The following is a 288,358-nucleotide window of genomic DNA, read 5'->3' as shown; positions in this document are numbered from 1 at the left end:
TGTGTGTGGGGGGGGGGCTCTGTGTGTGTGGGGGCTCTGTGTGTGTGTGGGGGGGGCTCTGTGTGTGTGTCGGGCTCTGTGTGTGTGTGGGGGGGCTCTGTGTGTGGGGGGCTCTGTGTGTGTGTGGGGGGGGCTCTGTGTGTGGGGGGGGCTCTGTGTGTGGGGGGGGCACTGTGTGTGTGGGGCTCTTTGTGTGTGTGGGGGGGCTCTGTGTGTGTGGGGGGGGCTCTGTGTGTGGGGGGGGCACTGTGTGTGTGTAGGGCTCTCTGTGTGTGGGGCTCTCTGTGTGTGGGGCTCTGTGTGTGCGTGGGGCTCTGTGTGTGTGTGGGGCTCTGTGTGTGTGTGGGGCTCTGTGTGTGTGGGGGGCTCTGTGTGTGTGTGTGGCACTGTGTGTGTGTGTGTGTGGGGCTCTGTGTGTGTGTGTGTGGGGCTCTGTGTGTGTGGGGCTCTGTGTGTGTGTGTGTGGGGGGGGCTCTGTGTGTGTGTGTGGGGCTCTGTGTGTGTGTGTATGGGGCTCTGTGTGTGTGTGTGGGGGGGGGGGGCTCTGTGTGTGTGTGGGGGGGGCTCTCTGTGTGTGTGGGGGGGGCTCCGTGTGTGTGTGTGTGTGTGGGGTGCTCTGTGTGTGTGTGTATTGGGATGTGTGTGTGTGGGGCTGTGTGTGTGTGTGGGGCTGTGTGTGTGTGGGGCTCTCTGTGTGTGTGTGGGGGGGGCTTTGTGTGTGTGTGGGGGGATCTCTGTGTGTGTGGGGATATCTCTCTGTGTGTGTGGCTCTGTGTGTGTGTGTGTGTGGGGCTCTCTGTGTGTGTGTGGGGCGCTCTGTGTGTGTGTGGGGGGCTCTGTGTGTGTGTGTGGCTCTCTCTCTCTGTGTGTGGGGGGGCTCTCTGTGTGTGTGTGTGGGGGGGGGGCTCTGTGTGTGTGTGTGGGGCTCTGTGTGTGTGTGTGTGTGGGGGGGGGCTCTGTGTGTGTGTGGGGGGCTCTCTGTGTGTGGCTCTGTGTGTGTGCGTGTGTGTGTGTGTGTGGGGCTCTCCCTGTGTGTGTGGCTGTGTGTGTGTGGCTCTGTGTCCGCTAATACTCTCTACTACTCTCTAATGCTCACCTATTGCCATTGTAAATGACAATACCATTTATTTATGATTTTTTTTAAAAATGCCATTTGCAATGCCAATAGCTCTAACTTTAATAAAGCCGAGACCATTGCATTGTAAATGCTTGTTAAGCTATGTGTCTCACTACAGGGCGCCACATTTATTTTGGTGCCTGGCCTATTTTCTGTCCCAGTCCGACCCTGGATGCTGGTCCAAATGTCTGTGCCATCTAGGAGGCTGTAGGTTTGATTTACATGAGTAGCCTGTGCATCTATTAAAGACACCCACATATGACCTGCAGGTATTATTTTCAAACCCTAGTAAAGAGTACCAAAGGGTTCTGCTGCTGCAATCTGTGTCTAAGCTGCAGGTCACAGGTTCCAACAGTTTTAAGATGGCAAAGTTGACACAATACCTTCTCTGATATTTGCAGATCTTCTGGATCAGTGGGTTCATGCACCTGCTAAAGGCAATTTTGTGTGACCTGCAGGTGGAATTCAGGTTTAAAATAACTCAGTAGCCTTAGTACCTGCTGCAGAGATAACTGTGTTGACTAAAAGGCTACAGGTTCGAATAGATTGAAATAGAACTGAGATAGCCTAGTTGGTTCAGAACGGCAGCATATGCCACTGAAGGCCACTGATCCGAATGTTAGCAGTGAGTGAGTTTGGGCCTCTGCTAAAGAGAGGGGTCTGTAACATGGAGGTCACCGTTCTACACCCTGGTAAGTTAGATCATTGGTTTATGTGCCTGTTGCAGAGATGTGTTTATAAACTGCAGGTCACAAGAGCAATAAACAATACTAATGTCATGGTATTTATTCAGCAGCTGAAAATCGTCTAACTTGCACTCCAGGCGAGTGATATAGTTCAGTGTATAAGACAACTGTACTGAGATCTGAAGCTCACCTGGAGGTCATGGGTTATAATAGCAGTACGGTACCATGCTGGGTTTATGCACCTACTGGAGACAATATTCTGGAGTCTTACATGTGTCTCGTGTCACCGTTGACTCAGCCTCCTATCCCTCTCTGATCAACACGTAGGACATTTTGTTGGGTGAAAAGAGCAGCCATTAGTAAATTCCACCAGAGGTAGCTACGTGCTAGTAATGCACTTTTTCCAGTTTGTGGCATGCGCTGAGCAACTTATTACCGTAAATGACTCATTGCAAACTCATTCAGTGGCCATGGGTATGGCTGGCTCCAGTGCAATATATGACGTGTTTATGAAAAGTAGAAGCTGGACAGAAACCTTATAACAATGCCTGTTTTACATTTAAAAGACTTGCTGTTAAGCTCGCGACCGTGATGGCTGCGATGTAGCTCGGCTCCGCTAGCCTTCCTGCCCAACACACATATCCTGACACACATCCTGCCCCGAGACGACATACTCGGGAAGATACGGAAAGACGAAGGAAAGCTTGTACTCACCATCTGTCCCGGGGGCTCCTGCGAGCGGCGGATCCGAAGTTACACCCCTGCTTGATCTGGGGCCTCTGCGGCTTAGAGACCGGGGACTTGCCCGTGAAGGTCAGCCGGCGAGATGGTGTCGACGGCGGCCCCTGGTGGAGAGGAGAGGTCGGCTGGGAGAGGCCGTGGTGCGGTTATGCCGATGGCAACGGATCGGGCCCGGTCCAGCGGCCGGAGGGCCCCGTGGTGAGGTGCGGCACACCGTGGATGGGGGAAGACCGTGTAGGAGGCTCCCCCCTTTGTTGCCTTGTCCGGCCATCTTGAAGCCCTGCGCCCGGAGTCGGCGTGCGGCGCCCGCGAGGCGGTGGCGCTGGCGGTCCCCCTTTTGGTGGCTCTCCTTTCTGCACCCAGATTGTCATTCCTGGGGCTCGAGGGGGCTCCCGTGGTGGCCTTGCTTGAGAGCCCGCTCCAGAAGTTGAGGCGCACGGGGACGCGGCTGGCTCTGCAAGATGGTGGCCGGTGCCCTGAGTCACGGACTGAACCAGGGCGGCGAATTTGTGTCGCTGAAGTGTACGGAGGTCTCCTCGTGTGAGCGGGAGCCCACGCTTGGAGATGTTCTTGACGCCTTAAAGACTTTGCGCGCGACCCTGGCCCTCGACGCCCTTGTGCTGGAGAGAAGGACGGCCGCCATTGCTGTCGGGCCGTCCCTCGGGGACGCGGCTCGACTCAGAGTGTGTGCTGTTTCGTCCCCCTCTGTTGCCGTGAGGAGTGCTGTCACTGTGCATCAGCAAGATTTTACACCAGCGGCCCCGGATCCCGGGGTCGCCTTGATCATGGCGGGCGCGGGCGCCGCGTCGGAGCCCGTTCCTGCTCGACTGATCGGGGAACAACGTAGATTGCCAATTCGAACTGCCCCGGCGAGACCTCAGTGTTATCCTGCGGGGACGACTCTACTTTCCTGGGCGGTGAGACTGTACCCACACTGTTTGTTGTTCCCGTTGTCGTTGCTGAAACTCCTAGACTGCCGCAAAAAGTTCTTGCTTGGCCGCTGGTTGCTGGAGTCCTCTGGTTCGCTCCCATGGTCTGTCCTGCTTCGACCATACGGCCTCTCTACTTTGATTTGTTTGCTGCCCACTACTCTACCACGAGCGGTAGCGATGGCTAGGAAAGGACAGGGGTGAGCCGGTTCTGGACCCGGAGGACTAATGGTTGGTGGATGGAGATGAGGAGTGCCCTCAACCATGATACTATGGACGATTCCTTCGAAGGTTTATGATACCCGAGACTATGTCGATTTCGTTTTGACGTTGCATTAATGTGTGTGACGGCGGGGGGTAGGGGCCGAATGGTTCGATTGATGGCTTTCCTCTCCCCTGGTTCTTTTTCCTTTTTGTCTCTTTGGTTTCCTTTTCCCTCTCTCTAACTTTTCCTATATTTTGGGTCTCCTATTTAGGGCGACAGGCACGCTTCTGGGGGGGTAGGCCGTAGCCTTCTGCAGGGGTGAAGGGTGGGATGGGTGGGTTGGGGTCCTTTTCTGACCGTTTTTTTAGTTTCTACGGCTCTTTTGTGTCCCTTTCTTAGGACGCCATGGCTGTGCGTGTTTCCCACGGTGTGATTGCTTGGGAGGGGTGTGAGGTATTCTTACTTTATACGATATTGATTGTACATATATCCTGACTTGACCACCCCACCCCCAATAATGTGGTCCCCAGTCACTTTGCTCGCCCTTATCGCTGTGGGGGCGCATACAGCAGCACGGCGTTCCTTCTTTTCTTTCCTTTTTAGCGTTCCCCCTTTTCCTTATCTTCTGGGTCAGTATAGAGAATGACTGTAACTCCTTTTGCCGTTCTGGTTACTCAGTTATGTATAAGTACAATAATTTGGTGGTCTGGGTGCACGTGGCGGGCTACGATGGGTACTGATTGGAAATATGGCATCCATATTCTGATTGCTGTAGACTATTGCTGATAGCCGTTTTTATTGCTGCCTTAATGTTTTGCTGCTTGATTCGTGGCCTGCTATGGGCACTCAGATGATTAAACTGCAACTGATCCTGCTATAATTTCTATTATAAAATTAACCTTCTTTGATCCTGCATCCGGCGGTCCCACTCAACTCCTCTACGATTGAACTACTTGTTCGCAATATACTGGGTGACTGCTGTGAAAACTCTTTATTGATTTACGTGCTTTTCAGATTGTTTCGTGGCCGGCCTAATTGGTTGTAGGCCCGTATTTGTATGCTACTATCTGCACAATAAAGGTTTTCAAAAACTTTAAAAAAAAAAAAGACTTGCTGTTTATATACTGCCTTCTCAGGTGGATGACTGTAGAAATACAGGTGCTCTGATTAGACAGTTCAGTCGTGGTGGTTTTGGTTTTTTGAAAGATGAAAGATGGAGTTGGCCCAGATTAGATTCTGACCTGGTTATTCAAAGAACTTTGCAAGATACAACCTTTAGGTCAACTGGAGTTGTTTCATGGCTACCCCTGCCTGGTACTGTGGGTCAATATAGATTTATTTTGACTTAAAATAACCAACTGGCAACAGAATGCCATATTGGTGCTGGTTGTCCACCTTGGCTGTCCCACAAATCCTATGCCAGAGTTCAGTGACCCAAGTGTCAGCAGTCCAGCACATAATAATGCCTGCATGGGATTGTTATGTGTCTGTGTGCTTGTGTGTGGGGGTGGAGCCGTGGGTAAGGGTTACCAAAGCCTTTTTCTTGTGAGTTCCCCATAATTTATAACGTTGATCCATATTTTAAAAATACAGTCCTGCTGTCCTCTTTGATGTCAGAGCTGGGATTTCCTGTTCCCTGAAATACCACTGCCATTGCGGGTGTGCACGGGCACACAGCTTGAACAGGGAAGAGCCAGGATCTCACATTGTTCTGTATTGGGTGGAGGAGTTCAGCACGGATCCCCTGGGCTGTGCTTAGACTACGGAATGAGATGCTGTGGGCAATTTACTCACCCATGATTGATTTCTTCAAACACTGCAGCCCCCATCCTTCTTAATTAAATTTAGCCACGCCGCAGATTCAGTACGGACCACCGCCTGAGGGGCTGTAATCCTAACTTCACCTCATCCTAGGTTGTCGCCCCCCTTCCCCTGTCCTGAGGAAGACCCGCCTGCAGAGGAATAAATTGCCCTCTATGCGCCAGGGTCGAAACGTCAACACTCTCCCCCAGTGAGCCTGTACTGACATCAACCCAGCCCTGCCTTTTCACAGATGAATAATCTCTGTGCGCCATCAGAAAATAATGAATACTTGTAAATACATAAGGGACAGGCCTATTTGTAGGACTGGTGCCACTGTGAACCACGACTAGTTTACTAAGAATATTAGAATGCGAAACTGATTGCTTATCTTTTGGATTCCCCTCCTTTATATATGTCCAACTTCACAAGCACTTTCCCTTTTTCACACTCCCTTTGGAGCAACCTTTCTCTAATGAAATATTGAATATGGTGATCTGTGATTAAAAAAAGAGTCGAGAAATGAAACAGACAATATTTGAGCTATATTTTGTGCCTTTGTGTCATTTGAGGATATACATGCTTGAATTGTGAAAGAATTGGTGGTACATTAATGATACAATGGGAATTCTATATTTATCTAATATATTTGTACTTAATGAATGTTTCTCACAACTTAAGTGTAACCTTAAGTATACTAGGACCATTGTTGTCTATACCAAACGTTACCCATGTCCTTCGACTTTTGTGGGCCACCCCATTATATTATAGCTGTATTGGGTGCCAGCGGAACTTTGTCTGGGCATTTCTAGGTTTCGCCTGGGGGTGGAGCTCCTAGCTCCGCCCAGGAGAAATCTTATGTCCCTACAGTGTGGGGCTTAGTCCCGCCTCTGCTTCCATTGGCTAGCTCCATAAATGGAGGGTAGCCATTGGAAGACGGATCTGTCCGTCAAGGCCGGACCAGATTCGGGGGCGTTCCCGAGATTTTTTCCCTCTCCACCCTTTTTGCATCGTCATCGGGCGGAGTTTCGTTTTTTTTGTTGAGGTGTTTGTTTTCGTCATTCCATGCCGACCACGGCCGCCGGAAGAAGTCCAGGTGAGTGCCCGTTCCCAACCCCCCTCCCGCTGACCGTGTGCTGTTCCCGCCCCCCTGTCCGTGTCTGCCCCCCCTCCCGCTGTCCGTGTGCCCATAGGTGCTTGTTTTTATTTCATTTCGCCACCGCCAATGCTTGTTTCCAGAGCTGCCCACGCTGAAGCCCGGCCCTGACCTTCCCACACGTTTCCCTTTAAGTACTCGCTGGTCCCGCCCTCCCGCTGTCTGTGTCCGCCCCCCCCTCCCGCTGTCTGTGTCCGCCCCCCCTCCCGCTGTCTGTGTCCGCCCCCCCTCCCGCTGTCCGTGTCTTCCCCCCCTCCCGCTGTCCGTGTCTGCCCCCTCCCGCTGTCCCTCCCCCCTCCCGCTGTCCGTCTGCCCGTAGGTGCTTGTTATGCACTTCTGTTCCACTGACGTCCTAATGAGTCACGCGCGTCTCCTGGGGCGTCGCCGAGGGAGGAGGCCAAACTCAGGGTTACCTGTGATCATCAGATACGTGTTTCCTTCTCTAATGGAGTTTTCCACGATAGGGAAAAGACCGAGGGAGTCCCCCGCTTGAGTGACGCACAGACAGGGTTCCTATTATGTAACAAGCAGCAAGAGCCCAGGAGTGCTTATATTTTCCATGAAGATGGTGCTAGCACGTGCCGTCGTTGCCCCCGCTTCACAAAGACCAAGCTCGTGCACGATGAAGCGAGCCTAAGATAGTTGTCTAGGCCATTGTAATGTAATATTTGGGTCTGTAAGTTAAAGTTCTGTTCTCAGGGGATACCACACATAGAGTGGGTGGAATAATAGCAGGATTTCCCGGAGCCCTCACGCTGATTCGGCAAAGGGGCACGTGACTCTGGTGAAGTTGTTTACTGCTGGAAATAAAATACCACTAATCTCAGGGTGCTCAGCGATTGTTCAAAGCATCTGAGACTCAGCTCTTCAGCACATAGCTAATATTTCTTAGGACTACAGTATGTTGTTTGCACATGGCAGCTACTTCCTGACACATCTTCTCATTCGATGAATAGGGAAGTTACAATGACGTGTGTAGTGCACCAAGACAATAAAACACAAAATATGGTAAAATTAAATATTTGTATTCCATCACTCATGTTCTAGTGATAAACAGCCTTGTCTCTAGCATGCACGGTGAAGTGCTGAGCATGCATGGTTTTCCAAAAGGAATTTTCACTGGGTGCTTTTCTTTTACGCAGCAAAATTTGTGGGCCATAATTTATAGCCACCGATGCATTGAAATTTAGTTCAAAGGGTCGACAAACATGAGGCTGTGGATGCTCTACAGTCGGACATAAGCACGTGTCAGCGGATGTTGCACGAATATATAGGGGACTGTTAGTACTCAAGGCACAAACTGATATTCCAAGAGTCGAAGTAAAAATACAGATATCTCTTTCACGTTTTGTGCATCACAGATAATGGTCTGGTCCGTGTGTGCATACGAGATATGTGTTTCAAATGTAATCTGCGGTCAATGGAATATGTTTTTTGAAGAAATTCAAAAAGTGAAAAACAATTCTCATTGAGAATACCTCTAACCCCCTGTTGCAAAGGCCAAGAAAATGACATTTGTCACGTATAATCTAATTATTTTGGGGGAGAGCTGTTGAGTGGTCTAGATTGTGAGACCCTCTGAACTTGGCTTGACTTTAACGTGTGATCTTGGACAACATGCATCATATTACAGTGCATTGACCCTACATCTACCGCATGCTGCGCCCTCATAGGAATGCAGAATGTGTTTTCATGTATCTATGCATATTACATATAGCGATTTATAGAAGATGAGCTTAGTTATACATGTGGATTTGGTTTAAATCTTTCCTTGGTATTTTTATAAATCAGTACAGTTTTAGTTGTCTCTGCTCACTTTCTTTAACTCTCTTCGAAAGCAAATACACCCCCCCTCCCTTGAAGTTTCGGACACTTTAAATTCGTATTCTGTATGTGACACTTTGTAAATGAAGGTAGAGGACAATTTAAAATGAAAAAAAACTTGCCTCGCCCCCACAATGATAAACAAGAGTGATACCATTCCTCTTTCAATCCCAATATACTCCTTCCAGTAAGAAGGCAGCTTAGTTTCGCCCCACATCCCAGACACTCGACAGAGGGTGGATGGTTGGTTAGTAAAGGTGTAGCCTAGAAGATGCTATAATAAATTCATTGCAGTACTCTTTTGTGACTTCTGTATTGTTGTGAGTTTGTGATTGTGTCAACAATGTATCTGCGATTTCATGTTCGCATATTGCAGTAATAATATTGTGCATTTATAAGCATTACTTTATTTTTAATATCTCGTGTTCTTTCCGTTGTATGTTTTAAATGCATGTAATTCTGATAGCTTGGGTTTAATTTGTTCACTTTAATGTTGGTTGTGGAGTCTCGTGCATAAAAAACAGCTTCTTTTAAGTTTCAACTTAATGTTAATGTCTCCACGTTCTTTGTTTTCTGTTTCCTTTCTACTCGTTGTTGCATACAAGGAATAAATGGAACATGCAGGGAAACATTGGTAACACGTTTATTCAGTGCTTTAAATGGGCCGGTACTCACAGTTACTTAGTATCGGCACTACGAACTAGAGTGGCACATACATTTTCATGCCTTGTGGATCCATGCATATGCACACTCACTCACATGCGCACATTAATACACACTCGTGAACGTTCATTCACACAATGATTATGCACACACACCCGTGCACCTGTGCATACTCACATGCGCACACACACCTACAAACACACACACACCATCACTCAGGGGGCTCCTAACTGAATGTGAGCATTGCATGTCGGTAATACACACGTGCACACACACACACACACACACCCCTACAAAACACACACCATCACTCAGAGAGCTCCTAATTGTCCGCAAGCTCTTTAATGACTGCAACTTAAGGCAGGGTTTTTGGTCCTTTGATAAGAAGGAGGTTAGTTATTATTAATCATTTTTACTGTTTGCGAGAGATTAAGCTCTTGGCATTGTAAATGGCAATGCCATTTATTTATCTGTTTTCAAAACCAACACATAAATGAAAAAATTGTCATTTACAATGCCAATAGCTCTAACTTTTACAAAGGTGAAACCGTTGCATTGTAAATGCTTGTTAATTTGTGTTAGTGCTGCATTTAAGATGGAATGAGAGAGTCAGGTGCACATAGGACAACAAGAATGGACGAACTCCTTACACAGGCCAACTTGAGATGTCTGCATGTAGAAATGGGATTTCAAACAATGTTAGTCCTTGGGTATCGATGTGGAAATGGACTTTCAAACTCTTTATGAAAGATGCGGAACACAGTAAATGTGTCTCCGCTGTTATTTGAGAAGTAGTTTACCGTGCCAGATATGCAAGTCATAAATTGACAGAAGTGAATTGGCATCTAGTAAGGGATGGGAGCAAGGATCTTGCATTTAAGCTTGGAAAGTACAAGTTATCAGAAACACGTTTCTAATCTGAGACCCGGCAGTTCAACTCAATAAACGTTCAGTTTTCTGAAAGTCAGTGGAAATATGTGGTTACGAGAAGCGACCGGGACAAACAACCACCAGCTTCTTGTGCAGAGAAAAAATCTGCAAATGTCTTCTTAGTTATTTAGTCTGAGGGGAGAGAGCGGCGCAAGCCCACTTGGACATAACCCTCTCTGGTCCAGGGTTCGTGGCCGTGCCCGGCCTGCAACAGCCGGGCTGCGTCAGGAACCTACAACAAGGAGCGAGCTTGTCCCTGCTTGCTCCCGAGGCAATACTCCAGGGGAGTGAACTCGCGAGAAAAGGTGGGACATGCAGCCACCAGTAGCCATTTGCAGGCGAATTTTTTTTAAAGGACAACCAGAAAAGTCAATCCAGAGCGTGAGAGGAGTCAGACCCCACAAAGTAAAGAAAACAGATCTCCTAACAGCTCAAGCGCTGTAGACTCCCCCTTAAAAAGGACATCAAACCATCTGCTCTAAATAGGGCGGGCGGTATGATACTCCTCTGTGCTGTCGGGGTAGGCTTCCTGATGGCAGAGCCAATGAGGGCACCGCTGCCAGAAAACTGACGGTCCACCGACTCATTACTGAGAGGGTACACTGAGGGTTTGGAGGCAGTCACGGAGGACCCTGTCCGTCAAACTCTAAATCGGGCCCATCATTTTCTTTCTTTACGCCAGAGGTCTTCAATCTGTGGGGCGCGACCCCCAGGGGGGTCGTGGAGTCCTTGGAAGGGGGTCGCCGATTCTGCCAGAGCACACAGTTCCTGGCTGCTGATCGAAGGCCTCACCGAGGTGTGAAAAACATCAACGCCTCATTAACATGTAAAAGGTCTTCTAAAGACCTGTCAAGTACTCGGGTGTGGCTGTGTGTGTGTGTCCCTGAAGCCGTTTCTGGGGGAGGAGGAGAGGTGGGGGGGGGGGGGGGGCGGAGGGGGGCTGGGGGAGCAGGCTGTAGTGTAGCCCTTTGAGGTCAATGCATATTGCGCGCCTGGAGCTGTGAGTCCAATGACACGTCCCCCGCCCCCAGCAGGGAGGCACAGAGATGCCCTTCCATTATCGGGAAAGAAGGAAGAAGAGCAGAGAGATACTGACCTCCCCCCCCCCCCCATGAGAGAGGCACAGAAAAGGTGGGTGGATGAATGATGGGTGGATGGATGGATGTAAGGATGAAGGATGGAAGGATGTGTGAAAAAGTGGGTGGATGAATGATGAATGGATGGATGAAAGGGTGGATGGAAGGATGAAAGGGTGGATGGAAGGATGAAAGGATGGATGGATGAAAGGGTGGATGGAAGGATGAAAGGATGGATGGATAAAAGGGTGGATGGATGGAAGGGTGGATGGTTGGATGGAAGGATGGAAGAAAGGGTGGATGGATGGAAGGATGAAAGGGTAGATGGATGAAGGATGTATGGATGGACAAAAAGGTTGTATGGATGGATAAAAGGTTGCATGGATGAATGATGGATGGATGGATGGATGTGTGAAAAGATGGGTGGATGAATGATGGGTGGATGAATGATGGGTGAATGGATGGATGAAAGGGTGGATGGATGGAAGGATGAAAGGGTAGATGGATGAAGGATGTATGGATGGATAAAAGGTTGTTTGGATGGATAAAAGGTTGCATGGATGAATGATGGATGGATGGATGGATGTGTGAAAAGATGGGTGGATGAATGATGGGTGAATGGATGGATGAAAGGGTGGATGGATGAAGGATGGATGTATGGATGTAAGGATGAAAGGGTGGATGGGTGAAGGATAGATGGATGAAGGATAGATGTAAGGATGAAAGGGTGGACGGATGAAGGATGAATGGATGGATGAAAGGGTGGATGAAAGGGTGGATGGATGGAAGGATGAAAGGGTGGACTGATGAAGGATGGATGGAAGGGTGGATGGATATATGGATGGATAAAAGGTTGCATGGACGAATGATGGATGTGTGAAAAGGTTGGGGGGATGAATGATGGGTGGATGGATGGATGCAAGGATGGACGGATAAAGGATGGATGGATGGAAGGATGAAAGGGTAGATGGATGTATGGATGGATAAAAGGTTGCATGGATGAATGTGTGAAAAGGTGGGGGGATGAATGATGGGTGGATGGATGGATGGATGTATGGATGGATAAAACGTTGCATGAATGAATGATACATGGATGGATGTGTGAAAAGGTGGGTGGATGAATGATGGGTGGATGGATGGAAGGGTGGAGGGGTAAAGGATGGATGTATGGATGGAAAGATTAAAGTGTGGATGGATGAAGGATGGATGGATGGATGGAAGGATGAAAGGATGGATGGATGGATGTGTGAAAGTGTGGGTGAATGAATGATGGATGGATGTGATGAGGCCTAACAGGCGCATTTATGGTTGTCAAAAGATGATGATGAGGAGTACCAGTTTCTAGAAACTTTTGTCGGAAGGGGGTCCTTACCCCTAAAAAGGTTTTACAAGGGGGTCTCGGCATCAAAAAGTTTGAAGACCTCTGCTTTACGCTGTGCTGGAGTGGACTGCAAATTACTTGAACAGAATAAGTTTAACTGATGTTGTTGCACCCCTGAATCTTACTCTGCCTAATGCTTGTACATTAAGAAATAGACAACTGAGATGCTGAAGTCGTCAATAATCCAGTTCACAGTTATAACTAAAGGACAGAATGAAGGCACAAACCAGCTGAAGGTAATTCAGAAGTAAGAAAAAGTAACTTGTGGTTTAGAGTCTAGTGCTCCGAGGTGTGTTACCCTTATAGCCCCTTCTTCCACAGATGGAACGGGCAGAAAGGAGGAAGGCATTCCACATCAAGGTACGCACACATAGAACTGTAGAAACGGGCAGGAGGAGAACAACAGCATCAACCATCATATGTAAGCTGGAGACCAGGAGCCTTGTTTTGCAGCAAGTAAACTAAGCCTTTATGCAAAAGTGTATTCAAATGAACCTATTATCAGGCAGCTGAACAACCAGGGAGGAGGATAATCAGGTAAACAAATACTGTTTTTATGAAAACAAGGGATTATGTAATGAGCATTACCTCAGTAGAAAAAATAAGATCCTTCATTCTTGATATCCCAGTGTGAGGATAACTGCTGAACCTTTGGCATTTTTACTAGGTCAATCGGTACCAACTGAGGTTCTCATTTCATGTACAGTTGCAGTTTAAATAAGATTTAGGCTGGAATATAGTTTTTTTTCCTGAGTCGGTATTCCAATTTTTGCAGCAATCCACCGTTTTCCCCTGGAAAATTTTTCAAGAAAAAACCTAGTAAATTTTGTCTTAAGAAAAATGGCTGGGAGAGGCAGAGGATCTGAAAAGCAGGTACACAACTGATTTAAAGCAGGCTAGGCCTTGTTCCACATGAACTTAGAATGGGTGCTTAATACTGGGTTACCCAGGCACTCTGAGTCCCTGGGTTAGGCAGAGAGAGATCACCAGTGGAAACAAACCTAGCGGAGTGTGTCTCGATGGTGTGTTTGTGGTGAAGGAAGATAGACCCGCTTCTAATTTCAACTCTTCCCCCTGATTAAATTTGTGTGATCTTTGAGAAACCACGTCCTCTCCCAGCGTAAAGATGGACACTTTCCTATAAAGCTCAAGCTGTGAAAATCCTCAGTTTTTTGCAACATTTTAAGACAAAATCATCCACCACAAGCTTTCCTCTTACATTATAGGGGATTAATATGGTGCACAACCACTTTTTCTAATGACCCTTGAGCTAGATGTACAAAGCATGTTTGCATTCACAAACAGCCTGATTCTGCGAATTGGGCCCTTTGCGACAGAAAAATTGTTTTTGTGATGTACAAAGCCCAATTTGCAGAATCGCAATTTGAGTTTTACCCTTCGTCATTTGGGAGGGGCGTGTCGAGGGCATCCCTTTCTAATACCAAATTGAAACGGTGTGTATGAATGTTTTCCTACTGAATCCGTCTGCAAAACATTAGCTATTTACCGCCAATTGAAAGTTGGTGGTAACACATTCACAAACGAGAAGGGGTCCCCAAGGGATCCCTTTCCCTTTGAGAATGGTTGAAATAATATTTTTTTTTTGTTTCTTTTTATTGAAAAACCAAACAAGGCATATACAAAACATAGGAATGCAAAGACTTTACAAGGGTCGAGCATCATATCCTCAAATGTTACAATAAACAATATATCGAAGGGGGGGAGGAGGAGGGGGGGAGAGGACACAAAGGAACATCAAAAGTAATCAATAAGAGACAAGGGGTCAGGGGGAAAGCGGAACATCAAGGACCACGGTAACCAGTGGTACACAAAAAAATAATATTTTTTAAGAGCAGTCAGTGGTCCAAGGGACTACTGTCTACTCTTAACAAATGAAACTCCAAAGTTTCATTATTGGTTTTGGTAAACGCATCCTGATTGCTTTATTTAAAAGCAGTCACAGACATGGTGGTCTGATGACCCAGCAGGCCACCATCCCCGTGATGGCAGCGAATCGTAGTGGGTCTCAATTTGCGATCTACCTCATTAATATTCACGAAGGAGGTCGATTTACGAAGACTACAAATCGCTAATGAAACTCAAAAGACTTTCATAGATTAGGAATAGTGATTTCCTAATTGCGATTCACAAAAGATTGCATTTAGGTAATCTCTATTCCTATATTCGTCCATCTGGCCCTCACTTCTTTCTTACAGTTATTAGCCTGGTGCCGTGTTGGTCCAGAAGGAGGGTACTCTCATGCTCATTTGGGTTGGGCGACTCAGCTTCAACCTTTCTGTGTATCTGTACCCACAGATTATGCTGTGCTTTCTTGCCAGTGTGTGTTCATGTTCGCATTGGAGCTAGGGGTGGAGTTTGAATACAAGTGGACAGGAATGGAAGAGGAGTTGTTCTAAGGGCAAGGGCGGTCGACCTCGAATCTAGAGTACCAGGTTTCAAGTCTCGGCAATGATGCTGAACATCTTGTGATTCTCGTGTAGCGCAACTGGTGCTATGTAAAGCGCTCTGATACCTGATACCGGGTCAAGTTTGCGCTATATAAAACACAGTTAAAAAAACAAGCATTTGCAATGCAATCGGTCTTGCATTAGGAAAGTTTGAGCTATTGGTCTTGTAAATGACATTTTTTTAAATTTATGTGTTGGTTTTGAAAATAGCTAAATTAATAGCTTTGTCATATACAAGGCCAATAGTTATAACTTTCGCAAATGTGACACCTATAGCATTTGTAATGCAACATGTTTTGTATTTACGTGACTAGATGTATTGATATTACAAATCACAATGGCTTTTAATTTTTTTAAATAATTAATACTTAAATAAAAGTGATTGTAATTTATAATGGCAATAGCTTAAACTTTTGTGAAGATTATGTTCAGTGTATTTTATTGTGATGAAAATCCAAGAACAGAAGTGAAATATTAACATCTTTTTGTGACATTTGTAATAAAGCTTGAAACATTGAGAGAGCATATTTGAACCAGTTGTTGTTGAATGGTTGCAGATTGATACTGTAATGGCGCGGAGTGATGTTGTGGTGGCGACGAGTGATGCTGTGGCGTTCAGTGTTGCTGTGGTAGCGCATAGTGATGTTGTGGTTGCTCTGAGTGATGCTGTGGTGGCCCTGAGTGAGTGATGCTGTGGTGGCCCTGAGTGAGCGATGCTGTTGTGGCCCTGAGTGAGCGATGCTGTGGTGGCCCTGAGTGAGCGATGCTGTGGTGGCCCTGAGTGAGCGATGCTGTGGTGGCCCTGAGTGAGGGATGCTGTGGTGGCCCTGAGTGAGCGATGCTGTGGTCGCCCTGAGTGAGCGATGCTGTGGTGGCCCTGAGTGAGCGATGCTGTGGTGGCCCTGAGTGAGTGATGCTGTGGTGGCCCTGAGTGAGTGATGCTGTGGTGGCCCTGAGTGAGTGATGCTGTGGTGGCCCTGAGTGAGTGATGCTGTGGAGGCGCAGAGTGATGGTGTGGTGGCGCTGAGCGGTGCTGTGGTGGCGCTGAGTAATGCTGTTGCGTTGAGGGATGCTGAGTGGTGTTGTGGGATAGACGAGACCTAAAAAATGAAAGTGTCCTAATGTAATGAAACTGGTGCTCAGGTAAAGCGCTCTAATGCCTTCTGGTTTAGTTTGTGCTATATGAAATCACTAAAAGAACACATAACAGTGGCTATAGCCACTGTGTAACATTTTTTTTATATCAATACACATACACACGAAAAAGCTAGAAAGAAAAGTACATCACTCCAAGCTTGGTACAGTCTCCATGCTGCCTTTCACTCAAATCAAACATACACAGAAAGAGAACCTGGATTCCCACTCTTAGTTTTTTCAATATACCACACTATATTCTTTTTGTGGTTGGGTTATTTTATTCAACCTCTTATTTTTCTTTTTCAGTATTTATTCTGTGTTCGACCCGGCCTCGTGGCGTGGTCCTCACTGACCCGTAGCGACCCAACCCTGACTCGTGCACCGCACAAGGCCCCTGATGATTACGGCCTACCCGGCCCACTCCCTCCATGACCCAACAGACAACCCTGGACCCCCCGTCCTCACCCCCTATCGGCCCTGAAGGCCTCCGGTGACCATTCCCCTGCACCTAAGATGGCCGCCCTAGCCCCAGCGCGACCTCAACCATAGACGCGCCATGCCCAGCTGGGGGGTACAGAGCTCCCCGTGAGCGAGAGAGGGAGGAGCAGTTTCTATCACACCTCCAGCCTCCCCTGGAGAGATGGGTTTCGATCGCCCCTCCGGCCTCCCTGAGGGCTGGCTCCACGCCGGCTGTGTCTGGGATCCCTCCAGACCCAACTTGAAAGGATCAAAGGGCCGCGTGGCAGGAATTCCCGACAGGCGACCCCCAGGTGCTAAGACCCCTGCCTGCGAGGACTCCGGACATCAAAGAGGAGCAGACCTATAACAAGGGGTGCTCTAGGACTATCGGCAGATTGAATCCTGGAACTAAGAGAGCCCTGCTGACGTGGTCGCAGCTCAACGGAATATTGAAGAAGAGACTGCTTGAACCTTGTAACCTCGGTGAGCCCTGCTGACATCGTCGCGGCCACCCTCCGGCAGAGACTGACTTCTGCCTGAACCCTCTGAGCCCTGGTGACGTGGTCGCGGCTCCCTTGCAACCTTGAGAACACCTGAGCCCTGCTGATTGGATCGCTGCTCCCCGAAAGATCGTAAGACTTCCGACATCCTTGCTCGAGCCCTGCTGACTGAGTCGCGGCTCAGAGACTGTCCTAGTCCGGCTGGACCCAAGATCGTATCGAATTCCCTGGCTCGAGTATTGAGAGCTGTGCGCCGGATACGCACCTGCATTGACCCTGATCCTTAAGACTGTCCCGCTACCCCTACCCTTGCCGAGATTTTATGAGCCTTGCTCTGCTTGTAAATACGAACCTTGCGGATCATAAAGATCCAGATATTTTGCTAGATAAAGAATACGTTCCTCAGAACCTACGGTGTGGTGTCTCTTTGTCGAAGTGGTGCTAGCTCAGCACGTACGATCCTAGGTACGAGACTCTTATGTTGAAGGGTCTCCCGCCAGTGCTCGGCTGTATTCCTAGGAGAGGTGGGTCACAGGGTGGCCAGGTACAGGTTCTGTCCTCCCCTGAGATCGCCCATTCTAACATTGGTGGCAGGCGACGGGATCCAAGCCCACCATCTAGAGATCGTACAGTGAGCGGCTGACGCACTACTGAACGAAGGAGACAGAAGAAATCACCATGAGTCCTACTGACACAGACGCGAGTCCTACATTCCGTGCGGAGAAATTAGAAGAGTATACGCACAAAGAACGGAAGCAATTTTGTAAAGAACGTAAAATCGCTACCACTGGTTTGAATACCAAAGAAGCTATGCAGAAAGCCCTGAAAGCATGGGTGGTGTCTGGAGCCCCCTTCCCCAAACAGAAGGAAACATCCGAGAGGCGGAGCAGCCGGACGAAACCAAACTCTTCCAAGGGGGAAGCAGCAGCACCCAGGTACGGAGCAACACACCAGATGGGGGCTTATCCCCGGAAGAGCTAGCAGACAGAGAGAGAAGCCGCAATCACGAACTCGAAATGGCCAGACTAAAAATCGAGGGCGAGATAAAATTGGCAGAGAAAAAGCTAGCAGTAGAACAATTGCGAGTACAAGGAGAGTTGGAGGAGAAGAAACTCTAACGAGAACACGAAGGGAAAAGACTTCAGCTGAAGCATGAACGCAGCTTAAAGGAGATCGAGCTCAAGGCGAGGAGCGAAGAAGCCCGGCACCCGGGGAACAGAGAGACCGTTCCCCCGGTAGAGCCAAAGGTCCACATCCCCAAGGATGTGGTCAAAGAATACTACAAGAATGATGACATCCAGCAATGGTTCAAGGCCTACGAGGTAGCCATGACCTCCCACCGAGTCCCACAGAAGGATTGGGGGGCCGGGTTGTGGGGTCGATTCCTGAGCGAGGGGAGAGACACCTTGCTCGACCTGCCGTCCACCATGCAGACCTCCTACAGCCACATGAAAGAGGCCCTCTTAAATCGATATGGGCTCACCCCCGAGATGTATCGCCAGCGGTTCCGAGACTGCAAAAAGATCCCTGGTACCACATGGGTGGAATACGTGAACTTTTTCAGTCGAGCCTTAGAAGGGTGGATCAAGGGCCGCAAGGTCACCACCTTCGAAGAACTATTCGATCTCGTTGCTTGGGAACACTTGTCCACAAACTGCTTTGTGGCACTACGACAGCATCTGCTCGACAGCAAGCTGGCAGATCCGAGGAAGCTGGCCGTCGAAGCAGATTGCTGGGTGAACACCCGGGTACCCCGGGGCCCCGTAGGAGAATACCCCCGAAACAATCACGGACCTCCCCGCCAGAGAGGAGGGGAAACCACGGAAGACAGAGGGAATTCCAGTCAGGTCCCCAGCGTAGCCCCCGAGAAACCAACCCCCAAGCTTCCCAGCCCCTCCTCCAGCCTATACAGGCCCTCCAGGTAGGCCAGGGCCCGAGTGAATATCACCTGCTTCCGCTGTCAACAGCTCGGGCATTGCGCCAGTGACCCCTCAGTGTCCCATGGCCCCGTGACTCACCCCAACCGTTCCCCCAGCCCGGCAGATGGCCACCGTAGCCCTAGGAGAAGAGTGGGAACCCGCTGCCATGGCCCTAGTCTCCCTAGGAGACAGAGAAATGGTTCCCGGAGCCCCTCTACCCGCCAACACCAAGAAATACCGACAGCTAGTGACAGTTAATGGTCACCGAGTGGAGGCCCTTCATGACACTGGGGCGAGCATCACCGGTGTCCTCGGCCATTTAGTCAAAGAGGACCAAATCATCCCTAATGTCTTTTGCCCCGTGATCTCCTCCGACAATACAGAAAGCTTGTGTAAGATGGCCTTGGTACCGTTTGAGTGGGGGGGAGTGGCCGGCAAGTTATGAGTTGCTGTTCGAACCTCACAACTTGTGGACTGTCTCCTGGGCAACGACCAGGAAAGTTCCCCGTGGGGACAAGTCGAACGCAAAACCCACCTAGGAATGATGGGCCTACCCGAATGGGTGTGCTCCACCACACAATCCATGTCTGCCCGACTACCCCCCCTCGGGGGAGTCGAGGAGGAACCTCCCAGCCACACCCCCGTTGAGGAAGACAGAAACGGCCGAACCAAGCCCAACGACCCTTTCCCAGGAGAGGAAACCGTCGCCAACGACAGACCCTTACATCCCGATCCTGCACAGCTCATGGAGTTAGGTGATCTGCCCGAGTTGGCACAGTGGCGCCACGAAGGGGGGCCCTCCCGAGAGGAGTTCTGCCGGGAACAAGCTACCTGCCCTTCCCTGGTCGGACCCCGGCAACAGGCCGAAGCCTAAGCTCCGGGCGACTAATCCGGAACCCATTCGCTTTATTGGGAGAATGACCTCCTGTACAGTGAGCAGAAGTCTGTCGAGCTAGGGTCAGCCCGGGTGCTGGTGGTACCCCTACGCTTCCGAGACTTCCTTCTGGGTCTGGCCCATGATGTACCCCTGGCGGGACACTTGGGCCAAGACAAGACCTACAACCGGTAAGTTACTCACTTTTATTGGCCGAAGATGCAAGCCAACGTAGAGGCCCACTGCAAGTCCTGCCCCACGTGCCAGGCTAGTGGCAAAAGTGGAGGAAAGCGCAAGGCTCCCCTCCAACCCTTCCCCGTCGTCAGTACCCCCTTTGAGCAGGTCGGAATAGACATTGTGGGGCCCCTGGACCCCAGGACTTCCCCAGGTCACCGATTTATCCTAGTCCTGGTAGACCATGCCACCCGATACACCGAGGTCATTCCCCTCCGCTCAGTAACGGCCCCCGTGGTGGGCCGGGCGTTGATGGGGATCTTTTCCCGCGTTGGTTTTCCCCGAGAGGTCGTGAGCGACCGCGGCACAAATTTCATCTCCAACAACAACAACAATAATCTTTATTTAGATATAACACAGATATCTTTAAAAGAAAGTTACAAAGTTCACATTATATAAAAGCTAATAAAATTTGGGAGAAAGCAAGCGAACGCTTCGGTGGCTGTTATACAAATGGGAATCTTCCTCGTCCTGAACCTCCTAATTCTGTAACATTTTAAAAAGGAACAAGCAAGAATTTAAAAAGTTGTATAAAAAGCTGTTCACCCCTTTTTAGTTACACTGACTGTCAAAATACAGCATGTATATCAAACACAACTGGGATTCCTAGAGAAACACTCGATGTATTAGACTGTCAGGTTGCAAAACATAATATCATTTCGTGTCTCTTCCCTTAAGTTTTATTAGCGGGCCTCTTTTGAGTAAGAGAACGGTATGCTTGTAGGATAAAAGTTGTTAATCCTAAATTTAAAACTGTGTTTTCAGGGTTCAGAGCCATGATAATGGCTTGCCTACATGTCATCTCCAAATACATGATGTCCCTGTGGCAACAATGTGAAGTGTCCTGAAAATTCACTACCCCGTACCATCCCCAGGGAAATGGCCTAGCAGAGCGGTTTAACCGGACCCTGAAGGGGATGATCATGGGCCTAGAAGAGCCCCTCCGACGTAAGTGGGTCGTCCTCCTCCCCTGCCTCCTGTTCGCTTACCGGGAAGTCCCCCAAAAGTCCTTGGGGTTCAGCCCATTTGAATTGCTCTATGGTCAACCCGTCCGAGGACCCCTTAGCCTGGTCAAGGAGGGGTGGGAGACGGCACCCCGAGACCCACCCCAGGATGTGTTTCGATACATCTTGACTCTCCGAAACCAGACTCGGAAGTTCCGAGAGCTGGCCGAAGCCAACCTCGAAGCGAGCCAGGAGGAAATGAAACGCTGGTATGACCAGAATGCCACTCGGGTCGAGTTCCAACCAGGCCAGCAGGTCTGGGTGATGGTGAAGCCCTGTGCCCTTCAAGACAAATGGACAGGGCCCTTCAAGGTAGTGGAGCGGAAGAGTCAAGTCACGCACTTGGTGGACGTCCAGTCCCCGCGGAACCCCCTACGGGTCCTTCATGAGAACCGCCTCAAGCCTCAACGGAGTTGAGTTTACTCCTAGCCACAGATGACGGGGCGGAAGAGGAAACAGAGCCTCTCCCTGACCTCCTGTGTGCCAAGGAGAAAGATGGCTCCGTAGAGGAAGTGAGCCTCTCTTCCGCCCTCACTCCCCAACAACGCGAAGACTGCCGCCAGCTCTTGGGGCGGTTCTCAGACCTCTTTTCTCTCGTCCCCAAGGTCACCGACTGGTGTGTCCACGACGTGGACACTGGAGACGGCCCGCCGGTGCGACACAGAGCCTACCGCGTTCCCGACAGAGTCCGGACCTACATCCAGGCTGAGGTCTCGAAGATGTTAACCCTGGGGGTGATTGAACCTTCAGACAGTCCCTGGGCCAGTCCGGTGGTACTGGTCCCAAAAGCAGCTGACCCTGGGGTCGCACCCGAACTAAGGTTCTGTGTGGACTACCGGGGGCTCAATGCAGTCACCTGAGCTGACGCTCACCCGATTCCCTGCACCGACGAGCTCATTGACCGTCTCTGGACTGCTCGCTACCTCAGCACCTTTGATCTGACCTGCGGATACTGGCAAATTGCGCTCACAGAGGGAGCCAAGGAGCGGTCCGTCTTATCCACCCCAGATGGGCACTATCGCTTCCGAGTGTTGCCCTTCGGGATGAAAAATGCCCCGGCCACCTTTCAAAGACTGGTTAACCGAGTCCTGGCCAAGCTAGAAGAGTTCAGCGCCGCATATCTGGACGATATCGTGGTATTCAGTTCCCAATGGAGTGAGCACCTCCAGCACCTCCGGAAGGTGTTGATGGCCCTGCGCCAGGCAGGTCTAACAGTGAAAGCCAGCAAGTGCCAGGTTGGGCAGGGATCAGTGGTCTACCTGGGGCACCAGGTCGGAAGCGGGCAGGTCACTCCTCTCCAGCCTAAGATCGACGCCATCCTGGCATGAGAGCCACCCACCACCCAAACAGAAGTCCAAGCCTTTCTGGGCCTCACCGGTTACTACCGGAGGTTCATCAAAGCTACGGCAGCCTAGTGGGTCCCCTCACAGAACTCACTTCCAAAAAACAGCCTAAAAAGGTGCAGTGGACCCCCGCCTGCCAAGAGGCGTTCGATGCCCTGAAAACCGCCATGTGTACTGCCCCCGACTACTCCAAAGAGTTTGTGGTGAAAACCGATGCTTCCGAGCATGGCATTGGAGCTGTTCTCTCCCAGCTCAACGAGAAAGGCATAGATCAGCCCTTAGCCTTAATTAGTCGTCGGCTACTACCCCGAGAACAACGATGGAGCACCATTGAACGCGAGGCGTTCACCGTAGTCTGGGCTCTAAAGAAGCTACACCCCTACCTGTTCGGAACCCACTTCCGAGTCCAAACAGATCATCAACCCTTACGGTGGCTCATGCAGATGAGAGGAGAAAACCCCAAACTACTGCGATGGTCAATCTCCTTCCAGGGGATGGACTTCACAGTAGAGCATCGCCCCGGTACTGACCACGCCAACACGGACGGCCTCTCCAGCTCCTTCCGCTTCAGCAAAGAGAACCCCCAAGAGGATGGGTAGTTCTCTCCGGCCTTCAGGACCCGGCCTCGTGGCGTGGTCCTCACTGACCCGTAGCGACCCAACCCTGACCCGTGCACCGCACCAGGCCCCTGATGATTACGGCATACCCGGCCCACTCCCTCCATGACCCCACAGACAACCCTGGACCCCCGGTCCTCGCCCCCTATCTTCCCGGTCCTGGATGCACCCAAAAACTATCGGCCCTGAAGGCCTCCGGTGACCATTCCCCTGCACCTAAGATGGCTGCCCCAGCTCCAGCGCGACCTCAACCATAGACGCGCCATGCCCGGCTGGGGGGTAGCGTGCTCCCCGTGAGCGAGAGAGGGAGGAGCAGTTTCTATCACACCTCCAGCCTCCCCTGGAGAGATGGGTTTCGATCGCCCCTCCGGCCTCCCTGAGGGCTGGCTCCACGCCTGCTGTGTCTGGGATCCCTCCAGACCCAACTTGAAAGGATCAAAGGGCTGCGTGGCAGGAAATCCCGACAAGCGACCCCCAGATGCTAAGACCCCTGCCTGCGAGGACATCAAAGAGGAGCAGACCTATAACAAGGGGTGCTCTAGGACTATCGGCAGATTGAATCCTGGAACTAAGAGAGCCCTGTTGACGTGGTCGCGGCTCAACAGAATATTGAAGAAGAGACTGCTTGAACCTTGGAACCTCGGTGAGCCCTGCTGACATCGTCGCGGCCACCCTCCGGCAGAGACGGACTTCTGCCTGAACCCTCTGAGCCCTGCTGACGTGGTCGCGGCTCCCTTGCAACCGTGAGAACACCTGAGCCCTGCTGATTGGATTGCGGCTCCCCGAAAGATCGTAAGACTTCCGACATCCTTGCTCGAGCCCTGCTGACTGAGTCGCGGCTCAGAGACAGTCCTGGTCCGGCTGGACCCAAGATCGTATCGTATCCCCCGGCTCGAGGATTGAGAGCTGTGCGCTGGATACGCACCTGCATTGACCCTGATCCTTAAGACTGTCCCGCTACCCCTACCCTTGCCGAGACTTTATGAGCCTTGCTCTGCTTGTAAATGCTAACCTTGCGGATCATAAAGATCCTGATATTTTGCTAGATAAAGAATACGTTCCTCAGAACCTACAGTGTGGTGTCTTTGTCGAAGTGGTGCTAGCTCAGCGCGTACGATCCTAGGTACGAGACTCTTTCGTAGAATAGGGGGCTCCCGCCAGTGCTCGGCTGTATTCCTAGGAGAGGTGGGTCACAGGGTGGCCAGGTACAGGTTCTGTCCTCCCCTGAGATCACCCCTTCTAACATTCTGAATAGGAAATCTCTTCTATTCTCAGAAGTACATATGATTTACACCACAACTACACATTGAATACAACATATACACATAACTTTGGACAAAATCAATTAAACCAAATGGACATACTTATATAAACAAAATTGCTCCAAAATTGCAACATACAAAACAATGCACTGTATTTCATTTATGCGTGTATAACCACGTTTCTTTTTTGATTCAAAGAAAATGCTGCTCAATACAATTCATCAACAAAACAACAAAGCAGATAATTGCCTATTTATAAAATCAATTCATTCAGTTAAGAATATGCCTTCAATTGAGAATATGCGGACGCGTTTCCAGCCACAATTACATTCTTCGCGGACTTTCATAAGGGCTTCTTATTATGGGCATAATGGGGCAATCTATCAAGTACATAAATAAACACTAGTCAGCAATAGTGTCTCCACCTTTCCCTTGCAGCCTTCATCAGTTCCTAATGACTACATGTCGTACCTTTTGGCCGATTCTTAAATGGAGAGCGTATAGTGACTTCAAAAACAAGGGAGGCAACCAAAGCGTAGTTAAATCTGAAAGAAATATATATCTGCTTGAGTACTCGTCTCTTCTGCACCCAATTGTATAGATCTATTAGCGAGCGTTTTATTAGAGCGTACCTTGCAGTAATTTGAATCAGGTTCTTCCACATGTGTGGTCTTACGGGGGGCTCAAATCAAGCACGGAGTCACTCTTCTTATTACAGATTAGAACCGCCGGCCATCTAAATAAAAAATGTAAGCAGTTGAAGTGCTGTGACGGAGTGTGGGTGGCAGGAGCAAGTCAGGAGAGGGAGGAGGGGACCTGCCTGCGAAATGCCGGGAAATGCTCTCGGCATTGCGGGGGCGGTGGAAGATAGAAAGAAAAGTACATCACTCCAAGCTGTGCTGCAGGTTTTATGTGAGTTTGTGCTTGGACTAAAATGACTTGAATCTTTTGGATATAAATGGAGAAAAGTGCTCCGTGCACTCCAGTCTGCCACGAAAATAACTAAAGGCAAGACTCCATATCGTAGGGTGAGATTTAGAGGAATTTTGAACCCATTCAAGTCTAATGTGGTTCTGCTTGAGCTCATAAAAAGGCTTAATGGTAGATAGTGTATTTCCTGGTCACATCATGTTCACATTTAGACAAGTGTTTCAGAGGGTTGAAGTAAGATGAGCAACCTGCCAGAAACAAAAGGGGGAATAAGGAACTGACGCGGAAAAGATGCGGCAGCAATTTAGGGCATTGCATCAAGAGTGAAAAAAGGATATCATGCAACACTAAAATGACACCGATATTAGGAACTGTTCTAGAAATCCTGTGGTGTAGATGAATGCTGCAGAGAAAGACACCCCATACCAGACTAGAACAAAGAATGATATCATTGCAAACAATATCATTTCATGTTACGGAAAGCTGTGGAAATGTTGGTCCCTACATAATTGATTATGTCAGCACAAAGTGTGAGTGGATCTTCTAAACTGTCAAAAAGTAACTTATTCTTCTAATTCTGTATGTGTATTTGTTAGATTCCACGACAGAGAGGGGCTGTGAAGGACGGAGAGGTGACAGGCAGAGGCCACGAGCGTCGGACGTCAAAGGAAGCGTGGGTGGGGAAAAATACTGATGAGCGAGAAAAGCCGGAAACACCAGGGGGGCGGGGAAGCAGATTGCCTTCAAGCAAGCCCCATTTACAAAAGCTCTCGCGTTTGACGTCCGGAATATTCATGCAGGAGCCATGTTTTGACTCGTTCTTTTAGGAATTGCACTGCACCCATAGAGTTCACTGGGAGTGGTCTACTTATACTCTATATAACTTACAATCTAGAAGCTCAGAGGAAGCCGAAAAAGGGCTACAGAAAATATTTACTTTTGCTATGTAAATGAGTCACCTCTATATAGCTTTTGTAAGAAAGCATGTGTAGGATCATAAGCATCTGTGAACATGTTGTCAATATGACAGTTGTGGAGTTTGCTGTATGGAAGCTTACGAAGCCAACCTTGGTCATTGGAGAGGTAAAACACTTTGGAAAAACATCATCCCGGTGGAAGCATTCGTCATAAAACTAGTACGCAAAGGGATATGTGAACGGCAGGGATAACACTAATGAAGCTATGAAGTAAACCGTACGAGAAATGCAGCAAATAATTTACAAACTACGGCTACAAAGTGCTGAATTGAGTGTAAATCTTACAAACTGCACACAGTGCAACTCAATGTATTAATGTGGAATTTCCGCACTTTGCTGCAGGTTTTATGTGAGTTTGTGCTTGGACTAAAATGACTTGAATCTTTTGGATATAAATCGAGAAAAGTGCTCCATGCACTCCAGTCTACCACGAAAATAACTAAAGGCAAGACTCCATAGCGTAGGGTGAGATTTAGAGGAATTTTGAACCCATTCAAGTCTAATGTGTTTCTGCTTGAGCTCATAAAAAGGCTTAATGGTCGATAGTGTATTTCTTGGTCACATTATGTTCACATTTAGACAAGTGTTTCAGAGGGTTGAAGTAAGATGAGCAACCTGCCAGAAACAAATGGGGAAGAAAGGAACTGACGGGGGAAAAAGCTGCGGCATCAAGAGTGAAAAAAGGATATCGTGCAATACTAAAATGACACCGATATTAGGAACTGTTCTAGAAATCCTGTGGTGAAGATGAAAGCTGCAGAGAATGACACCCCATACCAGACTAGAACAAAGAATGATATCCTTGCAAACAATATCATTTCATGTTACGGAAAGCTGTGGAAATGTTGGTCCCTACATAATTGATGATGTCAGTAGGTGGGAGTCGAGCAGCAGGTATCGTCATAGAAGGGCCCTGTAGTATATCACTTTAAGATCTGTGTAAGTATATCACTTTAAGATCTTTGTATTGTGTGGAACATTGAGTGTGTTTCAGAATTGTTTATATGTGTATGTGCATTCTTAGAGAGCTGTTATTAGAGAAGCTCTGTGTCTTGATAGCTGTATGACTTATTCCTCTGTGCTGGGGTTTTTAATAAAGAACCTAACCACAAGGATCTACTGGTGTACTTTTCATTGCTACACTGATTTGGCGACGAGGACCAGCAACCCTCAGTGCAAGCTTCATAAGGAATTTAAATGAACTTTGTATTTTCAACAAAAGAACGAACTACTGGGAAAATTCAAGAAATTGCACTGGCTTATTCAAGTCTACATGGAAGAAAAATACTCCTGACATCCTTCTATCAGTGAGTTGTTCTTTATTCTGACTTTTAATACTGCTATCTATTTCGATATTACTTCGTTTAAAAGCAGTCAAAATTAATGAGCGGCCAGCCTTTTAGCAATGTTCTTTATCTTTAAATTTAACGCGGATGACAAATGCAATCGAGCTGTGTTTATTTCCAAGTTTTCGTGAACTCAAGTGTTAGCCAGCATCCTGGGAGTGCGTTGTTTACCTTCAAAATCTGAGCCGGGAGCTGCCTGTGAACCAGAAGCGTGGAGCGCGAGCTTGCTGCCATCGTTACAGCATGTTTCCCTTCAAACAACCGGCGCGTAGGTAATAACCTGCACTCGTTGTCTTCACCAGATATTCAACTGATTGACGTCACAGGTCACGCAAGGGGCACACAACGTGTCGGACATTTTTAATTGTTTTTTTTTCTTCTTCTTTATTCAGCGCGAACAACAGGAAATCGAGCTGTTAACCTGTACTTTTAAAAGCTTATAATTTACCGTTCTTACACACGATAACAACAGCAATTTTAAGGAATTAACCTGTGCTTTCCCAGACTTCATCGTTCTTATACAGTAAGTTTTTATTATGCATTTGTTCTTGTGTTAAAAAAAAAAAGAAATGGATGGAGAGTCAAGAAAAGCTTCCAGAAGTATTATGACGGCTTCTTCTTCACAGAGTAACATGAGTATTACCTTGAGTGATCCAAAAGAATTTTTAGTTAATCCAGGTGAACCTAATATCAAATGGTTGGATTGGAAAGAATATTTTTTGAATTATATTGCCACTCTAGAGGATAATGGCAGTATTATGTCTCCAGAAAGAAAAAAAAGAATGTTAATGCATTGTTTAGGACCTGAAGGTCTCAGAGTGTATTTACAGATGCAAAAGATTGAAAGACGTGGAGATCTGGATGTATTTAAGTGTGCTATAGCTGATCTTGATGACCATTATTCCCCAATTGTATGTGTCGCAGTTTCTAGACGCGCCTTCTATAAGCGTAAACAAAATACAAATGAGACCATTGAGGATTATATCTCTGTTCTAAAGAAGTGCAAGTTTGGACCCCTGCATGATTATATGATTAGGGATCAAGTTGTGATGTGTAGTAAGAATAAGAATGTCCAAGACAAGTTGTGGATAGAAGAGGATGCATGTCTCAAAGACATCACATTAGTTAAAAAAACAGAACTTTCAGATAGATGTGCCAAAGCAGTCTCTTCTTCCAATGAGCCAGTAACTGTTAATAAGATCAATGACACAAGGAGAGACAACAATACTAATGTGAGACAGTCCAAACAATATCAAAATTGGAAACCACACCAAAATCCTACTTTGGCCTTTTTTCCAAAAATGGCTCGCCATTTTGGTGGTGATGTTCGCAGATTCTTTGCTTTGTCTTCCTGCAGGTCATGCCGACGTAATTCATGTTACACGGGCAGGTGATCATGTATATTACATGGCTCGTATTACAATTTGTATGGCTCCTCATAGTCCATTTTAGGTGCGGTAAGAGTTGTATTTCTTTAGTAGGTTTTGTTAGTTTGCAGACTGAACACGATCTGCATGGCTAGTGTCCTGTAATTGGTGCAAGGTCCCACAAGTTAGTCTGATTTTGTGATGTTGTTGGAGGTGGTAAATTGAATTATCTGGCTGTCCGAGTTATTTTAAACCTCACACTCCCCACTTATCACTGGTCACTACTGCTTTTAACCTAGGGCAAACACCTCCTGGCGGAGGTTGCATACCAACTAACCCGATGATTATGCAGTCACGTGAATAAATGAGCGGAGAATCAAGATATACCGCTATTACGTAAATGTAAATGTGTAAATGTAAATGTGTTGTATTTGTATAGCGCGAACAGTAACCCGTAAGCATCCCAGCGCTTGTACTCCTACCACAAGGGAACCCCTCCTGGCTTTTCCTTGTGAGGTGTCCACTCCTGGGCATCCCATGGTGAAACCAGGCATCCCTTGTGTATCGGGGGCCGTTGTGGAGACTAAGCAAGCTATTGCCCAGAGTTGCAGCGTGGGGCCCATGCTTAGATTCGGCACTGAGGCGAGAATATCCGGTCAGAGGAATTTAAGCCCGATCCTGCCGAGGCGGGAATCGAACCCTGGTCCCTGGCCAGTGCTCTGCATCAAGGTCTGCCGCTCTAACCATTGAGCCACACTTCTCCACCGTACAATTTTACATGTGCATGAGGGTTTTTTACCATGGGACATACAGTTCACCTGTATACCCAGGTTATGCAGGACAAGTGATCCCCCCTCCACAATTGATTTATGAGATTACATACCAAGGAAATTAGATGGATCACGTTTTTTCCTTCTCCCTCCTCAATTGATTTATGAATAGATCTACAAGTAGCAGCGGATTCTGGATCTCCGTTTACTAAAATACCCAAATCTACTTGGGATAAGAAATTTACAAGGGAAATTGGGCCGCAACTTCAACCTACAGATGTAATTCCTGCTAGTTTCACTGGACAAAAAATTGAAATGTTAGGATTTAGATCCTTAATGTTTGAATTTAAAGGTAGAAGAGCTGTATGTAAACTATATGTAGTTAAAGATGGATAACCTGTTTTGGGTTGGAAGGATCAACGCTCACTTGACATAATTCTTAATCCTAATAGCCCAGAACAGGTGTTAGTCATGTGTGAATCTGAAAGCACAAAGAATTGGGTTTTGAAAGAATTTCCAGAAGTCTTCAATGGAAGTATTGGGAATCTCCAAGGCTTTTCACACAAAATTAGACTCAAACCTAGCGCTATTCCAAAGGTACATAAGGTTCGTCACATTCCACTCATCGTTCGTGATGAAGTAAAGAGAGAGATTGATAAATTGCTAGTAGTTGGAATAATTGAACCTGTAGAGGCGTCTGATTAGATTTCTCCGATCGTTATCGCCAGACGCCCAAATGGCAAAATCCGCATGTGCATAGATTTAAGGTATTTGAATGATAATATAATTGTTGATTGCTTTCCTCTTCCTAGGATCGATGAGATGCTTACCTTGACCAAAGGGGCTAAATGGTTTTCAACTATCGATTTGGCTTGTGCGTATCATCAAATTTCCTTGCAGCCTATGAGTAAACACCTTACTTCCTTTTGCACTCCTTTTGGGTGTTTTCAATTTTGCCGCATGCCGTTTGTGTTAGCGTCCGCTGCGGCAGTTTTTCAAAGGCTTATGCATGAGTTATTTGGTGATATGCAAGGTGTAGTATTTTTTCAGGACGACATCCTTATTATGGGCCCAAACAAGAAGATATATGATGAGTGTTTGAGGAAGGTAATGGGTATTTTGCATAATAAGGGAGTTACAGCAGAACCTTCCAAGTGTAAGTTTGCAGAGAAGAGTGTTACTTACCTGGGGCATGAAGTTAGCTCATCTGGTATAAGGCCAAAGTCTAGTTTGGTGAGTGCAATTAGAGATGCTCCTGCACCTAAATCTAAAGAAGATCTTAGATCATTTCTAGGACTTGCTGAGTTTTATGCAAAGTTTGTAGATAGATTTTCAGAAAAAACCCATATTATGAGGTCTCTACTTAAGAACAAGGTACAATTTAATTGGTGTGAACTGTGCCAGAGATCGTTTGATGAAATTAAAAAGGCGATTTCACAGGCTCCTAGTTTGCAAGGTTTTGATCCTAACGCTGATACTATAGTCACAACTGATGCCAGTAGCAAGCAGTTGGGTAGTGTCCTTACCCAAATCAATGAGAACAACAAAGAGGTCATCATAGCGTTTGCTTCTCGGTCCCTTTCTCCCACAGAAGAACGTTATTCAGATGTTGAAAGGGAGACCCATGCTGTGGTGTTGGCTTTAGAGCTTTTCAGGAAGTGTTTGTGGGTATGGAAGATTATTGTTCGCTGTGACCATAAACCTCCAACGAAGTTACTTACAACGGATGGTCTTACCAATGCCACAGCAAGGATAGCAAGGTTGTCCATGAGGCTGCAAGACTTTATGTATGAGGTGCAATACATGCCAGGCACAAGAAACTTCATGGCTTATTTTTTAAGCCATATGTCATTACCGCTAATTGAGTTAGATAAAAATCAGTGGAATGATTTTTCTATTGCACATATTTCTTTCGATAAAACTCAAGGTAGTTTTATGGAAGAAGAATGGCTCGAAGCGGAAAATAATGACCAAGTTTTACTTGTTTTGAAACAATTGATTGTCAAAGGTTGGAATGGCATGGACAAGAAAATCATCAATGATGATTTAAGAGGTTTTTGGGAAGTTCGAGATGAACAATATGTTAGTTGTACGAGGTGATAGAATCATTCCACCTAAGGACTTAAGAAAAAAAATTGTTGATCTTTGTCATGAAGGGCATTCAGGGATTACTCGCACAAAACTTCGTATTAAAGAACTTTATTGGTGGCCTAAGATGGATGTAGAGGTTGAAAGATGTGTGAGATCATGTGTACAGTGTGAAGTCTCTGATAAAACCTTTAAAACTTTTAATCCATAATTAGCTCCTCCTGATTGTCCTACATTTCCTTGGGAGGTTGTAGCTATTGATTTTATGGGTCCTGTCACTTGGCAAGATGGAGTTCAGAAGTACATCCTTGTCTTAATTGACACATTTTTAAGATGGTTAGAGATCAGTGTAGTAAATGTGATTAATACTAAAACTGTCATTACTTTTCTAGATGAGATTTTCTTCAGGGAAGGCTTTCCTAAGTATATATTATCAGACAATGGTGTGCAATTTAAATCCATGGAGATGAAAAACGATTTATTAGCTTCAGGTATACTACAAAGGTTTACTGCTCTTTACTATCCTAGCGGGAACGGTATTGTGGAAAGAGCCAACCATAGTATTAAAGGAGTATTGCAGTTGGCAAATAAGGGTAACTTATCATGTGATGTTGAATTGAAGAAATTGCTGTGGGCTTATAGGAGTACCATTCATGGCTCAACAAATCAAAGTCCCTTTTCATTAATGAGAGGTAGAATTCCACATTCTAAGATCAATCCGGGTTGGATGGATAAAAGTGGCATGACTAATTGTGATTTAACTAAAGTTAGAAAAAGCATTATGGATTCACAGACAAAGAATAAAATCTATTATGATTCCAAACATGGAACTAAAGAGGCCAGTTTATGCAAAGGTCAATGGGTTCGAGTTAAGAGTGCCAGGAAGACCACAAAAGGTGAGAGTAAGTGCAGTGAACCCTGAATGGTTGTTAAAGTTATGAACAATACTGCCTTATTACAAAATGGTGAGGTATGACATTTTAGTCGTCTTGCACCTGTGTCCCGTGGTGATGTTCAAAGTAACAAAGATAAAGAGATGTGCAAAAATTCGTCATCTTGGTGGTGGGACATTACGGTGGATGAGTCTCAGGATGGTGATATCTCTTGTGATAATGCACCTTCTGGTGTTGACATTCATGAGGGTGTTCCTATATCTGGGGATAGTTCTCACGTTAAGGAAGGTTCACAAGTGTCATCTGATGTACCTAACTTTGTGCATAATGAATCTGTCATCAAAACTTCAAGTGGAAGAATTTTGTGGTTTTTAATTTTTTTTTTTTTAAGGGGGATTGTGTAGTATATCACTTTAAGATCTGTGTAAGTATATGTTATGTTATGTTATATAATTTTTGTATAGCGCACGGATGCCGCAGCAAAGTGGCGTCCCGGCGCTTTGGAGAATAATAACACAACACGACAGAAAAGATAGAGAAAATGGGCCTATATTGTAGTAAAAAGGAAGGTTTTAAGTGCCTTCCTAAAAGGAAGCAATTCAGGAATAGAGCGCAAAGGGGCAGGCAAAGAGTTCCAGAGAGTTGCCGCCAACACTGAAAAAGAGCGTCCACCCATCCTAGATTTTTTAAAGCGTGGCACAATGGCCAAATTAGATCCGGCAGAGCGAAGAGCTCTGGCAGGGACATAGTGCTGGATGGTCTGTGCAAGGATAGGAGGGGAGGCTGCTTTGAGAATTTTAAAAGTTAAGCAAAGAGCTTTAAACTTAATTCTCTGCCCCACCGGCAGCCAGTGGAGATCCTGGATAGTCCGACGGGCCGAGACAAACTTCGGAAGGCCAACAAGCATCCTAGCTGCCGCATTCTGAACTCTCTGGAGGCGAGATAACTCAGCCTGGTTTAGTCCCAGAAACAGGGAGCTAGCATAATCCAGTCTGGTAAGAACCAGGGCTTGGACAATAATCTGTCTGGTCTCCGCATCGAAGAACTTAAAGATTGGTCGGAGACACTGCAGAGTGCCAAAACAAGTTCCAGCCACACGTTTTGTGTGGGATGTGAAAGAGAGCTTTTTGTCGAACCACACCCCAAGGTTTCTAACCTCAGTCACAGGGGAAGGGACGGGGCCAAGATTAGAGGGCCACCACTGATCTCGCCATGATTCACTTTCCCTACCAAAAATATTGACCTCGGTCTTAGAGGCATTAAGTTGGAGCCGATTGTTCGCCATCCAGCCTGCCACAGCTTTTAGAGCTGACTGAAAAGTGGGGGCATCCATGTTGGAGTCACCATTAAGTGCCACCGCCAACTGCGTGTCATCGGCGTATGACACTAAGGAGAGACCAAAACTGTGGGCTACCTCCGCTAATGGCTGAACATATAAGTTAAACAAGGTAGGGCTAAGGGCCGACCCTTGGGGAACACCCTGGAGTATGGGACGAGAAGCAGAAACAAAAGGGGGAGTGGAAACCTTGAAGGCTCGATCCTTTAAGATCTCTATATTGTGTGGAACATTGAGTATGTTCCAGAATTGTTTATATGTGTATGTGCATTCTTAGAGAGCTGTTATTAGAGAAGCTCTGTGTCTTGATAGCTGTATGACCTATTCCTCTGTGCTGGGGTTTTTAATAAAGAACCTAACTACAAGGATCTACTGGTGTACTTTTCATTGCTACAGGCTCCTAAAGACACGAACAATAAAAACAAGAACATCGCCGAAAGAAATAATGAAAAGCGGCCGGGAAATGCGCATTCCTTTGTACTGTGAAGCAGGGGGCGGGGGAGTGGATCCCTTTGAAGTGAAGCTCACTGCCTCGCGGCCGTGAAAGTGAAAGCATGGATGTAATAGGGGGGAGGAGAAGTGAGGCCGAACGCACACTGCGCACGCTGGGGAAGCAACAGATGCCTGTGGGAGGGAGGCTGATGGCTTTGATGTGGACGCGCTTTCCGCACGAGTGCACCGCATGAACTGTCCGAAATCCGCAATGGTTTCAGAGCTTGGTTTGCCCTCTATACTCTCGTCTATTTATCCTTTACGGGAAAGAATAGTCGAGACCTAAAAAGGGAGAGGAACAGCTTGAGACTGTGTCTGTTTGTTTACAGAGGCTCTAGTGCATATCCCAAAATACAAATAGCCTCCAGTGGCATTTTTTCAAACTTGTGGGGCAGTGTGGCTTGTGGAGAAGTGTGGCTCACTGGTTAGAGCAGGCAGACCCTGAAGCAGAGGTCAGACCCAGGACCAGGGTTCAATTCCCGAAGCAGCAGGGTATTGAGCTCAAATGTCCACGGACTCGATAATTCTCGCTTCGGTGCCTGACCTAATCATGGGTTCACACTCTGCAACTCTGGGCATTAAGCTTGCTTAATCTCCACAACGGCCCCCGCGGCGGGATGCCTGGCTTTCACCTTGGGGATGCCCTGTAGGGGATATCTCACAGGGAAAAGCCAGGACGGGTTCCCAAGGCAAGCGCTTAGAGACCCCTGGGAGATAAGCGCTATATAAATCCAATATACAATACAATACAAATAAACACCCTGATTTGCAGGCCAAAACAAGCAAGTCTGAATTCCTGCAAGATAGTTCCGAGTAAATTGTGAAAATATGTGATTAGAAATAGCACGTTTTACGTCGCACATTTCGCACAAACTTGTAAAAATGTAATACGTTTTAAAAGAGCAGCCCTCCTAAAATATCTCAGTAATTCTGTTGAGTGCCAAACAAGCAAGACGCCCTCCAGCGGAGGTTGGAGATTAGCATGTACGAGAACACGCTGAGAATATACATGCATAATGATTCATTTTTCTGCAGTTTCCCTAAAATAAAATTCTATACTTTCACACAGCCTATCATTTTTTCTACCACCTGTCTGGTCTTAAGCATTTCATTTCCTTTCATTTTTCCATCTCATTCTTCTAACTAGATTCTCAATGATATGTTATATGGCAACACAGATATTACAGATTCATGCATCATCTATAATTGCGGAACCCTTACAGTTTCAAACATTAAACAAGTTACACAGCCTTTATTTGACCTCCAAAGGCATGTTGCCTCCAGCTCGGCCCCAATAGCCACTCTTTGCATGTCGGACGGCATTTCAGTTTGACTCCTGCCTCTAAGGCTGCAAAGAGGCCTTCACTGGATGCACTGGTCTTCCCATTATGGCCCATGCTTCATTGTGCTTTCCATCTATTTCAGTTCACTTGACCGACCTCACCAACTTCTTTGAGAGTCCCATGTTCTCTCCAATATGACAGCCTCCCCTGGAACCCTTCTTGCCACCTGTACGTATGCCCCCAGGCTGCAACTTGAGCTTCCGGAACACCTTTACCACTGTGCCAGAAAACGTACCCAATTCGATGGCTGTTATGGCTACTCCACGTTGCGGGGGGAAACCCTTGGCTGCAGTACTCTTTGTGTATGATATTTCTTTCCTACCTCCATGGCCATGACTGCACTTGATGAACAAGACTGAGAGGGCTTGCATTTCTGCCCGTTAGCCCCAGACATGACCTTGGGTTTCCTATTTTCAGGTTGGTTCACCTCCTGCTGATATTCCCTTGGTTCTCCCATGGCATTGAGAAGGCCTGTCCCAGCCTCTGCAAAATTTCACTTGTGCTTGCTCCCCGTCCCTTGAATGTCCACTCGCGTGGGAAGGGTGCTTCTACTTGAGAACCATTGCAAGCTCTTTGAAAGAAAGACACAACGAGGGTAAATGCTGGTAAGTTTATTCCACCTTCAGCACCCAGAGTCTGGCTGCAGATCACATATTCCCCAGCTACATTCTCCCCGTATGCAGCATTCCAATCCTCGAGACAGGAGGATTGGAATAAGAACCCCAACACTCTTGAACCCGCAAGCCCCTTACCCCGTCGGATACATTGGAAAACCATCCCCTTGTCATTGGTTCCTTTTTTAAAATCTTTTTGCCCTTGCTTCTTCAGATTACTTTGGGTTTGTACCATGACCCTTTCCGTTTCTTACTTTGAACATAACTGCAACTTAGCTTCTCCGCCTTTGCCATATATAATGAATTACCCTTTTCAAGCCTCACTGGTCTCACTCCTCCCTTATATCATTGTAATTCACACTGTGCGACGGCATATAACTTGCACTGTCCTGGAAAAGACCCAGAGCCAACGCTAAAAGCCTAGCTCCCACTATTTAACCACCCAGCAGCCCCTTCTAAAGGGAGTACATGAGAAGTATCCCCATTCACCAGCTGCTGGCATCCGTGTCCATTGCTGGGGGTGCAACCCAGGAATGCCCACCCTCCTTGCTTAGTGACTCTCTTCTTCCCCCATAAGCAGGACTGCATCTGATGCAGAAGACATGAGCGTCGTGCATTTTTGTCAGCAGTAGCCCCTGCCACAGCACTCGACTCTTCTAGTGCCCTTTTGGGTTTCTCAGCTTTTGAGGCTTCTTCAGCCACCAGTCAGCCCTCTTCCTGGTAACAATTGATCCCTCGGATGCAATGAGTATGAGTAGAGAAAGAGGGCCCCCATGCATGCATCCAAGGGCTAAATAGACCCCTCCACACCCAAGAGTCAAATTACACTAGCTTAATTTATGACTGGGCGGAACCAAGAGTCCATATAGTCAAGGCAAGTACATTCCATTCATTCTTCAACACTCTTTTACCAGTCTGACCTCTGCTCCCTGCGGATGGCCTCCACTATGGCCAGTGGTCCAGCCGTATTCCCACCCCTTCAAGAAGGCTGCTCATCCAAGGGGCACTTTTTCCTGTCACTATTGTTATTTGGTATTTATAAAGCGCGTAATCACCGTCAGGTCTCTTAGCGCTAGCACTATTAGAGTTTGGAGCTGAATGCTGTGCTCCTTTAAGCCTCTCCTAGTGAAGGAGGAAAGAGGTGGGGGTTGCACTCTAATGCTGCAACATTAGATCTAGCGGTCGTGGCTCACACAGGTAAGAGTGGTGGAGCAGTGAGGGGCGGGTGTCGTCGAACTCTACATACGATGGGATAGTGAGAAGTAAATAAATAAAGAATATCATTTACATTGCGCTCGCCCCATTGCCAACTCGCCACTAACACCACACCCTGCCCTGCCACGCTTTACCACCTCACCACGTTTACCTGTGCGAGCCGCGACTGAGAACTAGCTACCATAGCCAGAGAAATGCAAACCTATATGCAGGGATCTGACGAAAACTTAAATGTTATTGGCTAAAATGTTTCATCCACATACCTCTAAAATGAGTACAATTGAGCTACTTAAAACTGTAAGCCAACAGTCAAGCACACAAGGTAAATTATTCTGTGGCATCCCATGAAAGCAGGGTTGGGGTGTCCGAGGCCAGTAAGGTGTTCCTGCACTTCAACTAGAGGGAGGTATAGCCTGCTGACTTTGGAGCTGGGGAACACAGTTAGATACCTGCTTCGATTCAACAATGATTCATCACTTAGGGCTAGATGTAGGTGGGCTAATACCGGTCGGTAACAGCCGCAAATCGGTAAATTTCCCGTTACCGACCGTTATTTAGCCCTTTGCGATGTAGGAGGCTGTATTTAAGGAATCGGTAAAATACCGATTCCTTAATTCAAGGAATCAGTAAATTACCGAATCCTTAAATCCTATGTAGGGAGCACTCAAGTGAGTGCATTTTTTGTTTAAGAATTTGTTATGTACCACCAACTACAAGTTGGTGGTAAATACCGAATACCTTTAAAAAAGCAATTTTGTGCTTTTTTTAAAGCGCCATGTGGCAGACAAACGTGCCCTTAGGGCATCTATGTGCGCCACATGTTCACACCTGCATGATTCAGGGGTGCAACAGGGTGTCAATGTGACACCCTCCCACCTTTGAATATGCACCCCCTATAACCGATTCGGTATTTACCGAATCGGTAATAGTGAATGGCTTCCCATTCATTCCTATGGGCCTTGAGGCCTATAGGAATGAAAGGGAAGGTATTCCTTATTACCAAACCTTTTACTAAACCCCACCCACATACCCAGAGCAACCATTCTTAGAGCAGTGGAGTGGAGAAGAGTGAAATTCTGAGTTACTGTGTAGTAGTACATTGTATAATGCTCACACAGTGTAGTTTGTATCTTCTATTACACCTGGTCTACAGTCTTAGTACACTTTAAAAAATGTGACATCCCCCTTCTTGTTCTACTCTCAAAATCCCAAGCACAGCCTCTAAAATGCCCCTCGATGTCCGCGCCAACTTTCACCACTACGGTCGCCAAAATACGTACAATTAAATTCAGGATTACCTTGCAGGTTCTGGGTCAGAGTGCAAGCCTCCACTGTACCGTTGAGATATTGTGTAAAATGTCACCAGATATTGAGCCGCTGCCATCAATACACCTGTTTCCCTTACAACTGCACAAAGAATACCTTTTACAGGTGCAATAGGTGTATTTGCTATTATGTTCATATATCTTCACTATCATCCAAATTACATTGATGCAATTTTGTTTATTGTATGGCTTATCTCTGACTCAGTCAGGTTAAGCTGTAAAATATAAAACCTAAGAAACAGTTGACAATAGTAACAGTGAGGAAAACTCTATTTTACATCACTTAACTAACCAGCTCGCCCCATTAAAAAAACACTTATTTTTGGTTCTTGATTGCAATGGTTCAATCAATCAATCAATCAATCAATCACAGCATTTGTAAAGCGCGCTACTCACCCGGGAGGGTCTCAAGGCGCTGGGGGAGGGGGAATTACTGCTCGAACAGCCAGGTCTTGAGCTGCTTCCTGAAGTAGAGATGGTCTTGGGTTCGCCAAAGGTGGGTGGGGAGGGAGTTCCAAGTCTTGGCTGCCAGGTAGGAGAAGGATCTTCCTCCGGTGGTGGCTCTGCGGATGAGTGGTACGGTGGCGAGGGCGTGGCTTGTCGATCGTAGCTGGGCGTGTAGAAGGTCATGCGGTCGTTGAGGTACTTGGGGCCCAGGTCGTGGAGAGCCTTGTGTGCGTGGGTGAGGAGTCTGAACGTGATTCTCCTGCTGACAGGGAGCCAGTGCAGGTCTCTCAGGTGTCCGGTGATGTGGCTGTGTTGGGGGATGTCCAGGATGAGTCAGGCGGAGGCGTTCTGGATGCGTTGGAGTCTTTTTTGAAGTTTGGCTGTGGTTCCGGCGTAGAGGGTGTTCCCTTAGTCCAGTCGGCTGGTGACGAGTGCCTGGGTAACGGTCTTCCTGGTTTCAGTGGGGATCCATCTGAAGATCTTGCGGAGCATGCGCAGGGTGTTGAAGCACGAAGATGAGACGGCGTTGACTTGTCTGGTCATTGACAGGGAGGAGTCCAGGATGAAGCCCAGGTTGCGTGCGTGGTCCGTTGGCTTGGGAGCGGTGCCCAGGGCCGGGGGCCACCAGGAGTCGTCCTAGGCGGAGGGTGATGATCCCAGGATGAGGATTTCCGTCTTGTCTGAGTTCAGCTTAAGGCGGCTGTTCTTCATCCAGTCGGTTGTATGTTTATTGTTCTTTAATATTGATCCAGCGGCAGCCTTATCATTTTTAAAATGTTATCTCTTACTTATGCTACCCACTAATTTATCCCCCTAACTGTACAGGGCCATCTACAGTTAGATGGATCACAGCATTACTCTTATCACAGAGGCAAATGGCTTTTTGATGGATCTTTCTCCACCTATAAGAGGGGTATGAATTAGGGTGTCCAAAGTACAACGTTAGCAACCCAATGAGGACCATTAGTTGATGACTAACTCCCAAGTTTGAGATCAGGTTTAAATACACCACTCTCAGGACCATGCTACAGAAATAAAGTATTGCAATGGGAAAACCCAACCTCCTAAAGAAGTTAGGTCTAACTAAAATTATGCGCACTATGAGCTCGGCTATTGCAACACAGAATAAAATAAGCAGAATTTGATACTCTGAATAGATTTGCTGATTCTCCCTACAACGCATTTATATTTAAATGGAAAATAGCACAGTTCAATGAAAGAACATCAGGACACATAATAGTCTCGGACAATTTAGATAGTTTTATTATTGTTTTAATGAACCAAAATCCTTAGAGATAAGCAATATCTTAAGAATTTCAGTCAGGAATATTACAGCATGTAGAACACGACTACACTTTTAGTCAGAGATGCAAATCCAAGGAAGATAGTTTAAAACAGTCATCAGATACAAGGTATCTCGTTCGTACTGAGGAAGCTGCTGTGTGTGCTTTCCTTGATCACCCCTCACTACTGGAGTAGCTAACGAAGTTCCCACCTGTTGCTGGACTGATCCAAAAGTTTACACCAACTTCGTGGCCGTAGAGGAGGGAGAGGCGACGGCCCCGGGACTGCGAGGACCAGCATTCACCATCCACAGCTGGGTCCTCTTCCCGCGTGAGCCGCTCCCCCTCCCAGTGCCACGCCCCCAACCAATTGCCGATAACTTCTCGCGGCCCCCGCTTTGCGGGAGCCGCTCGTACTGAGGAAGCTGCTGTGTGTGTTTTCCTTGATCACCCCTTGCTACTGGAGTAGCTAACGAAGTTCCCACCTGTTGCTGGACTGATCCAAAAGTTTACACCAACTTCGTGGCCACAGAGGAGGGAGAGGCGCCGGCCCCGGGACTGCGCGGACCAGCATTCACCATCTACAGCTGGGTCCTCTTCCCGCGTGAGCCGCGCCCCCTCCCAGTGCCACGCCCTCACAAAATAATATAGTATTTAAATGAAACCCGTAACGCGCACCGCGGGACGCGCGCGGGTCGGAGCACGGGGCGAAGCCCGGGGCGAAGCCCGGGCAAAGGGCGGGCCGTCTGTGGCCGTCCGGGGACGTTCAAGGACGGGGCGAGCCACCTTATTTTCATTTTCATTTGTAACTTCAACTGTGACCTATTAGAACTTGGTATCCTGGGGTCGAGTAGCACCTTATTACCAGTGTGGTAAGTGTAACATCTGATTACTTGAGTTTGCAGACGGGGAGACGACTCTCGGAGCGGTTGGCTCAACAAACATCAATAGGGAAAGAAGTATTACCTATATCACGCAAACTTCTTCCAGGAAAGTAAAATGGCTTTTAAAAAGCTAAGATCCCGCACAATATTCATGAAGCGAATGGGCACTGAGGAAGCAGTCAGAAAATCCTCTGACAAAGCAGTTAAACATGGCCGGATAACTAGAACCCCGGCAATCAGTAATTACTTTTTAGCCCTATTACCAAAAAAGCAAGTTCACCTTCATGCACGGGAAATATCAACAAATCTTGACACTCCAAAAACTAAGGAGGTAAAAGAGTTGCCCCTCTTGCACCATCAAATTATTCAAAATTCTAGCGTATTGGATCTTGAATCTAATCAAAAGATACTATCTTCAACACAGGAACCTCAAATCCTGAATCATGAGATCTTACACTTAACATCCTCAACACCTATAAAACGAATAGGCAGCCTCTCTTGCATTGAGGATCCTTATGGAAATGACATGAAGTCGATGGAAAATAATTTAGACGTACAGTCAAAACCAGACAAGTCATTCATTAGGTTCCAGGAAAAACCATTAGAACACGATCCAGCTCCTGAGTCTTCTTTGGATCCATTTCTTCTTAAAAATATCAATTCTATAAATACTGCAACACCAATGTCAAAGGCTCTTTATTCCTTACAGGAAATATTGGAATCGGTCCTTTCTTTTTTAGGTCACATCCTTGAAAATTCGGATCAAACTTTAGATGTCCAAATTGGCATATTAAAATTTCTAGTAGAGGAAAAAAGAACCCACTGATGCAACAAAATAACAACAAATATCTGATGCGATACAGGTTAACAACAATAATTCTACAAATTTCTTCAAAAGTACAGAGCCTCAATCAAAATGTGACATTAGTACACAAACATCTGACGTAATAATACTAGAAAAACCTAATAAGAAACTCCAGAAAAATCATAAGGATGTCAAAATATACTCCCTGATGAAACTTTTTAGAGAAGAGCCCTTACACACAATAAAACAGTACTCTATTTTCTCGGCTCCAAACAAAATAAACTTGCAATAAAACCAGGAATGATAAGGAAGAACAAGGAAATTCCAACAAATTTACTCCTGATGATGATGGAGGAGATAAGTTCCCTCAAACACAAATCACTCAAGAAAAAAAGGGAAAAAGTAGGAGAAGGAAGCCGTTAAGAAGAATTAATAAAAAGAAAACTCGTAAGATAAAATTTAAAAATATAATCACTCCTCAAAAAAATCAAGAGGGTCAAGATGATAACATAACACCAAATACTCCCATAGTAGAGTCAACTAGTGTCAGAAAAAATACACAATCAGTAAAGTTACTGAACCATAGAGCGAACGAATATATACCAGCCATATTTATCGAAAGAGCAGGACAGATAAATAAGGGATTAACCGAAAAAGATAATGAGATGTCTCTAGGTGGAGAGCAAATCTCGTCTAAACACTTATTATTTGAAGAACTCTTTCCCACTGATAATCTGCCATTAAATCGAGGAAGGATAATTAACCTTTTACAGCAAATACTCCCTTTACAATCTCTAACCAGCAAAGAAATAGATCTGGTGAACTTCCCTATAAAAGAAAATTGTAAAATAGTGGAGGTATCATTCTGGTCATCAGTACTCCCTGGAATTATTCTAAAAGAAAAAGAAATATTACACAAATGCGGGTATGATGTTATCGAAAGATCTGCACCAAAGGAAATTAAATTTAACAAAAGGATCACTGGCCTCTTTGGCACAAACTTGGATGTGCCAAATGTTAATTGTCATAAAAATAATACTATTTTAGATGATTTAGGATCAACTCGTAAAAGAAAGGATACTTTGAAAATTCACGTGAATAAAGGTGAAAGAAAAGTCTGGAGCCAAGACCCAGAGGTAATTGAGGATAAAAAATCAATAAAGTCTTGGGCCTGGGTCTCGAGATATTAAACAGTAATAAATTAATTCACCATCAACAACCGACTGTTTAACAAAGGTTTGGAGATCACTTCATGGAACATGGCCGGAAAAACAACTAATAAAATGATTGAAGCTATTAAAAATCAACCTGATATCCTGGCCTTGCAGGAAACCTGGGCAATAAAATCTTTCTGTCAGAGGGGATATTACGTCTACGATATTCCTGCTAAAGCTACAAACCGGGGCCACGCAAAGGGTGGATTGGCAATTTTGTTAAGCGAGGAATATTTATGGGACCAAGAAGTTGTTGAGTCTAATTCAGAAAACTTTCAGTGTATCAAGGTTTCGCTGAAAACACACAATCAAGATCTAAAAAAGGCTTTTTTACTCTTTAATATGTATGCCCCACCCGGCTCCAATCAAGATGCCATTTTTGTGGACAACATGGAAGCAATCGCTCAGATAATTGAAGACCGAGCAAATATGTCATATCTAATCATGGGTGATCTGAACGGAAAAATTTCAAACGTCGAGATCAGAAAATGGGCAAACCTCTACGAAGAAGAAACACTGGAATTGTCCATTCCAACATTTCCCAAAGGAAAAGCTTCGGACAAGAGAGGAAAACTGTTATTAGCATGTTTGCCAAATTTAAATGGGACAATTCTGAATGGCAATGTGGAAGGAGACATACCAGCGTCTTATACAAGGCGAGGAAACGGAACCCTATCAATTATTGACTACATAATCTGTGGCATGGAGTTAGTGGAGACAGTTTCCCATTTGAATATCAACTTTACAGATGACAGTGACCTTGCTCTCTTACACTTAAAAACCGGCTGGTCGGTTAATCCCTCCTCGACAAACCAAATTATGTTCCACAAAAGCACTATTGAAATTAACAACATTCAGAGGCGGATTTTCTGGAACTCAGCAACTTTGGACAATATTTCCGCAACGATCACAAACACTCAGCTTTTAACTAGCATTCATTCTGGTGACCAAATAACAAATTTTGAATGTATCATTAATAAACTCAAGAGTGCTCTCTCAGATAGGATAAGACAAGACACAAATAGAAATAACAAGAAGAACAACAAAAATATAACCAGGAAAACTTCGATTGCGAAAATGATCAACAAACTCATTCGAGCGCAATATTTGAAATTTTCACCTTCAATTCAACGAGAAATTAATAAATTAAAAAATCAACTGAGAAGAGAGAAGTATAGCCACAAAAGAATGTTGCAGGATAATAATTGGGTAGATATCCAAATTGCGGCTAAAAAATACAATCAACGAAAATATTGGTCCTTAATAGCCAAAATGACAGGCACAAAAAAGAAACTACATGCCATACCAGTCCCACCGCAGGAATGGGAAATCTATCTGAGTGACCTATATAAGGTGAATTTAATGAAATCAGACAGAAAAGACACTGACATTATTATGAAAGAGAAAACTACTCTGATAGCAAATACTACAGCACTTTCCATAGAAATGCACATTAGGAAAGCAAGAAGTACCGCTGCGTCAGGTCCTGACCAAATACCCATCAAGGTCTTGCAAACAGATCCTAAGGAATGGAGTCAGATGTTGCTACCTCTTTTCAATCATATTTTCAAAACTGGGAAAATACCAAAGTCATGGCAGGGGAGTATTATAATTCCCATCTATAAAAAGGGGAGCAAAATTACTGCTGGCAATTACCGCCAAATAGCGTTGATGGACGCTACAGGGAAAATCTTCGCCGCTGAGGTATTGGATAGACTAAAAGATTGGGCCTTCTCGCAGGGTTTAATACCTATGTTCCAAGCAGGCTTTCGACCAAACCATTCTGTTATTGACAATATTTCAATTCTCCAGACTATTTTAGACAAATATATTGAACGAAATTCACAGCCAGTGTATGCTGCATTTATTGACTATTCTACTGCTTTCGATTGCGTAGACAGACCTACATTGTGGAAAAAGTTAAGGAGATTGGTAATCCCTGAATATCTCCTGCAAATCATAATTAATCTTCATACCAACACTTGGTCCCAGGTGCAAATGGGGAGTGAAAAAGGATTAACTAAATCAATCAGAACGGCTAATGGGCTAAAACAAGGGTGCCTTTTAGCACTGATATTATTCTCATTATATCTTAGCGATTTACCACACCATCTGCAACAAGGTTCTAGTTTGCCTCCTAAGATTGCCTCACAAAGTGTACATGCTCTGCTGTACGCAGATGACATTGTAATGTTGGACCTTACGCCCTTTGGTTTGCAAAAGCTCCTGGATACTCTAAATGAATACTCTAAGGACCACTTTCTAATTCCAAACTTAACAAAAGCCAAAGTGGTAGCCTTTACTAGTAGGAAAAAAAGTGCTAAATATTGTTGGAAGCTTGGCGGGGTAAAAGTAGAAGAAGTTGACGAATACACCTACCTCGGCAGGATTTTCTCAAAGAATTTACAAAATACAAAACAGATAAATAACTTAAAGAGAAAATCAGAATTACACGCCGGGGCTCTTTCCAGATTGTACTCGGCTACAGGAAACAGGAACTTCTCTTCATTGTTAAAAGTGTATACAGTGAAAATTCCTCCGGTTTTATCTTATGCTACTGAGAATATTCCAATAAAGCAATGGTCTTATATGGATCTAAATGAAGGGAAAATTTTGAAAAAAATCTTGAAGGTTTCAAAATCAACACCTGTTCAAGCCCTAAGACTGGAATTTTCAATAACAAGCTCTTATGCTACAGCTGTCGCCAACGTCATCAGATGGGCTTATAATATCTTGCATGCAAAGGAAGGATCATTGCGTTTCTTGTTAAAGATTGAGACTTTTGGCTTAGACGCAACAAAGCTAATTTTTTACAGGAATATGACAGCGGCATTTGAAATTGCTAAACTTAGCAAAGATATTTTGCTTACCTGGTCTGCCTCCCAATTGAAACTCTTTCTAAAATGCTTTACACCTAGATTGAGTTTTGATCTTGATTTTGCACATTGTAGTAAGTTATCTTCATATAGACTGTATGCTGAGACATTGGAATACAAGCAAGTGCAGCCATATATAGGGTTTTCCCTTACACATGGTGCAAGAAGGGCAATAACAATGTTGCGCTTAGGTATTTTACCTGTGTTAACCTTTACCTCTAGATGGTCACCAGATGGATCCCTGACATGTAAATTCTGTCAAGGAGGCGATCAGAACATTGAGCATATGTTATTTGTATGTCCCCACCCAAATATAGTTGCAGCACGGTCAAGATATCTTGACCCGATATATTGCAAATGTAGAATCACTACAGTAAAAAATCTGTTATTAGTGTGTAAACAACCACCCAATGAATGGGTTTGTTACAATTTTTACAAATTTCTAAAGTCTTTTCTAACACTATATTAATTTTTGTCGACTTATTTCTATGTAATTTGTTTTTAAAATTTGTGGTCCTCAGTAGAGTACCAAAACAAACAAAAATCTTTTGACTTTGACTTTGATACAAGGTAAGAGAATCTTACCGGTTTGTTTCTCTAACAGCATCCAAGGGTTCTAAAGCAAAAAGGAATCAAATTAAAGTCTACTAAGGGCAAGTGCATGAGCAATAAGTCCAAAATAAGAGCTCAAGGATGGTTTGTAAAATCATAGGAAAAGCATTTAGTCCTCTCACATACGAAAGAAAAAAAAATAGCATTTGGCATCTGGCGTTGCCCCACAAACAAAGTAAAAAGTTTGGCGTCTTGTTCAATAGAAAGAAAAGGTAACGTGTTTGGCATCACCCCTCCTTTGGGATTTCTTCTTTTATAGTCTTTATAATGCTTTAATGATGTAGTATCAATCCATTAGTCAGTCCATTGCATGATTAGTTTACGTATGGAGACACTAAATACAATGTGGTTATTCCTGCATACTTTCCCATGCTGATCATGAGAAAGAACTGGCTTTCTGGGCCACACAGGTTTGTCAAATGTAAGAAGTTTACATTGTATGAATCCATGACATCAGGTTATGGTTCACGTTCCGCCAATCTTTCACAGTGAACATTTGCAGAAGTCAAGAGAACATTGTAGTGGGCTAAGAGAAAAGCACAGCTTTAGGGAAGAACACGTTTAACCCTTTCTCTGCTTCTGACGGCCAACAGCCGTCTCAAGCACTAGCTCCGTAGAGCTGTGCTTGCCATTGGCCGACTCGGCCCTGCCCACTTGATCAAACCTCCGCACCACAGCGGAATATGCACAGCGGTTAACAGGCCATAAAATGCAAATGTCAGCTTTTAAATGAATTAAACTCAATTAGAATCAATATAATTCATTATATTATTTTATACTAAGAGAAAAAATAGTAATCTTTCACCAATATATTATTACACAAAATTAACTAACATTAACTGTGGCCTACTGCCATAAGTTTTTAACATCCATCCAGGTAAATCATTCTTAAAAATCCTTTTACTAAAACCGTTTCTTGTTTTCTAAAATCATTATGGTCTCTATTATCACATCTGTAAATTTCAGCTTCCTATCTAATTTTTGTGCATAACTGCACAACAATCTATTCATGATGCATCTCAATGTAAGGCAATAGAAAGGCTAAGCCACACCATTAGAATAATTAGTTTCATCAATAAATACATAATAAAACATGGTTTTCATAAGTAATCTTGTTATGGAAACCTATTAATAAGCATCATAACAAGTTAGCAATGACTTTAGCTTTCCGAGTACTTTAAAGCACAATTTTATGGTGCTGTTACTTTACTTGTTTCAACTACTGTGTACTTTATCTTAAACCATGAAATGTGGACTTTCAGGTTTCTATGTATAAAATTGGTAAATGTGTCATGTACTTTGTTTTGAAATATGTAGCATTATCTATATCTAAGAAATCTTTATGAAAAAAATATGATCCCTGCTAGGCTTTCTAAAGTGGAGAGGGGTGAGGATCTTGAAAGAATATTCAGCCTCTCAAGACGAAGGATGAGATTCAGGTCATGATTGAAGCAGCAGTTTCCAAAGTTATGGGATCTGAACCCAAACAATGGCCAAAGGCTTTCAAGGCTCTGACTTTGTTGAATGCAGATAATTCTGCAGCTTGTGACTTGGAGATTCTTTCCGTATTATCAGGGAAATTTGTCAGAAGAGAGGGGATGTGGAAGATTCTCTCTCATGTCAGTGACAATTTGGGGTTTGGTCTGTTTCACTTAGAGGAAGGTGACAAAGCTCTCTTTCCCCAAAAGGTGAAACCCTCCACGCTGGCAATGCCATTTCATGAGCATATCAAAGACATGTTCTTGGGTGAATTGAAGGATCTGGATAAGCAGGCAGTTCCTCAATCTCTGCAGAAATAATATTTGATATTTGCCCCATGCTGTGAAGGTTGACACAATTATTGCTCCTTTAATTGGGAAAACATCCATTATTCTTGAGGATTATACCCCTTCAGATGTGACTGATAGAAGGATACAAGTCTGAAGAAGGCCTTTTCGGTGGAGAATTTAGCCTCAAGCTCTAGCATGTATGCAGCTTATGTGGCCCAGTCTATGGTACAAGATTTTGATAGATTGGCAGTGACTATCGAAGAAGGGCTGGAATGTTTGGATCTCCTAGATTCAATGGAGTAGCAGGCCAGGATGATGCCTGGAGTTTCTTTCGATAATCTTAGAGCTATGGCTATGTCTTCTGGAGCGATCATCGCAGCCTGGAGAAGTCTCTGGATGAGAGAATGCAAGGCGGATCAAGAAGAAAAGGCAATGGTCCTGAAAATGCCTTTTGAAGAACCGATGTTGTTTGGTGATCAATTGAACGCAAAGATCTCAAAGGCATTTAAGGAACATAAGTACGCTCTCCCTTATAAAGGTAAATCAAGTGATAGGCAGTTTGGGGAAAAATCATCTAGGTCTAGAAGGCATGATTCATTTGCCTCATCCTTTAGGAGATGGAGGTTTCAGCGAAGGCCTACCTCTCCGACAAAGGATTTAGCCAAAGCTAAAGGTGTAAATAAGAAGATCCTGACTAGTGAGGATTCCTTTAGTCACTTCCTGTTGATGGAAGAATTCAACACTCATCAGGCTTGGAAAGACAATGTCTCAGAACATTCAGTAATGAGCATTGTGGACATTGGCTATGCAATGAATTTTTGGGAATGGCCATCAGAAATAGAAGTCATTCACACCCAGTTACCAAGAAATGGGCTTAAGCAATTGGCCTTGCTGGAAGGAGTCACAACCTTGCTCAGGAAAAATTCAATATCTAGGGTTCCAGTGCCAGAGAGGGTGAAGGGCACTCACTCCATACTCTTTATGGTGCAAAAAACATCAAGGACATATCGTCATGTGTAAGACATAGTGACTGAACTGCCTTCTGCGTAGTGATGTTACAGGCCATCATACTTGAATTTCAACTGGGAGATTTTTTGCCATCAATAGATCTGCAGGCTGCCTATCTGCAAGTCCCTATGAGACCTTCTCAACAAAGTTTCCTTCGCCTTCAAGTAGGAGACAACCATTTCCCTGGATCAAAATCCTCGCCAAGGATTTTTAAGAAGATAATGGCTCCATTTGTGGCAAAACTTCATGCTGAGGTAATTTTTGTTCACTCATATCTTGACGACTGTCTCCTGCAGTCTTCAAGAAGAGATACGCTTGCATCTCACATCCAGAGGATGTTGGCTCTTCTACAGGGGCATGGATTCCTTATCATTTGGGAAAGTCCTCCTTAACTCCTTTGCAACACCTAATTTTTAAAGGAGCTCGTTTTCAGACTCTGCTGGGTGTGATTTCACTTCGGTGGTTCAAGTTGCGCTCTCATAGCCTACAGATTCTGGATAACAGACTAAGGTGGCCAAGAATTTCAGACGGTCTTCAGGTCCAGGGCAATTTCTCTTCAGCTATATTCCTGGTCCTTTGGGCAGTTGTTCGAAATTGGGGTCTCTAGATGAAAGGGGTATTCACCCTGTCCAAGTAAGGACCACAATCCTAGTCAGGGTAAGCTGGATACACACTAAAAGATAACCTGCGCTCACCCTCTGGTAGTTTGTCAGTCAGGCTTATCTAAAGAGGCAATGTGTAAAATATTTGTGCAACATAAATACACAGCAATACAATGAATACACAACAAAAATGACTCCACACAGGTTTACAAAAATAGAGAATATTTATATGAGTAAATCGTGACCAAACTGACAAAAAAAAAGTAAAACCGGAGTTACAACTTTTTAAAGAATAAACCAAAAATAGTGCTTCGAAGTCAATAGTGCTAAAAGGTTTCTTGGGGTTGTGATAGTCCAAAGTTCAGGTTGATCACCATGGAGGGCAGGCTGGCTAAATGACTCAAACAAGTCTGCTGACAAGTACCTTGGAAGGAGCAAAGCGTTGCTGTCGTGTCGCAGGGATCCTGCTCTCACACAGAACTGTGCATAGAGACTTGGAACCTCAGTGAATTAGGGTGTGCCAAAACTCACCTTAGTACCCAAAATCCCCTACCAGACTATCAATCAGTGTCTCATTGGTTCTTACAAACTCCCAATGTTTATACAACCCAGAACATGGACTTAGAACACCCCAGGTAACGTGGAACACATGAACACTCTTTCGTTATACCAACATATCAATCCAGAACGAGGAGTAAATGAAGACCCGTGCAAGTTTGAAATGTTTATTTCTAATGCAGTGTTCTCAAGCGCAGTATCTTAGCTAATACAAGCAAACATATTATAAGAATCAAAGTTATCAGCATAGTTACTAGTCCATAAAATACAAAGGGAGAAAGCATGTTAAAATGCTAAAGGGAAGAAGGCTAAATAGCACCTAAGTCGTACCCTTCCTTGCTAGTATATTATATTATATCTAAAGAAGGTCTCTTTGGGTTTTAGAAAGGCTGCCCCATACCTCTGATCCTAGTGGAAAGGGATCACATCATCTTCCACCAGCTCTCTGCATGCGAATATTCATCAAGTGTGTGCATGCTCTGCGCAGTGCATTATTAAAACGCGCCTAAAGCCAGAGTTGGCCACAGCTGCATATGTGTTATGTCTAGAACGTGCGCAGATCAGACCTCACAACAACCACTGTGTTGAAATAATCTTGAAGGCCTCGGAACTGCCTGTTCAGACATAGCTTACCAAGCAAAGCTGATAAAATAGCAAAACATATTATTCTCGTGTGAATCAAAATATTCTACTAGGCTCAAAGCTCTAATATCAATATGTGCAGAAGCAGCAGAAAGGTAAAATGGCGTTTAAACTTCTAATAAGCTCATGCTAACTTAACACAGTGAGAAGGCAAAGCCCATCTATATGACAGTCTAGAGTACGATGTGTCGGTTCTGATTTACACTTTCAAGTCAATGCGTCACAGTCGGGACCTCGGATCGGGACTGCGTTGTCATCGAGCAGTGCAGGGATGTCTTCAGATCAGAACTGCATCGGCATTGAAGGGCACTGCGTGGGTTCCGATCAGCGCAGTTGTGACGATGCATTGGCTTTGTAGCAAAACAGCTGCAGAACCCACTTCTGAGGTCCTGGACTGGAGGGGGCACCTCAGGCAAGGGTAGGGTCCACAGATGGCAGAGTCCAGCAACACCAGTAGAGTTGCAAGAAGTATTTTATGACCCTGAGACTTCAGAAAACAGGAAGCAAATCAGCATACCCTTGGAGACACTAAAGCGAGATGGGACAAGTCCTTGTCTTCAGCAAAGGCAGAGATCAGCAGGGACAGCTCAACATTGAAGCAGTTCCTTAGAACAGTCAGTGAAGCAGAGTGGCAATACTTGCAACACAGCAGTCCTTACTCCTGGCAGAGTTCTTCACAATGTACTGATTTGGTAGGATCAGATCCCCATGACTAATACCCAAATGTGCCTTTCAAGTGTGGTCCCGTTTCATCCCATCCCTGTTTGCTAGGCTATCTGTGTGTGGGGTGATCAGTCCTTTGTGTAGGAACAGGACACAGCCTGGTCAGATGCAAGTGACGGTTCTCTCTCCTCCTTCCTGCCCAGAAGGCTATCAGGGTGCAGATGAGTCCTCTTCCACACCCGGCCTTGCTGTGTTTGTGGCTGTCTAGAGGGAATGCACAAAGTGTAGCTGCCACCCAGCCCAGACATGTATTGGATACAGACGCAGGACGCAGGTTAAAAGCAGATAAATATCCACTTTCTAAAAGTGGCATTTCTAAATTGTACTGTCATCTCCAACTTTGCCACCAAAGAGGATTTACCATTACCATTCCACAAATACGAAACATAACTACTCTAATCAGAAATTATAGTTTTAAAGTGTTTTAAGGAATTCCCAATGCTAACCTATGAGAGGGTGTTTGCCACTTCTAGGACATGCACCTTTTACTTACACAGCACCCTGCCCTATGGGCTACCTCAGGTCTGCCTTACGGTTGACTTATGTGTAATAAAAAGGGGAATTTAAGGCTTGACAAGTGGTTTTAAATGCCAAGTCGAAGTGGCAGTAAACTGCACACACAGGCCCTGCAATGGCAGGCCTGAGACAGGTTTGAAAGGCTAATTGTGTGGGTGGCACAATCAGTGTTGCAGATCCACTAGTAGCATTTAGGTTACAGGCCCGGGTACATTGCATACCACTTTACAAGGGACTTACAATTAAACTAAATATGCCAAACCAATTATATCAGATTTAGAGAAAAGCACACATTCACTTTAGCACTGGTCAGCAGTGGTAAAGTGCTCAGAATTGTAAAGCCAACACAAAGAAGGTTAGAAAAATAGGAGGAGGAAGGCAAAAGGTTTGGGGTGAGCCTTCGGAGAGGGCCTTTTTCCAACAGCAAGGTTTCATTTGCACAAGTTCATGAAGTGGGTTCTGGACAATTGGTCTTTGGGCTCCCAGAATCTGGCTCTTAAAATCAAATGGACATAGCAGAAGAGGATGGATATCAGGTGGTGTTTGAATCTGGAACATCTCCTGAAAGGGATTCCGCTGGATCCCCTGTGCCAGAGGTAGTTACTACGGATGCAAGCCTGTCGGCGGGGGGGTACCTGGCTGGAGAATCAGGAGATAGACGACTTTTGGCTGATGTCAGAGGCTTAGACCTCATCCAACTGAAGAGAAATGAAAGCTGTGCAATCGGCTCTTAGGTCATTCAGACATCAGATTCTGAACAAGGCAATTCTGGTTCGTATTGCCAATATGGTCACCAAGGCTGATCTCAACAAGCAAGAGGGAACCAGATCTCACACATTGAACAACACCAAGGAAGTTGTCGGTTACATCTCACTTTTTCTGAATTCAAGCAAGGGAGGGTCGTGGAGGTAGTACTTCAATTACTTACCGGTAATTGCATTACTCATAGTCTTACTCCCATGGTTTAATTCAAAGACTGTGCCACTCTCCTAGTACGGAGCAACTGAGCTTTCAGTATGCTGAGCTTGTTTACGAACAAGAGAAGCTGGCGGTTGGAGGGGCTTCTATTTGGAAGGTTGGCTTGGGATTGGTGCCTGGGGAGGCAAGAGAGCCTCACTTTTTCTGAATTAAAGCGAGGAAGTAGGACTAGGAGCAATGCAATTACTAGTAAGTAATTGAAGCAGTATTATTCTAAATGTCCCAATGGGATGCTGAATGCAGCATCTGGTGACACAGAGGTGTACTTTGTCATAGAAGGGGAGCATTGGAATTATGCGATTCTGCAACTTTTTCCACATAATTTCAGGTTTACAGTTCTCGCTACGTAATGCATCATCTGCTGCATAATTAGGAAATTGCAACACCATTTTTTTTGTAGCTCAAGTGGATCAAAAGTTGTTAAAAAGCACCAAACATGGTCCAGCACAGTCGTAGACCTTTTATTAAGTTTAACTGGTCAGATTGAGTTGTTCATTGCTGTATTTAGGTGTTACTTCTGGGTAAAGCCTTTCCAAGACACTATTAATCTGTTAAAACGACAAAACAGTTAGAGAATGTGCTCTGTTATTCCATATAATTTGTTTTTTCTTTCTGCATAATTTGGTCAACTCTGCCACATGATTTCGTTTTTCATCGCTGCATAATACCCGCGGAACTGGTCATAGACCTTTTGGTCAGAGGAAACTGGAGTCAGAAGGGTTAGATTTCCGCAGATGTTGTAGGGCACGTCGACGTGACACCACAAAGAGGAAGAAAGATATGGATAGGGTGGCAACCTAATTTATGAGATCAAGTCATTGCAAGTTGTGAGGGAAACTAAGTTTGTCATCCTTGATAATAGATGCAAGAAATGTTTAATTAATGAATGTACCCCAGACTAAGTTCGACTTCGGCGTCGAGGGACAAGGCACATAAATGGCATGCAAAAATACTGGTGATGGAGTTGTTTGAGGAGATATAAAGAAAAAAGCAAATTAAGGACTGAACACCAGACAAAGATGTGTGTATTCATCAGGTGCAACAATGCCTGAATCTATGAACAACAAACCCATGCAAAAGCCCAATTGTAATAAGTAAAGGGTGTGACGATAATCGACCAATGCAAACCTAAAACTCCACCCACTCAGAAAGCTACGCTGCGATCAGCACAAGAATAATGTCCTAGTTCAAAAGAAAGTCAAAGCAGCTGGATGAGGTAACTACACTGAGGTTGGTAAACATGCGACAACAATAGCAAAACACATTTGGAGATGTAAGCTCCAGCAGTTAGGATATGGCAGGTATCCCAACAGTTGGGCAGCAATCTGCTTGCCCACCCAATGGAGCCATTGGGCCGGGTTCAACCATTTTTATTTACATTTTCTATTTGAATGAATTTCCAAATCGCAACATCCACTTCAAATGTATTTCAGCATTGAAAAGCATGACTTTGAGGCTCATTTAGAGAATGGCGAGTGGCCTGCTAGTGCCATAGGGCCGGCAGAGGCCCTCACCTCAGCCCTCCTGGTGGCAGACCACCTGCATTCTTGGAAATCACTACTGTGTCCACAGGGAAGGTTTTGTTGACATTGGTCCTACTTGGTGAAAGGAAGGAATTAAAAAAATGCTTGCAAACCTGAAATGCCACCATGCTCCTCTGTTGCTACAGCCCGCTCAGCAATCTATTTTGCGTTTCACTAAGAAACTACCAAAGGGGGGTTGTTTCCGAAAAGCAAAATGAAGCAATACAGCACAATAAAATGTCCATGATGTTTTCTACCTACTTGTCCGGGACATGTGTTTATTTTTTGACTGGTCTACCATGCCTCACATGGATGCAAGAGGCAGGAAAAGCCTGTGGTGGGGGTCGCAACAGTGACCCATCATCCTTTTGGTGGATGGACTGCAAGGTCAAAGGTTTCCAACAGTGGAGCCACCTCAAGATTTTACGTTTGAAGCCTGACGGTTCCCCACCTCTAAATGGGTCAGGGGAACAGTGGGTTAGGTAGGACAGGAGCCTTGCCAATTTATGGTGAAGCTTGAACCGCTGAACAAAATGTCATTGACCACCTCAAAATAAGGTATTCTAGCTCCCTCCAACACTGTACCATTTCCATTGTCTCTTAATATAACTGGTAAACCAGTGAAGAACAATGTTTGGGTAAAAATGGAAGAGACTTGATATGCAATACACCTGTACTCTATCCTATTTAACACAATGCTAAATACATGAGAATGGCAAAAAAGAGACAGCATAACAGGAGGTAAGCCCTGCCCAAACACTGGCTTGTTCATTAAATATAATAACAAATGTAATATTAGGAGTTTATTCCTTGAATGTACTTCTTTTGGCCAACAGCTGTAATCTAGTCACGGTATTTACTCTACATTCAGTTGCTTCTACCACTGACCTAAGATATCATTGGTCCAAAATCTTCTAGAGCTCTTGTTAGATTCAGTCAAATACTCACTTCATGATGAGCAACTTCTCATAGCCCGTAAATGGTCCCTATATGAGATACTTTCAATCTGTTGCCTATGATGTAAGCTTAAAGAATGATGGATGATACTGATATGTGTCAGTTACAGGTATAGAACAGGTATGCCGCAGTTGGCTTACGCACATAATCAGATACATTGCTGGGTGAGTTGCCATATATTGCTATATACAGTGATTGTGTAATGCTCCAGTTATTGAAATTCAAGCCACTCACATAATAATTAGGTCTATCACCCGTGCAGTCCCGAACAATAAATACAGCATCTACGAGGGTGCAACCAAGGGTGCTGCAGGAGAGTTGTAAAACTCTAGTTAGCTACTCTCCAGACATTGCTCTTCTCCCAAGACCCCTTCATGGCGTTGGAAAGAAATAATCAAGGTTACAGCCCATATCAGTGTTCTGGGCCTGCCAACAGAGATCATCATTGAAGACGACATTTTTCAGTGGTAAAAGTGTAGTGCCTGTGTGGATGACAATTCTAGTGCTTGCAATATCAAGGGAACTAAATAGAAAATATCTACTATTTATTAAGACCCAGCTCTTCATTACAGACAAAGCTGGGAATTCCTGGTGCCTTACAAAAATTGTTTTCGCCCACCTGTAGGCCGGTAATATGAAGTATGCCCAAATACCAGAGTCATAACTAACTTTAGAAATGCATTTATACAGATGTCAATTTAAAAATTCAGAAGTTTGTTACACAGTTTTATTGCAAAATCTAAAACCCCGTTTACAGGCTATAAATATTGAGGGTTCCTAGTTGAAACAGCTCGGCCCATGTTCCCCGATTATCAAAGGTGGCACCAAGATAATTAAAAGTCCGAATAATGCCTCTTTTCTGGTTTTGTAACAACAAAGTCCCTCGACCTGCTTCTCTTAGGACCCAAGATCAAAATGTGAGTCTTGGTAAAATTTGTTATTAAATTCCGATTCTCCATAAATGTATTCCTCCAATAATCTCTTTAGACTATTTAATGTCCTTGACATAAGTAAAGAATTGTCTGCATAAAAGAGGACTGATATGTAGTGGATACAAATTTTTGAGGTATCAGTCTTGAGGTTGATCTGATGTTTCTCCTGTTTGTATAAAGCATAAAGAGGAGCAGGCAAGTACACAGCCATGACAAACCACTCTGACTAATGTCTGGCTGTCTGAACATTTCCCCTTGGCTCCATTTTGGATTCTGGCAGATAGATCCAGGTTAAGATGCTTAGAAAATGTGGGATGCCTTCATCAATGGCAATGATGTCAACATGACCAAAGCTTGGAACTAATGGCACAGTCAGAGGCCGAGGTTAGGTCCCTAAAGGCCCAATGTAATGATCCATCAGAGCAAACAGTGCATTTAATAATCAGAAGACATGAAAGATACAAGTTAAAATACTGTCCAATTGCCCCTTGCCCTTGTCTGATGCCATATTGCGTTCCAACCAGGACATATTTCAACCTTGCCAAACATATTAACCTCGCCATGATTACTCTACCAGGTATTTTCACAGTGGAGTCAATCAGAGAAATGGGGTTACAGAATCTTGGATCCTCCCTATCCTCATTTTTAGGGTTTGCCTACACAGCGCTTGCCTGTGCTTGTGAAATCTATTGCATTTAATATATCTTAAAAGGAACTTATATCCTGCCTTCCTTTCTTATTGGCCTCTGTGCTTGCCACTTTATTTTTCTTACTATTAGTTGGTTGTAGGTGTTCTATTTCCTGTTGCTCCATGTGCCTTTCTGTAATCAGTCTCCCAAGGCGCAAGTACTCATTCTCATCCAACCCTTGTCACTTTGATGGGTGGAACTACTTTAATTCGCTTGCTGCACACAGCGTATATTGTTTTTGCTTGAGGCTGTACAGCGTTTACTGTTTACATCTTGTTATCCTTGCTTGGCTGCATGCATTTAGAGCGTGCTTCTTAACACCATTTATCTCGTCCTGTCAGCGCACATTTATTTACATTTTGCCTCCGATGCCCTGTTTTTAAATTTCACCTGCACTGTGCTTGCACTGTGCTTGAGAAATCTCTTGTATTTAATAGTTCTTAAAAGGGGGCTCTTGACCGCCCCCATAGCCGAATTACTGTGTTCATTCACTTTAGTATGGAACGTTTTTTTTGTTAACTTTCCCTGGCAGTACGCATTTACGATACTTCTACTAGAGCTGTTGACATTGTTTGAGCCCCATTTACTGTCAAGGTAAGATCTCTTCCCACAGAAATGGCCGACCGCTTTTAACAGTATGCTGGAATGTTTTTTTTTTTATTACTTAGTTGTGTAAAGCAATTGCTTTTGCCATAGAACGTTTGTGACATTTCTTGTTTATGCCTGAGTACCTTTCTCTGAACTTTGTAGGCGTTATCAAATTAATTTTTTTAACTTAATCCATTTGGTCATTATGATCAAATTCTAAATGTTGTAATAAGGAGGGTGGCCAAGATGGCGGAGTGAGGAGTCGCATACTCCGTAAGCTCCTCCATCTTTGACCTCCCCGGGCCGCCTGCCGCCACATTTCTCCCCCCCCCCCAACACTACACAGGGGGTAGGAGAACCCAGAGAATCACCCCCAGCTGTTTTGAAGGCTGGCCACGCTTACTACTGGCCGGGAGGTGTGAAAGAAGAAAGGCGCTGATGACTGCAACGTGATCTGGGCACCCGCTGGGAGACACTGAGGCCCAACACAGACCGGCGCGACCCGCTGCGGAGGCCCGCGGCAGCCGCCGCCAACATCTGAGAGGCCGCGGCTGTCCTGTGGCACCGATCCGGAGGGGGCTGCGAGGAACGGGCCCTGTGGCCCAAGAAAAGCCGGTGAGGGTCGACGGAGGTGACAAGATCCCGGACACCCGCTGGGGAAACCCGAAGCCCGACACAGACCAGCGTGAACCGGTGCGAAAACCCGCGGCAGCCGCCGCCAACATCTGGGAGGCTGCGGCGGCCCTGCCACATTGATCTGGAGGGGGCCGCGAGGAGTGGGCCTTCTGGCCCAAGATAATCCGGTGGCCCCTCCACCAGGCCTACCTCACAGCGGAGCCATACCAGCCTCCCCGCGTTGATTGCCCCCACAGCGCCACCCGGATGCCAGGAGAAACTGAGGCCGGGGCTTGGCCTGCACCTGGAGGAGCCGGGGCCTGTTTGCGTGAGTCGGCGCGGCGGCCCGGAGCACGAGTCACCCACCAGGAGACACCGCAGTACCGAGGGCTAAAGCAGGGCGGCCCCACCCCACCGCGAGCGCTGGAGGTAACCCCGAGTAGTTGCCAGGCCGGAGGCCTGGAGAACAGCCTAGGGCTTGGCCCGATCACACTGCCTCATTAACACCTGCTGGGGAGCGGGAGGCCAACACAAGCTCGCTCGCCCTCCCTGCTCGTGCGTGATGCTGCTCAGTGGAGGGGGTGACAGCAAGACACAGAGAAGGCACCGGAGCCCCAAGTGACGAACAGGGAGCACCCAACCAACCTTCCGCGAGAGCCCTGCGGCCTACCCCACTGGCACCAGAAGAGGAGAGGTGGGAGTAGGCCTACGCACCGCGGCACATCCTCGTGTTCCCACTTACCCAAGGCACAGAAGAGATCAGTGCACTCCAGAGACGTTGGCGGCTACGCTACATCCACGGCACACGGACCGCGTGGGCCTCCTTGAGCGGGGTTCCATGTTGTTCCATCCCTGCCCCACCCCCAGGAGCCGGAATGGGCTAGCGTGCCGGAGACCTCAGGGGAGGGAACCCAGGCAGCGTTGAGTAGGTCGCAGTGCCCTAACCCCCATCACGAGACACAAGATGGCGGGCCAAAGGGGGAAAAAAGGGTAACGCACCCTCCCCAAAATGCTAGGCAAAGGACAGTTAAAAGGAGATGAGGGACAATCACCCCCTGGCGCATCCAAACCACACCAAGAGACCGCCGAAGGGTAAGTGCCTATCACAAATCCTTCCTGGGAGCTCTCTTCAATTCGCTTCGTGAGGACTTCCACACTTTGAATCAAGATGTAGCGGGAGAAGTCCGAGAGATCAGGAGAGAAGTCGACGGCCTTGGTGAAAGGGTGTCCGCCATAGAAGACTCGGAACGTGCAAGGGGCGAAGAAGTGGAGCAGTTACAGCAAGAGGTGGTGCAGCTGAAGGAACAACAAGTCGATCTCCAAGCCCACGCTGAGGATTTGGAAAATAGGTCCCGGCAGAACAACATTCGGGTCTGAAGCGTTCCACTCAAAGATGAAGGCACAGACATCACAGGGTACCAACAAACCCTCTTCCAAGACATCCTGGGCGAACCTGCAGACTTTGCAATCAGAATAGACAGAGCTCACATAGTTGGACTGTCACAGCGCACATCGGCGCCACCCACGGACATCCTGGCATTCCTACCGGACTACCCTCTCAAGGAGCGGAAGTTGCTAGTCGCGTTAGATCAGGATACGGCGGAATACGAGGCCCTCCGTCCCAGACACGCTTAATACACAGGAGGGGGCCGGTGCAGATGCCTACTGGCGAATTAGCTACGCGAACGGCGCCAGAAGCCATACAGACAGAGCGGGGCATTGTTGTCACGGATGACGCAGTGATAGCGGAGGCCTTCGGGTTGTTCTATAAATCCCTCTACGCCAGCGATACACTCGACCTGCAGGCGGGTCAGTCTTATCTACATGGGGCGCGCCTCCCATCCATGACCCAGGCACTGGCGGAGTTCCTGGACCGACCCATAGGCCTGGAAGAGGTGGTGTCAGCGATCTCGCGTTTGAAGCTTGGGAAATCCCCCGGCCCTGATGGGTACCCCGCGTCCTTTTACAAAACGTTCTGCCACCAGATAGCACCCCTTCTGCTTGATCTTTTTAATTCCTTTTCTCAGCCGGGCGCGATCCCCGCAGACCTTTTGGAAGCTGCAATTTCGGTTATACCTAAACCTGGTAGGGACAAAGCCCGCTGCGGTTCATACCGACCAATCTCGCTATTGAAAATGTACTTCAAATTGTACACCGGAATTCTGGCAAGCCGGCTTGCACCCTACATGCAGCAACTGGTAGAGCCGGACCAGGCGGGCTTCATACCGCAACGGCAAACCAGTGATAACACCAGGAGGGTCCTACACCTCATTGAAACCGGCTCAAGTACGCGGCCCGATTGTATGCTCCTCACTATCGATTCCGAAAAAGCGTTCAATAGGGTGCACTGGCCCTATTTGGAACTGATGCTGCGTCACTTTGGTCTGGGGGACATCCTCTGTTCTCATATCCTAAACTGCTACAGGCAGCCCATTGCATCTGTTCGCGTCAACGGACACACCTCATCCCGCTTCCCGATCGGCAGGGGGGCCCGACAGGGATGCCCCCTCTCCCCTATTTTATTCGCCCTCTACATGGAACCATTGGCACAGCGGATCCGGCAACACTCACTCATCAAGGGCATCCCGTTCGGAGGCGACATTCACAAAATCAGCCTATACGCGGACGATCTCTTACTGTCTCTTACCGAACCGGTCCAATCACTCCGTGCGCTTTTTATTGAACTCCATGACTTTGCGCTCGCTTCCGGGTTCAAAATCAATACAGACAAATCCATTGCCCTTAATGTCTCCCTGGCTCCAGAGACGCTGGCAGAGGTCCAAGAGGAGCATGATGTGCAATGGTCCCACACCACGGTTCCCTATCTAGGAATCCTTCTAGGCCCCACCATCCCAGCTACTATCGAGGCGAACTACGCCAGACTTCGCATGCAGCTCCGCTACGAGCTCAGGCACTGGAAACACCACTCACTCTCATGGCTAGGGAGGATAGCCGCCACAAAAATAACCCTGTTGCCTCAGATACTTTATCTGTTCCAGACCTTGCCCCTACGGTCACCGAAGGGCTGGATCCAGCAAACGCAGTCAGACCTGGCACGCTTCATTTGGCAGGGACGTCGCCCACGCTTTAAGCATGAGATCGCAGTCCTCCCACCCGACCATGGCGGCGTAAGCATTCCAGACTTCCAACTTTATTTTAACGCAACGCAACTCTGAAGCTTAGTGGAGTGGTATCAACTGGAATCCGGGAAGACTTGGCTATTCCAGGACCAGGCCGTAGCGGGCATGCCCCTCCAGGGGGTCCCCTTTCTCCCAATGCACCATCAGCCGCCTAACCTCTACGCGTCCCAGATCACGGGCACGGTTATGGAGGTGTGGAACCAGGTCGTCACCAAACACGAGCTGACATCATTTCCCTCCCCTCTAACACCGCTCTTTGCCAACCCTGACTTCATCCCAGGAATGGACCCTAAGGCTTTTACGACCTGGCGGCAATCCCAGTGCAGGGCCCTGGGGCATCTTTTCAATTTGAATGGCATCCTCTCCTTCCCACAGATGGAGGACTATGGTATCCCAGAGGATAGCCGACTATCCTATTTGCAGGTACGTCATTGGGTACTCCATCCAGATGTTCGCCCTGGGGCACAACAATTTCTAACTCCCTAGGAGAAATGGCTGATCACCCCCACCTCAGAGAAGAAATTAATCTCAGACCTATATCAACATCTCCTCCGCACGGGCACTTACACATACAACGCCGGCAGATGCCGCTGGGAGCGGGAGCTGGGGAGGGTCCTCACACATAAAGAATGGAGCAGTGTCTATCACAGAGCACGACATTCCGCATATCACGCAGGGTTGACGGAGACTCTAACTAAAGTGGCCACTTACTGGTATTACACCCCTGAGCGCTTGCACCGGTTTGACCCCCCGCATCAGTGATCGCTGCTGGAGAGGGTGCGGGGAGTTGGGCACACTGGAACACCTGCTTTGGAGCTGCGACCGCACAACTTCCCCGATTCCCTGCGTACATCCTACTTACTAGGATTGCCTAATGCCCTGACATACCCCTTGAAATCACGGAGGGGCCGCCTGATCGCTATTGCATTAGGGGCAGCTATGCAAAACATATTAGCCCACTGGAGGACACCACAGGCTCCCCACCACACAGGTTGGCTACACAGGCTATGGATGGTGCTTGGAATGGAGAAGCTATCCCTGGTACAGGCGGGTTGGGGGGTCGACTTCCCGGAGCTTTTGGCGGCCATTTCTAACTCTCCTCACAGGGGAATTCCGCGAACTAAGTTGCCCCCAATACCTCCGCCTTCTCCACTTGGCGGACATCCCTATTCCAGCTCAGAAGGCGCCTATGCGCAAATAGAAGCCACTCTGTGATACCGCTCTCGCTAATTGACTCACCTTTTCTTAATAGAGAGATCTTTTGGCTTGTGGACATAGGGGACGGGTAGGGGGGAGGGACCTGTTGTTTTGTTTTGGAATTCCATGTGACCTACAACGGCTTCATCAAATAGTACACATGCTTCTTATTATTGTATTGATGCTTGCCGCATTGCACATGTTTGATACAGCGAGTTCTGGTTGTTTTGTCTTTGGTGAAAACTCAATAAAAGATTTAAACCATAAATGTTGTAATAAACATTGCACGTTAAGATTAAAGTTAATATACAAGAGCTATGCTTTTACTACTAAACAGGCAGCCACAAGTGCAGTTATCTTGCAGACAACAGGGTCATGGTTTGAATGGTGCAGCAGGTGCAGTAGCATTGGGTCTAAAAGTTGTCAGAAGTTCTCTAAACACATAATATTGTTATATTTGACTACTAAACAGGCAGTCACAATTGCAATGACCTTGCAGTTAAAAGGGACTAAATTTGAATGATGCAGAAGGTGTAGTTCGACCAGGCCCAAAAGTTGGAAAAACTCCTCTAAACATATAGGGCCTGATTACGATTTCGGGCGGTGGGGATCTCGTCATTTGGATGCGACTGCCCTATGGGCGGTCGGCAACATGAATTTTTCAATGGCAGCTTGTGCGGCAGGCAGAAAAGGCCCGCAGCATAAACTGCCGTTGACTAATTTATGTTTAAACATCCCTGCACTGAGTAGCAGGCACCATGTGGTGCCTGCCACACGGTGCAGTGATATTTAGGGGGCACCATAGGTGCCCCCAGACCCCATAGCGGAGGGCCAGGGGGGAAGGGACGCCTGCTAGTGGCCCCCAAAGTCGCCTTCTAACAGCCTTTCCACGTCAGAAAGGCCGACATGGAAAGGTTGTCGGAAAATGACATCATTATAGGATTATATGTATTTCCGACACTCGATGGGCTCCTTGAGCCTGTCGGAAGCACAGAAGGCAGTCCCTCTGCCTAATGTCTCCGTGTGCCGCATCATAATGGAACGTGCTTACCTCAATGAAAGATGTTGGGTGGATCGCTACCGACGGTCAGTCGGTTGCGGTCCACCCGATATCATAAACATTCCATAGTTCTGCTATTACATCAATAATTCTATTATATCCCCTTTCATTTCATTTTTCAAAAATGTTGATAATACTTACCCGCACTATACCATTAGTAACAGCACAATATATTGCCTTTTTGTACATAAACAAGTCACACCACTTTAACAGACTTTCTGTAACTTATATTGTACATCTACTCAGCAAGCTATAACTTACAACAACAAACTGCATATTATTAATCAATTTATCACATAGGCAAAACCTAATGCATTTACCAATGCTTGTTACATATTGGGACTATTCAGGAATCGTACCACATTTAAGCTAAATTACTAACTGCATTCAGTACATTGGTAACAATGGGTTCCCGAAAGCTATGTTGTTCATTTTAAGGTCCATAGGATCATGTCTGGCCCAGAGCTTTGCCAGTAGAGTTATTACCTATAGCTTTGGTTAACACCTGGATGTTAAAAATCCTTCTACTTGGAACAGGCATACTTGGAACAGGCATACCTACCCCGCTCCAGGAGGCAATGATCTATGTTCACAGTGGTTTTTGTTTGTCATATATTTATATATATACTCATATTTACAGTCCGGGGAGGGCTTAATAAGTGATTCATTTTTTAAATAACACGAAGTAACTTATGAATGCACATTGTTTTGATTACCTGTGTACTATATTAATTAATGCTTGATTTATGGCAATTGGGGTGTCTTTCTGCTCTTTTTTTACTATATTGACCCTTTCTCCATGGACCTTAACATGATCAAACACCATTTTGTACAATAATAGTAGAAAAATAGTAAAGCATCAGCTCTGAGGATCTAATGCTACTGCTTTCATGGTTACGTCACATGTAATGCTGTCACATGGGCTCTTCATGATGTGTTTATCAGGTATTGGTTACTGTGCCACACAACCACTCCTTGTTTTTCATTTATCAATCCTCAAAGCCCATTCCTGAACCTGGGTTCATCATACTTTGTGTCCCATGTCTTCAGAAGTGAAAGCTGAAGGGTTAGGGAATCAAGGTGAGTGATAGAAAACATAATTGCCATTTACACAAATTATAGTCTCGTACTTAAAGGACCCTGTCCACAATGTAGGTAAGTTATAAGATAATGTAGGACGATGTAGCAAGTTACCTGGCATTAAACCAGGATAGACCAATTTCTTCCAACAACTTTAAAAGTTCATATCTCGGGTTATTGGATTTTTTCATTTGGTGTGATTTTATTTATTTAAATATTCTCTATTTTTTAAATTGGGGATTTTTTGTGTTGTGTTTTCTCTTTATCACTATATTATTACTGTGTAAACACTTTACACATTGCCTCTTAGTTAAATCTGACTACTCAGTGCCAAGTAACCAGAGGAGAAGAACAAGTTTATGGAGCGACTTTAGTAGTTCACCGTGACATCCAATAAGGGGAACCCCAAATATGAAATTATAAAGTTAATATTAAAAATAATGCTAAAAAGCATTAAACATCAACCACGGTCAATTGGCTGAGGTAGAAGGGAACCTAGACACAGTTTTTAGGCTGATGGAGATTGCTGCATAACGAAACTAGGTTCGGCCGCTTTGGAGGTTTTGACTTGGACTTATCTTCAAAAATGGAAGCCAAAAATCTTTAGTAGGGCAAGGCAGCAGGCAGTAGCCAAAAGATGGCTTCACAAGGTCAGATAGCCATTGGACACATCCCTGTCTAAGCTGTTGTTTTTTGGCAGGAAAGTTCAGAGCAGGAGAAATTTGAAATTCATGCCCAGAGAAGGTCTGTTGGAATGGAAAAGTCCTCTGCATGGTTAAAGATGTGTACCCCTGTCCGGAGTGCCTAATTGTACTGTTGTCTGGATCCCTAAGGCTGATTTTTGTGTCATAAGTAAACATTGATAGTTCATAGTCGCCATGACATCGGACTGTCTCATGGATTGTGGTCTTGTTGGACCAGGAGGGGCGCCTAAAGTGCTAACTTCATAGTGGTGGAAGGCTACCACCTTCACCAAGAGTTAAGCATCAAAAAATGCAGTGGTGGCAGCATACTGTGTAGTGAGCAGTAGTAGTGAACAGGTTATGCTTCTGCTGTGTGCTTAACTCACCCTTGGCCTACATCAGGTAAATGTGAAGTGCTGCGCAGCACTAGAGTAGTGACTTAGCCCTGGATGAATTTGTGTCGGGGGAGGTTACAGTTAAGGGATAGAGTAGCGCTGAGTAGTACATGTGGGATTAGTGAATGTGCTGAGGCTATGTATGCGTGCGAGGAATACATGACGGACAGATGTCATGCTGTGCAGTGCTTGCGCAATGAAAGTATGTGCTGGGTATATGTGTGCTTATGTTAAGTGCTATACATGAATTGTGAAGTGTTGTGCAGCACATACATAGTGAGTGTGTGTGCTGGCAGAGTGTGTGTTTGCAAATAGTACACCATGGTACAATACAAAAAGGCTACAATACTGAGCTGTGTGCACAGACTGAATGTGTGCTGAATGCATGTGTGTCTGTAGTGGCACAATTCATGGATGTGACAGTACTGGAGAGTAAGTGTGTTGTGAATGTACACTGAGTGCAAGTGCGCCTGCAAATTGTTACATTATATGGAAGACCATGGGTTGCATTTTGAAAAGCTCAGGCCTGCCTGGTGAAGACATGAAGAGTAGAGTTATCTACCAGACAGATTTGTGTACTGCTGTATTCCTTTCAGCTGGGTGGGACACACTGGAGGAAGGGATCCTCTCTTCAAATTTTAAAAGGTTACTCTTTGATTCAGTGATAGATTAGAAGGATTACAAGGAAGGGGCATGGATACAGCTCAGGAAAAGATGTGGGGCTGATAACGGGGTCATAAAGAGTAGGGCTGGGAGTCTGAGATTAACCTTTTGATGCACTTATCACTGTGGCTGGCTTCAAGGTATGAACTCTGGTCACTCGCATGAGTTGTGTTGTGGGTCAATCAATTTTGGAGTCTTGGAGTTTTAAATGCTGTGACAGACATCCATTCAATGGTAAAGAAAAAAAAAGAGACATGGACATTTCAAAAGAAGCAGAAACCCAATATAAAGCTTCAAATATACAGGCTCTAAATCACATTTTGGTGTCTGGAAATAGATTATAAGAAGGCGAGGTTGATACCCAAACGTTGTCATCTGTCAAGCAGCCGGGCTGTGTGTGGAGGGGAATCTCTGCAACAATTCTGCCTGTGACCAACACTAGGGGCCAAGGTCTGCTTGTCTGCCTGCTGCATAGGGGACGTCACCCAGGGAAAACCAAGATCACCTGCCCTGGAGCATGGAGCACCAGCGCCTGCTTTCAGTCCAAGATCAGTGTGCCCTGTGAGGAGGAGGAGGGCGTTGGAGGAATCAAGGTCTAGTGAGAAGCCCTATCAAGAGGACTTCCTGAGCGAGGTGTGAGGAGGACAGCTGTGCACCAATCAGGTGATTGCCTGTGTGCAGGAACAGTCCGCCGACCCCTATATGCCGAGAGAGGGTTGCCATTATCTCAGCCGTGTAAGGAGCGCCATGCAGGAAGTGGCATGACCCCGAATGCCAAAGGGGGCCACAGTTGAACTTTTTTGGGCCAGCAACGTAAGACTTGTGTCCCCCTTGATTGGTGACCTAGTATGCCAGGCGTAGCCGCTGTAGTGAGAGCGATCGTATTAGAAGAGTCTGCACCTAGATAATGAGCAATGCGGCAACCCTTTATGCCAGGAGGGGTGGCAGGTACCACTGTGGACCAAGTGTTTGGGTTGTGGCTCGGAAGGAGGATTACTGTTGTGACTGGTGGTTCAAGCTCGCATACTGTGATCTGCACCTGACTGATTCCCTGAGGATCACAAAGATGTCACCAAAGATGTCACACCCTTGCCAGGGCTCCTGTCGAGAGCCAGAGAACCCCTCTAACTATTAGTGAAGACGTGATTTACCTTGAATTTGCTGAATGGGAGAGGTTCGGATTGTTGGATCGAACCAGCAGTGCTGCTCGGAAGAGGGAGCCTGCATCTGCCTGGTGCTGCTGCATGAACCGCACACAACCTGTCTTTACCATACAGGATCTGGATTTAGGAGTACCGTTGGGGAGGGCACTCACTGCACCGCTGATTGCCTCCATACCACTGGAACGGGTAACATTGGCACTGGGCCTGTTGGGCCGTGGAGAACTTGCTGCTAATTGTGCTGCTGCACCATTGACACTTTTGACTAATAACTAAGGAGTCAAAAGCGAACTCTTAAGTACAGCCTACTGCTAAGAATTTCCTAAATGCGGCCACCAGTGACGAGGAATAAACCTGAACACTTTACACAAAGAGGTGGGAACAGTGATTTGCCTGTCAACGATTGGAGCCCCGACCTCAAGTTGTTGCTTCTGAATGTCATTATTCCTTTGCATGCGTAGAGTTGGAAATAAAATACTTATTTTTCTTATAAAAGTATTGGACTGGACATTGATTTATTGATTGTACTATGTGCAGTTTGAATTATGCAAAAGATGGTCATTTCCTCCACTGATCCTCGTGTAAGTTACAAATGAAAATCTCAGACCTCACTCTGTTGTTCCCATTTAGAGCACAATAGCTTAGCATTTCTCTTGAACACTGAAGGGGAAGCGAGTAATAGTTGAAGCAATCTATTTTCGGATGACATTATGCAAAGAACCATAGCCCAAGAATTTACAGTGCAAAATGCCTCTTTAATAGGACAAGTCTTTGAACAATCACATACAACACAACACAACCATTATAAAGCCCCACATTACTAATACAGATAAAGTTCCAATTGTCTCCCCTTACCTTTAAGGCTCCCTTTGACCTAAACATCCACAAATAATCCATGCCCAAGAGCTAGATATGCTTGCTCAGAAATGATGCAACCCTCTTCAAATAGTGAATCATCATTCATCCTACGAGCCCTTGCCACAACAGCTGGCGTACTAAAAGAGAACCCATCAACTTCATTCGAAAGAAATAATGACAGTAGCACCAGTTGCATTACAGACGGATACATTCATTTTTAGGTCTCGGCCTGCGAAGGCTGCGCTTGCGCAGTCTCGCTGGCGAGATTTTATGTTTTTCAGTTGTGGGGCTTGAACCCGCCCCTCTTCTCCATTGGCTGGCTTCCTAAACGGAGGCCAGCCATTGGAGGAGAGGGGCGTCTGTCCGTTTAAGCCCTGTCTTTTTGGGATTAGGAGGTGTGTTTTTTCATTTCTTTCTCTTTCTTTCTCTCCTCTTTCCATTGGATGAAATTTTACATTCCAGCCAATGGGAAGAGGAGAGAAAGAAAAACACGCCCCCAAATCCGAAAATGATGGGGCGTTTCTCCGAGGCATTTCTGCTTGGCCTCGGAGAAACATGGTGTTCCTTTCCTCATTGCGCTGAAAAGCTGATATGTTTTCCAGTAAAGATGGCAACCCAATTTGCAAGGCCCAGGAAATACTTTAAAAAGTTTGCGCAAAATTCCCAAGTATCTTTCTAAACTTGACAAATCGGTCTTAATTTACCTCAAACGTCATTACTGATTGCATGGGTAGCTCGAAAACACCGCCGCGAGAATGACCTTTCGTGCAGCCGGAAGGGTTTCAAAGGAGTAACAATTAGCAAATATATGTAGCTGTTCTGAACACGCTGATGCTTTTATGTCTCTAATAGACTTCGCGTATTATAGTTTACTGTGTCCGTACACTGTTGACTTACTTACTCGGAGATTGTCGATATTATAGTAGGGAAATCATACTGCTAATGCAAGGACACGTTTAATGGAAATGTTTAAATGTAAAAGCCCATGCATGGATGTTGGGAGCGCTCGCTTGGCCGCATCATGTGCGTGCCGTCGACCTCAGTTCTGTTAAACCCAATTTGCAAGGCCCAGGAAATACTTTAAAAAGTTTGCGCAAAATTCCCAAGTATCTTTCTAAACTTGACAAATCGGTCTTAATTTACCTCAAACGTCATTACTGATTGCATAGGTAGCTCGAAAACACCGCCACGAGAATGACCTTACGTGCAGCCGGAAGGGTTTCAAAGGAGTAACAATTAGCAAATATATGTAGCTGTTCTGAACACGCTAATGCTTTTATGTCTCTAATAGACTTTGCGTATTATAGTTTACTGTGTCCGTACACTGTTGACTTACTTACTCGGAGATTGTCGATATTATAGTAGGGAAATCATACTGCTAATGCAAGGACACGTTTAATGGAAATGTTTAAATGTAAAAGCCCATGCATGGATGTTGGAAGCGCTCGCTTGGCCGCATCATGTGCGTGCCGTCGACCTCAGTTCTGTTAAAGGCGCTGCGGACATCAGAAAGTTTGTACAGCATTGCATTTAAAAATGGCCTCTGCCGTTGTTGAAACCCCTTGCTATCTTTTAGAAGTAATTGAACAAGATAGAGCTGCAGTCTTGGGCTAATAATTTTCAAGTCACTGTAAATGCATTTAGTTTCGGAACTAATTGGGAAACGTGCAAAAAGTAAAGATAACATTGAACCAACACGAGGTGCAGAACTGCTGCACGGATAAATAGAGCAGCCATCTTGAAACCGTAAAAGATCTCCATGTATTGGAAGTCCAAATCGCCAGTAGTAGGATTTGCCACTCGTGCACAGGCGTACAGGAAACACATGAGGCACATTATATGGAATTTCCTACCTCCACATCTCATCTCAGAATTACTAGTCACTTTTTCCTAGGGCAGAAGTGAGACTTCTCTGCACTTACCGTGTGAAACAGGTAAAGCGTCGAATGTACAATTTGTTGATTGCAGTAGGAGGCGGTCTTAAATCGTCCTATAGGGTTGCGATTCTCACACCACTGGCTGCATCTGCTTATCTGCTTTCTTGCTTGCCATGCGCAATGCCTAGCCGTAGCCGATGGAAAGGGGGGGTGGCGGCGGCTATTACGTAGCTTAAAAGTTCTTGGAGTTTTCTGGGTTAGCTTTCACTCTGTTTTCAGCTGATACAAGACAGCCTGTATGATCAGCATGTCTTTAGAGTGTGTAGAATTATGAGACTGATTCACAAAAGTAAAATTATACGTTTTCTGTACTATTTCTTTTTCTTATTCACAAGCTACATCCCCACGCCGCTCGGGTGGGAGGGGATCCTGGGCGGGCGGAGGGGCAGGACGAGGAGCCTCGGCAGGCGGAGGGGCCGCAGGGAGGGAGGGGAGAGGCTCCGCTGTCCGGGCATGCTGCGGAGCACCGGGGAGCTACCCTGCTCTAACCAAGCGGCCAGCTGCCCTGCCGTACGTAGGACCTTCGAGAGACCCCATACTTCCTGGGATTGAAGAGCCGACAGAACCAAGCTTGCAGCACAATGTGTAATATCATGCGGAGAGCCGAGTACTCACAGGTACAACTAGCGGTTTGTTGTTGTTTTTGAACTGCATTTGCGCTGGGAAGCTGTCTACTCGGATTATAGTTGAGCCTTTCGGAGACCCTGGCTGTTTTAGTCATCCACGCTGATGTAGTGGGGTTGCTTTAAAAAAGCTTGTTTTTCTTGCCTCTGTTCCCTGGTAGTGCTTGCTTTTCTTGCCTCTATTCCCTGGTTGTGATCGTTTTTTCATACCTCTGTCCCCTGCTTGTGCTCGCTTTTCTTGCCTCTGTTCCCTGGTTGTGCTCGATTTTCTTACCTCTGTCCCTGCTTGTGATCGCTTTTTGTTTCCTCTGTCCCCTGCTTGTGATCGTTGTTTTCTTGCCTCTGTCCCCTGCTTGTTTTTTTAGGCACAGGGAGATACGTTTTTGCCCAGAATCACATGATGTTTGAGCCTCGCGACAGACTCAAACCTGGCTCCTCAGCTTCACAGTCAGATGTTAAGCCACATCTTTCGAACCAGCTCTGTCCAAACCATTAAAGTGCCTGGCCACAACCATTTTCAGTCTTAAACAAATTGACCTTCAAAGAGCTTTAATAGTGCTAATCTTTCCAGCCTCACTAATGTTCTCCTAAATGGAGCAACAATAGACCAGCATAACCTTACTAGTAAACAACTCTAACAACAATGATGCTTAGCAGACATTTCACTGTGGGGCAAACACTGACACTTGTCACCGGTTTTTGTCCCGCGGTGATTGACTTTTACGCTGGTGCCGCCCTACCCACCCCCACCCAGTAACCCCGCTCCCCACCCCACCAACGGGCATCACGCCACCTCCAACTGAGGCGCTGTTTAATTTGGTGTCGTAGTTCAGGCGGTGAAATGTCCATAGGCAAAAAAACACAGGCGGCACAAAGTCCGCAAACGACAACTGCAACAGCTGGCACCACACCAGGCTGCCCCTGCCAAATACCGGTGCATAGAGGACTGTGGGATAACCCACATGTAAGGGAATGCACAGCTTAAGGACTTAATGTCTCAAGACCGGTTAATCATGAATCAACTCAAACAATAATGAGGAATGCTCAAGGCACCAGAGTTCATTTGAAATTATCAGATTTAGTTAATATTTCATAAAACAAATTATATGCAAAGCGTCATTGGCATCATTTGCAAGACATTTGTCATGAATATAAACATAACGATCTGTTTTAGAATGCTCCTAAATAAACACAAAAATATATACAAAAACATGTAACTCCATGTAGATGTTATTCTTTTTCAAAAGTCCCAATGCATTTCGGGTTTATTTGAAAACCCTTCGTCAGGGGAATCAGTTGCATGAATATGGTGATCTTCAAAAGTAGAAGTGTATCCACAGTAATCTAGAACACAACAATATGCAGTGAATATAAGGCTATACATGTAGGATTTGCACCCAGAGATGTGCTGTTTTTTAAAAAAAAAAGAGGTAGAAAAAAGTAGAAAAAAGTATGCTCAACTTTATGGTGACAACCAAGACCCCTAGTTATAGTGAAAAAAGCGCGTTAAGATGATGTATAGAGATGAGCAATTAAAGTCCCGAAAAGCCCAGAGCAGCAAGGTAAATCACAAGAGAAGAAGCTTGCCTGAACACTCCGATGACTCGCCGTGTGTAGCAATACGTAACTTCCAACTCAGAGATAAGTCATTAAGCCAATCTGCCAAAAGTAAACCTACTCTAGTGAGAAATGCGTGTGTAAAAGGTGCGTATGAAAAAGTAAAAGTAAACCGATGCCGAGGCAGGCTTACCGGAAGCCTAAAGGAGTTCTCGTCCGTCAATACTCGGGGCGAGAACTTCACGAAGGATCTGTAAACGGAGTTATAAGGGATTCTCATCGGTCGATGCTCGGGGCTAGAATTTCAGTTAGGATCTGTAAACAAATCCGGAGCGCACCGTTAGTAAACGGTGCGCGTCAGAATACATAAAACAAATAAAGCATAATCGTATTTCAAACCTACCCGAAGTGTAGAATAGAGCAGAGTCAGTGTACGCCAGTGCTTTCCAATGCCGAGAGCGCCTAGTGTGTGTAAGCTATCCCAGAATACTACGCGGATTTAAAGGGGACATGTTCTGCGATGAAGGGAACACGAAACTGACCGAGAACAGTGAAAAATAAGCCCGAATGTCTAATCAATGAGGAAAACACGCCAAGAAGTGATCTAGTGCATGAAATAGCTGAATATATGTTATGTAATCCATAAGGAAACCAAGCGAAAATGCGATCTCATACATGGAATATCTAAATATGTGTTATGTGAAGATGATAAAGCTTAGATGGCAAAGAATTTTTTTTTTTTTAAAGTGTAACTGCAATGATAAAGAAGGTGGTGTATAAAAGGAGGCTGAATAGTAAGAGAAAATAAAGGAAAAGAAAATCACCCTAAAGTGGTGTTAGCTAGGAAACAGAAACGAGTGCAAATCCTGTACAGTTATTGAAAAGTAATTGAATTATACACTGATATGATTACAAGAAACATAACATTTCATAATGGTCGTTGAGCCCATTCGGGGCCAACGTGCATAATGTTTTTATCCAATGGGTTTCTCTGCGGGCTAGTGCGGTGTTAATGTCTATACCAGGGGTCTTCTTGACACTTTCAAGAATAGTGTAACGTAATTGTGGTATAGTGTGTCCCGCTGTGTCCCAGTGTACTGCCAATGGAGACGTGGTGTTTTTATTCCTAATGCGGCTTTTGTGCTCTATAATGCGTGTCTTGATTTTCCTGCTATTTCTGCCTACATAAACAAGGCCACACGGGCATTTAATTGCATATATTACTTGTTCTGTATTGCAATTAGATGTGTGATTTAATTTCAATTTTTTTGCCCGTCTGTGGGTGTGTGAAGATGTCACCTTGAATTACATTGCTGCATTGGCCGCAGTTGTAGCATTTCGTCATTCCCTTGAAACCTCCCGTAGGTTTTTCTTCCTGAGGTTTTAACATTTCACGTAGATTTTTTGATCTTTGGTGTGCAAATAATGGTGGTTCCAAAAAGATGTTTTGGAAGTCTGGTTCATTTTCAATCATCTCCCATCGTTTCCTGATTATTGTTTTTATGAGAGGAGCCTGTGTAGAATTTTTTAATACAAATACTTCTTTTCGTGTGGATGTTCTTGTGGAGGCTTGCAGTAAGTCCTTCCTCAGTTTTTTCTCAACTTGTTCTTCTGCTTGGTTGAGTATCATCAGTGGGTATCCTCTCGCTTGATATATGCGTTTTTGATCCTGAATATTGATTTTACATGGTTGTTCATCTGAGGTAATCCTTTTTATACGCATGAACTGGGAGATTGGTAGGTGTTTTCTCAGTGAGAGTGGGTGTGCGCTTGTAAAGTGCAATGCACTGTTCACATCTGTCGGTTTTGTGTACACTGATGTGCTTAGGCCATTTGCAGTTTTGCGGATTTCTATGTCCAGAAAGTTTATTTTTTCTTTCTGAATATTGTATGTGAATTTAATCCTCAGGTTGTGTGAATTCAAGGTCTTGATTGAATCTTCAAGTGAATGTCTTTGACCATTCCATATGACAAGAATATCATCAATATAGCGGAAAATTGACACTGCATTGTTTTGCCACGTGGGGTTGGTGAGCTTGTGCTGGTATTCAAAATGAGCAATGAAGGTGTTAGCATACGAAGGGGCTCCGGGAAAGCCCATGGATGTTCCCGTCTTCTGTAAATAAAGTTTGTTTTGCCAAAGAAAATAACTATGATATAACGAGAAGTGTAATAATTCAAGAAGAAAAATGGCTAATTCAGATGATATAGTAGAAGCCAGCAATCTCCACTCCACTGCCTCTAAGCCTTCATTGTGTGCTATTGAGGTGTAAAGAGCCACGACATCTATTGTGCACAATAGAGTGTCGCGGTTCAACAAGTTGTCAATAGCCTCCAGTTTTAAGAGACAGTCTGTAGTATCTCGTATGTATGTTTCCCAGGTTTGTACCAATGGCTGTAGGTAGTGATCCACAAAATATCCAATTGCTTCATGTATTGAGTTGCATCCGGCCACTATGGGCCTGAAGGGGGGTCTTAAATGGTCCTTATGCATCTTGGGGAGCATGTAAATGTGTGGAGCTTTTGGTGTTTGGTTCACCAAGAATTTTTCAGTTTGTGTGTCTATAATGCCGTCATCTGTAGCTTTCGTGACTAAAGAAGTCAACAAAATAATTAGTTCCTCTGTTGGATCTTTGTCAAGTAACAGGTAAGTGTCTGTGTCAGATATGTGTGTTTTCACACTCGTGTTGTAAAATGTTGTATCCAATACCACTAGGGCTCCGCCTTTGTCAGCTGGTTGAAAAATGATCGATTTGTCTTTTTGTAGAGACCTTAGGATTTTACGTCCTTTGTCGGTTAAGTTAGAATTCGTAGGTTTGGAGTATTTAATCATCTCTAAATCTTTCTTGACCAATAGTTCAAAAGTGTCCAATGATTTATGGGTGATTGGAGCCATAAACTTACTTTTGGGGCAAAATTTCCGGGTTTCATTGTTGTGTTCTTCTGAGTTTGGCAATGTTGAGAAGAACCACTTCAGGCGTTGTTTACGCATGAACTTGAATAATGCTGTTTCTGTTTCTAATTCATTAGAAGAATAGGTTGGAACAAAGGATATACCTTTGTTTAGTACTCTCAATTCGGCTTGATTGAGTGTTTTGTGTGATATATTCATCACTATTGATTCGTTTTTTTTGGGTTTCTCTGCGGTCTGCCTGTCTCTGGAGCCTTTTTTGTAATTTTTTTCCCTTCTGGTGCGGGTTCTGATTGTGATACTGTTTTGTCTGGAGGTCCCTTGGTCAATGGACCTGCCTCTAAAAAAGGTGATTGCTTGTTTGATGTGGATGTCTCTCCTTCCGTTGTTGTCATGCCCTGTGCTGTTGCTGAAGTAGGTTTGGGACGCTGTGTTGTTAGATCCTGATCCGGTACCAGACTTTCTTCAGAAGAATTGGTGTTGGGTTTCTTGAAGAAACGTTTTTGGGCATAGGTTTCCGCCCAGGAGTAGACCTCATCTAATTTATAGTCTATGGTGTCCCTGCGGAACTTCCTGATCTTCCGTTCATGAACCTCTTTAGCATGTTTATCCAAATTGTTGTTGATATTCTCTAGTACTTTGTCCAGTTTCCATTTTCAGAGAAATCTCATCCTTTAGTTTATTAATGTCATGTGAATAGTCAGCAAGTATAGTAGAAATTTCTTCAATAATGAGTAATATCAAGTCAAGCGAGCATTTATTCAGTATCGCGTACCAACGTGACATAAAATCTTTATTAAACTTGAACAGCATGGGTTTTAGAGCAATTCGCAGGCCTCTTGGGATTCTTTTCACTTTGTGGTACTCTATCAGAGTTGTGGCGTGGAGGCGCTGGTTTATTTCCTTCTTTAATAAGTATTCCAACTGTCTTAATTTTTGTGAGATATTTCCTGTGGATGCGCCGAAGTCGCGAGCTTCTTTGATCAGTGAGTATATTACGTACATTAAGTCCTTAAGCTGTGCATTCCCTTACCTGTGGGTTATCCCACAGTCCTCTTTGCAGTCATAAATGGGAAACTAGGGTCGTTTTCCACACAGGGAATAGCACGCAACTTCCTTACATACCCCAAAATTACCTTATACACCATCAGGAATTTAGAATAAAAACATTTTTACTTAGGTGTGCACCTGCACAGTCCACTAGTGCTTAAATACCGGTGCATGACATTGTTACTGACATAAAAATCTAGCTGCTCCCTAAACGGCCTTGTCTTTTCTTGCTTGCTGCCCACCAACACAAATGATAGATTTATCAGCTAATGGCCTCGAACACAACCTACAAACAAAACACCCAGCCTAATTGCTTGTGCAACTGCCGCCATTCTAAAAGCATGTGAGCTAAACTGCTCAGCCAGCAAACACAAGTTCGCCAAATTCTTCCTTAAAACTTAAGGAAACAGGAAGGCCACCATCTCACTCTGCACTTATCATGTCGAAATACTGCACCCTGAAATTCACCTTTTCCCTGCAAAAAATGCAGCCATGCTGCTAGTGGACACAAATGGTACCTAACCACTGCAGTAAAGGAAAGCCACCTTCCAGATCCTAGCTGGTCAGTCTATTACAGCAGCAATCACAGTGCCATACATTCCTCACTTACTATTTTTTTGGTGTAAGAGCACTGCTTTATTCTTGGAAATCCTAAAGGACCCTAAAATTGACAAAACCAAACAAAGGCTACACAACCAAACTTCGAAACAAAAATAACTAAAAAACGTCCCTGAAACCAGACACCTACCATTATGTCCTCTTTCCTTAACCCAACCCATTAAAATCTTCTCACCCAACTTGCCCCCAGATTGTTCATACCCCCAGACGTATTTGCTGTGAATGGATATGCCTACAAGCTTGTCTCATAAATTCTTGTTTAGCCGAAGATATAACTAACCGAATCATCACATCTGCTACACAAGTATAACAAAGAACCCCAACTCTGCCTTCCACCACTGTCCTGACATTTCTGTCAAGCTTGTGTATAACTACTCCATGTTGCGGCATTCGTGTGTTGTCTACCGGCTCAAGCCATCTCTCCTCCTCAAACCCATATTTCTTATGACAGGCTGGTCTTCTCCAAGTCTACTACAAGTCCTAGCCCATAAACTTAGTTAGCTAAAAGGGAAGCATGAACATTTGCAACAATTTAAGCAATCACAAGTCCTTAACTTTCTACCCATTCACCAGAACAACCACCCCTGATTATCAAAGCTGAAGGCAATTGCTTTGCCTGCTTAATCCTCATCCCACAAAACAAGAGCTAGGAACAACAGAAAAAACCTCAGGAATCAATGTTCCTCCAATGCTGCAAACAGCCATTAGGTCATTGATGGGAAACCCAACTCTCATCTTAGAACAGACCAAAGTCATCTTCCCCTGTCGCATCTGAAAAGATTTGCACTTGCTGCAGCATCTTATCATCCATCTCCAACATGTTCACTACGATAAAGTGATGTAAACATTTCTCCAAATCCTCAAGTTAGCCCACAAGCCTGCTTAAAATCTTACTCTGTGATATTGTAGAATAGCCATTGATATGGCAAAAACCAGTTCCCTGCAGAAAGTTCTGCCCGCTCTCACAATTTGAGGCAAAACCTTTACTGACTTTAAACTGTCTGCAAGCCTTTTACCTTGTTGACCTAGCCCAAAGCTCTCCGTAAAGCCCCACTGCAGAATGTTTGCAGCGCTGCTGCTTGGAGAGAAAGCCAACCATATATCTAATCTCTGAACAATTGCTGGCAGTGCCCTTTGCCACAGGTTTCTGCTGACCTCTCCCTGCTGCCATTGCCTCCCTGAAACAACCTGACTGACACAGTGGATAATAGGGCGTTTTTGCTACACATAAACTTATGTTTACATTTTCACAATGCCCGGTTACAGGATCCTCTTTTAAACCCTCAAAATGGACCTTCATTAACAAGCTGTTCCCTAGTAAACCCTTCCACCCCAACTTGGATGGAGTGACCCACAAAGGGCGGATACTCAATTGGAAGGCTACTATAGTATGCACCATCTGTGCCCACATTGACCTGTGTTGTGAACTGGCCTGCCATCGTTCCAATACTTACGTCATGAGAATTGGAGCATGGCAGGAGTTGAACTCGTCTGTGGGATATCCCATGGGAGCCTGTAGCCGCTGGCTTTTCTCTGGGATGGAAGTTATGAATAAAGTTTACCAAGCCAGCTTCCGTTGCCATCACTTCAAACTCTTTCCCACAAAGTGAACAAACAGCAACTTCAATTGATTTAAAACATGTACCCTCTTCCACGGCAGCCTTCCTGCTCATGTCCCAAGCTGACAGACCTACAGTCCCACAGCCTGCCTCCTTCTGCAGCTGGCTATGCCGTCTCTGTCTAATGCACTGTCTTTTTCCTTGTTCTCCTAGTCCCACATCTTCTCCTGGTCCTCTCATACACTCGACTTCTGAAAGGTATCAATACTGAGAACTCTGTCCCTTGTCAGCACATCCCCCAACCTCATCCCCCACGAGCAAGCATCATTGTCTTTCTTTCTTACAAAGCCTTGCATCACCCTCTGACCAAATGCCTAGCCTTTCTCACACACCATCTCATAATCCAAACCCTCAACATCACTGTCAGAGGCACACAGCACTCAATCCAGACATCACACTATCTCCCACTCTGCCATCATGTGTACCCCACAAATTCGGTTTTAATGTGGAAAAGAAGACGAAGCCATGGTCGACTCCTGTGATGTTGGAAGGGCCGTACTGTACCTCTTCCTCCATTTAGGCTGGTACCCTTGAGCTGCACCACCAGTCTTAACTGGGGGCTGACTCTCATCCATGCCCCTGTATGTCAGAATCACCTGCCATCACACCCCCAGGCTGCTCATGCCTGGGAGTGTCTTTGCTCCTTTGGGTCACCAAGATGCTCCAGACTCTTCCTCTCTTGATCCTAAGTCTATATCACACTGTATCCAAACCAATTTATCCCATTTTTCAGAAATATCCTCCTGTTATAGATCATTTCCATTTGTCCAGCCTGAAAAATGCCCCTTGCACCCCAGCATTAGTACGTTGGTGATACCCAACCTCGGACTGATCTCAGTCCATCCTAGCAAGAACAGCTAAGCTGTCCACTTCCATTAGTAAGGAAGGATCTTGCACAAAATGCTAACCTATGCGCTGACTCAATACTATGACCTTACATGGCCTGCCCCCCTCAGACCTCTAACTGGCCTATCTCTATCCTGATCTTGGTGGTCAGCTCAACTCTCTGGAAAAACCTGGGGGGAGATGTCATTATTTGGAATGTGCAATTCTTAAATGATCCTGACATTATAAGGTGTCCGTCTCTCCCCCTTCTTCCGCAGTCTATTATTAGTGGACTTCCTGTATCTCAACCTCTGCCGCACTTTTGCTCAACTTGCATCTCTCACTGAATTTAAAGGGACAGTGTCATCATTACCAGAGGAGTCCAATTCAGAGATGCTGATTGGAGTTTCTCTTTGTCTTTTTTCATCCAAAATGTATACATTCTACCACCCTTATTAACATTTCTCTGTTTCCAAGAACTATTATTCTCCTTATGTTGCTCAAGATTACACTAATTTTGGTAAAACAGTGTCATCATTACCAGAGAAGTCCAATTCAGAGATGCTGATTGGAGTTTCTCTTTGTCTTTTTTCATCCAAAATGTATACATTCTACCACCCTTATTAACATTTCTCTGTTTCCAAGAGCTATTATTCTCCTTATGTTGCTCAAGATTACACTAATTTTGGTAAAATCGTGTAGATACATATATTCTGAATCAAATTTCCCTTTTATCATGTGATTTCTACATCCATGTGGTGTTTTTGCAGGTTCACAAATATAATCTGTTTTTTATATTTTAGCAGAAATATCTTTCATTCATTCTTCACTTTTTTATATAAAATGTATCAATTTCCATCAACGTACGTAGGGCATATATGGATGAGTAAGCCTATGGTATGCCTTTTACTTTCAAATATATGCGGCGCGAGGTGTTCGCCACCATTTGCTATTTCCATAGGGGTTGGTTTTTCGAATATAATAAATTTCTCCGAGTGTATTTACACTCCAACATTGTTTTGAATCTAGAACACGGCATCAGCAAGATCTTTTTTGTTATGGCTTATCATGAAGTATTTTTTCCACCTCGAGTGACATCATTTTTACCTCAACTACAGTCACCTGTTCCAGCGGATTTAGCCTCTGAATGATAAGACCTTTCATGTTTTTCTGCTCCTACAATGGCTGTCTGAATGGACCACAGTATTCAGTTTGCATATTTCGGAATATCTGCTCATTAATTTGCATTGCAAAGCCCTAGATTGCAAGAGGATCTGTTGCCACGGATGCTTAAATAGGCTGCGCTACCACACCCAAAGACTTTCATTTTGTGGCCTGAAGGACCAATCAATTTGACTTCTTTTTATAACTTTAAAACCTTTATTACTTACTAATCAAACAGCGGTTAGTATAGCTTTTGCAGTTGACTATTTCCCAAAGTGTTTGAGGGGGATAAAATTGATAATGTTGTAATATGTGTTCCAAGGTGGACTTAAATTTGACTATCAGCTTTTATTATTGTGAAGGATTTGTGATTGACATGTTTCCATTTTTTAATTTAAGTGGCAGGCCTGTAGCTACTTTAGTTTGTATTTTAACCTTGTTTGTAGTCATTTTTAAGACACAATAACAAACAGCCGAAGTTTACAATTGAGGACCTGATTCACAAAGGGCTTCCGCACTTGAGGTGGGGGGCCTGCACTTGTAGCGGGCGGACGGGCTTGTGGATGTGGTATGCACTCGTAACTCTTTGAATCCCCATGGCTAAGCCTGACGCTGCATGAAAGCAGGTTCAGGATTTGACTGTGCGCTGTGGATTCGCGCTCCCAGGTAGATTGAGAGCCTGTGCCTGCTTTCTACAACCCAGCAACTCAGCTGGGGTTGGAGAGACCTTCAGTGGGCATGACGGTTTGGCTGGCCTGAGACATCCGGCGAAACCATCATGCGCACTGACAGCCAGTTCACCTACAACTACCCCTTTGCCTGTCATTCCCATGGCCACGTCCCCTAGACGATGCTATAGAGAAAAATAAAATTATAGTAAACACAGGTACATTATCGTTTTATTTTTATTTTTTTTTGGCTGCTGGCAGGGAGGGTGACGCTCCTCCGCCACAGTGAATGTCCCGCCACTGGATGGCACTCGACTAAAACATGCAGCTTCTTCTGTAATATCAAATTGATCCTCTTACACGGGACAGGTGCAAATACCCATTGCACTCCTGCAGCAATTTCTTAATGCACTGCAGTAATATGGCCTCAGGCACGCAATGCCCATAGGGCTCAAAGGGCTTCAGTCCCCCATTGAGTATGTCAGCCTGGGCTGAGACCGCTTCCTCCCACACACACAGACAGTTCTTGAGCTACTGTGGGCTGACCGGTCTGGCATCTTAATGCAGCTGCACCCAAGTATTTTACAGGTCATTAAAAGACCATTTACTTGATAGCAAGGTTTTGTTGTTTTTTCACCCGTTCCTAGAGCCCCTGCATCTCTACTCTGCCTATTCTCAGCCTATAAACTACTTTTGCTGCCACAGTATGAGAATGCATTTCTTGAAAAGTGACCTAAGTCTTTGTTTTTTTACAGTTTTATACAGCTTGAACTTCAACCCAAGGTATTATGGCACCTTTGCATGAGCACCAGTTACATTATACAAGGACACATTGCTGGAAGTATGAGCCGCCCCACTCCACCCTCCCGCCACACCTAAATTTGGCTCCACATTGCTGGAAGTATTAACCACCACTCCCTCGTAATTTGGTTCTAGTTGCTTCCCTGTATGGCATCCATTCGAGAACTCTTTCTGCACACCATTCTTTTGGGTCCACCTTTGACAGCTACTCTCAACTTTGGCACACTCGGGACATAGGTGGGCTGTTTCATGTTTTGCTTCCCCTTGCATGGCCTCTTCCCGTCAATGCAGAATTCCAAAGGGTAGATATCACCATCAAATGGCAGATTTTCAGGCGAATCTGGTGTCATAAAATAAAATATTACTTTGATTTCTCCATGCAAGGGGAATTTTTTGATTGTTTTCCCTCGACCCTACCACGTGTTACAACATTACCCTTCCCAGCTCGCACCTTTCTGGCTTATGGTAATGCAAAGCAATTAAACTTACCCTGTTTTGTAATGAACGTCACTGACCTTTCTACAGAGCAAGAGTCCAACACTACGACTTGCCAATAGACTAGAGGCCGGCCTTTGCCCACAGCTGGAATCAAACCAAAGTGCTTCCAGTGTGGTGTTTGCTGAGCCATCATCATACCTTCGTACTCAGGGCGCCTTCAGCACGTCTAAATGGGAATATGGGAGGAAAGCCTGGAGGGGCGCGTTAATGACGTTTCAATATTTTAAAGTGAACGGAAAATACAGAGTAAGAGGAACATAAAACCTGGTTAACATGTTGGAAAACGACTTTTATGGCCTTGCACAGGATGTTTGCGTCTCTGGCGCCTCGTAGTGCAGCGGGGTCTGGATGAAACATTGGGCCATGGTGGACTGCTGACCTGAAACCAACGACGGTGACAGCGCAGCTGCAGAGTGACTCAGCAAGGTTATATTTTTTAGCCAGCTAAGAAGCAAGCATGTGTTGTTGGGTTGCAGATCATGGGTTCTAGACTCCTGTCCCTCCCAACTACACTGTGTAAACTATTGTCAAGATAACGTTATTTCTTATGTAGAAATTCACGGTATCTCTATCTGGGTGTGTTTTCAGTTCTAGAAACACGGCTTCTTTTTATTACACCACCTAACCCTTTTTTCGAGGTTTGAGCAAGGAGCTCGAGCTCCTTCTGATGGAAACGGTAGAGGCTCATAGGAAGGGGTCTATGCCAAGTGACGGGAATTCCCGGAAGTAAATGCTGTAAGAGGAAGTTCTAGTATGTGGCATGACGTCTTTTCTATTCTTTTCGGTTTTATATGGCGCAAACTGGACCCAACAGTACTGGAACGCTTTGCATGAACACCAGTTACCTTACACAAGGAAACATTCATTTTTGACACAATCCTTTTTGGTGTGCACGGGGAGATTACGCGATCTACCCAGAATCACAGGATGTTGAATCCGACGTGGAGGATGGAAACTGGTTCACCAGCTCCAAAGTCGTTAGCTCTGTCTGTTAGGCCACATCCTCTCCAATTGTATGTGTGAACGCCTAAAACCTAAGCACCTGGTACAAACAGTCAGTGTTTTAAACGTATTCACTTGTCTTCTTATTAGAGGTTACTGCTTACTAGAGGTGTGTGGAATAGTGTTTCTGCTTGTGTGGGTTTGTGGATTTTACTTTACTCCCTGTCAAGGATTGTCTTTGTGGTCTTCCTTCCTGTAATATCTTGGGAATTTAACCCTTTGATTGATTGCTCAAGCATAAAAATAACATAGCCTATGTCTGTAATTTCTCTTATCCATGCAGGGTCCTCTGAGTTGTTTAGTACGCATTCCAAGTATCTTTTTTTTTTTTTTTACAAATTATCTTACAGATAATTACTTATTTGTCGAAACCTCACTGTTAGAAATGGGATTTCTGATTGGCGGAGGCTTGCGCCAAAGCCAGGCAGAAACCACCTCTCTAGTCAGGGCAAGGGAGTTACACGGCCAAAAAAACTCCTGCTCATCCCCTTGGTAGCTTGGAACGAGCAGTTAGGCTTATCCCAGAGGCAATGTGTAAAGCATTTGCGCACGCACCCACCAGCGGCAACATCCAAGGCCCCCCACAAAAGGAACTCCACACAAGGTTATATCATAAATGGCCTTTGTATTATCAAAAACACATCTGAATAATACTCACAGGATGTACATTGTGCCAACTGACACAGGCAATATTTACAAGGGATTATGTACACCTGACAGGGCCACATGGACCACTATCAGGATCATCACAACGTGAATTTGGTAAAGGTGAACTAAAACACACAGGTAAAAATAGGTCATAGAACGTACAGTCAGTAAACACTGATAATCACTGCACTTGCAACAGTCTGTACCATGAAATCCATCATACACAGTATCCCACCAGTCTAACTACATTAGACCCTCACCACCTAAGTAAAACCTTACACTAGGGGCGTAAATCACACAGGGAAGTACAATCTCAATAACATACCTAAACAGGTAAAACAACCTCCTATGCATACATCATATCTAGAGGCATCAAACACAGGGTGCGCAAAACATACTAAACCCAGTACATTTCCTAACACCCAAAGCATTATCACATAGATCACAATAAGGTCCAGGTTGCGCCACTGCGCCAAAACTTAAACGTAGCAGCTGCCCACTACTTGCTGGGCAGCTGAGGACAATGAACTGGGGCCTAAACGCTGCAGCTGGCACTAAGTGCTGCGCAACTGTGGAAGGCCAAGGTAGGCGCAAAGGAGTGTGCCCCACTCCTGAGTCCAAAGACATGTCCCTAGAAAGAAAAGAACCTAAACGGTGCAGCTGCCCACTACTTGCTGGGCAGCTGTGAAACAAACTGCGACATGGGCCCTCACTGGCCCTTGGGAGCAAAACTGCGCCAACTGCTGGAGCCCTCTAAATCTCAAGACAAATAGTGTACCCATTGGGAACCCTCCTAGACTCTAGAAATAAAGTGTGTAGTGTGGTTCCTATTTTACCAATAGACTCTGCGGATTGGAATAACATAAACAGCAGTGTAGACGTAGGACTTAGGTCATCTAGGTCTCTACTGACTATGTTAGACTTAATTAGTTTTGCCAGCTAGCTCAGAGGTCACTAGAAACTTTCTTGAATGAACAGGGAGGAGTGAACTTCCCTGATTAGACAAGAAGGGATTCAGTTTCTGACAACCGCATAAACATGACAACTTTGCTCCCTCAGAATAAAGAGTGTATCTCTAGAGTCGTGTGAAAACAATAGACAGCTATTTCACTCAGTCAATCGTGCATGCTTAGTTCCACCAGAATGCAGAGAAATAGAGAGACGGGTGTTTTCAATAAAAATGTGTTATTTTATTGAGCAGTCTTCTTTCCCATGCAAGAGAAATGAATTGCCACAATTGCAATACTTATTATAAAGTAAAGTGCGTACAGTAAAAGTAGTATTATGAAATAATACTGTAAAAGCATTGATATGGTTTCTTAGCCATATGATACTTTAAAATGGATAAAATATATACATACATAAAAACATTGACTAACAGACTCAACTGGTGCTTCTAAGATACGCCTACCCCCGTGTACCTGACCTAAGCCTAATACGTGGGAAGAAGTAAGTAAGTAGCAGTTTTAAGTTAAAGTTAGGTTTTTTGCCTAGTGATCAGAATCAAGAATTCTCTCTACGGTTTTAATCAGCTCCGTACCTTGGTTATAGAATGAAGGAGGTCTTGTATCTCGCTTCTCAGGACTCAATCTCCCAGCAACCTGCGAGGGTAACTTGGGAACACCGGAGCTGGATTTCTAGACGTGAGAAAAGGCAGCTTCTCCAGCGCATCAAAAAGGAAGGGGCGGCTTCCATCGGCTCTGGCAACAGCTGGGCTCTCGGACAAGTAGAACGTCGCTCTGCTCCCCACCACCGTGTGTTTGCTTAAGGCAACGTTGGTATATTATACCTGAAAGGTGCCGGGTTTGACGTAAGGTTGGACATAATACGTCACTAAGAACTAACAGTTCTTTGTGGACTCCAGGAGTTCTTGTGCAAATCAAAACAAAAGCAGGGGGTTTTCCCGGGCTGCTGGAGGCTTGGTTTGTTTAAAGAACGCGTTGTGCTTTCTAGGAGTCTATGGGAGTAGCCTTGCCGTGCTTTGGACTGCATGGGCTATTACTAAATATGGATGTGATTCTGATGCCTTTATAAGGATATTATTTATTATAACCACATAAGGGCATGAATCGGGAATATCGAATTAGGGTCATAGAGAGAAATACAACACCCACTCCACGTATTAATGTCCATCATTACTAAAAGATAAGCAATATTAAACATACGATGCAGGTGTGTTTTTCAACCCACCCCAAAATACATAATTGCATTTGAGATGGTGTATGGTTTATACACGAAAATGAGTATTTGTACTGTACGTTTTTTAAGCAGGGTTATCATTCAGTTAAATGCATATATATCAGCTGAACGAGTGGCGAAAATTACACATGAAATGGCTCTGTATACAGAAAAGAAGGTCAAGACCATTCCATCACATATCTTATACGATACTGTACATGTGCTAGAGGCTGAGGTAAAATATTGTCTCTAATGTCTCTAAAAATAGAAGCTCTGTTCTCTAAGAATAGTTCTACTTTAAGCAAAGTACCATGTGCCTGAAAATTTTTAAAATATTTTTGATTTGAAAGAAAAAATAATTTCGTTTTCATGGGAAAAATAGTTCCAAATGTTTTCAGTTTGCTTTGTTTAACAGAACTGAAGGCCAAATTCAGAGTTCAGGGAAAGCTGTGGGCATGTGGTTTTTTCAAAATTATTCTCGTTGTTCAGGGGAGAACATCATATCAGATAGGCTTGCTAAAAATTGGTCTACAACATCAGGTGAAAGTTCGACCAAGTTTGAAATTGCTGAAACTGTGCAGTTCTATGCGTGATTGCTATCATCAATGTTTGGATCAGCAATGCTCACAGAAGGTTGCACCTGTTTGGTGCTGCTTTCGTCTCGTACTTCACTGCCACCTACTCGTAGTGGTGAAGTCTCAACGAATGCCGTCATCAGAATAGGTAGCCGCTGGGGACAACACGTTGCATGAGTCGTTACAGGACAAAAAAAAAGTATCGATATCCATTGGTACTGCTGATGGTAGTGTAAGACAGACGTCCAACACGCATTCTTCTCCGCATAGCAGACATCGAAGCACAGGTAAGATGCAATCCTGCCAGATTGGTCTGAATGAAAGAAACCAAGTTGTACTCAGATCTCTTAGCTGGGTCAGTCCGAGGACCTTAGTGATACGGTCTTGGTATCGTATTGCTAGGATCATTTCTTCCATCGTTGCTGGAGTCTTGTCTGTGGATTGGCTTGCCATATCGGAGCAGAAGGAACACAAATAAAATTCCTGCTACGAGTCCCAAAATTAAAGGTAGGCCGCCAAAGACAGAATGGACAACATTCGTGAAGATGGCCAGAACTGTTTCAAATGGTGTTAACAGTTCCGAATAAATTGTCTTAAATACATGCGTGATGCCACTGTTATCAGACATGTTTAAAATTTGGCTTAACATTTCTGCGAAATGCGCGGGGCAATTTGTCGATAAAAGGGTATGTATCTCTGCCGCTATCCTTGCAACTTGCAGTTCATATGTTTCTTTGGACGAGTTCAAAGGCACAGTTGTCTGTAAAAGAATAGACTTCATTCTGCTTAAAGTATCAATTCGAATAGAAGAGATATTCACATGAGGCCATATTGCCGCCTCCATGTCTGGGTTGCTGTTTGGATACAATACTTGCATACAGCAAACGACCCTGGAAGTAACAGTTACGAGATAGCATTCTCCTGGCATTATTCCACAACAGCTGTGGTCAGTTATTATAACGTAGCTACCATTGGAGATTTGTCTGAAGAATGGTTCTATCTGTGTTGTAGGAGTGCCTTGCAGGTGACATGAAAGGTTATTTGAAGACCCTTCGCAAGCTCCATGCAAGTTAATACCTTGACACAGAAGTGTACCGCTTAGTGATTTTTTTTACAATTATTGCCACTAAGGAATACCTCCTTTTTCCTTTCACTATAACATTTGTGTGTGTAAGGTAAATCCCAGGTTGATTTGATGTAACCTTTACCCAACCTTTCATACTGGCCTGCTGGTATATATCCTTGGCAATATTTAAACTGGAAAGATGTTATTGGAATTGTAATTGTTCTGTGTATTATCCACTCAATGACAGGTCTCTCTGACATTGCCAATGGTAATCTCTCAAGTTTTTCAATGCTCAGAATCGTATAATCTGCTCCTTTTTGTGCCAAACTGATTTGTTTATCAGTAAGGTTAAAGATAGAAAATAATGACGTTATGTTGATTAGACGCCATGGCACGTCGCCTGAAGGTAGGTTTTGCAACGTCCAGCCAAGCTGTACAATAGAACGCAATTGGGACTGACCATGTTGTAACATTAGCAAGTCTTGCTCTATTATATCAAAGGCAGATGATACAATACTGTCCAGTGAATATATTCTGGAAGACAGAGTTGTTAACCCATTGTTCACAACAGAAAGTGATTTTTCCAAATGTATACGATCAATTTCTCGTATTTTTTCTGCTGTTTCAATTTGCATTACTTTCCAAGCTTCGTTGTATGCAGCGTATATACCGGCCGCTATGAAACGTTTTTGACGCTGTTTGCGAGGTCCCATTATGAAATCTCGCAAGTCAGCACCTTCTTTAAGTAAAGTCAAGTGTTGCTTAATTTCAGCCAGTGTGTATTTCTGTAGCCACTCATGGCATAATTTCCCTACACTGTATGTTGTAACTATCCCTGGATGTTGTCTCTGGGAATATCTTGGGTCTGGTCTGGTCATTTTGAACCCCTGTTTTTTTATCAGGAATCTGTCTTGACAGTTGTTTGTATCTGTGGGCCAAATCATCAACCATTTTTTCCAATCAGGATTTGTTCTGTTTTGGTGAAAAATATGGGATACGTCTATTTCCACATCAGTACTGCTATTACTATCAGGTATGGGCTTCGGAATAGACGGTTTATTTAAGTCTTTTATCTTAGCTAAACCAAGACAAGCCGTCTGTTGAATGGTATCATTCAGGAATATTATTTGTTCTGGGAACATGCAGGCTCTAGATAATGATTCTAGACCTTGTACCTGCCAGTCTTTTGTTCCCCAGATGGTTTTTGTTTCAAAGTTGTTTTTCCAAAATTCAAAACCAAATGTTGACATTTTGTCATAGAATTTTTCAGAATAAATCAGTTTAGTATTTGTCAACATTGTTTTCATTCCTGTCTTATTTAACATTTTAAAATAAAATGTTTCTGGATCACTGGTATTAAACCCTGAGAAGTATGGAAATTTCTCATAAAATGTTTTCGAACTACCTTTTGGTGGAGTTGGACAATGTTCCCATTGATTATAAGTAAAAACATTTCTAGGCTGTGCAGATTTATGCAAATAGTGATGACCATAGTGATTGTAACAGTATAATTCTTCATAATTTGATGAACCCTGTAAATAATCATGTTCTGTAAATGTGGCTGACATTCCTAAATCTGACATCATATTATTAATATTTTCAAAATCCCAATCATCAGAAAAGGAACTTGGGTTCACAAAATCGCTTAAGGAAATCTTAAACTGGTGTGGATACTTCAAGAGCTCAATCGGGCCATAAATATCATAATCAGTTCTGTCATATGCAATACCCCAAGGTATTGGGTTGAATGTGATGTTCACTGATGATAGTTCTCTTTTCTCGATGTGAGAGGATCTGTGAGACTTTAGGACCAAGTTGATGTTCTGACTTGCTGTGTCCATTGTACTATATTTTCCATCAATTAATCTACCCAAACGTAAAACCATGATGAGCCAAAGCAGGAGGAAAAGTACACCTAACACAATCCAAAATTTAATCCATGGTGAAATCAGATATGTCTCTTTTAGTTGGTGAAACAGCTCTGTCATTTTTTCTTTGAAAGTTTTTGTTGCTGGCTTGTCTCCATGTTCACTTGGATCATCGGAAAAGTTATCAAAGTTGATGCAGTTCTGTCAATTGGTGTGATCGCTTTCGGATTTCCATTGATCTTTGCATTTTCTTTTGTTACATTTGTACATTCTGATGCTACATCATTGTAGATTGGTGTATCATCAAGAATTGTTGCAATTTGGGTTTCAAGAGGCACAAGTTCCATGGCTGTGTTGCATAGTCCCTTTTTTATTTACTGCAGGTTTATCGAATGTGATTAGTCTTTCAGTTTGAACCTCTTGGATTGTAGCAAAGTTTGGTCTTCTCCTATTTCTTGGTAACCCACTGGGCCTGCTATTTATTATCGGCCACATGTTTGTGGTTTCACCAGGTCGATGGAAACAATTCTGGTTTCCTTTTTACCAGCAAGTGGCGGTAGTACTACTGATCTTGTTCCGCTGACAGCTAAGACAGGTACTGCTTTTCTGTAAGAAGGCCCAAATTCTTTCTTCACCGCGATCTTTTCTCTGACCAGATCCCCAATCTTTGGAATCCAGACAGGTCTTGCTGGGACAGGTGGTTCTTCAGTGGTTGTTGGCTTACTCTTTATGTTACTTAGACACTTTCTTGTTTTATCCAAGTCCTGTAAAACAGCCAAACGATCTTTGATGTCAAAAGTTTTTTCTTCTACCACTCAAGTCTGACGATCCAGATCCAGATCCTGGATAATCATTTTAGTACCAAACAAAAGTTCGTTTGGACTGATACCTCCTAGAGAATTTCTTGGCATGTTATTAAAACTACTTTGGACACTTATTAAATGTTTGACCCACCCATCACCCGAACCTAATACCCTCGCCGTTACAGATTGCTTTATGTCACGGTTTTTTCTTTCCACTACCGCATTTCCCTCAGGATGGAAGGGAGAAGAGTACCGCAATGCAATGCCCATGCTGGGCATGGCCTCTTTGTAAGCTCGAGAGCTAAACGCAGGACCCTGGTCAGAATGTAGCATGCCAATTGCGTATGTGCCGATAAAGACTCGCAAATCTTTTATAACAGTTCTGGCGTCAGCCGAGCGCTGGGGTCTACATTTTTAGTGAATCAAGTCTTAATAATTATGGGGATGCATTTCTCCGGCTGGATTTCTGCATTATAGATCGCCTGATGCTTTCTAATAAAGGTGTCCTGGCAATAGTCTGGTCCGGTTCACAACTGCTATCTCTGTTGCAGTCAGGACAATCCATTGCAAATTTGTAAATTTGCAAGCTCATCCCCGGCCACCAGTATTCTGATTGTAATTCTATTAGAGATTTTAAGATCTGTTCGTGCCTCGGCCCTAGTCCCATGTGTGCGTCTTCAATCAAGAAAACCCTCCGGTTCGTGTTTGGAATCACTCTTTCCCCCACTCCAGGGATTTGAGCAAAAGGAACGGAGTTCGCATCGATTATGTATGTATTACTGAGTGGATAGTTGAGAGGTACTGCTGCATAATCGCCTTTTAATGACGCTTTTAACGACAGCATAGTTTCTCCATCTATTTGTTTTTCTGAACGCTTTTTTGTGGCTACGGAAGCCGGTTGAACCGCTGCCGCTGTGGCTCTATTAGCCAATGAATTCCCTGCAACGTGAACGCCATCACGTCGATGACGTTTCACGTGAGTCTTTTGTAGTTCTTTCTGTAAAAGAACTACTTGTTCCCAAAGCTTTTTATGTTTTATTGTGGCACCTGTGTCATCTTTGTAACTGTTTTTGCTCCATGTCTGCATGTCAATGTTATATGACTTGACGCAGAAATGCAAATTGCACACTATTAGTGTGGGGAATTCGCGATCGGCATTTTCAAGCGCCATCTTTAAAGATCTTATTTCAGCTCGCTGAGCTGAACAGTTTTGGAGTGATTCAATTTTGGTAATCATTGGTTTGAATTTACCAGAGCGCCAGTGACCTTTAACAATCGTGCACGCTGCATTGTAGGATTTTTTCTCTACATCGTAATGGTGTGCAAATCTGTCCATATAGATCACACATGTATATTGTTCGAGAGGTGGAATTTCGATTGGCAGAGGATATTCTTGTTCATATTCTAGATCTAGTTTTTTCAGTTTCGGGTCAAAATAGTATTTCACGTCTTCTGTAGCAAGAGAATTTTCCCATTGTATCCATTTTGGATCTAATGCCACTGTATTCAGATTGCGTGGACTTGTTAATGCCTCAAGGGCTGATTCTGCTGGATAAACAGTTATTCTTTTGCCTTGAACTAGGGCTCTTTCTCCTACTACAGCAGTTTGAACCTCTGTCAGAATGTTTTCTGTAGAGCTGAATTTCATTTCAGTTTGAGTGTACAAGTGTGATTTATAAGCTATAGGTACCGTTTCTCCCTCATTGGAGGTCAGGTATGTGAATCCGCATTTTCCTGGGATGACTCTGATTACAAGGTTGCGTACGTTGTCGAGAGTTTGCAATTTTGTTTTAGTTAACATGTCTGTTTGCAATGATCTCAAAATTTCTGTGTGTTTTTGAGTCCAATGTATTGGTTTGAAATCGGGTTTTATTAACTCATAGAGAGGTTTAACCCTCTCTGCATAATTTAGAATGTATGTTCTACCAAAATTCAGGAAGCCTATTATTGATTGTAAATTTTTCAGCGTTTTTGGTGCTTGGAGTAATACACACTTCTCTAAGAAGTTGTCTGCCAGGCTTTTGCCTTCACTTGATAATTCATATCCTAAAAATAGGACTGTTAGATGGGCAATTCTTGACTTTTTAAAGTTGAATTTGTAACCCTCTGATGCGAACCCAAGAATTATGGTGTTCACTCTTTTTAAGTGAATCTCCAGGTCATCGTCTGTTAGATGTCATCGACATATGATAATGCCTCATCGTCATATATTTGTAGTAACTCTGTTACCCTTGCTGAGAATAATCCTGGGCTATTCTTGAAGCCCTGTGGGAGTCAGCTAAATTGTTTTTGTGACCTCATTATTGAGAAAGCGGACAAATACCTGCTTTCAGGTGCAATGTTTTGACAGAAGAATCCATTAGAGATATCTAATGTCGTTTTATATTTTTTGTGCACAATGTTGTTCATTAGTGCTGCACTGTGTGAATTTTGTACTGCAAAAGTTTTGCAGCAGGAGTTTAAATGTCTGTAGTCCAAAACTAGACGATATGAATCGTCTGGCTTGGAGACAGGAAACAAAGGAATGTTCATTTGTGAGGTGCATGTTTCAATCACCCCTTGGTATTCAAGTTGATCTAAGATCTTCCTGACTTGCTTTTTAGCTTCTTGTTTAACTGGGTACTGCCTTTGTGCAGTCAGTCAATTGTTTAACTGGATTTTGTGGGGAGGAGAGTCCTCATCCCATCCTACATGATTTTTGTATAATGCAGGGGCTTGGGCCACTGCCCATTTTCTTGCAAATGTGTATTTTTTATGAATCGGAATATGATTTGAGAAGGCAGGCACAATAATTTCTTCGCCATGAGGGCACTCCCTGACAAACTCTGGTGGCCAGTCTTTTTCAGCTAACAGTATGTCATAACCTTTAGAAAGTTTCTCCCAAAAGAGACCTTTTATTTTCCTAGTTTTATCTCCCTCTATACATATTTGTTATTTCATATAGTTTATGGGGCACACTAACTCGTGTATCTGCAGTTTCCACCTGAATGTATTCATTCGTGTCCACTGTCTCCAGAAGATTCATCAAGATCTTGCGAGCTATGGTCCCTTCTGCTGCGCTGTCTAGCATTGTCTGAGCCCACTCTCCGTTTTTCAGTTGTGTCCTCAGAATCCTCGTCATGTTTAATTTTAATACTTGCTACCTTCTTTCAGGGAAATTGTGATTTTTTACTTGGATGAGCAGGTTCTTTGTCTTTGAACTTGAACTGCTCTTCCTTGTGTTCTGACCGTCATCTTCTTTCCGATTTCTGTGAGGAAGTCTGAAAAGAGCGAGAGGGACGTGTATCAATATCTTGATATCTATCAGGTTTTCTCAATTTATCCCTATCTCTAAGATTGTATCTTCTCTCAGAGGGTTCCCTTTGGGGAGACTTGCCTCCTCAGCCAGGAGATCTTTCTCTCCATTGAGGAGACCTTCCTCTGGACTGGAATCGTTTTTCCTTGGGAGTGGATTGTTTATTACCATCCCAACTCTTTTTTGGAGTGTTTAGATTATTTTTAATAAATGTTTTTTCAGGATTTTCAGTTAGTTGGGGTTTAATTGGTTTCCCACCCAAACTGTCTCTTCCTAGTTCTTCATAGGTTTTTTTCTATGATTCTGGCAAGTTCAAACGGTTGGTCTGTTATATCTGTCTCCTTCAATTTCTGGAAGTACTTTATATCGTCCCTTGCCAATTGAACTAATTCTCTATATGCCTTTGTTAATTCTTTTAGTTTAACTAGGAGTTCTTCGCTTGACATTGTTTCAATGTCTGGGTGTGTTGTGCAGCTGGCTAGTACCGGCCACGTGGCTCCTGGTCTACCCAGTGGACCGTGCCTGGTGATGTGATTTTGATGTTTTAGGGCGCCATTAAACCAGAGCAGGTGCTCTTGGTAAGTTAGTGGGATTTCAACGTCCTCGAAAGGAGTGTATATTTCCAGAGGTTCCTCTATTTTGTAATAGTGGAAATCTTTTGTCACAGCGTGTGCTGCTGGAAAATGTATCCACGAATAGAATACCTCTGTCTTCCGATATTCATGTGCCTCTATCACGAATATGACTGTACCACCTCTTGGTGATAGTCCATTTTCTATAAGTTTAAGAGTTATAGTTCTTCTTATATTGACCAGAATGATTATAGCATTCGGGTCATTTTCTTGGAGACTTGATTCTTCCTCTAAGAGTTGAGTTGCTAATGCTTCTCTATCTCTTTCTTCATTTTCTCCCATTTTACTGACTAAGTTTTGTTGCAGATCAAGTTTCAAAGAAACAAAGATAAGGTGCACAATAGTTTGGAACACTGTATCCTTCAACGTTGACTAAACCAAGAACTAATACATAGGATTCTCATCCTACTAAGTTCCGGTAGATGTTAACCTTTCACCCACTCCAGACGTCTATTGGAGTTTTTACGGGAGAAAGGGGTCTGTGTGGAAAGCACGACTGAGTTACTCTAGTGTCTTGCGTTAGATTATCGCCTTACCAAACGTTGGGCGCCATATAGTGTAGTTTCTATTTTCCCAATAGGCTCGGCACATTGGAATAACATATACAGCAGTGTAGATGTAGGACTTAGGTCATCTAGGTCTCTACTTACTATGTTAGACTTAATTAGTTTTGCCAGCTAGCTCAGAGGTCACTAGAAACTTTCTTGTATGAACAGGGAGGAGTGAACTTCCCTGATTAGACAAGAAGGAATTCAGTTTCTGACAACCGCATAAACATGACAACTTTGCTCCCTCAGAATAAAGAGTGTATCTCTAGAGTCGTGTGAAAACAATAGACAGCTATTTCACTCAGTCAATCGTGCATGCTTAGTTCCACCAGAATGCAGAGAAATAGAGAGACTGGCGTTTTCAATAAAAAGGTGTTATTTTATTGAGCAGCCTTCTTTCTCATGCAAGAGAAATGAATTGCCACAATTGCAATACTTATTATAAAGTAAAGTGCGTATAGTAAAAGTAGTATTATGAAATAATACTGTAAAAGCATTGATATGGTTTCTTAGCCATATGATACTTTTAAAATGGATAAAATATATACATACATAAAAACATTGACTAACAGACTCAACTGGTGCTTCTAAGATACGCCTACCCCAGTGTACCTGACCTAAGCCTAATACGTGGGAAGGAGTAAGTAAGTAAGTAGCAGTTTTAGGTTAAAGTTAGGTTTTTTGAAAAGTGATCGGAATCAAGAATCTCTCTAAGGTTTTAATCAGCTCCGTACCTTGGTTATAGAATGAAGGAGGTCTTGTATCTCGCTTCTCAGAACTCAATCTCCCAGCAACCAGCGAGGGTAACTTGGGAACACCGGAGCTGGATTTCTCGGCGTGAGAAAAGGCAGCTTCTCCAGCGTGTCAAAAAGGGAGGGGCGGCTTCCTTCGGCTCTGGCAACAGCTGGGCTCTCGGACAAGTAAAACGTTGCTCTGCTCCCCACCACTGTGTGTTTGCTTAAGGCAACGTTGGTATATATATATACCTGAAGGGTGCCGGGTTTGACATAAGGTTGGACATAAGACGTCACTAAGAACTAACAGTTCTTTCTGGACTCCAGGAGTTCTTGTGCAAATCAAAACAAAAGCAGGGGTTTTCCCGGGCTGCTGGAGGCTTGGTTTGTTTAAAGAATGCGTTGTGCTTTCTAGGAGTCTATGGGAGTAGCCTTGCCGTGCTTTGGACTGCATGGGCTATTACTAAATATGGATATGATTCTTATGCCTTTATAAGGATATTATTTATTATAACCACATAAGGGCATGAATCGGCAATATCGAAATAGGGTCCTAAATAGAAATACAACAAAAGTTGCCCCAAAAGGTAGGAGCCACGGGGCTTAGCACGGGCCTCTCTGGGCATGGGCAAAGAGTTATCGCTAAATGTTCAGAGCCCTCTAGGCTCTTGGAAATGCTGGGGCCACAACGTTGGAGCCACCTAGGCTCTGAAAAGTGAATAATACCCCCAAACTCCAGCTCTCTAAATAAAGGTGCCCCTCGAAGTCAAGTACTGGAGAATAATCAGGCTCCCCCTCGGGAATTGGCCCGCTGATTCGGTAGCCATCACTGCCCCCTCATAATTAGGGAGCCTCGTGGAAGCGGCCCGCTGGTAGCTGGGGCCGCTGCTAGCCGGGGCCGCTCAGGAAATGATGCTGGGAGTGCACTGTGCCTTGTATTGGCACCTACAGAGAACCACTCACCGGTTCCGGTTTCCTCACTGGCGGAAGGACTCTTCGTCGTTACTCGGCTTCACCAATGCGGCGGGGGAAGATATGTGGCCTACGCGGCGGGGGCAGGCACTGGCAATATGCCTCAAGCCCCCTCCTCTTTCCTCAGCATTCGTTGGGGCCTGCGGGGCTCTCCCTCAGCCCTGGGAGCCCCGCACAAGTTGGCACCAGCTTCGCCCGATCTCCCTCATTACTCCGGAGATTAGTGAGGCACGAGCAGCTTCTCTATGCAGCCAGGGACTCCCTCCAATCACAGCGCGGCGCCCGCACCAATCACAGCCCGGTGCTGCCTGTGATGTCACTGGGTGTCCCAGAGGATCCCGGGCCGGCGGCGGTGATTTCCTAACAGCGGCAAAGGAGGGGTAGGCTCCCTCGATTGACGATAGAAGGCGGGGTGGGCACCAGTGAAATTAAAAAGGTCATAGCAGCATGAACGTGGTAGGCACCCGTGATAGTATAAAAGCCGCGGGGTGGGCACCAGCAATGAGGCTTCATGGGGGAACCCCTCAAGCCGGGGTTCCCTCCGGCGGGACACGCAGCACCGCGCTGCACCAACCCGCGCATTTCTCCTCCTTTGGGGAAAGATTTGGGATAATAAGCATAGCGCTGGGGAGGTCAATAAAAATACAGCGCTCCCAAGGTGCTGGGGAGTCCAAGGAGTCCTGGGGCAGGGAAATGGAGCAGGCAGCTCCTGGCAAACAAAAATTCCTCCAGTCCCCCCAGGCAAGGCAGAAGGGCCCCACAAGAAGAAAGTTTTCAAGGCATCCAGGGACAGGGCAGGTCCCAGTGAGGCAAGCCTTCCCCTGGGCCCCAGCAGCAGCACACCCCAGGTAGATTCAAGTAGGAGAACAAGAACATTTTACATGAGGTCACAGCCTCTTTTTATACACACAAATCCTTTGTCTTCAAAGGTGTAGGCAAGGGGCGAACAAGATGCAACTGGTTCTGGAGCACTTTGCTTTGCTCAGCCCATCTGTCTATTCTCAGGGTGGGTCAGGGACATCAGACACACCACAGGGGGTGGAGCCAGTATTATAGAGGGAAGGCCCAGCCCTATTCAGGTCCCAGTTGCACTCCTCCCTGCCATCATGCAGATCTCTCCATTCACCACCGGGTGGAGAACCGGGCCTTATGGGCCGGGCGGTGCAGGGCACGCCTTAATCCCCGAGTTCACCTGCCTTGCATAAAACAGAGACACAAGACACTCCGTTGAGCGTGGAAGCCAGATTTATTAGCTGCAGCTAAGCACAGTTATCCTAGAAGTTACACACGGGGTGGGTTCTAAGGAGACTGCCACTTAAAACTGTGGCGCACAATCTCTTATAGTAACATATTTACAATCATTTACTCCTTTCGTATATAGAACGGACCAATGAGAAAAGTTGAAAAACAAGCTATCAGGTGTCTCAAATACGCCCCTCTCTCAGACCCCGTATGCTACCCCTCCCAACAAATTAATCAGTGATGGCGTCAACAATCCCCTCTTGCAGGTGGCAGGACATATTTGTGTGCCTCAAAGGATAGTTGTGTAATAGGAGAATACGTGGAGAGAATAGCGAGGGCCAGTCAGATAAGATAATATAAGGAAAGAATAGAAGAAGGCAAATAGTCGGTCGAGACAGGGATCAATCGAGCCAGACATAGATTAACGAACTCAGCCAGACCACGACATCAGGTTTCGTAAACAAGAGCAATGGAGTTACTTTTCAACTAAAAGGACACGTAGCAGCTGGAAATGCAAAAACACACCGTCCGCCGTGCTGCCTGAGTGAGGGCAACACAAAATGGCGGCAGGACACAAAATAGCGGCTGGATACGGGACGAAATCAGAAATCGCAGAACCTCACGGGGCAGACACATCCTGACTCCTGGAGCCAGGCACACCAGCCAGCTCCAGCCAACCACAAGCCAGACAGTCAATTCACATTCACTGCACAGACAGGCCAACTTCTAGAAGTGGCACTTCCACACTACTCAAAATAAAACAATGGGGAGGAGGAATTTAATGTGTCCATTCATTTTCCTCCTTCATATACTACAAAAAATCACTAAAAGGGGGGGTGGGGGAATGGACAACTTGTAACTACGTTATCACGGTTTCACATGTAGAACCCCTCTATACGCATTAGTTGGAACAGTGGCGGTATATCTTGATTCTCCGCCTTCAAATATGCGTCATTGCATCATCATTGGGTTCAGTTGTGTTGTATGCAAGCCTCAAGCCTGAGGCAACCACTTGAGAGCGCAGTAGTGTCCAGTGATTGGTGGTCAGTCTCACGTACGCATGAAGTGGTCAAAATGATAAATTAAAAAACGTTCTCACATCCATAATAAGTCAATCCCCCCCTTTTAGTGATTTTTTGCACTTCCACACTAGACACATTTAAATCTGCACACATCATCGCGCAGCATTCAATCTCACGAGTCCGCACATACCAAACTCGACCCTGCACTCCCCACACATCAGGAACTACCTTGGACACACATATCCCCCATACATTCCTATGGGAGGGCAGGACAATCTCACACATGCACTCAGAGAGTGCACGTACTTTACACTGGGACAGTGTCAAAGTGCGCAAAGACCAGAAATCACTATACTTAGGTAACATTAAAAGCAAAAAGTTCAGGGGTAAACCAGCCAGAAGGGCCAAGTCCAACACTCAAAGTACCTCTTCAATTATGTTGTTCAGAAGCGTCAATGCAATGGTAATCCCGTATGCCAGGAGGGGCTGCTAATACAGAGTTTTGCCAAAATTGTGGGGCTTTGCCCGAGGAAGTAGAAGCTGCGGCTTACGAGTCGCGCTTGTGCATCAAGAACTGCCCCTGACAGACCCCAAGGACTTTAGATAACCCCGTGGAGGACGTCGCACCATCATTGGATCTGGTAAGGCGCCTGAAGATCAAACCCCCCCCCCCTCCATGTGGGGAAAACAGACTTATTGCACCAATGGAAGCTGGGAGCATCTCAGATCTCGAAGGAAACCAGCAGCGCAGCTTGGGAGAGAACATACTCCTGCCGGTCATTGGGGTGTGTACCGCGAGCAGACTGACTTCTCCAAATGGGATCAGAGCTTGCAAGCGTCCGTGGTCAGAGAATCCGCTGAATTCTGAACACTTCTGTGCTACAGGAATCATCAGGCCTGAGTGCGCTCTGGGTGACTCACTGCTGAAGCTGCTGCAGCCCCATAGATACTTTTGACTATTTCCTAAGAGTCAAAGTAAGAGTTATGAGTAGGCCTACTGGTAAGCATTCCCTAGATGTGGCCACCAGTGAATGGGGAAACACCCAGACCAAATTGCAAGGAAGAGGGTGGTACAAGGATTTGCCAGATAAACACTAGAGCCTCAAGAGGATTGTGTTATTGCTTACAAATGTCATTATCTTTTTGAATGTATAGAGTGAGAAATAAAAAACGTATTTTTCATACAAAAACAAGTATTTGACTGGACATTGATTTATTGACATTGCTGAGTGCACTTTGAGTTATGACCATGTTTACTAACCTGATTCTATACTTCCTCCCTAGAAGGGAGATTTTTACTGCTTGTCCACAACTACCACTGAGAGTCAAGTGCAGAAGAGGCACTTGGCCCAGTTGCTCAGGATCCATAGTAGGTCGGGCCTTAGGACATCAGGAGTAAGAGTCCTCATCCGCCACAGGTGGGCCCAGTAGCCACAGAATGCCTGATGGCTCTGAAAGGGGTTCTTACAATTGGGGGCAGTGGTGGGGTGCCAAAAGGATTAGGAGCCTGGATACAGAGGTGGCATTGTCCAATTTATAGGGTATCACTGTTACCAATTCCAGGACTAAATCTTCCTCCCCATTGCTACTGGTATTGTTTATGATTTTGCTCCTTTGCAGCAAGAGTCACTTAGTATTGTCCTCTGTAAGTCCTTGATTGGCTCCTTCTCTACCGTGGTTCCAGGGAGGGTTTGGTGTATTTCTTATCTAATGGGATTCTCTGAAGGAGACACTTAACACCTTTCTCATTTACTATTAGGTGCAGGGTAGCACTGCGGTTACTGGGAGAGTCGCTCTTTCCTCCGGCACTCAAGAAGTAAACTCGACAGACCTTCCAAGCATCTAGCCCTTGACTGCAAACCATGATTAGGCAATTTAAGGTAAAGAATAACATTGCATACTTTGGTTGATCATTTTGATTATCACCCTAAATGACTGTGAAATACGATGCAGGCTTTTTTTTTTAAATGTCATCGTGCTGTAGATGACATATCTATACACTTTAACCTTCTGAACCATGCACAGCAGAAATGAGCTTTGTTTCATAGTACAACTTGGGTCCCTGTCTTGAACAATTTTAAGTTAATTTATACCAAACATATGTTTTTATGGCAATGTGTTCAAAATATATTTCTGAACATTTGGTACAGAGATTCCAACTTTTTTCCCTGAGCCCCCTCAAAGCAAAGAAAGATTTTTCTATTACTGGGGCTCTTCTTGGTAAACAGGTATATTGCGCCTAGCTTTAGGTCACCAGGTGTTTGATTCCTGGGCTGCCACTTAGCTGGGAGTCCAGGTAAAAGGCTACAGGTTCTGGGTACTGTCTTTTGGTTCTATTAAAGCCTGTAATTTAACTATGGTCAGAAACTCCATCTCTATACCTGCAGACCATTAGGTAACCAGTTACTCATCATTACAGGGGATAATTGCTATCCAGTTCTATGGGATTAGCAACCCTCATATGTAGGGGACTGTTACCCTTGGGTACAGACCCCCTACTTAGCTTTAATTGCTTACTTATCCTAACTATAGTCCACCTACTAGGCTCTAAATAATTAACACTATCACTCTGTAACATCCTACCAATATACCAACCAGGCAGATAACCTTCCCAGGTATCTGCCACTACCAATTGAAAATGAGAAGACACACACTCCAGGAACATTGACTCACCATGCAGACACCAGCAACGACAGAAGCAACTTGCACTATCTCTAATGATAAACTGGAACAAAGTAACTCCTCCAGTCTCTAGCTGATGTAATCTGTGTCACTCAATGATTCGATATATCACTTCACTACCTGATCCCTCTTTCTCAATGGTATAGGCACATATTGTATGAAAGGTCCTATACTACCTTGCCTGCAACTGGGAGCATAGACATAGGCTATACCTGACTAATCACTCATTAATAACTGGGCAGGTCTACAGAGATCATCAGGGGCGGCTCCTCTATTTGAGCGGAGTAGCGTCGCCCCACAAATTAAATGGTAATAAAATGTATTTATAACCATTTTAGTTTTCAGCAACCCATCCCGAACTAAGGGGCTCAACGGTGATGGGACCGCCTGCCAGACGTATGACGGTCCCACCAATGCAATTGGATGCACCCGCCATACTGGCGGGCACATCCTGGCCTTTTACCATTGTGGATGGTGCTGCTGGCTGCAGCACCGTCCGCAATGGTAAAAGAGCATGCACAGCATTTTCCTGCACCACGTGGCAGGAACCACGCGTTGCCTGCCAATTGGTGCATGGAACTGTACCACCCCCCAGTGCACCCCCATCCCTCCCCATACACACCGGGCCCCCAAAGCAAAACCCCACTAGCATTTCCATGGCGGCATCGCCCCCACGGAAAAGTCAATCTATTCCCACATCCTAATATGGCGGACAGTGCCTTTCTTTCTTTCTTTCTTTCTTTCTTTCTTTCTTTCTTTCTTTCTTTCTTTCTTTCTTTCTTTCTTTCTTTCCAGCCTACTCTAAGTTGCATGACAGTCTCCCTTATTCCCTATTATTATATTTCTGCAAAGAGCCCACACCTTATTTTATAGATCACAAATCTTCCATCTTTGAAACCATAATATCCCTGGATCTAAAAATGCTTCATCTCCCTAGCCAATCTGTCAATCAACCATCTGCATGAACTCTCATTCTGCACACTATTGATCACACCTTATTCCTATTAATTAAGTCTACCAGCCAAAAAATAAGAAAATACATGGAATGGTTTACTTGAGAGCATTAATCTCAATAGCCAGTAACGACAGGATTAACCACTAACTACTAACCTTCATGTTCTGAAGTAGCATGATGCTCACCACAATGCGAGTCAGCGCCTCATCAGCGATGGTATGTGCTATATAAATGCAATTAAGATACAATGCAATCGAATTTGATACACAGTATGTAACCTTGAGATAATAATTCTTACCAGTAGCAACTACATAGATCTTAAAGACATTTAGACTATCTCAATTTCATCAATCACTATACAGTGGGCACTCACCAATGTCAGCCTCTTAGCCTGCTCTGGATCACCTGGCTGTTTAAGGCACATTTTGTAAAATCCACAACCTATAGTTGAACTGTTTCTTAGAAAAATGGGAAGGAATGACACTTAGATAGTGTTCACTTCCCATTTACCAAGGTCCAGTCACAGGCATTTTCATATTTACCACTTAACCGTTTGTAGTACACTAGCTTAACTGCTGGCTGTAGGAAGGTACCTCCTGACTATGGTTGCCCCCAACTTTTTGCCCTGTGTTTTAGCTGGTTTTTGACATAGTCGACCTGGGACCCTGCCAATCAGGACCCCAGGCCTACTGCTCTCTCTGTAAAATGGATTCCATGTACCTTAGGTGCATTTCCAATTGGTACTGGGCCACCTTATCAGACCCTGTATCTCAGGGCATCGGTGTACCCAGGGCCTACCAGGGGCTGAAGCATGTATTATGCCACCCCTGGATGGCCATCTAAATCTGACACAACTGGCTGCACGACAGCTGGGGCCACGTGTCGTACTCGCCCGTTGCTGTAGGTGTAGTATCCCTATACCTAACCTTAAAATGGACACCCGAGTTCCTCTCAGTCACTCCTATGGCAGGCCTTGACAATCCTGAAGGCAGAGTGCATGGAACCGTGTGAATTGGGCTCTCGCACGAGCCGAGCCCGGTTGCAGCTTGCGGAACCAAGACCCAATGACTGTTCCATGATAACGCGTATCATATCGGTAACTTCGGTATCGCGTTATCAAGACATGTTGAGTAAGGTGTCATACGAATCGGGATGCTGCCCCCTCACCAATTCTGGCGATGAGGCTAGCATTCCGCCCTTCTAGAGGGACACAACATGTACGTAACTGTGAACCCCGGTTAAAGTTAACTGAAGCCTCAGCTCCACAAAATGGACGCTGCCACCACAGACACGAGTCTGACCTCCTGCTGCTGGGAGTCCTTCCAGCGAGGAGAGCTTGGACAAAGGGTTTCCTGTCAAGGGCGGTGTTCGCACCGTCCCAGCCAGGGTTTGTGTATTCTGGGTAGGTAGGGCTTTGCAAGAAGGTGACTGCGGAGTGGCACCCCGGTGCTCACTACGCATCTGCCGGCTAGAACCAGTTCTAGGGGCACGCAGCCCCTGACCTGGGGAAAGTCCAGCAGGGGGAGAGGGGTGTAACTACCCCCCTTTCTGGTCCCACCCTTAGGGCAGGACCTAGTCATGTACCCGCCCCTTTCTTTAGGATAAAGGCCGGAGCGGGGACCCTTCCAAATCAGATCATCTTTGAATCAAGAACTACTTTCTACGAAAGGACATTTAAGACTCTTCTCAAGATTTCTCCCTTGTGGCTAAGGAGTAGTCACCCTGCATCCGCGGGCACCATCTAAGAACTCTGCGGTTTGCTGCAAGTCCTTCCTCAAGGATCCGACGGCCCAGCTCGACGAGAACCGGCTTCCCTGGCACCTCTGACCTCTACCCACATCGTCCGCTCAGCTGAGATCTGTGGGTGCGACGAGACCTCGAGGGACCGGCCATCATCAAAACCTGCACGCTTTCTTAATCAGCACGACCATCGAAGCAATTCTCTGGTGAATGCTCTGGGGTCCGAGAAGCCCCGACCCTGAGTAGCTCCAGCACCGAAGTGCAGTCTCCCAGCATCTCCACGATCTGCGTGGGGCCCTTCTGCTCGCTGCTCAGCACGTTGTCTGGTCACTAGCCGCTGGCTTGTGCCCTTCTTTGACGACATCCGACAACCAACGCTGCTGGTCTGGTTGCTCCAGACCGGCCCTTGCTCCCTTTTCCGAGAGGAGCACCCCGGACCCTCCTGGTCCACTCAAGACGCCATTTTAGGCCCACCACGTGGCCTGAAATCTGCCAAGGCTTGTTGCCCCAATCCTGGGCCCAGCGACGCCGACAGCATCAACCTTCGTGGGACAGCTCGCACCTCCATCCGGGTCGCCGACAACGCCTCCTGGTCCGTGAGACTGCAGAGCCTAGCGTCGCCCACTCACCTAGTCGAGGTGACGGCCATCCGGTGCCTTCCTGGTACCCTCTGACTACTGGCTAGTAGTACGAACTTGGTCCCCTCTGCTTTCAGGTATCAACGACTGATCCAGGCTTGGATCTCTACGAACTATTCATCACTGGTCGCCGGCCAGCTACTCCTTTTCTTCCGGCTCCTGGCTCGTCAGCGAAGACCCCTGACGCCTGTAAGACTTGTGCAGCCGCAGCCCTCGTGGCTAGGTAACTTCGGCATTTCGGTGCCTGCATAGCCTCCTTACTCTAGGGTCCCGAGTCCCTCGCTTCCGACTTGCCTTATCGGGTCCGCCCGAGACCACTAAACTTTCCGTGCCCTCGGGCACTTGTTTAAATTGTGCACTTGAAGTATTTTCTAAGAGCTTTGGTTCTGTGCGTAGTACCCTGTCCTCATAAAGAGTACAGGGCTGTTGTGATTCTAATAAATATACTGTTTATTTTCATAACACTTGTGTGGTGTCCTTTCACTTGGTGTTCAAGGGGTATGTGATGGTATTACAGCTGGCTTAACACGCCCTCTAGAGTTTAGCCCGAAGACTGCTCGTATCCACGCTACTAGGATAGCTGGTCTAAGGTTGACTTACAACCAATCACCATAAGGGTCGTTTGGAACGATACGTAATGGTCGCTAGAATAGCGAACGCTGCATATCGGGCCAACTTCTCACACTGGCTTGTTACCTAGGGCCTGATTTAAGGTTTGGAGGATTGAGTACTGTCCGTTAGGAGGGTGAATGACATTACCTCGGCCATATTGATGGTCCTCCCACTGGAAAATTTAGTGATGACCGCTGGACCAGCAGTCTTCTCTGTACATTGAGGCCAACCTGTCACGCGGCGGTTCCTTTGAATGTACTAACATTTTGGTGGACGACCACATTCGGTTTTGAGGGCTGTCCACTACACTGTTGAATTTTTTTTGCTTTTCATGAACAAGCTTCCAAAGTGGGAGTTTGTTTCATAAAACAAAAACCTAATGGCCACAATACCCTGGGAGGTTTTTCCAGGGTGTGGGAGTCTTTTTTTCCTGTCTGTTACAGCACAGTTTTTACTGGTGGTGACAGAAAAGGGAAAAAAAGGCATTACCCCATTCACTCTAAATAGGGTGGATGGTGTAATGTCCTTTCTCCCACAGCCACTACTTTGTTGGGCCACTGCAGGAAGTATTATGTCGGCACAGCCAACATGGTATCCGTCAGTGGAGTACATAAGGTACGCTAGTTTCTAAAGGAGGCGGCTGACCAAGTGTTTTGCAGGTAGGGTACTCTGTCACGTTCATGAGAGCCCTCTGTCTGTCAAACTCTATATCAGGCCTTTAGATTTAAATGCTGTACTATACCACAGAGAGTAGGAAGATGATTTGTAACGTGTAATTTACAGTGTGGCTGCCTACCTTGTTACAGACCATATATTTTAATTTTAAGGTATGTAAAGTTACTTTGGACCTTGTGACACGGAGTTTAACATGAGTATTGTATAAGCACATCTATATTCTGTTGTTGCTCTTCAACTTTGCTAATAAAAAGATTTTCAAAAAAAAAAAAAAAAGTAAAGTTACTTTGGACCTTTCATGATTTCTTTGGGAGAATTTGGCTGCTCAAAAAACTGAAATATCTGGTGCAAACATTGGGGAGAATGGAGAGTTGCCGGTGGAACCTGTCCTAGAATGACTGATTCCCCTAGTCCCAGTAATTCCTAATTCATTAGGAGATTCAGGGGCAGGTTTACAAGAAACGAACGCAGCGCTGTGCCACAATTCATTTTGCTGTGCCACGCTGCATTAGTTTAGAAGCACAGGGATGCAACATATTTACAACAATATGTCACATCTCTGTTCTTCCCCCTGCGCTGGCGCACATACTGCTGCCATGCTCCGGCGCAGGCACCGTTGCACCATGGTGCAAGGATGCCTGCGTTGTGGTGAGATTGTTTTTGTGCAGGAAAGGGCACCTTACTGCACAAAAACAATCAATCGAGGTACGTGCTGTAGAATGCAGCACGCACTGAAAGTGGGAAAAAACGGGAGAAATTAAAACATTTCTCCTCGTTGCACCTCGCTACGCCACTCCTAGGGTGGCATAGCATTCTGACGCATTTCCAGATTTACGATTGCTCTTAAATCTGAAAATGAATTGGTGGAGATGGGTGTTGCATGGGAACACCCACAGCAACACCCATATCGCGCCCCAAGAAGCACAGTGTTACGTGAAAAGGGCCGATATTTACAAGCACAGGTAAAGCCACGCAGGGTGGCTTTATGTGTGCAAATAAATATCGGGCAGCAGGCTATGCTGCCAGTGCGTCACGGAACGTGAGGCAACGGCAGCCCAACGGGCTTGTAAATCTGCCTCTCATTGTTTATTCTGCATCCATGGCGTTAATGAGACCCCCAGTATCATTAACCGCAGGTGCAAAATGAAAGCTTTCCCTGCCCTACTGACATATATGAACAGCATGAAATGGTGCAAACAGGATATCCTCATGATGTTTGCAATATCAATGGAGGAAATGCACCTCCCCTACCCTGCTGCCAATGGCAACTATTTTAATTTTTAGTGTTATCCTCTCCCCCCACTTCCATGCTGACTCATTAATATGCGTTTAATGTCATTAAGGATGTCACAAATGCACAAGGTGGACCTGGGAGGGATTCCCTAGCTCTTCTTATTTCCATTGAGGATTGAGCTGGTAGATCGAGAGGCTAATATTTCCATCAGCTCTTCATTAACTATGACCACCGGCTCAAGGTACTTTTTTCTCTAGATCACATCAGAAGCTCCAAATCCCAGTGTTTTTTATACATTGTGTTACCACTTTCTCTCCTGTGTCATACTTTGTGACAGACCAATCTGTTTAGGTACTATGACAGTCTGTCTTGGGCAGTACCAAATCCTCTTAATGGATTGAGTGACAAGACCTCTACGGTAACCACTTGACAGTAAGTTGGTACATAACACATTAGCTTCTCTGAAATAGGCAGATTTGTTTTTGCAGTTGCATCTTACCTTGTGGAATTCCACTTCTGGAAGTGAGTCTCTAAGTGATCAGGAATGATAGCTAAAGTATGAAAAAATGGCATTCCTTTTCTTGAGTTTCCAAAATAAGGTTGTATAGAAAAGTTAAATCTCAGATTTAATAGTAAGATAATAAAAGATATCTCAGAGTTATCAGATTGCATTTTGAAATTCAATCATTTGCAATGGAGATTAAGCCATACAAGAATTTGACTCAGGGTTGCTTTTGTACCTTGCCATATCAAGAACACCCCACTCTTTTAGAGAAGGAAGTGTTGTCTGAATGGATTCATATGGGATAGAATACTATTTGTTTTCTAAATTGTCCATATAGAGAATGGCAAAATTGGGAGCCAAAATTGCTCAGAGCTATGAACCCATAATTTTTAGATAAAATTGATGGTCAAATTTGAAGGAAATATTTTAACTGGACAAGAGAGAAACCATGAAAAGTGTTAAAACCTGGTGTGGATGGGGTCTGGTGTTGAGAAGGTCTTGGATGACCAAGATCTCTTTGAGTTGCGATATGTTTGTATAAAATGATTCAATATCTAGAGTAACCAAGAGTGAGATGAATACATTAAATGGATTGTCTTAAAGTTCATACCTCTGTTATGTCACAACTAGTGGGTGGGACAAAACCTTCAACGAAGAAGTCAACATATTGACCAATTGGTTATAGTATTGACTCACAGCTGGAGTCTATAGGACTACCTAGTGCTACCTCAGTATTTTTTAGGTCTCGACCTGCCTGGTAAGGTATCCTGAGGCTGAGAATTCACTTGGCGCCTCGCTGTTGGTCGCGCTGGTCGCGTTTCCTTGTGCATTGCACTGCTGCATTTTAAAGCCCCGTTTTTTGGCATTTATTTTTATTTAATTTGCATTATCCCTCGTTTTTAGCTCCCCTCCTGCCCCCTACCTTGCACATAATTTCTGGAATAACCACCGCTGTTTGGCGGGTCCGGTTCTGGGGAGGTTGTGGTTGACGGCGGACATCTTGCCTTGGGTAGTGGAGTGTGAGCGCCATCTTGGAGCGTCCAGGTGAGCTGGGACGCGGAGAGCACGCTATTTAGGGCGAGCATCACGAGGGGATTACCTGGTAAGGTATCCTGAGGCTGAGAATTCACTTGGCGCCTCGCTGTTGGTCGCGCTGGTCGCGTTTCCTTGTGCATTGCACTGCTGCATTTTAAAGCCCCGTTTTTTGGCATTTATTTTTATTTAATTTGCATTATCCCTCGTTTTTAGCTCCCCTCCTGCCCCCTACCTTGCACATAATTTCTGGAATAACCACCGCTGTTTGGCGGGTCCGGTTCTGGGGAGGTTGTGGTTGACGGCGGACATCTTGCCTTGGGTAGTGGAGTGTGAGCGCCATCTTGGAGCGTCCAGGTGAGCTGGGACGCGGAGAGCACGCTATTTAGGGCGAGCATCACGAGGGGATTACCTGGTAAGGTATCCTGAGGCTGAGAATTCACTTGGCGCCTCGCTGTTGGTCGCGCTGGTCGCGTTTCCTTGTGCATTGCACAGCTGCATTTTAAAGCCCCGTTTTTTGGCATTTATTTTTATTTAATTTGCATTATCCCTCGTTTTTAGCTCCCCTCCTGCCCCCTACCTTGCACATAATTTCTGGAATAACCACCGCTGTTTGGCGGGTCCGGTTCTGGGGAGGTTGTGGTTGACGGCAGACATCTTGCCTTGGGTAGTGGAGTGGCAGCGCCATCTTGGTGCGTCCAGGTGAGCTGGGACGCGGAGAGCACGCTATTTAGGGCGAGCATCACAAGGGGATTACCTGGTAAGGTATCCTGAGGCTGAGAATTCACTTGGCGCCTCGCTGTTGGTCGCGCTGGTCGCGTTTCCTTGTGCATTGCACTGCTGCATTTTAAAGCCCCGTTTTTTGGCATTTATTTTTATTTAATTTGCATTATCCCTCGTTTTTAGCTCCCCTCCTGCCCCCTACCTTGCACATAATTTCTGGAATAACCACCGCTGTTTGGCGGGTCCGGTTCTGGGGAGGTTGTGGTTGACAGCGGACATCTTGCCTTGGGTAGTGGAGTGGCAGCGCCATCTTGGAGCGTCCAGGTGAGCTGGGACGCGGAGAGCACGCTATTTAAAGCTCACTTGAATTCGCGCAGCGGTTACGCGCAGCGGTGGCGCCCTCACTGCGCCTGAGTCGTGCCAGAGTCCTGCCCGTCTGCGCCCGTCCGCGATCCGGAGGCGCTTGAGGCGGGACTCTGGAACTCGTCTTATCTATCTAGCAGGTAGGCTTTTCAAGATCGTAGAGCTGGCGCTTTGACCCGCCTTGCCACGATGATCTCCTATTGCGCTGCTGCCTTGTTTGCTCTTCGTCCCCCCCGAGTGGGATGCAATTCTCTTTTCCCCGGAGGTCGCCGTCTGGGTAAAGGCTGTCCCGTCTGTGGGTGGCGCGCTTCGCCTACGCCAACACCTGTCCCCTCTGTCTCCTCTCTGTCTTGTCATAGTGCCCTCTTGAACACCAGGTCCCTGGCCTGTCACTCTTCGGATATCTGGGATCTTTTGGCACATTCTAAACTCTCATGTCTATTTCTAACTGAGACGTGTTTAGGGGCGGGCTCGGAACCGGACATTGCCTGTGCCCTGCCTTCTAACTATACCATCTTAAGGAAAGACAGAGTTGGGGGTAGAGGTGGTGGAGTGGCCTTGATAGTAGACAAGGCCTTGGGGTGTTCGTCCTTCCCGGTGGACAATATCACAGGATGTGAAGCCCTTGGCTTCAATCTCCATCTTTCGGCCACATAGACGTGTACAGGGATTCTCATCTATAGACCACCGGGCCCCATTGGCTCTTTTTTGAGGGCCTGCAGTCTGCTTTAGCTACATCCTGCATGCGAGTAGAGCACTGCATGCTACTGGGCGATTTAAACTTGCACATGGATTCAATAACAGACGCTGAAGCGTCCAAATTGCGGGACATCACTACATTGCTGGGCCTCGCCCCTTTCATAGATAGTCCCACCCATGTCAAAGGCCACACGCTTGACTTAAGTTTTTTCTACGGTGCCTATCGAGGTGTCCCCGCCGCTCCCTGTTCTCTGGTCAGACCATTTTTTAATAAATTTTGTTATAATACATGAGTCTAGGACCAGCCAAAGATCACAGAGGGAGAAGACTCGACAGTCTAGAGCTTTTCACTTGGTGACAGCTGACATGCTCTCTGATGCGCAATATCAACACCCGTGTCAACTGACAGGGCACCTAGAAGTGGATGTAACTTTGGTGCAGAACTGGTTACAAACAAGATTTGAGAAGTTAGCCCCTTTGAAGGCAGCTAGAATAGCCCCTTGCCATGACTCCGCTCCTTGGTTTATCCCCACACTACGCACAATGCGCCAAGATTGCAAAAAGGCGGAAAGACTCTGGCGCCGTATGTACGATTCTGTGGAGAGGACCAAGTATCGTGATGTTATGAAACTGTATCACAAACAGATTGCTGTAGCCCTCTCACACTCTCACACGGAAGACTGGATTAGGCAGCTTGCTGACTTTTTTGTCACAAAAATCAGAAAGATTCAGGACTCTTTTCCCCCTGTGGCTACTTCTGTGGATGCCGCTGCCCCAGTTTCCAACTGGAGGTCGGCTTCTACCTCAGGGGTAGAGCCAGGGCCCACACTATCGGTTTTTCCCCAGTTGTCCTGTGAAACCTCACTTGAGCTACTATCCCGGCTTCAATCCGGTTCACCTTTGGATGCTTGTCCAGCTAAGTGTCTGGCCAAGGTGGCTTCGGCAGTGAACAGCTTGCTGAACCCCTTGCTCAATTTGTCACTGAGCTCCGGGGTGGTACCTCGAGAATGGAAACATGCACTCATTCTGCCGCTGATCAAAAAACCTCTGTTAGATCCCCTGCAGCTGGCTAACTATAGACCGATCTCCCTCCTCCCTGCTCTGGCGAAGGTGGTTGAGAAACATGTTTAACACTCTCTCACCACCTTTATCGAGAATAACAATCTGCTCCACGATTCTCAATCTGGCTTCCGCGCTAATTATAGCACGGAGACAGCCCTCGTGGAGGTGACCGACGCCATCAGGAAGACGCTCGATCTGGGGGGGAAAGGCTATGTTAGTCATGCTCGACCTGTCGGCGGCGTTCGACACCGTCCCCCACGCAGGCCTCCTTTTAAGACTCAGGGAGATAGGACTGAGGGGGACGGTGCTGGACTGGTTCCAATCCTTCCTAGCCGACCGTCGGCAGGTGATCTGGGCTCCGCCGTTCTCCGCGGAAGTGCCATCGCTAGAGGTGGGGGTGCCTCAAGAGTCCATTCTGAGCCCCACCATCTTTAACATCTATATGGCCCCTCTGGCGAGGGTAGCGGAGGCTTATGGGGCCCGGGTCATCTCATACGCTGATGACACTCAGCTCCTGTTTACATGCAGGAAGGGAGAGGTGTTTGACGGCGACAGAATTAAAGACTGTTTGAGTGCAGTTTTCAAGTGGTTTCAGCGGCACAGCCTGAAATGCAACTCAGATAAGTCTGAGCTACTCTTTTTCCGCTGTGCCCCTGACCCTGGGTGGAAGTCGTGGTGGCCCCAGGATATGTTTCCTCCTGAGTCGTCATCTTTCCAAGTGAAAAACCTTGGAGTTGTATTCGATGACGATCTCTCTTTTCGACCCCACATTCTGGGGCTATCGGGGAAATGCTTCGGCATCCTTAAGATGCTTAGGAAATTCCTTCCACTGCTTTCCCTACAATACCGTAAAAACGTAGTCCAGGCGCTTGTGGGATCTAGATTAGATTACGCTAATGCGCTCTTTGCAGGTCTGCCAAAGTACCTCTTGTCCAGACTGCAAATCGTCCAAAACTCGGCGGCTAGAGCCATATTCGGCCTGCCAAGGAGAGCCAGCGCCTCAGTGCTGCTTAAAAGGCTGCACTGGCTACCTATCTCGAGTAGAATTAGGTTCAAAATCCTCACTTTGGCATTCAAAGCCCTTCATTCTATTGGCCCCGGCTACATTAGGAAGCGCATTGCTCCCTATGTTCCGCGGAGGATGTTGCGGTCTGCCGATTTGGCAAAAATGGTAGTTCCTGCTGTGAAACGAGTTCGGATGGGAGGCCGGTCCTTCCAATATGTGGCGGCTCATTTGTGGAATGAGCTCCCTCTCTCCCTCCGTAAAGCCAATAATCTTCTGGCTTTTAGGAAGGAGCTGAAGACCGTGCTTTTCTCTACATGATCTCTGTGACTGCTGCGCCTCTGCTTTGTTGTTTTCTGAGTTTTTCAGGCCTCTTTGCTAAAGTTCCGGGACACCCCTCAGGGTAGCCGTGCGCTCTAAAAGTACGGCTATAACATAACATAACATAACAATGCTCAAGCAAATTGCTTCTTGAGACATATAGAGTTGGATCACGAAAGCTGACCAAGGGGCTTTGGCAGGCGGATTAAACAGAGTGCATGTGCCCGTGCATGCGCTTGCCATTTGCTTCCCGAGCCGCCGCGCATCATCGCATCAGACCCGCCACAGCAAAGCAGAGAGCTTCAGATTTCGAAGGAATGCTCTCCCCTGCCCCCCTCTGCGCAATGCCAGAGCTTGCCACTTCACGGGCTCCGCAGAATCAGCCCTCCTCCGAAGACTTGTTTTTAATTCTACAACATATTTGTAGTTGATCTAGAGTCGGCAATGTTTGCTTAGTACATCGCTGTAGCAACACATCTTTAGAAGCTCATCCAGTAGAAGTGCTTTTATTCTTGTTCATTGTATGCTGCTTTCCTTAATAATTCGAGCAGCATTATTAATTATGTATACCATCTCATTGTTTCTGTTCCACTGTTTTCCTTCCTTTTTGCTTCACAAATTAGCTTTTCTTTCAAAAACTTTGGAGTCGTGTGACACTCCTGTAGGTATGTTGTGCGGTGTGATATTTGCATTTACCTTTCGACTAGAGTTATCTTTTTTTAGATTTGTGAAATGCAACACAATTATCGTGGAATGGTTATCCTCTGTTGTCCGCATTTGAACGCTCGCTTACAAAACTGATTTGTATTCAAGATGTATGCAACAGCCTGGCAGGAAATTAACTTTTTCCAGTGAATATGTTCTGCCTGTAGCTTTTTCGATCCTGGAAATAACACCCGATGACTATGGGTGCCAGTTTGCACAATTTATACTCTGCAGTACTGATCAGCTCTGCCAGTGCTTCTACGTCATTTCTTACTACCACCAGATTTTTGTCTCCACTAAAACATTTTCTCCCTTTTAGGCTTTAACATAATTTGTGTGTCTTCCACAGCCTTTTGGCTCAAAGTGCGACAAGAATCATCATATTACTCGGGGCTTTAAGTGGGATGAAATAACTGGGTGGGGTCCCTCAAAGGGGCTTGGCGAATGTAATTAAAGGCGTGGCTTGAACATGTAAGCTAAAAATCTGTTGCTCGCATAGTGTGCCGTCCGACTTGTATTTTGCTGATTCTTTCTTTGCATCCAGATATATGATACAGCAAGTAATATCACACCTATAAGAAGTCAGGACAATTGACTTTGTCAATGGTTGTTAGTTGTACACGATAAATAAGCAGCATGTATGGCTTGTTACCCTGTGTGTTTCACAATCACTACTCACAGTTCCTTTAGAGTTTCTCTTTTTCTAGTCTGGACAGAGCATGTGCAGCTTTTGCGTTCTTGGTGTGAGACAATCTTTATGTGTCATTGCGTGCAGTCCAAGTGCCGTCACTGTCCGCTTTCTGTTTCATTATCTTCTCAATTAATGTTTTTTTCCCAGTATTTTTGTCTTGCATGTTTGTTGTCCATTTTGTGTGTGTCACTGTCTGTATTGTGTTAGGATGTTGTACTTTCTAAGTGTCTGCTGTACTTTGTGGGTTACTATCACTTTATTCCAGCTACGTGTCAATTTATTCATGCTCTGCTTGTCTGCTGTGCACCCTGAGTGTTTTTGTTTATTTGTAGTATATGTTTTTATGTATTTATTAATGAAGAACTTCAACTGGAAACACTGTGCCCCACTAACATGATGGTACATTAGATCTTTGTCGCCAGAAATTGTTGTTTGAAATGCAGTGAAAGTGACTGGCTGTGAATGTGATGGTATACATTGAAGGTATATTACTTTTAAATGTACTGTGCACCCATTTCATTTTATAATTTCGCAGTGTTACTGCCTTCTCTCATTGTAGAAGTCAATGTGCTCTCAGTTTCATACTCTGGACAGTGTGTGAGTAAGAATACACACTCTTTGGGTGTGATTTGTGTGTGGAAACTGTCTACTATCTGTGTAATAACAGTTCTGTTGCTTGTTTTACTTTCATGCAAGAAGGGTGTCCAACGAGGGTTGGATCCATGACACCTTTTAAGGATAACCACTGTCATTTGCATTTATATCAATTAAATTCATATTTCTCATATGTAAATGACTTGTTTAATTAGCGTGGATGCGCCGGACTCCCACGCAGTCCCCCCCCCCCCTCGTGCAGCACCTCCCTCATTGACTCGAACCGCTTCGTCTTTCCCCTCATTAACAGCCTTGTTCTTTGACCGGCTGTAATGAATGGTTTGTCACACGTGCACAGTGCCTATGGGGTTGCTGCACCTTCCTGCAGGAGCTCACACTCTTATAAAACGGTCCATGTCGTCCCCGTAAACTTCAGTGTGCAGCGGCTTTTCACCGTAGAATGGCAGATTTTGTGAGTGTTTTTGTGCGTGTCGTGTTTAATGCGGAGCGTGTGCAGCGACAAGACCATACTTGTATGATAATGGTTCTCTGTTCCAGGCACAGACTTACTTTGTCTGCATACAAGGCGGTTTGTAAGAGTTAGGCCATTTTTAATTTAAACTCTTTGGTGACTCGTCAGAGCTGCTCCTCCACCCTCTCGCTCCACCCTGCGCAAACCGCGTCAACCATCTGTCTGCGAGATGGAAGGAGTGTTGCACCTTGCCAGTGTGAAAGTTTCCGAATGCCCTGGGAGTTGGTGACTGTTGCTGCTCCTGCACTGTCGCCGTGTACACTGTCACAACATACGAGAACCGTTTATTTCACACATTCACCACCTTTGAACAGTTCAACCCTCAACAGACTAACTTCAGATGATGATTGTGACAAAACATGGTAGAGTTCTATGTCAGGCTTCACCTCAGGGGCAGTTTGTGTGCTCCTCTGCAATTCTGGCTTTGGTCTTTCCTCAACATCTGCTGCTTGCCCATTCACACCCTGCCCCCCCATCTCTATGTTACTCTTCCAACCACCCTCCAACTCCACCCTCCAACACAAAATCCACCCTCCACCCTCCAACTCCACCCTCCAACACAAAATCCACCCTCCACCCTCTCTCTATCTATCGCCCTCCTCCTCACTCTACCACTCTACCACCCTCACTCTACCACCCTCACTCACTCTACCGCCATCACTCACTCTACCGCCTTCTCTAATTCCCTGTTCACTTCTCTTCTCCCGAAGTGATCTACTGTTCTTTTCATCCCTCCTTCTTTAACTCCCTGGTCTCTTCTCCTGTGCTGATCTGCAGCTCTCATCCACTCCACCCCCTTCTTTAACTCCCTTGTCTCTTCTCTTCTCCTGAGCTGATCTGCTGCTCTCTTCCACCTGCATTCTTCTCTAGCTCCCTGTTCTCTTCTCTTCTCCTGTGCTGATCTGCTGCTCTCATCCACCCCACCTCCTTCTTTAACTCCCTAGTCCCTTCTCTTCTCCTGTGCTGACCTGCTGCTCTCGTCCACCCCAACTCCTTCTTTAACTCTGTTCGCTTCTCTTCGCCTGTGCTGATCTGCTGTTCTTTCACACTGCCTCCTTCTCTAACTCCCTGTTCTCTTCTCTTGTGCTAATATTTTGTTGTCTTCTACCCGCTTCATTCCTTAACTCCCTGTTCTCTTCACCTGTGCTGATCTCTTCCACCCCGCATCCTTCTTTAACTCTGTTTTTTGCTCGTGTGCAGATCTGCTGTTCCCTTCCACCACCTCCTTCTCTAACTCCCTGTTCTCTTCTCCTGTGCTGATCTGCTGTTCTCTTCCTCCCACCTCATTCTCTAACTCCCTGTTCTCTTTTGCTGATCTGCTGCTCTCTTCCACCGGCCTCCTTCTTTAAATACATGTTCTCTTCTCCTGTGCTGATAGACTGCTCTCTTCCACCCTCCTCCTTCTCTAACTCCCTGTTCACTTCTCTTCTCCAGAGCTGATCTGCTGCTCTCTTCAACACGCCTCCTTCTCTACCTACCTGTTCTCTTCTGCTGTGCTAATCTGCTGCTGTCTTCCACCCCACCTCCTTCTTTAACTCCCTGTTCTCTTCTGCTATGCTGACCTGCTGCCTTTTCCACCCACCTCCTTCTCTAACTCCCTTTTCTCTTCTTTTCTCCCTATGCTGATCTGCTGCTCACTTCCACCCCGCTTCCTTTTTTAACTCCATGTTCTTTTCTCATGGGATGATCTGCTGCTCTCTTCCACCACACTTCCTTCTTTAACTCCCTGTTCTCTTCTCTTCTCCTGTGCTGATTTACCTCATTCTATCTGTCGCCCTCACTCTATCTGTCGCCCTCACTCTATCTGTCGCCCTCACTCTATCTGTCGCCCTCACTCTATCGCCCTCCCTCGTACAACCACAGCATCACTCCGCACCACACAGCATCACTCCGCGCCACACAGCATCACTCCGCGCCACACAGCATCCCTCCGCGCCATACAGCATCACACCGCGCCACAATTCAACAACAACTGGTTCAAATATGTTCTCTCAATGTTTCAAGCTTTATTACAAATGTCACAAAAATATGTTCTTTTCAGTTCTTGGATTTTTGTCACAATAAAATACACTGCACTTAATCTTCACAAAAGGTATTTATAAAAGTTTAAGCGATAACCATTATAAATTACAATAACTTTTATTTAAGTATTAATTATTTTAAAGAAATATAAGCCATTTTTATTTGTAATATCAATACATCTAAGTCACGTATATACAAAACATGTTGCATTACAAATGCTATAAGTGTCACATTTGCAAATGTTAAAAGTATTGGCATTGTAAATGACAAAGCTATTAATTTCACTATTTCCGAAACCAACACATAAATATAAAATGTGTCATTTACAAGACCAATAGCTCCAACTTTCCTAATGCGAGACCTATTGCATTGCAAATGCTTGTTTGATCTTAGGGAGGGAGTATAGTATGGGAGTCTTATGATGTTTTTGAGTTTAGAAAAAGAAATTAATTGTGACTCAAATAGCCAGTTTCCTTAGTGTCAGTAGTCAATTTTAGGATTTGCTCTGGGATTTCTTTAGTCAAGTTTCTGCTAAGTGCATGACAATTTTCTTTTTTACATTTATTTATTTCTTGTAGATTATGCCCCCTCCTTTGATGGCTGATTTGATTACAAGGGAGGACGAGTTCTTAAGGACCTCACATGCTGGGCTTTCCTGCCATCAGATACTATACCGAATGCAGGTGACTATCTCTACGGAAATTTGATTCCTAGGAGGAAAGTTGTGGATAGGGGACTTAGACCAGTGATATCTTGATTCAAGAGTTGATGGTCTTTAAATAAGGCATGAAGTCTAATTTTCCTGAAACTCATATATAGTCCAGTTTTTAATTCCAGAAAATCTGGCTTCTCTGTGGGTACAAATGATAGGCCACAACAATGTAGAGAGATCCTTGTAGATGACAACTCGTGTTCGGATAATTTAATACTGGACAGAATTTGTGAATCTTTCATTCTTGTGTGGGACTCCATTTGTAATACTTTGAATGCATTTGTCTGCTCCCTGGGGGAATGTTGTGTCATTGTTGTACTCTGTCTTGCCTCTCCTGTGCCTCTGTCTTCTCCATTGAACTCAATCTAAAAAGTGTGTTGTTAATTCAAAATAGAGGATCCAATGATGCCTTCAATGGGATTTGCACTGCTACTTGAGTTTACTTTGGTTTAAGAAATGTCCACAAAAACTTTCAGTTTGGTCAAGGAATTTCAAGGTGAAGTGTTGGAAGTGTTTTGTTTGGTATGTAAGTTGTCAACAAGGTAAGAGTAAGCTCTTTCTCCAGTATAGCTCTGAATATCTCTCTTGACTTTGTTAGCCTTTTACTCTTGTTCTATTTGATTAGATACAATGATGGTCTTTTCAATCTTTTCAAATGTTGGTTTTGCATTTGCTATAGTATTGGAGTCTTTAATTTGTCTTTCTATTTCATATATTCCTTCAAGCAGATTTGCAATGCTCTAGGGCCATGTCAAAGTGTATGAACATCCAGTGTCCCGAGCAGATTATTCCTATGTGGCTAACTCTTGTTTGAATGTTTTATCTTGAGTGAAAATATCAGGAATCTTGCTAACCTGTTGGCCTAGAGGGTTGATGTCTGCTTTGAAATATTCAGCCATTATCTTTACTACAAGTTGCATCCGAACATATTTAAAAAAATATTTTCTAGCTGATCTGTTAGGTTAGTGGTTGGTGGTGAGAATCTGGCTGTGCTTTCATCAAACAATGATGGACCTTTAAGAATCATTTTTTGTATGTATTCATCCAAGAAGTTAGATGCAAAGTTGAAATTTGTGAAAAGTTGAAAATGTTGAAAAGTTGGACCCAAAATGAAGTAATCAAGGGAAAAACAGAAGAACTCACTGAGTGAATAAAAATGAATATTAACCCCTGTAGTCAACGGATTGCACAACAACTATCAAAGAAACACAAGGTTAACCCTGAAATTCGTATGGTAAAAAGCAACTATGGGCCTGATGTACGACCCTTTTTTGCATGTGCAAACGGGTTTGTGACTCGTTTTCGCATGCAAAATGTCACAGTGCCATGTACAATTCCTAAATAATTGCAAATCGCTATTTAGGAATTGTGAATCGCTATTAGCAAGGGGCGTTCCCTTCCTAATAGCGACCTAATAGTGACCCCAAAGCCATGTATGAATGTTTTGCGACTGCAAATGCGGTCACAAAACACTTGCAAATTACCACCCTCTTCAAGAGAGTGGTAATGCACTCACAAAAAGGAAGGGGTCCCCAGGGGACACCTTCCCCTTGGCAAATGCAGGGGAAAATATGTTTTAGGGGCAGGCAGTGGTTCTGCCCTTAGAAATGAAACGAAAAAGTTTATATATTATTTTCCAATGTGTCCCGTTTTCCATTTAAAAAAAAAAACAAAAAAAACTTCTTTATTGAAAAGCAGCCCCAGACATGGTGGTCTGCTAAGGCCAGCAGGCCACCATTCCTGGGAGGCCCAGCCATTCCCAATGGGGGCCACAAATTGCGAGTGGCTCATTAATATTCATGAGCCTCGCATTTTGCAACCCCATTGGGAGTTGCAATCAGTGTCTCTGACAATGTAGTACATGGTAAATTGTGCCTCGCAATTTGTGACTCGCAATCGAGCGCAAATTGCGAGGCGCAATTTACAAGGGGTCAGCCAACCCATGACCTATGACAGTGTGCCAAGTACCCCACTCCAGAAAATCCTTTTTCTTGGGCGAGAAAGAAGTAGTGTCATGGTGGCACTTGAGGCTTATTGGGGATTTGCTTTTGTCACTTTTATTTACTAGTGTCTTATATAATATACACTATGCAGGTATTTGAATTAAATGGGCTGGAGAAACACGAATATAGCTTCCCCGCTTGGGGACACAAGGGTATCTTTCCAATCCTTGTCTGTTAGCTATCCTATGTCTTTTTCCCCTGCCTTCAGATGACAAGTGAAGGGGTCAGGTGCATTGATAATACATGGTTTGTAGATGCATGAACTCTTCTTTCCCTTCGGAGTACCCATTGTGGTTTTGGGCTGCAGCGGGTGAAAATCTGCAATGTCAACGGCCCTTTGGAAATATAGAGAGATAGCTTTTGTAGCTGGAGGAACTAAAAGAATTGGTATTTTCTAACAGTGAATTCACTTTGAAATTCTACAAATGAGTAGAGCTGGGGTTAAACAACCACATCTTATATGCATGATATACCTATCAGCTTCATAGCAAGGCTTCACTCTATGGAATCAAACTCCTTCATCATGGTCCCTTCAGGAGAGGCATCTCATCTTTCAACTCTTAGGGTACAGCCTCCTATAAGAAATACAAGATTACGGTGATGTGGGAGCAAAAGAAGGGCAGTTGAATACAAAAAAGGAAAGATTTGGAGATCAAATATCTGTTTAGCAAGAGAGACGGATACCATTTTTGTGGCTGCCACTCTTCCCGCCAGAGTGCCTAGGTCTTGTTCCCTGAAAAGCGAGTTGATTAAGGTACTAACACCTCTAACCCTGCTCCCTACTACTGAGATGAATCTCTGGGTACCTAAACCCACAGCACTGAGTATTGAGCTTTGGATCCCACAGGAAGTATTGTATTCATCCCTGAAATAGGAAAGAGTGTATATGGACAAATTAGCACAGTGAAAAGACAGCTCCCTAAACATGTAGGATGTGCATTAACTGCAGCCCTGGCAGCAAACATAGGGAAGCATATAATCTATGTATATGGAGATTCTGTCTATGATCTCTTCTGTTCATTGAAAACTTGGGGCAGGCATTCTATTGCAAGGGTGAAGAGTAGAGGGAATAATGAACATAGCTGTCTATTACCCTGCCCAGTCGGTATCAATTGAGAGAGGACACCATTAAAGCATACCTTTGCTGTTGGCCTCTTATAGAAAGAGTGATGAATTTGCCCAGAATTGCAGTCCCCGGACATCCTACGGAGACATTAGATGTGGATAAGTCTGCAGAGACTTTGGTTTGTACACAACCACTCTGTCTGGCAGTCTTCTATTTTCAATAATGTTTATGTACAGTTTATGCAGACCACTGTTGTTTCTTAACATCTGTTTTGAATATTTAGGTTTTGTCCAGGGTAGTATTCTCTGGTCGGCCTTCCACCCACAGCCAGTCAGTTAGAGTCCATTTCACATGGTCAGACTTCACTGCCCAAGAGTCCCCAGGGAACTGCAACACATCGAAAATGCCACTCACAATTATGGATAAACACATTCTCTTATATCTAATCTAGTGCAGTAATTGATTGTGAAATGAAAATCGTATTCCTCTGTGTTAGTTCTGTAATGAGGTACACCCATTAAATTCACCGTCAAGGACTTCATGTCTTTCAGCCTTTTATTACTAACATGCGACTCTTCACCTCTTTAATCACAATAACGCTGGGAGTGGTATTCTTCCTATGTCCACCTTCAAGCAGCTGTTGATAAGTTTATTTTTATTGCGGACAAGTAGGAATGCCTTGTGTTTGTTTACAGACGCATGTTACACTTAAAAACATGGTATGAGAACTTTCAGGTAAGATCAATAAGTGGGGTATTTGGAGTAAACAAAAACATTTAATAGAGTTTCTTAACCTGTTTAGAGCGTCGAACGTTCAGCGCCCAGTGCTGAACGTTCGAATAACGGGTGGGGCCGCGTCGGCCAACGGACATGCGCAGCACTACCAAGGTAGTGCACGCGACGACCGTTGGCCGACGGCAGTGCCTAAGGGGTTAAAATAAAATTATAAAGAAAAACAGTATACAAACAATTAGTTGTTAAAACATATATAGTTAGAGAACCAATGCAAGGTCTAAAGAGGTTAGATCCAGCTATTCAACCCTAGTGATGTTCCCATTACTAACTCTAATTCTGCTTCTAATCTCTGTTGGTCTTGTAAAAGTGAAGAAGGCACTGTTATTCAGATGTGACTCCATGTAAAAATGTTAACTGATATTGGAAATCCATATGGTTGAAATGTTCAGAGATCTTAACGTTTAACATACTTTCATCTTTCTTAATATTTAGCCTACTAACATCACTTCCTTATTCGGAATTTAATTAGACTGTTGAGCTGTTGACCTGATTTATTGCTACTGTCTTTAAACAAATGACTTCTTAAATGATTTTGGGTTGGGCTTTGGATTCCAGAGAGTTCCACTATTTGATGAGTTTGGCTGAGTTTCGCATTTCAGAGTGTTCCTTTGTTTGAGGATGTCTAGTTGTGCACAGGTGCATCACAGTGGTTTTCACATGACAGGCAGTATGCTACCGACAGTATCACTGTAAAAGCTTCAGGCGTTTGTGCAGGAATATGGTATATCATGAAGCAGCCCTGAAGGTCACCAGTAGACAGTAATGGAGGAGGAAACAATACAGAAAGACTTGGAAAATGAAGGGTAGATGAAAAGCATATTAACCCAAATAGTATTCCCTGTCTCAGTGGCTGAAAGAAAAGAGCGAAAGCATTCAGTGAAACATTACACTAGCACTCATCCCCTATATGCAAGTTCACAGCAACAAATGTGCATAACTTCTCACCCACGCGAAGATCGAACCAGCCCTATGCCAATGCGTTTTCCAGCCCAATGTTCTTTAGGCTCTATTGCAGGATCACATTCCAATGCAAGACATAATGTTGCCTTTCTCCATCAGCTCCTATATATTGTTCTTTTTTAAAATATTTTTCTGTTTTATATATTTGCAAGTTACTTTAATAGTTCCCGTGAAAGACATCAAGAATCTACCATGTCAGCTATCCAACAAATCAAAAATCCAGGTTTGGATGGGGAATCCATAGCCCACTCCACCCACACTGGCCCTTGAAAGCTGTGGCCGAGAAGGCAAACAGGACACCCCAACAGTGATCAGACTGGTGAAGTTCAATGCAGTTTCCTAGGTTAAATTGTAGTCTCCTCAGTTACAGTAGACCATGGAGGTCATTCCTGTGCCACACAGAGACCATAACGAGAAGGAGACAGTTCCAAGCACCTTCCTAGTAGACTCTCCAGTAAAGTTTTCAGTAAAGGTTCAACGCTTCCCCAGCTCTTGAGCAAGGCCAGGGAGAGAAGGCATGACTCTGGAGGCCTCTGCCCCACCATCTTGACTTCCCAAGAAGAGTAGCCTGTCTATGGTGGGCTCCGTGTCGGGCCTGGAATCTACCTGGGTCTCAGGATCCAGAATTAGGTTATGTCCCGGTAAGCCCAAGTTTATGTGTCATTGTTCATTTTTCGAAATCACATTGTTTAAAGCAATCTCAAAGTGAGTCTTTTACAATAAAAAAAAGAATTCATCACAGTAAACTTGTAGATACAATTCTGAAGTGAGGTCACATGGCAAACAGCTAGCAAATAATTATCCAAATTAATTAATTAAAATGTGTTTATCATAACTTTGAAACCTTAAATTTAAGACCACCTCCAAAAGCTGCCTACAGTGATACAAACGTACTCCACTTTTCATTAACCCTATGCCTAATTCATGTTCACAGATATCTTATTCAAGAAAAAATTCGGAAATCGTTTCAACCTCCTGAGTAGAAAATAGAGATTTATCAATATAACAAACTCTATTGTCAATAAAATATGTTGACTCACAAGTCGAGTTTCCCTGATTACAAAAACATCAAAGCAGGTTAAAAAATAGGAACTGTATTTCTTTACACCATAATGAACGAAATATAATCCAAGGGTTACTTCAATAGTCATGGGGGTGTTCAAGTCACTTACAATAGGAACATAACTTTAATTTGTGAAGAATACTTTTGAATGATTCAGACATTTAAGTAGTGAATGCTTGATTTTCTAAGATGGGATACAACTTAAAGTGAGCTCTGAGTGTGTCCGGCAGTTCTATGTCGCTTCTAGCCTTTTGCAGCGCTCAATGTAGAAGAGCCTCTCTTGGTATCAACCCATACTACGGGTTGAGAGCTCCTAGTTATGTTGTTGCCTTGATAACGTGTGTAGGTTGTTGTGTGCATTCTGCTTTCTACTTCTGGCCCTAGTACATCAACTACAAGGGGGCCATGTACCGTGCTGTTCCCAGACTATTCAGTAAGGCACTATATTGCACAGTATTCAGCTTTTTCAAGTCATTTTTCAAGTACCTTTTATGTTACTCGTAATCAATCTTTTATTTTAGTTTAAACTTTTCTTAACATCCTTTTGATGACACAGTTGGAAAATTCATCTGTATGGAATTTGCCCTCACAATTATAATTTCAATAAAATTCATTACATCAGTATTTTTTTGCACCCTCAATGCATTTTGAGTTTTACTTGGCTCGCTCAAGAGACCTTCAACTGAAAACATTGTGGCCACAAAAAACAATTGATGACATCCTGTAAAGGTTGGTAGGTTATTCTTCAGAAAATAGTATTTGTGTGATTGTGACAGGAAAGCAAATATCCGGAGTAGCCTTTCACTTCAAGGAAAGGGCACACCATGTTAACTAATTGAGATTCCATGCATTGCCATTGTAAGGACTTGGGGGGCCCCAGACAAGAAATATTGTGTTTCTCCTGTTTGGATAAACTTTGAATTCTAGTAGCCATTTTTTGCTAATTGAAGCTCTATGTTGCCTAACAATTTTGAATTTTTTGTTAAAGATTTAAGATGCAAACATACTCATAAGTGAACTAGAGAGACAGTTTAATTTGTCAGGGGGTCCACTGAAAGGTGGGGGCCCTGGGCACTTACCTACTTTGCACAGGCCTTAAAAGGTTTCTGATTATAGGTTAAGAAAGTATACCTAATATGGTCCATGGGGAAGTTAAACGTTTGTTATAACATGCTATGTAATGGATTCCCCAATTATATAATTATGAAAAACACTTTTAATTCAATATATCTATGCGTCAGAGAATAACTCTTTTGCTTTATATGTTTGGTAAAGAATTGAAATAATGTCATATAGTGAAAATTGTTCTGAGTAGCTGCAATTAATTACCAGCCTCTGTTGCTACATGTAGAAGGTTGGATTTATTCTCAAGAGAGAACGCTTTCCAGGTTTTTAAGACTCCAGAAAATCACGCCCTGCCCAATATGTGTCACCTGGTAACATTTCCCTGTACTTTTTCAAATTGAGAATGACCCTGTCAGATCCTACTTTGCAATTGTAAGTATTCATAAACATGTTGAAGCCATCTATGAAATAAGCTAGCCTTCTTGTAACACCCTATGCACCACAAGCAACGTTTTTAGACAACCTATATCTTCTCAGTTATATTAGCTTTCACTATCACATCTACTCTACCCACAATGGTAGAGTAGAATCCCACTCAAAAATGTCCTGGTTAGGTGTTTCTTCACTCGAGGTGCCTAACAGAGAACTTATACAGCCCAAAAAAGTTCTTTGCAACACTCCTACCTAAAGGGTCAAGCTGTAGTGTACAGAACAAGGGGGTTGGAGTTCGAGCCTGGACCTAAACTAAATAATGTAATCCTAAACTCAATCTTTTAACCCAAAATGGATGCAGCTGGTCCCTCACCTGCATTAAAAGGAACTGCTTAGACATAAGACAACCCCAGGAGTAATTATTATGCAAATATGTACCATTTGTTATGTAATACTGTATACAGGTTTTCCTTTATAGAGTACGTATGCCATTGGCCCCATAGTGCTGTCATTTTGGCCCCTCTGTCAGACAAGGGAAGGAAGAAAGCAGCAGACTAAGGCCAGCGGAGAGAGGATCGTGTTTTTAAGGGCACTTGGAGCCACCGAACCAAAGTGGGCTTGCGGACGTGTTATTTAGTGATGTCTCTCGTGTCACAAGAGAAGATCAAAAAATAAACAACTACACCTACAAGCTGCACTGAGACGAAATGTTAATGTGCAATTGTTTGTATTGTAGAGTTGGACTTAGGTGGCATTAGTATTGCATTACATGTTAGAGGGATATAACTGATGCTATAATGTAATTTAGAATCTGGACTAAGGTGCTGATTACAATGGCAGACAGACAGAAGTCGGTCCGCAATGGTGGTGGAGACCGGGACCGTTGCAATACCTGCGGCGGTTCCGCACACCAAATCAGGATGCAAAAGCCACCGTGGTGGCCACATCCTGCACCTTGAACATTGCGGTGGGTGCTGCTGACAGCAGCTCCGCCGCAGTTTAAAAAAAGGCATTTTGTGCATTTCACTGCACTGCAGCACGCAGTGCCCGCCACTTGGTGCAGTGAAATGTTGGGGGGTACCACAGGTACTCCCCCCTCCCCCCCCCCCCCCCCAGTGCACCAAAACCTCCCGCAAAACATTGGGGCCCACAACAGGCCCCAGAAACCAATCTCCACCACCCTTTCAGCAGCGGTTTACCTGCAGCGAAATGGCTGGTGGAGGGCCGCATCGTAAGTTGCGGCTCTCTTTATTTTGGCGTTGTAGTTCAGGCGGTGAAGTGTCCATAGGCAAAAAAAAACAGGCGTCACCAAGTCCGCAAACGACAATCGCAACAGCTGGTACCACACCAGGCTGCCCTTGCCAAATACCGGTGCACTACATTGTTACTGACATACAAATCTAGCTGCTCCCTAAACGGCTTTGTCTCTTCTTGCTTTGCTGCCCACCAACACAAATGATGGATTTATCAGCTAATGGCCTCAAACACAACCTACAAACAACACACCCAGCCTAATTGCTTGTGCGACTGCTGCCATCCTAAAAGAATGTGAGCTAAACTGCTCAGGCAGCAAACACAATTTCACCAAATTCTTCCTTAAAACTTAAGGAAACAGGAAGGCCACCATCTCACTCTGCACTTATCTTGTCAAAATACTGCACCCTGAAATTCACCTTTTGCCTGCAAAAATTGTAGCCATGCTGCTGGTGGACACAAATGGTACCTAACCACTGCAGTAAAGGAAAACCACCTTCCAGTTCCTAGCTGGTCAGTCTATTACAGCAGCAATCACAATGCCATACATTCCTCACTTATTAATTTTTTGGTGTAAGAGCACTGCTTTATTCTTGGAAATCCTAAAGGACCCTAAAATTTACTAAACCAAACAAAGGCTATACAACCAAACTTCAAAACAAAAATAACTGAAAAACGTCCCTGAAACCAGACACCTACCATTATGTCCTCTTCCCTTAACGCAACCCATTGAAATCTTCTCTCCCAACTTGCCCCCAGATTGTTCAAACCCCCAGAAGTATTTGCTGTGAATGGATATGCCTACAAGCTTGTCTGCTCATAAATTCTTGTTTAGCTGTAGATATAACTAACTGAATCATCACATCTGCTAAACAAGTATAACATAGAACCCCAACTCTGCCTTCCACCACTGTCCAGACATTTCTGCCAAGCTTGTGTATAACTACTCCATGTTGAGGCCTTTGTGTGTTGTCTACCAGCTCAAGTAATCTCTTCTCCTCAAACCCATATTTCTTATTACAGGCTGGTCTTCTCCAAGCCTACTACAAGTCCTAGCCCATAAACCTAGTCAGCTAAAAGGCAAGCATGAACATTTGCAACAATTTAAGCAATCACAAATCCTTAACTTTCTACCCATTCACCAGAACAACCACCCCCTGATTATCAAAGCTGAAGACAATTTTTTTGCCTGCTTAATCCTCATCCCACAAAACAAGAGCTAGGAACAACAGAAGAAACCTCAGGAAGCAATGTTCCTCCCATGCTGCAACCAGCCATTAGGTCACTGATAGGAAACCCAACTATCATGTTAGAACATACCAAAGTCATCTTCCCCTGCCGCATCTGAAAAGATTTGCACTTGCCGCAGCATCTTATCATCCATCTTCAACATGTTCACCACGATAAAGTGATGTAAACATTTCTCCAAATCCTCAAGTTAGCCCACAAGCCTGCTCAAAATCTTACTCTGTGATATTGTAGCATAGCCATTGATATGGCAAAAACCAGTTCCCTGCAGAAAGTTCTGCCCGCTCTCACAATTTGACGCACAACCTTTACTGACTTTAAACTGTCTGCAAGCCTTTTACCTTGTTGACCTAGCCCAAAGCCCTCCGTAAAGCCCCACTGCAGAATGTTTGCAGAGCTGCTGCTTGGAGAGAAAGCCAACCATATATCTAATCTCTGAACAACAATTGCTGGCAGTGCCCTTTGCCACAGGTTTCTGCTGACCTCTCCCTGCTGCCATTGCCTCCCTGAAACAATCTGACTGACACAGTGGATAATAGTGCGTTTCTGCTACACATAAACGTATGTTTACATTTTCAAAATGCCCGGTTACAGGATCCTCTTTTAAACCCTCAAAATAGACCTTCATTAACAAGCTGTTCCCTAGTAAACCCTCCCACCCCAACTTGGATGGAGTGACCCATAAAGAACGGATACTCAATTGGAAGGCTACTATAGTATGCACCGTCTGTGCCCACAATGACCTGTGTTTGGGACTGACTGGCCTGCCATTGTTCCAATACTTACGTCATGAGAATTGGAGCATGGCAGAAGTTGGACTCGTCAGTGGGATATCCAATAGGAGCCAGTGAGCCGCTGGCTTTTCTCTGTGCTGGAAGTTATGAATAAAGTTACCAAGCTAGCTACCGTTGCCATCTCTTCAAACTCTTTCCCACAAAGTGAACAAACAGCAACTTCAATTGATTTAAAACATGTACCCTCTTCCATGGCAGCCTTCCTGTTCATGTCCCAAGCTGGCAGACCTACAGTCCCACAGCCTGCCTCCTTCCGCAGCTGGCTATGCCTTCTCTGTCTAATGCACTGTCGTTTTCCTTGTTCTCTTTGTCCCACATCTTCTCCTGGTCCTCCCATACACTTGACTTCTGAAAGGTATCAATACTGAGAACTCTGTCCCTTGTCAGCACATCCCCCAACCTCATCCCCCCGAGCAAGCATCATTGTCTTTCTTTCTTACAAAGCCTTGCATCACCCTCAGACCAAATGCCTAGCCCTTCTCACACACCATCTCATAATCCAAACCCTCACCATCACTGTCAAAAGCACAAAACACTCACTCCAAACATCTCACCATCTCCCACTCTGCCATCATGTGTACCCCACAAATTCAATTTTAATGTGGAAAAGAAGACAATGCCACGGTCGACTCCTGTAATGTTGGAAGGGCCACACTGTACCTCTTCCTCCATTTAGGCTGGTACCCTTAAGCTGCACCCCCAGACTTAACTAGGGGATGACTCTCATCCATGCCCCTGTATACCAGAATCACCTGCCGTCACACCCCCAGGCGGCTCCTCCCTGGGAGTGTCTTTGCTCCTTTGGGTTACCTAGATGCTCCAGACTCTTCCTATCTGGACCCTAAGTCTATGTCACACTGTATCCAAACCCATTTATCCAATTTTTCAGAAATATCCTCCTGTTATAGATCATTTCCATTTGTCCAGCCTGAAAAATGCCCCTTGCACCCCAGCATTAGTACGCTAGTGATACCCCACCTCGGACTGATGGCAGTCCATCCTAGCAAGAACAGCTAAGCTGTCCACTTTCAATAGTAAGGAAGGATCTTGCACAAAATGCTAATCTCTGCACTGACTCAATACTATGGCCTGCCCCACTCAGACCTCTAACTGGCCTATCTCTATCCTGATCTTGGTGGTCAGCGCAACTCTCTGGAAAAACCTGGGGGGAGATGTCATTATTTGGAATGTGCAATTCTTAAATGATCTAGACATTATAAGGTTTCCATCTCTTCCTCTCCTTCCGCAGTCTATTATTAGTGGACTTCCTGTATCTCAACCTCTGCCGCAAGTTTGCCCAACTTTAATCTCTCACTGAATTTAAAGGGACAGTGTCATCATTACCAGAGGAGTCCAATTCAGAGATGCTGATTGGAGTTTCTCTTTGTCTTTTTGCATCCAAAATGTATACATTCTACCACCCTTAATAACATTTCTCTGTTTCCAAGAGCTATTATTCTCCTTATGTTGCTCAAGATTACACTCTTAATTTTGGTAAGATCATGTAGATACATATATTCTGAATCTAATTTCTCTTTTATCACGTGATTTCTACATCCATGTAGTGTTTTAATAGGTCCACAAATATAATCAGTTTTTTATATTTTAGCAGAAATTTCTTTCATTCATTCTTCCCTTTTTATATAAAATTTATCAATTTCCATCAACGTACGTAGGGCATATATGGATGAGTAAGCCTATGGTATGCTTTTTACTTTCAAATATATGCGGCGCAAGGTTTTCGCCACCATTTGCTTTATCCATAGGGGTTGGTTTTTCGAGTATAATACATTTCTCTTTGAGTGTATTTACACTCCAATATTATTTTGAATCAAGAACTGTGCATCAGCAAGATCTTTTTTGTTATGGCTCATCATGAAGTATTTTTTTCACCTCGAGTGACATCATTTTTACCTCAACTACAGTCACCTGTTCCAGCGGATTTAACCTCTGAATAATAAGACCTTTCATGTTGTTCTGCTCCTACAATGGCTGTCTGAATGGACCACAGTATTTAGTTTGCATATTTCGTATCATCAGCTCATTAATTTGCATTGCAGAGGCCTAGATTGCAAGAGGATCTGTTGCCACGGATGCTTAAATAGGCAGCACTGCCACACCCAAAGACTTTCATTTTATGGCCCGAAGGACCAATCCATTTGACTTCTTTTTATAACTTTAAACCTTTAGCACTTACTATGAATGAATGAAATGATCTTTATTCGGATTCTGAAAAATCCATAAAAGTACATACAGGATGAATCTTTTAAAATACGTGAAGACATATACAAAGTTAAAAGTTAAAAATGTTAAAATACATCCCAATTAGACATGAGCAGCATATATGGTAAAAAGTGCATATTACATAGAATTGTACCACAAACAGTTTAGAAAAACATTCATAAATTTCTGTTTAGATAATGCTAGTAACAATGTTTCCATACTAATAAAAAAAGCTCTATACAGTTTGTATTTAGAGTTTAAAGTGCGTTGTGCGTCCGAAGACCGTTATGCATGTTCCATACTTGCCCTCGATTTAACACAGGCTTTTATGAAGCAGCTTACGGTAAATGTGACATCATCGGTTGGTAGCATTTGCAAAAACTTAAATGCCAATTTAAAATCTCTTAGATTGTATTTTCTGAAAATTGGCAATAGGTAATGATGGATATACAGTTTATAGTGGCCACAAAAGATAAAATAATGCAATAAACTTTGTTTCCCACCGACAGAACACTGGCATTCAAGCTCTTCTAGATTTTTGTTATGGCCGAGTGGAAAGCTCAATAAATTAACAATACTGCCATCGCGGAACCTGAATAAGAGGCTCCGATTCCATCTACCTATCGGTAATGTCAGATATCTACAGGGTTTGTAGGATTCATTTAAAACAATATTGTTAGTCACAGTTAGTGGAAGATATTTAATAATAGCTGGTTTCATTAATTCAGTTCTCATGCGTTCCTCTTTGTATAACTCATACAGTGCCCGTTTTACAATGTTCTTATGGGCGGGCACAATGGTATTTGGCGAGCTAAACAGGGAACCATGTCCAACACTAATTAAACTATTCTTGACCGCATTTAGCCAAGGTATAAGGTTGGATCGTTCATGAGATAAACAGTCTAAAATTATGCTACGGGTCAAGGAAGCTGCTGGATTTGTCCAGGTTTTTAACCAAAAAAGCGTAGGCCTTGACTTTATGAAATCAGCTATGTATAACAACTTAAGTTCTTGGTGGCAGATAAAGATGGGCGTGCAAGAAATACCACCCAATACCTTCCTGCAAAATCTATTTTCCTCTAGCTGCAGAGGCAAGCTAATACAATGGCCCCACACTTCGGATCCATATGTCCCAGTTGGCAGACATTGGGTACGATAGATATTTAACAATGGGGTGATCACATCTGCCACTCTAGGTTGGCGAAGAGATAAAATTGAATTAATTGATTTGCCAAACTTATTTCTGGCGAGGGCAGTGTGATGCTGCCACGAGCCAGTGTTAGAGAATAATAACCCTAAATAGGGGAAGGTACTTGTACATTTTAGTTCATTTTCGCCACTTTTAATTGAAAGGATGTTGTATCTTTTTAAACCACAATTCATGATAAATGATTTTTTAAAATTGGTATTCAAACCTAAATCAGACATAAAAACAACAAACCCTGTAATTAATGAGCGCAACGCATTTGGGGTACGCCCCATCAATACAGCGTCGTCCGCGTAAAGTAAGGTGGTGATAGGGGAGCCATTAATAATTGGGACATCCTTAGTGTTCTTACTCAGGGCAGGGCTCAGCCCATTGATATATAAAATAAAAAGTAAAGGGGCGAGTACACAGCCCTGCCGGACTCCTCTTTGGATGGAAATGTCACCAGATAGTTCACCTTCGTTGTTAATGCGTACTTTTGCCTTTAGATCCCTGTGTAAATATGAAAGAAAATGTACTAAAGAATCATCTAAACCATATTCCAGCAATTGTGACCATAACCTAGAACGGTTAACGAAATCAAAAGCGGAACTCAGATCCATAAAACCTAAATAAAGTGGGGACTTTTTAACGATAATATATTTGGCCATGATTAGGTTCAGGTTGAGACACTGCTCAACAGTGCCCACATGGCTTCTAAACCCCAATTGGCTGCAGTGTAACACATTATTATCTTCGGCCCAATCCCTTATTCTCTTAAATAGTACCCTACCAAGGACTTTTAATGTGTTGTCGATCAGCGAGATCGGTCGGTAACAGGCCGGATCGGCCCTGTCACCTTTCTTAAATATTGGTACGATAACGCTGTTCGACCAGGTTTCGGGGATGGAGCTGTCGGTCAAGTGATTAAATAAGTTACATAATAGGGGGGCCCAAAAGTTAATTTCCGATTTGATCTGGTCGATAGATAGACCATCAGGGCCAGGGGCTTTATTACTAGCGCTATCAGAAATTGCATCCTCCACCTCAGATATTGAGAAGTTTAGTTGATCATTATTGTTTATAAGCAAAATAGAATCTATGCTAGGGGCAGCTATGTTGTAGATTTTGGAGAAGTGCTCCACCCAGTCCTCTCCATTGATGTTACAGTTAATTGGTTGGATGTTAGAACCAAAAGACCTGAGTGATTTGACTTCTCTCCAGAACCCCGCGGTGTCTTTTAGAGAGACATTCCGTATTAGTAACTCCCAGTGGTTAACCACTAAAGCCTCTGTTCTTGTCCGTAGGGCGAGTTTATATTTAGTTCTTAGTTCTCTCACTAGGTTAAAATCCCTAGGGTTTAGTTGTAAGGCCGCCCTCAATTCCCTATTGGCTTTAGAACACGCGGAATCAAACCAGCGTGGGCTGTGGTCTGTATTGGGCCTAGATGGTTTAGAGGATTCCCTTCTCACTGCCCCACAGAGATTACCAAATGCCCCAATCAACGCTTCATCGGTGCTCTCAAGGGACAGACAAATGTCTATTAACATTGGGTGCTTTCTGATTACATTGGCTAGAATAGCTTTGTTGTCCGCCCCTTTCCATATTAGTCTAAGTCTATCGGTAGACAGTACCAGATTTTGTGGGCCACTCTCAACCTTTAATGCAGCCTTTCTTGTCTGAGGATGGTCTAGATGTATTCTTAGCGGGTAATGGTCACTATATGTACTACAAATAACCTCAGCTTTTCTAATTATATTACACAGAGATGGACAAAGAAATACATAATCAATCGTTGAGGCGCAGCCTTGGCCTATATAGGTGGGTGCGAATTTTGTTTCAGCGCTAGTACCAGCGATTTCCATGGCATTCACTAAGTTACGTGAGGCTAATATGTTCTTTAATTCCTCGCCATTTTGACACGGAGCACTCGTGCGATACATATGAGCATTAAAATCTCCCCCTATACAAATACCATCGTAATGACCATATTTCAAACCCTCAACGATATCATCAATAAAACTAAACAAAGACAAAAAATTTCCGTTGGGATGATTAACAAAATCATTGTTATAAAAATTAATTATACATAAAATCATCCTATTAATGTATTTTACAGCCATAAAACTTTTGCCTGGTGTTGGTATCGTTTTGATTTGTACCCCTGGTTTTATCTTTGACCAGATGGATAGCCCCCCGCTTGGCCGTCCCATAGATGAGGCTAAGGCCTTTGAGTTATAGCAGCAGAAGCCCTCCATTGTAGGGTCAGTTAAACACCAAGTTTCCTGGAGCAACAATAAGTCACAATTAGTTTTCACCCAGTCAAGCCATTCTTTGATTTTCAGTTTGGAGTTAAGACCCGCTATATTCCAACTCACAACGGAAAGTACAGAGTCCGAGGGCTTATGATTCGTAGATTGGCCTCTTACAGGATTTCCTATCAGAGAATTTATATCTGCCTGATTTCCGTTGGTGACAGATGATAGGGAAGCAACTGAGTAGGCTGGCTTAGTTAGAGAGGGTCAGTCCAACATATCCAAACCTGACAGGGGTGCAAATCTATTGAATGTATTGAAGGGGAAAGCAACTGGCTGGAAATGCATGGGTGGTGGCTGAGGGTACCTTGGTGGAGGATAAAAATGCATTAAAGGCGGTTGGAATTGCATAGGTGGCTGTCTGTAAAAGTAGCTTAAAGGTAGCATAGTTACAACCGTGGAAATAGCTGAACAGTTACCACTTATATTAAGCAAATGTCTTACAGTTCCTGGATTTTTGAAATTAAGAACTACACAATCTCCATCCTTATCTTTAGATAGTGGTCCAATCCAAGGCACCCTGCGGGCTGATATTATTTCTCTTGATATATCATATCCGACCCCTTTATGTTTAGTTAGCCAGTCTATACATTTATTCCGGAGTTGAACCCAGGTTTCCCCCTGATCCTCCCTCAGCACTGGTACTCCTGCCAAAATCAAAACAAATGGGCAGGCATCCGGTGGTAAGTGTAGAGGACGCACCGGCCCTTCGTTTTTGTGCGACTTATTTAACCTTACTTGAGTAGAACCAATGTTATCGTTTGCAGCTGATGTTGTGGCTGTAATAGGTTGGGTAAGGTGACCATCCTTGCTGGTTACGCTTTTATTAGTAGTGGCCAAAGGAGTGATTTTCCTTGGTGCAGGGGTAGGGATGGTGTTAACAGCCGTACTAGGTTTTACACACTTAGCCCCTGTATTAACAGTTCGTGGTTGGGCTGGAGGTTGTGTAATGGGCGATGGTGATGACAATTCCAGGTTTTTTGTTCCCTTATTCAATGCAATGCAAGCAGCCTGTGTTTTTGATGAAAGGGTGTTGCTTAAGGACTCAAGATCGTTTAAAAGACGGTCGGCTCTAATTTGGTCCAGGCTAATAGACCCCTTTCTTTTGGCTTCAACATTTTTGACCAGGTTGTCCAATCTGTCCAGTCTTTTAAAAACATTATTAAATTGGTTGATCATATGTTTCTCTACTCGATTAAAAATAGTATCTACTATAGTTTCAATAAGATTCCCATTCTGCTTGGAAAAGTTATAATTATCTCCCATTATTGTTGTTTGGGTCCAAACAGTATTACCGTTCCCATCAGGGTGGGTTATGGGTGAAAAAGATGTATTATCTATATCCACAGAGTCTTTTTCCTCCGTGGGTACAGTTGCCACCCCCAGAGATTTTTGTTTGTTCCACAGGCTTTGGGGAGTAGGCTGACGCTTGTTTGGTAAGGGTTGTTTTCTTTTATTAGTGCTTTGCTTAATGATACCTCTTTTCCTTTTCCCCCTTCCTGGTTTGTTACTGCTGGGCTCCGTAACATCCAGGGTAATGACATCCCCCTGGGAAACAGGTGTGCTAATAGGGGTGGTTTCTTTAGACAGAGGTGCCAGTTGGCTAACTGCTGTAGTTCTTAATAGGGCAGAATCTGTAGCTATATATATAACTGTGTTTTCGTCTTCCGATACAGTAGGCACGGCTGCAGGTGGAAGTGGTGGCTTAACCACTGTGATCTCGGGGGTAATATGGGTGTTTCCGGAAGCACTTGGTATGTTGTTAGTCATATAAGAACCCATTGAAAACCTCCTCTCTGTCTCTACAATTTCATTGAAAGCGGTTTCAATTAGTGTTTCAAAAGATGTGATCAGGGAGACTGAGGCAGAGGTATCAGCATCCTGGGAGGATATATCAATGTGGGTGTTTATGGTAGTGGAATCACCCATGTTTGCGCTTGGGTATAACACTTACGGTTGAGAAGTTCTTAGGGGGGTGGCCCGCCCGACCACAGTCGTCCACGGACGGCCACAGACGGCCCGCCCTCTGCCCAGGCTCCGCCCGGCGACGTCCGCGCGCGTCCGCGACGCGGAGGGAGCTCCTCGATTTTGTGCACCTCCTGGTGCGCGGGACAGGAAGTGGCGGTGGTGTCCGGCCGCTAGGGATGCTGGGAACCGTAGTTCCTCCCCTCGGCAGCCAAGATGGTGTGAGGCGCCGTCAACAGGGATCACTGACGGCGTCAGGAGCCCAGCACCCGGCAGCGACAGACACGAAGAAGAAACAGCAGTGCCCAAGGTAAACGCAGACACGCTTCTGCGAAGGTCCCCGCTCCACCGAGGGAGCTCCTCGATTTTGTGCACCTCCTGGTGCGCGGGACAGGAAGTGGCGGTGGTGTCCGGCCGCTAGGGATGCTGGGAACCGTAGTTCCTCCCCTCGGCAGCCAAGATGGTGTGAGGCGCCGTCAACAGGGATCACTGACGGCGTCAGGAGCCCAGCACCCGGCAGCGACAGACACGAAGAAGAAACAGCAGTGCCCAAGGTAAACGCAGACACGCTTCTGCGAAGGTCCCCGCTCCACCGAGGGAGCTCCTCGATTTTGTGCACCTCCTGGTGCGCGGGACAGGAAGTGGCGGTGGTGTCCGGCCGCTAGGGATGCTGGGAACCGTAGTTCCTCCCCTCGGCAGCCAAGATGGTGTGAGGCGCCGTCAACAGGGATCACTGACGGCGTCAGGAGCCCAGCACCCGGCAGCGACAGACACGAAGAAGAAACAGCAGTGCCCAAGGTAAACGCAGACACGCTTCTGCGAAGGTCCCCGCTCCACCGAGGGAGCTCCTCGATTTTGTGCACCTCCTGGTGCGCGGGACAGGAAGTGGCGGTGGTGTCCGGCCGCTAGGGATGCTGGGAACCGTAGTTCCTCCCCTCGGCAGCCAAGATGGTGTGAGGCGCCGTCAACAGGGATCACTGACGGCGTCAGGAGCCCAGCACCCGGCAGCGACAGACACGAAGAAGAAACAGCAGTGCCCAAGGTAAACGCAGACACGCTTCTGCGAAGGTCCCCGCTCCACCGAGGGAGCTCCTCGATTTTGTGCACCTCCTGGTGCGCGGGACAGGAAGTGGCGGTGGTGTCCGGCCGCTAGGGATGCTGGGAACTTACTAATCAAACAGCAGTTAGTATAGCTTTTGCAGTTGACTATTTCCCAAGGTGTTTGAGGGGGATAAAATTGATAATGTGGTCATATGTGTTCCAAGGTGGACCTAAATTTGACTATCAGCTTTTAATATTGATAGATTTGTGATTGACAGGATTTCATTTGTTTATTTAAGTGGCAGGCCTGTAGCTACTTTAGTTTGTATTTTAACTTTGTAGTTATTTTTAAGAAACAATAACAAACAGCCGAAGTTTACGATTGAGGGCCCGATTCACAAAGGGCTTCCGCACTTGTTGTGGGGGGCCCGCACTTGTAGCGGGCGGACCTGCCTGTGGATGGGGTATGCACTCGTAACTCCTTGAATCCCCATGGCTAAGCCTGATGCTGCATGAAAGCAGGTTCGGGTTTGGACTGTGCCCATTGGATTCGCGCTACCAGGTAGACTGGGAGTCTGTGCCTGCTTTCTACAACCCAGCAACTCAGCTGGGGTTGGAGAGAGCTTCAGTGCGCATGACGGTTTGGCTGGCCTGAGAAATCCGGCGAAACCATCATGCGCACTGACAGCAAGTTTACCTACCACTACCCCTTTGCCTGTCATTCCCATGGCCACGTCCCCTAGACGAGGCTACGGACAAAAAATAAAATTATAGTTACCACAGGTACATTATCGTTTTTTTTTGGCTGCTGGTTGGGAGGGTGACGCTCCTCGCCACAGTGAATGTCCTGCAATTGGATGGCACTCAGCTAAAACATGCAGCTTCTTCTGCAATATCAAATTGATCTTCTTACACGGGACATGTGCAAATACCCATTGCACTCCTGCAGCAATTTCTTAATGCACTGCAGTAATATGGCCTCCGGCACGCAAGGTCCAAAGGGCTCAAAGGCTTCAGCCCCCCCATTGAGTTTGTCAACCTGGACTGAGACAGCTGTTATGGTGTGTCCTTTGCAAACAGCCTGCCCTTTAACAGTTCATTGAAGTCAGCGTTAAAGAAACCTGTATCTTATTTTATTTTGATAAACCTGTTCATTAGGCAATGACCAACATCTATATAATACATCTGTGTAATGCTAAGTTAATAATAATGTTCTCATGTTTCAATCATATGCTCAGAAATACATTTGCTCTTAGCAATGCTTATTGTTTAACATTTGGCCTTCGGATTGCTAAATACAAAAGTGCTCATGGAGTTTTTCCCTCACGTGTCAACAGACCACTTCCTTTTATCGTTCCCATGTGCAGCAAGCAGCCCCACCCATGAGCGTCTATAAAACGCAGCGCATCTCCCAAAGCAGCGCTTGTGTTCGTCGGCGTTTGTCCTGCTCACCAGCGCTCCAGAGAAACTCCGGCTTCACTTACCTTATTTAGAGACTGCAGAGTCCCTCGGCTGAGGCTTCTTTGGTTGCTGGTGTCATCTGTTTCTCCTAATCCTCTTGCAACCCTTTCCCCGTCATCTGCTGGACATCGGCTTCCGGTCCCCTTCAATCTTCTGAAAATCCTTTGTGACGCCTGAAATAAGCAAAAGAAAAGAACAGTAATTAAACTCAGGAGATCTGAAGGTACGTACCTTAAAGATAAGTTAACGGACTTGTTTACCACCAGAGACTTTCTTTTTTTTGTATTTAAAAGCAAGACATCATGAAAGCCTAAGACAATTACCGAACAATTTATTCTTGCACTTGTCAACTTGCCAAGACTTTGGAACTGCATTAGGAAAATGCACATTTGGAGTTACGAGTGAAGAATCCTTGAGGCAAAGATTACGGGAATCCTCTCTGATTATTATATTGATAAGAATGTTGATAAATCACGACAAAGAGACATTTTGTAGAGAAACAGTATTCTGGATAGGACAGCTGTTTCAGGGGATTTTTGAGAGTAAGTGCTAAACAAAAAAAGAAGTTTCAAATTAGATCATGTAAATGTCTAGTATGTTTTAATTTATGTGTTAGCTTTTCTCTATTTCTTACCGCAGTTCTTTAGGAAAGAGAGGATTGTATCTTCCTAAAGGCGCATCTGGTGAATCTGAAAACCAGATCAGAGAGGTACATTCTTGTAGACTGTTAATATGTGAGAATAATTACAGGATGTTGGAATAAGAATAGCAGTCACTAATAGTGCACTTATATCTATATACATTTTCCTCTCTCTTGTTTCAAGATAAAGCAACGTAGACAAGATACTTCTAGCTCATCTACAGAAGAAAACTGGGTTAGAAGAAGAGTACAAGAGTCTAAGGAGTGCTGATATCTCTTATTATTTTATCCACTTCCCCCTTCCCTTGAGCTTCTTTCTTTTCCACATATTGCTAACTCTGTGTGGGGGGGATTAGAGGTTTGAGAGAGGGTGTGAATTTTCATCTCATCCTTCGAGCAGAACTAACAGGAAGCGCAGGTGAGTGAGACTTGACAGAAACACAAGCCACACACCCCAGTTCTGCTCGAACTATGGACGTTAGAGAAGACCCGGAAACTATCTCCGTGCAAGACATGGCGCAAGCCCTAGACGAAGATGTGAACACAAATAGGTCTTTATCCACTCTTTTGCAACAGTTGCAATCAGAAGTAAAGGAGTTATAGTTAGAAAACCTGTCTCTTAGGCAGGATTTAGACAAATATAAGCCTCGTGACAACCTTTGGGGAAAAGGTTTTCCTTTTAGTTCAACAGATTCAAGTAAATTAGGCGCTAGGCCCAGGGAAAACACTTCAGAATGGTCCCTGGTGGAAATTACTGTTACTGTGCCACAAGGAGTACCTTTAGCTGCTCCCGAACTTTTTATGGGGACAGTAACAAGTTTCATTTATTTTTAAAATCAATGCCAATTGCATTTTGATTGTAAACCGCAACAGTTCCCAAATGATGCCAGTAAGGGGGCTTTTGTCCTTTCCGATCTTGGTGGAACGGCTGCAAATTGGTCAATCCCGTATGTTGACAGGGACGATGTTATTCTCCATAATTGGGTGATGTTTAAAAGAACAACGACAAAATTGTTTGTCAAACACACATACATGCAGGCAAGTGATAATGAGTTGCTTAATTTAAAACAGGGCAATAAGGATTTACTAACTTATCTTACCATGTTTAACCGTTTACTCACTGAGACACAATGGCCTGAAGAGAAAAGAACGTCCTTGTTTTACAAGGGGTTGAGTGAGGACCTTAAGGACGCTCTTGCACACATTGTAGATCTCCCTACTGATTATACTGAGTTTGTTGACTTAGTAGTGAGGTTAGATCACAGGTTAGGCGAAAGGAAAGGAGACAAGGTAAAGACAGACATAAGATTTTCTATGTTTAAACATGACAAAAAGGAGGTAGAAAGGAAACTGCCTAATCCTGAGCCTATGCAAATTGGTACCATTTGAGCACCTTTGACAAAAGAGGAAAAGGACCGACGGAGGAAACTTTTGCTATGTCTGTATTGTGGTAAACCTGGGCATTTTGCTAAAGACTGTCCATTTAAACCTATGACGCCCCAGAAAAGGAATACATTACAAATCCAGTCTTCTGATTCAAAAAATGAGTAACCTCGAAAAGGAAGGAGGCCCCTTCTTCGAGGAACAATAGTAAGCAGACCTCAAATCATATTGCCTATACCGTCCCTCATGTTCCAAGACATTTCTTCATCCAGGTGGTATTGATTATAACTACGCAACTTAGACATTCTTTACCGGTTCTTCTTGACTGTAGTGCCACTGGTAATTTAGTAGATAATAAGTTAGCTAAAACTTTGGGCTTACCCTTACAACAAAAGAAATGTCCTGAAACTGTCTGTGCAGTAGATGGTTCAGAATTGACATCAGGCCTCATAACTCAAGAAACCGGTCCTATACAGAAACCATCCATTTTGATTTAATAGACACTCCTACATTTGGTTTAATTTTAGAGGTACCCTGGTTAGTTACACACAACCCTAAAATAAATTGGGTAACCAGAACAGTGACCTTGGATTCGGTTATGTGTAAGTTAGGCTGTTATCAAGAGGCCGTGGAAGAATTATCAACAGTGGTACACTGTGCCTCTATTAGTACACCTACCGATATCTCAGTTCCCCCAGAATACCTAGACTACAAAGATGTCTTTGATCCTGTAAAGGCAACTGTCTTAACTCCACATCGAATGCATGACTGTTGAATAGATCTCATTCCAGGAGCTCCACTACCAAGTAGCAAAGTCTATGCTCTCACGGAGGAGGAAACTAAATACCTGAGAACATATCTGGATGACTTATTACAATCTGGCTTTATTGGTAATTCCACATTTCCCATCTCCTCCCCTCTTTTTTTTATTCCAAAACCGGATGGTTCGCTGCACGCCTGCATCGACTATAGGGGGCTTAATAAGGCCACTATAAAGAATAAATATCCTTTTCCACTGATACCGGTCCTTTTGGATCAATTACGACATTCCTCAGTGTATATACCAAACTGGACTTGAGGGGCATACCATTTGGTAAGAGTGAAGGAGAATGACGAGTGGAAGACAGCTTTTAAAACCAAGTTTGGCCTCTTTGAATATACGGCTATGCCATTTGGTTTGTGCAATGCCCCAGCAGCATTTCAATTTTTTATCAACGAGGTTTTACATGAGTTTCTGGACGTTTGTGTAAACGCTACATAGACAATATCCGTATCTACTCAAGGAATCAGGAAGAACATGTACAACAAGTGAGGGCAGTATTGGCAAAATTGCAAGAGCACCACCTCTTTGCTAAATTAGAAAAATGTATGTTTATTTCTAATACAGTGAACTTTTTAGGTTATCGCCTATCTCCTCAAGGAATTGTCATGGATGATAAAAAGGTAAAAGCAATACATGATTGGCCAGCACCAACTTCAACAAAAGAACTGCAGACGTGTTTTGAGTTTGCGAACTTTTACTGACGATTCATTACACATTTCGCAGACACAATGGCACCCATTATTAAATTGTTACAGAAAGGGCAACCTTTTGAATGGAACACACAAGCTGAACAAGCCTTTCAGTTAATGAAACAGAAATTTACAACTGCCCCTGTATTGAAACATCCTGATCCTGATCTTCCTTTTTTTGTGGAAGCTGATGCTTCTCAGGTGGCAGTGGGCGGAGTTCTTTCCCAAAGAGATCCTAAGGATGGTCAGTTACACCCCATTGCTTTTTATTCTAAAAAACTATTACCTGCCGAACAGAACTACACAATAGCTGAGAGGGAACTTCTAGCCATTAAAACAGCTTTTGCTGAATGGAGACACCATCTATTAGGTGCCAAGTTCCCAGTCACTATTTTTAGTGACCATAAAAATGTAAAATTTTTTAGTTCCATAAAGGTCTTGACCCTACGTTAAATGAGGTGGTTAACTTTCTTTAGCATGTTTGATTTTGTAATCACTTATAGGCCGGGTACTCAACAGGCGCAATCAGATGTCCTGTCTAGATATGGACATACCACAGAGCTATGCAAAGGAAAAGAAAGTCCACCGCCAATAATACCCCTTGAAAAGATTGTGGCCCCTACTCTTCAAAAATAATTTCTACACAGTTTATATGAAGAACACCTACAGATACAAGTACATGACTGGTTGAAAGACGCACATAATAGTATTCAGAATGGATTGTTATATCCCAATTCTTTACTGTATGTCCCAACCATTGATCAACAAAACCAGTTATTACAATGGCATCATTCAGCAACCTTAGCAGGTCTCCCAGGGTGGGAAAAAACCTTGACTAACTTACGCAAGCACTTTTGGTGGTCAACAATGGAAAAAGACGTTAAAGAATATGTGTTAGCATGCCCCACTTGTGCTCGGCAAAAACCTCAACATAAAGCTCCAGCAGGTCTTTTACAGCCCCTGCCTGCTCCCAGCATCCCTTGGCACACCATTAGTGTAGATTTCATGGTAGGATTACCGCTAGCAATGAAATGCACAGTTATTTTAGTCGTGATTGATTATCTGTCTAAAATGGCTCATTTTGTACCCTTGCAGAAATTACCTACATCTGTTGAATTTGCTGATATTTTTATAAAAGAGGTAGTTCGCCTACACCGATTACCGAGTAAAATTGTGTCTGACAGAGGGAGTCAATTTAATTCTAAATTTTGGAAAAATGTATGTAACAAATTAAAAGTGGAAGCGGCTCTGTCATCAGCATTTCACCCAGAAACAAATGGTCAGTCAGAACGTTTAAACCAAACTTTGTTACAAACTCTAAGATGACTCATGACTGAATTCTCAAGCAATTGGGTAGACGCTTTACTTGCGGTTGAGTTCGTCTATAATAATACCACGCACTCAGCGTCTCATTGTACACCTTTCTTTTTTATGCAAGGTTATCATCCCAAGGCCTTGCCCATAGAGTTACCAGAGTCTTTGCTTCCTAAAGTTACCGAGCGTTTACGTCTTTTAGCAAATATCCAAGAAGTGGCCAAAAAACATCTAGTACAGTATAAGGATAGAATGAAGAAACAAGCTGATAAGCATAGATCTGAGACGCCTCTTTATCAAGTAGGAGATAAAGTTTAGTTATCTACCAAGAATCTGAAAATTAATGTCCCTCATAAATTACAACCCAGATTTGTAGGACAATTCGCAATTACAGCACTTGTGAATCCAGTGACAGTCAAACTCGATTTATCTGATGAATTCCCTGTACACTCCACCTTCCATGTATCCTTACTAAAACCTTATAATCCTCAGACCAGACTTGAACCACCCCCTCCGCCAGTTCTAATACAGGTTAAACGCATCTTGGATGCAAAGAGAATTAACAGGCAATTACATTATTTGGTTTCATGGAAAGGTTATGATGACACAGAAAATTCATGGGAACCAGCATCCCATGTGCACGCCCCAAAATTTCTTTGACAGTTCTATCTTGCTAATCCCCCCAAACTACGACCCGTGGGAGGGCCTTTGAGGGGAGCGACTGTTAAGGTGTGTCCTTTGCAAACAGCCTGCCCTTTAACAGTTCATTTAAGTCGGCGTTAAAGAAACCTGTATCTTATTTTATTTTAATAAACCTGTTCATTAGGCAATGACCAACATCTATGTAATACATCTGTGTAATGCTAAGTTAATAATAATGTTCTCATGTTTCAATCATATGCTCATAAAGACATTTGGTTTTAACAATGCTTCTTGTTTAACATTTGGCCTTCAGATTGCTAAATACAAAAGTGCTCTTGGAGTTTTCCCTCACGTGTCAACAGACAACTCCCTTTTATCGTTCCCATGTGCAGCAAGCAGCCCCACCCATGAGCGTCTTTAAAATGCAGCGCATCTCCCAAAGCAGCGCTTGTGTTCGTCGGCGTTTGTCTTGCTCACCAGCGCTCCAGAGAAACTACGGTTTCACTTACCTGATTTAGAGACTGCTGAGTCCCTCGGCTGAGGCGGCTTTGGTTCCTGGTGTCATCTGTTTCTCCTAATCCTCTTGCAACCCTTTCCCCATCATCTGCTGGACATCGGCTTCCGGTCCCCTTCAATCTTCCGAAAATCCTTTGTGACGCCTGAAATAAGCAAAAGAAAAGAACGGTAATTAAACTCAGGAGATCTAAAGGTACGTACCTTAAAGATAAGTTAACGGACTTGTTTACCACCAGAGACTTCCTTTTTTTTTGTATTTAAAAGCAAGACATCACGAAAGCAATTACGGAACAATTTATTCTTGCACTTGTCAATTTGCCAAGACTTTGGAACTGCACTAGGAAAATGCACATTTGTTTTTAGAGTTACGAGTGAAGAATCCTTGAGAACTAACAGGAAGCGCAGGTGAGTGAGACTTGACAACAGCTTCCCCCCACACACACAGACAGTTCTTGAGCTACTGTGGGCTGGCTGGTCTGGCGTCTTATTGCAGCTGCACCCGAGTATTTTACAGGTCATTAAAAGACCATTTACTTGATAACAAGGCTTTGTTGTTTTTTTACCCATTCCTAGAGCCCCTGCATCTCTACTCTGCCTATTCTCAACTAGGTATGGGCGAATTTTGCGAATCTCGCGTTCGCGAATTTTGCGGATTTGAGAACTCAAAATCCGCGAATTCCCGCGAATTAGCGGATTTTTTTTTTATGTTCGCACAGGTTTCTACAAGTTCGCGAGGGTTTTGTACAATGTCGCAAATTGCGAAATTGTACAAAACGCGTGCGAACTTGCAGAAACCCGTGCGAACACAATGTGCCCAGTAGGGTATGTGCCTCGTCTTGTGTGAATAAAAGGTCAGAGAAAGATCAGTTCAGCAGATGAAGAGGAAGAAGCTCCTGGTCACAGGAACAGCACGGGTATTGCGCTCGTGAAAGTCAAGGATGCAAAGCCTATCCAGCATCACAGCTGATTTTCCACGGTAGATTTGGGAAGAAGGCACACCTGTCCAGCCTCGACGACGCTCACGATTGTTTTTGGGCTAATGAATGAGTCACTGAATTTGAGCATCAACTAGTTCGAGCGTCCATGTGTGTGTTACTATGCAATCGTCCCGAAGGGCGCAGGGGTCCCTTGAGTGAGCTGTGAGCTGTAACTATTTTACAATGGCGCCAGCAAGCTGCCAGCGCCGTTGTAAAATAGTTACAAAGTTAGCTTGCACAGGAAGCACTTAGATAAAATAAAGCAGCACCTGCTTCGTTTTATCTAGTGGTTCCTGTGCAATCTAACTTTGTAACTATTTTACAACGGCGCTGGCAGCTTGCTGGCGCCATTGTAAAATAGTTGCATGAGTGGGGGTTCAACTTTTGAACCCGTTACGTTCGCAGATTTTTTTTTGCGGATTTTGCGGGAACACACCTATTCTCAACCTATAAATTACTTTTGCTGCCACAGTGTGAGAATGCATTTCTTGAAAAGTGACCTAAGGCTTTGGTTTTTTACAGCTTTATACAGCCCGAACTTCACCCCAAGGTATTTAGGCACCTTTGCATGAGCACCAGTTACATTATACAAGGACACATTGCTGAAAGTAGGAGTTGCCCCTCTCCACCACCCCCCCCCCATAAATTTGGCTCCACATTGCTGGAAGTATTAACCGAAAAACAACTCTGGGTGTGAGCTTCCGCAACAGTAATGCCAAGCCTCTGAAACAAAAACAACTAAACAAATGCCAATACTGTAATTAATAATTATCACGGACCTTTGGTTTCAACACACAAAGAACTAAACTAGGTGTGACTTTTGACAGTCTGTCAGTCTGTCTCTCTTTTATTTTTCATGCAATTTATTCAAAGTTTTTGTTGGTTATGATTCACCAAGATACACAGATATGAAAAGAACAAACAATACAAAAATTCATAAAAATGACATTTTCATAAAATACACAATAGTAAAAAAACATTCAAACGTTGTTGATTAAACAGCACTCCCTCGTAATTTAGTTCTAGTTGCCTCCCTGTATGGCATCCATTCGAGATAACTCTTTCTGCACACCATTCTTTTGGGTCCACCTTTGACATCTACCCTCAACTTTGGCACACTCGGGACATAGGTGAGCTGTTTCATGTTTTGCTTCCCCTTGCATGGCCTCTTCCCATCAATGCAGAATTCCAAAGGGTAGATATCACCATCAAATGGCAGATTTTCAGGCGAATCTGGTGTCATAAAATAAAATATAATTTTGATTTCTCCTTTTCCCTCGACCCTTCCACGTGTTACAACACTACCCTTCTCAGCTTGCACCTTTCTGGCTTATGTTATTGCAAAGCAATTAAACGTACCCTGTTTTGTAATGGACGTCACTGACCTTTCTACAAGGCAGGAGTCCAACACTACAACATGCCAATAGCCTAGAGGCTGGCCTTTACCCACAGCTGGAATCAGGCCAAAGTGCTTCCTGTGTGGCGTTTGCTGAGCCATCATCATAACTTTTTACTCAGGGCGCCTTCAACACGTCTAAATGGGAATAGGAGAGGAAAGACAAGGCGCAGGAAAGGGGGGGGCCGCTCTGTCCCCCCGCACGTATGACGGTGTGCTGGCCTGACCTGCCTTCAGCATCCTCAATGGTGGGGTGTGCCCTGGGGCCGTGTCTTGATGACGCAGCGGGAGCGCCTCGCCACCGATTGGTGGCGGTTTCGGCCTTGAACCGGAAACAATCTAATTGCTTCCGGGGCAAGGGAGCGGAGCCAGGGGGGGCAGACCAGTGTGAACTGGTCAGCCCCTAAATAGAGTTTTAAAAGCTGGGGGAGCACGGGAGGCACCCTCTTGTTCCCGCGCTCCCCAGGCTGCATCCTCGCCCGAGAGGGCTCAATAATCTTTTTTTTGTATTACAGGCCCTCGGCGATCTGGAGTTCGAGGCTGGTCTCGTTCCTGGTGTTTGGTGTTTTTCGGCGAGGATCCCAGGACTATAGGGCCGTGGTGGAGCAGAGCGGCTGCGAGGCGTGAGGAAGGGGCCTCTCGTTGCAGCACGACTCTGTGTAACACCTATTTGAAAGTGGGGCGAGGGGCTGGGTGAAAGGCAGTGGCAGTGGCAGCGAGGCATCGTGCAATAGGTGACGGCGCCTACTCGGCAAGCTTGGGAAATAGAAACGCATTGCCCTGCTTTGGTTTTTCTGATGCGCGCATCACCGCCCCGGCAGCTTAGCTGTGCTGTGTGTCGCATGCCAGCTCCTCCGTTGCAGAGTTTGATTTCACCCTGATACTAGTTTTGGGTTTCTTACGTTTTGTGCTGCATTGTGCCCGATTCACTGTTTTTTGAAAAACAGCAGATTGCGGGGGTAGTTAAGCATGAGAGAAACGCTGTGCTTTATGCACCGGTTTACTAGCACGCTGCGCTTATCGGCAAGCTTGGGAGCGGTTTACAGAACTGCCGGCGTGTGCGGAGTTTGGCTAAAGGTGCATTCTGTCAAAATACCGAATAATAGGCGAAGCAAGGTCCGGCCTGGTTAGTACATGGATGGGAGGCTGGTTTTGAGCACTGAATATTGAAACCTGAATTGAGTCCTTTACAGGCAGTGCATGACAAGGGGAATCAGGGGGTGCTGTGAATTCTGAAACCTGTGACCTGAATTTTGGCCCTGTGACAAGGAATAAATCTGTGAGTTATTGAATATAAAAGCCATTTGAGCAACATACTACAGGCACTGGACTGGTTCATCGCAGGGGCCTGCCTTCAACGTGTTGGATTGTGCTGAATACGGGTAACATTGCGAGGCAGGACAAAAGGGGGCCAAGGTGTGTTCAGATGATTGTATTTCTTTTATGTACAGTGTATTTCCTTTACGTACAGTGTATTAACGTTGATTTCATCGTAGGCTACTCTGACTGGGGTGTTCGGTGGCTTACCTGTGGATGGAGCGGGGCACAGCAGACAGCGCCAGCAGAGGGACACAGGCAGGCCTGCATTTCACTGCTTCTGTCGGGCCGCCGGGCTTGAGTACGCTCGGCCAGACACTGAAGCTAGCTGGTGTTTCGCGGTCACAGTTGCGTGGTGCTTACGGCCAGCCTGTGTTCCCCCAACTGTACAGGTACTGGAGACATCATGCTAATAGTTGGCATTAAGAGTCAGGGGCATACTCACGGCATAGAGAAGAATGGCCAGTGGGTGTGGGGAGAAGCATTCCGACATGGTAATGATGCTTCAGGGCATGATGAGAAAAATGTCAGCTATGGACAGGAGACTAGGGAAAGTGGACCAGTTGGGGAAGAATGTAGCCGAGCTCTGGCGGAGGTTGAGCGATCAAGCAGGGCCATCGGGGAGACCCAAGCGAATCATAGTGCCCCCTCAGCCCAGTGGAGACTTAGATGCCTTCCCTAGCCGGGGCAGGGGTAGGAAGGGTAATGGCCGGGCAAATAAGACACAGATAGTAGGGGGCTCACCCTGGGCATCCCTTGTCGGGGTGTCCACACCAACAGTGGCACCCGCGGTTGCACCACTTAACTCTGTAAGCTTACCGGCAATACCAGTCCCGGACATTCCAACGCCAGCCCCTAATGTAGCTCCTTTGGTGGTCCCACTGGTTATTCTGGCGTTACCAGTGGCGAATCCGGCACCTACTCAGGAGCAGAGTATAGGATCTCCCATTCCAGTTATTATTACACCTCCCGGGGCCGGCCAGGTGCCTCCAGAGCTGGCAGCACAGATAAAAGGAGTACTCCCCTGGTTGAAGATGGGGGAAATGTTACCTTCTTCAGTGGAAGATCCTACTACAGAGGCGCAGAGGATGGTGGCAAAGATCAGGATGGCCAACAGTGGTGGGGGTGTGGTGAATCCTCCTATTCTCTCCCAAGCAACATGTTCGGCCAGCGACACGGGAAAAGACAAGATAGTTGATCCTGCGCAAGTCGCTGAGAGTGGTAAGGATGTGGCATTACCTGTTCTAGGGGAAGGTACAATACCCTCCATGAGGGAAAATCTGGCACAACATGTTACTCAAAGTGTGAAGGAATTCATTTGGGCGGGCAAGTATGTGAACATTTTTTCCCTGTTGGTTGATAACAGAGAGGTGGATTATGCCAAGACTCAAAAGGACTGGATGTTGCCTAGTGAATGGCGGGCAAAAATGGCGAGATTCAGGGTAGAGGAGACACTGGTTAATTGGATTAGGGCCTTCTCTGTGTTTGTGGCAATCGCGGCCGAGCGTTCTCCCAATTTGCAGGCAGAATTTGCCTGTTACCAGAGTAGGATCACTAATTTCAGTGAGCAATATGGGGGAGACGGGTGGAGGGAGTATGACATGTCATTTAGGAAAGCAAAGGAGTTTGACACAACACTAACCTGGGACAGGATGGACTCAGTGTCATGGTATGGTCAGTTCACTACCGTGCAGTCAGCGAATGCAGGCCCTAGCACTGGCTGGTCAAAGGGCTACCCCTCAAAACCACAGCAGCCCTTTCGGTCGGCACAGAGAGGCGGAATGCCGAGCGGGGGGCGGCGGTGGCCGTAAGGGTGTATGCTGGGATTTTAACAAACGATCCTGCACCAGAGCACAAGGCACTTGAAGGTTCAGGCACGCATGTGCCCTATGTGGCCACTCTTCCCAGAATGTAGGAATCAGCTGTCAGTGAAGCATAACCCAGTTGTGGTGGCTACAAAAATAGCAAAAGAACTATGTCTGAGAAGGATAGCGGCCCATTTTCTGACATTCCGGTACTTAATTTTGTTTGTTCCCCCCTGGGAGTGGTCCCAAAGAAAGAAAAGGGCGAGTACAGACTCATACACAACCTTTCAGCACACAGGGGCGCCTCAGTGAATGATGCTATTGATGAGAACATTGGTAGTGTGAGGTATGCATCATTTGATCAAGCTGTTGACATTCTGAGGCTTCTGGCACTGCTGGCAAAATCTGACATTGAATCTGCTTTTCGGTTGCTGCCGGTGCATCCCCTTGATCAGCACCTGCTAGGTTTTTCATTCCAAGGCAAATTCTATATGGATATGCGTATGCCCATGGGGTGCTCTATCTCTTGCTCCTACTTTGAGAAATTCAGTTCTGTTTTGGAATGGGTTTTTAAGCAGGTAACCGGGCATCAGCATGTCATGCACTATTTGGACGACTTTCTTTTTCTGGGCGCAGCCGGCTCACAGGACTGTGCGAGGGCATTGCAGGAATTTTACGTGCTCATGCGGGGTTTTGGGGTCCCGCTAGCGCCCGGGAAGACGGTCGGGCGGTGACATAATTGGAATTTCTGGGAATAGAACTAGATGAGGTTGAAGGTTGTTTCAGATTGCCCAGGGAAAAAATCCTGAAATTCAAAGCAACATTACAGCAATGCCTACGGAATGAGTAAGTAACGCTCCATCAGCTACAGCAGACAGTGGGTCAGCTGAATTTCGCACTAAGGGTAATACCAATGGCGCGCCCCTTCTCGTGCTCTATCGCACAGGCTATGACTGGCTTGCGGGAGATGCACCACCGCACCAGGTTGTCAGCTGAGGTCCGCTAGGACCTATGTATATGGTTGGCATTCTTGGAGGATTTCAATGGCAGAGTGGTGTGGAGTGGTCCCCCTATCATGTCAGCAGAGTTAAGTTTATGGACTGACGCTGTGGGCAGTGTGGGGTTTGGCGCCCTACTCTGTAACAGGTGGGTGACCCAACTTTGGCCGGCTTGGTGGGAAGAGAGCAGCTTGACCAGTAACATAGGTTTTTTGGAGCTGTTCCCGATCTGGGTGGCGCTGACAGTGTGGCAGTGGAGATCTGGACACACGCCTGCCCCAGAAAGAGGCCTACCTCATTCTCAAGTTCGATACAGCCAACTCTGATCTGAACGAACTGTCCGAACTAGGGAACCTGTAACTGTCCATTTCCGGTTAATATCCCAAGCTTTGGGGACAAGAAGCTCCTCCACTCCCCATTTCGACCTTTGCCTGCGACAATTTCAAATCAATCGGGCTGTGCTGTTTGCTTTAATTAGTTTCTCCTCACTCTCCAGTCTCTGACCCTCTCCGTTTAAGACGATATCGAACCTCCCAAGCGGTGGCTCTGAACTACAAGTACCAGCCCCAGCGGCACTCCTGAGCTCGATTCACTTTCCATCTCCACTCTTGGAGTAGTCCCAGTTCCGCTTTCCTTTAAAGAACTCCAGTTGGCCAGCGGCGTTACACGTCACATACCGGAGGCCGAGGAACGGATTCAGTTGAGTTCCCGCCAGAGTGAGTACACAAAGGAATTCTTCTAATGAATTCTAGCTGTAACATGCGAGTTACGGGCCTTGCACATTTGGTAACGACCTTTTTTAACCCTCTTTCCATTCAGTTTTCAATTGAAGGCAAGCAGTGCTCCTCCCTGACCTCCGGATTAATCACCGGGCGTTCTAATTCCACAACACGTCTTTTTCACTCGTTTTCAAGTTCAGGTAGGATTACAGATAGCATCGTCAATTCACTATGCACCTTGTTCTACCCCGTATGGCCTTGGAGCCCTCATCTCCACATATTATTGTTTTCAGAAACTCCACACCGTGTGAAGCTGCTTCTCAACCTTGCAGCCCCTGCGTGCATTCTGCAGGTACAGTTTTTTCATAACCAATATTCCAGCCAGAGAGGTCACTACTATGTTTTCGTAACACAATATTTACACCAAATCCCCTATTTTTTCATAAATGGATTCACCCAGTCCACGTCCTGAGGAGAACCCATAACTCATCAGTGGTTCGAAACGCGTTGACCCCCAACCTGTGACAAGGAAGAAGGGTGCAGCTAGGGAACAAATAATACCACTCTCTCTCTCCCTAGTTGTCCAATCCTATAAACCCCTAATCACAGGCCTATTGAGACAGGCAGGCAGTATCATTGAATCCCTGTGTCCGCCTGTCTTTTGGTTTATAATTTGAAGGACTGGTTCTTTATGTTAAATGTTTCTCATGTCTCAATTGATTTGTATATAGTTTTGTTTTTGGTGTTCCTGAATTTTGAGTATTTATTGTGTACAGTTCCAACACTTGTATATATTGCGCACATTTTTGCTTGAATGTTTACTTGATTGTTTTGATAAATGTGCCTTTGAAAACATACTGATAAGTTAATCAAATTTGAACAAAACAAAATAAAAATCTTTTCTAAACAACCCTGTGGATCACTCAGTACAGACAGGCTGGGTACCTCCTAAATCACTAGAAAAGTAATCCTGACTGGCTAGTTTTTTCTGTTTTATAAGATAGCTGAGGTCCAAGCCAGTCAGAGACAGGACCCAAACCTTTTTTGTTGCCCTTCCTGACAGTGTGGCCTGAGCAGCTGCGCAACCAATCGATCATTTTCTGGTCTGACAACATGCCGGTGGTGGAGTCTATCAATCAGCAGGCGGCACGGTGTAAACTGATACTGCGCCTCTTGAAAAAAATTGTCTTGATTTGTTCGAAGCTGAATGTACAGTTTAGGGCAAAGCCTGTTCCAGGGGTACTGAATAACGCAGCTGACGCACTTTCTCATTTTAAGATGCAGGTGTTCAGGCAAAATTTGCCATCCGCTGAGGCGACAGCAAGACACATTTCAACGACACTCTGGGAAATCGGTGCCCCGAGTTTCAGAACCTCGTGGCAGCCAGTTTAGCACCCAGGACAAGGACAGCTTATGAAGGGGCGTTTATGTCTTATTGCTCTTTTTTGGGTCAGGACGGGGGGAAAAGTGGTGTCAGGAAGGGAGCTTTATCCAATACATTGTTATGTTGCATAAGAAAGGGCGCTCGGCTGCAACAGCTAGCAGGCTTAGGGCGGCAGTGTCTTTTGTAGCACAGCTGAGGGGGGCCAGAGATCCAACAGACTATTTTGTAGTACGGAAGGCACTGAAAGGATGGCGGCGCTTGCAACGGAGTGTAAAGGACTCTAGACACCCGATAGGACTAGAGCGGTTGTCAGCATTGTTGAAAGCTTTGGAGGACATTTGTAGTTCATCAGGGGAAGTGCTGTTATTTAGGGCATCCTTTTCAATGGCCTTCTATGCGGCCTTACGGGTAGGTGAATTAGTGGCTAAAAGCAAGAAGGACATTAATGGTGGCCTTCGCGTGGAACACACAAGGATACTTGGGGACACACTACTGATCACCATACGGAGATCAAACAAAGATCAGGAAGCCCGAGGTGAGTCTGGTACTTCACCGGGCACGGGCTAATCCTTGCTGACCGGTATGTCATGTAGAGTCCTTCCTTAGTCAATGGTCACCCACAAGGGGAGGGGCATTGTTAATACATGCAGATGGTACGCCCTTAACCAAGTCTTAGTTTCAGATGGTTCTGCAATGACAATTGCAAAAGCTAGTTTGAATCCTAAAGATTTTGGCACACATTCGTTCAGGATAGGGACTGCCACTGAAGCAACAGCCAGAGGGTTGCAAGCGAGCAATGTCAAGCGCATTGGGAGATGGTCTTCCGATTGTTATAAACGTTATGTGCGGCTGCACATGCTGTATCGTAGCTGGAAAGTCACGCTGACGCTTGTAGTTTTTTGTTTCGCTTTCAGTTTCACGAGCCTGTCACGCAGGGCGGAAACTGAGACCAGGTCAGCAACAGCAAGCAACTTCATCATAACGGATTGGTGAACATGGGAAAAGGACACAAGTGGCATGGGTAGTAGGTCTTTCATATGTAAGGCGTGCTGCTTCTGTTTTCTTTTCAGGTGATTTTGGACAGAGGACAGAACAGTGTGGCTTTAGGGTATCTTTCTATGGGAAGGGGGGGGTCTATGCCTTAGTCAGTTTAGAGAATACTTTGGAGATCTGCTAGAGCGACACACCGCACCGCCATCAGTAGTCATTGTGCACGTGGGAGGCAACAATTTGGTTAAACTGGGCAGAAGGGTTCTTGTAGAGGAGATGATTTCAGTTGCAAGCTGGATAGCACAACGACTCCCAGGGTGCAAAATAGCATGGTCACAAATGATTCCTAGGATGGAATGTAGGGGGGGGGGGACTCTGTCAGGGCGTTGAATCACTCAGTAAAGAGGGTCAACAACAAGTTAGAGAGGCTGTTTCGGTCACCGCAGTTGCAGAATATCTCACATGTGTGCATCTGGGGGGACCAATTGTACCTAGAGGACAGGGTACATTTGTCCAGGTCAGGGAATGAATTACTGTCAGGTAACATTGTAGCATGGTTGGTGGGGTTGTCGAGAGGGGCATGACCTTTCAGAGGAGGAGGTTGTGGGGGGGCCAAATAGTCGGTCAACTATGCTGGCCTGTGGCGGTAAGGTCATGATCGTTGAGCAGTCAATTGAAGGTCCTTATCGGGCGTCACCATTACGAATGGGCTCACCCAGGGGGAGGGGCCATTGGCCTCTCCTAGAACTCCAGGGGCGGGATATCTGCTTGGTTGGATAGGTGTGGAGGGGGAAGTCACGCTTTCTTCTTTCGGCTGCGTAGTCACCCCGTACGGACACTATGATGTCATTAAATGGCGCAGAGTGAAAGGGATTGCTTTTCCTGGCTGCTGTTTTCCTGGATGTAACTTGATACTAGTGACTGACGTCATTAGACCCTATCCGCACTACTTTTGGCTGAAATCCATCTGCCTTTATAATCACAATAAGTAAACAATGCTTAATAAGTTCCAAATGAAATTTATTCTTGTAGATTATCCTTGTTTTTCAAAATTCATTCATTTCTGTGTTTCAAAATCCATATTTTTTCATGCATTTAGTTGATCAAATTCAAATCACTGATTTGATACACAAGTCACGTACATAAATTATATGAAATAATAATTTTTCATTTCCCAATGCATTTCGGGATTGAATCCATTCGTCAGGGGCACTAAAAAGACATAAATAATAAACATTTTAATCATCTGTCTTTCAGCACATTGTGGTGTTATTTATAGGATTTAACCATCTAGAGATATTAAATTGCAACAACATGTTATTCATATTCTGGTATTATAACATCATACAAGGTGAGCTTTTACAAGGTGAGAAAATATATACTGTTCGTGGGTTTTTTTTAAGAAATTGGACAAAGTGTATTAGTCTCACCCCTTATTTTTAGAAGATTATTTATGCACAGCAAGTATAATAAAAATAAGGTTGTTAACCATGTAGCGGTGCTTAATTTCATACCGTGTTTTAATTGTTCAGGGTTCGTCAAAAAGAGAATGGACGACTGTAAGTGCAACTGTTGCGAAATCTGCAAAATAAATGACATAAATATTGTAGTGGCTGAGAAAATATAGGTACCGATGTTGGCTGAATAATGAAGGATGCAAGGGGTCACCTTTATGTTTCTTTAGAAATCTATCGAGGTTCTTGAAGGTGATGTCCGCTTAAAAATTGTTGATCATCTGATAGAAGAAAAACTCGTTCTGGGTTTCTACAATGGAATGTAAATATATATTTGTACAGAGTACGACCAATGAAAAATGATGAAAGATATCCTAATTTTGACTATTGAATACCTCTATGGTTCACACTGCCCGTGAATGTTTCAGAGCTTCGAACTGTCTGGCTGTGTATTCCCTTCCATTCAGCTGATAGAAAACTGTTATCAAAGAATAAAGGAAGCAAGACCTTTTTAATATCATGGTCAAGAAAGTTTATGAGTGTTTGTTATAAAAAAGGTTTAAACTAAGTACCTGAATTCCAAATTGATAATGAAAGGCTGGAGTTTCTATGAGCTCTGTTGTCTGTCTCAAATGTTTTCAAAGACGCGGGAAAATCACCGCAGGTCTAGGATAGAAAATAAAACTAAGTCATTCTCTGATTCTTCCTACTGACGTTTTTCGTGCATTGGTTTACAAAATTAAATTACCTGCGATATCGAAATGTTCCTGAAGAACAGGAGTGCGGTGTAACGTATAGAGGTTCGCCCGAGCCTTCTCCTTTAAAAAACTCGTTACCCGTCTGAAATTAGAGAAGAATAAAACTAGTAAAATAAACGTTGCGGTACTTTGAGAGAAACCCTAAGACGCTCGGAATAAATACCTGTCCTCCGTGAACTTTTGTCTTACACTCGACGTCCAAGCCGTGGGACCGGAGATAGATCCTCCATGTTGTTCTCTAAGACCACGGATATAAAGATCAAAAACGGACTACGAAGATAGTGACCCGGATGGTAAACGAGATAGAAGAAATACTATCTCTGTTGAGTTGCTGGTGATGTGAAATTCTCTATGCTGGCGCTTTGTTATGCCGGTACTAAAGATAGACAACGGACTATAAAGTGTGGAACGGTTTAATGCCCCTATTGGTAGTAATAATCCGATTGTTACTAGCAAAATTGAAATAAGCTATAAACTGTGCGAATTGGCATCTTTAAAAAAAGAAGAAGAATAAGATTGGGGGTTGTGCAAGTTTAAATGGGCCAATAAAGAATATATGGAAATGAGTGTTGTTGTGGAAAAGTGATGCTTGATGGGATAAGAGTACATAGTTCAAATAACTATACCATAATGATTTTGCTTTATAAATAAATAAGCAAGTTGCTAATACAGTCTATGAATATTCTCAAAATTTAAGGAGATACATTTCTTATTTTAAACAATGACCACGAGAAAAATGTATTCAAATGTTGGTTGGTCTCTCTATAGTGAAGAGTCTCTATTTTAAACAAGTTTCTATAATTACAGGAAGCATATCATATCAATTTTGTCATTAAGACCTTTTGGTACTTGGGTTTGTAGAAAATCGATCCACCAGATCTCTCTTCGCGATAACCAATTTTGATTGTTACGATCAGGTTTGAGTTGAATCTGTTCCAGAACTTGAAATCTTAGTTGCGGAATCGTGTGCTTCATTTCAGTCCAATGGGTTACTAAGCTGGATGTTAAGGTTTTATTTCGTATTCGACTTTTGTGTTCCGTGATTCTCACTTTTATTTTCCACTCTGTTTTGCCTATGTACAGCTTTCCACAAGGGCATTTTATGCTGTAAATTACAAACATTGAGTCACAATTGGTTTGTTGTCTGAGTTTAATTTTCTTGCCTGTTTGAGGATGTTGTATGTATGGTCCTTCCATTACATTATTGCAATGAGTGCAATTATAGCATTTTTTCATGCCTTTAGGGGAATTTGTGGATTCTGTATTCTCCTTAGGGCGGGTTGCCATTTCTTGCAGATTGAGATGTCTTGTATGCGCAAACAGAGGTTTATTGTTGAAGATGCCATGGAAATCTTCCTCCTTTTGTAACAGTTCCCATCTAGTGTTGATGATCTTTTTAATTGAGTTGGTTTGAGTGGAATATTTGGTTACAAAAACTTGGCGTTCCATTCTTGGTTTAAACTAAACTAAACCAAGAATGGAACGCCAAGTTTTTGTAACCAAATATTCCACTCAAGCCAACTCAATTAAAAAGATCATCAACACTAGATGGGAACTGTTACAAAAGGAGGAAGATTTCCATGGCATCTTCAACAATAAACCTCTGTTTGCGCATACAAGACATCTCAATCTGCAAGAAATGGCAACCCGCCCTAAGGAGAATACAGAATCCACAAATTCCCCTAAAGGCATGAAAAAATGCTATAATTGCACTCATTGCAATAATGTAATGGAAGGACCATACATACAACATCCTCAAACAGGCAACAAAATTAAACTCAGACAACAAACCAATTGTGACTCAATGTTTGTAATTTACAGCATAAAATGCCCTTGTGGAAAGCTGTACATAGGCAAAACAGAGCGGAAAATAAAAGTGAGAATTACGGAACACAAAAGTCGAATACAAAATAAAACCTTAACATCCAGCTTAGTAACCCATTGGACTGAAATGAAGCACACAATTCCGCAACTAAGATTTCAAGTTCTGGAACAGATTCAACTCAAACCTGATCGTAACAATCAAAATTGGTTATCACGAAGAGAGATCTGGTGGATCGATTTTCTACAAACCCAAGTACCAAAAGGTCTTAATGACAAAATTGATATGATATGCTTCCTGTAATTATAGAAACTTGTTTAAAATAGAGACTCTTCACTATAGAGAGACCAACCAACATTTGAATACATTTTTCTCGTGGTCATTGTTTAAAATAAGAAATGTATCTCCTTAAATTTTGAGAATATTCATAGACTGTATTAGCAACTTGCTTATTTATTTATAAAGCAAAATCATTATGGTATAGTTATTTGAACTATGTACTCTTATCCCATCAAGCATCACTTTTCCACAACAACACTCATTTCCATATATTCTTTATTGGCCCATTTAAACTTGCACAACCCCCAATCTTATTCTTCTTCTTTTTTTAAAGATGCCAATTCGCACAGTTTATAGCTTATTTCAATTTTGCTAGTAACAATCGTATTATTACTACCAATAGGGGCATTAAACCGTTCCACACTTTATAGTCCGTTGTCTATCTTTAGTACCGGCATAACAAAGCGCCAGCATAGAGAATTTCACATCACCAGCAACTCAACAGAGATAGTATTTCTTCTATCTCGTTTACCATCCGGGTCACTATCTTCGTAGTCCGTTTTTGATCTTTATATCCGTGGTCTTAGAGAACAACATGGAGGATCTATCTCCGGTCCCACGGCTTGGACGTCGAGTGTAAGACAAAAGTTCACGGAGGACAGGTATTTATTCCGAGCGTCTTAGGGTTTCTCTCAAAGTACCGCAACGTTTATTTTACTAGTTTTATTCTTCTCTAATTTCAGACGGGTAACGAGTTTTTTAAACGAGAAGGCTCAGGCGAACCTCTATACGTTACACCGCACTCCTGTTCTTCAGGAACATTTCGATACCGCAGGTAATTTAATTTTGTAAACCAATGCACGAAAAACGTCAGTAGGAAGAATCAGAGAATGACTTAGTTTTATTTTCTATCCTAGACCTGCGGTGATTGTCCCGCGTCTTTGAAAACATTTGAGACAGACAACAGAGCTCATAGAAACTCCAGCCTTTCATTATCAATTTGGAATTCAGGTACTTAGTTTAAACCTTTTTTATAACAAACACTCATAAACTTTCTTGACCATGATATTAAAAAGGTCTTGCTTCCTTTATTCTTTGATAACAGTTTTCTATCAGCTGAATGGAAGGGAATACACAGCCAGACAGTTCGAAGCTCTGAAACATTCACGGGCAGTGTGAACCATAGAGGTATTCAATAGTCAAAATTAGGATATCTTTCATCATTTTTCATTGGTCGTACTCTGTACAAATATATATTTACATTCCATTGTAGAAACCCAGAACGAGTTTTTCTTCTATCAGATGATCAACAATTTTTAAGCGGACATCACCTTCAAGAACCTCGATAGATTTCTAAAGAAACATAAAGGTGACCCCTTGCATCCTTCATTATTCAGCCAACATCGGTACCTATATTTTCTCAGCCACTACAATATTTATGTCATTTATTTTGCAGATTTCGCAACAGTTGCACTTACAGTCGTCCATTCTCTTTTTGACGAACCCTGAACAATTAAAACACGGTATGAAATTAAGCACCGCTACATGGTTAACAACCTTATTTTTATTATACTTGCTGTGCATAAATAATCTTCTAAAAATAAGGGGTGAGACTAATACACTTTGTCCAATTTTTTTAAAAAAAACCACGAACAGTATATATTTTCTCACCTTGTAAAAGCTCACCTTGTATGATGTTATAATACCAGAATATGAATAACATGTTGTTGCAATTTAATATCTCTAGATGGTTAAATCCTATAAATAACACCACAATGTGCTGAAAGACAGATGATTAAAATGTTTATTATTTATGTCTTTTTAGTGCCCCTGACGAATGGATTCAATCCCGAAATGCATTGGGAAATGAAAAATTATTATTTCATATAATTTATGTACGTGACTTGTGTATCAAATCAGTGATTTGAATTTGATCAACTAAATGCATGAAAAAATATGGATTTTGAAACACAGAAATGAATGAATTTTGAAAAACAAGGATAATCTACAAGAATAAATTTCATTTGGAACTTATTAAGCATTGTTTACTTATTGTGATTATAAAGGCAGATGGATTTCAGCCAAAAGTAGTGCGGATAGGGTCTAATGACGTCAGTCACTAGTATCAAGTTACTTTTTCATTGTGGAGATTGGCCTCTCCTTCCCTTCCAGCACACGCATTAAAGCACAGGATTATTATACTGAAAGTCAACAACAACGAAAACTAGGAGTGCAACCCACAACCCCACTTCATATCTGTTTTCCTGGATGTGACACTCTGACGCCGTTGAACCCGGTCTGCGTCTCCTGAACCATCTTGCCGCTCTCAGCACTTTAAACCGCAGCTCCTTGCCGGACCCACTTCGCGGGTCCTGCTACGCGGTGCCGTGCTGTTTGTGGGTGTTGGAGCAGAACCGAGGGTTTCTTAAGGACAGGGCTGCGAGCGCACTGGTAGCAGGACTACATTTCCCAAGAGTCCCTGCTATTCACCTGACTGCAAACACCTGGTGACGCTCTCCCTGTTGGAAACGCCCCCTTCCTCTTAGGCATATAATAACGACTGTACCCCCGCAGCGCGGGAGCGCGCCGGGAGAAGCCCGGGACAAGGGCGGGACCGACTTCGACCGACAGAGACCGATTGAGGCCGGGCTGGGCCACCCCCCTTTAGTTTGCTTGTTGCTTAGACTAATAGAGTGTTTTATTTGTATTGCTAAGTAGCGGTATATATTGTGTTATCTTTTATTATTAAATATCTCCTCTAATTTTAGGCTACATCGTATATTGTTTCCCTAATTAACATGACTACTAAGAAATTGAGATAAGGAAGAGTTTTAGTTGGTAGAGCTTGTTCCAAAACTAAATCTAATCCCCTGCGAAATAAAGCTGGCTCAGCTCTCCAACTAAAAAGTAAATGTCAACTATACTCTTTATGGGATAAGGGTTAGGATAAAGTAGACAGAGAGGGGCCCCTCACTGAAACTATTAACATCAATTGTCAAGAAAATGAGCGAGTCCCCCCTGCTACTAAAAATGAAGGTACCCATTCAGGTATTAGTGTTCTATCCCCTTTAGATGCTATATCCAATAAAAACCAAGAGAGAGACTCGGACAATCTTTTTGAAACCCAAGAAAAAGCTATAAATGTTGCAGATCGGGGTAGCATTTCTGTTATCCCTGTCGCGGCTCTAGTACATAACCCTCCTTCTTCTCCTACAGTAGATCAAAGAATTCATTCTGGTACTTCTCTAACCCTGCATATTCCCCCTGAAGATAGTCTCCCAGAGGATTTCACGCTTCCTGATATAAACCTAGAGTCTCAGAAAGGATTAATTAAAGCGCAGAACTTTATTATCACACAGGATCTTGTAACTGCTCCCAGATTACATCTTTATAGTAGTACCCCTTCAAAAAACTCTGAGTTTTCCATCCCTGAAATGAACCTATTCTCTAATTCCACTAACATTCAAAACAAAGATCCCCTAAATTCCTACATATGTGAAGATAATGTAATATCTAATTCCTTAGCTTCTCTAGAACGTCTCATTTCATCTATTCTACAATTACTGGAAAGATTAGTTAATGGATCTGATAATGTATCTGATACAGTAACTCTGATTTTAAAGGCACTGCTGAATAATAAAACAGGATCAGAAGATGTTACTCATCAAAAAAGTATCACTCCACCCAACCTAGATGTAGAAGGAACCGGGGAAGTCAAAATAAAAACATCTCCTGAGGTCCCTTTACCGTTAGATCCCCTGATTAAAACTAATACTTATACTGCAGTTACTTCTGAATCTACCGAATATAGGAATGAGAATCCAATTAATGGTAACTGCGTAGCTTTCATTAACCAGGAAATTGAGACCCTACCACCAAAGGAGAATAAATTGACTAATACTCCACCCTCTATCTTCCCCATTTTCATTCCACAACTTAATAAAGAAACTTCAACCCTCCCTGTTGTTTCGGATAAAATCTCCCCATTAAAGGAGAAAAAAACGGAAATAACACTATCTAAAAAACAACGATGTAAAAAAAGAAAACCAAATCGTAGATTTTATAAAAAAAGGCAAAGGAAAATAATTTTTAATTGTGAACAAGAACCTTCGTCGGATATTTCTAATCCTGTAGATTTCGACTCTAACCTATCCCATGAGCCAGTGGGAACTATAAAGATGACCTCTACAGACATACAACAAGATCCTATACCTCATATAATTCAACAGCATCTAGATGAGCAGATAAAATTGGTGAAGGACCAAAAATCTACATTAATTATAGATCCTAAACCAAAATCAACCCTTAACCCCCTGGTTAGTTCTTTTTCAGACGTGGTTGCAACTGAATATGCAGCTAAGGCAGTGCCTAAGACTAGGAAAAATGTGGATACCCTCTTCCTTGATTTTATACCTATTTTTGACCCAGACCTCATCTTAAATAGATCTGCTTTAGTTAATTGCTTTCATGAAATAGAGAGCTTAAAATTGATTCAATCTGCAGATCTAGATATAATAACATTAATAAATTTAGAAAATGGGATGAAATCACGGGTAAAATTTCACTCAAAACTGGTAACAAATCACGTCCTACAATGGGCGGAAGAACTTCAAATAAGAGGAATCGATGTTGATCCTTTTATTCCGGTCAAAATAGAAAGTTATAAATTCCCAAAAATGTTACCTTATCAGGGTAAAAAATCTGGTCCTCTAGATGGTTCCTCTACAGTGACCGAAGAGTTAAAAATACGGATATCAAAAAATGAGCGACAGGTGATAGTAAATAATCCGCTACCCATTAAACAAACTAGGGTAAAGGATGCCGATCTGGAGTGGAGCTGGTTGCCCGCTGTTTTATCAGATATATCTGGTTTTGTACCTAAAATGAATTCAGAATTTTAGCGATAACTTAAAAATAATATCGTGGAACACTGCTGGTCTAAACCAGAGCACAGAAAAGTTGTCATACTTGCACTCTCTAAATGCTGACATTATTTGTTTGCAAGAAACGTGGTTGGTAGGGAATTTCCCGGCTGTAAAAGATTATTATGTATTAGAGAGTAATGCTACTCCCTCTACGAGGGGTCGAGCAAAGGGAGGGTTAGCCTGTCTTTTGACAAACAAAGTTAAATGGAATTATACCCACTATATTGATTCAAATAAATTATTTCAGGCAATAACCTTAATAAATTTTGCTAAAGATGTTCCTCAGAAATCACTGGTAATAATTAATGCTTACTTACCTCCAGATATAAACTATAATCCGGGTATTAAGATGATTTGTTCTTTTATTTCAAATCTTCAGGAATCTATTTCCCCTCCTCATATTTTATTATTAGGTGATCTAAATGGTAAAATATCTAATAGTGCCATGGAATTATTTAGGAATAAGGTAAAAGAGGAGACATTCACGATACCTAAAGCCATATTTCTGGAGAATAAAAGGGGGAAATTAATCTTGGAGAGTCTAGCAGAAGCAGACTGTATCATAATCAATGGAAGGCTTCCTTCGGATAGTCCCGCTCATTTTACTCATAAGTTAGGGAAGGGTGGTTCAATCCTAGACTACATGATAGTTGATAGTTCCCTCTTTGGCTTTTTAGAGGATTTTTCTGTACTTGTCACTGATCTTAGTGATCATAATGTTCTTCTCGCAAAATTAAATGCAATCTCACCACAAAGAGATTTATGGAATATTGGAGATGACTTATTGAACCTTAATAATAAAAAAAGGAAATGTTATTGGATTTCAGGGTCTATTAGAAGTTTGTCCAATATATTAGAACACACAGCAAAGAACATAATCCATTGGGAAGGTAGAGAACTACTCTGTTTTGAATCCCTTTTACATACTTTAAAATCTAAAGTTCAAAAGCCTCCACTTGGAAAGATAATTCCTAAAATCCCTTTTGATCTACGTCGTTTAAATACAGAAATAAATAAACTAGTTAGGGCCCAGTATCTTTCCTTTATACCTGAACGTAGTAGAAGAATATCCCTTTTGAAAAGAAGGAGAAAAAGGATAAAGGCGATATTAAAACAGGAGAAAGAAGATGCCCTCTGGATCAAACTTCGCGAGGCATCTAAATGTGGGCAGGCCAAGACCTTTTGGTCATTAATTGGAGAAGGATGTGGGGTAAGATCTAGACCCTCTCCGATATCTATTAACGAGCAGACATGGGTTGATTTTATACAGCAACTATATAGCAGTAATGGTGAGAAGTTTGGCCCTGGTAAGCTGCAGGAGGATTCATTTCCATACGATCCTCCGTCTGAACTGGAAATAGTTGCTGCAATAAAAGCTTTACGCACTTCTGGAGCATTAGGCCCAGATGAAATTCCGATTTCAGTGTTAAAATCATACAGTATGCTGTGGGGGAAAATTTTATACCCAGTCTTCAAAACTTGCTTTATTGATGGCACTGTCCCGTATTCCTGGAAGGGGAGTTTATTAATCCCTCTCTATAAAAAGGGGGCTAGAAACTTACCCCAAAACTATAGACAAATAGCCCTCTTAGATGCCATAGGCAAAGTTTTTGCTAAATGTTTATTGAACTCTTTAAATGGCTGGGTATCAGCGCCTGCAATACTTCCGCTAGAACAAACTGGCTTTAGGAAACAACATGGTGCCCTGGACAATCTTACTGCCCTTCAAATCCTGGTGGAAAAATATGTTACAGTTCGTAGAGGGGGTGTATATGGGGCCTTAATTGACTTCTCTACGGCTTTTGATAAGGTAGATAGATCCTTGCTGTGGAGTAAGTTAACTAAACTAGAGATGCCCCCTAGTCTATTGAAGTTAGTCATTGCACTACACACAGACACTTGGTGTAGAGTTTTAATGGGTGGTGAGAGAGGACTGTCCCGGGTTATACCCACTAATAATGGACTAAAACAGGGCTGCCTATTGGCTCCCCTGTTGTTCTCCCTATATATTGCTGACCTCCCTAAGGCTATATTAACATCTAGTAACGGAATTGCACCTATTTTGGGGAGAACTCCAATAGCGTGCTTAATGTACGCTGATGACATTTTAATGCTGGACCTCACCCCAAAAGGTTTGAATGACCGTTTACAAGCTCTGTCCTCCTATGCTGAGGCTCACTTCTTGAAAATAAATATTTCAAAGAGCAAAATTATGTGCCTCCATGGAAGGAGAAAACCCAAATATGAAAATTATTATTGGTCCATAGGGGGTGAAAGGTTAGAAGTAGTGAAATCATATCCCTTTCTTGGAAAGATTGTCATGAGCAATTTAAGCGAAAAAACCCACATTGAGAACAATAGCAGAAAAGCCCTTGTTCAAGGGAAGAGCCTTATTTCCTTTTACAAATCAACAGGTAGAAGGCATTTTTCCACACAGCTCGAGGTCTACCGAGCAAAAATCCCCGCATCCTTAATCTATGGACTAGAAATAGTGGATATGGTATGTTGGAAATTTTTGGATTCTACCGAAGGAAAAATATTACGAAACTTAGCTTCTGTAAATACTGCAAATTCTACGTCTTCGTTAAGACGAGAATTTGGTCTGCGCAGCTCTTGGGCCCAGGCAGCTGCTAGTGTGGTACGTTGGGTTTTCAACATTGCTGGAGGAACGCCTGGTACCTTGAGATATTTAATAAGAAGTGAGCTGTTGGGTTCCTTTAATGCTTATTCCTCTATTGTAAGGAATTTTCGACAGGCTGTTACCTTACTACAGCTAGATGAACAAAACCTAGTTTTACAAACTGCTGCCCAACTAAGGTTATCCTTAAAATCTGCCTCTTGGGAGTTGAGCTTTAGAGTTGATAGTGGGTCAAGTAAAACTGCGAGCAGAATGTTCCCCATTGGTAAATTCTGTGAAATAAAACCCCCCCAACCATACATATGTTGGAACCTCCCCCATGGAGTTAGGCGATTTATCCTTTTGTTAAGGTATAACTTACTTCCTCTGAACTGTCTTCTGTCCAAATGGCATGGTGGTTCAGATATTTGTAATTTCTGTAATTGTAATTCCCAGGATTTGTACCATGTTGTCTTTGTTTGTCCGGCTCTTATGGCATTTAGGCGCAAATGGTTGAGACCTATGTGCCTCCAATTGGGTATTTCCACTGCTTATGATTTTATTGAAGCAATGCTTAATCCTCCAAACGAAATGTTTTGTTTTAAATTGTTTAACTTTTTTAAATGTTTTTTAACATTATATTGATAACTGAATATTCTGTAAAACTTCTTTCTTGTATTCTCATGAAATTTGTTGTTTATTTTTTATTGAATTTTTATGTGGACCTCAATTGAGTTCCGTTATCATAAATAAACAAATTTGAAAATTTGAAAGGGCCCCCTTTTTGATCAATGGAGTTCAGGGAACGTACGTGGGTAACCGGGAGGGGGGGAAATACTCTCCCGGTAAATGGGCCCTCTGCGCATGCGCACTCACACGTGAGGGCGTAGCTGGTTAATAAGGATCTGACACCGGTTAAGACCTTGCCGTAGTTATAATATGCAAAATTCATACGTAGGATGTTAGATTTGGTTAGGAAACATGCTGTATTAGACATTTGTTAAGGTTAGCCCTTGGATACCGGTCTACATCACTTGTAATCTAATGTCTGAGTTTTGTATATTTAATGACAATGTAAATATAGTTTATTTCACAATAATTTTAATTTGTTTTCATGTTTTAATAAATACGGCCGGGGGGTCGTTAGGCCCCCTGCCTTCCAAAGAATCGAATCTAAGACTATTGACTTTGGGGTATGGTGGTGGCGGTGCGGAAAAGGGAGGGGGTGGTCGGCGTCCCTGACCATATGGAGGGGCTTGTTAATGACGTTTCAATATTTTAAAGTGAACGGAAAATACAGAGTAAGAGGGACATAAAACCTGGTTAACATGCCGGAAAATGACTTTTATGGCCTTGCACAGGATGTTTGCGTTTCTGGCGCCCCGAAGTGCAGCGGGGTCTGGATGAAACATAGGGCCATCGTGGACTGCTGACCTGAAACCAACGACGGTGACAGCGCAGCCGCAGAGTGACTCAGCAAGGTTATATTTTTTTGGCCAGCTTGTAAGAAGCAAGCATGTGTTGTTGGGTTGCAGATCATGGGTTCTAGTCTCCTGTCCCTCCCAACTACACTGTGTATAAACTATGGTCAAGATAACGTGATTTCTTATGTAGAAATTCACTGTATCTCTATCTGGGTGTGTTTTCAGTTCTAGAAACACACGGCTTCTTTTTATCTCACCACCTAACCCTTTTTTCGAGGTTTGTGCAAGGAGCTCGAGCTCCTTCTGACGGAAACGGTAGAGGCTCATAGGAAGGGGTCTATGCCAAATGAAGGGAAGTCCCGGAAAGAACTGCTGTAAGAGGAAGTTCTAGTATGTGGCTTGACGTCTTTTATATTCTTTTCGGTTATATATGGCGCGAACCGGACCTAACGGTACTGGAACGCTTTGCATTAGCACCAGTTACCTTACACAAGGAAACATTCATTTCTGACACAATCCTTTTTAGTGTGCACAGGGAGATTAAGTGATGTGCCCAGAATCACAGGATGTTGAAGCCGACGCGGAGGCTGGAACCTGGTTCCCCAGCTCCAAAGTCGCTAGCTCTGGCTGTTAGGCCACATCTTCCCCAATTGTATGTGTCCACGCCTAAAACCTAATCACCCGGTATAAACAGGCAGTGTTTGAAACCTTATTCACTTGTCTTTTTATTAGAGGTTACTGCTTACTAGAGCTGTGTGGAAAAGTGTTTCTCTTTGTGTAGGTTTGTAGATTTTGCTTAATTCCTGTCACGGATTGTCTTCGTGGTCTACCTTACTGTCATATCTTGGGAATTTAACATTTTGATTGATTGCTCAAGCATAGAAATAAAATATCCTATGTCTGACATTTCTCTTATCCATGCAGGGTCATCTGAGTTGTTTAGTCCGCGTTCTAAGTATTTCTTTTATTTTACAAATGATCTTACAGATTTGTACTTATTTGTCAAAACCTCATAGTACCTCTTCAGTTATGTTGTTCACAAGTTGCTATGTTTTGTTGTTCAGAAACGTGCATGCAACAGCAATCCCGTATGCCAGGAGGGGCTGCTGATACAGAGGTTTGCCAAAATTGTGGGCCGTTGCCTGAGAAAATGGAAGCTGCGACATACGAGTCGCGCTTGAGCATCAAGATCTGCCTCTGACAGAGCACGAGGTTTTGGAGGACCCTGTGGAGGACGTCTCACCATCATTGGGAACTGGTAAGGGGCCTGAAGATCAATCTCCCCCTCCCTCACCCCCATTCAATGTGGGGAAAACAGACTTACCGCACCAATGCAAGCTAGGAGCCTCTCAGATATCTTAGGAAAGAAGCAGCACAGCTTGGGAGAGAGCGTGCACCTGCCGGTTGCTGGTGTGTGCACCACGAGCAGCCTAACTTCTCCAAATGGGATCAGAGCTTGCAAGTGTCTGCGGTAAGAGCACCTGCTGAAACCTGAACACTTCTGTGACACAGGAATTGGGCCTGAGTGGGCTCCGGGTGATTCACTGCTGAAGGTGCTGGAGCATCATAGATACTTTTGACTATTTCCCAAGAGTCAAAGTAAGAGTTTTGAGTAGGCATACTGATGAGCATTCCCTGGATGTGGCCACAAGTGAATGGGGAATAACCCTGACCATATTGCAAGGATGAGGGTGGTACAAAGATTTGCCAGATAAACATTAGAGCCTCAAGAGGATTGTGTTATTGCTTAGAAATGTCATTATCTTTTTGAACGCAAAGAGTGAGCAATAAAAGACTTAATTTTCCTACAAAAACAAGTATTTGACTGGACATTGATTTATTGACATTGCTGAGTGCACTTTGAGTTATGACCATGTTAACTAACCTGTATCCACACTTCCTTCCCAGTGGGGAGCCTGTGGCTGCTCGTCCACAACTACCACTGAGAGTCAAGTGCAGAAGAGGCACTTGGCCGAGGTGCCCAGGGTCCATAGTAGCTTGGGCCTTAGGACATCATGAGTCCTCATCCACCACTGGTGGGGCCCAGTAGCCGCACACTGCCTGATGGCCCTCTCAAAGAGGTTCTTACAATTGGGGGCAGTGGTGGGGTGGCAAAAAATGTTGGAGCCTGGATACAGAGGTGGCATTGGCCAATTCCAATCTGCGTCAGTACTGCAAAAGTCCAGGTTTTTTTTCTTCTCCGTACCAAGAATGAAGGCAACACACATAAGAAATAGAGAACATAGGGTTTTGATTTGTCCTTAGCACCATGTCCATAGAGCAGATGAAAGATTTATGTAGGGTCAGAGGCTGGATGATTCCCAGTAGTAATGACAGAGGGGTCTTTGCTAATTTCATTAGGGGCCAGTTTGAAATACTGGGTGAAAAGGATGAGGCGGTATTTGACTCTGGGGAGTGAACCATGGTAGGAACTCAGGAAGAGAGTGCTGTGGATTTGGGAAACAGCCTTTACACCGCAACCGTTACAACGCATGCATTTACCCCGCATGCCGTTGCAACGAAAAAGGTGTGTAGCAGTGGGTATAAGGTTTTGGATTTAAGTCGAACACCTTCCCTACTGTTGTACATACTGGATATGGAATAGAAAATTAATCAATTCAACTTCCAGTGCTCCACCAACAGCAAGTCGGGGTAACGTTTGGAGTTGCAACAGCATGCGGGGTAATGGCATGCGTTGTAACGACACCTCACTTTGGATTCATGCTATAAGATCCCCTTAGCATAGTTATATCCTAGACACACACCAAATGCGTCTCCCAATGCATTTTTCAGACTTCAACAAAACACTCACCACCTTTAGTTTTTAGGATACCACAGGTTTGCACACCACCTTGAATTTCTAGGGTATCGCTATTACCAATTCCAGGACTAAATCTTCATCCCCATTGCGCTACTAGTATTGGTTATGATGTTGCTCCTTTGCAGCAAGAGTCACTGAGTATTGCCTTCTGTAAGTCCTTGATTGGCTCCTTCTCTACTGAGGTGCTGGGGAGGGTTTTGTGCATTTCTTATCTAATGGGTTTCTCTTAAGGAGACACTTGACACCTTTCTCATTTACTATTAAGTGCAGGGTAGCACTGCGGTTACTGGGAGAGTCGCTCTTTCCTCTGGTACTCAAGAAGTAAACTCGACAGACCTTCCAAGCATCCAGCCCTTGACTGCAAACCATGATTAGCCACTTTAAGGTAAATAATAACATTCCATACTATGGTTTATCATTTTGATTATCACCATAAATGACTCGGAACTATGATGCAGGTTTTTAAAAAAAATATCATTGTGCTGTAGATGACAGATCACTACACTCTACCTACTGAAACCATGCACAGCAGAAATGAGCTTTGTTTCATAGTACAACTTGGGCTGCTGTCTTGAACAATTTTAATTTTATTTAATCCAAAAATATGTTTTTATGGTATTGTGTTTAAAGTATGTTTCGGAACATTTGGTATGCCGATTCCAACTTTTTATCCCTGAGCCCCCTCAAAGCAAAAATAGTTTTTTCTAGTACTGGAGCTCTTCTTGGTAAACAGGTATATTGCGCCTAGCTTTAGTTCACCAGGTGTTTGATTCCTGAGCTGACACTTAGCTGGGAGTCCAGGTAAAAGGCTACAGGTTCTGGGTACTGTCTTTTGGTTCAATTAAAGCCTGTAAATGGACTTTGGTCAGAAACCCCACCTCTATACCTGCAGACCATTAGGTAAGCAATTACTCACCATTACAGGGGATAATTGCTATTCGGTTCTATGGGATTAGCACACCTGCATACTAACCCTCATATATAGGGGACTATTACACTTGGGTACAGACCATCTACTTAGCTTTAATTGCTTACTGATCCTAACTACAGTCCACCGGCTAGGCTCTAAATAATTAACACAATCACTTTGTAACCTCCTACCAATAGACCAACCAGCCTGGAGGGTAGCTGTCAAAGGTGGACCCAAAAGATTGGTGTGCAGAAAGTTATCTCGGATGGATGCCATACAGGGAAGCAACTAGAACCAAATTACGAGGGAGTGGAGCCAAATTTGGGGGGGGGGGGTGGAGGGGGGCGGCTCATACTTCTAGCAATGTGTCCTTGTATAATGTAACTGGTGTAGTGTAGTTCCTATTTTCCCAATAGGCTCTGCGCATTGGAATAACATAAACAATAGTTTAGACTTAGGACTGAGGTTGACTAGGTCTCTATTGAATATGTTACACTTAATTAGGTTTGCCAGCTAGCTCAGAGGTCACTAGAAACTTTCTCGAATGAACAGGGAAGAGTTAACTTCCCTGATTAGACAAGAAGGGATTAGCTTCTGACAACCGCATAAACATGACAACTTTGCTCCCCCAGAATAAGCAGTATATATCCAGAGTCGTGTGAAAACAATAGATAGCTATTTCACTCAGTCAATCGTGCATACTTAGTTTCACCGGAGTGCAGAGAAATAGAGAGATGGGCGTTTTCAATAAAAGGTGTTATTTATTGAGCAGTCTTCTTTCTCATGCAAGAGAAGTGAATTGCTAGAATTGCAATACTTGTCATAAAGTAAAGTGCGTACAGTAAAAGGAGTATTATGAAATAATACTGTAAAAGCATTGATATGGTTTCAGAGCCATATGATACTTAAAATGTATAAAATATTTACAATTACATACAATGATAAAAGTTGACTAAACGTACTCAACTGATGTTTCTAAATACGCCTACCCCAGTGTACCTAACCTAAGCCTAGTACGTGGGAAGGAGTAAAGGAGTTTTTAAGTTAAGTTAGTTTTGCCAAGAATCTGACTCAAGAATTCTCTAAGGATCTAATCAGCTCTGTACCTTGGTTTTAGAATGAAGGAGGTCTTGTATCTCGCTCTCAGGACTCGATCTCCCAGTAACCCGCAAGGGTGACTGGAAACACTGGAGCTGGATTTTCTTGGCAGGAGAAAAAGACAGCGTCTTTCTCAGTGCGTCAAATGGGAGGGACGGCTTCCTTCGGCACTCGCATCAGCTGGGCTTCGGATAAGTAGATAGCCGCTCTGCTCCAAACCACCGTGTGTTGCTTAAGGCAAACGCTGGTATATTTATACCTGGAAGGTGCCGTGTTTGATGTAAGGCTGGACATAAGACGTCAATAAAAGATGTCACTAAGAACTGGCCGTTCTTTCAGTGCTCGCAGGAGTTCTAGGACAAATTAAAACAAAAGCATGGGGAATTCCCAGGTTGCTGGAGGTTTGGTTTGTTTAAAGAACTCGTTGTACTTTCTGTGAGTCTAAGGAAGAAGCCTTGCCGTATTTGGATTGCATTGGCTATTACTAAATATGGATATGATTCTTATGCCTTTATAAGGATTAAGCATGGTGAAATTTGCGAATTCGCGTTCCGCGAATTTGCAGATTTCCCCGCGAAATCGCAAAAAAATCAGTGAATTCGTGGATTTCCCACGAAATCGCAGATTTTTTTTGCGATTTGCCCTGGAGTACTTTCTACTGGCTAATCCAGTAAGTGCTCCCTCTTTGGGTAAATTTATAGTGCTTTTACTACACTGCAGCTGCGTAAAGGGCCAAAAGATGTGTCTCCAGTGACCATGTGTGCCTGTAACACAGGCACAGGCACACATGGTCACTGGAGACACATCACCAGCTACAGTGTAGTAAAAGCACTATGGGGTAGATTTACAAGCCGCTTGCACATCTTTTGCGCAGCAGTTGTGTCACTTTTGAGACGCAGCGGCAACACAAAAGATGCGCCATGGCGCTGGGTATTAACAACGTGACGCATCTGAGAGATGCATCACGTTGTAAAGCCCTGTGCCAGCAGGAGGCATTCCGGCGCAGGGGAGGGCGTTCCTGCGCAGGAACACCTCCTAAAAGTGGCTGAGTGAAATCTACAAGATTTCACTCAGTCACTTTTAGGCCAATGCTGCGTCAAAACCCTGCACCTGCTTGAAGCAGGCGCAAGGCTTGACGCAGCATTAGGGAGATAGGGCCTCCCAGAGCATTGCTGGATCTGCAGCAATGCTCTGCTTTTACGGCACAGATGCGTGACGTATCTGTGCCATTTTTTGCCACATTGGGGGGCCGCATTGTAAATACGGCGCACCATGGGTAGCAGAGCTGCGGCGCAAAATAACTGACGCATCCCTGGGGATGCGCCAGTTATTGTAAATCTGCCCCTATACATTTAGCCAACGAGGGAGCACTTACTGATTAGACAGTAGAAAGTACTCCAGTTGAGTAGAGGTATTGCACAAAAAGGTGGCATCTTTGTGGAAAAACACGCAGGGCGGGAGTCATTCTGCCCCCGTTAGACTCGTTTTTTGTGCCCTTCTGCCCTCTGTTATACTCGTTTTTCCCTTATTTTTCTGCCCTTCCGCCCTCTGTTAAACTCGATTTTCCCTTGTTTTTCTGCCCCCTGGTAGACTCGTTTTTTGTGCCCTTCTGCCCTCTGTTAGACTCATTTTTCCCTTGTTTTTCTGCCCTTCTGCCCTCTGTTAGACTCGTTTTTTGTGCCCTTCTGCCCTCTGTTATTCTCTTGTTTTTGTGCCCTTCGGTCCTCTGTTAGACTCCTTTTTTTTGTGCCCTTCTGCCCTCTGATAGACTCGTTTTTGTGCCTTTCTGCCCCGTTAGACTCCAGTTGAGTAGAGGTATTGCACAAAAAGTTGACATCTTCGTGGACAAACACGCAGGGCTTTATTCATTATGCCCCCTGTTAGACTCGTGTTTTGTGGCCTTTTGCCCTCTGTTAGACTCGTTTTCCCCTTGTTTTTCTGCCCGTCTGCCCTCTGTTAAACTCGTTTTTCCCTTGTTGTTCTGCCCTTCTGCCCTTTGTTAGACTGCTTTTTGTGCCTTTCTGCCCTCTGCATCACCACATCATCATTCAACGCTACCCAAGCATCACTCAGCACCACCACATTATCACTCAGCACCACTCAGCACCACCACAGCATCACTCAGCACCACCACAGTATCACTCAGTGCCACCACAGCACCACTCAGCATCACCACAGCACCACTCAGCACCACCACAGCACCACTCAGCGCCACTCCAGCATCCATCTGCGCAACCATTCAACATCAACTGGTTCAAATATGTTCTCTCAATGTTTCAAGCTTTATTACAAATGTCACAAAAAGATGTTAATATTTCACTTCTCTTCTTGGATTTTCGTCGCAATAAAATACACTGAACATAATCTTCACAAAAGTTATTTACAAAAGTTTAAGCTATTGCCATTATAAATTAAAATCACTTTTATTTAAGTATTAATTATTTAAAAAAATTAAAAGCCATTGTAATTTTTAATATCAATACATTTTAATCACGTAAATACAAAACATGTTGCATTACAAATGCTATAGATAAATGTAAATGTAAATGTGGGTGTACTTGTAAAGCGCACTGTGACTCCAAGGAGTATCCTGACGCTGAAGACCACTGGGGAACCCGTCCTGGTTTTCCCTGTGAGATGGTTCCTTTCTGGGTATCTCCAAGGTGAAACCAGGCATGCCCGGCGTCTGTGGGGGGCCGTTGTAGAGATGAGGCAAGCTTAATGCCCAGAGTTGCCGAGTGTGTTCCCTGGTTAGAGTAGGCACCGAGGCGAGAATTATCGAGTCAGTTTGACCCTGGTCCACGACCCTGCCGCGACGGGAATTGAACCCAGGTCCCGGGCCGTTCTTTGCTTACGGGTCTGCTGCTTCTAAGCAGTGAGCCACACCACTCCACTAGGTGTCACATTTGCGAAAGTTATAACTATTGGCATTGTAAATGACAAAGCTATTAATTTAGCTATTTTCCAAACCAACACATAAATAAAAAAAATTGTCATTTACAAGACCAATAGCTCAAACTTTCCTAATGCGAGACCTATTGCATTGCAAATGCTTGTTTTTAGATCTGTGAGTGCTTCCTGTTGAGGTTTAATTTTCGTGACAGGCGCCTCATTGCCTACTTGTAACTATTCTCTGACCCTGCTTCAAGGGTCAGAGTAGGGTCAGAGAATAGTTGCAAGTAGTCAACGAGGCACCAGGAAGCACTTACAGGCTTACAGCAGCAGGTGCCCAAGTTGAAGTTAATTTCTTTGTAACCCTTTTGTAAAAGGTTAAAAAAAATTAGCTTCAACTTTTGCACCTGCTGCTGTAACCCTGTAAGTGCTTGGCTGAAAATTCGTCCCAGCTGATTCACGGATTTTACCGCGATTTCGCGAGATTCGCGGATCGCGAAATCGCGGAAATTCCGCGAGCGGAATGAATTTTTAGCCCATGCTTATTAAGGATATAATTTGTTATAACCACAAAAGGGATTAGATCGGGAATATTTAATTAGGGTCCTAGATACGTTCACAACACTAGTGAAGTAGTGTGGCTCATTGGTTAGAGGCGGCAGACCCGAGAGCAGAGGACGGCCCGGGACCAGGGTTCGATTCCCGGCGCGGCAGGTTTCTGGACCAGGGTCAGCGGACTCGATAATTCTCTCGCCTCGGTGCCCACTCTGATCAGCGATCACACTCGGCAACTCTGGGCATTAGCTTGCCTCATCTTCACTAACGGCCCCACCAGACTGCCGGGGATGCCTGGTTTCAACCTGGAGATACCCATTAAGGGACCATCTCTCAGGGAAGCCAGGAAGGGTTTCGCAGAGGTCGAAGCGCCTTGGGACCCTCCGGGTAAGTAGTGCGCTATATAAATGCCTATACATTTACATACATTTACATTTGGTGCTCATGCAAAGGTGCCTTAATACCTTGGGGTGAAGTTCGAGCTATATAAAACTGTAAAAAAACAAAGCCTTAGGTCACTTTTCAAGAAATGCATTCTCACACTGTGGCAGCAAAAGTAGTTTATAGGCTGGGAATAGGCAGAGTAGAGATGCAGGGGCTCTAGGAACGGGTGAAAAAACAACAAAGCCTTGCTATCAAGTAAATGGTCTTTTAATGACCTGTAAAGTACTCTGGTGCAGCTGCAATAAGATGCCAGACCGGCCAGCCCACAGTAGCTCAAGAACTGTCTGTGTGTGTGTTGGGAAGCGGTCTCAGCCCAGGCTGACACACTCAATGGGGGGCTGAAGCCCTTTGAGCTCTATGGGCATTGCGTGCCTGAGGCCATATTACTGCAGTGCATTAAGACAATTACTGCAGGAGTGCAATGGGTATTTGCACCTGTCCCGTGTAAGAGGATCAATTTGATATTACTGAAGAAGCTGCATGTTTTAGCCGAGTGCCATCCAATGGCGGGACATTCACTGTGGAGGAGGAGCGTTAACCTCCCTGCCAGCATCCAAAAAATAAAAAAATAAAACGATAATGTACCTGTGGTAACTATAATTATATTTTTCTCCGTAGCATCGTCTAGGGGACGTGGCCATGGGAATGACAGGTAAAGGGGTAGTGGTAGGTGAACTGGCTGTCAGTGCGCATGATGGTTTCGCCGGATGTCTCAGGCCAGCCAAACCGTCATGCGCACTGAAGCTCTCTCCAACCCCAGCTGAGTTGCTGGATTGTAGAAAGCAGACACAGGCTCCCAATCTACCTGGGAGTGCGAATCCAGTGTGCACAGTCCAATCCCGAACCTGCTTTCATGCAGCGTCAGGCTTAGCCATGGGGATTCAAGGAGTTACAATTGCATACCCGATCCAGAAGCCCGTCCGCCCGCTACAAGTGCGGGCCCCCCCACCACAAATACAGAAGCCCTTTGTGAATCGGGCCCTCAATCGTAACCTTTGGCTGTTTGTTATTGTTTCCTAAAAATAACTACAAACAAGGTTAAAATACAAACTAAAGGAGCTACAGGCCTGCCACTTAAATAAAAAAAATGGAAACATGTCAATCACAAATCCTTCACAATAATATAAGCTGATAGTCAAATTTAAGTCCACCTTGGAATACATATTACCATATTATCAATTTTATCCCCCTCAAACACCTTGGGAAATGGTCAACTGCAAAAGCTATTCTAACTGCTGTTTGATTAGTAAGTGCTAAAGGTTTTAACCGCATGCGCGCTAGCGGTTTTCCCGCGGAGCGCTGCAATTTTAAAAATCCTGCGTTACGTGACAAGGTCAACTTGTCACACGCACAGCGCAGGTAACGCCCATGACGAGCTGACCTTGTCACATGCATCGAAGGGGTTAAAGTTATAATATGAAGTCAAATTGATTGGTCCTTCAGGCCATAAAATGAAAGTCTTTGGGTGTGGCAGCGCAGCCTATTTAAGCATCCGTGGCAACAGATCCTCTTTCAATCTAGGCCTCTGTAATGCAAATTAATGAGCCGATGATGATAAATATGCAAACTGAATACTGTGGTCCATTCAGACAGCCATTGTAGGAGCAGAACAACATGAAAGGGCTTATGATTCAGAGGTTGTGGCGGGCCAGATAGTCGGCAACTATGCTGGCCTGTGGCGGTAAGGTCATGATTGGTGAGCAGTCAATTGAATGTCCTTAGGGGACGTCACCATTACGAATGGGCTCACCCAGGGGGAGAGGCCATTGGCCTCTCCTAGAACTCCAGGGGCGGGATATCCGCTTGGTTGGATAGGTGTGGGGGAGGGGGAAGTCACGCTTTCTTCTTTTGGCTGCGTAGTCACCCCGTACGGACAGTATGACATCATAAAACGGCGCAGAGTGAAAGGGCGCCCTTTTTGATCAATGGAGTTCAGGGAGCGTAAGTGGGTAACCGGGAGGGGGGGAATACTCTCCCGGTAAATGGGCCCTCTGCGCATGCGCACTCACACGTGAGGGCGTAGCTGGTTAATAAGGATCTGACACCGGTTAAGACCGTGCCGTAGGCCCAAAAAGTTAGGATATGAAAAATTCATACGTAGGATGTTGGATTCGGTTAGGAATCACGCTGTATTAGACATTTGTTAAGGTTAGCCTTTGGATACCTGTCTACATCACTTGTAAACTAATGTCTGAGTTTTGTATATTTAATGTCAATGTAAATTTTGTTTATTTCACAACAATTTTAATTTGTTTTCATGTTTTAATAAATGCGGTCGGGGGTCGTTAGGCCCCCTTCCTTCCAAAGAATCGAGTGTAAGACTATTGACTTTGGGGTATGGTGGTGGCGGTGCGGAAAAGGGAGGGGGTGGTCGGCGTCCCTGACCATATGGAGGGGCGTGTTAATGACGTTTCAATATTTTAAAGTGAATGGAAAATACAGAGTTAGAGGGACATAAAACCTGGTTAACATGCAGGAAAATGACTTTTATGGCCTTGCACAGGATGTTTGCGTTTCTGGCGCCCCGAAGTGCAGCGGGGTCTGGATGAAACGTAGGGCCATCGTGGACTGCTGACCTGAAACCAACGACGGTGACAGCGCAGCCGCAGAGTGACTCAGCAAGGCTATATTTTTTTAGCCAGCTTGTAAGAAGCAAGCATGTGTTGTTGGGTTGCAGATCATGGGTTCTAGTCTCCTGTCCCTCCCAACTACACTGTGTATAAACTATGGTCAAGATAACGGGATTTCTTATGTAGAAATTCACGGTATCTCTATCTGGGTGTGTTTTCAGTTCTAGAAACACGGCTTCTTTTTATCTCACCACCTAACCCTTTTTTCGAGGTTTGTGAAAGGAGCTCGAGCTCCTTCTGACAGAAACGGCAGAGGCTCATAGGAAGGAGTCTTTGCCAAATGACGGGAAGTCCCGGAAGGAACTGCTGTAAGAGGAAGTTCTAGTATGTGGCTTGACGTCTTTTATATTCTCTTCGGTTTTATATGGCACGAACTGGACCCAACAGTACTGGAACGTTTTGAATGAGCACCAGTTACCTTACACAAGGAAACATTCATTTTTGACACAATCTTTTTTAGTGTGCACAGGGAGATTAAGTGATGTGCCCAGAATCACAGGATGTTGAAGCCGATGCGGAGGCTGGAACCTGGTTCCCCAGCTCCAAAGTCGTTAGCTCTGGCTGTTAGGCCACATCTTCCCCAATTGTATGTGTCCACGCCTAAAACCTAAGCACCCGGTATAAACAGTCAGTGTTTGAAATCTTATTCACTTGTCTTTTTATTAGAGGTTACAGCTTACTAGAGGTGTGTGGAAAAGTGTTTCTCTTTGTGTAGGTTTGTAGATTTTGCTTAATTCCTGTCACGGATTGTCTTCGTGGTCTACCTTATTGTCATATCTTGGGAATTTAACACTTTGATTGATTGCTCAAGCATAGAAATAAAATATCCTATGTCTGACATTTCTCTTATCCACGCAGGGTCATCTGAGTTGTTTAGTCCGCGTTCTAAGTATTTCTTTTATTTTACAAATGATCTTACAGATTTGTACTTATTTGTCAAAACCTCATAGTACCTCTTCAGTTATGTTGTTCACAAGTTGCTATGTTTTGTTGTTCAGAAACGTGCATGCAACAGCAATCCCGTATGCCAGGAGGGGCTGCTGATACAGAGTTTTGCCAAAATGGTGGCCTGTTGCCTGAGAAAGTAGAAGCTGCGACCTACGAGTCGCGCGTGTGCATCAAGATCTGCCTCTGACAGAGCACGAGGATTTTGGAGGACCCTGTGGAGGACGTCGCACCATCATTGGGAACTGGTAAGGGGTCTGAAGATCAATCCCCCCCCCCTCCACCCAATGTGGGGAAAACAGACTTACCGCACAAATGGAAGCTAGGAGCCTCTCAAATATCTTAGGAAACAAGCAGCGCAGCTTGGGAGAGAGCGTGCACCTGCCGGTTGCTGGTGTGTGCACCGCGAGCAGCCTGACTTCTCCAAATAGGATCAGAGCTTGCAAGTGTCTGCGGTAAGAGCACCCGCTGAGTCCTGAACACTTCTGTGATACAGGAATTGGGCCTGAGTGGGCTCCGGGTGATTCACTGCTGAAGGTGCTGGAGCACCATAGATACTTTTGACTATTTCCTAAGAGTCAAAGTAAATGTTTTGAGTAGGCCTACTGATGAGCATTCCCTGTATGTGGCCACAAGTGAATGGGAGATAACCCTGACCATATTGCAAGGATGAGGGTGGTACAAAGATTTGCCAGATAAACACTAGAGCCTCAAGAGTATTGTGTTATTGCTTAGAAATTTCATTATCTTTTTGAACGCATAGAGTGAGTAATAAAAGACTTAATTTTCCTACAAAAACAAGTATTTGACTGGACATTGATTTATTGACATTGCTGAGTGCAATTTGAGTTATGACCATGTTAACTAACCTGTATCCACACTTCCTTCCCAGTAGGGAGCCTTTGGCTGCTCGTCCACAACTACCACTGAGAGTCAAGTGCAGAAGAAGCACTTGGCCCAGTTGCTCAGGGTCCATATTAGCTTGGGCCTTAGGACATCATGAGTCCTCATCCACCACAGGTCGGCCCATTAGCCGCACAATGCCTGATGGCCCTCTCAAAGAGGTTCTTACAATTGGTGGCAGTGGTTGGGTGGCAAAAAAATTGGAGCCTGGATACAGAGGTGGCATTGGCCAATTCCAATCTGCGTCAGTACTGCAAAAGTCCAGTTTTTTTTTCTTCTCCATACCAAGAATAAAGGCGACACACAAGCAATAGAGAACATAGGGTTGGGATTTGTCCTTAGCACCATGTCCATAGAGCAGATGAAAGATTTATGTAGTGTCAGAGGCTGGATGATTCCCAGTAGTAGGGACATTGGGGTCTTTGCTAATTTCATTAGGGGCCAGTTTGAAATACTGGGTGAAAAGGATGAGGAGGTATTTGACTCTGGGGAGTGAACCATGGTAGGAACTCAGGAAGAGAGAGCTGTGGATTTGGGAAACAGCCTTTACACCGCAACCGTTACAACGCATGCATTTACCCCGCATGCCGTTGCAACGAAAAAGGTGTGTAGCAGTGGGTATAAGGTGTTGGATTTAACTCGAACACCTTCCCTACTGTTGTACGCACTGGAGTTGGAATAGAAAATTAATCAATTCAACTTCCAGTGCTCCACCAACAGCAAGTTGGGGTAAAGTTTGGAGTTAGAACAGCATGCGGGGTAATGGCATGCGTTGTAACGACACCTCACTGTGGATTCATGCTATAAGATCCCCTTAGCACAGTTATATCCCAGACACACACCAAATGCGTCTCCTAATGAATTTTTCAGACTTCAACAAAACACTCACCACCTTTAGTTTCTAGGATACCACAGGTATGCACACCACCTTGAATTTCTAGGGTATCGCTATCACTAATTCCAGGACTAAATCTTCATCCCCATTGCTACTGGTATTGTTTATGATGTTGCTCCTTTGCAGCAAGAGTCACTAAGTATTGCGTATTGTAAGTCCTTGATTGGCTCCTTCTCTACTGTGGTGCTGGGGAGGGTTTTGTGCATTTCTTATCTAATGGGTTTCTCTTAAGGAGACACTTGACACCTTCTCATTTACTATTAAGTGCAGGGTAGCACTGCGGTTACTGGGAGAGTCGCTCTTTCCTCCAGCACTCAAGAAGTAAACTCGACAGACCTTCCAAGCATCCAGCCCTTGACTGCAAACCATGATTAGCCACTTTAAGGTAAATAATAACATTCCATACTATGGTTTATCATTTTGATTATCACCATAAATGACTCGGAACTATGATGCAGGTTTTCTTTTTAAAATGTCATTGTGCTGTTAGATGAGAGATCTATACACTCTACCTACTGAAACCATGCACAGCAGAAATGAGCTTTGTTTCATAGTACAACTTGGGCTGCTGTCTTGAACAATTTAAATTTTATTTAAACCAAAAATATGTTTTTATGGTATTGTGTTTAAAGTATGTTTCGGAACATTTGGTACGCAGATTCCAACTTTTTATCCCTGAGCCCCCTCAAAGCAAAAATAATTTTTTCTAGTACTGGGGCTCTTCTTGGTAAACAGGTATATTGCGCCTAGCTTTAGTTCACCAGGTGTTTGATTACTGAGCTGACACTTAGCTGGGAGTCCAGGTAAAAGGCTACAGGTTCTGGGTACTGTCTTTTGGTTCAATTAAAGCCTGTAAATGGACTTTGGTCAGAAACCCCACCTCTATACCTGCAGACCAACAGGTTAGCAATTACTCACCATTACAGGGGATAATTGCTATTCGGTTCTATGGAATTAGCACACCTGCATACTAACCCTCATATATAGGGGACTATTACCCTTGGGTACAGACCATCTACTTAGCTTTAATTGCTTACTGATCCTAACTACAGTCCACCGGCTAGGCTCTAAATAATTAACACAATCACTTTGTAACCTCCTACCAATAGACCAACCAGCCTGGAGGGTAGCTGTCAAAGGTGGAGCCAAAAGATTGGTGTGCAGAAAGTTATCTCGGATGGATGCCATACAGGGAAGCAACTAGAACCAAATTACGAGGGAGTGGAGCCAAATTTGGGGGGGGGGGGAGGGTGGAGGGGGGCGGCTCATACTTCTAGCAATTTGTCCTTGTATAATGTAACTGGTGTAGTGTAGTTCCTATTTTCCCAATAGGCTCTGCGCATTGGAATAACATAAACAATAGTTTAGACTTAGGACTGAGGTCGACTAGGTCTCTATTGAATATGTTACACTTAATTAGGTTTGCCAGCTAGCTCAGAGGTCACTAAATATTTTTTTCGAATGAACAGGGAAGAGTTAACTTCCCGGATTAGACAAGAAGGGATTAGCTTCTGACAACCGCATAAACATGACAACTTTGCTCCCCCAGAATAAGGAGTATATATCCAGAGTCGTGTGAAAACAATAGATAGCTATTTCACTCAGTCAATCGTGCATACTTAGTTTCACCGGAGTGCAGCGAAATAGAGAGACGGGCGTTTTCAATAAAAGGTGTTATTTATTGAGCAGTCTTCTTTCTCATGCAAGAGAAGTGAATTGCTAGAATTGCAATACTTGTCATAAAGTAAAGTGCGTACAGTAAAAGGAGTATTATGAAATAATACTGTAAAAGCATTGATATGGTTTCTGAGCCATATGATACTTAAAATGTATAAAATATATACAATTACATACAATGATAAAAGTTGACTAAACGTACTCAACTGATGTTTCTAAATACGCCTACCCCAGTGTACCTAACCTAAGCCTAGTATGTGGGAAGGAGTAAAGGAGTTTTTAAGTTAAGTTAGTTTTGCCAAGAATCTGACTCAAGAATTCTCTAAGGATCTAATCAGCTCCGTACCTTGGTTTTAGAATGAAGGAGGTCTTGTATCTCGCTCTCAGGACTCGATCTCCCAGTTACCCGCAAGGGTGACTGGAAACACTGGAGCTGGATTTTCTTGGCAGGAGAAAAAGACAGCGTCTTTCTCAGTGCGTCAAATGGGAGGGACGGCTTCCTTCGGCACTCTCATCAGCTGGGCTTCGGATAAATAGATAGCCGCTCTGCTCCAAACCACCGTGTGTTGCTTAAGGCAAACGCTGGTATATTTATACCTGGAAGGTGCCGTGTTTGACGTAAGGTTGGACATAAGACGTCAATAAAAGATGTCACTAAGAACTGGCCGTTCTTTCAGTGCTCGCAGGAGTTCTAGGACAAATCAAAACAAAAGCATGGGGAATTCCCAGGTTGCTGGAGGTTTGGTTTGTTTAAAGAACTCGCTGTACTTTCTATGAGTCTAAGGAAGAAGCCTTGCCGTATTTGGATTGCATTGGCTATTACCAAATATGGATATGATTCTTATGCCTTTATAAGGATTAACGATAAACCAAAAGCAGTACCAATATTGCCAAACTACTTGGGTTATGGATCACGGGTGATCACTCAAATCACTGACTGAAACAGTAATTCTCAGGGAATCTTTTTCCGGAATGAATCAAATAAGTTTTATTTTTTGCATCACATATATCAAATCAATGTGCAATTTTTTTCATTTTTATACAAACGACATTTGTTTAGTTCCACATAACATATCAAAACAGAACATGAATTCGACAAACAAAAAAGACAATGATTTTTTCACAACAAACTCTCGACTTGCATTCAACATTCATACAAAACCAAACATAGTATCTACATACATATAACCATCATATACAAATATTTACAATATCACAATTTAGGAAAACATAGCATTGGAAATCAGCAAATAAAGAGTATTGGTATGTTTGAGAGTTAATCGAGAATTCCTAATGCTGGGTAGAAGAGGTCTACGCGTTTCGATGACCCCTTGTTGTGGGGAAATCTCATCAGGACCATGTGCCTGTAAATGGAGAACGAGATTGGATCAGCTAAGGGGACAAAACCAAGCCTCTCAACGCTACAGTGAGTTGTGGGGAAAAACTAATCCTACCTCTCAGTTGCTGGGTTCTCTTTTGTGGTTGTAACTGAAAACAAAAATAGAGTCTCTTTTAGCCTCTAGTTCAAAACAATTGCTCACACTTTTTTTGAATAACGCATTCGCTCGTAAATACTCACATCACTTTACGCATGCCGCGGTTGGACAATTTTCTGGAGTAACAAATTCGGGTGGAAGTGGAGATCTAAAAGAATAGAAGGGCTTGTCAGGGGACTATTGAAAGACTGGTGGCGGTAGCCGCTATGGTTGAAAGGTGCGACTTACTTTTGTATTAGCGCGGAGGACAGTTGGGTGCTGTATCCCACATTGAACAATGAAACGGCTTAATCTGGTATCCTGAAAGGGAAAGGAAGCTGGTGTCAGGTCTCCAGTTACTAGCGGAGATCGCTCCTCTTGCGGTACTAATCTACCACGATGTTTCGATTTACCTGTTTGGTTCGAGTCTGCTGAGTCAATCGGGGGGTCCACGCTCTTCGGTCTCTGTCAGTAAATGCAGCTACCGGCACCATCCAGTTGGTACTCCTGATCTTGTGTGTTCTAGTTTTACTCACTTCCTGGTTCACAAGGATTATGGGGATTGTAGTTTGGTTGTCCGTTGTCATAGAAACGGAATGCGTTTCTGTTGAATTGGGTCATGTGCAGCCGGGCTCACGTTCTGCGCGGGAGACCGCAACTCGAATCACGATGTTTTCATATTCATTAACATCTTGATCAATTTACAAGCGATAAAGCTCGGAGAGTTCATTGAGGCCATTTGTCGCTGTGTTAAATTTGACTATAAGCATGGCTTCATTGCGTGACAGTTTCTCTTCAATGTCACCACCTCTGGGGTCTTTCTCAATTTTCGCGATCACTGTCCATTTTAAATCATCTACGGTGTGTTCGTTATTCATCCAATGATTGACCAGTGGGGCAGTTGTCACATTCTTTTTTTTATCCGTGATTTATGTTGGGTAATACGGCATCTTACCTCCTGACTTGTTTTGCCGATGTACAGCTTGTCGCAAGGGCATTTGATGCCATATATGACGTACTTCGATTTACAATTAGTAAATTTCTCGTGTTTCCAAAACATTTGTTTATGTTGGAACAGATCTCCTTCTTCTGTGCTTGCACAACAAATGCAAGAACCGCACTTATGATGTCCACGGATCGGTGGTAGTCCTAGCATGGTGCCAATTGTTGGTATGTTCTGTTTTATTGCTGCTCGAACTAAATGATTAGCAACGCTTTGGTCCTTTTTAAAGGCAAATAATGGCTTCTCTTTTAGTGTCTCGTCAACATTTTCCACTAGATGCCAGTTTTGTAAGATAGTTTTTTTGAAAACATTTGAGTTTGGGCAAAATGTGGAGACACATACAATCCTGTTTAGAGTTGGCTTTGCCTTTTTGACTAATAGTGTGTCTCGAGGGATCCACCATACTCTCTTCATTGTCCTTCTCAGTAGTTTTATGGGGTAGCCTCTTAGTGCTAAATTGTCAGTCAGGTTTGCAGCATGGAGCATGTATTCGTCTTTGTAATGGCAGTTTCTCTTGATCCGCAAGTACTGTCCGAATGGAAGATTTTCCTTCAAATTGCGCGGGTGATTACTATTAAAATGCAAAGCCTTGTTTCTGTCCGTCAGTTTTTTATACAGTGTCGTGACCAAGCCTTCATCTGAGGGTATACCTCAACATCGAGGAATGCCATTTTCACTTTGGAGAAGTTGATGCTGAATTTAATTTCCTCTGTTCTTGAATTTAGCCACTCATGAAATTCCTTTAGGTCTTCTTCAGTCCCTCTCCAAGTTAGAAAGACGTCGTCGATATATCGACTCCAACTCGTAATTTTTTTGATGAATGGATTTGAGTGATAGACAAATTTCTCTTCGTATAATGACATAAATAGTACAGCTAATTCTGGGGCGAAGGGGCACCCCATGGCTACACCGCTTGTCTGGTAGAAGAATTCTCCGTTGAAGTTAAAATAATTTTTCTTTAATGCCAATGATGCTAATTGCATGATGAACTCTGTTGGTACTCTGGTAGGTCTGGGTCGTTGGTCTAGGTAAAACTGTATTGCATCCAGACCGTCATTCTGAGGGATCTGGGTATACAGTGAGCATACATCCATTGTTACTAAGAAGTCTTCGTTTTGTTCAATTGGAATGGTGGAAAGTTTATTGATAAAATCAGTCGTATCTCGAAGGAATGATTTAACTTCTGTCATAAAAGGTTTCAAGAAAAAATCTACAAACTTGGATACGGGTTCAAATAGTGACTCACATCCGGACACAATTAGTCTTCCGGGGGGGTTTCTTTCGTCTTTGTGAATTTTTGGTAAGACGTAAAATAAGGGTATTCGTGGAGTATTACATTTGAGATATTCAAACTCTTTCTTTCCAATTATTCCCTCAGCCAAGCCTTTTTCCAAGATCGGGTTAAGTTGTTGTTGCAATTCTGTAGTGGGGTTCTTGTCTATTTTCCTATAGCACCTAGCGTTGTTGAGTTGGCTCATCACTTCTCCTATGTAATTTTCAGTGTCCCATACCACAATTGCTCCTCCCTTGTCCGCTTGTTTTATTACCACTGTCGTGTCTTTTTTGAGATTCTCTAAAGCACGTTTTTCCGCCTGTGAGATGTTGAATTTTGTCCAGTTTCTTCCTTCTTCCATTTTGGTTATGGCTGATAAGATTGTTTTTTCAAAAGTGATTACTTCTTTTGCAACTTTATTCCCTGGTGGGCAGAATGTTGACTTTTTTCTCAGTCCTGTAACCTCTAATGGTAAATTAACTGATGTTTGTGCGAAGAAAGATTTTAATTTGATTTTTCGACAAAATTCAAGTGCCTCCATTTTGAGTTTCACAAAATTGGTATATCTCCTAGGGACAAAGGAAAGCCCTTTTTCCAAGATACTAGTTTCAGACGTAGTGAGGACTCTGTTTGACAGATTAAAGATCGGCGAGACTACCAGTTCTTGTAGTTCTGCCTCCGTGTCGACATTTCCCATGGCTGATTGTACCGTGGGCGTGCTCGATTTACCGGTTGGCCTCTTCCTAAAAAAGGAACCGAGGAGGGTCCTGGTTGTTGTTGAAATGCTCCTCTTTTGTTGCCACCTCTCCTTTGGTTGTTACTCTCACTCTCACTACTGCTTGATGCCGACGAGGTATCCGAAAAGGAAATGAATTTGTTTGTCGATCGTCCTTGGTATTCTCCTAAATATCTCCTTGATTCCACTCTAGAGTAAAAATCCGTTTGTAGATATGGATATGTTTTTTCTAAATTAAAGTTCTTCTTGTCCTTTTGAAACTGATTTTCTTTTTGATTTATTGTATAGTCTTTAAATTCCAAAATATCCTTTTCTACTTTCTCGAGTAATGTTTTTGCGTCCGTGATGAGTTGTTTTTTTTGTATCTCACTTTCCAAAGTTTTTATCTCTTCCAGTTGTTGTAACGAGATTCTTTGTGCTGTCTCAACCGTTAGGACCATGAGGTCTCGGCTGCACTTGGTCTCAATAAAACTGTATCCTTTTTTATAGATGGGGTCGTCTGTGAAAATCACGGGGATATTTTTGATCTGTAGTCCTCCTGGTATTGTACTAGCTCTCAGGTGTTGGAGGAGATAATGACCATGTAGGTCTGTGCGAATTTGTTTTTTCTTAAGTCTTAAGAGTTTCTCGGTTTCGTTTTGGTTCCTAGCAGTTGTACTCAAGGTAGCTGAAGCGAAGGGGGGTGGTTTTGCCAATAGATTCTTTATATGGTCTTCGCTATAGGCAAATGTTTGCTCTTCAGACATACTGTGCTTTACTCACTCGCATCCAATCCAATGAATCCACAATACAACGTAAACATGAAAAACCAAAAGCTAATTATCACAAAATTTCAGCCGCTCCCACTGGGGCCTGACAACGACCTCGCAGAACGCCTTCTGCTAAAGTACCAATACCAAAAACAGGGTCTGGGCTCACTGGCAATAAGGACAAGCCTCACCAGAAATAACGATAAACCAAAAGCAGTACCAATATTGCCAAACTACTTGGGTTATGGATCACGGGTGATCACTCAAATCACTGACTGAAACAGTAATTCTCAGGGAATCTTTTTCCGAAATGAATCAAATAAGTTTTATTTTTTGCATCACATATATCAAATCAATGTGCAATTTTTTTCATTTTTATACAAACGACATTTGTTTAGTTCCACATAACATATCAAAACAGAACATGAATTCGACAAACAAAAAAGACAATGATTTTTTCACAACAAACTCTCGACTTGCATTCAACATTCATACAAAACCAAACATAGTATCTACATACATATAACCATCATATACAAATATTTACAATATCACAATTTAGGAAAACATAGCATTGGAAATCAGCAAATAAAGAGTATTGGTATGTTTGAGAGTTAATCGAGAATTCCTAATGCTGGGTAGAAGAGGTCTACGCGTTTCGATGACCCCTTGTTGTGGGGAAATCTCATCAGGACCATGTGCCTGTAAATGGAGAACGAGATTGGATCAGCTAAGGGGACAAAACCAAGGGTCCCCAAGCAGTAGTGAGAGTGAGAGTAACAACCAAAGGAGAGGTGGCAACAAAAGAGGAGCATTTCAACAACAACCAGGACCCTCCTCGGTTCCTTTTTTAGGAAGAGGCCAACCGGTAAATCGAGCACGCCCACGGTACAATCAGCCATGGGAAATGTCGACACGGAGGCAGAACTACAAGAACTGGTAGTCTCGCCGATCTTTAATCTGTCAAACAGAGTCCTCACCACGTCTGAAACTAGTATCTTGGAAAAAGGGCTTTCCTTTGTCCCTAGGAGATATACCAATTTTGTGAAACTCAAAATGGAGGCACTTGAATTTTGTCGAAAAATCAAATTAAAATCTTTCTTCGCACAAACATCAGTTAATTTACCATTAGAGGTTACAGGACTGAGAAAAAAGTCAACATTCTGCCCACCAGGGAATAAAGTTGCAAAAGAAGTAATCACTTTTGAAAAAACAATCTTATCAGCCATAACCAAAATGGAAGAAGGAAGAAACTGGACAAAATTCAACATCTCACAGGCGGAAAAACGTGCTTTAGAGAATCTCAAAAAAGACACGACAGTGGTAATAAAACAAGCGGACAAGGGAGGAGCAATTGTGGTATGGGACACTGAAAATTACATAGGAGAAGTGATGAGCCAACTCAACAACGCTAGGTGCTATAGGAAAATAGACAAGAACCCCACTACAGAATTGCAACAACAACTTAACCCGATCTTGGAAAAAGGCTTGGCTGAGGGAATAATTGGAAAGAAAGAGTTTGAATATCTCAAATGTAATACTCCACGAATACCCTTATTTTACGTCTTACCAAAAATTCACAAAGACGAAAGAAACCCCCCCGGAAGACCAATTGTGTCCGGATGTGAGTCACTATTTGAACCCGTATCCAAGTTTGTAGATTTTTTCTTGAAACCTTTTATGACAGAAGTTAAATCATTCCTTCGAGATACGACTGATTTTATCAATAAACTTTCCACCATTCCATTTGAACAAACCGAAGACTTCTTAGTAACAATGGATGTATGCTCACTGTATACCCAGATCCCTCAGAATGACGGTCTGGATGCAATACAGTTTTACCTAGACCAACGACCCAGACCTACCAGAGTACCAACAGAGTTCATCATGCAATTAGCATCATTGGCATTAAAGAAAAATTATTTTAACTTCAACGGAGAATTCTTCTACCAGACAAGCGGTGTAGCCATGGGGTGCCCCTTCGCCCCAGAATTAGCTGTACTATTTATGTCATTATACGAAGAGAAATTTGTCTATCAGTCAAATCCATTCATCGAAAAAATTACGAGTTGGAGTCGATATATCGACGACGCCTTTCTAACTTGGAGAGGGACTGAAGAAGACCTAAAGGAATTTCATGAGTGGCTAAATTCAAGAACAGAGGAAATTAAATTCAGCATCAACTTCTCCAAAGTGAAAATGGCATTCCTCGATGTTGAGGTATACCCTACAGATGAAGGCTTGGTCACGACACTGTATAAAAAACTGACGGACAGAAACAAGGCTTTGCATTTTAATAGTAATCACCCGCGCAATTTGAAGGAAAATCTTCCATTCGGACAGTACTTGCGGATCAAGAGAAACTGCCATTACAAAGACGAATACATGCTCCATGCTGCAAACCTGACTGACAATTTAGCACTAAGAGGCTACCCCATAAAACTACTGAGAAGGACAATGAAGAGAGTATGGTGGATCCCTCGAGACACACTATTAGTCAAAAAGGCAAAGCCAACTCTAAACAGGATTGTATGTGTCTCCACATTTTGCCCAAACTCAAATGTTTTCAAAAAAACTATCTTACAAAACTGGCATCTAGTGGAAAATGTTGACGAGACACTAAAAGAGAAGCCATTATTTGCCTTTAAAAAGGACCAAAGCGTTGCTAATCATTTAGTTCGAGCAGCAATAAAACAGAACATACCAACAATTGGCACCATGCTAGGACTACCACCGATCCGTGGACATCATAAGTGCGGTTCTTGCATTTGTTGTGCAAGCACAGAAGAAGGAGATCTGTTCCAACATAAACAAATGTTTTGGAAACACGAGAAATTTACTAATTGTAAATCGAAGTACGTCATATATGGCATCAAATGCCCTTGCGACAAGCTGTACATCGGCAAAACAAGTCAGGAGGTAAGATGCCGTATTACCCAACATAAATCACGGATAAAAAAGAATGTGACAACTGCCCCACTGGTCAATCATTGGATGAATAACGAACACACCGTAGATGATTTAAAATGGACAGTGATCGCGAAAATTGAGAAAGACCCCAGAGGTGGTGACATTGAAGAGAAACTGTCACGCAATGAAGCCATGCTTATAGTCAAATTTAACACAGCGACAAATGGCCTCAATGAACTCTCCGAGCTTTATCGCTTGTAAATTGATCAAGATGTTAATGAATATGAAAACATTGTGATTCGAGTTGCGGTCTCCCGCGCAGAACGTGAGCCCGGCTGCACATGACCCAATTCAACAGAAACGCATTCCGTTTCTATGACAACGGACAACCAAACTACAATCCCCATAATCCTTGTGAACCAGGAAGTGAGTAAAACTAGAACACACGAGATCAGGAGTACCGACTGGATGGTGCCGGTAGCTGCATTTACTGACAGAGACCGAAGAGCGTGGACCCCCCGATTGACTCAGCAGACTCGAACCAAACAGGTAAATCGAAACATGGTGGTAGATTAGTACCTCAAGAGGAGCGATCTCCGCTAGTAACTGGAGACCTGACACCAGCTTCCTTTCCCTTTCAGGATACCAGATTAAGCCGTTTCATTGTTCAATGTGGGATACAGCACCCGACTGTCCTCCGCGCTAATACAAAAGTAAGTCGCACCTTTCAACCATAGCGGCTACCGCCACCAGTCTTTCAATAGTCCCCTGACAAGCCCTTCTATTCTTTTAGATCTCCACTTCCACCCGAATTTGTTACTCCAGAAAATTGTCCAACCGCGGCATGCGTAAAGTGATGTGAGTATTCACGAGCGAATGCGTTATTCAAAAAAAGTGTGAGCAATTGTTTTGAACTAGAGGCTAAAAGAGACTCTATTTTTGTTTTCAGTTACAACCACAAAAGAGAACCCAGCAACTGAGAGGTAGGATTAGTTTTTCCCCACAACTCACTGTAGCGTTGAGAGGCTTGGTTTTGTCCCCTTAGCTGATCCAATCTCGTTCTCCATTTACAGGCACATGGTCCTGATGAGATTTCCCCACAACAAGGGGTCATCGAAACGCGTAGACCTCTTCTACCCAGCATTAGGAGTTCTCGATTAACTCTCAAACATACCAATACTCATTATTTGCTGATTTCCAATGCTATGTTTTCCTAAATTGTGATATTGTAAATATTTGTATATGATAGTTATATGTATGTAGATACTATGTTTGGTTTTGTATGAATGTTGAATGCAAGTCGAGAGTTTGTTGTGAAAAAATCATTGTCTTTTTTGTTTGTCGAATTCATGTTCTGTTTTGATATGTTATGTGGAACTAAACAAATGTCGTTTGTATAAAAATGAAAAAAATTGCACATTGATTTGATATATGTGATGCAAAAAATAAAACTTATTTGATTCATTCCGGAAAAAGATTCCCTGAGAATTACTGTTTCAGTCAGTGATTTGAGTGATCACCCGTGATCCATAACCCAAGTAGTTTGGCAATATTGGTACTGCTTTTGGTTTATCGTTATTTCTGGTGAGGCTTGTCCTTATTGCCAGTGAGCCCAGACCCTGTTTTTGGTATTTATAAGGATTAAGCATGGTGAAATTTGCGAATTTGCGTTCCGCAAATTTGCGGATTTCCCTGCTAAATCGCAAAAAAATCAGTGAATTTGTGGATTTCCCACGAAATCGCAGATTTTTTTGCGATTTGCCCTGGAGTACTTTCTACTGGCTAATCCAGTAAGTGCTCCCTCTTTGGGTAAATGTATAGTGCTTTTACTACACTGCAGCTGCGTAAAGGGCCAGAAGATGTGTCTCGAGTGACCATATGTGCCTGTAACACAGGCACAGGCACACATGGTCATTGGAGACACATCACCAGCTACAGTGTACTATGGGGTAGATTTACAAGCCGCTTGCGCATCTTTTGCGCCGCAGTTGTGTCACTTTTGTGACGCAGCGGCAACACAAAAGATGCGCCATGTTGCTGGGTATTAACAACGTGACGCATCTGAGAGATGCGTCACTATGTAAAGCCCTGCGCCATCAGGAGGTGTTCCGGCGCAGGGGAGGGCGTTCCTGCGCAGGAACGCCTCCTAAAAGTGGCTGAGTGAAATTTACAAGAGTTCACTCAGTCACTTTTAGGCCAATGCTGCGTCAAAACCCTGCACCTCCTTGAAGCAGGCGCAAGGCTTGACGCAGCATTAGGGAGATAGGGCCTCCCAGAGCATTGCTGGAGCTGCAGCAATGCGCTGCTTTTACGGCACAGATGCGTGACGTATCTGTGCCGTTTTTGCCACATGGTGCGCCGCATTGTAAATACGGCGCACCATGGGTAGCGGAGCTGCGGCGCAAAATAACTGACGCATCCCTGGGAATGCGCCAGTTATTGTAAATCTACCCCTATACATTTAGCCAACGAGGGAGCACTTACTGATTAGACAGTAGAAAGTACTCCAGTTGAGTAGAGGTATTGCACAAAAAGGTGGCATCTTCGTGGAAAAACACGCAGGGCGGGAGTCATTCTGCCCCCCGTTAGACTCGTTTTTTGTGCCCTTCTGCCCTCTGTTAGACTCATTTTTCCCTTGTTTTTCTGCCCTTCTGCCCTCTGTTAGACTCGTTTTTTGTGCCCTTCTGCCCTCTGTTATTCTCTTGTTTTTGTGCCCTTCTGTCCTCTGTTAGACTCTTTTTTTGTGCCCTTCTGCCCTCTGATAGACTCGTTTTTGTGCCTTTCTGCCCCGTTAGACTCCAGTTGAATAGAGGTATTGCACAAAAAGTTGGCATCTTTGTGGACAAACACGCAGGGCTTTATTCATTATGCCCCCTGTTAGACTCGTTTTTTGTGGCCTTCTGCCCTCTGTTAGACTCGTTTTCCCCTTGTTTTTCTGCCCTTCTGCCCTCTGTTAAACTCGTTTTTCCCTTGTTGTTCTGCCCTTCTGCCCTTTGTTAGACTGCTTTTTGTGCCTTTCTGCCCTCTGCATCACCACATCATCATTCAACGCTACCCAAGCATCACTCAGCACCACCACATTATCACTCAGCACCACCACATTATCACTCAGCACCACTCAGCACCACCACAGCATCACTCAGCACCACCACAGCATCACTCAGCGCCACCACAGCATCACTCAGCGCCACCACAGCATCACTCAGCGCCACCACAGCATCACTCAGCGCCACCACAGCATCACTCAGCGCCACCACAGCATCACTCAGCACTACAGTATCATTCAGCGCCACCACAGCATCACTCAGCGCCACTACAGCATCACTCAGCGCCACCACATTATCACTCAGCACCACCACAGCATCACTCAGCACCACCACAGCATCACTCGGCGCCACCACAGCATCACTCAGCACCACCACATTATCACTCGGCACCACCACAGCACCACTCAGCACCACCACAGCATCACTCAGCACCATCACAGCATCACTCGGCACCACCACAGCATCATTCAGCACCACTCAGCACCACCACAGCACCACTCAGAGCCACCACAACACCACTCAGCATCACCACAGCACCACTCAGCATCACCACAGCACCACTCAGCACCACCACAGCATCACTCAGCGCCACTCCAGCATCCATCTGCGCAACCATTCAACAACAACTGGTTCAAATTTTTTCTCTCAATGTTTCAAGCTTTATTACAAATGTCACAAAAAGATGTTAATATTTCACTTCTCTTCTTGGATTTTCGTCGCAATAAAATACACTGAACATAATCTTCACAAAAGTTATTTACAAAAGTTTAAGCTATTATATATTAAAATCACTTTTATTTAAGTATTAATTATTTAAAAAAATTAAAAGCCATTGTAATTTTTAATATCAATACATTTAAGTCACGTAAATACAAAACATGTTGCATTACAAATGCTATAGATAAATGTAAATGTAAATGTGGGCGTACTTGTAAAGCTCACTGTGACTCCAAGGAGTATCCTGGCACTGAAGACCGCTGGGGAAACCGTCCTGGTTTTCCCTGTGAGATGGTTCCTTTCTGGGTATCTCCAAGGTGAAACCAGGCATCCCCGGCGTCTGTGGGGGGCCGTTGTAGAGATGAGGCAAGCTTAATGCCCAGAGTTGCCGAGTGTGTTCCCTGGTTAGAGTAGGCACCGAGGCGAGAGTTATCGAGTCCGTTTGACCCTGGTCCACGACCCTGCCGCGTCGGGAATTGAACCCTGGTCCCGGGCCGTTCTCTGCTTACGGGTCTGCTGCTTCTAACCAGTGAGCCACACCACTCCACTAGGTGTCACATTTGCGAAAGTTATAACTATTGGCATTGTAAATGACAAAGCTATTAATTTAGCTATTTTCAAAACCAACACATAAATAAAAAAAATGGTCATTTACAAGACCAATAGCTCAAACTTTCCTAATGCGAGACCTATTGCATTGCAAATGCTTGTTTTTATATCTGTCAGTGCTTCCTGTTGAGGTTTAATTTTCGTGACAGGCGCCTCATTGCCTATTTGTAACTATTCTCTGACCCTGCTTCAAGGGTCAGAGTAGGGTCAGAAAATAGTTGCAAGTAGTCAATGAGGCACCAGGAAGCACTTACAGGCTTACAGCAGCAGGTGCCCAAGTTGAAGTTAATTTCTTTGTAACCTTTTTGGAAAAGGTTACAAAAAATTAGCTTCAACTTTTGCACCTGCTGCTGTAACCCTGTAAGTGCTTGGCTGAAAATTCGTCCCAGCTGATTCGCGGATTTTACCGCGATTTCGCGAGATTCGCGGATCGCGAAATCGGGGAAAATCCGCAAATTCCGCGAGCAGAATGAATTTTTAGCCTATGCTTATTAAGGATATAATTTGTTATAACCACATAAGGGCATAATTCGGGAATATTTAATTAGGGTCCTAGATACGTTCACAACACTGGTGCTCATGCAAAGGTGCCTTAATACCTTGGGGTGAAGTTCGAGCTATATAAAACTGTAAGAAAACAAAGCCTTAGGTCACTTTCAAGAAATGCATTCTCACACTGTGGCAGCAAAAATAGTTTATAGGCTGAGAATAGGCAGAGTAGAGATGCAGCGACTCTGGGAACGGGTGAAAAAACAACAAAGCCTTGCTATCAAGTAAATGGTCTTTTAATGACCTGTAAAGTACTCTGGTGCCGCTGCAATAAGATGCCAGACCGGCCAGCCCACAGTAGCTCAAGAACTGTGTGTGTGTTGGGAAGCGGTCTCAGCCCAGGCTGACACACTCAATGGGGGGCTGAAGCCCTTTGAGCTCTATGGGCATTGCGTGCCTGAGGCCATATTACTGCAGTGCATTAAGAACATTACTGCAGGAGTGCAATGGGTATTTGCACCTGTCCCGTGTAAGAGGAACAATTTGATATTACTGAAGAAGCTGCATGTTTTAGCCGAGTGCCATCCAATGGCGGGACATTCACTGTGGAGGAGGAGCGTTAACCTCCCTGCCAGTAGCCAAAAAATAAAAAATAAAACGATAATGTACCTGTGGTAACTATAATTAGATTTTTCTCCGTAGCATCGTCTAGGGGACGTGGCCATGGGAATGACAGGTAAAGGGGTAGTGGTAGGTGAACTGGCTGTCAGTGCGCATGATGGTTTCGCCGGATGTCTCAGGCCAGCCAAACCGTCATGCGCACTGAAGCTCTCTCCAACCCCAGCTGAGTTGCTGGATTGTAGAAAGCAGGCACAGGCTCCCAATCTACCTGGGAGTGCGAATCCAGTGTGCACAGTCCAATCCCGAACCTGCTTTCATGCAGCATCAGGCTTAGCCATGGGGATTCAAGGAGTTACAATTGCATACCCGATCCACAAGCCTGTCCGCCCGCTAAAAGTGCGGGCTCCCCACCACAAATACAGAAGCCCTTTGTGAATCGGGCCCTCAATCGTAACCTTTGGCTGTTTGTTATTGTTTCCTAAAAATAACTACAAACAAGGTTAAAATACAAACTAAAGTAGCTACAGGCCTGCCACTTAAATAAAAAAATGGAAACATGTAAATCACAAATCCTTCACAATAATATAAGCTGATAGTCTATTTTAAGTCCACCTTGGAACACATATTACCACATTATCAATTTTATCCCCCTCAAACACCTTGGGAAATAGTCAACTGCAAAATCTATTCTAACTGCTGTTTGATTAGTAAGTGCTAAAGGTTTTAACCGCATGCGCGCTAGCGGTTTTCCCGCTGAGCGCTGCGATTTTAAAAATCCCGCGTTACGTGACAGGGTCAACTCGTCACACGCACAGCGCAGGTAACGCCCATGACGAGCTGACCTTGTCACATGCATCGAAGGGGTTAAAGTTACAATAAGAAGTCAAATTGATTGGTCCTTCAGGCCATAAAATGAAAGTCTTTGGGTGTGGCAGCGCAGCCTATTTAAGCATCTGTGGCAACAGATCCTCTTTCAATCTAGGCCTCTGTAATGCAAATTAATGAGCCGATGATGATAAATATGCAAACTGAATACTGTGGTCCATTCAGACAGCCATTGTAGGAGCAGAACAACATGAAAGGGCTTATGATTCAGAGGTTAAATCCGCTGGAACAGGTGACTGTAGTTGAGGTAAAAATGATGTCACTTGAGGTGAAAAAAATACTTCATGATAAGCCATAACAAAAAAGATCTTCACGATGCAGTGTTTTTGATTTAAAATAATGTTTGAGTGTAAATACACTCAAAGAGAAGTTTATTATATTTGAAAAACCGACCTCTATGGAAATAGCAAATGGTGGCGAAAACTTCGCGCCGCATATATTTGAAAGTAAAAGGCATACCATAGGCTTACTCATCCATATATGCCCTACGTACGTTGATGGAAATTGATACATTTTATATAAAAAGGGAAGAATGAATGAAAGAAATTTCTGCTGAAATATAAAAAACAGATTGTATTTGTGGACCTGCTAAAACACCACATGGATGTAAAAATCACATGATAAAAGAGAAATTAGATTCAGAATATATGTATCTACATGTTCTTACCAAAATTAGAGTGTAATCTTGAGCAACATAAGGAGAAAATTAGCTCTTGGAAACAGAGAAATGTTAATAAGGGTGGTAGAATGTATACATTTTGGATGAAAAAAGACAGAGAAACAATCAGCATCTCTGAATTGGACTCCTTTGGTAATGATGAGACTGTCCCTTTAAATTCAGTGAGAGATGCAAGTTGGGCAAACATGCGGCAGAGGTTGAGGTACAGGAAGTCCACTAATAATAGACTGCGGAAGAAGAGAAAGAGATGGACACCTTATAATGTCTAGATCATTTAAGAATTGCACATTCCAAATAATGACATCTCCCCCCAGGTTTTTCCAGAGAGTTGCGCTGACCACCAATATCAGGATAGAGATAGGCCAGTTAGAGGTCTGATGGGGGCAGGCCATGGAAGGTCATAGTATTGAGTCAGCGCAGAGGTTAGCATTTTTTGCAAGTTCCTTCCTTACTATTGAAAGTGGACAGTTTAGCTGTTCTTGCTAGGTTGGACTGCGATCAGTCCGAGGTTCGGTATCACAAACATACTAATGCTGGGGTGCATGGGGCATTTTTCAGGCTGGACAAATGGAAATGATCTATAGCAGGAGGATATTTCTGAAAAATTGGATAAATGGGTTTGGATACAGGGTGATATAGACTTGGGGTCAAGGGAGGAAGAGTCTGGAGCATCTTTGTGACCCAAAGGAGCAAAGACACTCCCAGGCAGGAGCCGCCTGGGGGTGTGACGGCAGGTGATTCTGGTATACAGAGTCATGGATGAGAGTTAGCCCCCAGTTAAGTCTGGGGGTGCAGCTCAAGGGTACCAGCCTAAATGGAGAATGAGGTACAGTGTGGCCCTTCCAACATCACAGGAGTCGACCGTGGCATCGTCTTCTTTTCTTTTCCACATTAAAATCGAATTTGTGGGGTACACATGATGGCAGAGTGGGAGATAGTGTGATGTCTGGAGTGATGTCTGGAGTGAGTGCTGTGTGCTTCTGACAGTGATGTTGAGGGTTTGGATTATGAGATGGTGTGTGAGAAAGGCTAGGCATTTAGTCTGAGGGTGATGCAAGGCTTTGTAAGTAAGAAAGACAATGATGCTTGCTCGAGGGGGATGAGGTTGTGGGATGTGCTGACAAGGGACAGAGTTCTCAGTATTGATACCTTTCAGAAGTCAAGTGTATGGGAGGACCAGGAGAAGATGTGGGACAAAGAGAACAAGGAAAAATCCAGCTGCGGAAGGAGGCAGGCTGTGGGACTGTAGGTCTGTCAGCTTGGTACATGAGCAGGAAGGATGCCGTGGAAGAGGGTACAGGTTTTAAATCAATTGAAGTTGCTGTTTGTTCACTTTGTGGGAAAGAGTTTGAAGAGATGGCAACGGAAGCTAGCTTGGTACACTTTATTCATAACTTCCATCACAGAGAAAAGCCAGCGGCTACTGGCTCCCATGGGATATCCCACAGACGAGTCCAACTCCTGCCATGCTCCAATTCTCATGACGTAAGTATTGGAACGATGGCAGGCCAGTTCACAACACAGGTCAATGTGGGCACAGACGGTGCATACTATAGTAGCCTTCCAATCGAGTATCTGCCCTTTGTGGGTCACTCTATCCAAGTTGGGGTGGGAGGGTTTACTAGGGAACAGCTTGTTAATGAAGGTCCATTTTGAGGGTTCAAAAGAGGATCCTGTAACCAGGCATTGTGAAAATGTAAACATAATTTTATGTGTAGCAGAAACGCCCTATTATCCACTGTGTCAGTCAGGTTGTTTCAGGGAGGCAATGGCAGCAGGGAGAGGTCAGCAGAAATCTGTGGCAAAGGGCGATGCCAGCCATTGTTGTTCAGAGATTAGATATATGGTTGGCTTTCTCTCCAAGCAGCAGTGCTGCAAAGATTCTGCAGTGGGGCTTTACGGAGGGCTTTGAGCTAGGTCAACAAGGTAAAAGGCTTGCAGACAGTTTAAAGTCAGTAAAGGTTGTACGTCAAATTGTGAGAGCGGGCAGAACGTTCTGCAGGGAACTGGTTTTTGCCATATCAATGGCTATTCTACAATATCACAGAGTAAGATTTTAAGCAGGCTTGTGGGCTAACTTGAGGATTTGGAGAAATGTTTACATCACTTTATCGTAGTGAACATGTTGGAGATGGATGATAAGATGCTGCAGCAAGTGCAAATCTTTTCAGATGCGACAGGGGAAGATGACTTTGGTCTGTTCTAAGATGAGAGTTGGGTTTCCCATCAGTGACCTAATGGCTGGTTGCAGGATTGGAGGATCATTGCTTCCTGAGGTTTTTTCTGTTGTTCCAAGCTCATGTTTTGTGGGATAAGGATTAAGCAGGCAAAAAAATTCCCTTCAGCTTTGATAATCAGGAGGTGGTTGTTCTGGTGAATGGGTGGAAAGTTAAGGACATGTGATTGCTTAAATTGTTGCAAATGTTCATGCTGCCCTTTTAGCTGACTATGTTTATGGGCTAGGACTTGTAGTAGAATTGAAGAAGACCAGCCTCTCATAAGAAATATGGGTTTGAGGATGGCTTGAGCTGGTAGACAACACACGAAGGCCTCAACATGGAGTAGTTATACACAAGCTTGGCAGAAATGTCTGGATAAGTGGTGGAAGGCAGAGTTGGGGTTCTATGTTAAATTGTTTAGCAGATGTGATGATTCGGTTAGTTATATCTTTGGCTAAACAAGAATTTATGAGCAGACAAGCTTGTAGGCATATCCATTCACAGCAAATACTTCTGGGGGTATGAACAATCTGGGGGCAAGTTGGGTGAGAAGATTTTAATGGGCTGGGTAGAGGACATAATGGTAGGTGTCTGGTTTCAGGAAGTTTTCAGTTATTTTTGTTTTGAAGTTTGGTTGTGTAGCCTTTGTTTGGTTTAGTTAATTGTAGGGTCCTTTAGGATTTCCAAGAATAAAGCAGTGCTCTTACACCAAAAAATTAGTAAGTGAGGAATATATGGCACTGTGATTGCTGCTGTAATAGACTGACCATCTAGGAACTGGAAGGTGGTTTTCCTTTACTGCAGTGGTTAGGTACCATTTGTGTCCACTAGCAGCATGGCTACATTTTTTGCAGGCAAAAGGTGAATTTCAGGGTGCAGTATTTTGACATAAGTGCTGAGTGAGATGGTGGCCTTCCTGTTTCCTTAGTTTTAAGGAAGAATTTGGCGAACTTGTGTTTGCTGGCTGAGCAGTTTAGCTCACATTCTTTTAGGATGGCGTCAGTCGCACAAGGAATTAGGCTGGGTGTTTTGTTCGTAGGTTGTGTTCGAGGCCATTAGCTGATAAATCCATCATTTGTGTTGGTGGGCAGCAAAGCAAGAAGAGACAAGGTCATTTAGGGAGCAGCTAGATTTGTATGTCAGTAATAATGTCGTGCACCGGTATTTGGCAAGGGCAGCCTGGTGTGGTGCCAGCTGTTTTTGTTGTCGTTTGCAGACTTTGTGCCGCCTGTGTTTTTTTGTCTATGGACACTTCACCGCCTGAACTACAATGCCAAATTAAACAGCGCCGCAACTTACAATGCAGCCCTCCACCAGCCTTTCCGCTGCAGGAAAACCACTGGTGAAAGGGTGGTGGAGATTGGTTTCGGGGGCCTGTTGTGAACCCCCAATGTTGGGGGGGAGGTGTTGGTGCACTTGGGGGAGTACCCATGGTACCCCCTAACATTTCACTGCACCAAGTGGCAGGCACTGTGTGGTGCCTGCCACACAGTGCAGTGAAATGCACAAAACGCCTTTTTTTAAATTGTGGTGGAGCTGCTGTCAGCAGCACCCACCGCAATGTTCAAGGTGCAGGATGCGGCCACCACGGTGGCGGTTGCATCCTGATTTGGTGTGCGAAACCGCCACAGGTATTGTGACGGTCCCGGTCTCCACCACCATGGCAAACGGACTTCTGTCCTTCTGCCATTGTAATCGGCCCCTTAGTCCAGATTCTAAATTACATTATAGCATCAGTTATATCCCTCTAACATTTAATGCAATACTAATGCCACCTAAGTCCAACTCTACAATACAAACAACTGCACATTAACATTTCGTGTCAGTGCAGCTTGTACGTGTAGTTGTTTATATTTTGATCTTTTCTTGTGACACGAGAGACATCACTAAATAACACGTCCGTAAGCCCACTGTGGGTCGGTGGCTCCAAGTGCCCTCAGAAACACGATCCTCTCTACCCTGGTCGTAGTCTGCTGCTTTCTTCCTTCCCTTGTCTGACAGAGAGGCCAAAATGACAGCACTATGGGGCCAATGGCATACGTACTCTATAAAGGAAAAGTTGTATACAGTATAACATAACAAATGATACATTTTTGCATAATAATTACTCCTGGGGTTATCTTCTGTCTAAGCAGTTCCTTTTAATGCAGGTGAGGGACCAGCTGCATCCATTTTGGGTTAAAAGATGGGGTTTAGGATTACATTATTTTGTTTAGGTCCAGGCTAGAACTCCAACCCCCTTGTTCTGTACACTACAGTTTGACCCTTTAGGCAGGAGTGTGGCATAGAACATTTTTGGGCTGTATAAGTTCTCTGTTAGGCACCTCAAGTGAAGAAACACCTAACCAGGACATTTTTGAGTGGGATTCTACTACCATTGTGGGTAGAGTAGATGTGATAGTTAAAGCTAATATAACTGAGAAGATATCAGTTGTCTAAAAACTTTGCTTGTGGTGCATAGGGTGTTACAGGAAGGCTAGCTTATTTCATAAATGGCTTCAACATGTTTATGAATACTTACAATTGCAAAGTAGGATCTGACATGGTCATTCTCAATTTGAAAAAGAACAGGGAAATGTTACCAAGTGACACATATTGGGCAGGGCGTGATTTTCTGGAATCTTAAAAACCTGGAAAGCGTTCTCTTGAGAATAAATCCAACCTTCTATATGTAGCAAAAAAGGCTAGTAATTAATTGCAACTACTCAGAATAATTTTCAGTACATGACATTATTTAAATTCTTTACCAAACATATAAAGCAAAAGAGTTATTCTGTGACGCATAGATATATATTGAATTAAAAGTGTTTTTTTCATAAGTATATACATGGGGAATCCATTATATAGCATGTTATAATAAACATTTAACTTCCCCATGTACCATATTGGGTATTCTTTCTTAACCTGTAATCAGAAACGTTTTCAGTCCTGTGCAAAGTAGGTAAGTGCCCAGGGCCCCCACCTTTCAGTGGACCCCCTGAGAAATTAAACTGTCTCTCTAGTTCACTTCTGAGTATGTTTTCATCTTAAATCTTTAACAAAAATGTTTAAATTGTTAGGCAATATAGAGCTTCAATTAGCAAAAAATGGCTTCTAGAATTCAAAGTGTATCCAAACAGGAGAGACACAATATTTCTTGTCTGGGGCCCCCAAAATCCTTACAATGACAATTCATGGAATCTTAATTAGTTAACATGGTGTGCCCTTTTCTTGAAGTGAAAGGCTACTCCGGATATTTGCTTTACTGTCACAATCACACAAATACTATTTTCTGAAGAATAACCTACCAACCTTTACAGGATGTCATCGATTGTTTTTTGTGGCCACAATGTTTTCAGTTGAAGGTCTCTTGAACGAGCCAAGTAAGGCTCAAAATGCATTAAGGGTACAAAAAAATACTGATGTAATGAATTTTAATGAAATTGTAATTGTGAGGGCAAATTCCATACAGATGAATTTTCCAACTGTGTCATTAAAAGGATGTTAAGCAAAGTTTAAACTAAAATAAAAGATTGATTACGAGTTACATAAAAGGTACTTGAAAAATGACTTGAAAAAGCGGAATACCGTGCAATATAGTGCCTTACTGAATAGTCTGGGACCATCACGGTACATGGTCCCTTGTAGTTGAGTACCAGGGCCAGAAGTGGAAAGCAGAATGCACACAACAACCTACACAAGTTATCAAGGCAACAACATAACTAGGAGCTCTCAACCCGTAGTATGGGTTGATACCAAGAGAGGCTCTTCTACATTGAGAGCTGCTAAAGGCTAGCGGCGATACAGAACTGCCGAACACACTCAGAGCTCACTTTAAGTTGTATCCAATCTTAGAAAATCAAACATTCACTACTTAAATGTCTGAATTATTCAAAAGTGTTCTTCACAAATTAAAGTTATGTTCCCATTGTAAATGACTTGAACACCCCCAGGACTATTGAAGTAACCCTTGGACTTTATTTCGTTCATTATGGTGTAAAGAAATACAGTACCTATTTCCTAACCTGCTTTGATATTTTTGTAATCAGGGAAACTCGACTTGTGAGTCAACATATTTTATTGACAATAGAGTTTGTTATATTGATATATCTCTATTTTCTACTCAGGAGGTTGAAACGATTTCAGAATTTTTTCTTGAATAAGATATCTGTACACATGAATTAGGCATAGGGTTAATGAAAAGTGGACTACGTTTGTATCGCTATAGGCAGCTTTTGGAGGTGGTCTTAAATTTAAGGTTTTAAAGTTATGATACAAAAGGGGGTGGTGATGGACGGAATATCTGAATCAATCAAACGCTCACACCCAGTCAAAAGATCTGGGTTTAATCCATCACTGTTCTTTAGCCCACTCTGCCACCCCAGTTCAGACATGGCTATATGCAAATCATTCTGACCCTGTGCCTCATGGGAACAGTACAGCCCGCACTGCCAAGCCATGTCTTCCCTGGACAAGAAACAAGCTTCCAAGGACTGGTTTCTGACATTCCAGCCGTCTTCCGCCCGGCTTGCTTGAATCCAGTGGCAAAGTGAGCAAGGGACTCACGTCTGAGCATACCCTGCCACACTTATGGCGGCCAAAAGCTATGCTCAGACGTGAGTCCCTTGCTCACTTTGCCACTGGAATGCCAGAAACCGGTCCTCGGAAGCTTGTTTCCGGTCCAGGGAAGACATGGCTTGGCAGTTCGGGCTGGACTGTTCCCATGAGGCACAGGGTCAGTTTGATTTAGCTATACCGCCACTATATCTACTAACCTCCAGGTACAATGTTTTAAAACATGGTTTAATTTATATGTAACCCCACATCGCATACAACAATGGGGTGGGATCACAGGAGTCAACTGCCCTAGGTGTGGGGAGATAGCAGTTGACAGTATCCATATGTTCTCTTCCTGCCCTAATTTAACTCCATTGATAACTTAAGTGGAACAACGGTTGGAGCAAGTGTTTGGTTACCGGATACATTTATCTTCGCAAGCCATTATATTGGGGGTGGCAGATGTAAGTATGATGTTGTCAGAGCGGAAGTTATTTTATATTGCTATGGCTACATTTAGATTATGCTTAGCAACAGTGTGGTTAGATCTTGCCTTTCCGACAGAACATGAGTGGTTCAATACGTTTTTAAATGTTGGGAAGTGGGAGTGGTTGGTTTACAAGAGGAGGAGTCCACGGGCCCGAAGAGAGGGTGAATCAATATGGGAGCGGTAACTAATTGGCTGGATAATTTAAATCAGTACATTTTTCTTCCCCTTCTTCCCTTTTTTTTTGAAGGAGCACAATTTGGATGAAATGTGTATATTGTATGTAATGAGATATAATTGGATTCACCTGCCTTATGATACGAGTTTACCATATCCATTTGCCTTTTTCCTCCCGTAGCGATCCCTGGGGGGGTGGGTTAGGGTGGGGTTCTGGGGTATAATACAAAATGGGCAGCAATGACACAGATGAAATGTACTTTGTATTGTATACTTTCTGTTGTATTTTCAGTTTTTATTTTGAATCTGATGTCTTGCTTTCCTCTAATAAACAACTTTAAAAAAAAGGAATGTGATCCTGTAATAGAGCCTAAAGAACATTGGGCTGGAAAAAGCATTGGCATAGGGCTGGTTCGATCTTCGCGTGGGTGAGAGGTTATGCACATTTGTTGCTATGGACTTACATATAGGGGTCGAGTGCTAGTGTAATGTTTCACTGAATGCTTTCGCTCTTTTCTTTCAGCCACTGAGACAGGGAATACTCTTTGGGTTAATATGCTTTACATCTACCCTTCATGTTCCACATCTTTCTGTATTGTTTCCTCCTCCATTACTGTCTACTGGTGACCTTCAGGGCTGCTTCATGATTTACAATATTCCTGCACAAACGCCTGAAGCTTTTACAGTGATACTGTCGGTAGCATACTGCCTGTCATGTGAAAACCACTGTGATGCACCTGTGCACAACTAGACATCCTCAAAGAAAGGAACACTCTGAAATCCGAAACTTAGCCAAACTCATCAAATAGTGGAACTCTCTGGAATCCAAAGCCCAACCCAAAACATTTTAAAGAAGTCATTTATTTAAAGACAGAAGTAATAAATCCGGTCAACAGCTCAACAGTCTAATAAAATTCCGAATAAGAAAGTGATGTTAGTAGGCTAAACTTTAATAAAGATTAAAGTATGTTAAACGTTAAGATCTCTGAACATTTCAACCGTATGGATTTCCAATATCAGTTAATATTTTTACATGGAGTCATATCTGAATAACAGTGCCTTCTTCACTTTTGCAAGACCAACAGAGATTAGAAGCAGATTTAGAGTTAGTAATGGGAACATGACTAGGGCTGAAGAGCTGGATCTAACCTCTTTAGACCTTGCAATGGTTCTCTAAATATGAACTAATTGTATACTGTTTTTCTTTATAATTTTATTTTAAGAAACTCTATTAAATGTTTTTGTTTACTCCAAATATCAAACGTATTGATCTTACCTGAAAGTTCTCATACCATTTTTTTAAGGTTAACATGCGTCCATAAACAAACACAAGGCGTTCCTACTTGTCCACAATAAAAATAAACTTAACAGCTGCTTGAAGGTGGACATAGGAAGAATACCACTTCCAGCGTTATTGTGATTAAAGATGTGAAGAGTCGCATGTTAGTAATTAAAGGCTGAAAGACATGAAGTCCTTGACGGTGATTTTAATGGGTGTACCTCATTACAGAACTAACACAGAGGAATACGATTTTCATTTCACAATCAATTACTCCACTAGATTAGATATAAGAGAATAACTTATCCATAATTATGAGTGGAATTTTCGATGTGTTGCATTTCCCTGGGGACTCTTGGGCAGTGAAGTCTGACAATGTGAAATTGACCTTGACTGGCTGTGGGTGGAAGGCCGACCAAAGAATACTACCCTGGACAAAACCTAAATATTCAAAACAGATGTCCTGAAACAACAGTGGTCTGCATAAACTGTGCATAAACATTATTGAAAATAGAAGACTGCCAGACAGAGTGGTTGTGTACAAACCAAAGTCTCTGCAGGCTTATACACACCTAATGTCTCCGTAGGATGTCCGGGGACTGCAATTCTGGGCAAATTCATTACTCTTTTTATAAGAGGCCAACAGCAAAGGTATGCTTTAATGGTGTCCTCTCTCAATTGATACCGACTGGGCAGGGCGATAGACAGCTATGTTCATTATTCCCTCTACTCTTCACCCTTGCAATAGAATGCCTGCCCCAAGTTTTGAGCCTACACAATGGGATCATAGGCTTTCAATGAACAGAGGAGATCATAGACAGAATCTCCATATACATAGATTATATGCTTCCCTATGTTTGCTGCCAGGGCTGCATTTAATGCACATCCTACATGTTTAGGGAGCTGTCTGGTCACTGTGCCAATTTGTCCATATACACGCTTTCCTTTTTCAGGGATGAATACAAGCCTTCCTGTGGGATCCAAAGCTTAATACTGAGTGCTGTGGGTTTAGGTTCCCAGAGATTCATCTCAGTAGTAGGGAGCAGGGTTAGAGGTGTTAGTCCCTTAATCAACTCACTTTTCAGGGACCAAGACCATAGGCCAAGGCACTCTGGTGGGAAGAGTGGCAGCCACAAAAATGGTATCTATCTCTCTTGCTAAACAGATATTTGATCTCCAAATATTTCTTTTTTTGTATTCAACTGCCCTTCTTTTGCTCCCTCATCACCGTAATCTTGTCTTTCTTACAGGAGGCAGTACCCTAAGAGTTGAAAGGTGAGATGCCTCTCCTGATAGGGACCATGATGAAGGAGTTCGCTTCATAGCAAGGCTTCACTCTATGGAATCAGATAGGTATATCATGCATAGAAGATGTGTTTATTTAATCCAAGCTCTCTTCATTTGTAGAATTTCAAAGTGAATTCACTGTTAGCAAATACCAATTATTTTAGTTCCTCCAGCTACAAAAGCTATCTCTCTATATTTCCAAAGGGCTGTTGACATTGCAGATTTTCACCCGCTGAAGTCCAAAACCACAATGGGTACTCCGAAGGGAAAGAAGAGTTCATGCATCTACAAACCACGTATTATCAATGCACCTGACCCATTCACTTCTCATCTGAAGGCCGGGGAAAAGGACATAGGATAGCTAACAGACAAGGATTGGAAAGATAACCTTGTGTTCCCAAGCGGGGAAGCTATATTCGTGTTCCTCCAGCCCATTTAATTCAAATACCTGCATAGTGTATACTATATAAGACAGTAGTAAATACAAGTGACAAAAGCAAATCCTCAATAAGCCTTAAGTGTCACCATGACACTACTTCTTTCTTGCCCAAGAAAAAGGATTTTCTGGAGTGGGGTACTTGGCACACTGCCACAGGTCATGGATTGGCAGACCCCTTGTAAATTGCGCCTCGCAATTTGCGCTCGATTGCTAGTCAGAAATTGCGAGGCACAATTTACAATGTACTACAGTGTCAGAGACACTGATTGCAACTCCCAATGGGGTCGCATAATGCGAGGCTCATGAATATTAATGAGCCACTCGCAATTTGTGGCCCCCATTGGGAATGGCTGGGCCTGCCAGGAATTGTGGCCTGCTGGGCTTAGCAGACCACCATGTCTGGGGCTGCTTTTCAATAAAGAAGGTTTTTTTTTTTTAAATGCAGCTCGTTTTCCTTAAAGGAAAACGGGATACATTGAAAAAAAATATATACACTTTTTAGTTTCATTTCTAAGGGCAGAACCACTGCCTGCCCTTAAAAAATATTTTCCCCTGCATTTGCCAAGGGGAAGGTGTCCCCTGTGGACCCCTTCCCTTTTGTGAGTGCATTACCACTCTCTTGCAGAGGGTGGTAATTTGCAAGTGTTTTGCGACCGCACTTGCAGTCGCAAAATATTCATACATGGCTTTGGGGTCGCTATTAGGAAGGGAAGGCCCCTTGCTAATAGCGATTCACAATTCCTGAATTGCGAGTCGCAATTATTTATGAATTGTACATGGCACTGTGACATTTTGCATGCGAAAACGAGTCGCAAACCTGTTTGCACATGCAAAATAGGGTCGTACATCAGGCCCATAGTTGCTTATTTCCATACGAATTTCAAGGTTAACCTTGCGTTTCTTTGATTGTTGTTGTGCAATCCGTTGACTACAGGGGTTAATATTCATTTTTACTCACTCAGTGAGTTCTTCTGTTTTTCCTTTTCCTTTGATTTCTTCATTTTGGGTCCAACTCATAAAATTTCAACTTTGCATCTAACTTCTTGGATGAATACTTACAAAAAATTATTCTTAAAGGTCCATCATATGTTGATGAAAGCACAGCCACATCCTCACCACCTACCACTAACCTAACAGATCAGCTAGAAAATATTTTTTTAAATATGTTCGGATGCAACTTGTAGTAAAGATAATGGCTGAATATTTCAAAGCAGACATCAACCCTCTAGGCCAACAGGTTAGCAAGATTCCTGATATTTTCACTCAAGATAAAACATTCAAACAAGAGTTAGCCACATAGGAACAATCTGCTCAGGACACTGGGTGTTCTTACACTTTGACATGGCCCTAGAGCATTGCAAATTTGCTTGAAGGAATATATGAAATAGAAAGATAAATTAATGACTCCAATTCTATAGTAAATGCAAAACCAACATTTGAAAATATTGAAAAGACCATCATTGTATCTAATCAAATTGAACAAGGGTAAAAGGCTAACAAAGTCAAGAGAGATATTCAGAGCTATACAGGAGAAAGAGCTTACTCTTACCTTGTTGACAACTTATATACCAAACAAAACACTTCCAACACTTCACCTTGGAATTCCTTGACCAAACTGAAAGATTTTGTGGAAATTACTTAAACCAAAGTAAACTTAAGTAGCAGTGCAAATCCCATTGAAGGCACCACTGGATCCTCTATTTTGAATGAACAATACACTTTTTAGATTGAGTGCAAGGGAGTAGACAGAGGCACAGGAGAGGCAAGACAGAGTACAACAATGACACAACATTTCCCCAGGGAGCAGACAAATCCACTCAAAGTATTACAAATGGAGTCTCACTCAAGAATGAGAGATTCACAAATTCTGTCCAGTATTAAATTACCCGAACACGAGTTGTCATATACAAGGATCTCTCTACATTGTTGTGGCCTATAATTTGTACCCACAGAGAGGACAGATTTTCTGGAATTACAAACTGAATTATGAGTTTCAGGAAAATTAGACTTCATGCCTTATTTAAAGACCATAAACTCTTGAATCAAGACATCACTGGTCCAAGCCCCCTATCTACAACTTTCCTCCTAGCAATCAAATTTCCGTAGAGCTAGTCGTCTGCATTCCATATAGTATCTGATGGAAGGAAAGCCCAACATGTGAGGTCCTTAAGAACTCATCCTCCCTTGTAATCAAATCAGCCATCAAAGGAGGGGGGCATAGTCTACAAGAAATAAATAAATATAAAAAAGAAAACTGTCATGCACTTGGCAGAAACTTGACTAAAGAAATCCCGGAGGAAATCCTAAAATTGACTACTGACACTAAGGAAACTGGCTATTTGAGTCACAATTAATTTCTTTTTCTAAACTCAAAAACATCATAGAACTCCCATACTATACTCCCTCCCTAAAATCAAAAAAATACTGAGGCAGCACCAGGTAGTCCTATAGCCTCCAGCTGTGAGACAATACTATAACCAATTGGTCAATATGTTGACTTCTTCGTTGACGGTTTTGTCCCACCCACTAGTTGTGACATAACAGAGGTATGAACTTCAAGACAAGCCATTTAATGTATTCATCTCACTCTTAATTACTCTAGATATTGAATCATTTTATACAAACATATCGTAACTCGATCTTTCTCATCCAAGACCGTCTCAACACCAGACCCCATCCACACCAGGTTTCAACACTATTCATGGTTTTTCTCTTGTCCAGTTAAAATTTTTACTTCATTTTGACCATCAATTTTATCTACAAATTATGGGTTCATAACTCTGAGCAATTTTGGCTCACAATTGTGCCATTCTCTATGTGGACAATTTAGAAAAAAAATAGTATTCTATCCCATATGAATCCATTCAGATAACACTTCCTTCTCTAAAAGAGTGGTCAGGTGTTCTTGATATGGCAAGGTACAAAAGCAACCCTGAGTCAAATTCTTGTATGGCTTAATCTCCATTGCAAATGATTGAAATTCACAATGCACTCTGATAACTCTGAGATATCTTTTTTTAATCTTACTATTAAATGTGAGATTTAACTTTTCTATACAACCTTATTTTGAAAACTCAAGAAAACGAATGCCATTTTTTCATACTCTAGCTATCATTCCTGATCACTTAGAGACTCACTTTCAAAAGTGGAAATCCCCAAGGTAAGATGTAACTACAAAAACAAATCTGCCTTTTTCAGAGAAGCTAATGTGTTATGTACCAACTTACTGTCAAGTGTTTACCGTAGAGGTCTTGTCACTCAACCCATTAGCAGGAATAGGCACAGCCCAAGACAGACTGTCATAGTACCTAAACAGATTGGTCTGTCAACACTTTCTCTCCTGTGTCATACTTTGTAACACAATGTATAAAAAACACAGGAATTTGGAGCTTCTGATGTGATCTAGAGAAAAAAGTACCTTGAGCCGGTGGTCATAGTTAATGAAGAGCTGATGGAAATATTAGCCTCCCGATCTACCAGCTCAATCCTCAATGGAAATAAGAAGAGCTAGGGAATCCCTCCCAGGCCCACCTTGTGCATTTGTGACATCCCAAATGACAATAAACGCATAATAATGAGTCCCCCCATAGAAGTGGCGTGAGGGGATAAAACTAAAAATTAAAATAGCTGCCATTGGCAGCAGGGTAGGGGAGGGGCATTTCCTCCATTGATATTGCAAACATCATGAGGATATCCTGTTTACATCATTTCATGCTGTACACATATGTCAGTAGGGCAGGGAAAGCTTTCATTTTTCACCTGGGGTTAATGATACTGGGGGTCTCATTAACACCAGGGATGCAGAATAAACAATGAGGGACAGATTTACAAGCCCCTTGCGCTGCTGGTGTCTCACGTTCTGTGACGCACTGGCAGCAGAGCCTGCTGCCTGATATTTACTAGCACACATAAAGCCACCCTGCGTGGCTTTACCTGTGCTTTTAAATATCGGCCCTTTTCAGATAACACTGTGCTTGTTGGGGCGTGATATGGGTGTTGCTGTGGGTGTTCCCACGCAACACCCATGTCCACCAATGCATTTTCAGATTTAAGAGCAATCGTAAATCTGGAAATGCGTCAGAATGCTATGCCACCGTAGGTGTGGCTTAGCGAGGTGCAACGAGGTGAAATGTTTTCATTTCTCCCGTTTTTTCCCACTTTCAGTGCGTGCTGCATTCTACAGCACGCATTGGAAGAGGAAACCACCTCAATTGATTGTTTTTGTGCAGTAAGGTGCCCTTTCCTGCACAAAAACAATCTCACCACAACGCAGGCATCCTTGCACCATGGTGCAAGGGTGCCTGCGCCGGCACATGGCAGCAGTATGTGTGCCAGCGCAGGGGGAAGAACAGAGATGTGACATATTGTTGTAAATATGTTGCATCCATGTGCTTCTAAACTAATGCAGCGTGGCACAGCAAAATGAATTGTGGCACAGCGCTGCGTTTGTTTCTTGTAAACCTGCCCCTGAATCTCCTAATGAATTAGGAATTACTGGGACTAGGGGAATCAGTCATTCTAGGACCGGGTCCACCGGCAACTCTCCATTCCCCCCAATGTTTGCATTTCAGTTTTTTTCAGCAGCCAAAATTCTCTCAAAGGAATCATGAAAGGTCCAAAGTAACTTTACATACCTTAAAATTAAAATATATGGTCTGTAACAAGGTAGCCAGCCACACTGTAAATTACACGTTACAAATCATCTTCCTACTCTCTGTGGTATAGTACAACATTCAAATCTAAAGGCCTGATTTAGAGTTTGGCAGACAGAGTACTCTCATGAACGTGACAGAGTACCCTGCCTGCAAAACAATTGGTCAGCTGGCCTCCTTTAGAAACTGATGTACGTTAAGTACTCCACTGATTGATACCATGTTGGCTGTGCCGACATAATACTTCCTGCAGTGGCCCAACAGAGTAGTGGCTGTGGGAGAAAGGACATTACACCATCCACCTTATTTAGAGTGAATGGTGTAATGCCTTTTTCCCCTTTTCTGTCCCCAACAAGAGTATTGTGGCCATTAGGTTTTTGTTTTTATGAAACAAACTCCCACTTTGGAAGTGTAGTGGACAGCCCTCAAAACCGAATGTGGTCGTCCACCAAAATGTTAGTACATTCAAAGGAACTGCCGCGTGACAGGTTGTCTTCAATGTACAGAGAATACTGCTGGTCCAGCGGTCATCACTAAATTTTCCAGTGGGAGGACAATCAATATGGCTGAGGTAATGTCATTCACCCTCCTAACGGACAGTACTCCATCCTCCAAACCTTAAATCAGGCCCTAGGTAACAAGACATCAGTTAAGCTAGTGTACTACAAACGGTTAAGTGGTAAATATGAACATGCCTGTGACTGTGACTGGACCTTGGAAAAAGGGAAGTGAACCCTATCTAAGTGTCGCCGTAATGGTAGAGAAGATGCGGCTTTGATTTTGCCAGTAGAGGATTGTGTTCAATCCGTTGTATGTAGCACGGGGACGTCGCGGCCACTCTCGGAAGCGAAGCAGCCTGTAACGGACTGCTGCGTACCTTTCAACTCGACCACTCCATGGTCTACATACAACGGATTTAACACAATCCTCTACTGGCAAAATCAAAGCCGCATCTTCTCTACCATTACGCCGAGTTGTTTGCTGTCCCTAGAATCAATTTCCCAGAACCATTTGCCCAGGAGTCACGCTTCCACACAGACCGTGTACAGATACTTATCCCTCTTTCAAGCTTTGCACCACTCTGATCTTCTGTCTTGTCCTGATGAGAATCGGACAAAGGGTCCGATTCGAAACGAGTCGACCTTATCTGTCTGGCTTGTTGTCAAAAATTGTATATATATTTGCAATTTTTAAACTGGTTTATATTAAGTATTCTAAGAAAACAGTCTTTCTTCTATGTTTTTGTAAATAGTATATGGATCAATTCACTGACCTCTTTTTGCTTTCTATGTTGTCTATTGTACTATATGTTTGGTATACTGTGAGTAGAAAGGAGTGTAAGAATGTTTGGCTCACGTATGATGTCTGAGTGAGGATGAAAATCTATATGCCTTCATTGTTTATTGTTTAGAGTATCTGTCCTCCGCCCCTAAAAAACTATTTTTTTCCCTTCATTGTCTGTGATATATATACATAAAGTTGTTCATTGAGGTGGTTGTTTTTCCCGAAATATTTTCTCGTAAAAAGAAATAAATAATGATGGATTAATTCCAATTTCTGGCTAATAATTGATTGTTTATTAGCTTATGATTAGGCTGTTTTTGAAAATCAGTCTCGGTATTGCCACCTCTTTGTTAATTTGAATATTAGACTCTGCTTTACTGTTGGTGAGTCAAAGCCCTTGTTCGTTGTTTTGGACATATATGTACAGCATGAAATGGTGTAAACAGGATATCCTTATGATGTTTGTATGCATCATTGGAGGAAATGCCCCTTCCCCTACCCGGCTGCCACTGGCAGCTGTTTTAATTTTTTGTTGTATCCCCTCCCCCCTACCAGGCTGACTCATTAATATGCATGTAATGTCATTAAGGATGTTACAAATGCACAAGGTGGTCCTGGGAGAGATTCCCTAGCTCTTCTTATGTTCATTGAGGATTGAGCTAGCAGATGGGGAGGCTAATATTTCCCTCAGCTCTTAATTAACTATGACCATCGGCTCAAGGTTCTTTTAGTGGTTAACTTACTGTCATACATTAAAGACACCAGGCATATATTGAATATACTTGGGAACATCATGTGGGATCCAGGAATGATTACACTTGATGTTGTGTCATTATACACAAGTATACGCAATGAGTTTGGTATGAGAGCAATGTATCACATTCAGTCGAAAACAACAGCCAGCCTATGGGAACACACACTGATGTAATTAGCTATTACTGAACTCATTCTACAGATACAAAGTGTGGCCATGGGCTTCAGGTTTTCACCTGCTTATGCAAATCTTTTCATGGGTTGACTGAGGAGGTGAATATCTGGGGCCCAGCCGGCAGCCATTGGAATGAATATATCTTCTACTGGGGGTGATTCATTGACGACTGCTATGGACGGGCACTGAAAAGACACTACCACTGTTCCCAATAAGGTGCGCGCTCGAGCGCACCTCTGTTCCAGTGAGCGTGCACTCCCATGTGTGGAGCATGCACACATGCAGGACTAGATGAACGAGAGAATTTGCGCGACCGCTATAAAAAGCGAGCCACGTGAAAAACTGCCACTTCCTGCGGTTTTACCAGCGTGTCAGGAGTGCAGGTAAGGCTGGCTTGGGGCTCGAGGCACTTGCTGTATTTTGCAGTGCGGTGCAGATTGTGGGCTTTTGTTTAAGTATTCATGTTAATCACAGCTCCTTCACGAGCTGTGATTAACATGAATACTTAAACAAAACCCCACCATCTTCCCCGCACTGCGCTTTACTAACAAAAGAGTAGAGCAAGTTTAAAAAGACAGCGTGTACTTCACGCTATGTTTTAAACTTGCTCTACTCTTTTGTTAGTAAAGTGAGTCTGCGAGAGAGACTGGGGGCTTTTGTTTAAATATTCATCTTAATCACAGCTCGTGAAGGGGCTGTGATTAACATGAATACTTAAGCAAAAGCCCACAATCTTCCCCGCACCAACGCAGAGCATAGCTGCCAAGGTTTAAGATTACTATGAGTGACATTTTCATAATTTCAGTGTTAATGAGTGACATTTAAAACACTATGAGTGACACTTTCTGGTGAGAAAAATCAAGCAATAAAGATGAGGAAAACATGTCAATATTAGCAATTATACCCATTTGAGCAATGAGAAACTCTAAGAGTCGCATCATAGGCCACAGGGTGCATTATTTCAAAAGGGAATATGCTCATCAAAAATATCAATAGCTGACTGAGCACTTCTCCTTGGTCCAGCGCGCTACCAACTACCTGCCGAGCCCTGCTGGCAGCAGTCACCATCACACCACCAGCTGCAGCCTGTCACTACTGGCTCTCCTCTGCTGACTTAGTGAAACTCGGCACGCAAATAAGTGGACAGCCACCACAGTGGCTCTTACAGTCCCCGACCCTAAAAGTGTCAGTGGAAGTGACTGCTAACATAGTTTGAAAGCGTCAGTGACCAGAGTTCCCAGCTGTAACAGGGCAGGTGGCAGCTAAGATGGTGATTAAGACTGTCACCACGCAAGCCTTAAGAGCAAATTTTTATTAACATGATGGGTAACACCGCTCCGTCATGTTAGGAAGCGAACACCACGCTTTACAGTGAAAATTTAATAAAACTTTAAACAAAGGTCACTGGTGTAATCCATCGGAATTACAGAGGTTCCAGTGACCACGGCAGATATGTGAAAGACATACACAAACATGAAGGTCAAGTGGGGACACGACACATATACAATAATATCAAACCTATAAAGTGATCACTGCTGAGGGTGTCTACTTTAACGCCCTATCTCACTCTGCTTACAAATCATACGCAGGATTGGCAATTTAGGCCTAAGAGATTACCTCACAGTGGCGAACCTGAGCCGACGGCAATTGGCGGGCCGTGGCCGAAACGATTCGTGCACTTCTGCGGCAATGCCTGGCCGCATTCTGGCTCAGCTCTACATGCCTCCTCTGGGCTGTTGAGGAACCGGTCGGGTCCGGTCCCGGAATCACTTTACTGCAGTGTGAGCACTTAGCTCTGCGCAGCTGTATGATTGTAAGAGTACAAGAGCAAACACTGCATATTAAATCAACCGCCTATGCTGGTGAGCTCTAATCTCATCAACATTTACACGGCAGCCCTAATTAACAGATTGCAACTTCCGCCACTGAGCGCTCAATCTGCAGGTGGCAGTTTGTCATTGGGCACTGATTCCTGTCGTAATTCCGCGCTGTTGGGTCATTCATATTTAACATTGTAGCAGCGCAGCAGCTAGAGCTGCAAGCTGCTGAGTCACCGCCCTTAGCCTGCCAGGAACAGTGCACACTGTGCTCTGCTACATCTTTCAAAGACACTAGGGTGCATTATAGCAGCCTCCTACTTGACAACTGTGGAGGCGCTATAATGCGTGACTATGGATTTCAGTGCGGTGATGCGGATTACCACACTCAAATGCGTTAGTCTAACGCATGTTGCGTGACACTTGGCAGGGCTGGCAGAGTTCCTTAACCTGAAAGGGAACTCCCCTGTGACTTGAGGTATCCTTGTGGTGTGTGGCAGATGGTAAATTATTCCATACAGTGCTCCAATCTCAGGTATTCAGATTTGTAACGTCTTCATTCAGGCAACTTCATCCAAAAGCAAGATAATAAAAAGTAAACAGAATAGTCTTATTTAAATTTAGAAATCCATTTGGAATTGTGTTTCGAAAGTTATAAATCACTAAAAGTTGCTATGTCATTGTTTTTAAAAATAGCAACAAGTGAGAGATTTGCACTAAATACAGCATAAATTGCCCTCAACTGTTGTGAGTGCAGTGTGTTTGAAAACATTTATGGGGATATGGTAGTGAGCATGCGTTTTAGTGTAGAGTGCTAACATTTATAATATAATCAGAAGATAGTGGTGCTCTAAAGAGGTATTTATTTTCTTTTAGTAAAAATGTGTCTATTTCCTGGCTGTGCCCTTCACCTTTTTTAACTTCAGATTTTGACACATTGCACCACATGGGAGTTGTACTCCATGCAGGGGAGACGCTATCAGTAGTGCAGCAAGTGCAGTTGCATCGGGTGCCAGTGATCTTAGAGATCCAGTGCACCCAAATTATGGCTGCACTTTACAGTTCAGCCAGTTGACTTTCCATCCCATTTACCTTGCAGGGGCAGAAACCATTGGCTTTTATAAACTGTTCACAGGTCTTGCATTAGATCAGCCTTGTCCTACGTGCCTCTGAGTTTGGATGGGCGCGATGTTCTTCCAGGTTCCAGCACTGCCACTATTCTCTCGATGCCGATGGCCTTCCTGCTCTGGCTTTGTAATATCTTCTGTAGGCTTTTTCACCTTTGACCGTGTGATCCTGAGTGCCAGGCCCTAAGATATCGGTTTTATTAGTACTGTCTCTGAAAATTGAAAACATCCTGTCTGCACTGATTGGAGACTTTCAGTCCCTGTCTGCCACACAATACACCTGCTGAACTTCTTCCTTTAGCTGCACTGACAATGACGAACTGCCTGGCAATAGTAAACTTCGTTGTGTTTGCAGGCCACATAGCTGCATGCACGTGTGCACTACTACTGACCTTTTGGTGCCGGGAAGGTAGCCAAGTCAGCCTGCGGCATGCAACAAAAAACAAAAGACAGTCCAATTTTCAGCCCGGTCCCAGCAAAGCATAACAGCACTCGCATTGACTGTTGTGCGCCGCCTACAACCTCACAAAATATTCGACTCTACAAAGCATTAAAACAGGTAATACACTCAGCTTTTTAGTAAGTTGCATGACAATCTTTTTACATGTGGTAATGTGACTTAAAATGTGTTAGTGTAATGCGAGTTGTGTGACACTTGGCAGGGCTGGAAAGCGCGGCTGCGAGAGCAATTATGGGCTTTTGTTTAAGTATTCATATTAGTCACAGCCCCTTCATGAACTGTGATTAACATGAATATTTAAACAAAAAAAAGCCACATGCCTTTGTACATCTTTACTACTCACCTTTTTAATTTTGTGATATTCTTGTAAAATCTGATCATGGATAGTTTGGAAAAAAACATGTAAACGTTTTTTTCAGCATAAACATGATAGGGCCACATTCTTTGATATCTATGCTTATGAAAAATGTGCCACGTTGGTGCAAATCTGCCTTAAGCCCCTTAACTTGGGTTGTATGTGTGGAAATGCATCGCCTTTTCAGTTTTTTAAAGCAAAAGTTTGGAGTGATATTTGGCTCGGAGCACACGCGCAGTCTGGTTCCTGGCACACATAGCCATGGCTGCAGCGCACAGAGACCTTACACTGCCGTATACAGAGGAAAACAATTAGAGGGAACATTGGATACTATAGGATTTCATCAGCTATCTTAACCACATCGCTGCTGCACATTTTCCCCTCCGGTGCTGAAGACTTCAGATTTACATCGTTTCATGACGAGCTCAGCTCGTCATCAGCACAGCTCCACTGTGCCTCATGACGAGCTGAGCTCGTCATGAGCATGGAAAGGGTTAATGACAATGACATCAATATCAGATATACAACCCACTGAAGCACTACTAGTGTGGTGTTCCTTGAAGTTGAATTATACATCAAGGACAATCGGATACACAGCAAAATGTACCGCAAGCCTACGTCTTGCAATTCCCTCTTGCATGCTAAAAGGTCACATCTGCGTCATCATATCAAGGCGATCCTATTCGGGGAGATGATCAGAGCAAGACGGAATTACAGTGAGAAGTTACACTTTTTAGCATGCATTAATCACATGGATAAAAGATTGGCTCAGAGAGGGTACTCTAAACACAATATCCAGAGAGTCAAGGGGAGGGCCCTGAAGACAAAACGTGCCATCCTTTTGAAAAAAAAATTCATCTAACTACAGTCCCCCACGTCATCGGAATGATAATAGACTACACACACATGTGCACCATCCTGCGCAAGTGTCTAAATAAGCATTGGCACCTTCTAAAGGGAGATAGAACACTGTAGGAATTCATATCAAACGGACCACAAGCTACTTTTTACAGAGGCAGAACACTTAATTCTATACGGAGTCCCAGTTACCCATTATGGGCTCAACACGAACAATGGCTGACTGAACTGTCGAAAGGATTTTATAAGTGCAGCCACTGCGGGATGTGCTGATGGGCGCAGGATAAAACCAAACAGTTCTATGGTAATATGGATAAAATGTACACTATCCTCACTAATATTAATTGCAGCACCAAATTTGTTGTTTATGTAATCACATGCAAAAGTGGTAAAATCTACGTGGGGAGCAGCATAAGGCCATTGAAGGATCGTGTCAGTGAACACATGCGAGCGATAATGCAGAATGATGGAAGATATCCAATTGCTGAACATATGCATAACTGCGTGAATCAAGGTCCCAACAAAACCTTCGCTTTTTATGGCATAGAGCACATTAAGCAAGATCCTCGTGGCGGTAATAGAGAGTTGAACCTGCTCAGACATGAGGCAAAATGGATTATGCGTCTTAAGGCCGTAGAGGATGGCCTTAATTTTGATCATGAACTGCAATATTTCTTGGGAGACTAATTGCTATTGACAATGACCTGAAGTTATAGTGAAACTAGATTTGGCCGCTATGTTTTAGGAGGCCTTTCAGGTTTTGTATCATGATTTATGAGTGTTGACAGCTGGTTATCATTATTTTCCCTTTCTTTTTTGTACCTTATATGGAGACTTACATGTTAAAAAGACTTTCCAACCTCCGGTAAGTTATGGCTGTACTAGGATCGTAATTATGAATCTCAACTGGATTGCACAGTTTTGATGCCCCAGTTAGAAAATTGCCCTATGTTGATACTCCTCGTCAGTGCAAAGAAATATGAATGCCAAACACAGTGCTCAGGTCGTGGCACAGGCAAGGTTACAACACATGTCACAGACCTCCCTCCCACATGATGCATAAATCAATGTGCTGTCTAATTACCTTGCACCCTAGAAGTACATGTTCAAAACTTTTCACACACAAACCAGGGGTAACATGTTGAGGAGGGGAAGGGAGGGAAAAGAGCAGCAGATGAATATGGTGATTTCAAACTACAATGCACAAATAGCCTGTCTGACCAGACCCCCCCCAACTGTGGGAGTGTTCACAGGCTTCAGACCACCTCAAGTACCATGTGACACACAACACTACAAACAGACATGTACCTACCCCCTCCTTGCTGCTGTCCGTCCTGCAACTGCCTATGGAGGTCTGGAAAGACCACTTCCAGGACCAGGAGCATGTGGGGGGTGAGGTGACGGCTGTCGCCATGCCGGCGTGGAGCTTCCAGCTTCAGCTGGACCCGGGCAATATGGCGGGTCCAGCACCGGATGTCCTGCCAACTCTTCCTGATGTTCATCAGCCGACGGTGAGGGCCCCCACAGACCTGACCGCCCGGACAATGTCCGACCAAATCTCCCCCTTATAGGCAGTTACCTGTCAGGAAGACAAAGTTAAACAACATCACTACACCTGCTGCATGTCCCTGAGACACACACTTGCACTACATTGATGATGTGAACAGGGCATAGGATGCTGACAGGACTTGCATCATTGTCCATCTGATTTTGCCCAGTGGACACACACTAATGCACTACATGCCCTTTGAAAGGCAACAGATGGCATAAGGGGTACAACACACTCACTGATCATGGCATACACTGTACAACACATGCAACTGCAGGGTGTTGGACAGCACCTGACATGCTGCCACCTATCCCACTACACCGCTGAACCCTCAGCAGACCACACATACACACCCTGGCACAGATCCCTTGCCTGTCGGTCTCAACATTGTATACAACCCTCACTTTGCGCATGTCACACTTGACAAAGAGGTGACACAGGTGTTGGGCTAACTGTGCAAGTCATGCATATAACACTGCATACTTGTCTTATCAGATGGCTACAGCTGCTGCATACGCCATGCAGCTGTGTTGCAAAACTTCACATACACACTCAGCCAGGTGACAAGGAACATTCACACTCTTCAATGTCCATGAATCCAAACACAGCATAAGTAGAGAATCACCACAGATCCGAAAAAACATAAACATCAGTGAGTACATTCAGCTGTCACTCTGGGGTGAACACTATTACAGCTCATCAAATCATGTCAAAAAACCGTGCACGGGGTGGCACAGCAGAATGCGTAAATCGGTATTCTTTGAATGTCACAGTTACCATAATGCAAGTAAGGAGTAAACACACTTTTACTACAACATGCTCTGCATGGGAGACACCACAATTTACACACCCTGCAATCACAGAGAAACCACATTGCATGTCTGATCCACAAATACACAATGGCTGTAGTGACACTCACACAACAGAGGCACAGTCAAAGCTAGTGCAGTCATCACTCACCTGCTCCCTTGGTCTCCCATACAGCTTGCTGTAGTTTGGTAGGAGGGCATCCAGCAGGGCCTGGTTCTCCTCCTCACTGAAAGCAGGTGCCCTCTCCATGGTCAGCAAAATCAGAGTCCAGGGAATGCAGAGACAGCAGCAGTGTTGTCCACTCCAATGTTGTGCAGGCAAGTGCCCTCTCACAGCCCCATGCAGCCTTAAATCAGTGCTGCTGAGGGGCTTTCAGTATCAGGAGGACAGTGTGATAGGCCACATTACTTAGCATCCTACGTTTCATCCAATCACTTTCAACATAAGGCCCTGACACACATTTGCATGGTTCAAAATTCGAGCTTCAGCTCCACAACAACATTGCAACATTGTATAGTTTTACCCAACTAACTTTTGCAGGAAAACCTGTAGCACACACTCAAATCTCAGTATCCATGACAACCAGCCTTCATTCTGGTACTACTACTCAAAGCCAAGGTGTCCCCTGTGTATTATTTGTGATCAACACACAAGTACGGTGCGTTTCACGTCACGCGAATTCCACTTTTTAAATAGTGAAACGAGGCGCACACACAAACGTAATGTAGGTGTACGGTTCAATCGCGTATGGGCCGATTTCAATAGTGAAATGTCCCGCACACACGCACGTAATGTAGGTGTACGGTTCAATCGCGTATGGGCCGATTTCAATAGTGAAACGTCTCGCACACACGCACGTAATTTAGGTGTACGGTTCAATCACTTATGGCCCGATTTCAATAGTGAAACTTCCCACACACACGCACGTAATGTAGGTGTACGGTTCAATCGTGTATGGCCCGATTTCAATAGTGAAATGTCTCGCACACACGACGTAATGTAGGTGTATGGTTCAATCGCGTATGGGCCGATTTCAATTGTGAAACGTCCCGCACACACGCACGTAATGTAGGTGTATGGTCCAATCGCGTATGGGCCGATTTCAATAGTGAAACGTCTCGCACACACACACGTAATGTAGGTGTACGGTTCAATCGAGTATGGCACCATTACAATAGTGATACGAGGCGCACAAATGGCAGGGATGTAGCAGTATGGTTAACGCTAGAATGTCTATCAAGTTCTTGTCATTGCATACTTACATGAGCATGCCCTAGGTGTGCCAGGCACTTATATAGCAGAGGATATCAGTTCATGTTGCACAATTCATGTGTGATGACCTGTTGACACATGTGATGTGTGATGGGGCACTATGTGGTACACATCACCTTTCCACTTGTCCCATTAGTATCATCATGCACATTTTGTCATGCACATAAACACTGGGATGGCACAGTCATCACTTCCGGAACCTGTGTCATGATGCCAGGGACCGTGGCACTTTTTCACTTGTCAATTTGACGTTCCTCAGGTCCCTATGTAATAATGTTATGTGTGTAATTTTACAGATTCATTTGCTGTTTGGGTTCCGTAAAATGCATGTGTTTTTGGTGCAGCTTTAATGTGTCTGTGTTGTGACTGAAATGTTTTTGCATGTACACACACCATGGCACATGTGCCTTATCAATGGTTTTTGGGTCTGATGGCATCAAACATCATTGAACCCCATGCATACATGTGTGCATCGTGACAATTCCTGTGGTGTTGCGTTGTCACATACACAACCTCATTAGCCAGTTGGATGATATGTACACTAGACATTCCATGTGACCTGGGTCTGTGCCTTGCAGTCAGCTGTCTGTATGGGAGACAAATCTTCTAATGCAGGTCTGGTGATGTGTATCACTCCAGTACACTATTGCTGTGCTCAGCTGTTGATTTTGTGTGCATGTAATGTGTTTTTAAAAAGACTACAGATGTATCTTGGTGTAGGACTGATTTGTTTTTGTTTTGATTACAGGCCCCTGAAGAAGGGTCCTTTTAGTGACCAGAAATGCATTGGGTTATGTTTTGAACTATGAATCTTATAATGGAAAAGAAATATTGATTTTTGAAGATGAGAAAAATCGTGAATAAAACACTTTAAGCATCAACCATAAGAATTGGATTTATTTTGAATTAACTGTATTAAACGCTACTTTAAGAAGTCATAAGGAACAGGACTAGTTCCTAGTAAGAGTGCGCACATCCCACGGAAAAGGAATCTCCTAACCGACCTTAGTTGAACACAAATGATGATGTCATGACACACGCATATGTTCAATGAGTGAATTTGTAATGTACATGTGTACTACATTGTGATGTATTTTCACATGACCATGTCCGTATGCAATTCTTATTAATGTGTCCCCTTGTGTGCCTATCTTTCCCAGGTCGCTCTGCCTGTTGTCTGTTCGTGTCATCTTGGTACTCCTGCTATTGATCCTGATAATTGCAATATGTGTCGAATCAGCATTCCATGCACAGACATGTAGAAATGTCAGTTTGGGTAAGATATCTAAACATGGTTTTTTGGGTTGGTATGCTTTGTGAATGTGTGGGAGCTGTTTCTGTGCCTGTTGTTGAAGCATACATGCATGTCATTAACATGGATCAAGATGCCTGTTGCAACAGTCCCATGACTGAACAGTCACCCTTCTTGTCACTCATCTGTTGTTGAGTGATGACTCTGATGAATACATCAATGTGTGTAAACCATGGTCCTGACACATTGCGGATTTCACCGGTTTACATTGTGTGTGACATCACAACCACAGGCTCTGTGTGGATTTGCAACCTCACTGTGTACAGCAGGATGTGTTTGGCTCATCACATTTATGTTCTTGCCCGGTACAGTTTGGTTTACCTATTGTCATGTTGTGAAGGTGTGGACCACTGTATGTCCCACATGTTCTGACAACTGTCCAGTGAGTCTGTTCGTATGGATGCATTGCCCCCTGTGCCAGAATGTAATGTCACTGTCAGGTCGCTACATCAGTACCGGTGGAGAACACAGCTTTGCAAGCCTTCTTGGTAACTTTGCCAACTTTCTATTCCCATGATTGCAGGAATGTTGCACCGATGTCGTAGCAACGTAGTGGTGTTGCTAATGTAAACACTTCCGTTACACCAGTTGATTGACGTGAATCGCAGCTAACTCTTGTGCCGAAATGCATATCTTGGTCACGGTAGGGGTGGTTTACTGGGTTTGTTCCTCATTGCTCTCAGTGGAGTTTGGTCACACCTGCTTGTCATGTTTGACATTGTAAGGCATAGTTTGCAGAGCCAATGATTGGCTCTTGCTAGGCTTTCTTGTGTAAAAATAATCCCCTTACTCGTTGCATTAGCTAAGTACGGCTATAGCTGGTGATGTGTATCTTACATTCATGACCCTCACTGATTCCCAGGCCTGACTACAGGTATTTGATTTGTGTGAGTAGCACTGCCATACATTCAATTCACTGTATTTTATGAGCACATATATACACTGTGAGTAAGTTTGTGAGCGCATGGTTCTAATTGCATTGAAGCAGTCTGGTGAGTGTTAGACCCCCTTCATTTATGAGACAGACTCTGCAATCCTTTTATGTGTCCATGTTCAAAGCTCAGATGTTGTATCATTTTAAAACCTGTGCTGACAAAAATGGATACAGTGGCTGTGGTTAAAGTACACAGGTGTAACTGTTACAGTATACATCATTAGTATAATGTTATTCAGTGCCAAGAACTCTTGAATTGTGAAGCTTGTTTACCTTTGTTTCAGATCTCCCTCCATGCTGTTCCCATCCTCTCCTTCCCTTGCCTGATCACCTTTTAGAGTCTGTAATTCATACTCAGACCAAGGGGCTATCTGGAGATGGACCCCTTTCAGCATTGCACAAATTTGAGGATCAAAGGTACCAACTGTCCCTGGCTGTCGTGTGGAGATAGTTTCAGCAGCATTACAGGTACTCTCATTGCATTACAGTAATTTCCTTCTGAGCAATGCCACAGGCCATGTACATTGTCTAATGCAGCATGGCCTCAGAACAAACTTGACCCATGTGTGTGGTTAAAGTATTCCTAAGTGTACATTGTGCCACATTACTGTCACTGCAGATGTCTTTCCAGTGTGCATGCCTCATCTATGGCATACTTTACAATGATTGTGGTTATGTGTAATGGGGGAACATGCATGGTGTTTGTAATACGCCATGGTCCATTATGTGATTGACAAATATGCCTGTGTATGTATTGTTTTTGCTTAAAATCCACAACGGTCATGCAACACATGCTGATGCTGTTTGTCCTCTGTCCCGCTTGTGCTGTTGGTGCCTGATCCTGTGACCGCCATACTTAGTGATTGGTTACCCATTTCGTAGCAGTGACCCATGAGTAACTAGACACTCCTTCCTTTCCATACACATGTAACATGCTGTTATGCAAATATCCTTGACTTTGTGTGCCACTTTTCCATGGTGTCTCACACCTTCTGCCATCAGACATTACAGATGTTGCATCCCCTGTGACCCCCAACTCCCAGTGCCCCGATTCGGCAACACACATGCTCCAATATGCTCCAACATCCATCAGTTCATTCTTAAGGCAGACCGCAGATTGTCCGTGCCACAGTTGCACCACATCCATGACAAAGGCAGGCCTGTCAGCGCCTGCAACGTGCACAGTGCAAGGCCCTGTGGTCATTCAAGGACACAGGTTACTCTACAGACTCATGCTCCTGCCACCCTCCAGACCAGACAGTAAACACCACACAATCATGCACCTGGTATCAGGCAACCCCTAAGAGCACACATGACCGCTCCGCAGGCTGTTTGTGCAACTCATACTGCCAACACTTCACTGCCACACATAACAGTGCATGTCCGTACAAGCAGGTCATGTGCGTCGTTCTGCACACATGCTACTTACGCCAGCACAACATTGGACTCTGTTACCTCATCAACACAACAGCACAACACATGACCACAATCACTGTGACCTGGTTGTACGTAAGGCCAGCACACTACTTCTACATTGCCATCATAGATGGATACTAGACCACCCGCAAGGAAAAACACCAACTTTCCAGGAGTATGATTGTCAAAACCTTGTGAGGTACACCCCCAGAGTGACATACAACCCCAAGGAGCAATTGTGGTGATGCTCAAATTTAGCAGCTCTGATTGGATTTTAGTTGATTAGAATCAGAAGATCCTCTGCATATGATATCATTTAGACTCCAGACATGTCAATCGAATCTGCCAGCGTGGTAAGATAAATATTACCAAAGTCTGCGTGCTCTGAGCAGAGCCCTGCGGCATTCCCCACTTCTGTGTTTTGACTAAGGAGTCGATGTACTAGGAGCGGACCTGATGTGTGCAGTCAGATAGTTAGGACAATATCCAGTACAGCACTGAGGACCACACACCTATGGTCTTCATGTGGTTCTGAAGATTGTGATGGTCTACGGTGTCAAATGCTGTAGACATGTCGAACACCACCAACGCCACCTTGGAACCTCCATCGACCTCCCAGCGTATACAGTCTGCCATTTGTATGAGGTCCACCTGTGTACTATGGGGGGATGGAAAATGGATTGTGAGTCATGAAGGAGGCTACTATCTTCAACAAAGTGAATTTGTTTCTTCCATGAAAATTTCACATAAATCTCTGCCAGGACTGATAGATAGATATTGGTGTATGATTGGAAGCTTAAACAGGATCTGTGTTACCTTTACTTAAGATGTGCAGGAGGAACGTGTGCCTCTACACATCCGGGTTTGCGACCAATCTGAGAACAGGGTTCCATATGATGTTTCAGTGTTGATAGTGAATCTTTGCAAGGATGTTGTGGTGGTTTGTGGGCAGGGGCTCAGTCGGGGAAGTGGATTAACATATGGTAATTGAGCTGAGAGGCTTCCACATAAATGGTGTAAAAATTTTAAACCACTGGGCTGCTTCACCACTTTCCAGATTGCTCCTCAGACATTGGACTAGTACTTCAGGACGCAGGCCCACAGCTAAACATGAAAAAAAAGGATCAGTGTTAGAGCAACTCCTGCCTGGAGGACAACAGCTCCACCTGTTTCCTGCCCGCTACTGCGTGCAGCGTGACTTTGCACCTGCTGTGCCCACTGTTCCGTTGAGGTTGCCTACTGCACTTAACCCAGTGATTTGTGACTTGTATTATCTTTCTCAACAGTGTACGCTGTGCTCTGTTTATCCATTGTAGCCGCTAAGGCGTGGTCATGCAATTTTTTTCACCCACCCGCCCCCTTGCTTTTGCACACCCCTTCCCGCCGCTGCCCCGGCCTCAACGCGCCCTACCCACCACGCTCCAGCCTCCCAGATGCACCTACCTCCCCGCTTTCAAATGGCGGAGTGTGTGCGGGTGCGCAGCAGACGTGCACAGCGTGTGCGCCACTGGTGCACTAAAGGTGCACCAAAGGCAATCCCATCTGCGCCCATCTGCGCCTAGACCGCTCCCAGCGCAAGAACCCCTGGAACCCAAAGCCACCACAACAACAGTCTGCACTACGACTCCAGCCCCCTTCATGCACGCAACCCCGGACGTAATAACTCCTGCTACCGGGCTACCCGGCAGCACAACCAAGGGACCTTCACCTGCCAGAACTGCAGCCTCAACTGCATCTGGCCTGCAAATCCATCAAACAGATAATCCACCACCTCCAATGCATCCTCCTCAACACCCGCTCCACTTGCATGGACCCCATTGAACTCTGGGGCCTCCTACACTCAACCACCCCCGACGTCGCCTTCCTGACAGAGACCTGGCTGAACGTCACCTCGGCGCCAGACATCGCCATTGCCATCCGAGAGGGCTAGCAAAACTCCCGCAGAGACTGCACCAACAGAGTGGGAGGGGGAATGGCAATCATCCACAAGGACTCACTCAGAGTCACTAACAACACCAACAACACCCTCAACACCGCCAAGCATTTGCACTTCCAGATCCACACCAACCCAAATACCACCCTCAGAGCGACTCCTGTCTACAGACCACCCGGAACCCCAGCACAGTTCAGCAACGCCATTGCCAACCTAATCACCCCCCACGCCCTCGCATCCACGGACTACATCCTCCTGGTGGACCAGAACTTCCACCTCAAGAACAACAACGCCATCTCCACCGCCCTGATCGACAACCTCGCCAACCTCAGACTCAAACAGCTTGTGACAACACCCACACACGCCACTGAACACACACTGGACACCATGTTGTCCGCAAGTCACCACGTCTCTGTCAACCACACCACCAAACCTTACTGGACTGACCACAGATGCGTCCAATTCACCTTCAGGAAGCACAACAAACACCACTGCACCCAACAGTTGCCATGCTGCAGCTGGAGCAAGGTCACCAAGGACCAATTACCACCACCCTCGCACTGGGACCACCCACCGCCCCTACACACCTCAACACCACCATCATCAACATCAAACAGTGAATCAACAACTGCGCGTACACCCTTGTCCCACTCAAGACCTCCGCAACCAATCACACCAGCAAGAAAGCAAATTGGTTCACCAAAGACCTCCGGGCCTCCAAACGCACCTGTTGGAAACTAGAGAAGAACTGGCTCAGCAACTGAACATCCGACTACTACACAGCCCACAAGAACGCCACCCGTAAACACCACCAACTCCTCAGGACTACCAAGAGGACAGCCTTTAAGGACCACCTACACAACAACACACACAACACCAAAGAGCTCTTCAACATCGTGAAAGAGCTCGACAACCCCAGCTCCAACACCAACGACATTCCACCATCACAAGACCTGTGCAAATCACTGGCCACCTTCTTTCACTGCAAGATCATCGACATCCATGGCAGCTTCAACACCACCACCCCTGTGACCGCCTGGACCAACGTCAGCGACGAAGACACCATCAAGACCATGAACTCCATCCACTCCGGATCCCCTTCTGAGCCATGCCCTCAACACTTTTCAACAAAGCAAGCACAGCCATCGCACACCATCTCCAAAAAAATATCAACATCTCCTTCAAGACAACAACCTTTACGGAGAGCTGGAAGCACGCCGAGATCAACACCCTAATGAAGAAACACAAGGCAGACCCCAATGACCAGAATAAGTTCCAGAACATCTCCTTGCTCACTTTCCCCGCAAAATTCACTGAGAAGATTGTCAACAGACAGCTGACCCGCTACCTAGTAGACAACAACATCCTGGACCCATCCCAGTCCGGCTTTTGCAGCAACCACAGCACGGAGACTGCCCTCATCGCCACCACCAACAACATCTGGATCCTGATGAACAAAGGAGAACCAGCCACACTCATCCTTCTGGACCTATCAGCAGCCTTCAACATGGTATGCCACTGCTCCCTAACAGCACGCCTCCATGACGCTGGAATCCAAGAGATGTCCCTGGCCTGGACAACATCCTTCCTCTCCGGCAGTACCCCGAAGGTCCGCCTCCCACCCTTCCGCTCCAAGACCAACAAGATCATCTGCAGCATCCCACAGGGATCATCCCTCAGCCCAGCACAGTTCAATATCTACATGGCACCACTCGCCCACGTCGCTCAACAACACAGCTTCAACATCATCTCCTACGTAAACGACACCCAAATGATCATATCCCTCACTAGAGACCACCACAACACCAAAGCAAACCTCCATAGGGGAATGAAGGCTGTTGCAGTATGGAAGATGGCCAGCTGGCTGAAGTTGAATGGAGACAAGACGGAGGTCCTCATCCTCAGCACCACCCCATCAGCCTGGGAAGACTCCTTGTGGCCAGCATCGCTAGGAACAGGCCCAGCACCCACCGACCACGCACAAAACCTGGGGGTCATACTCAACTCCGCCCTCTCCATGACCAAGCAAGTCAACGCCCTCTCCGCGTCATGATTCAACACCCTGCGAATGCTCCGCCAGAACTTGAAATGTATCCCCTCCAACACAAGAATAAACCGTCACCCAGGTCCTTGTCACCAGCAGCCTGTACTGCGGTAACACATCAACCTAGCTCCTGAGACGGCTGCAACGCATCCAGAATGCCCCGGAACAAGAGATCCTCGACGCACCACAACGCAGTCACATCACACCCCACCTGAGAGGCCTGCATTGACTCACCGTCAACAAGAGGATCACCTTCAAACTCCTCACCCACGTACACACAGCCCTCCACAACGCCGTACCAGCATACCTCAATGACCGACTCAGCTTCTACACCCCCACCCTCAGCCTCCAGTTTGCTAACCTCACCCTCGCCAACATTCAACGCATCCAGAAATCCACTGCCGGCGAAAGATCCTTCTCCCACTTCGCCACCAAGACCTGGTACACTCTCCCAACCAACCTACATCAGACCCAGGAGCTGCTGCCCTTCACAAAACTTATCAATACCTAGCTCTTCGATCAGTAGCAGCCCCCTCCCCTACACCCAGTGCCTTGAAACCATCACGGGTATGTAGCGCACTTTACAAATATCATGTTTGATTTATTGTTTGTGAGTCCCACTGTCAACTGCAGACAGACCTTCATACTCCTCAGCTACGCACTCCCCAACCACAACCGTTAAACAAATATGGACGTCTCCCATCCCACACCACGTTGCCTGTAGTCCGTCCGTTCCCCTTTGCCCTGGGCAACATTCATCACTTCCACAGTACAACTGCATGCAGGTGATAGTTATCCCACATCAAGAAACAAACCTGGTAGTCCCTCCCTGGACACCAAGACATTACCCATGACCTGTACACCTTCATGAGACTCTTCCGTAACTGTCTGTCAGTGCAGTATGGCAACCCCCCCCCCCAACCCCCTTCCAGCATATAGTAACCATCAAGTCTGAGTATTTACCACAATGGATGTAGTTGATCATACATTGTGACCTATGTATGTCCACAACCAGAATCAGTTCCCAGTGTATGACCATAGCCTGCGTTACTAACTGATAATACATATCTCAAAAATGGCCGCCACACTGATACGTAAACATCATTATGGTACTAGGGGTGTGCAGAGATGTTACAAGACCATAGCATGCGTTAGTAACTGATAATACATATCTCAAAAATGGCCGCCACACTGATACGTAAACATCATTATGGTACTTGGGGTGTGCCGAGATAAAGGCAAATGGGAATTAATACCAGTACTTAATGTTAAGGCAATACTGTAGAAACATGAGGAATTATGTGACTGGTGAACAACCTTGGCATATTTTGTCTACGCGGATCGTGACCTACGAGTGTGGTCGAATGTTTGTTTAAATAAAATGAAAAACAATGACATTTATAGTATGATAATTGTCACCGAGATAAATACACATTGCACACATTTGAGGATAAGTGAGATTTATAAGACTAGGGAACAGCCTGGCGCTACAATTGAGATGAGACATGTCAAAATGGTCGCCGTATGAACGTGGTAATAGTACCATAACAGTCGGCAGACTTTGACATATAAGAATTAGTATGTCCCAATGAAAAGAACACAGATATGTCATAAATGTTTAAACAAGGAGCATATTACAAAATCACGTTGTAATTAGGATAACCTAAACATTCATTATGTCACCTAACATCGGAATAATTCACATAGACCCAAAGTTTGATATGTCAAAAAATCATTTGTACAATTTATTACTTTCAACTTTTGCATGCTGTGGCTGTAACAACTGCTCCAGCATCATAAAAGGACCACTTATTACGGTAAATGAGGTAAAACATACTGTAAAGAACTTTATGAATTGCTACTCTAAGAATTTAATCTATCTAATCATGTGCCCGTGCCATCAAGGATACATAGGGGAACCAGGTAGGGAAATAAAAATAAGAATTGCAGAACACAAATCGGCCATACGAACCAATAAGAAAAACGCACCATTGGTCGAACATTGGCAAAACCAGAAACACACTGTAGATGAATTAAAATGGTGTTGGATTGAGGCTATAACAACTAGCTTTAGAGCAGGCAATGAATCTATTAAAAGGAAGAAACGCAAACAGTACTATATGTGCTTGTTTAATTCAGTTAAAAGAGGGTTAAATAGCAGGGAAGATTGGGAAAGACTAATCCAATAAACCCACCCACAATGATGAATATGTGGTCCATTAATATAGGGTAATACATTCAGAATGCCACATTCGAACCAAACAAAGGTTATTCCCTATATAGGTGTTTGTGTTGCTTTACTCAAGATAAATTCATTCTGGATATGATAATAATAAATAAAGACTGTAAAAAGCGTCTATACAATGGCATGATATATCATCTTCTGCCATTTTTTACCAGTATTTCTCTTAATATAAGGAATGCACATGGCATGCTGCTTGATATGATTCTACAGAGATGTTACAAGACCATAGCCTGCGTTAGTAACTGATAATACATATCTCAAAAATGGCCGCCACACTGATACGTAAACATCATTATGGTACTAGGGGTGTGCCGAGATAAAGGCAAATGGGAATTAATACCAGTACTTAATGTTAAGGCCATACTGTAGAAACATGAGGAATTATGTGACAGGCGAACAACCTTGGCATATTTTGTCTACGCGGATCGTGACCTACGAGTGTGGTCGAATGTTTGTTTAAATAAAATGAAAAACAATGACATTTATAGTATGATAATCGTCACCGAGATAAATACACATTGCACACATTTGAGGATAAGTGAGAGTTATAAGACTAAGGAACAGCCTGGCGCTACAATTGAGATGAGACATGTCAAAATGGCCGCCGTATGAACGTGGTAATAGTACCATAACAGTCGGCGTACCAGTTAAAAATATAATCCAAGATAAATCTAATTAATGACCTTTATAAACATCCTTTAAATATGACAGGATAATGTGATATACATGAGGATTGAACTCTACAATTTTATATTAAAAATTTACCCTCAATATCGTGACCTAGGAATGGAGTCATGTGACATGCGATGTACACTTTTATCGCTCATTACAAAAGTATGACACCACTGAAAATACCATTCCGATTTATAAAACAACATAGGAAATAGAACTTGAAATCTCCAAGACAGGTCATTTATTAAAAAAAAGACTCAATAAAGAAAAAATGACAGAGGTTATGACCTCTGACCCACACCCCAGGACGTAAATAGAACTCGGACCAAGCAGTTCTGATCACGGATTGGAACGGAACGCTGGTTGGATGCAGGGAGGCGTGAAGTAGAATCAAGGTAAGAGACTGAACAGGAGTCAGATAGCAAAAGGGAGGGGGACACTCTGGCCCGGGATATCAAGCCCCCCTTTTTGTTCTTTTTCTCTCTTTCTTTCCTTTTCTTTTTATATACGTGAGACAAGGCTAAATGGATATAAAAGAGCTCACCATTTATTTAATGTGATGCTTAATAGAGGATGGGGTTCCCCCGTGGGGTTTAACATAAATAGCGATACAACTGCAGCGCATAACAACGGGACTAGGAAGGTGGGCGTATAATATCCACTAACTGCCGATACGATTGGCTCGGAAAAGGGCAAATCTTAGTGCTACAAGCAACAAGATAGAGGATAAATGCCAAAACGTACCTCTCTTTGAATCAATTTAAGCATAAGAAGTTGGGAAATGCTTGTAATAATTAAATATGAGAAACGAGGCATAATGTTAGAGCGTTCGAATATACAAATAGATACATGGAGGAATTAAAGAATCAGATAGGAGGCAGTTTAATATTCAGTGTACCTCCATATATTGATACGATAGATGAGCCAAAAATTTTCTAAATGAAGGGTAGGAATAACATGTAATGGGGAAGAAAGGCAAAATACATCATAATTCCCTTTACAATTACAGTTCTTTTAAAGAAAGAAATATATATACTCTTTTACCTGCACAGCTTGGTCTGCCAAATCACAGGACCAGGTAATATGATATCCTTTTCTTTTGGACATGTGGGGCATTATGTAAAATGAGTTTAAGTTAACTATAGCCTCTTATTAAAGCCCTAATGACCGTAATATAATTCTTCTAGTTTTATAACTTGGTGAAGATTATCCATGACGGCACCTCGAGTTTTGGCAACATCCAAATGCGACTGACAAGTAGGTCTCTTTTTTGACAAAAAATCTTTTTTCTTCAATGTAATGAAATGTAAATGCGTTGTGATCAAATGTAATGTACATCGTAGAAGGTTATGAATGGTGTATGTTAGCAACTCGGGTATTTTATAATAATACAAATACTCTCCACTGTTTAGAAAACTGTCCTGAAGAAGGTGAACATCTATTGAAATCCCCGAAACGCTGTGTCGACTTTTGTTTTCTAAAATTGTGTAATAATTGACTATGTTTTTATGAATTTTAGGAGTAAACTGTATTTTAACTTTACATGTGTAATAAATTGTACAAATAATTTTTTGACATATCATACTTTGACATATCCCAACACGTATGTTGTTGACTCAGGGAAAATACTTCATCATCAATACATATTGTGTCTGTGATTTTTTATTCTCCATCTTGTGAGTGAAATGTGAGTAGGTGTTAGGTGCTGTACAAAAATGTGGAGAATCCAAAGTTCACAGAAGGAGATGTGATGCCTTGCAGTTTCTGTCAACAGAGTCCAGAGCACAGTGTTTGGTATCATTGGTGACACTGCGACCAGCAAGTCCATGTGTAAGAGTGTGACAGTCAATAAGGTGATGCTGTTGCACACAAAGGCAAGATGCCAGACCAGGTGACCTGGGAGATGTGCATGGCCCTCTGCCTCTCAACGTCTTTTCCGTGGACGGCCCACCTTCCTTGGGCGACCCTCATATGCAGGCCTTGACGATCCTCATATGCAGGCCTTGACGATGCATGCGACTCTCCATCGGATGGTTCCACCTCCTCCTCCCTCCCTGTGCCTGTTGGCAGTCTTTGCTTGGATGTTTCTGGCCTAGTGACACAGGGAGGATGCTGCATGTTGTCAGCAATCCGACGGAGTGACTGGCTTATGTCCCTCAGCGCCGCCAAGAGCTCAGCCAGTCTTGCCTCCATCCGTCCTTGGTGTGGTAGTTGACAGGCGTGTTGCTCGGCCTGCTGGTCTTTTAAAGCGATGAGGGCCCCCACTCCCTGGCTGAACTCCCTGGTATCCCACCAGTATCCCTCCATGATTTTCTGTGTTCAGACATACCGGGCCCATCAGCTTGCTGGTCAGGTTCTCGCCTCTGCCTTTGTGCCACTCCCACCACCCCTGCCCACACGAGCACGGCCTCCTGTTGTGGGCACATCAGGTCGACCGGACCCCTGAGGGATGACAGTGGGGGGATTGTCTGCCCCCTCCTGGGTGTCCGACAAACCTTGTCCCTCATTGTCAGACTGACTCAGTTGTGTATTGTGGGCAGGGCTCAGAGCTGTCTGCTGGGATGTGGCAGGAATGGGTGTGGTGGTTGGCACAGATGCCCCTGATCCAGCTGCTGCACGGGTTGGGATCCAGAGGTGCCAGGTTGGTTGGGTCATCCATGAAGTGATGAGGCGTCGCTGTTGGTGGGATCAGGGTACTGTGGAGCCTGCGACTGTGATCCTTCTCCCCCCTGGTTGGGGGTAGATTGTGCACGTTGCCCTGCGGGTGTGAGAGACAGACGATGTTAATGCCATTTAAAGCAAATATTTTTTTTAACATCCATTGTCGTTATCACTGTTGCACCAGCTTTGGATTGTTCACACTGTTCACTTGTGGTGTCAGATTGATCTGTGTTGAGTACACATTTTATTGTGAGGGTCTATTTACAATGAATGGCACAGCCAGGCATATCAGCAGTGATGTGGCAGTCATTGTGCACCACACCTATGCCAGAATGGATGCAACACTTTAACACTGTCGATCACCATAGTGTAGTAACAATACAGTTGCTCCCCGCATCTGTGCCATGGAAGTGGCACATTGCTTGAGTTGTGTCACTGGTGCAACACCGATCCAACAATGCTCTGTGCGGCCCTATCTGCACAATGCTGTGTCAACCCTTACGTCAGCTTCAGACATGCACAATTTTTTGTTTTGCAATTTTTTGAGGCAGCATGTGCATAAAAGTGGCTGAGTGAAATTTTTAAGATTTCAATCTGCCACTTTTGGGAGGTGTTCCTGTGCTGTGACGGGCTGCCACAGCACACCACAACACGACCACACCATGACCAGTCTGCATACTTCTGCTGCAGGGCTTTAGGACGTAACACATCTCCCAGGTGCATCACCTTGTCAATACCCAGCACCATTGCAGTAATATGTGTGCGTCTGCTGCGTCAGTAAGGTGTAGCGACGGCAATCGTGGTATAAGTGCTAGTGACTTGTGAATCAGGCCTGTGCATTTTTGGCTTAAATGCTTACTCAGATCGGTATTTGTAGTGTTACATGACAGTTGTGACAGTCGGCCAATCCTTTGCCTGTCCCAGCTGTCTATGTTTATGTAAGGGGTGTGTGTGACAGGCCGTGCTGGTAGTTTGAGTGTGCGTTGGAACTGGGCCTCACTCTAGGTGTGGCTGTCCCCCCATGGAGCATGGTACCATGAGCGTGGTTGTGAGTTCCGGGTTAAGTTATCTGACCTTGTTGTTCTGATGTTAGTGTTTGCACTGGTCACAGGATGACCACACCCCCCTCCTATGTCTGGGCACTGCCGGGAGTCATATCCACACCCCCCTCCTATGTCTGGGCACTGCTGGGAGTCCTATCCACCCATCCCCATACTGTTGGCCTATGCTGGGAGTCATATCCACACACCCCTCCTATGTCTGGGCACTGCTGGGAGTCATATCCACTCCCTATCCTATTTCTGGGCACTGCTGGGAGTCCTATCCACACCCCTTTCTACGTATGGCCACTGCTGGGAGTCCTATCCACCCACCCCCATACTGTTGGCCTATGCTGGGAGTCATATCCAGCCACTCCTCCTATGTCTGGGGACTGCTGGGAGTCATACCCACCCACCCACATACTGTTGGCCTATGCTGGGAGTCATATCCAGCCATCCCTCCTATGTCTGGGGACTGCTGGGAGTCCTATCCACCCACCCCCATACTGTTGGCCTATGCTGGGAGTCATATCCAGCCACACCTCCTATGTCTGGGGACTGCTTGGAGTCATATCCACACCCCATCCTATGTCTGGCCACTGCTGGGAGTCATATCCACCCACCCCCATACTGTTGGCTTATGCTGGGAGTCATATCCACCCCCTCCTATGTCTGGGCACTGCTGGTAGTCATATACACACCCCCACCTATGTTTGGCACTGCTGGGAGTCATATCCACCCACCCCCATACCGTTGGCCTATGCTTGGTCATATCCACACACCCCTCCTATGTCTGGGCACTGCTGGGAGTCCTATCCACTCCCCCACGCCTGTGTCTGGGCACTGCTGGGAGTCATATACACACCCCCCTTCTATGTCTTCCCACTGCTGGGAGTCATATCCACCCACCCCCATACCGTTGGCCTATGCTGGGAGTCATATCCAGCCACCCCTTCTATGTCTGGGGACTGCTGGGACTCCTATCCACCCACCCCCATACTGTTGGCCTATGCTGGGAGGCATATCCAGCCAACCCTCCTATGTCTGGGGACTGCTGGGAGTCATATCCACACACCCCATACTGTTGGCATATGCTGGGAGTCATACCCAGCCACCCCTCCTGTGTCTGGGGACTGCTGGGAGTGATATCCACACCCCCCTCCTATGTCTGGCCACTGCTGGGAGTCCTATCCACCCACCCCCATACTGTTGGCCTATGCTGGGAGTCATATCCAGCCACACCTCCTATGTCTGGGCACTGCTGGGAGTCATATCCACACCCCCTCCTATGTCTGGGCACTGCTGGGAATCATATCCACATTCCCCTTCTATTTCTGGGCACTGCTGGAAATCCTGTGCACCAACCCCTCTTATGTCTGGCGAATGCTGGGAGTACCCCCATGTGACATGAGTTGTTTGTATACTCACCAGGCTCCACGACTCCATCAATTCCATGTACTCCCACCGGTGGTAGCAGGGCCATGACCTTCTCCTCCCAGGGCTGGAACTGTACTGGTCTGCGGGGACCACCACCTCCAGTGTTTTGGCTATTGGCGTAGTCCTCATCCATCTTGCGTTTGACCATCCTCCGCAGATCGTACCACCTGGCCTGGCAATCCTTTCCGGTGCGCCTGATAGTTGCAACAGCATTGACCTTCTTGACAATCCTCTCCCACAGCTGGATTTTGTCAGCTATGCTGGTCTGTCTGACCAATGCGCCAAACAGCTGTGGCTCTACTCTGATGACTTCATCTGCAAGGATCTCCATCTCCTGGTTTGTGAACTTTGGTTTCTTTGGTGCAGACATGTTGTGGGGTGAATGTGATTGGGGGGGGTGAGGGTGTGTATGTATGGGGGGTTGTGGGTCTGAATGTGAAGGGGGTCTGTGGGTCTGAATATGATTGTGGGTATGTGTGAAGGTTGATGTGTGCAGTTGTTGGTGTGTTGTCAGTCTCTGTAGGTAAATGTGTATGTTGCAAAGGATGCTGGTTTGTGTGTGTGGGCCCTTTTTATTGGGGCATTTGTGGGTGTGGCTTAGTTTGAATTTTTTGGTGGGTGTGTTATACGGGGTGGGACTGAGTTGGGCCCTCTGTTTGCCACTTTGGATTTGGCCAGGACATTGCTTTGCAATGGTTTGTACACCGGAAATATGTTTTGAGGTGTTGTGCGACTCTTTTACACACTCCTTGGGCTGTTTTAGGGGTACGCGTGTGTTTTTTGAGGGGGGTTTGTCTCGTACTTTGTTGTGTAGCTTTCACATATGCGACGTATTAACGGGGTACGGGTGCGCTTCATTGAGGGGGGTTCGTCTCGTACTTTCTTGTGTAGCTTTCTCATACGTGATGTATTTACGGTGTACGTGCGCGCTTCGTTGGGGGGGTTCGTCGCGTACTTTCTTGTGTAGCTTTCTCATACGTGACTTATTTGCGGGTACGCGCGTGCTTCATTCAGGGGGTTCGTTTTTTATTACATTGTTCGGCTCACTCATACGCAATGTTTCCCGTACAAATCGCTGTTCATACGCGACTGTGTTTTCCCGCATGAATGGCGTTCATGGTCTCTGGTCCGGATCGTACTTGGCGGGTCGTACGGCATGTTTACAAATCGTACGGTTCACTAGCCGAGTCCGTATCGTACGGTTCTTTGCTAGTTTTTCGTACAGTTTGTAAACATTCGGGCGGAATCTTTGTAAACCGATCGGACTACGCAATTTGGACGGCTTTATACGAATCATAGGGAAACGGCTACAAATACGAATCATACGGCGGTTTTCTTTCCCGAATCGGAATCGACCCTAATGTGTTTACTTATTAGTAATTTGTCACCATGTGTGTATGTATATAATTTTTAATAAGCATGCTTTGCCTGAACCGTAGCAAGAATCAGGCACCAAACACTTGAGTTTGGAAACCATGATTGTGATGGTTTTTGCCGTTAAATAGTGCACGAAATTTGGGTACAATATTGTTGGAATATGATTTTCTTGCACAGGGCAACTTTTTGACATGCATTGAGCTAAGGCAATCCGTGTAATGTTTCGGGTATTACAAATTTGGTCTTCGTATCACTTCTAGCCCTGATGAAGTCGTAGGGGTGTTACCCCCTTACGACCAAATGCATTGGCTAAAGGGAGTAGAAGGAATTAAACAACATCAAAGAAGAAGCAACAGTCTATGTCATTTCATATTTTCCCAAAGTGCATTTATACTTATATTTGACTTGGAAACGCATGTGCTTCAAAAAATGTGAATTGTATTGCTCAATGGTTGGGGAAGTAGGGTGTGTCTTACCCCATTTAAACGCACATCAAGAGATACTGCTAATCTGAATAATTATTGTTATTTCTATATTAGCGCCTGTGACCCTCTTACACCGAATTCAGTAAATTATGAAATGGTGTAAACAGGATATCCTTATGATGTTTGTGTACATCAATGGAGGGAATGGCACTCCTTCCCCCCTGCTGCCACTAGCAGCTGTTTTAATTTTTTGTTTTATCCCCCCCCCCACTTCCAGGCAGACTCATTAATATGCCTTTAATGTCATTAAGGATGTCACAAATGCACAAGGTAGGCCTGGTAGGGATTCCCTAGCTCTTTTTATGTCCATTGAGGATTGAGCTAGTAGATGGGGAGGCTAATATTTCCCTCAACTCTTCATTAACTATAACCACAGGCTCAAGGTACTTTTTTCTCTAGATCACATCAGCAGCTCCAAATCTCAGTGTTCTTTATACAGTGAGTTCCAAAGTATGACACTGGAGAGAAAGTGGTGACAGACCAATCTCTTTAGGTACTATGACAGTCTGTATTGGTCAGTACCAAATCCTCTCAATAGATTGAGTGACACGATCTCTGAGGTAGCCACTTGACATTAAGTTGGTACATAAGACATTAACTTCTCTGAAAAAATCAGATTTGTTTTTGTAGTTACATCTTACCTTGGGGAATTCCCCTTTTGGAAGTAAGTCTCTAAGGGGCCGATTTACAAGCCCCTTGCGCCACGTTTGCATCACTTTTAACAGAGGAAAAGAGATGCAAAAGTGACGCAAGCGGCTGGTAAATCTGCCCCTAAGTGATTTGAAATGATAGCTAGAGTATGATAAAATGGCATTTCTTTAGTTGAGTTTTCAAAATAAGGTTAATAAGAAAAGTTCAATCTCTGATTTAATTGTACAATAAAAAAAAAGAAATCTCGGAGTTATCAGAGTGCATTGTGAATTTTAATAATTTGCAATGGAGATTAAGCCATAAAAGAATTTGACTCGGGGGTACTTTTTTACCTTGCCATTTCAAGAACACCTCACAATACACCTATTTTAGAGAAGGAAGTGTTGTCTGAATGGATTCATATGGGATACAATACTAGTTTTTTCTAAATTGTCCATATAGAGAATGGCAAAATTGGGAGCCAAACTTGCTTCGATTTATGAACCCGAAATTTGTAGATAAAATTGATAGATTTTTTTAAAACAACTGCTGGGGGTCCCGAGGGGGACTTCCAACTTGGTAGTGCATGAAGAAACTGGCACTCCGTTTGTAAGTGATACTTTAGCACTACGGCCACTAATCTGCTGGTTAAAATGCTGGATAAATAAAGCTTGTTTTTAAATCATCTACTCCTGAGAGAGGCCTTATCCCTGGATAATATGCTTAAAATACCATGGCTAAAATATTTGAAAGATTGTTTCTTTGGTATGGGGCGCCCAGAAATCTTTTTAAATCCTGACTCCATTAGGTTCGCTGATGTAGAGTTTGTGAGGAAAACTTTTTCTCTCTCACAGCGTATGCATCGCGAAGAGGTAGAACTAAACAAACCTAGTGTTCGAAAACATGCTATCTTGAAGACCACATCTTCCATGGAGCCCTTTCTATCTTGGCCGTTGTCGGGTTTCGATCTACACCTGCTAGTTAGGTTCCGACTGGATTATTTCCACCACATGTTAACTGTTCCAAAGGCTTCCCACCGAGGCCAAGTGCTACCCCCCTGGGGCTGCGACAACAAGTCTCCGCAGGACTTGGTACACTTTTTATTTATCTGCCCCTTTTATGATTTACCTCGGAGGTTTTACCTAAAGCCCCTTTTAAAAAAAACTGAACTTTATTCAGGTTAGACCAGCACTGTATTACCTGCAATTGTTAAACCCCGAAAGTACCTTATTTGTAATCGGCTTTTTAAAATCTGCCCTAAAATTCAGAAATAGTATGGAGGGTTAATCACTTAGTACTGTTATTACTGTTATTATTAGTACATCCGCTTAATTGTGATTACTGATTTTAACATGTGTTTTTATACGTGGGTTGAACTTTTATCATATGTATAACAAGTTTTATTGTTATCTTTTAACTGTCTTGTGCTTTTATGGTTGTTTCTGCTTGAATAACAGAATAAAGATTTTAAATGAATGAATGAAATTGATTGTCAAATTGAAAAACATATTTTGACTGGAGGGAACCAATGAAAAGTGTTGGAATCTGGTGAGGATGGGGTCTAGTGTTGTGAAGGTCTTGGATGACAAAGAGGTCTTCGAGTTGGGGTATGTTTGTATAAAGTGATTCAATGTCTTCTGTTATGTCACAACTAGTGGGTGGGACAAAACCTTCAATGAAGAAGTCAACATCTTGACCAATAGGTTCTAGTATTGACCCACAGCTTGAGACTATAGATCTACTTGGTGCTGCCTCAGTATTTTTTTTTATTTTAGGGAGGGAGTATAGTATCGGAGTCCTAGGATAAATTGTGACTCAATTAGCCATTTTCCTTAGTGTCAGTAGTCAAGTTTAGGAGTTGCTCTGATTTCTTTAGTCAAGTTTCTGCTAAGTGCATGAACCTTTTCTTTTTTATATTTATTTATTTATTGTAGACCATGCCCAATCCTTTGTTGGCTGATTTGATTACAAGGGAGGACGAGTTCTTACCGACCTCAGATGCTGGTCTTTCCTGCCATCAGATACTATATGGAATGTGGCCGAGGATCTCTACGGGAATTTGATTGCTGGGAGTAAAGATGTGGACTGGGGACTTAGACCAGTGATGTTTTGATTCAAGGGTGATGGTCTTTAAATAAGACATGAAGTCTAATTTTCCTGAAACTAGTATTTAATTCAGTTTGTATTTCTAGAAAATCTGTCCTCTCTGTGGGTACAAAAGATAGGCCACAAGTATATAGAGAGATCCTTGTAGATGACAACTTGGGTTTGGATAATTTAAAACTGGACATAATTTGTGAATCTCCCATTCTTGTGGGGTACTCCATTTCTAATACTTGTGATGCATTTGTCTGCCCCTTTGGGAAATGTTGTGTCATTGCTGTACTCTGTCTTGCCTCTCCTGTGCCTCTGTCTTCTCCCTTGAGCTTAATCTAAAAAGTGTGTTGTTCATTCAAAATAGAGGATCCAATGGTGCCTTCAATGGGATTTACGCAATCACTTGAGTTTTCTTGGGTTTAAGAAATTTTCACAAAAATCTTCTGTTTGGCCAAGCATTTCCAAGGTTAACTATACATAGTTTTGGAAGTGTTTTGTTTGGTATAGAAGTTGTCACCTAGGTAAGGGTAAGCTCTTTCTACAGTATAGCTCTGAATCTCTCTCTTGACTTTGTTAGCCTTTTACCCTTGTTCAATTTGATTAGATACAATGATGGTCTTTTCAATCTTTTCAAATGTTGGTTTTGCATCTGCTATAGTATTGAAGTCTTTAATTTGTCTTTCTATTTCATATAGTTCTTCAAGCAGATTTGCAATGCTCTAGGTCCGTGCCAAAGCGTAAGAACAATCAGTGTCCTGAGCAGATTGTTCCTATGTGGCTAACTCTTGTTTGAATGCGTCATATCCCTGTTCTGCTTTACGCAGATGACGCGGTCCTGCTCGCACGCACACCTAGGAGCTTACAGACTCTGATTGACGGATTTGTTAAATTTATGGGCTCCCTAGACCTTTTTGTTAATTTGGGCAAATCATATGTGCTTCTGGCTGGTAATAAACCCTGCACTAAATTTACGTACACAATAGGAAACCACATAATAGAAGAGGTTAAAACATTTCCCTATCTAGGTGTAATTTTTGACGGTGGTTTACAATTTAACTCCCTGGTCGAGGAGCGCTGCAGTAAAATGATCGCCACTAATGGGACAATAGCAAGCTATGGTAGGAGGTTAGGTAGATGGAGCCCTGAACAGGTGATGAACCTGTATAGCTCCATATGCTGCTCCAAAGTGATCTATGGGGCAGAGGTATGGGGCTTTGTTAATATCGCAAAAATCCAACGGGAGGAAAATAAATACATAAGAACCGTCCTGAGGGTACCCCCAAGTACTGCGAGTTTTATAGTACACAGGGAACTAGGGAGGCCCTACCTAGAAGATCTGGTAAAACTAAGGCCAATTGTGGCCTGGTTAAAAATGTAGGCCAACCCTGACGCGTCTCTAAGCAGAGAAATTTTAAATGATTGCTTAGAAAGGGACAAATGCATGACAATACCATGGCTCAACTATGTAAAGAGTACCCTAGAGGAACTAGGTTATAGGAACCTCTTCACCAACCCTGTAACAATTGAAGCCCAGCACAAGATGTTAGTAAAGAAAGCCTTTTTAGAGCAAAAAGCACAACAGAGAGCTGAGGCTGAAGGGCTCAAAAAGACAGTGAGGGCTCATAACCTGGTCAAGAGCATGGAGGGAATGGAGCCATATTTGTACCTCATGCACAACGCCCAGGATAGATTCTTGATGTGCCGCTTTAGACTTAATTTACTTCCATATTTACTGGCATCACCAGCAGGGTTCTCAACAACAATTGAGCAGAAGGGATCCTGCGGCTGCGACAATAGGTCTCCGCAGGATTCCCTTCATTTTGTACTACTCTGCCCTTTTTTTACTATGCCTAGGGGCAGATTCCTAGTGGAAATTTTAAAACACGCCAATTTGGAACATGCTAAAGAGGCACTAATCTATCTACAAAAAGCATCTGACCCTTTAACATTGTGCTGTATAATGAACTTTATTAAAGTGGCGGTCCGTTTAAGGGTAACCAGGGGAGAAGAATGATGTTTAAAAACTGTTATTAATTTTTTGAATGTGTCATATTCCCTTCTCCCTTTTTTTGTATCATGTTAACATTAATTATTATAATCGAGATTCTGAAAATGATTTAATGATTTTTTTACTCATGTATATATGTATGTGCTTTTATGGTGATTTTTAATCATCGAATAAAGAATCCTTGAATTGAATTGAATTGAATGTTTTATCTTGAGTGAAAATATCAGGAATCTTCCTAATCTGTAGGCCTAGAGTGTTGATGTCTGCTTTGAAATATTCAGCCTTCCTCTTTACTACAAGTTGCATCCAAGCATATTTTTTAAAATATTTTCTAGCTGATCTGTTAGGTTAGTGGTAGGGGTGTGAGGATTTGGCTGTGTTTTCATCAAATAATGAAGGACCTTTAACAATAATTTTTGTATGTATTCGTCCAAGAAGTTAGGTGCAAAGTTGAAATGTAATGTGTTGGACCCAAAATGAAGTAATCAAAGGAAAAGGAAAAACAGAAGAACTCACCAAGTGAGTAAAAATTCATTTTAACCCTTGTAGTCAACGGACTGCACAACAACTATCAAAGAAACACAAGGTTAACCCTGGAATTCTCATGGTAATAAGCAACTATGGGCCTGATGTAAGACCCTATTTTGCATGGGCAAACGGGTTTGCGACTCATTTGCGCATGCAAAATGAAACAGTGCCATGTACAATTACTAAATAATTGTGAGTCGCTATTTAGGAATTGCGAGTCGCTATTAGGAAGGGGCATTGCCTTCCTAATAGCGACCCCAAAGCCATGTATGAATGTTTTGCAACCTCAATTGCGGTCGCAAAACACTCGCCAATTACCACCCTCTTCAACGCACTCGCAAAAGGGAAGGGATCCCCGCGGAACCCCTTCCCCTTTGCAAATGCAGGGGAAAATATTTTTTAGTGGCAGGCAGTGGTCCTGCCCTAAAAAAAATCAAACGAAAACATTTCTTTTTTTTTTTCAATGCATCCCATTTTCCTTGAAGTTAAACGAGCTGCATTAAAAAAAAAAACCTTCTTCATTAAAAAGCAATCCCAGACATGGTGGTCTGCTAAGCCCAGCAGGCCACCATCCCTGGGAGGGCCAGCAATTCACAATGGGGTCGCAAATTGCGAGAGGCTCATTAATATTCATGAGCCTCTTGTTTTGCGAACACATTGGGAATCTCAATCAGTGTCTCTGACACTGTAGTACATTGTAAATTGTGCCTCGCAATTTGCGACCCGCAATCAAGTGCAAAATGCGAAGCACAATTTACAAGGGTTGTACATCTGGCCCTATGTCTTTGAAAGTATGTAATATAACAATTTTTGAAGAGTTTGGGATCAGTCAACCCATGACCTGTGGCAGTGTGCCAAGTACCGCACTCCAGAAAATCCTTCTTCTTGGGCAGGAAAGAAGTAGTGTATAGGCGGCACTTACGGCTTATTCAGGATTCGTATTTGTCACTTTTATTTACCAGTGTCTTATATAGTATACCCTATGCAGGTACTTAAATTAAATTAGCTGGAGAAAGACGAATATAGCTACCCCGCTAGGGGACATAAGGGTATCTTTCCAATTCTTGTCAGTTAGTTAACCTATGTCCTTGTCCCCGGTCTTCAGAAGAAAAGTGAATGGATCAGGTGCATTGCTAATAAGTTGTTCGAAGATGCATAAACTCTTCTTTCCCTTCGCAGTACCCACTGTGGTTTTGGGCTTTAGAGAGTGAAAATCTGTAATGTCAATGGCCCTTAGGAGATACAGAGAGATGGATTTGGTAGCTGGAGGAACTAAAATAATTGGGATTTGCAAACAGTGAATTCATTATGAAATTCTACAAATGAGTAGAGCTGGGATTAAACAAACACATCTTCTGTGCATGATATACTTATCTGATTCCATAGATTGAAGCCTTGTGATGAAGCTAACTCCTTCATCATGGTTCCTATCAGGAGAGGCAACTCGCCTTTCAACTCTTGGGGTACTGCCTCCTATAAGAAAGACCAGATTAGGGGGATGAGGGAGCAAAAGAAGGCCAATTGAATACAGAAAGGTAATCTTTGGAAATCAAATATCAGTTTAGAAAGAGAGATTGATACCATCTTTGTGGTTTGCACTCTTCCCACCAGAGATAGAGGGTGCCTTGACCTATGGTCTTGGTCCATGCAAGGTGAGTTGATTAAGGGATTAACACTGTTATATTTTACATCGGTACCCTGACATAGGTTTAGAGAACATTGTACTCTTTCCCTACATTATCTCCCCTTCATTTTATATGACGAGCCTTATAAGGACATAACTTCAAATAAGGACAGAATACCTTATAGGGACTGAACGCCTTATAAGGACTGACACCTTTTAAGGACTAAACCTTTCACCTAGTTCATGACGAGGGTGGGTTCTGCCCGATCAATATTGCTAAGACGCCATCCTTAGAACATATGAATCATTTATGAGTACACTCTCCAGGGGGGCATACTTCACATCTCCTATCTACACACAAAAGTTTAATCCCCAACGTCATCCTCATACTATATAATTGGTAACACATGTACATAAATACACAGTGATCCCCTTGATCAAATGATAACATTTTTCTAAGCAATTAAACATACAAAAGCATTTTACTATGAAACCAGATATATAAAAAAGTTACACTTTATTAATAGTACTCGATATTCTGGTACTTCTATTAAAATTGCACATACGTATTCAAAAACAATCATACAATAAATCAATTAGCTAAAAACAGAAGAACACACTTATTAAAAAAAAAAATGTTAACACATCAAAATTATGACCAGCATAATTGGAACAGACAGAAATATGTAAGACATAGAAATTGCTCAATACATTTGTACATCCAATGTCCTATATAGTCACTTTGTTGCATACATGGATATAATCAGTATTTCAACAAATAGTGTGTGTTTCCCAGATTGTACTTAATTTTGCGTCGACGCGTTTCGATGGATCTAACTTGTTACACCATCTTTATCAAGACTTTCAATGTTTCTGTTAACTTGAAAAAGGTCAATAATTTTCGCCCTACAATAAATATACATGGAATTATTTAGTGCATGTACAGAAAAAACCATATTATACATGATTAAATCTCTATTTCTCTCTTTAATCACATTTGAAGGAATAATCCACAATCAATTATACATGTCATATGAACATAAGTATAATTGTGCTAGTCAACCCCTTCATCTTAATAGGGCCTTTTAGACCTTATTGCCCAAGAAAGATATGGATAGAATATTGTAAAGGAAGTTTATCTAATACTTATCTAGCTCTTAAAATACAGTAGGCCCGCTTTTCCTATTTTATGTAAGTAGGGGGGACTCGTATGTTAATCTTAATCTTAGAGCTAGGTAGTCATTATCTGTTCCTCGTCTTTCATTCCCTTCAAAATGTAGACCCTATTATAGTCTCACCTTAGTAATTTCGTTTCAACCCCTCGAAATTTGATAGTTTTAATCCAGGCAAGCTTATTCATTTGATTTTTTGATTTTACGTGCCTCATAACTGACCAGGTGATGCTACAAAAGAATAAAAAGATATGTGAGGGAGCATTAGATTGCCCTATTTCAAAAGGTGATTTCTAAAAAGATTGTTACATTTTTATTAACGATTACCTTAATGTTTTCTTAAGTTCTAACACCCTCAGATAGATTGTAGTAAGTGTAGGTTTCCTCTGAATTTCGGGCTGCTCCCTTCTGTTCTATTACGTGCTGTGGGCAATAAGTTGAGAATAATTTAGCCATATTTGTAAAGATTTGGCAAGCTGTATTTGAAAAGGGCAAATTTAACACTAAGAACATACCTCACTAATATCTTATAGCTGTTAAATTTAAGTCTCTGTCAGTGCTGCTACACAAAATCTCGTTTTGTTGAAGTCGGGGGCCGAGCGATAATTGGCTATTTTCAACTGGACCTTAATATGAGATCAAAAAAAGGGGGCGGAAAGGGGGGCAACAGGGCTAAGAATTAGGATCTTAAGATAGCCACGAGAAAAAATTCTCATTCTGCATAATATGATAGCCCTCCCAGTTCGCTATTCTTTTCCTCACCTTTAGAGTCGGCTGTAAGTCACGTCTCTTTGTGTTCCGCGTTTTACCGCAAGACACCATAGTCTAGATGGCATATTTAACTGTTGTTATCATTCGTTTCATTGGATCCGTGTAATGCTCATACTGTCCATTGGTCATGGCAGTATTTAAATTGGAGCCATACCACGGGACTGTGAAATCTAGTTCCTCATTGGTCATCAAATAGCGGCAAACAGCACGGCTCTCGTGGAGAGCTGCGTGTTGCTTTCACTCGCTGTAAGCAGTATCATCTCTCTTTACCAGAGTCATTCTGATTGGTTACATAGTGGGCTAGAGGCGCGGATATTACGAACCCTCTGATTTGCTGCATAGGCAAAATGAAAGCCTATCAAAAGAGTTCCCAAGCCGGCCGGATAAACCTCACGTAAATTGCGTTGCTCGTGGGACGTAAAAGAGAATGAGAGGTCTTATTGCGTGTAAGAGACTACTCCTTAATGTGTCTCCCTAATACTGGTTACATACTCGTGTGTCTAGATCACTAGATAATTATGGACCAATCTTCTCTCGAATTGAGTCCTTTTTCCACTGTGTCTAAAAGACACATAAACCACTGCTCTCTTTTTTTCTCAAGGTGTCTATATCGCCTCCTCGCCTGTTTACTCTAATTTCTTCCAATATGAACCATTTAAGGTCATTGCAATCATGATCTTTACTGTGGTAATGTTCCGTTAGTGGGGCGTTCATTTTATTAGTTCTAATAACTGACTTATGTTCTAATACTCGTGTTCGTAATTCTCTACTGGTCTCCCCCACATATCCGAGATAACACGTACATAGTAGGAGATAGACCACGTTTTAGTCCGACAGTTATTGAGGGTCTTGGCTATCAGGGTCTTGCCCGCAAAGGCTATATTCTTCCCCTCTACACAATGTGGGCATATCGAGCATGTACCACATTTGTGATTGCCTGTCGCTAGAATGCCACCCAGAGTTATTTGACTTTCATTGGGGGTTTTGTATGTCCTTACTAGAGCATTTCTAATTGTTTTATTCCTTCTGAAGGAGAAAAGGGGTTTCTGGAGCTGATTTTCTCTGTTATAATTTAAAATTTTCCAGTTTCTGTTTACAATGTTCTTTGATTGCTGACATGTGAGTATTGTGTGATAAAGACTACTCTATCTAGTGTTGAACTTTTCTTTTCTTTCTTTTTATCTAAAAGGCTGTCTTTGTCATAAAATCTTGCTCTTTTTAAAGACTTTTATTAATTTGTTGGGATAACCTCTTGCTTTTAACTTTTTAGTCGTGTTTTCCACATGGTGGTAAAAGTCTTTCAAAGTTGTACAATTTCTCCTCAATCTTAAAAATTCTCCGAATGGAATATTATCTTTTTGAGCATGAGGGTGGTTGCTCGTATATAAGAGCAGGGAGTTTTTGTCCGTGGGTTTCGTGTAAAGCTCCACTTTTAAGACTTCTTCCTCACTTTTGATTATTATATCTAAGAATTCCACCTTCTCATTACTATAATGAGCTGTGAACTTGAGGTTAGGATCTCCTAAGTTGATCCATTCTAGGAAAGTGTCTAGATCACTGCTGGCACCGCTCCATATCAAGAGGATGTCATCTATGTATCGGGTTGCCATCAGGTACGAACGGGAGTAGATCGTAAAAGAGAGCGTCGGGTTAGGATTGGAAGAGTGGGAGGGTTAAAGTTAGCGTGGATCTAAGAGGCACTAGGATTACAGTATTAAGTTGGCTTAAGTTAGTGGGAGGTATGGAATTGCGTTTTTCACAGTTTATGTTTTAGTTACAAAAAGATTTTGTTTGAAGATATATGACAACTGGGTGGCTTTGTTACGGTAAGAGGGTCTTAGAACAGTAGCACACAGTGGGGATTCAAGAGCATTTACGTAGTGAATGCGGTTTCTGCAATTATATAGTGGGGAGTGGATCCAAAAAGCACTGTTAAAATGTTTAAAGTATAATTTACAAAGTGATGGAAACATGTGAATTTTTTTATATCGTAGATACCCCTGACGAAGGTTAATACCGAAATGCATTGGGTGTGATGTAATTATTGCATAATTTGGAGGACTCGAGATTCAGCACATGCTCATGTTTAAGCCTGGATAGGCATCATGAAGTAATTAAACGCAGAAGTTTAAATGAATTTCGTATCCTTGGCATGACAATGAAGTTTGGATAAAAATTGGAAATAAAATGGACTAAACATGGAAGGACTGTGGTGAAAGTGTATCATTTGGAACACTATGTGTATACAGCTGTGCAACTCATTATGACCTGCACGGAGCGGGCCACTATTCAGTATCTATGTATCGGCGCCAGCAAGTGATGTTTGCAAAATACGGGGCAACCTCATTAAAGATGTTTTGTAATTCAAAGTTTCCCACATAAAGGCAGGCCAGACTGGGGGCACAAGTGGCCCCCATGCTGGTCTCCTTAATTTGTAAGTATTGTTCATCTTTAAAGAGAAAAAGATTTCTTTTTAATATGAGTTTAATACAGGACGTAATAAAATCCTTGTTGCCCCCTGCTAAATCTTCTACTTCTAAAATAGCCGATATCACATTAATGGTACTGTTTTGTGGGATATTCGTATAAAGCGCTTCAATATCTAGGGTGACCAACATTTGGGTCACCCTGTTGAAGCTCTTTCCCTCAAACACATGTACATAGACTTTAGAAAAACAGGATCTTTGGCTATCAGTAAGAAGGAGGGACCCGAGAATTCACAGCCGACACACTGACCAGAGACGCTGCGGCTCCGGCATGCTAACTCAAGTCCAGGACAAAGTCCCACACTCTCACTATTTAGGTATGGGGGTTCAACTAAATCCTAGCGGGATTCTTGGCTCTTAGATTCTTAGACTGTAAAGGTTCTTAGGCTTATTAGCTCTTTAGCACCTACTTTCATGCTCGGTACACTCAGGTACATCTAGACAGGCAACTTAGGAGTACGCACTCTATTTTATGAATGCATTTTATATTCATGTATAGGTTTGTGACTATTGAAAAATGGTAGAGCTGGACTATTCCTTTTAATTCAGTGTACTGCTGATACTATATCTCTGCTACTGAGTTACAGTTATAGCAGCGCACTTATTTTACATGAGAAGAACAAGGGTACAACAAATTCTTATTGTAAAAACGCTGAACTGTTTCTTCTGTGTATCTCTCCGAGAGCAAAACAAGCAAGCTCGAGTGACTGGGTGAAAAGTAGTGTATTGTTTCCACGAATCTGAGATAATTATGTTCTGAAAGTTGCACAAACTAATCTCTCTGATAACAGGAGATTGTAGTAGCACTGCGAGCTAGCTAATACAAAAACAGGCTGACATTTCGGTGGGGTGTACAGAGTCGGTTTGCCACCAAGCCCACAGTATATGTTATCCGCAAATGCGTACGTCCTGCATGAAGGGTACTATTGGAACTACACTAAAACACCTCTATCCCGGCTCCAAACTACTGAACTGAATTTCTGGGTACCTAAACCCATAGCACTCAGTATTATGCTTTGGATCCCACAGGACCTCTTGTATTCATCCCTGAAATGGGAAAGAGTGGATATGGACATATTGGCACAGAGACCAAACAGCTCCCTAAACATGTAGGAGGTGCATTACATGCAGCCCCGGCAGCAAACATAGGGAAGCATATAATATGTATGGGGAGACACTGTTTATTAACTCCTCTGTTCATTGAAAGCCTATGATCCCATTGTCTAGTCTCAAAACTTGAGGCAGGCATTCTATTGCAAGAGTGAAGAGTAGAGGGAATAATGAACATAGCTGTCTCGTGCCCCGCCCAGTCGGTAAGAATTGAGAGAGGACACCATTAAAGCATACCTTTGCTGTTGGCTTCATATACAAGATTAACATATTTGCCCAGAATTACAGTCCCGGGACATCCTACAGAGACGTTAGATGTGGATAAGTCTGCAGAGACTTTGGTTTACACAAACCACTCTGTCCGGTAATCTTCTATTTTCAATAATGTTTATGCACAGTTTGTGCAGACCACTGTTGTTTCAGGATATCTGCGTTGAATATTTCGGTTTTGTCCAGGGTAGTATTCTCTGGTCGAGTTTGATCGGGCCTTCCACCCATAGCCAGTTAGTCAATTTCACATGGTCAGACTTCACCGACCAGGAGTCCCAGGGAACTGCAACACATCAGAAATGCCACTCACTATTATGGATAAGCACATTCTCTTACATCCAATCTATTGCAGTAATTGTGAAATTAAACTCTTACTCCAATGTGTTAGTCCTCTAATGAGGTTCTCCCATTAAATTCACAGTCAAAGACTTCATGTCTTTCAGCCTTTTATTACTAACAGATGACTCTTCAGATCTTTAATCACAATAACGCTGGAAGAGGTATTCTTCTTAAGTCCACCTTTTAAGCATCAGTTTATTTTTTATTGTGAACAAATAGGTGCGCCTTGGGTTTGTTTATGGATGCATGTTACCCTTAAAAAATATGGCATGAGAATTTGTAACTGAGATCAATAAGTTGGTTATTTGGAGTAAGCAACAGCAGTAAATAGAATTTCTTGAAAATAAAATTATAAAGAAAGACAGTATCCAAACAATTTGTTGTTAAAACATTTATAGTGAGAGAACCATTGCAAGGTCTAAAGAGGTTAGATCCAGCTCTTCCGCCCTAGTCATGTTCCCATCACTAATTCTAATACTGTTTCTAATCTCTGTTGGTCTTGCAAAAGTGAAGAAGGCATTGTTATTCATCTGAGACTCCATGTAAGAATGTTAACTGATATTGGGAATCCATATGGTTGAAATGTTCATAGATCTTAACGTTTAACATACTTTCATCTTTCTTAAAGTTTAGCACTTTCTTATTCTGAATTTAATTAGACTGTTAAGCTGTTGACCTGATGTATTGTTACTGCCTTTAAGCAAATGACTTCTTTCTTCATTTTGGGTTGTGCTCTGGATTCCAGAAAGTTCCACTATTTGATGAGTTTGGATGAGTTTCGGATTCCTGAGTGTTCCTTTGTTTGAGGATGACTAGTTGTGCACAGGTGCATCACAGTGGCCTTCACATGACATCCAGTTTGCTGCCGACATGATCACTGTAAAAGCTTCTGGCTTATGGGCATAAATATGGTAAATCATGAAGCAGTCCTGAAGGTCACCGTTAAACAGTAATGGAGGTGGAAACAATACAGAAAGACGTGGAAACTGAAAGGGTCGATATAAAGCACATACACCCAGAGTGTATTCCCTGTCTCAGTGGCCGCAAGAAAAGAGCAAAAGCATTCAGTGTAATATTTCAGTAGCACTTGTCCCCTAGACGTTAGTCCACAGCAACAAATGCGCATAATCTCTCACCTGCACAAAGATCGAACCAACCCTATGCTAATGCTTTTTCCATCCCAATGTTCTTTACCCTACATTGTAGGGTCACATTCCAATGCAACATGTAATGTTGCCTTTCTCCATCATTCCCTACATAATGTCCTTTTTTTTATAGTTTTCTGTTCTATTTATTTGCATGTCACCTAATCAGTTCTCATATTGTTATTTCCTGTGAAGGACATCAAGAATCTACTATGTCAGTTCTCCAAGAAATCCAAAATCCTGGTCTGGATGGGGAATTCATAGTCCACCCCACCAACACTGACCCTTGAAAGCTATGGCTGAGAAGGCAAGCAGGACACCCATGACAGTATCCAGACTGGTGAAGTTCAATGCAGTTTCCTGTGTTAAATTGTAGACTCCTCGGTCACAGTGAAGTAGGAGATGAGGGTAATTTCTGGGCCCCACAGAGACCGTAGTGAGAAGGAGACAGTCCCATACACCTGCCCAGTATACTCTCCTGCGAGCTTTTACAGTGAAGGTTGCACGCTCCCCCAGCTGTTGAGCAAGGCTAGGGCAGTGGCATAGCGGGAGTGGGGTAGTCCGCTCCTGGCCGCACAAGTTTTGGGGGTGGTGGGGCCACTTTTACCCTTGTCATCGTCTGTCTCCCTGTCGCCACCCCCCACTCTTACCAGTGGCCGTCGCGGGGTGGCAATTGCAGGGCCTGCCACGGGTGGCAAAAGGTCTAGCTACGCCACTGGGCTAGAGAGAGAAGCAGGGCATGACCGTAGCAGGCATTTCCCCAGTGGGCCGTCAGGGTGAGGGCCGATTTTGGGACCCTGGGGGCCGTTTTTGTTACAGGGCTGTTTTTGCGGCATAGCTGCAATATTGGCCCCTCTAACAAATTCGGCCAAAACCGGCCCTGGCAAACAGCTCGGCGGCACCCCAAACCCCCCGGGGAGCTGGCCGAGCACTTTGCCAGGGGCGGTTTTGGTTCCCAGTCTGGCCCTGGAGAGAAATCATGACTCTGGAGGCCTCGGCACTGCCATCTTGACTTTCTAAGACCAGTAACCTGTCTATGGTGGTTTTCCTGTCAGACCAGGAATCTACATGGGTCCCGGTAAGCCCAAGTTCATGTGTCAGTGTTCATGTTTTAAAATAACATGGTTTAAAGCAACCTTGAAAAGTAAGTCTTTGATTATAAAAAGAGAATTCATCACAGTAAACTTGTAGATAGAATTTTGAAGTGAGGTCATAAGGCAAACGGCTAGCAAAAAATTATACAAAATAACTAAATAAAACAGTTTCAGCCTAACTTTAAAACCTTAAATTTAAGACCACCTCCAAAAGCTGCCTACAACAATACAAATTTACTCAACTTTTCATGAACCCTATGTCTGCTTCATGTTCACAGATATCTTTGACAAGAAAAAATTCTGAAATGGTTTCAAACTCCGGAGTAGAAAGTAGAGGTGTATCAACTCTATAGTCAATAAAATATGTTTGTAACATTTCTGACGGTCAGGGAACATTGAAATGCAAGTCGAGTTTCCCTGATTACAGAAACCTAAAAGCAGGGTAAAAAATAGGAACTCACAGTATTTCTTTACAGCATAATGAATGGAATAAAGACCAAGATTAATTCATGGTCCTGGTGGTGTTCAGGTCACTTACAATGGGAACATAACTTTAATTCGTGAAGAACACTTTTGAATGATTCAGAAATGTAACGAGTGAACGTATGATTTTCTAAGATGGGATACAACTTTATGCTAGCTCTGACTGTGTCAGGCAGTTTTACATCGCCGCTAGCCTTTCGTAGATCCCAATGGAGAAGAGCCTTTCTTGGTATCAACCCATACTACGGGTTTTGAGCTCCTTGTTATGTTGTTGCCTTGATAACTTGTGTAGGCTGTTGTGTGCCTTCTGCTTTAATCTTCTGGTTCTTGTCCATTAACTGCAAGGGGACCATGTACCGTGCTGTGCCAAAACAGCCTTACTAAATAGTTTTGGAACAGCACGGTATTCAGCTTTTTCAAATCATTTTTCAAGTACCTTTTATTTCTTTCGTAATTAGTCTTTTTTTATTTTAATTTAATCTTTGCTTGATATCCTTTTGATGACGCTGTTGGAAAATGTATCTGTATAGAATTTGCCCTGACAATTATTATTTCATTACAATTCATTACATCAGTATCGTTTTTGTAGCCTCAATTCATTTTGAGCCTTACGTGGCTTGTTCAAGAGACCTTCAACTGAAAACATTGTGGACACAAAAAAACAATTGAGGACATCCTGTAAAGGTTGGTAGGTTATTCTTCAGAAAATAGTATGTGTGTGATTGTGACAGGAAAGCATATATCCGGAGTAGCCTTTCACTTCATAGAAAGGGTACATAATGTGAACTAATTGAGATTCCATGCATTGTCATTGTAAGGATTTTGGGGTCTCCAGACAAGAAATATTTGGTTTCTCCGGTTTGGATAAACTTTTAATTCTAGGTGCTTTTGCTAATTGAAGCCCTCTGCTGCCTAACACTTTTGAATTATATGTTAAAGATTAAGATGCAAAAATACTCAGAAGTGAACTAGCGAGAAAATTCACTTTGCCAGGGGGCACATTGAAAGGCGGGGGCCCTGGGCAATTTCCCACTTTGCACAGATCTTAAAACGTCTCTGATTACATGTCAAGAAAGTATACCTAATATGGTCCAAGGGGATGTTAAACGTTTGTTGTAACATGGTATATAATGGCTTCCTCATTTATATAATCATGAACAAATCACTTTTAATTTCATATATCTATGCGTCACAGAATGAATCTTTAGCTATATATGTTTGGTAAAAAAATTTAATTAATGGCATATACAGAAAATTATTCTGAGTAGCCGGAATTACTTAACAGCTTTTGTTGTTACATATAGAGGGTTGGATTTACTCCCAAGAGAGAACGCTTTCCGGGTTTTTTAAGACTCCAGAAATCACAACCTGCCGAATATGTGTCACTTGGTCACATATCCTTGTTCTTTTTCAAATTGAGACTGACCATATCAGGTCGTTCTTTGCAATTGTAAGTCTTTTTACACAGGTTGAAGCCATCTATGATATAATCTAGCCTTCTTGTAATAATTTATGTGCCACAGGCAAAGTTTTCAGACAGCCTACATCTAGCGTTAACTATCACATCTACTCTACCCACACTAATAGAGTAGAATCTCTCTCAAATTCTTCCCAGTTAGGTGTTTCTTCACTTTAGGTGCCTGGCAGAGTACTTATATGGCCCAAAATTTTCTATGCTGCACTCCTATCTAAATTGTCAAACTAGGATACTGTACAAAGGGATTGGAGTTGTAACCTGGACCTAAGCAAAAGAAATGTAATCCTCATCTCAATGTTTTATCCCATCATGAATGCAGCTGTTCCCTCCTTTGCACTAAAAGGAACTGCTTAGAACGAGTAATTTCAGTGATGTCTCTCGTGTCACAAGAGAATATAAAATTATAAACAACTACACATACAAGCTGCACTGACACGCAATTTAAATGTGCATGTGTTTGTATTGTAGAGTTCGACTTAGGTTGCATTAGTATTGAATTACAAGTCAGAGGGATACATCTGATGCCATAATGTAATTTAGAATCTAGACCAACAGAGCACATCAAAACAATATTGAATTTCTAATAATTAATACATTGAAAATGCGTGAAAAAATGTGAGAAATTCACTTTTTCGTTATATTAAATGAAAAGCTTTTTCCATTTGAAATTAAATGCCTTACTCATATTAGTGATATATTTTGCTGCTGAATTCATAAGTTTGCATATTATTTGTGTTTTATTTAAATGTATTAATTGAATGTATTGCTATGACTCCCTTGTGTTAGTATAGTAAGTGAGGTCTGCAGAGCTGTATTCGCTGTCACATGAAAATCATGAAACCTTATTTTAGCAGTCAACGTCTTCTTTCAGATTTAGTTCTTAAGAGAAGAAAACTTCTTGAGACAGACCTCATCGTTTGAAGGGTAGAAATGTACCCAGTTGGCCTTGAATGTTGAATGTAACACATTCGTTTCAACCCTGCCTGGACTCAGACAGATGCAAGATGTCTTTGTGGAAAGCTTGAGAAAGGAGGAGTATGTGTCAACTCGGAGTCGTGTGATTTGTTTTGATTGGATGATGCCCCTTCAACGTGACTTGAACTGATACTTCTGGCGAATCAGAATGTTTTACTATTTTGAGATGACAGCGCTCAGTTGGTCTTTGTGGAGAGATGCTGCTTCCATTCCTGACGCAGACGCTTTTGCTGATGAAGAGTTCCTGAATGCTGCACCCTTTGGAGAGGTATTTTCCTCTCTGGTTTGCTTAGATTCAGCGAATCCTGAGCGCACGTGAAAGATCTGTATCAACCAGAGTGAGAATTGCTGGTCAAGTTTCACTCGTGTGTAATTGTGAAATTGCTGAGAACAGTTTGCGGAAGGGATTGTGTGATTAATTTACTTCCTGTTTCCATTGAAATTCATTGTGTTTTTTTGAATTTGAGTAAAAAAATGAAGTTTATCAAGGCATTGAGAAGTGTGCTGAGGGGAGATGTGTTTATTCCAAAGTTTCTGCGTGTCTGTGGTTAGAACAGTGGTGCAAATTTACAGAGAAAGAGGGTGCATTAGCTTTGCCCCATTTAACTTTGCAATTTAAGACAATTTGAGGCGAGTGCTGTGCGCATCTAATCATCCTCCAAGACCCGCACAATTTGAAGCACTTAGTATTTGGGTAATTGTTGTCTGGCAGAGACAGACGCCCAAATTTGAGACTACAATACTAAAAGAATTTAAGACATTAGGAGACACTAGAGGGGAAAAAGAACAGAAAATGTGGACAGCAGGTATATTTTCCAGCTATTTCAAATGAAGAAGGTGAAAGCACCAAGCCTAAAACGAGAAAGGAACAGACTGCGAAGGCAAATCTGACAGCAGAAGATGAGAGCAAAAAGACAGTTACTTCTGAAAGTGATTCAGATGATGAGTTCACAAATCAGATTATGATGATTTGTACCACACTTTATCATGCAGTTGAGACAGGAACGCATAGCGAAACAGTACAAATTGCGGTCCTAAATGTTCCAACTGCTTCAGTTGAACAGACCCCTAATCAGATAGTTCCAGGAACACCTGTTAACCCAGTAACACAAGGGCCCGTGTTTTAGCCACCCGTTCTGACTGTGCCTACAGCTCAGTCTGAATCAAGTCTAGCTGTAAACCAAGTCGTGCCACGTCCGGTTATGAATCAGGCTATGTAAAATCATAATTTGAATCAAGTTATGCCAAATTTGAATGGGAACCAAACAGTTCAGACAATGTCAAATGTTACCTCGGGCCAAACAGGACAGAATTTCAGTACTATCTTAACAGGACATAGCGCTAGAATGACAAGCCCCCAAAATCAGGCAAATCGTAAGGGTCCCGATGTATTGATAGTTCCCGTGACTATAGGTCTAGTTGTTCCCTTGTACACTTCAGGTAATCCTGAGGGAACGTTCTTTTGATTAATGGCCATATAGTTCCTGAAACATCAGGTACATTTTTTGGGAGATTACCAAATACTATGCAAGGATCAGTTTGTTCAGATCATTCCGAGATGGAGAGATCAACTTCTCTTGCCATTGCATTAGCGCCTGCTGAATCGCAGATCCAAATCAAATGTTAAATCAAGCAGGAACTATTCCTGATGTGAGATGTCCAAAGGGAACCCAGCTTCCGTACATGCCCACACCTGATCAGATTACAAGTTTACTCTGCTGTGCCCCACAAGTAGAAGTACCCCAGATAAATAATATTAGTTTACAAGGTTTCCCAGCACAACAGTAAACAGAATGATTACACAATTTAGAGTTAAATTGATTTATTTTAAAAACGCTAGTCATGGCTCAATTTGAAACATCCACAGAGGATGAATTGTGATTGGTATACAAAGATGCTATACAAAGAGCAGGGTTATGGGGATTAGCTGACTAGACATAAGCATACGATGTGGACTTACAGAAATCAAAACCCCTACAGAGAAGTTATAGATTAGAGTTCAACACTGAAGACCTTATGAATATTAGATCACCTGGATGAGAAAGTACATAAAGAAATTGATTATTGCATGCATACATGGGAAGCATTAGATAAATGGGAAGGCAGAGGGGCAAACAAAAGAGAGAAGAAGAAAATGAAGCAGAATAGGTCTCTGGCAGGAGAAAATCATGCTGAAAACAATGAAAAAATGGTGCCTATGAGAGCGATATTAGGTGAATGTTATATGCGCGTCTCTTGGAGTAGGAGTGACTTACGTTTAATCACACATGATTACACAACATTTAGAGAGAAGCCAGTGAAATGCTACCAGCAGAGAGAGTGGTTTGTAAAGCTTATAGGATGCTCGTGGGAAGACTGGAATGCCTTTTTTTTAATATTGTGGTTCCAGCTGGCTTGTGGACTGAGTGCAAAGGGAGTGCCGAACGGCCTGATCATGAACTGCAGAGAAATCCGGTTACAGGTGCGCCGACTGGAGAGGTGATCCTGTGGTATGGGAAATATTGTAGTGATGAAATTGAAATGAAGCAGAGAAGGTTGAAGGAGAAAATGATGGTGATGCAGTTGACAGCTGCACAGAAAGTGAATCAGAGCCCGCAAATGATGGTGAATTCAATTGGAATGCAAGGTGTGCAACAATGTGAATGCAAGTGGAATGCAAGTGAACAATAGGGTTCACCCTAGAGGTAGAGGATGTAGTGTTCATGTAGATCAGAATGGAAATATGATTGACATTCAGTCATGGAAAAAGACAAATCCATGTCATGCATGTGAAAATTTTGTACATTGGTGGAAGGAATGTGCCTAACCTAATATGAATAAATTGACTTGGGTGATGTGGAATCACGGTATCATGTCACAGTGATAGCTCTGATGATGAGGATTGCATGCTAGGTGCATGCTAAGAGGTAGATCAACGTGGCCCATATGTAAATGTTAACTTGATGTGACATGGTGTGTCATTTTTGGTTGACACTGAAGTTACACATTCCACTGTCAGAAGAGCTTAAGTACAAAATCTGCCCCTTTCAGGAAAGAGAATACAGGTGGTAGAAGTTGCAAATAAGCAACTGACAAACCCTGTAACCGAATATGTTCCTGTAAAAATAGGTTCATTTGAAGATGAGCACCACATTGTGGTCTGTGTTTCGAGCCCAATGAGTTTTTTAGGACATGATCTGTTGTGTAAGCTAAATTATTTAATTAGCTACACACCCTGAAGAATAGAAATTGAAGCAAAAAGAAGATGATGTGCCTTGAAAAATTTTAAAACAGTACTCCCATGTCTCACTGTACCCAGTGATTAATTGCAATGATTTGCCCGAAGAAGTTCAAGGGACGGTTATTCCTGAAGTTTGGGATTTTTCAGGAACAGATATAGGTTTTGTAAAAGGAGTTGAATCTGTCAAAACAGCAATGAAGCCAAATGCAGTGTATCTGAGGATACCGACTTACAATTTGATCCCAGAGACAATTGCAGGAATAACACCCTTGATTGAGATCTTGATTGAGCAAGGTGCTCTGAAAGAATTCTAGGAAGCCAGTGTAATTACCTATATTGGGATTGTGGAAGCTCAATTCAAATTACTGCATGGTCCGGAACCTGGGAAAGGTGAGCAAGGTTGTCATTCCATGTCATCCAGTGTACCAAATTCAGCAATGATTTTGTTTCACATCTCTTGTGAAACGAAACAGTCTTCTGTCACTTCAAGGAAAGTGTCCCAAGAAAGAATCTTAGTAATTATGCAGTTTGGTCCCCCAGTTCCTCAGAGGAAATCGATGTTTCTGGGAATGGTTGGCTGCTGTGGATTCCAAATGTGTCTCTTCTGTCTAGGCCTTTACAGAGGCTGACACACAAGGATGTGTCTGATCTGGTACCATTTGATGACAAATGCATGCATGCCTTCCACCAGCTGAGAGGAAGCCTGTGCGAGCCCCAGTTCTGGGAATACCAAACTATAGCAAATGTTTTTCATTGTTTTGTTGTGAGAGGGATGCATATGTTCTCTCTGTTTTGACACTACATGAAAATGCAAAGAAGCCTGTTGCATACTTTTTGGCCATACTTGTTCCTGTGGTTTCTGCATTGCCCGGCTATTCAGATGGTGTTGCAGCCTTGAAAATTAGTATTGAACAATACAAAGGCATTGTTATGGATCATCCACTGAATATTTCATCACCTATTCAGTGGACATTGTGTTAAACCGCACCAAGGCGCAATATCTCACAAATGCATGTTTGACCCGCTATGAGCAAGTGTCATCTGGTTCCTCAAATGTCAAATAAAAAAGGTGTATTGTATTAAATGTGGCTACACTCTTGCCAACTCCAGTTGAAGATGATGGGAAACGCAAATATGGGGTTGAACATGACTGTCTTGATTTGACTGAACTGTACGCCAGACCTAGACCCGAGTTTCAAATGTTCCGTTGGATGAAAGTGACTATGTCATATTCATTGATGGCTACTGTTTAAGAGACCCAGATGGAGATCAGTTTGACAGTCTCAGGTGTGATCAAAGTTTCTTGGCTTCAAGGAGTCTTTTCTGCATAAGTAGGAAAACTGATTGCTCTTACTAGGGCATGCTGTGTTTCAGTACAGCTTAAAATGACTATTTTTACTGACAGCCGGTATGAGTTTGGTGTTGTTCATGTTTATAGACAGTTGTGGTTTCTGGGAGATTTTTTCACCTCTTCTGGATTCCCTATCTGACACGAGGGCAAAGCTGATCAGTTGCTGAAAGCATTCCAGTTACCAGAAGTTAACTGATTATATATCTTTGGGCAATGCCTGTTCTGATGAAGTTGCTAGGCACTGTGCCCTGCATTGCACTCCCTTTAACCCTTCCATGTTAATGACGAGCTCAGCTCGTCATGAGGCACAGTGCTCGTGTGCTCAGGACGAGCTGAGCTCGTCATGACCACACCCATTTTTATTATGGTCCAGCTCAGCAGGGGAATAAGTCAAGCAGCCAATGTGTTAATGAGGAGTGGTGGTATGGAAGGAAGAATGAGAAAAGTCAAAATTTCTGCAGGACGCCCATTGATACTTGGAAAGAAGTTAAACGAATTCAGGAAGAGGTGACAGAGAAAGAACAGCAGAGTTGGATTAGAGTAGGATGTGCCAAAGGAGAAGAGGATGATGTATGGGGTTCTAATGATGGAAAATCAGTGTTGCCCAATAGGTGCTGTCCCTGATGGTGAGGTATTGGCATGGGGAGGCACCTATGGGCAGAGACGCAAGGATCAGAATGTTCAGTTAATTGTGGTACAATCCAAGATTCCGATTGGTTGCAGAAGATGTGTGTTGCAGATGCGTAACATGTTGGCAGATAGATGTAGGAAAACCCACAATTGTCGCACTGCGTCATATAGGCAGACCAGGAGGATCCTTTAAAAGAAAGCAGCCCGATTTAATTGAACTCTCAGTGAGCAATGGGTTAAGAGATATTTTTGTAGTAGGTGTATTCTCTCATTGGGTAGAGGCTTATGCAACTCAAAGGAAGGATAGCCTCACTGTTGCAAAACTATTATTGAGGGAGCTGATATCTCGACTGGGCATTCACTTTCCTGGAGTCCGACCGAAGAATAATTTCAACAGCAATATTCTTACATTTTTGTGTGCAGCATTGCAAGTTGATCAAATATTGTATTGCTGTTACAGACCAGAAGCTTCAGGATGGGCAGAGCAGATCAATCGAACTCTGGATTCCAGATTGGCGAAAGTATGTTCATCAGCAACTTTGAAATGGCCAGACGCTTTGCCTCTTGTCCTGATGAGTAGTGCAGCACACCTGACAGAAAGACAGGCTTGTCACCTAATTAAATCATCATGGGGTGCACAATGAAATTTTTAAGCAGTGCCTGCAAATGGTCTTGTGAACATTACAGATGACTTGGTACTAGATTGTTGAAAAGGATTGGCTGCTGTGGCTCATTCTTTGTTTCGCCAGTTTGAAGAAGCGACTGCACAACTGCAACAGGAACTGCTCCACAACCTGAGTCTTTGTGACTGAGTGCAAGTGAAAAGGCATGTGACGAAAACGTGCTTGGAACGGTGTTGTAAAGGGCCTTATCAAGTGGTTTTGGTAACCACAACAGTTATGAAATGTGCTGATCTCCCGAACCAGGTTCACACTAGCCCACACTTGCAAAGTTTCATTGGCCCTTGATAAAGCAGTGTCTGTACCCAAAGGGTCGATTACAGAGAGAGAGAGAGAGGGGCCAGGTTAGCCAAGCTGTAGGGTTTGGACAAGTAGCTAATGTAAAGCACACAGTCTGGTGAAATTCTGAGCTAGTCAACCGCAGTGGAAGATGCAGGAGGGTCGAAATACAGTCAGGTGACTCCTGCTAGCTCAGATCACTTTAGAAGTCCAGTCGTGCATGAGAAAAGAGTTGTTCTCGGAGATCACTGGCCCCCAAAAAAACCTGAACAAGTGATACAGGACCCTCCTACAATAGCTGAAGTAACTGAAGAATTGTGTCAAAGCGACAGTGAAACAGAGGGTCGTATAACAAGGAGGCTAAAAAGGCAAAGAGTGCCATGCCGAAGATACTCAGCTCCTGAATGAACTTATTAAACAACCAATGATTGGGAGAAGGAGTTTGTTGCTTTTTATTTGCTGAAAATTAAGGAAAAGACTGAAAAGGTGACAGTAGACAATTGACAGTCACTTTACGTTTTTGTATTTTTATTTTTATTTGAATTATAATGTGGTCTGAATCTAGACAAGCTGTGAAAGCCGACTGAGAGAAAACGAGATAAGAAAATACATTGCAAACCTAACTGACTTGGAAAAAAGTACAGTATTTAAAGACCCTAGGCAGCTTAATATTTCAATCCAATGATGCTTAAATATATATCAATGATTCAGAAAAGGGGGTGGTGATGAACAGAGTGTCTGAATTAAGCAGACCACTCTTACCCAGTCCAAAGATCAGGGCTTGATCCATCACCATTTTTTATCTCACTGCACCATCCCAGCTCAGAACTTGGCTATATGCAAATTAGTCTGACCCTGGCCCAGTGCATCATGGGAACAGGGCAGACCAAACTACCACGCCAATTCTTATACTGGGAAGGAAACAAGCTTCCGGGGACCGGTTTCTGGCATTTCAGCCGTCTTCGGCCCGGCTTGCTTGAATCCTGATGGTGCAATGAGCAAGGGACTCACATCTGAGTATACCCTTCCACGCTTATGGTGGACAAAAATGATTCAGAAAAGGGGGTGGTGATGAACAGAGTGTCTGAATTAAGCAGACAACTCTTACCCAGTCCATAGATCAGGGCTTGATCCATCACCGTTTTTTAGCTCACTGCACCATCCCAGCTCAGAACTTGGCTATATGCAAATTAGTCTGACCCTGGCCCAGTGCATCATGGGAACAGGGCAGACCAAACTACCACGCCAATTCTTATACTGGGAAGGAAACAAGCTTCCGGGGACCGGTTTCTGGCATTTCAGCCGTCTTCGGCCCGGCTTGCTTGAATCCTGATGGTGCAATGAGCAAGGGACTCACATCTGAGTATACCCTTCCACGCTTATGGTGGACAAAAATGATTCAGAAAAGGGGGTGGTGATGAACAGAGTGTCTGAATTAAGCAGACCACTCTTACCCAGTCCAAAGATCAGGGCTTGATCCATCACCGTTTTTTAGCTCACTGCACCATCCCAGCTCAGAACTTGGCTATATGCAAATTAGTCTGACCCTGGACCAGTGCATCATGGGAACAGGGCAGACCAAACTACCACGCCAATTCTTATACTGGGAAGGAAACAAGCTTCCGGGGACCGGTTTCTGGCATTTCAGCCGTCTTCGGCCCGGCTTGCTTGAATCCTGATGGTGCAATGAGCAAGGGACTCACATCTGAGTATACCCTTCCACGCTTATGGTGGACAAAAATGATTCAGAAAAGGGGGTGGTGATGAACAGAGTGTCTGAATTAAGCAGACCACTCTTACCCAGTCCAAAGATCAGGGCTTGATCCATCACCGTTTTTTAGCTCACTGCACCATCCCAGCTCAGAACTTGGCTATATGCAAATTAGTCTGACCCTGGCCCAGTGCATCATGGGAACAGGGCAGACCAAACTACCACGCCAATTCTTATACTGCGAAGGAAACAAGCTTCCGGGGACCGGTTTCTGGCATTTCAGCCGTCTTCGGCCCGGCTTGCTTGAATCCTGATGGTGCAATGAGCAAGGGACTCACATCTGAGTATACCCTTCCACGCTTATGGTGGACAAAAATGATTCAGAAAAGGGGGTGGTGATGAACAGAGTGTCTAAATTAAGCAGACCACTCTTACCCAGTCCAAAGATCAGGGCTTGATCCATCACCGTTTTTTAGCTCACTGCACCATCCCAGCTCAGAACTTGGCTATATGCAAATTAGTCTGACCCTGGCCCAGTGCATCATGGGAACAGGGCAGACCAAACTACCACGCCAATTCTTATACTGCGAAGGAAACAAGCTTCCGGGGGCCGGTTTCTGGCATTTCAGCCGTCTTCGGCCCGGCTTGCTTGAATCCTGATGGTGCAATGAGCAAGGGACTCACATCTGAGTATACCCTTCCACGCTTATGGTGGACAAAAATGATTCAGAAAAGGGGGTGGTGATGAACCCCCTTTTCTGAATCGTTTTTGGCCACTATAGGTGTGGCAGGGTATACTCAGACATGAGTCCCTTTCTCACTGCACCATCAGGATTCAAGCAAGCCGGGCCGAAGAAGGCTGAAATGCCAGAAACCGGTCCCCGGTAGCTTGTCTCCTTTCTGGTGAAGAATTGGCTTGGTAGTTTAGTCTGCCCTGTTCCCATGATGCACTGGGCCAGGGACAGACTGATTTGCATATAGCCAGGTTCTGAGCTGGGATGGTGCAGTGAGATAAATAACGGTGATGGATCAAGCCCTGATCTTTGGACTGGGTAAGAGTGGTGTGCTCAATTCAGACACTCTGTTCATCACCACCCCCTTTTCTAAATATATATCAATACATATGAAGGTCAAGTAAAACCTTAAAAAGACTAATATATTTTATTATTAAAATAGTAATTAAAAACTCATGACAATTCTGATAAATCTGTGCACAATGTCCTGTCCTATAGGCAATCTAAAACATCGTGTTCAACCATAGTTTCATGATCCAATTAAAATGATACATATCAAAAGTCATGCAATTCACTACATTTATATACAGAAAATAAAGGAACTGTTGCTATTCACTAAATAGGAAATCTCAATTCGGGATTTCCTGTTTGGGATTTCCTAAGCACATGTATAAAGCATTTCATAACTGAAAAATTGCTATTTAGGAAATGCTTTTTCCATTGACCAAAAGTGGAAGGTAACCATGTGAAATGTAAAAAAGCACCCTAAAATCCTTTTTGTAAAGTGCCCTAAAGTGCACACATGCCCCTAGGGCATGCGAACGCTTTACACGTGCACCAGTTTTTTTGGGGGTGCATCAAGGCAGGCTTTAGGCCCATAGGCACCCTTGGTTTTGAATTTACAAATCTGTGATTAGGATATAGCAAATTTGTAAATGCAAAACTATTCGTACCTATTGGCCTTTTTATAGGAACAAATTGTTTAGCATTTCCTAAATAGTGATTTCCTAATAGCGATTCCTACTATGTAGGAATCGCTATTAGGAAATCTCTGTTTTGTACTTTTCATTTTGCATTCCCTAAATAGCGATTTCTTAGTATTAGCTATTTAGGAAATGCAAAAACGGAATCTCGTACATTTGGCCCTTAGAACCCAATAGTGACCTAACATTCGCTTAAACTATGTTCAAGAAAAAATTCTGAAAACATTTACCACTAATGAATAGGAAGTAATGAAACAGAACTTGGAATATTGTTTCTATAATCTGACTCCAAATTGACAAATGAATTCCTGAAAAACTATTAAAGCTATTAATTTTAGCTATCACATACTATTTCGCAAGAGGTTTCAATATAACCCCAATCGGGGGTTTACTAACCCCACTGCAGGGCCGTAAATACCATTGGCACTGCAGATTCAGTGACACCAGGGCCAAGAGTACTTTTTGTTATATTTTACAAGGTGCACAGACAGAATATCGAGTTGTGATTATCAAAATATCATAATATTGAGTTGCAAATATCATGATACAAGAATATCAACTGGAAGAATATTGTGATCCAGAATAGCAACAGTAAGGTAAGAAATGTAGTTTTTTTAAATATTGAAGTCCGTAATATTGTTTGTAATAATATAGTTCTTTATAATATTCATTTTTATATTAGTGTGATGTATTTTGGTATGTATTTTAAAAGTATGTGATATCATTTTTTAGTATAAGTATTTTTTTTATGTGTGTGTACATTTTTTAGAAGTAATTAATTTTATGTTAATTAAATTTTGCGTTTTTTTAGTTCTGTAGAGGGTTGTGGGTTTATAGGGGAATAGGGTGGGAAGTAATTTAATTATAATAAGGTAATTCATAATTTTTTATTCATTAATATTTATAAATACTTTTTTATTAATTATTAATTGGTTATTTATTTCTGTTAACTAATTAATTGATAACTATGGGAATTGTGTTATTATTTTAGGAGCGGGTTGCTACTGCCCTAATAACATTGACGGTTGTTGTTAACTCAGTGGATCTGGTGTTTTTCACCTAGAAACATCAGGTGCTGAAAGCAGCCTAACTATTCAGGTAACAACCTGGGGGACAACTAGTAATTATTGGTGGAGTTGGGTGCAGTATTCCTAATATCCTAGGAAATTGTTCATGTTGAGGGTATTCCTCGTAATTTGCAATGGGTACCCTAAATGTTCTCATTGGAGCAGCATAATTTTTACACTTGGCTGGGTCATATATATATATTTACTGTTGGCATTATGTACTCGTGAGATGCAATTATACCAATGAGATATAGTGCACCAAAGGTAAAGAAGATGCATTTATTATGTATGTTAGATATATATACATGTGTGTGTATATTAACGTTTTTCCTTTTAGAAACATCTGGATTGATGGCATTAATTTTAAGGTGGGGTGCTAAAATGCATTTAATGCAGTGTATTCACCAGGGATTAGTGAGAATGAATTGTATATGTGTTTATTGTTTTCCTTATAAATTGTTACCATGTATTGTTTCAGTTTAATAATACATTTAATAGTTTATTGTGCCGCGTACAAGAGTACAGTAATATATAGCTTGATTTTCCTGATTTAAGATTTCATTTATTGAATTATTGGGTTAAATGTAGGCTGTAGAATTAATGCGCATTTAAATAGAACTGTTAAGTTAGCATGATCGTGGGCCCTTAGCTTACAGTTGGAACATTTAATACTAGCGCAAAAGCTGTTTTTTCTGCAGATTTTCCCCTCTGCAGGTGCAGACTAAAAGCATTCATTAGTCTGCGGAAAGCATATTGTATATCTGAGACAGTGAGGCGAGGAAGAACTGGCGTGGTTAAATAATTTTAGTGAAAAACAAAGGGAGTGTTACCAGTTGGTACTATCAGACGAAGGTAGAAATCCAAGGACACTTCAGAAGCGAAGACTGGAATATGGGAGTAGTGGTGTTGAAAGTGCCAAGTTATTTTCTGGGAACTGTAAAAGCACTATGATGTGTATGAGGTCATATTTCTCGAATGTTCTTAGTGCATTTTAATTAGTGAACCCACCTTGGGATTAGTCAGATTCTCTTTAGACTGGGAGAGGTACAGACCCCTCTTGACATCTCTGATTGTGTAGCTTCATGCTATACATGATTGCTTACATATAGAACATCTCCAGAAGTTCTAATGGTGACACCTTTCTTGCTTCTTTGATTCATTAGGGTCTTCCCTATCCTTAGTTTACTGTAGGGTTTATTAGCTGTTGTGAATCTTTCAATAGTAAGAGCAGAAGGATCGGAACCATTCGTCTAGTCATCAAATTCTTTTCCTTATTTTCTGCATAGCTGCCACAGAAATTCTTATAAGCTCTTTGGTCTTCTGGCTTTGAGTTTGTAATAAATCCTTTTACTTCAAGTTACGGACTCAGACTTTTACTGTGTGATATTAATGATAACATTGTACCTTGATATTTAAACTGTTGTTAAACCCTCTTCCTCTCAGGCTACTATCAAGGTCTACTGACGAGAATTAAATTGGAAGAACTAGCCCAGAGCATTCTCATCATCATACGTATGTAGGAAGAGTAGTGAGGATTCTTTGCATTTGATTGAACATGCTTCATGTGAGAGTTCATTTATGATACATGCTTCATGTGAGAGTTCTTTGATGATAGCTATATTATATCTCTCCAAAACATATGTAAAAGATTTCTCCGTTATAGGTCCACACAAGTCAGCATAACGGCCTATCACCTCTGACATCAAAGCAGTAGCCTAGGGATTCTCAAGCCCCTGGAATCTTGAGGCAACATTTTGTGGGCTCTAAAATAAAACACAAATGGGGGAAAAGTCTAAAGACAGATTGTCAAGAAGGTATATCACACATCCCCTTCCAATAAAAATAAAACAAGCAGTGACTAAGCCAATAGATCTGGTCTCGCAGTCTACTTGTGCCTTGTCGCATGACATGCTGTATGACACTGCACACCTGGGGAATAAACACAGGACACAGATGTAAGAGGTACCAAAGAGACAGTTTGCACAGAGATGAGGTGTACAGTCGTGTGCATGCCTATGTTTGCATATGTTAGCACATCAAAACTAAACCTATCGCCTTTGCCTTTGCCAATGTTTTTGTTTTACTAAACAAGGCTAAAACTGGTCGGCGGTTGCTCATGTTTTGCTTCAACAAACAGGCGACGTAGCAGTTCAGGCCGGACTGTTCCTATTGGAGAAAGACTAAGGCTAATTAGCATAATGTAGGTACTGTCTGCAAGAACAGTCAGCAAACAAAACAATAGACTGAAATGGATCCCAAAGTAATTATCAGTATCTAAGATTAAGTCAAGCATTCCATTCATAATTGGGCTCACTGCAGTTTTCCATACCTTTCAATTGTTGCTGTTATCCCAGTTTTGTTGGCAGTGGATTTTGGTGCTGTGGTTCCTACTGGTGTAACAGCTATTGTTGTTGTTGTCCTTTCTTTGTTCACAGCTGTCTTCAATACTGTTGTTCTGGCCTTGCAGTCAGCTCTTTTTGTTGTCCCCATGATGGAGGCAGCTGTGGTCACTGCAGTTCTGGCCGCCATGGTTGCTGCTGCTTAGACAGTTGTTGCTGTTGTTATCTCTGCTGCAGTAGTAGATGTGATTGCTGCAGTGTTACACCTGTGATTGCAGCTGTGGGTTACGCTGCATTGTCATGGTCCCTGTTGTGAGTTAAGCTAATGTCGTCCCTGCCATGGTGGCAGCTGCTGTCTATGCCGTGGTTACGTCTCTGGTCACTACTGTGCTCCCTGCTATGGGTACAGCTGTGTGTCACAAAGTTCTAAAACGTATCATGATTAAGCCTCCCGGTTTTCCGTTTTTACGGATTTTTACAGATAAATACAGGCAGAAAACAATGTGTTTTCTGTCTGGATTTGTTTTTATTGGATAAATACGGAAAATATGTCTTCTTTTTAGTGACTCTGTGTTATCTTTCATGAATTATAGGCCAACAGCTGAGCAGATGGACAGAATGAGAAATTAAAACAAACAGGATGCAATTTCATTAAATAATAACATTTCAACATACATTTGTGGTACAATGCTAATATTTACCAGTGGATGTTTTGTTATATAATATTTGGAAGCTGAAATAGCCAAAACAGAAAGACATTAAAGTAGGAGTGCGCGTCTATCAGTTAAATAAATATGGAAATGTACAGTTTTACAACTTCATTTATTCACAAAACACAAAATAAATATGGATAAATACATTGCCTCTTCTTGCAACCCCTAGTGCTTCTATTCCAGAAGCAGTGTTAGAAGCTTCAAGACACTGTGGCAATTGTGGCAATGATAAGTGCACAAATTGCAGATCAGCTGATGGGCGAAGAACTTTACCAGGCGCCTGGACCAGGCCATCTCTTCCACATAAAATGTCAAAACATACATAATTTGGACACCTATTGGTGTTAACACTACAGCTTTGCTTTAATGGGAGCACCAAGGTCTGCCTGTTCTTCACACTATAGGTCTTGTTGATGTAAGACCAGGAAACACACCAATTTCCAGGCCATGGGCAATGATTTGCAAGTCTGGTTTCCCTTATTGCAAAACCTACAAAGGTACAGAGAGCTCACTAAGCAAGTTATAAATCGGATATTAAACTTTGTCCCTACGTCTCAAAGAATGGTGGAGGGCAAGGGTCAGGTCATTGTTCTGGAGGTGTTTACGTCACTGATGACTGGAACATAACTCTGCTCTGTGAAGAACACCTTGGATTGATACATATTATTAAGTAGCGAAGTGAAACATTTTTGTGCATCTATTTTGAGTTTTCTATGATAGGAGCAGGACTTTAAGCCACGTTATAGGTGGTGCCAGCATTTGAAAATCACATTCAGCCCCACCAGGCATGAATAAATGGTGTGTTGACAACATTGCCGAATATGAGTAATAAACTACGGGAATCATGCCACAGTCATAATAAGTGTTTACAATTATTCACTCTGGATCAAGGAGACCCTAGTTCTAATTTATTTATTTTGAAATGTTATATAGCGCTAAGCTGCTTCACAGGACTGGAAAAAGTGTACTTGTTTATAGGTTAGCTGGAGTCCAACAGATTGTAGGAAATAGCCTCCGCTTACTTTTTCCACCTTCCACCTTGACAAAATTGTGAGGTTTTAAGCAAACATGTTTATGTGATCGTGACACAGTTACCTATTTTGCAAAAACGTGAAACACTTGGAAACTAGATAATTCAAGGATTAATCTGTATTTAAATAGGGGGTAACCTGAAGAATGATTTGGGGTTTACAGATAATGATAAAGACCCACTGAAGGACCCTCTTCTTCAACTTTGTCCATGTCATCACACCCCTTTGCCTGTTCTCCTCCCATCCTTGTCACCCTGCCTTACTGTTTTGATTCAGAGTACAGAGTACACAATATTATTGTTCCATTCTGCTGTTAACTCTCATTATTGTCATTTTCTTCGATACTTGCCCTCTCCGAGAGCTGAAAACTGTCTGGGTTTGCAGAAGAGGCAACAGAAAAAGAACCATTCACACTTGTGTCAGGTCTGTGCAAAAAGTATACTGTTCAACAGGGGCAGCTCCTCCGCTAAGGCCACTACGGCCGGTAGTAGGTGTAACTGCAGGGCGGTGATTTAGGGAGGGGGAGAGGCAGGGTGGGGGGTTGTAATGTATGGATTACGGACTATAACAGGTAAGTAAACATATACATAAATAAAACTAATTTCGTTGTGTGTACTGCATCGCATTTGGTGATGCAGTGCACACAACGACATTCGTTTTATTTATTTATATGTTTACTTACCTGTTATAGTCCGTAATCCATAAATTACAATTCCCCTCCCTACGTCACCGCCCTGCAGTTACACCTACTACCGGCCGTGGCTGCGCTAAGGCGATGGAGCTTCACCCCACTACTCTGTAAGCAGTTGAAAAAGGAAAAACAAGCATTTGCAATGCAATAGGTCTCGCATTAGGAAAGTTTGAGCTATGGGTCTTGTAAATGACAACATCTTTATTTGTGTTGGTTTTAAAAATAGCGAAATGAATAGCTTTGTCATTTACAATGCCAATACTTTTATCTTTTGCAAATGTGACACCTATAGCATTTGTAATGCAACATGTTTTGTATTTACGTGACTTAGCTGTATTGATATTACAAATAACAATGGCTTTTAATTTTTTTAATAATTAATACTTAAATAAAAGTTATTGTTATTTATAATGGCAATAGCTTAAACTTTTGCATATAACTTTTGGGAAGATTATATTCAGTGTATTTTATTGTGACGAAAATCCAAGAACAGAAGTGAAATATTAACATCTTTTTGTGACATTTGTAATAAAGCTTGAAACATTGAGAGAACATATTTGAACCAGTTGTTGTTGAATGGTTGCACAGATTGATACTGTGGTGGCGCTGAGTGATGTTGTGATGGCGACGAGTGATGCTGTGGCGTTCAGTGATGTTGTGGTAGCACATAGTGATGTTGTGGTGCCCCTCAGTGATGTTGTGGGCGGTAGAGTGAGGGTGGTTGAGTGGTAGAGTGAGGGTGGTAGAGAGTGCGGTAGAGTGGTAGAGTGAGGGTGGCAGAGTGAGGGCGGTAGAGTGGTAGAGTGAGGGCGGTAGAGTGAGGGTGGTAGAGTGGTAGAGTGAGGGTGGTAGAGTGAGGGCAGTAGAGTGGTAGAGTAGTAGAGTGAGGGCGGTAGAGTGAGGGTAGTTGAGTGGTAGAGTGAGGGCGTTAGAGTGGGGGAGGTAGAGTGGTAGAGTGAGAGCAGTAGAGTGAGGGCAGTAGAGTGGTAGAGTAGTAGAGTGAGGGTAGTAGAGTGGTAGAGTGAGGGTGTTAGAGTGGGGGAGGTAGAGTGGAAGAGTGAGGGCGGTAGAGTGAGGGCAGTAGAGCGGTAGAGTGAGGGAGGTAGAGTGAGGGCAGTAGAGTGGTAGAGGGAGAGCAGTAGAGTGAGGGCAATAGAGTGGTAGAGTGAGGGCGGTAGAGTGAGGGCGGTAGAGTGGAAGAGTAAGGGCATTAGAGCGGAAGAGTAAGGGCGGTAGATTGGTAGAGTGAGGGCGGTAGATGTGGTGGTGTCCCCGAGTGATGTGGTGGTGTCCCCGAGTGATGTGGTGGTGTCCCCGAGTGATGTGGTGGTGTCCCTGGGTGATGTGGTGGTGTCCCTGATTGATGTGAGTGATGTGGTGGTGTCCCTGAGTGATGTGGTGGTATCCTTGAGTTATGTGGTGGTGTCCCTGAGTTATGTGGTGGTGTCCCTGAGTGATGTGGTGGTGCCTCTGAGTAATGTGGTGGTGTCCCTGAGTGATGTGTTGGTGTCCCTGAGTGATGTGTTGGTGTCCCTGAGTGATGTGTTGGTGTCCCTGAGTGATGTGGTGGTGCTGTGAGGCATGCAGCAGTGTGAGGCGTGCAGCAGTGTGTGGCGTGCAGCAGTGTGTGGCATGCAGCGGTGTGTGGCGTGCAGCGGTGTGAGGCGTGCAGTGGTGTGAGGCGTGCAGCGGTGTGTAGCGTGCAGCAGTGTGAGGCGTACAGCAGTGTGAGGCACGCAGCAGTGTGAGGCGTGCAGCATTGTGTCGTGCAGCGGTGTGCAGCATGCAGCAGTGTGAGTAATGCAGCAGTGTGCAGCAGTGTGTGGCGTGCAGCAGTGTGTGGAGTGCAGAAGTGTGAGGCGTGCCGCAGTGTCATGCAGCAGTGTGAGTAATGCAGCAGTGTGCAGCGGGCAGCAGTGTGCAGGGTGCGGCGTGCAGCAGTGTGGCGTGCAGCAGTGTGTGGCGTGCAGCAGTGTGTGGCGTGCAGCAGTTTGAGGCATGCAGCAGTGTGAGACGTGCAGCAGTGTGAGGCGTGCAGCAGTGTGAGGCGTGCAGCAGTGTGAGTAATGCAGCAGTGTGAGTAATGCAGCAGTGTGAGCCGTGCAGCAGTGTGCGGCGGGCGGTAATGTGCAGCATGCAGCAGTGTGAGTAATGCATCAGTGTGCAGCGTGTAGCAGTGTGAGGCATGCAGCAGTGTGAGGCATGCAGCAGTGTGAGGCATGCAGCAGTGTGAGACGTGCAGCAGTGTGAGGCGTGCAGCAGTGTGAGGCGTGCGCAGTGTGAGGCGTGCAGCAGTGTGTGGCGTGCAGCAGTGTGTGGCGTGCAGCAGTGTGTGGCGTGCAGCAGTGTGAGGCGTGCAGCAGAGTGAGGGTGGTAGAGTGAGGGCAGTAGAGTGGTAGAGTAGTAGAGTGAGGGTGGTAGAGTGGGGGAGGTAGAGTGGTAGAGTGAGGGCGGTAGAGTGGTAGAGTGAGGGTGGTAGAGTGGTAGAGTGAGAGCGGAAGAGTGAGGGCAGTAGAGCGGTAGAGTGAGGGCGGTAGAGTGAAGGCAGTAGAGTGGTAGAGGGAGAGCGGTAGAGTGAGGGCGGTAGAGTGAGGGCAGTAGAGTGAGGGCGGTAGAGTGGAAGAGTAAGGGCGGTAGAGTGGTAGAGTGAGGGCGGTAGATGTGGTGGTGTCCCCGAGTGATGTGGTGGTGTCCCCGAGTGATGTGGTGGTGTCCCCGAGTGATATGGTGGTGTCCCCAAGTGATTTGGTGGTGTCCCCGAGTGATGTGAGTGATGTGGTGGTGTCCCTGAGTGATGTGGTGGTGTCCTTGAGTTATGTGGTGGTGTCCCCGAGTTATGTGGTGGTGTCCCTGAGTGATGTGGTGGTGCCCCTGAGTGATGTGTTGGTGTCCCTGAGTGATGTGTTGGTGTCCCTGAGTGATATGTTGGTGTCCCTGAGTAATGTGTTGGTGTCCCTGAGTGATGTGGTGGTGTCCCTGAGTGATGTGGTGGTGTTGTGAGGCATGCAGCAGTGTGAGGCATGCAGCAGTGTGTGGCGTGCAGCAGTGTGTGGCGTGCAGCAGTGTGAGGCGTGCAGCGGTGTGAGGCGTGCAGCGTGTGTAGCGTGCAGCAGTGTGTGGCGTGCAGCAGTGTGTGGCGTGCAGCAGTGTGAGGCGTGCAGCAGTGTGAGGCGTGCAGCAGTGTGAGGCGTGCAGCAGTGTGAGGCGTGCAGCAGTGTGAGGCGTGCAGCATTGTGTCGTGCAGCGGTGTGCAGCATGCAGCAGTGTGAGTAATGCAGCAGTGTGCAGCAGTGTGTGGCATGCAGCAGTGTGTGGAGTGCAGAAGTGTGAGGCTTGCCGCAGTGTCATGCAGCATAGTGAGTAATGCAGCAGTGTGCAGCGGGCAGCAGTGTGCAGCGTGCAGCAGGGTGCGGTGTGTGGGGTGCAGCAGTGTGGTGTGCAGCAGTGTGTGGTGTGCAGCAATGTGTGGTGTGCAGCAGCGTGTGGCGTGCAGCAGTGTGAGGCGTGCAGCAGTGTGAGGCGTGCAGCAGTGTGAGGCGTGCAGCAGTGTGAGGCGTGCAGCAGTGTGAGGCGTGCAGCAGTGTGCGGCGTGCGGTAATGTGCAGCATGCAGCAGTGTGAGTAATGCATCAGTGTGCAGCGTGTTACAGTGTGAGGTGTGCAGCAGTGTGAGGCGTGCAGCAGTGTGAGGCGTGCAGCTGTGTGAGGCGTGCAGCAGTGTGAGGTGTGCAGCAGTGTGAGGCGTGCAGTAGTGTGAGGCGTGCAGCAGTGTGTGGCGTGCAGCAGTGTGTGGCGTGCAGCAGTGTGTGGCGTGCAGCAGTGTGAGGCCTGCAGCAGTGTGAGGCGTGCAGCATTGTGAGGCATGCAGCATTGTGTCATGCAGCGGTGTGCAGCATGCAGCAGTGTGAGTAATGCAGCAGTGGGTGGCGTGCAGCAGTGCGTGGCGTGCAGCAGTGTGTGGCGTGCAGAAGTGTGGGGCGTGCTGCAGTGTTTCATGCAGCAGTGTGAGTAATGCAGCAGCATGCAGCAGCGTGAGGTGTGCAGCAGCGTGAGGCGTGCAGCAGCTTGAGGCGTGCAGCAGCGTGAGGCATGGAGCAGCGTGAGGCGTGGAGCAGTGTGAGGCGTGGAGCAGCGTGAGGCGTGGAGCAGCGTGAGGCATGGAGCAGTGTGTGGCGTGCAGCAGTGTGTGGCGTGCAGCAGTGTGCAGCAGTATGAGGCATGCAGCAGTGTGAGGCGTGCAGCAGTGTGAGGCGTGCAGCAGTGTGAGGCGTGCAGCAGTGTGAGGCGTGCAGCAGTGTGAGGCGTGCAGTAGTGTGAGGCATGCAGCAGTGTGCAGCAGTGTGAGGCATGCAGCAGTGTGAGGCATGCAGCAGTCTGAAGCGTGCAGCAGTCTGTGGCGTGCTCAGTGTGAGGCGTGCAGCAGTGAGAGGCGTGCAGCAGAGTGCAACAGTGTGAGACTTGCAGCAGTGTGAGATGTGCAGCAGTGTGAGACGTGCAGCAGTGTGAGACGTGCAGCAGTGTGAGGCGTGCAGCAGTGTGAGGCGCGTGCAGCCGTGTGAGGCGCGTGCAGCCATGTGAGGCGCGTGCAGCCATGTGAGCCGTGCAGCCGTGTGAGGCGTGCAGCCGTGTGAAGCGTGCAGCAGTGTGAGGCGTGCAGCAGTGTGAGACGTACAGCAGTGTGAGGCGTGCAGCAGTCTGAGGTTGCAGCAGTGTGTGGCGTGCAGCAGTGTTTGGCGTGCAGCAGTGTGCAGCTGTGTGAGGCATGCAGCAGTGTGAGGCGTGCAGCAGTGTGTGGCGTGCAGCAGTGTGAGGTGCGTGCAGCAGTGTGAGGTGCATGCAGCCGTGTGAGGTGCATGCAGCAGTGTGAGGCATGCAGCCGTGTGAGGCGTGCAGCAGTGTGAGGCGTGCAGCAGTGTGAGGCGTGCAGCAGTGTGAGGCGTGCAGCAGTCTGAGGCGTGCAGCAGTGTGAGGCGTGCAGCAGTGTGAGGCGTGCACCAGTGTGAGGCGTGCAGCAGTGTGAGGCATGCAGCAGTGTGAGATGTGCAGCAGTGTGAGGCAGGGATGTTAAAGAGTCAGTCGTAAGTGGGCCGGAACAGAAAGAGTAAAATAAAAAAGAGACCAAGAGAGATGAAATAGAGAGAAAGAAAAAATGAAGAAAAAAAATTAAATAGAGGTTACGGGGAGGCAACTTGTTTTAACAGGGAAACATGAGTATTTCACGTCATTTTATGTAGCAAACCTAAAACTCTCTGCTAATCACATAGAGAGAATCCAGTTGAAATTAACTGCTAACGATTTCCCTCGATTTTTCAATTGTGTAAAACATCACTTGTTTAACAGGAGTCGTCTTTAGAAAAATAGAATATACACAATATTCAATCAAAAGTTTTTTTCACAAAGATACACAACTGATTGGAGCAGTCAACTTGATTATGGTATGCTGGGAGTAAATAATTATCTTATTGTGAACTAAAGGTTCAATATTTCTATGAAACCCGTTAAAGAACACACTTGCTATTTCGCTTTGTTTCCTGGCTATTATAACACTACATTTGAAAACAATATAAAAAGTGCAAGCGGTGAAAGAATTCCCCCAAAACACTCAACAGTTCATTTGGAATTAATGTTATACGTAGAGATATTTAAATAAACCAACTGATATGAATAAATACCACTTTGTTCACATTTAGTCTCTTAGTGTACAAGGCAACCTTGCAGCGCCACCTTCTGTCCAACTCTTGTCATGAATATGTGTCTAAAAGGAAGCAACAATCTTATTCCGGTGAATTGCCAAACTTTCATGGAAATAATTTCGTGATGCGAGAATATTGTGTCAAAAATACCATTGTGTTAAAATATCGTGGGACAGATTATGAAAGAAATCAGTGTTTTAGCTACATAGGACGTTTATTAAATACATTTGTATATGATATCGCCTACTTGAATACAGTTGTATTAAATATCATTTTCAGTGTAGACTGAAAGGAGAGAGGGAGTGAGAGAAGGTCGCAAAAGAAAGACTGACAGTGAAACAGGCCGCAAAATGAAATAAAAACGGCCGCAAAATGAAATTAAAAGCGGCCGCGAAATGCTCTCGGCATTGCGGGGGGCGTAAACCTTTGAGGTGTGAAGCAGGGGGCGGGGGAGCGGATCCATTTGAAGCCTGGTGCAGGGGGCTGATGCCAGGGCTCGAGCATATGGGCTGTAAAAAAAAAAGTCTTCGGAGTGGCATTGCGCAGAGGGGGGCGAGGGAGAGCATTCCTTTGAGATCTGAAGCTCTCGGCATTGCTGTGGCGGGTCTGATGCGATGATGCGAGGCGGCTCGGGGAGCAAATGGCAAGCGCGTGCACGGGCACATGCACTCCGCGTAATCCGCCTTTCAAAGCCCCTTGGTCAGCTTTCCTGAGCCACCTCTATATGTCGAGCTGCAATGCTTGCGCATTGGCAGGTCTCGACCTAAAAAATGATAATAAAGCAACATTATTATCATTTTATCTTTCCTTCGTGGCTCAGCTGGTTAGGGGTGGGGCTGTGTGTCACAGGAGCAGGGGGAAGAGTGGTGAGCACTTTTTAAGTATGCATGACTGTTTGGCCGGTCGTCTTGGTCCGGCCAAACAGTCATGTGCACTTTGCATGTTCTCCAGCAGTTGTATTGTACAGCCTGGGTGGAGAACATGCACATCCTCCCAGCCCATCTCTGAGAGCCGAACCATGGCGTTAAGCATGGGCGGAAAATCCGTTGCACTTGCTGATTTTGCGGATTTTCGGTAAATTTGCAATCCGCGAACGCTCGCGAATTTACCGAAAATCCGCAAATTCGCACAAAGCGGATTTTTTTTTCTTTGTGATACAATTTTGCAGCGTGCTGCGTTCATTTACCGTCATTCAGCGTTTGCCGAGTTGTTTTTCTCGATATTTTGCGAGTGCTGCGCCATTTTGGATCTTGCTGCGGGATCCCGCGGGAGTTTGGCGACCGCGATTACGTAATCGCGGCTTGCCACCTTGCACAGCACGCATCACGAGATTTCGCAATTGCGAACACGTAGATGCCGCGAGCAGCAACAATCTCGCACGCGCGAAATTACAAAATTTTAAATTCTGCACAAGAAATCCACCAGCAAGCAGCATAAACCTTCTGAAAATGAAGATTTTTATCAGAATAACTCATCAGGTTGACATTTGCCTGCACTTTTTTTTGCAAGGAGTCCATTTTTTGGGGGCAGGGGGTGGGAGGAAGGAAGTGCCCCACAGTCTCCAACTTCCTGTTCCTGTCCAGCAGGCTCCTCCCAGTGCTTTCTTCATGTGCTGGTCACTTTCAATCGGATTCTTGACCTGGAAGGATACTTTTTGTGGATGCTGCTGGATGTTTGGATTTGAGGCCTTTTTGACTTTCTTTGGATCACTTTTGGATTAGAAATTTCACAAGTAAGTTTGTTTGGGGCATTACAGTTGCTGCAACTACAATTTTGGAATTTTCGATTTTTGGGCTGTTGTTGTGGCCTTTTGACCAGGGGTAGTGAGTGGTGCATGGGCCTAGTGTTTCTGTGGGGTGTCTTGAATTTAAACATCATGGAGGGCATGGATGGCATGGGATTGTGCAGATTTTTCTGTTTTTCGTTTTTTTGGGCTGTTGTTGTGGCCTTTTGACCAGGGGTAGTGAGTGGTGCAGGGGCCTAGTCTTTCTGTGGGATGTCTTGAATTTAAACATCATGGAGGGCATGGATGGCATGGGATTGTGCTGCTATTTCTGTGTTTTTCGTTTTTTTGGGCTGTTGTTGTGGCCTTTTGACCAGGGGTAGTGAGTGGTGCATGGGCCTAGTCTTTCTGTGGAGTGTCTTGAATTTAAACATCATGGAGGGCATGGATGGCATGGGATTGTGCTGATTTTTCTGTGTTTTTCGTTTTTTTGGGCTGTTGTTGTGGCCTTTTGACCAGGGGTCGTGAGTGGTGCATGGGCCTAGTCTTTCTGTGGGGTGTCTTGAATTTAAACATCATGGAGGGCATGGATGGCATGGGATTGTGTTGATTTTTCTGTGTTTTTCGATTTTTTGGGGTGTTCATGGGGACAGGCCATGTGGGTGGGGGCCATTTTGAGTGCTGGTACAGGCAGGCCATGTGCTGGGAGGCATGGGGCCATTTTGAATGCAGGCAGTGTTCTTAGGTCTGCAACCATTTTGCCTAGGTTTCAACCATTATGCCCTGCGGTAGTGAGTGGTGCATGGCCCTATTCTTTCTGTGGGGTGTCTTGAATTTAAACATCATGGATGGCATGGATTGTGCTGATTTTTCTGTGTTTTTCGTTTTTTTGGGCTGTTGTTGGGGCCTTTTGACCAGGGGTCGTGAGTGGTGCATGGGCCTAGTCTTTCTGTGGGGTGTCTAGAATTTAAACATCATGGAGGGCATGGATGGCATTGGATTGTGCTGATTTTTCTTTGTTTTTCATTTTTTGGGCTGTTGTCGCCTTTTGACCAGGGGTAGTGAGTGGTGCATGGGCCTAGTCTTTCTGTAGGGTGTCTTGAATTTAAACATCATGGAGGGCTTGGATGGCATGGGATTGTGCTGATTTTTATGTGGTTTTCGAGTTTTTGGGGTGTATAACTGAACTGATGTTCCTCTGTCTTCCATTGCTTTTCGGTGCACAAGACTCAAGAGAACCACCAGTGCCAGGAAGAAGTCCTGCAGCGGTGTGTGTGTGTGCAGCATAACGTCACGCGACGTCACGTCTGGCCACAGACAACTCTGCAACTCCTGCAACTGCGGCCTGCTGTTCTGACCTCTGAAGAAGATGGCCCCCAAAAAAGTACCTCGTAGCTCCTAAGCAAGAAAGTTGCCAGTAAGGAGCAGAAGAAGCAAGTTACCAAGGAGACTGGTGTGCCGCCCGCCACATTTTTTGGGAGTAAAAAAAAAAGTACGCCTGCAGCAGCAGCGGGATCTGCTGGGGACCAAGCTGGGAGCAGCACCCCCGCACCATTGGGCTCAGTGCCACCACGATCACGCCAACTTAAGTCCAAGCCCTTGGGTGCTGCAGAGGCACTTAGTCTAGTTGTTCAATCACCATCGACCAGTGATGTTGGCTCATCGCAAGAAAGTAGCAGCAATATCCCTCAATCAACACAGGTTGTTGTAACTCATCTGACGAGTGTTGAACAACCACAGCCGCAACAACAACCACATGTGCAAGTAGAAGCCCAAGTACTTGTGGAAGGAGAGGCAGCGCAAGGATATGCGCAAGCAGAGGTGCATGGAGGGTCACAAGTGCCCCCAATTGTTGTTCCTCCAGAAGTAGGGGCACATCAGGAAATCGAAAATCAAGCCGAGGTATCATTTGAGGAAGCCACTCCTCCTGATGATCATTCATTGTCTTCCTCATCCCTAGCAAGGAAAAGATCAAGGGTGGTGTCTACATCTTCTTCAAGCCCACCTCCTTCTGATGATACGGATCCCAATTGGGAACCACCACTGCGGTCTGAGAGTGAGGCACACCATGATCTGACAAAGGTAGTTAAGCGTAATAGGAAGGTCGTCGAAAGTCTCATAGTTATGGAGTGTGATGAGGCTCAACAAGAAGTGGCGGATACTACTGCTGATGAAGACTCTCACGACGACGACCCAGTCATCCTAAAGGTCACTGCAGCCCCAGCAGGCATGCAGCAAATAGACATTTTGACCCTAGCCCGAGAAGCTGCTGAGCGTGATGATGTTGTCGACGAGGAGGCAATCGAAACACCACAATCATTGGAGTTAACTAGTACACCAACACGTACCGCTTCCATATTTCTTCCTCGCCAGAAGGGACCTCCATCCACCTCGACCTCAATTAGTGGTGGTGAAAGTGCACAAAGTACTACAGTTTGGCAATCCACATCCTCCACTTCGTCTGGCATTAGCAGCATGACCACCACCACCAGTATCGCCGCCTCCTCCGGCCCCCACAGACATTTCAAGTCCGCAGTTTGGGACTTCTTTAGTGTTTGCCCAAAAAAGGAAAACTTCGTCATTTGTAGCATTTGTAAGCATGCAGTTAGTCGTGGTAAGTTTGGTACCAACTATGGTACCGGAGGCCAGAGAGGTCATCTTGAGAGACAGCACGCTGTCCAATGGTTTGCGCACCTAAAGGAGATCAAGGAAGCCCGAATTGCAAGTCAAGAAAACATTGATGTTTCATCTGATGATGACGAGGAGGAAGAAGTGTCAAACACTTCACTTACACCCAGTACCCCTGTCAGCACCACACCCCCTGTGAGCCACACTAAGAGTGTGGGAGAGAGTGAGACACCAATGCGAAAAAAATTCATCAGCGAGCGTATCGGAGTCGAAGAAGTCCTCATCATCATCATCCCGTAAAACCATGGTCCAGGGCAACATTAGAACCATGTTGTTTTCAGCAGCGCCATATGATCGCAACCACCCACTGACGCGTCTGTATAACACTAAACTGGCTAAAATGCTAGCTCTGGACCTTCTCCCTTTTTCTTTTGTAGAAGGGGTTGGTTTTCTAGAATTAGTGGCAGCGCTCAGCCCTAAATGGAAGGTTCCTAGCCGGTTCTATTTTGCCAGAGTTGCGGTTCCAGCACTACATGAAGATGTGCTGGAGGTGATTGGGGCAGCTTTGCAGAAGAGTGCTGTTCACACTATACATCTGACAACAGACATGTGGACCAGTGGCGCAGGCGCTTATTACATGTGCATCACTGCACACTGGGGCTTTTTTCCAGGGGTTAAAGCAAAGCTAAACGCAGGTGTTGACCCGGACCAAGTTTTTAAAGCTGCTCGGAAACATGCAACACTAGCCATGTTTGGCTTGGAGAAACGTCATACAGCAGAAAACATTTTGAATGGGTTTAACACAAAGGTCTTTCACTGGCTGTCCCCAAAAAAACACCAGATTGGTTATGTTTCCACGGATAATGGCGCCAATGTAGTTAAGGCCATGGAGCTGGGTCACTATTTCAGAGTGCCGTGTTTGGCGCACTGTATAAACCTGGTTGTTAAAAAATTCTTGAGTGATGAAGACAGTCCAGCGTGCGAGTTAGTGGCCACCTGCCGAAGAATGTGCAACCATTTCAGCCATTCTTTTAAGGCCCGGAAG

This window comes from Lissotriton vulgaris, chromosome 1_1, assembly GCF_964263255.1.
Source record: "Lissotriton vulgaris chromosome 1_1, aLisVul1.2, whole genome shotgun sequence".
Taxonomy (NCBI): Eukaryota; Metazoa; Chordata; class Amphibia; order Caudata; family Salamandridae; genus Lissotriton; species Lissotriton vulgaris.
Note: the sequence above shows the minus strand (reverse complement) of the source record.